General features: G+C 41.0%; 10 protein-coding genes across 14 annotated transcripts; 5 read left to right on the plus strand and 5 right to left on the minus strand.

Moving 5' to 3' along the window:
* Positions 1-15,180: 15,180 nt before the first annotated feature.
* On the minus strand, positions 15,181-31,044 carry lrrc52 (leucine rich repeat containing 52). Its single transcript, XM_004557275.3, has 2 exons — positions 29,750-31,044; positions 15,181-15,521 (listed from the first exon to the last, which is right to left on the minus strand). The coding sequence occupies exons 1-2, from the start codon at positions 30,396-30,398 to the stop codon at positions 15,181-15,183; spliced, it is 990 nt and encodes a 329-aa protein (XP_004557332.2). The 5' UTR covers positions 30,399-31,044.
* Positions 31,045-38,465: 7,421 nt separating this feature from the next.
* echdc2 (enoyl CoA hydratase domain containing 2) lies at positions 38,466-44,176 on the plus strand. The gene is made up of 11 exons (XM_004557244.4): positions 38,466-38,800; positions 40,557-40,624; positions 40,802-40,889; positions 40,973-41,059; positions 41,176-41,268; positions 42,100-42,156; positions 42,263-42,325; positions 42,424-42,548; positions 43,399-43,449; positions 43,522-43,569; positions 43,792-44,176. The coding sequence occupies exons 1-11, from the start codon at positions 38,560-38,562 to the stop codon at positions 43,867-43,869; spliced, it is 999 nt and encodes a 332-aa protein (XP_004557301.2). The 5' UTR covers positions 38,466-38,559; the 3' UTR covers positions 43,870-44,176.
* On the minus strand, positions 44,173-53,623 carry zyg11 (zyg-11 family member, cell cycle regulator). Its single transcript, XM_004557245.5, has 18 exons — positions 53,196-53,623; positions 52,945-53,110; positions 52,465-52,676; positions 52,063-52,380; positions 51,800-51,913; positions 51,578-51,694; positions 51,354-51,494; positions 50,915-51,091; positions 48,984-49,048; positions 48,651-48,750; positions 48,496-48,546; positions 48,212-48,373; positions 47,976-48,023; positions 47,674-47,871; positions 47,527-47,579; positions 46,668-46,765; positions 46,367-46,567; positions 44,173-46,295 (listed from the first exon to the last, which is right to left on the minus strand). Exons 1-17 carry the CDS (start codon positions 53,217-53,219, stop codon positions 46,377-46,379), a joined length of 2,235 nt encoding a protein of 744 aa, XP_004557302.2. The 5' UTR covers positions 53,220-53,623; the 3' UTR covers positions 44,173-46,295; positions 46,367-46,376.
* Positions 53,624-53,699: 76 nt separating this feature from the next.
* Positions 53,700-55,434, plus strand: coa7 (cytochrome c oxidase assembly factor 7). The gene is made up of 3 exons (XM_004557242.4): positions 53,700-54,075; positions 54,177-54,317; positions 54,800-55,434. The coding sequence occupies exons 1-3, from the start codon at positions 53,970-53,972 to the stop codon at positions 55,243-55,245; spliced, it is 693 nt and encodes a 230-aa protein (XP_004557299.1). The 5' UTR covers positions 53,700-53,969; the 3' UTR covers positions 55,246-55,434.
* Positions 55,435-55,989: 555 nt separating this feature from the next.
* ralgps2 (Ral GEF with PH domain and SH3 binding motif 2) lies at positions 55,990-129,024 on the plus strand. 2 transcript variants are annotated; one of them, XM_004557240.6, is made up of 21 exons: positions 55,990-56,334; positions 79,446-79,550; positions 80,847-80,977; positions 81,247-81,354; positions 82,061-82,111; positions 90,874-90,957; positions 93,829-93,918; positions 94,022-94,114; positions 94,670-94,796; positions 117,158-117,295; positions 118,231-118,321; positions 118,534-118,601; positions 118,971-119,109; positions 119,235-119,386; positions 119,469-119,523; positions 120,151-120,228; positions 121,244-121,349; positions 122,603-122,695; positions 123,505-123,610; positions 124,735-124,826; positions 124,910-129,024. In XM_004557240.6, the coding sequence occupies exons 3-21, from the start codon at positions 80,918-80,920 to the stop codon at positions 124,937-124,939; spliced, it is 1,761 nt and encodes a 586-aa protein (XP_004557297.1). In that variant the 5' UTR covers positions 55,990-56,334; positions 79,446-79,550; positions 80,847-80,917; the 3' UTR covers positions 124,940-129,024. The 2 variants fall into 2 exon arrangements, with proteins under 2 accessions (XP_004557297.1, XP_004557298.1); XM_004557241.6 differs by lacking the exon at positions 120,151-120,228.
* angptl1a (angiopoietin-like 1a) lies at positions 99,297-115,261 on the minus strand. The gene is made up of 6 exons (XM_004557239.3): positions 114,956-115,261; positions 105,766-106,013; positions 105,022-105,642; positions 102,011-102,204; positions 100,622-100,892; positions 99,297-100,532 (listed from the first exon to the last, which is right to left on the minus strand). The coding sequence occupies exons 2-6, from the start codon at positions 105,953-105,955 to the stop codon at positions 100,345-100,347; spliced, it is 1,464 nt and encodes a 487-aa protein (XP_004557296.2). The 5' UTR covers positions 105,956-106,013; positions 114,956-115,261; the 3' UTR covers positions 99,297-100,344.
* Positions 129,025-130,061: 1,037 nt separating the features above from the next.
* Positions 130,062-175,974, plus strand: fam20b (FAM20B glycosaminoglycan xylosylkinase). 4 transcript variants are annotated; one of them, XM_004557236.6, is made up of 9 exons: positions 130,062-130,275; positions 131,319-131,669; positions 135,486-135,733; positions 135,831-135,917; positions 136,033-136,142; positions 167,917-168,088; positions 171,295-171,486; positions 174,330-174,389; positions 174,475-175,974. In XM_004557236.6, exons 2-9 carry the CDS (start codon positions 131,541-131,543, stop codon positions 174,704-174,706), a joined length of 1,230 nt encoding a protein of 409 aa, XP_004557293.1. In that variant the 5' UTR covers positions 130,062-130,275; positions 131,319-131,540; the 3' UTR covers positions 174,707-175,974. The 4 variants fall into 4 exon arrangements, with proteins under 4 accessions (XP_004557293.1, XP_076736099.1, XP_004557294.1 ...); XM_004557237.6 differs by lacking the exon at positions 130,062-130,275 and adding an exon at positions 130,498-130,710; XM_076879984.1 differs by lacking the exon at positions 131,319-131,669.
* On the minus strand, positions 141,011-141,979 carry LOC143415204 (uncharacterized). Its single transcript, XM_076880767.1, is given in 4 exon segments — positions 141,011-141,305; positions 141,307-141,545; positions 141,548-141,722; positions 141,957-141,979. Coding segments are annotated over 4 exon segments (732 nt in total).
* On the minus strand, positions 142,832-145,297 carry LOC106676880 (E3 SUMO-protein ligase ZBED1-like). The gene is made up of 3 exons (XM_014414348.4): positions 144,180-145,297; positions 143,751-144,003; positions 142,832-143,580 (listed from the first exon to the last, which is right to left on the minus strand). The coding sequence occupies exons 1-3, from the start codon at positions 145,295-145,297 to the stop codon at positions 143,164-143,166; spliced, it is 1,788 nt and encodes a 595-aa protein (XP_014269834.1). The 3' UTR covers positions 142,832-143,163.
* Positions 175,975-180,209: 4,235 nt separating the features above from the next.
* LOC143415173 (uncharacterized) lies at positions 180,210-184,437 on the plus strand. Its single transcript, XM_076880664.1, has 3 exons — positions 180,210-180,401; positions 182,556-182,601; positions 182,775-184,437. The coding sequence occupies exons 1-3, from the start codon at positions 180,249-180,251 to the stop codon at positions 183,146-183,148; spliced, it is 573 nt and encodes a 190-aa protein (XP_076736779.1). The 5' UTR covers positions 180,210-180,248; the 3' UTR covers positions 183,149-184,437.
* Positions 184,438-207,500: the final 23,063 nt, after the last annotated feature.

A 207,500-nucleotide genomic window follows, 5' to 3' on the forward strand; every position in this document is an offset into this window, starting at 1 on the left:
GACAGTGAAAAGGGAACGTTGTCACAGGCTGGGTCTCCGACCCAGCACTCTGAGTTTTCTTTGTATTTTTTGATATGTTATTAGTTTGTGTTATTTCCTATTTTGCCTTTAGTTTAGGCAGTTATTGGTTATTGTTCCTGGGTTTTCTATGTTTTGGGGTTTGGTATTTATTCATCACGTGTTGGGTCTGTTGAGTTGTGTTGTCATGTTTAGTTGTTAGTATTTCCTGTTTTATTTTGACAATGTCATGTGTTCTTTGTTCATTGTATTTAGCTTTCTCTCCTGGTCCTGTCATTAGGTTTATGTCTGTCAGCTGTTCCCCCATGTGTCCCCACTTCCCCTGATCACCTCATGTCTGTATTTAAGCCTTTTGTTTTCTTCATGCCATTGTCGGTTCGTCTGTTTATCTCACCAGGGTCACAGTTTTAGTCATGGTCTTAGCCTGTTTACCTCACCTCAGTCATAGTTCTAGTTTTCATCTGTTATGTATTATTAGTCTTAGTCATGGTCTTTGTTTATTATTTTTCCACCACAGTCATAGTTTAGGTTTTGGTCTCAGTACCATTTAGTATTTTGTTTCTTAGTGTTTTGCCTGTTTGTTTTTGGTCTCTTGGTTCATTTCCCTGCCGTCATCGCATTAAAGGTTCACCTTTCTGTTAATCATTACAATTCCTCGTCATCATCTGCTTTTGGGTCCTGTTTCCACACACATCGGCGCACCCCGCCGTGACAAACGTAGATGGAAATAAGGGAACAGGAGCACAACAAAACCAGCATTTATATACGAGGGCCATAACATTCTGTGATTTCCATGCAGCTGTATTGCATTCTGATAAGTTTCCCAAAACTAGCTTGTTCTCAAAGTCTAAATATTGACTCAGTTTCTGCTTTCTTTAATATTTCTCTCATGAGTTTAAAGTTTCAATACATAATGGCTGTAATTATTTTTTTAAATATGAAATATTAAAGGTACACTCAGTCGTTTTTAAGGTTATTTTATGAGCGAAAATGCTGTACTCAAATATATATATTGAATATTGTGTAATTACACCTTCCAGAAACCTGATCCAATATCACCAACCTGAGTAATTAATCAGTTCAAAATACATATGAGTGGGTTTGTGGAAGTTTGCATGTTGCTCCTCTATCTTGAATAAGGTGAGCGAGATGGACGTGGTATTTCTGCCAAATCTTGTTATATGTGTGCAGTAGAGATCAGATACATATATATAATATTATTGCAGTTGCGTACTGTCACCAGGTTAGACATGCAACCCTTCTGTCTCGGGACAGTTGATATTAAGCCAGTTAAACAAGAACAACAGCTGGTTATAAGCTAACATTATGCCAGCTGATGTTAGGCTCAAGCATGATAAACAGTTTGTTTACATTTTCACATAATATGAGAGTTTATTTCCAAAAATGTCCACAAATGTCACATCCACTTCAAGGAACGTTTAATTAGCTGAGGCTAATAGTGGCATAAACAGCAGCACTTACTGACAGAGAAGTTAAAGATATCAACAACTCACCTGAGTATCCATGTCATCGGATATAAATGAGCTTCACTGATTTATCGTCTCGTACTGGACTCCATTCACAAAGTTTTACAGCCTCTTCTAGAATAAGTCGATGTGGACATCTGGTATATAGACAGCTCACAGTGGGCTGACAGCGTACACTCACTGAAGATGAACGGTGACCAGAGTTTTTGAGGTCATTCAGGTGTAAAAACTTAAAATGCTGCAAAATATTTTATTGGCACATATCTGGAGTTTTTTTTTTTTTTTTCATTTTTATTTCCTGATTTATTGCTAGTGAGACCATTATGCTTGCTGATTTTGACATCACCTCATGTGTCGATCTTGGCGCGTCAGCCATGGGATGCAAATCTTGATTTGGTGACTGTGAGACGAGCGAAGCGACCATTGCGGTAGTTATACTGGGACCTTAAAAGTTGATATGTTGTTGAAATATGTAAAAATAAAGTGAGCACAAAAACATGCTTGGATTGTGCATGTGAATTGGAAAGGATACGAAAATAAACCTCAGCTGACAGCAATCTGCAAAATACTGACGTCTAGCAATGCATCTTTAAATATGAGCAAATAAGCTGCATTTAGAGAACTGTGAACTTTAATTTTTCTTATTCTTCATCCATCCATGTATTCATGGGTCCAGGTCTGGGTTGCAGAGGCAGCATTCAAAGCAAAATGCGTAGACTTGCCTTACTGTAGCCTTTTCTTACAGATCCTCTGGTAGGAAACCAAAATATTCCCAAGCCCCTAGACCGACATGATCTCTACAGCATACCAAATATGCTGCTTATTATTTTTTAATTATTAAGCTATGAAAGACTTTTTAGATTTTGAAACAAAGACTGGTCTGGCAGATATTGTGAAGTGAAACAGTTGTAAGAGTTGTGGTCATCCATTTACTCAGTGCAGATGGGGAGTATTTTTCTTACTTCCCGACTGCATCAGACGGGAAAAAGGCACAGAAGGAATGTCTAAAGCAACTAAATCAGACAGTCATTCTTACAGATCATTTTCTATCTGGTTAGGATGGCATAATCTTTGTAGCTGTAGCAGAAAGTACAAAATAAACTTGAGGTAATGGACTACTAAGAATGCACCTGGATTGACAGAAAGAACAAAGCAGAACAGGTATTCTTATTGCAATCTTCTGCTCCTTAAAATGGTTAAAAGAGAAAAGTGCACTTTAGTTGATTGAAATGAGTTTTTTTGTTTTTGTTCCACAGTGTGGCAGTGTGACCTGGTGACACACTGAGCTGTCAGGATCGATTGTGGCTCCTCCGAGCCGGCGGTAGAGACCAGGCCTGGCATTTTTGCATTGGCGTGCTGTGTCTGGTCAACCATTTCTTCCCAGAAAGCCCACAGCCACAGTGACGCATCGTTCATCAAGTGGAGCTGCAGCAAACACTACTCAGACACACTTCATCTATGCAGACACAATCACGCATAAACACAAACATTTTACACAATTTGCTGGGCTGGAAGCCTGAACCTTCACACCTACAGATTGTGCAGCAGAGGGATAAACTCTCCACCTGCGTGTCACTCCCTCTACTTCCCTCAGCTGTGTATCTGTTTTTCCTCCCTCTCCCTATGTTAAGTGCCAAGTGAAGACAGCTCCACTGCAGTATCTGACCCAACCTGGCAGAGGTGACGCTGGATAATAAAACCACTGTTCCTGCCAGAAAGACAAGAGGAGATAAAGGAGGGAGGTAAAGACAAAGAGAGTGAGGCAGAGTGGGAAAGAAATAAGAGCAAGAAGGAGAAGGGAAAATCACTGGGGACACGCAGGAGATGGAAAATTTTGACTGGGAATTTGAAGAGGTTGAAATATAAACTAAACAAAAATATAGTTTAGTGTTGACATTGTTTGAATGAAGTTGCAGGTACAACGCTATGTATTTTCTCTCTCTCTCTCCCAACCCTCAGTCTCTCTGTCACTGCCATCTCCAGCGCCAGGGTGTTGGTGCAGAGGCTAAATCAATCACGATTTGCTCTCCTGCTGCACATTGTGCTGACATAGGATGTGTACTTTTTTCCACATCACCATAGGACACCCAAGAAAGGGACAAACCGAGAAGACACACTGTTAAAAAAAGGAATGAAAGCACAAACATTGGTTAAACATCAGTCTATTGATTTAATTGATAGTAAAAGATAAAATGTTACTTAATATAAGTTACTGCAGTATTAAATAGCCAGAACTGCTAGTCATACAGTACAGACAAGTTCTGTGAAGATTTGTACAATAGTCTGTGTGTGTGTGTGTGTGTGTGTGTGTGTGTGTGTGTGTGTGTGTGTGTGTGTGTGTGTGTGTGTGTGTGTTGGTGTTTTGGAGTGTGTAAAGCCAAGAGAGACTAGAAAGAGAGCGCTACTGCAAGTGAGAGAACCAAGATAGGCCAGCGATCAACAGGGTGTGTGTGTGTGTGTGTGTGTGTGTGTGTGTGTGTGTGTGTGTGTGTGTGTGTGTGTGTGTGTGTGTGTCAGAAAGGCTTGGGTAAATTGCTGCTCTGTATTTTACTTGTTTTTATTTATTAGCGTGAGAGCACATTGTGTGTATCTAGTGTATACGAAGTGTGCCATTTCTATAATTATGAAACTAAAATCTGTCTCTGGTCCACTTTTGACCTCTGACCTCTACCCCAACTATGTCACATCTTGATGTGCTAGAAAAGATGGTTGACACGCCTGAAACTCCTAAGATCGTGCCAGTCCCCAGTCTTAAACCTTTTAAATCACAGCATAAACATGAACTAAGACTAGTTCTTGCTCATCTAAAGATTTTTTTAATCTAACAAATACAGATTTATATAAAAAAAGAGTCCTCACTTTAACTTTTAATTGTACTATAATGTTTTTTCTAGAATGGACATCTAGTGTGACGGTGATTATTTTCTCCTCTTTTGCTCAAGTACCTATAGGCTGGTCTGTTTCAAAGACATCCATCTACTGACTGAAAGGTCATGTTTTTCAAAGCTTCTGAGCACCCTACCTCTTGTAAGAGGGCCGGTGTTAATGGAAAATTACAGTTCAACTTGAGTTTCGTTCCCGTTATTGTAGCTATTCGGACTCATGTCTGGGTTGATAAATGTGTTGGTTGGAAAATGAAGTCAACACAGAAGTTACAGCTCCTTGAACAGCCACTTGTGTTGCAGTGTGACGTGCCCCTACAGTCTATAGATGCTAACAGCTTGTTAGTTAGGCTTGCATGCATTGACTGATAAGCTGGTTTCATTATAGTGGAAACATTATATAGTAATAACATGAAGCACTTTATGGCAAGATTGCAAAATAGTTATTTTAGTAAAATAAAACAACTATTGTCATTGTTTTGCTGCAGTAAAATTGCAGTACAACAATGAAAATGCAAACAAGGGCTTCATGTGCGCTGGTTGTTTTGCAGCCATAGAGCAATGTTGTCATCATCAGTTAACTTAATTACTTATTAATGTTGCAAATTATAAAATTTATGAGCGAATGTTATGTTGGCATTATGTCATGTGTTTGTAGGAAAACCTGTGGGTGAAGTCACAGTGCATTCTCCCCCACTCTTAAAGTGGGGTTGCGCTGAAAGTGATGCATAAACAGTTGTTGATTTTGATGTATCACCTCCTCCTGGTCATATTCTAGTATTCCTCCTTTGATTTTTACAATTTTTCCACTGTAGCTGTGCATCAGTGGTGAGTACAGGGAATATGATGGAGAATAATAAAACTCAAAGGATCTGCAAAGACAAAATGTTCACATTTTCTTCTGGAAGGCTATTTTGTGCTGTGTGTGTGTGTGTGTGCAGTGATGGGTTGTAATATTGACTTATTGCATTAGATGGTCTCTGTGCTTCATGCTTGCACTCTAACTTCACCCTCAGAGAAATAACGGGATCAGATCAGACTGAACACACAAACTAAAGCGCACACCCACCCACACGCATGCAAACGCACACAGTAATGGTTGTGTGAACACAAAATGTTTTGGCTCTTGCATTGCTGTTGTGCTTCTGGGGTTTTGTGTTCTTAGTATTGTATAAAATTGCCATTTCTGTCCGTCTGTCTGCAAGCCTGTCGGTCTTTCTTTGTCCCGCAATCCTTCCTGTCTCTCTCATGGAAAGCTTTTAGAAGCGCCAAAGCTCTGAGATCCAGCAGGCACAGTTTTGAGGGCCGTGTGAGGGATTAGGGCTCGCTCTCTGCCAGTGGTGTGAGTGGAGCGGCTGAGCAGTTGGCAGCACAACTGAAGTGAAGGGAGGAGGGAGTGGAAAGAAAGGGAAAGTGGAAGGGTGGGGTGCTCCGAGCCAAGCAGGTGGGAGCAGGGTGTGAGGACAGATAAAGAGGAGAAAGAAAAGTTGTCAGGCAAGAGAGGGGAGAAAAAACATTCATACGTGCATTCATCAAAGTCATCTGTGAGCCTCTGCTTCCTGCTCTAAGCCCCTGATGCTATCCCATTGCCACTGTGCAGTGTGTATGTGTGTGGCGTGCAGTCTCTAAATTCTCTAGAGGCACACATGACAGACAGACGGACTGTGTCTAATATATAGGAAATGGAGCCAAATATTGCTCAGATTTATGAGAATGGACTATTTCTATTTTTCCCTCAGTGTGTGTGTGAGAGAGCGAGAGACTGAATCTAAGATTGCTCTTTCCAACCTCACTGAGCTATCTATGAAACTGAGTTCCCACAGGCAATTGCAGCAAAAGCACACACCTGCGCATCAGTACCAGAGCACGACTACACAGTTTAAAGTGAGAACCTTCGGGATTTCACTCATAGTAGATTTAATAACTTGTGTGGTTATTATTGTAGTAACAGCTTGAGTTGCTACTTTGTCATTAATCTCCATAAACAGATATCTGAGCATGAATATGCCAAATCTGCAGAGTTTTGGTAAAGAACTTCCCAATATGTATGCAAGTGAACCGTTTTTGTGTAGATTAAAAGAGGTATGGCATGCTGAAATGCAATCTAAAAAGCCATCAGCTATTGTCTGACACTGATTTTTTTTCTCATCATCCTTTTCTAATTTACCTGCATTCATAAACGATGCCCGGAACAGGAAATCTTGGAACAGATCTTTACTGGCTTCAGTATAAGCCCAGAATTGCTGGCATCGTCTCCAGATGCTAATTAATCAGACTAGCCAGTGGGTTCCCAGATTGCTCATTCATAAACCATACGCATAGCAAAGACTTAGCCTCCAAAAGTAAAGCCAATGTGGACGAGAACCTGTTTTTTTCTCTAAATGGCCGGCAGGGCCAACTTTTATGAGGAAATGAACATACTGCTAACTTGATTTGTGACCTTATTGACTGTCCTGATGAGATAATGGTCTCAGTTGCTAGTTTCACTTTGAATACAACGTGTTATTAATTTTCTAAATAATAGTTAAGAAGTAAAATAGCAAACCATGGTAGGCTAACATATGGTTGCCAGTTTGCTACCTTCTAAATATGCAGTCCCCTCCTTGAATCATCACGTTAACGTGGTGGAGGGATTTGCATGTCCAGTGATCACAGGAGATATGTTGTGTGGGTCAATCTGCCCCTGGTCGGATCTCCCAAGGCAAACTGGTTCTGGGTGAGGATTCAAGAGTGACCCGCTGCACAGAATAGAGTCACTGTGGTTCCGGTCTGGAGCCAGGCATGGGGTAGGGAATTGAGGGTGGGGGTCTGGTGGCTGGGCCTTACTCCCAAGCAACCCAAAGCAACTGCATGCATCTGCCCTGCTGTGCACCCACCACCCACAGGTGGGGCTGTAGGGATTTCGTTAGGGCTTTCTGTGAAATACAACCGAAGAGCGACTGCAGAGAATTTGAAAAAGAAGCCAGCTGATATCAGTGCCACATTATTGGAAACACTGGTATACATGCATAAACAATTTCCTCTTAATGCTTTAAAAGCAGACAGGACATTTCAGTTAATAAATGGCAGAATATGCCAGAAATATTAAAAACAATACGAGTAAACCAAATTGAGAGTGCTATAAAAATGCCAATAATAAAGAATGTGGTGGTGGTGCTATGAAAATCAGTAACAGAACTATGTTATACTGCAAACATCCAGCAAAGGTGCACTGGATCCAGGACTCAGCGCTGTTAAACAAAAGATCTCCACTATTGTGGTATTAAAAAAATCTTACAGTTTTTAACTGAGTAGTTTTTATTCATATAAGACAAGAATTCAAGTCATTTTTCCAGTATTAACAAGTAAAATCTTAGAAAACTACTTTTCATCCAGACTTCATCCTTAAGTTCTTTATTGCTTATGATCCATGATGTACAAAACTAAAGAAAAATCTAAAAGAAATGGCAAAGGAACTAAAAAACATGATACACAGTATATCAGCAGGTCTGTCAGAATCTAAATCAGACCCCCCCCCCCCCCCCCCCCCCCCCACACACACACACACACACACACGTACACTGGGGACTGTGCTGTCGCCTTCGAGGACATCTGCAATCTGCAGCTTCAACAGCAAGCCATCACAGCACCTCTGACTTCTAAACAGCACACCAACGCTGCTTTCTCAGGCATTAACTTGTGAATTTTCCAGAGAACAATGACTTCTTCTCTACTAGCGGCCTTGATGTTTTATTCCTTACAGAAACCTGGATTCGCCCTGGTGAGCTCATTCCTTTCTCTGAACTTCTTCCTTTGGACTGTGCCTTTTTTAGTTCACCGAGGCTTTCTGGTAGGGGAAGTGGTTTAGCCTCAGTTTTTAAAAACGTATATAATGTTCGGCGACTTTCCTCGCCTAACTTTGCTAGTTTTGAAATTCAGTTATTGGAGATGACTGCTTCCACGACCACTTTGTGTGTGTTGGTCTATCGACCACCCAAATATTTTTATTTTTGTTTTATCTCGGACTTTGCCGACTTCTTGGGTTTCGACCTGCTTGCTAAAGACTTTCTTGCTTTAATGGACTCTTTTAACCTCCTTCAGTGGTTAAATGAACCAACCCACGTTAAAGGCCATATTTTGGACTTGGTCTTTACGTATGGCCTGGATATCTGTATTAAGGATATAAATGACGCTGGGATTCCAGATCATTTTCCTATTTCCTTTGATATTGGCTTATCTGCCGCTGGACCGCAGCCTGGAGCTCTTTCTCGTCCGCTACGCGTACTCAGCTCTGAAGCTGTGTCAAAGTTTGCTGTGTCTTTTTTAGATTTGGCGTTTATGATTCCTGACTGCTGCTCAGTTCGCTCATCTGATGGTTGTGCTGATATTTTGTTATCATTATTTTCATCTACCCCTGATTTGGCTGTACCTGACGACTGTTCTTTCTGCTCGGTTGATGGTTGTGTTAATATCCTGTTATCTTTTTGTTCTTCTATTCTTGATTCTGTTGCTCCCATCAAAATGAAGCGCCCTAGAACCTACTCTCATTGCTGGCTAAATGACACTACACGTGCTTTACGACGTGTTTGTCGCCGTGATGAGAGGAGGTGGAAAAAAGATAAACTTCAGGTTTCTTATGACATGTTACGGACTAGCCGCGCACAGTTTCAAACTGCTGCTAGAATGGCTAAGGCATCTTTTCTTTCCAAAGTCATTTTGGCTAATGGTCACAACCCCCGTATGCTATTTAAAATTTTTAATTCTGTTGTTAATCCCTGTCCTGATATGCCTTTACTGTATTCACAAGCTCTTTGTGAGCGTTTTTAAATTCTTTCTTTAGATAAGGTTTCATCCCTTAAGCTTTCCTCTTCGTCTGCCTCTTATCCCGTCTTTTCCTCTGAGTGTAAATTCAACTTTTCATCAATTTGAGCCCGTGTTACTTTCGACTCTGAAGAAGCTGGTTGATTAACTGAAAAACACCAATGCTGTGTTTGATATTCTCCCATCACGCATTGTTAAGGGCTGCTTTGATGTAATTGGACCGAGCATTCTGTTCTTAATGAATTTTTCTCTACTCTCTGGATCTGTCCCACTGGCCTTTAAGCATGCTGTAGTCCAGCCTATTCTGAAAAAAAATAATCTTGATTGTTATGATCTTTTGAACTATAGACCAATCTCTAAGCTACCGTTTCTGTCCAAGATCCTGGAGCGACAAGTTCTTTCTCAGCTTCAGGCGTATTTAGACGCGAACAACATTGCAGAGAAATTTCAGTCTGCCTTTAAGCCACGGCATAGCACTGAAACGGCCTTGCTTAGAGTTCTCAATGACCTTCTTGTAAGCACTGACTCTGGACGCTCTGTGGTCCTGGTTTTATTGGACCTTTCCTTTGCTTTTGATATGGTCGATCATAACATTCTTCTACTAAGACTTGAGCATACTGTGGGTATAAGAGGCACTGCCCTCAACTGGTTTAAATCTTATCTTGCTGACAGGTCTTTCTCGGTTAATTTGGGCAACTTCTCATCTTCCTCGGTACCTGTACGCTGTGGTGTGCCTCAAGGATCTGTATTAGGCCCTATTCTCTTTTCACTATATCTGCTCCCTCTTGGAGCAATTTTTGAGAAGTATAATATTGCCTTTCATTGCTATGCTGATGATATACAGATTTATTTTGAGATTACTGACGATCTACCTATGTCTTTTCACTATTTTCGTGAATGCATGCGTGAGGTTAAAGATTGGTTCAAGAGTAATTCTCTCGTCCTGAACGAAAAGAAAACGGAGATCGTGGTGTTCGATAGTAAAATCCCCCGCGACCAATTGTGTGCTGCTCTGATGCCTTTTGCTAGCTCCCCTTCTGATTATGCCAGTAATTTGGGCATATTGCTGGATAGCTCGTTTAAATTTGACAAGCAAGTGTCTGCTGTTGTGAGGTCTAGTTTTAATCAGCTGCGCCTCATTTCTAAGGCAAAGCGCTATATCCCGCACAATGACCTGGAAAAACTTATTCACGCATTCGTGACTTCCAGGTTGGACTATTGCAATTCTCTCTACATTGGCCTTTCCTCCTCCCTTCTTGTTAGATTGCAGACTGTCCAGAATGCGGCGGCACGCCTTTTGACAGGTAGCAGGAAGTTTTCTTCCATCACTCCTGTTCTTGCTGGCTTGCACTGGCTGCCAGTTAAATACCGTATTCAATTTAAAATACTACTTTTCACTTACAAAATTATTAATAATTTGGCGCCGAGCTACCTCAGTGAGCTTCTTAGGTTACACGCTCCTGTCAGTGCACTCACTTAGATCTGCTACCCAACTTCTTCTGTAGCAACCTTGTTCTCGGCTGAAATCTCGCAGCGACCGTGCGTTTGCTGTAGCTGCCCTATCCGGGTGTCTGACTCTATGCCACTGTTTAAATCACGGCTGAAGACTTATTTATTTAATCTTGCTTTTCCACCTAGTTAACATTTGGTGTGCGTTGGTACATTTTTATCCGTTATGCTTGTTAACTACTTTTATATATTATGATTGTCAAGGTTTTATAATTGTGTGCATCTCCTTTTTCCTATTTTATTTTTTGTCAAGCACCTTGGTATACCCTTGGTTTTTTAGTGTGCTTTATAAATAAAGTTTATTATTATTATTATTATTATTATGTGTAAAAACATGACGAGAGGAGGGGAGAAGTTACAAAGAAGCCCCCTCCTCTCTTTCCTCGCTTGCTTTGATCAGCTACACCCAGAACAGAGTCCACTGCAGTGATTTTATCAGTAATAATATATTAAATTGTTTCCAACTCCTTTCCACAAACTCATGCTCATTCATTAGATGCATTAGTGACTTTAAGATGAGATTCATAAGCCAAAGTAGCTTCCTACCAAACATTTTAAACTTCCATTCGCCTCTCAGCTAATTACACAATCTGATGGTGCTCACATGTGTGCACAAAACAGAAGCCCTCTTAGATCAGTGATATTTTTACCCTGTCCTGTGCTCTGCCCTGTGACGACTTCACACCAGTATAGCGCCTCACCTTTTGGCACACTGACTGACTCCCCTCTCCTCTGACCTAGTGCTGATAAAGGACTCACATTTTCTGTCCGCTAAACAGCTCTATATTTGTCAGCAGCATAAAACTGACAATCAGCCCAGCAAAACAGATGTACGCACCAAACAGAAAGTGCTGTCTGCAAGTTTAGGTATAGGTTGCGAGGTCATGCCATGGTAGGTCACATGCCTTTTTATGAATGTGATGAAACATAGATACCAGCCTTCCACAGGTCCTTTTAAAATCTGCACTGACAGCCTAAAGATTTAGCAGATAAATTATAGATCCAGGTGTATCCGTGTGTCTTTGTGTGCTGGCGTCATGTGAGAGCTGATGACAGTGTCGGATTGAGAATGAAGGGGAAGGATAAGAGGATGTAGTGATGCATGGTAAGAGAGACCAAAGCAGGAGTGTTAATGTTCTCAGGCTTGCTGCTCTGACTTTAGTGATGCCCTTGAGATTTATTGTGCATGTAGGAAGATTTATGTGTGCGCATGTGTGTGTGTTTAAATGGGAGGGTGAGCAGCTTCCTGTGATTGACTGAGGGAGGAAGCGTGTCTGTGAAGATGTGACAAATTTTCATTGGAAGTTCACCTCTCATTGTAAAAAAATAAATAAACAAATGAAAAAGCTGTTGTCGCTCATCTGCACCCACATTAGGATATACTGTTATGATCATAAACCAAGCCACAAAAAAAACCATAAACATGCACTCTTTCACACACTCACACAGTGACGCACACGTGTACATTCTACCAAACCCTCTGGAGATTCATCATTTAACTGTGCCCATTCATCCCGGGCTATTGGATCCACTTAGCCCACAACATCAATAAAAGCCTGGCTATCAATCAGTCTTTCAATACAGCTGCTAAATACATCAGTCAGGATGAATTCCTGCTTCAGATGGTGACCCCGCTCTTGCTCAACCCCACCTCTATCTAAAGTTTTATTATCACTAACCGCCTATCCAGTCTCTGACAGACAGGGTGGAAGCGGAGCAGGATGAAGGAGGAATCGGTTTGGACCTGTCTGTGCTCATGAATCTCTCATCCACGCTGCTAACAGAGATGCTCTATGATCGCTCTACCCCACTTAAACACATACAGTTACGCATACATGAACACAAACAGTAATATTACTACTACTACTGCTCCAGAGGCACACTTCTATTCTGACAGTCAGGTTATAGGCTGCAGCCCATCTGCGTACGTGATATGGGGTCAACTAAGTGATATGTCTAGCCACATAAAGCAGAGTCATCCGTGGATGTACAACTGAGTCAATCACCCTGGTGCTGTCTTCATGTGCAGCCACCATGAACCTGCCCCACTTCTACAACTACAGAGCACGGGAGAAGTTTGGCTTCAGGGCTTTCAAAAGCCATTTTCACACGTGCACACACAGAATCAGGTCGGGACATTGTCCAAAGCTGCCTTTTCTTACATGTAGGAAATAATTCTTACTACAGAGGAATACTCTGTGCAGATTAGCCTTAGGTGCTATGAGGGTAGAGCGTGCACGAAGCAGCAGATCAACTTGCTCGCGGTCAATTCACCATGCAGTTGCCTACGCTTTTCTCACGTGTGCAATTGGACATCACACAGACACACAAGTTAGCGTATAGTGATTGATGTGACAGGGTTAAAACTGAGGGCTGCAGTGCATGTGTGAAAACAGCTTAAGAAGTGGCTAATGTTGTGGCAATGTGTACTTTAACCACCAAAAGCATCTTTTCTCAAATGCAACTAATTAAACTTTGACTTTAAGTTTAAAATAATAATTGAATACTTGGCTCAAACTACAGACTTCCTGGGTGAAAGCCTGACAAACACTGTCTGACTTTCACAACAGGCATCCTGCCACAAAGAGAAAGACAAACTTCTCCCACAAGCACAATAGCAAGATGGAGACTACGGCAAGCAACTACTGCAGCGCGACCCACGGTGTGGCAAACCATGTACTGTGCACACAGAAACATGAAGTCAGACATACACATAGTAAACATGAGATTTGACAGTCACTTAGTGTCACTATAGGTAGACTTCTCCTATCTGTTATTACAGAGAAACGAGCTTTGGGAGCAACTTAACATCAGGCTGAAAAGCACCTCAGTCACTGTTCTGCACGGCCCCTATCTGAGTTGGAGACGTTGGGGCAACGGCACGTAAAAGCACGTCTTTAAATGTCGAGTGAACCATCCGCTCTAGTAAGAAACAGCAGGAAATGACAACATCAGATTTTTGTGAAATACTGGGGAAACTGTAGCTACCTTTAAATAAATAGGTGAAATTAACACCATTAATTCAGCACATTTCCCAGAATGTTTGAGTAGTACTTTTTAAAAGGGTCAAAACTGTTCTGTCTTTTACAGCTTGTGTGATTTCACTTTAACATCTTTTAATCTGTCTTTTCTTTTCTTTTCTTTTCTTTAGGTCAACATCAAGGATATGTTGTGGAAACTCATTCTCAAGATGTCACAAGTGTTTCAGATTCTTGCAGACATTTTTGGTCCCAACACTCCGAAAGGTCTCTGGTCAGGAATTCAGGAAAAAAGTGTGCAACAAATTTGCATTACTGTCTGGATATAGTAACCACAAAGTCTGATTTTCAGCTGGTGTTAAGTTGCTTTGTAAAGGCACCCTGTGCAGTTTTCTTGTCAACAAAGGGAGTTGTTTTTTTACATTCAAATAAATTCATTTGCATCTATCCTCTAGGCTTATATAAATACTTATATAAATACCTGCCGACTTAAGACATCGGCATGCATTGATAACTAGAAACCTGTCAGTCAGTACAGCAAAACTGACAAAACGCCCCAAAGAAAATGTTGCTCCATAGCACCATTTACCACTTAGAGAGCTCCACAGGGTGCCTTTTAATGTTAAGAGTAACACGGCAAGCTTAGTTGGACCACCTCTTTGTTCTTTTTTTGTACATTCACATTATTTTGACAGTCTCTGACATTGTTCGATCTGTTATGACCCAAAATGTGTTTGTTCTCTGTGGACATATTCTGTCTATAGGAAACAGCGGTGACTGTAGAATATTTCAAGTGAGTTGCCTTAAGGCTTTCAGGAAAATCACATTTAAATACGAAACTAGATCCCCCTTTAACTTTGGAGATAAGGCAAAGCTCTCGTTGTGACTCCCAGTACCTTCTTATGTATTTTGTATGATTATACTGTGTGTGTGTGTGTGTGTGTGTGTGTGTGTGTGTGTGTGTGTGTGTGTGTGTGTGTGTGTGTGTGTGTGTGTGTGTGTGTGTGTGTGTTTGAATGCGTCACTCACGTGTCTTGTTTTACTGGGTGTTACTGAAGAGTACTTTACATATAGTATAAAGGTACATCCACCCACTCAGAGAAACCAGCAGCTCCGTAGACTATCTGTGCAAAGTGTGTGTGTGTGTGTGTGTGTGTGTGTGTGTGTGTGGTGGTGGTGGTGGGGGGGTTATTGCTCTCAATAATCTCAGAGGTCATTCTGTTTCTCCTGAAGTGAAGGCATAGTCATCCTTATTGCTGTCTCTGTCTGTCTCTCTTTCTCTCTCGCAGACACACACTCACACACGCGCGCGCAGACACGCACGCATACACACTCACTTTCTTATATGTTAAGGAGCATATTGCAATATCTAAATCTGTAACAAAGAGAGACAGGCAGATCTTAGTTCATAGCAGAGCCTTTGGTCTCAGACTCCTCTCATCACTTCAAGTTGCTCCTCTCTGTCTTTTCTTTCTTCCTCTTCCAATGTTGTTTCACATCAGTCTGTCACACTTGCATGCCAGGCTTGCTCAGATCACCATTCCCCTGGTTCCCACCTCCCCCTCCACCTCCCCCACCTCCACCCATCCCTCCCCTTTCGTCCTCGTCATCGCTGTCCAGTTCCTCGCTCTTTCGCTTGCTGTAGCGTTCGTACAGCACCATTAGCACGCCCATCACCCAAGCCGACACCGTACCGGCCGAGAAGATGACAAAGCCGATGGCGATGAAGAAGAGGTAGTCCCAGTAGCCCAGGCCTTGGTGGCAATCTGCCCGCAACTGCATGCCGACCTCCGCCAACCGCTGGCCAGCCAGCTCCGGAGGGTTGTGGCAAACTGTCTGGCCCTCATCTGGAGGTGAGGAGAGAAAGAAAAAGAAAAAAGAGAGTGGAGGAGTAATGAGAGAGGAGATTAATGAGGAAAGACATATCATAAAAGAGAGCAGTGGCAGAGAATAATCAGTGTGTGGTTGAGGATGAAGGGCAGAGTATCGGGAGAGAAAAGGGGAAAAAATGTAATTACTCAGGAGAAAAAGGTATGCAAACATCAAACGCCAGGATCCAAACAAACAGCTTTTAAAAATGCACTGATAACCTTTGTGATAAAGGATCCCGAGAGACACAACAGATTTCCTCTGAGTAATGGGGGTCTTTGGTGTCTAGGGCACGGGATCATTATTACGCTGCACACATACTCATGCACATGTATGCAAGGAAAGGTGACTTGACTGCAAGCCTGGGGCACATAAACGCTCCCCTACGCTCGTGTACATCATTATACACCAGCAAATCACTATGCACTGGTGAGAAGATAAGGAGTGTTTTCTCTGACAAATCATCTGCTGCTCGTAATGGGAAAATGATAATCAGCCGGAGTAACTGTCATCCACACAGTAAAGCAGAAACACTGACACTTTTAAAACAGTAAATGACTTATTTATGGGGTTTGAGATTTAACAAAAGAGAGGTCAAAGGTTAGGGTCAACTACTGAAGCCAGATAGGTCCCAATCTCTTTGTCCGTGCTTGTCCTAGCCTCCTTGAATCAGTTCATTCTGCTACAGTGAATTTGCATTAGCATATACAGTACCCTCGTGTATATCAATTAATATGAACACAGCGCTAACAAGAGAGAGGATGGAGGGTAGAGGGACTCGCTCTGCATGCATCTAGTAGTGTAATCAGAAACAAGAACAGTATGCGCTGTTTCCTATCAGTTCATCTTACTTTAGAAGCACGGCTAATTCCCATGCTTCTTCATTCCCACCCTCCCTGCATGCTTGATTGCATTTGTCTACATAAAGGGAACGAGCTTGTGTGTTTGTTTTGCTTTTTCTTTTTCTTTATTCCAAGCTGGGGGAAAACGAGAGAGATGAGAGACCGAAAAAGAGATAGACGGACAAATCGAGATGAGCACTTTTAAAAACCGAGAGAAAGATAACGGCACAAAACAGGGACGGAGGAAGAAAAATGCAAACAAATGCACAGAGAAAGAGTGTATGCACACACTAAATAGGAATCACAAGATAGACAGAACATAGAATATGAGCGAAGTCTCTGGCGCTCCATTCCTCTGATGGATTATTGCTGTTAACAGTGTTAATTAAACTGCAGTCATCTACCAATGAAGCCAAAGGTCTGGACATGGAAATGAGCAATGGGAACAGAATGACTGGATATGATCTATACATCTCAGACTACTTGCCAGGGATTTGCAGAAGCAGCAGTTTGAAGTAAGAACTAGAAGGACGCCCAAATGAACCTCAAACCTAAAGTGTTTTATTCTGCCCAAGATAACCACGAGACACATTATACTGGTGGTAAGAAAAGTGGAATCAAACAAAGCAAACTTGGTGTTTTGAAAAAGGTTTCCCAAACCTGCTCGGGAGAACTTTCACAACACATATATCTGCAGTGGTTTTATGTTTTTGATCAATACAGCGTTGCTTATCACCTCCCCGGGGGCTTTCTCCCACTCTTGAGAAGAAGAGTTGAGCTGATGTTGTGTCAAGTCTGCTGCATGTGTCAAGTGATGGATTGGTATTCTTCTGTAACCAAATAGCTTTGATGTTTTTTCTTTTTAACAGCTGTCCATGTGAGTGCTGAGAGTATGAGGTCACTGAGTTAGTATTTAACACCATAAAACAGGATTAGTTGTCAGAGGTGCACAATTTTTCAGTGGCAAATAAACAACTGAGGATAAACTGGAACATATTCTGCATGTAACACCTTTTTTCTTTATCCATCTTTGACAGTCAATCAGAAAATAGACGCACAGAGATTTTACATCGCCCCTCTCTTGTCTCTGCTCGCTTCCCTTTTAGAAGTAATCGTAGAAGTGATCGGCATGAAAAAGAGACCTGATTTAAAAAGCTGGGAGAGAATACTGAGAGGGGACAAATACAGTGGTTAATGCCGAGTGTTCAGTGGGCAACACAAAGGGCAAGATTATATACTTTATTATTAGACACAGAAATTATGCTGTTTGTATTTTACCGCACTGGTAGTTTTGTAAATGGCATTAACCTTAGAGTGTCTGTAAGTTAATAGGCCAAAATTGGACCGACGGATGAAATTTACTGCTGGAAATGTGAAAGTAAAACAGGCGCATTCCTGAATGTAATGAAGAAATTCTTTTATATTTCTCCTTTGTGGAAATTAGTTATCAGAAAGTCCTGGAGAAAGCAGGGACAGGGCTCTTTAAACCCACCCAAACAAGACTTTACTGGCTCTTCGAGGATTGTTCTCCACTAAGACACTAAAGGCGACACCTGATTGAAATGAATCATGGCCTTTGTTTGTTGCAAAGGATTTTTGATGTCATTCAGTAATTCACTATTACAATACAAAATCTATATAGGCCTTAAATAGGCTGTCTGTGAACCCAAGGGATAAGATCACCATTGCTGCCTCCTTTAACTGCTGCCCAAGCCACAATGCAGCAGGCCACAATGGCACATCTACAGGCGATGGACCCACTTGTTTGGGCTGCATCCAGCCGAGCTCCATGGATAAAGGTCTGACTACCCTTTGGGATCCCGATATCTACTAAGTAAGGTTTTTCAGGCATTTCTAACTGGGAGAAGACCCAAGACATGCTTGAGAAATTCTGCCTCTTAGTATCGTTGGAAGGGCTGCAGCAGGAGCCTGAGGACAGCTCAGGACAAAATAATCTGTGGAGGAAGTATGGAAGGTCAGTTCTGTTTTTATTTTATTATTTTAATCTGCTTGTCACTAATCTTTTATCCATGTTACCTTATTTATGTTGAAAGGTCTTCATATGTTGGAAAACTGCACTAAACTTCCTTATGTGTCTTCACTGTTCGTGGCTGTCCCTCTGTCATCGTCTTCCACTGTTTCTGGCACAGCTAGCTGGTCTGCTCTGTCTCATTACCTTGCCAATGTTGCCTCGAGGCTGGTGTGAGGATTTGTTTTCCTGCGTATATGCAGTGAGGTGTTTTCTTTTCTCTCTTGCAATGTAACATTCGTAACCGGATGCTGGAACAGTGAGGTGCAATCAGAGGCTGTGCAGACTCACAACAGCAAACAGGTCCCTCGGGGTATTGGGGTCTCGTTTGTTCTTCTTCCGTCAACATTTCATGTGTCTTGTAACAATTCAAACTCTGGTCACAGTTCTTGGCTGCATGGTACTGCTGCCTGTGCTTCTCTAAAGTGTGATGAAAGGCAGTATGCCGATTGAGCATGCCCCTATGACCTAGCCAGAATTTTGACTCCCACAAACTGGCTGTATGCCCTTGTAACACCCAGATTATAATGAATCTGTCAAATAATTAAAGAGACTCCTGATCTATTTATGACCGCACCAGTGGCTTCTTCCAGCAGAAAAACCCTCCATGTCACAAAGTTCAATCATCTCAAACTGGTTTCTGAACATGAAAATTAGCCCACAATAATCAGATATCAATCCAATAGACTAATAGGAGATGTGCATCATGGGTGTAAAGTGACCAGCGAGTGTATGTAGCCTGTTGTATTTAATCTAAAGAGTTAAGAGTTTTAGACTGTAACATGGTGTGAGCTGGGCAGGTGTCATGTGTAAGGGCTTCTGTCAAAAGCACACACAAAGCCTGATGTTAAACAAGAAAGGTGTAAATTTAATGCAAATTTTGGAAGAACATGACCACAAAAAGCACTGCAGAGTTGAGCAGGATTTACCAAAGTCGAGCAGTGAGTCAAATAAGTAAACAATGAGATAAATAAAAATGCAGAGGATCCCCAAATGGATGAGAGGCATGCAGGAGATGAACACGATAAGATCGAGTAATGGCTAAACACAGACGAGGAGAGAAAAAGGATAAGCCACAGGTGGAGGGAAGGGAGTAATAAGGAAATAACTTTTAGAATACAACGGGTAATAGGAACGGATTACAGGAGAAGGCCTCTGTCGGTGCGCCCCAGGGTGGCTGTGGCTACAATGTAGCTTGCCATCACCAATGTGTGAATGGGTGGATGACTGGTTGTGTAAAGCGCTTTGAGGTCCTTAGGGACCAGTAAAGCACTATACAAATACAGGCCATTTACCAGTTGGTTCTGTGTCGTTCAACAGGAAGACGTCTGAATTCCCGCCCACAAATACATTTATCCTGCACACTTGTGGCTACGCTTTGGAGATAATTCACTGCCGCTTCCAATCCCAGATAAGAGAAAATAATGTGAGTATTACTGCAGAATACAGGAAAAGGTGGCAGCCTGGATGATTCACTCTGTGTTCAGTCTCTCTTCACCGTCTGTTTCCTTGTCACTCACTGTTTTCTCACTCATCCCATCACTCAGCCATCACTCTGGCAGCATGCCCTTGACATTTTCAGTAGTTGTCCCTGTTTTTCACAGTCGCTATTTTTCACTGAATTTTGTCTTTAATAAGATATGCACTGGTACTTTTGGTGAATGTAGTTAAAACTGTTATTTTCTTGTTTAAAGTCCAGCATTTTAGGCATTGTAGCCATTCTCTCCGGTTAATATCTAATCTGAAGACTGTTTCATTAAATGTCCAGTTATAGTACCCATTCAGTACAGGTGCTAATTCATTTTAAGCACACCTTTTTGAAAACTTAAATGTGTATAAAAGGGTGTTACTTGCAAACTTGTGCTAACATTTGCTCTTCTTTCCATTTGCCTGTGCAGTTAACCTGCTCATTGTCTCATTAAAACTTCTCAGTAGGTGCAGCACTTATACAATTCTGCAAAATGAAACAAATACCCCGAGAGCTAAACCAGGGGTATTTTCAGGTTAAGGACTGTGTGGATGTGCATGAGAAAGGCTCGGAGAGAGCAGAGAGCGAGTGTGGAGCACAAAGATAAAGAGATGTGTGCCTGCGCTATTTGTTCCTGCAGAGTAGTTTGAGTGCAGTCTAATTCCAGCAGTTTCAGGACAGTTACTGCAGCCTCGAAAAATTGACAGTTTGCATGCTCACTGCACTGCAGTTTCCCCATTTTTCAAACACACCTTAAACAAGCTGCAGGGCAAGGCATACACACTCATTATGACGTAGTGTGGCCTGAACCAGGTGGTTTCATATTGCCCTACACTTAGATTCTGCAATATGCAGTCGGTAAAATGTTATTGCTGTCTGGTTCTTGGTTTCCTGCATGGTGTACACCTGCCTGTTTTTTTGTACCTTTTACCCAATTATGTCTGCTGTGCATGCCATAATGTCACCATGTTATGTCAGTGTGCTAATGACCGGACACAAATCCCTGCAGCTCACTGACACCTGGCCAGTGCTTATAAGGATAAAAATATCACAGGAGGAAATAAACATAAGCAGTCAATCATGTAACACCTTACTTTTTAAAATAGACAAGCGGATATAAAGGCACACAAGCCCAAGACACGAGTAAGCACCTCTCTAAAAGCTCAGATCAAGCAGAACTTTCCAGGAATTGTGAATGGGAACTAAGACTTCCTGTTTTATTTGAAAGAGTGCACAATATAGCAATCCAGTGACTATAAGCAGTGTATGTGTGTGCATATGCATCTGTAATCAGAGGTCATGAGTGTTTGTGAGTGTCAGTCACTGAGCCTGGGTGATACAGTCTCAGTGTCTAATCATCAGCTGGGTAGATTCCAGGCTCGGTGTTGACAGGAAAGCGGGCTCATTGCTTCCCCGGAGGTGTTGCTAATGTGGGGATGAGATGCTGCTGAAAAATGCTGTTGACTCGTTGACTTCACTCTAACTTGTTCACTAGTCTCTGATGCTCACTCGCATAAGACGGCAACGAGCAGCGGAATAACAACTGCTTTTTTTTTTCTTTTTCTTTTTTGTGAATGCACACAAAACAAGAGAGGCCTGTAGTTTAAAGGACCTTAAGATGCAGGTCTGCATTTTAAGCTCATGTGTGCATTTACAGTATGTTCACATTACACACATGTATGATCAGATCTCTGAGCTATTACCCTGCAGGGGCAGAGATGCTATCCTGTGAAACAGGAGCGGAGCTATTTATAAACAGATTAATTACGCCAGTGCACATGGTAATTAGTACAGTTTTGGTCCTGTACATGTGGAAGCCGTAGATACGAGCAGCCTCTAATACCTTCAATCACAGAGAATTAACTTAAGTCTGTTTTACATATTTCTGTGTGTTTACACGCTTAGTGGAGGCCACTATTCAACCAGACACCTTGACTGAAGCCTTTAATCAGCTACCCTGATGATACGTCTCTGACAACCCATTCTTCTCTGTTGCCTTTATGACCTCTGACCTCCAGGTGGAGGAAGAGTACTAAGAACAGAATTTGAAGAATTATTTATGAATCAATAAGATTACAGTGGACAATAATGTCCTTAATACATACTATCATTCATTCAGGGATTTGTGAAAATTAGACCATACTGCAAAACCTGCAGATTTACTATCAGATATCACTGTGTTATTTGTTGTGTTATTTGTATATTATGATAATAAAATTGTTCCAGAACCATCACTGCAATTCACCAGTGTTGTTTTGATGTCTCAGATTTGTACTCAGAGGCAACATCATAGAGTGTGCATAGGTTCTGTAAAGTAACGCCATCTTGGCGTAAAACCTGAATTCTTTCTAATGATTAGTAGAGTAGACATCTGTTAAATCACATTGTATAGAAGTCTAAGAGAAAACCACCCCACTGCTTCAGTGATTTTATGGCACCACTCACTAACTTTAAGTCTTTCTGAATATAAAATTATGTTAATTTTGTAAATCACGGGCCCCAGTACTGACAAGAAGCATGTTAAAGATCCATACTGCGCTGTAGATATCTGGTATCAAAAGGGTCACATCAAGGGTTCAGAAAAAGGGCTTTGCACACACTGTATGGCTATGTCCACCTTTCATTCACAGTCTATGGAAATTACTAAAGTTGGCTTGTTCTGTATTGGAAAGCACCTCCATAAAGATGGAGCTGTGGTGGATGACTTCCCTATTTCAGTAGCCGGCAGGATCGGAGGAAGGAGGCAGGCGATTGAAGCAGCTGACAGCAGCAGAGTTCGAGGTGACAGAGAGACACAATAAAGTGCACAATAAATAAAAGTTTTGAGAGCAGCCATATCTGAGTCGTTCTGGGTCCTTTCACATAGCTCTATCGGGATCACCTTGTTGGTGGAAAAATATAAATGTATGCTTGTGTTTTCTTTGGTATTTTTAAAAGGAACAAATAATGTATTTTTGCAACAGGCTGCAAATAATAAAGTCCCTACAGATACAATTCAATACAGGTTATTTGCTACTGTGTAGACACAACACTGGCTCATGAGGTAGGCCCATTTTTATTGTTGAATGATTCATAGGTTGATGTTAAGTTGCAAAAGGAAAGAAAAAACATTCTTCTGAAATTGGTCAGTCAATTTTGAAAGAAAAACCCTTCAAAAAGCCTGGAGATCTATTGCTTGAGATAGTCTGGCTCATTGAAAGGAAAATATTTAAAAACGAGGGGTGGATCAAGACTTTAGACTCTGCTGTACTTTAAATAACAGTTACACGAGATAAGACATAAGGAACGATGCATACATTATAATTTCCATTTAGAAAACGGAGACTTGATTTTTACTGCTTTACCTAAAATGCCTAGACATATTTAAATCTCCAAATTTTCCCAGTCATGCTCATTACAAGCCTACAAAATCCAGCATAAGACATTCTGGGGGCCCTCCCCTCACGGCGAAGCTCGGATATCTCACCGTTTAGCCAGCTAAATGCATCATACTGGGGAAGGCAAAGAAGACTAAGAATAGTTGACCTTTTCTCCATCACATCCACTAGGGCTGAATAACACACGCCTTCACACTCTTCTCAAATATGGCATTAGTCAGATTACCACCATCCTCCTATCTATCATTTCTCCATATGATCCCTTCTTCCTTTGGCAGAGAATGAGTAAAGAGAGAGAGAGTGAAGGTCAGATAGCAGCAGCTCCATCTCTCTTCTCTTTCCTCTATCTCTTGTCACTGCCCCCCTCTTTATCACCTTCCACTTTTCATTCCCGCTCTAGCACGTTTGCATTTGTTCTCCTCTTCAGCCCCGTTTCCCTCATCTTCTACATCCTCCTATTTCCCTGAGTTTTTTTTATTTTTTGCTCCGTCATCTTCACACTCTCCGCTCTCTTTTCCAATTTCATTCTCTTGGCTTACATGCTTGGTTTGCCACACGCACGTGCACATACGTGCAGCATGTAAACGCAGTCATGCACATGAACTCACACACCTGTGCTATCTCCCTTCTGTGCCTCAGGTGATCACATCACAAACACACCCACACAAGCATCACACCAATCCTGCGTTCGAGCTCACACAGTAAAATGCACAGAGACATAAAAATACATAGAGGCTACACTATTGAAGGAGACCAGTTGAATTTGATATGCCTCTCTGCACCAGATGGGTCTGAGGAATGGTTCCAGCTGATAAATAATGCATCATCTACCTGTATTAAATTGAATCGATGCCTCCTTGTCATAATGAATGTTTTAATGGGTTTGAGTGACAGATCTGGGGCATAGATGATTGGTAAGTCCTCAATAGTCTGTGTGTTTTTGTTTTTTTGTTTTATTTCTCCTTGCTGTACCCAAAGTTCATTTTAATCTCTTTGCCCGATTTATTATCCCTTTCTGTCCTTTCTCATTTTGTCCTCTCTTCTTTTCCTGTGTTACTTCAGCTGTTCTCTCTCTTCTCATCTCATCTAATTTCTTCAGTAATTAAAGATTCGCTTTCATTAAAGTCAAAATCAGGTGCAATTTCTGAGAAACCTAATGTCTTTCTTTCACTGTGACATCTTTAAACTGGCTGACCTCTGTTTGTCTTTTTCATTTTATAAATATTTAACTCTTGCCCCATGCGTGGCCCCCCTGCCTTGGCTCTTTGCCTCTGGGCTCCCAGCCATCCAGGGGACTGATGAGCAGCCAGAAAATACTTTCCCCAACACTGGAGTCATAACACTACAAGCTCTGCCAGCCCGAAGGCAGGACAAGCCACTCAAAGTCTGTGTATTTAGCTGAGACACTTGTCAAATATCACCCTACAGTGAGTACAGCAAGGCATTTAACAAGCTGAAATGTTATTATGACAAGGGAAAGTACATTCCCTGAGTACTGACAACTCATAATAGAGAATGGAGATCAGAGCATGACAGGTAAGTCAGAGTTGTTGGAACGCATGACCAAACAGACAATGTTATATAAAAATCTTCCTGAACGTACTTTTTTCTTGTTGATTTATTGCCATGACAAACAAGACTAGTCCGAGACGGCACACCTTCAACTGAATTAAGTCCATGGATCCAGGTTATTCTCTGATATCTTCTTCAGAGCAGCAAGGTGATCGCTCTGTTTTATGTTTTTTCAGTTTGATACGTGGTTGCAAAGATTTGGATATTCTCGCACCTTGCCCTGTCTTGCAGCTGTAAAAAAGTTTCCGTATCCACATCTAAATAATTTCTATGTTAAGCCAGACTCCACTTTTAGTGAAACTGACAGATAAACAGAAAAAAATCCCATTTCCTCTTTGCTGGATGTAATACTTCATGCAAACCGTGGTGTGTGAACATCAGCATCATTAGACAGCACATGTCCCAAAAGCAGAAAATCAACACCCGACACACTGTGAAGTGCAGCAAAGTGAATGAGTTATTATTATTGCTGAGAAGTTTGCCTGTAATGTAAGAAGTTATGTCCATGACTGACAAATGTCTCCGCACTACAGCGTTTTATGTGCACGACACAACAAAGTAACAAACTGAGGTTATTTTTCTCTCCATGAATATCATGTTTCTCCCTAAAACTGCATTTATTATTTTTTTCTCTTGGGTGCAGCTTACACATGCCAGAAGTGGCTTTGTTAGATGAATGTGGCTAACATATTAGTGAACAACTGGCTGTTTTTACATTGGAGTTGCACGCTTGTCCACCTGATTACTGATAGTCTGACATTTACTGTTTTTCCTTTCAGCTCTGATTTATTCATTTGCTCTATAAATATCAGGTTCTCTACAACTCACTGCTGCAAAATGAACTGAAACTGATCTCCAGGCATTACCCCACACAGCCATCTCTAGGGCTTCGAGAGAATGGCCTGAAAATGAGAAAATATCCAGCGAGAGGAGAACGAACAGACTGCTGTTTATAGCATGAGAACAATATCTTAAATAACCACCTGCAACAACTGAGGAATGCACTTCAGACCTCGAAGCAGCAGAAGACCACACTGGGTGGCGTGCCTATCATCTAAGAACAGAAATCTGAGGCTATGATTGACATCACGACTCACCGAAATTGGGCAATAGAAAATTAGAAAATGCCTGGTTTGATAACTCAATTTCTCCTGCAGACAGTAGGGTCAGAGTTTAGTCTAAACATGAACACGTGCCTTAGTTTTGACGTGTTTCAACAGTTCAGGCTGCTGGTGGTGTAATAGTGCTGGGGAAATCTTCTTGGCGCGCTTTCCCCCCCCCTTTAGTACCAACTCAGCATCCTTTCATTGCCACAGCCTACCTGAGTATTGCTGCTGACTAGTCATTGCTCTCCATCTCTTTATTGCCACAGTGTGCCTATGTTCTGATGGCTGATTCCTGCAGAAAAATGCACCATGTCACAAAGTTCAAATCATTTCAAAATGGATTGTTGAACATGGCAATGCACTATATTCAAATGACCTCCACAGTTTCCAGATGTCAATCCAACAGAGCACTTTTGGGATGTGGTGGAACGGGAGATTGACAGCATTAATGTGCAACTATCATGACAAATCTGCAGTAACTGTGTGACACTGTCATATCAAAATGGACCAAAATCTCCCAGGAATGCTTCCAGCACCTCGTTGAATCTATCCCATGAAGAAGTACGGCATATTTGCAAACGTAAGGTGGTCCAACGCAGTAATAGCAAGGTGCACCTAATAAAGTGATCAGTGAATGTAAAACAAAATAGCTGAAAGATGCTAAAATGCTTCACAGAGCTGAGGAAACTGCTGAGTTAAGTGATAAGTCTGTCATTGTGGCAGGGGGCAGTTACAAAACAACTGCAGGAAAGAAGACCAACAACGCCACCAGGGGATTTTTTCAGCTCAGTAAACATTAATCTAATAATCCCAAATTATATCAACAATTAGTAACCAAAGCACACAGACTTGTTACGGGCAAGGCAAAGGTGTGACAGATGAATTTCAATACTTTATTTGTACAAGTCGATAACTCAAAAATAAGTGCTCCAACAAAAGAAAACAAGTTAAAAACCACACAAAAACCCACAAAATTTGTTAAAATATTACTTTATTATAATATTTATAAAAGAAGCCAACTACAGTCACAAAGCTAAAAAACATATTAAAGTACCACTCCAGGCAAAAATAACTAATTAATACAACTAGCTGGGGGCCACTTGCGGAGACAATCTACACTGAGAAAGGCTCACTCAGGGTTGCAACCAGCGACTCACCAAATGTGTCTCACTGCGACTGATTTGTCAAATAAGCTATTGAAATTAATCTGTCACACTTCTGCCTTGCCACTAATGAGTCTGTGTGCTTTAACTACCAATTTGCAAAATAATTAAGGTTTATTAAATTAGTATTTCCTGGGGTGCAAATCTGCAGGTGGTGCTGTTGGTCTTCTTCCTTCCAGTTCTCTTGTAACTGAAACCCCCAGCGCCAAACCCCACACCTAGCGCCATTATGACAGAACTCCTTCAATATAGAGTCTAAATATTATACATGATTAACTAAAAGTATCTTTACTTCTTTTCTCTTGGTTAATTTTAGACCCTTTTTAATAACAGCAGCTGTTTCACAATTACATTAAGCTTCCCTTTCTGAAAATATCATTTTATCTAACATTTTTTTTCGAAGTCTTTCTTGACCAGGAAGAAATTTACAACATCAACCATAAAACCCGACTGCTTGCACCTCTAGCTCAGACTCGTTCTCTGTGACAGAGACTTTCCTGACGGTTTGTCTTTTTGCTTTTTTCGTGACTTTACTAAAGAAACGCATCCACTCTGTCTTTGTGTCTCTTCGTTCAATCACTCTGTCGCTCTCTCTCTTGTTGTCTCTCTTTTATTATGGCTGCCAGAGTCAAGTCATGTCAGCCTTTGTCAGTCACACATAACCAGCACAAACAAAAAGAAAAACTGGGTGACTTTCTTAAAAATGACGGGCATGTAAATACCTAACAACGACAAAAAGCACAAAATCTGTAACAGAAACACAAAAACAATCAAACCAAACTAAATTTGGTTTGAATCCAGGTATTATAACCTTAAACATCATCAGCAGCAAAACTGAAAACAATCCTGAATTAGTTATTGTGTCTGTCTGAAGATGAACTCTCACAAGCATACACACTTGCATGCACCTGATTCATATTCACACTGAGAGGTAGCGACAGCTGGAGTCTCTGTGCTTTAGACTCACAGCCCTGCAGTCTGATCAGGAGGCATTCACGACCACAGAAACACAACTACATGCTCTAACACACACACGTGCTCGCTTGACCCCGTTCACTTCGTTAAACTGGTTACGTGTTTGTTTATGAATGCCACGTTCATACTTGATTTGTCAGCCTGAGCGATGGAGGGTGTGCGATATGTGTTTCTCAATGAACAAAGTCTGAACTCCACTGATCACGTTTCTAACTTTTATAGAGCGGTGCGATGATGAATGAGTGTCACTTCATAATTATTAACTGTTACAGGTGTGAGTGTTTTTAAGGCAGAGTGGCTCAGCTGTGGGTGTTGGATTGTGTCACTTACAGTTCAGAAGCTCTCGGGTTAGAAAATGTGTTCTGATTTTCTTAGGAACTGCATGTCTAAAGGTGGATAACAACTTTGGGTACTTGTTGTCTTTATGTGGCCTTCCTCTAAAGCTCTGTGTCCCTTAATACTTAAATTTCCTATGGGTCCTGGCCTGAGGGTCCCCCTTAACCTCTAGCTTCCACACTAAGTGGGGTGAGTCACTCTCTCTCACACAGACAAACACACACGCTTCACACATGTACGTGTTGTCCTTAGTAAGAGCACAGGAGGCCAATTTTTTAGAGCATCATCATTAACCATCTGGACTGAGGGGCCCAACAATGTGAGCTCCAGTACACCCAAGTGGGCACTTTGTTTGCATGTGTGTTCATTAAAGTCTGTCTGTGTGTGTGTGTGTGTGTGTGTGTGTGTGTGTGTGTGTGTGTGTGTGTGTGTGTGTGTGTGTGTGTGTGTGTGTGTGCGCGCGCGCACGTGTGCGCAAGCAGGAGAGGTTAGTAAAAAAAGGTACAAAAGGACACAATCATCCTCTTAGCATTATCTCTGCCTTCAGGACTGAGATAAACAAAGCGGTGACATTGATGGGATGAACACCAGCTGTAAGACAGCAATCCATTGTCCCGAGCGATAACCCAATTCACCTGCTTACAGTTAAGCTCAATTAACCTTTGTGAGCAAAGATCACCTGAGCTTGTCCTCTCTGAGAAAGTCACAAGTCCACAAATTCTTCGTGGGTCATTCTTCCTCTGTGTTTAAGGGATTTTACAGCCGAGGTGCTGATGCCTTCCAGGTAAGAACAACACGAGGCTGCTTATTTGTTGGGGTAAACTCAAGGTATTACTGAGACGTGAAGGGCAGTTTGGAGGGACTGTGTTGCAGAGATCAGCAGGGGAACAAAATCTTCAGATTACTTTGACTATGAGGTCAAACTCTTAGCTCTGGAGCCTCTCTCTCTCTCTGTGAGTGTGTGCTTTTCAGAAAGAGAAAGAGCATCTGACTGTGCATCTGTGCACACCTGGGGGAGGTTGGAAATATGTGTGTATACATATCAGAATAAAAGGAGAGCAACAGTGCAATAAGTGGCCCATCATCAGGAGCTAAGCCATCCACAAATGATGAAACCTTTAGGTCTTAAAAGTAAGAGTAGTTTCTTTTCCAGGAAAGAGCAGCCAAACGCACAGTGATCACCTCACAAAAGACTGTTGCCAACTGAAAAATAAACATGCATATATGGACCAATTTATGTGTTGTGCTATGTTCCATATAAAAGTAAAAAATACATTATCATTTTTTAAGTGTTTAAAACCATCATAAATGCCCGTTTGTGTATACATACAACCTCACCTTGGAACTTGTATCCCTCTATCTGCAGCCAAAGGCAGAGGTCCTCTGTGTCACAGTCGCATCTCCATGGGTTGCCGCTGAGCCCCAGAGACCTCAGAGCAGGCAGAGCGATCAGGCTGCTAATGTTGAGGGTCGTCAGGTTGTTCCGGCTCACATCGAGCACCTGCAGAGCCATGTTCTCTGCAAAGGCATCCGGGTGGATCTCCCCCAGACTCGGGTTATCCGTCAGCCGGAGCATCACCAGAGACGCTAGGGGCCCGAAAGTCCGGTCCTCAATCTGCAGCAGGTTGTTGAATGACAAGTCCAGATAAGCGAGTTTCCTCAAGTTCCCGAAAGTGGATTCGGAGATTTCTGTCAGTGAGTTGTTGCTACAATCCAGATAGACCAGATCGGAAAGGTAGTTGAGCTGCAGCGCCGGTAGGTCACCGATGCGGTTGTTCGAGATTATGAGCTGCCGGGTGGCCAGGGGGAGGTCATTGGGAAACTGGGTAAGATCCTGGCCAGCGCACTGGACCACCAGCTGGTCGTCGCACACGCATCTGTCAGGGCAACCGGCAGTGAGAGCCGGTGAAGGGGCCACCCCCATCACGAAGATAAAGAGGAAGAGGAGTCGGAGGGACTGGGCACTGGGCTCGGGCAAGAGACGCATGACGAGGCCGCCCAGAGCGTCATGAACTCGGGCTGAGCTGGACCAGGACTCTCCGGCGCTCTCCGGGCATCCTGCATGGGTGTGAGTATCTGGCTGTCTCTGCCTGAAATCCCGGCTCCTGTTTATATCCAGGCTCTTTCTCTCTTTCTCAGAAAGGCTATCGGTCAGTCACTCACACGCACGCTGGCGCACCACGCACGTCGCCACCAGACATCATTTCAGAAGGTGACCGCTTCTCAGGCTCAGTGGGTGAGACTTGTGCAGCTTATCGGACTTTGTCCCACCTGAAGAGACCAAAGAACCATTGAATGTTGTCGATCGCCCCCTCCGAGTCTCATCTTTGCGAATTAGTCGACTCCATCGGAGAGCATTGTTTATTTAGTTTCCAAACAAATACCATGACTTACGCAAAAAAAAAATTAAATTAAATTAAAACAAATCCCTGAATCCTGAACGCAGAGTCCGCGAAATGTTCTCCGTGGAGACGCACTCGGCTCACATGTGTCCTTGACTGTGTTTGTCTGAGTGATGTGCGCCACCGTCCAGCAGGCAAGTCGTGTTTTTCCCTCAGGAGTGCAACTGAAAGTGCGTCCTTCCACTGCGCTCACTCAGCCCTGTGTGACCGTGGCTCACTGCCGCGCTGTACTGATGCTGTCTCGCTCTGTGCGCCCTCCCTTTCTGACTCTCCATCAGCGCGTATACTGCAGCTCTGCACACACAAAAGTCCAGTTTGTGGTGTGTGTGTGTATGTGTGTGTGTGTGTGTTGGCTATGGGCAATTTGTAGTGGTGACGTCAGCAGGTGTTGCCCTCTTTAGAAAACCAGACGTCCAGAGAGCAAACCGTCCGACCATCCGGTGAAACTCAAAGTCCTCGTGCCGTTGTGTTTTTGTGTGTGCGCGCATAAAATAATAATAATAATAATGAAAACAACTCAATCATAATCTTGTCTGAAAGCAGCAGCCTCTTAGCCATGCACAAATTTAACAGGCCTTATCTCATGTGGTCCACTGGCTAATTTCTCCCTTGTCTTTTCCCCCAGCGGCTTGTTGACAACATAATGCATTCAAATTGGATTGTGCGCGCGTGTAGTTATTAATTTTTTCTGGCATAGTCAGATTTTAATTTGGTCAGGCAGTCACACACTCCCTTATCCACATGCCACACGTTTTGTTGTCTTACAGTTGGAAGTAAGTTGACAGGATGTTGACTGTCACATCCCATTAGTGTCATTCAAAAGTTCACTTTCAAATGGGAGATGAGTGAAGCAAAGGTGTTATGCAAAGCTATGCGACAGGTGTCAGAGATGGAAATAGTTCAAAAGTCAGAGAAATTAGGTCAAAGGCTCCTTCGTTAAGGGGTCACATAGAGGTATGGACTTAAACTGGCTGCAGCTCAGCTACAAATCCCCTTTGCTTCTAGTAAAAAAACAACAACCCCAAATTATATTTTAGTTTGTACAAATATCTTGTCAGCTATCCAAATTCAAACGAAGCAATACTAATGCCCTGAAATTTTTCTTACGGAAGACCGTTTCACCCCAAAAACACTATTGCTATCCAACATATGTCAGGTCAAAGGTTAAGGGTTTAGGGCAGGACTTCCTCATTTGAGCTAGTAGCATATTTAAACCACAACAGGAGCTTAAACATGCATATAAGAAATAGCTGGTTGTGTTTTGTCAAAGGTGACTGCTGTCAGGAGTCTAAAATGTAGCGTAAATTTTTTGTTTCTTCTGAAAACATGAAGTGAGGAGCATAAAATGCCACTTTCAACAATCTTAAACGGAATTAACCCAATCTGGTATGAACATGAAACCAGAGATCAAGAGAGTCAGAGTTCTTTGATTTACAAACACCCTGGTGGCATTTTTATTGCAATCAATGAAGAACCTTAATCTTGGTTTAAAAAAAAAACAACACAACATTGGAAGCTTTAACATATTAGAATGTCAGGGGTAAATATTAATTTTCAGGAGCCAGTTAGATCAGCATAAACACCAACACCTTTAAAACTTTAAATTAGTAAATTTAATCCTTTTTATTTAAAAATAATGAAAAGAAAATTACAAGCACAGTAACTATTTCTTTGTTTGTGGTCTCTCATTGTTTTCCATCTGCCTTCAGAGCTACTTGTCAGGTTAGGGCTGTGTGCAGGCAGGAGTGGTGGTAAGGAGGACCCAAAGTGCAGACGCTCGGAGGCAAAAGTGTATTTCAAAACTCAGCTTTTATTGCTGGCAAACGTAACAAAAATCCAACTAAACTTACATGAGCGAGCAGGCAGAACACACAGCATAAATGAGGGTAGACCACGACACAGAGAAACACAGGGCTTAAATACACAGGGGGAGCAATCAGGGAATGGGTAACAGGAGGGAAACACAGCTGGGGCAAATCAGGCCTAACGAGACAAAGGAAGCAAAACCAGACGCATATACATGAGACACGGACTTTCAAAGTAAAACAGGAAACATAACATAGACTGAACTAAAGACACAGACTCACATGCAGGCACTGCAACAGAGGGAACAGAGACATGGGACCAGGGCAGACAGACACTGACTGGACACGGGGATAAAGCAACTAAGGATACACAGAGACGCGAACTCGACAAGGGGAGACAGAGCAACTAGAGAAGACAGAGACATAAACCATAAGACAGAACTCAAAGAAACCAAAGACTAGAAATGATAAACCCTGGGTCAACGACCCAGGCATCCTGACACTACTGTCTGATAAATCTGTTATTCATCCTAAAAAGTTTATTCTCCAAGAAACCCAATTTCAAGTTATTCTAGTAGTGTAAATCTTTTTTTTAATCAAATATAGGAAAACAAGAATAAGATTGTTACTTTTATTAAAACAGTATTTAAGACAAGTGACCTTTATTTCACTGCTGTTGGGGGGGGGGGGGGAGGCTTGAAATCTAAAAACATAGCCCAAAAAAGCATATTTACAAATGCCCAACTGGTTTCCAACCTGGAGTCAGGACTGCTACGAGTAGGTTGAAGGCGAATAAATGATCAAAGGTTGGTTGGATAATTGCACAGCCCCTTAAGATGATATTTTTCTAAGAAAGGAAAGTCAGTCGAGTAACATGTGGCCAGAGGAGACAAGCAGGCGCTGCTTCATAATAAGAGTTCACACAGATAACAAGCTGTAAAATATTACAGCTCTGACACCTACATCTTTTCATTTCAGAGCTGTTGTGGTCCAGCATGGTTATCTATCTCCAGTCTGATGTATGATTATTGAAGTAAAGCTCCACCGAGCCCTGAGCGGCCTGGAGAAAAATGAGCCTATTTGATCAGTGTCGGTTTCTCTCGGCCCGTCTGCTCCCTCTGTCGTGGGTTTCTATCTAAATGGCCCAGCTGGATCGTGTTCGCGGCTAACCGCCTTGGTAAAGCCTGGTGATCAGAATCATTAATGTGACTTTCCTCCCTGACTGCTCAAAATGGTGTCAGCTTCCAAAGGGGCTTGTGTACATCCATGTGCTTGCATGCGTGCGTGAGCTGAGGGAACATCATGTGTCCAGGCTACGCGGCATTCGATGTCTTGTCTCGTACGGTCACGTGAGAGCGGCATGCGCTCTGTGTCATGCTCGTCTGCATGGATGTGACAGTGCACCTGTGTGGAGTGTGTGAGCGTATCTTTATTTTTTAATAAGGGTGTGTTCAGTGTCAGCTGTCAAGTGCCAGACAGACCGTCTGATCCCCAACCTGAGGAGAGGACTACCTCTACCATTAAAGGTGTCACTCACCTTTCCCTTCAGATCCACTACTTCACATCTTTTTGTTTTTCCTTTGGAGAAATTGCTGGACTAAATAATGACAAGACAAATTGTTTTTCTTTTTGTAACAGCTGAAAATACTCACTTTTCACGAGCATATAGCTATAACTCCACTCTCCCTTTCTCTTTTTGTGGCTCAGTATGGTTGTAACTCTTCTCCCAATTTGCACAATCCCTCAGGCTATAAGGCCAAGGCTCTTTATTTTCAGGTTGTGTCCAAGTCCATCACTTTAATGTAACTGAGCCAAGAGTACAGTCATCTATCAGTCACACAGACTGCCTCCATACTGGATGCTATGGATAGAAAAGATTAAGTATAAAGAGACCGAACATGTGGACATTACATTTTATTTACAGCCTGTAATGGCTCAGCTTGGCCATAAAGAGGACTAATCTGAAAAAGGTCAAAATCATATTTTCATGTGCAGTGCTGTCCAGGGAGCATTTGAGTACTTAACATAATCCTGTGTTACATTAACATGTTTGAGTGTTTTGCAGTTCAAAGGGTTCCTTATTTATATTTAACGCTGCTTTGGTGCAGCTCCTGTCAAGAAAAAATATCTATTTCACTTCCTTCGCTTTAAAACAGCTTTTACTGCCTGTCTCTCACAAAAAGGTTTGAGGGTGCTCACAGCCACACATGTGTAGCAGGTCTGGTCATACTATGAGTATTGGCTCTCTTTGACATCATAAAGAGTCAAGAATAAAAAAAAACCCAAAAACCAAATGAACCTGTGTGCATGGAGCACTCAGAAGGCTGACTGGGTTACTTAAACATATGCTGACCTGATAATTTGACATGTGAAAAATGAGCATGTACCACTGTAAACAGGATATCTTTGTCCATTATTGTGAACACATAAAAACAGCTCACTGCTCATAACTATGGTCAAGGTTCTCCAACATGTAGGCTCATCTGGCTCAGGAGGCAGAGGAGGTTGGTGGGTCACGCCTCTGCTTCTCCAGTCTCCATGTCAAAATATCCTAGATCATAGTGTAGGTGTGTGTGTGTGAATGTCAGACAAGGTGTGTATAGAAAGGTTCCTGTTGTGCATGTTTGGACGAATGAGGATTGTAGTAAAATGTGCTTTGAGTTCTCAGGGTAAACACGTGCTCTAAGAAGCTGACTGGGTGATGTTAGCTGTATGTTTACTTATTTTCCAAGGTATACTTGAGTAGCACTGTGGATACTTGCTAGATGCACACCCTGATCAGGATTCAAACACCTGGTTTATTCCAAAAACAGTAATATTTTCACTACATTATCCAGATGCATCATTAGTACCAGAATCAGGGGCTGAAGGATCAGCTGGAGCAGATGTTCTAGTCTATAATGGTCCCAGTGGTAATGGAAGGGTTAGGCACCTAAACTGGAAGCATGTCTCCAGCTATATATATATATATATGTATGTGTGTATATATGTGTATATATATGTGTGTGTATATATATATATATATATACACATATATATTGTTTAAAAATTCAGTGAAAAGACTAAAACCAGCAATGTCAAGATTACTGCTTTTTAAACTTCATCTATGGAACTCAATTCCAAGTCACATGAATCCTACCAAGGATATAAATGAATATATCCCTCATAAATAAATCACATATGCAATAATTTTCCTAAACAGCTGGGCAAAAATTAACATGTGAATGTGCAGCTTTCAGTTTTCAGCTGTGGGATACTAAACAATGGTGCTCTCCTAAGTGCATAAGGCATCAGGATGAAGTATGTGGGATTGAGTAAAAATAGATTAGTGTCTATGTTCATTTTAATAAATGCACATGGAGCCAGTGCAGCAGCCTAGCTCACAGATACAGATGGAAATATCTCAGGAAGTGGGCTTACATGAAATTTTAAACAGACATTTGTGAACCCCTCATTTACCATGTTTCTCCTCTTTATCATCATTGTGTGACTTTTTTGGTTTTGGGGGTCTTTTGGTAAAAATATAGACATTTACCAGATGTTTCCCTTTTTTTTTTACACTTCTGATTTGTAGTTGATGAGTTACATTTTGATAGGATTCTGTTGGCAAGCAAACGCAGCTTTATCAATCTGTAGTATCATCAGAGCATATTTATCCACTCCACCTCAGTGTGCTCACGTAACATCCTTCTCTGCCCCCTCACAAATCACCTCACACACAAATCAGGATCACCTGAAAACACATCTGGTCCCATTTTCTTTACCCAATCACTCTTCTTTCCATTGCACCCCCCCCCCCCCCCCCCCACACACACACACACACACACACACACGCGCACACACAGACTTATGACACTGAGATACTTATAAACAAAGAGGGTATTGTTGCACAATTCTTGTTTCTTCCATAGTTATGTCAGTAAATTAAGACCTTGTTTCTTTATAGGTGTTTATAAGAGAATCAAATGTGTTAGTATTACAGCATATCAGTGTGATGAAGCGCTGGATTTAAAGCTCAAACGCACTGCACGCGCCCTGTTGAGCTCATTGTACCTTCTTACTTTTCCCAGACATATCTGGTAACTGAATGCCACTCATTCCCTCTGACTCATGCCCTACCTCATCAGCCATCACCAGCCCACTGTGCACAAACTCAGCCCTGGGCTTTAATGAAGATAATGCTGAAAGCATGTCTGAGAGGCCAAATAAAGGCCCTCGTGAACAGTTCACAAACCTCGAATCAGCCCTCTGATACGAGGCTGACCCCTGCAGGAACGGAGGGGAATCAATGTGTGGTTGACACCGAATAAAGTGTGTTGTTTCTGTGATGTTTGTTAAAAGAGGATAAAGTCTGAAAATGTAGGTCTTGGAAATAACCACCAAAGTCATGAAAATGCAGAACAAATACTTACTTCTCTGTTTTTTGGTAAAATGGTGGAATAATAATCTTCGCCTGCTTTTGTCCCAGAGTGCTGGAGTGATGCGAGTCCAACCTGTGCATCTTTTCTGGGAACAGACTGTCTACATCAGTCAGAGTCCATCAGGCTCAGTTTCTGTCACTCACACACCCTCACACTCAAACTGTGAGTGTCATCTTCTATCAGTTTTCCATCTCAAGGCACACATGAGAAGAGGAAGGCAAACCTGCCAGACATCAAATCTGGACAACCTGTTCTCCTCCAAATCTCTCAGGTAACTTTCCACCTCACTGCAACAGAACCTACAGACTAATGCAGATCTCTTTTCTCTGTCTCTTTGCCTCTCAAATGAAGCCTTATCAGCAACTGAACATTTATATTTAAATGTTTCTTACGTTACCTCTCATTCTTTTTTCCTCTATTCCCCCCTTTCTTTTATTTATTCAATTTGTCTGTGATTAGTGGTGGAATTTATATAATTAAAAAATTGTGTGTTTAAATATGCATCTGTGCAATTATGGGCATAGTTTCAATCTCACTTTCCCACTTCTTCCTGCCCACTCTCGTGACCTGACACCTTGCAGCACACACAGCCAACTACACATTGCACCGATGATTAATTTACATTTCAATTACAAATTAATATGATTCATTGCCCAGAGCCATTGGCATCCATGTTAATTAGGAAGGGTAAACAAAGAGAGGCTGCATTAAAATGGACTGAACAGTGCCGTGGCACACTGGATGTAATCTGGCTGATTTGAATGTAATCAGATGTACTTGAAAGTTAAAATAGAAACACAGACCCGACTCTCTAATTTCAGGCCGTTGTGCCATCAAAGCAACTGTCTGGCTTCGTGATTGCATAAGCTATAAAGACCTGCTCAATAATGCATGGTCAAACTAGACATGAGAAGTCTGACGGAAAACCTTACCTCAACAAGCTGTGTGATGTCTGGCCAAAGACTGGACACTCCAGAGACAGGACAACAGGCTGGAGGACAACGTGTGTTTGTTGTCATATGGTTGGGATCTAAATGTCTTTACAGTCACAGTGGAGGGACTTAAAATTAAATCATAATATATTTAATGTGAGAATTAATTTCATGTTCAGGTGATGTCAAGACTGAGTGTGTGTGTGTGTGTGTGTGTGTGTGTGTGTGTGTGTGTGTGTCAGGGAGATAAAGAAGTAAAAATAAATTTTCACAACACAATTTTCAGTCTTACTCTTCTAGAAGGAAATAATGACTGTAATCAGGAAGCATAAAAATCCCACGTTTTAAAAATATGACACTAATTTCAAACATTTCACTGTTACATCATAAAAGAGTGACTCTCGTGGGTACTACCTTGTTTCAGCCACTCTTGCACTTTGCTTCCAGCATGCTGGCGTGAAAAAGGGTCATTAGCATCCAAGTCCCTCCTCTCACAGGAAGAAAGCAGCATTAAACTTCCTGGAGCGTTAACTTTTGTTGAACGGTCTTCCTGCTTTTAGAAGCTGCTCAGCAAAGTAAAAGACAAGCATGACAACAATCCTCTGCAGACTGACAGGGCCGAGGTGCTTATTGTGGAGATACGGGGCTTTGATTAAGAGGGAAACTCACAGCCGAACTTCCCATGTGATTCCGCAGGGAGGAGCGCGACTCCTGGCCGGCGGCGGTCGGCCTCTGACGGGATACAGTCGCGCACAAAGCCGCAGGCAGCACACTGAGGCGGCGGCTGCCGTAGAGGTGGATTTAAAGCGGTTAGAGGGGAAAGACGATGGTAGGGGCACTTTTTGCACAACAGTATGATGATAACACGAAAGTTTGCAGAAACATATTTTTGTGTTTGACATCTTCTCAACGCTTTAGTCTCACGGAACCCCTCGCAAATGTCAAATTTCTGTGCTTACTTGCTGTCTGGTGACGACTGGTCGATAACTCCCACAGGTTATCGTATTTCTAGATTACTGTTGAAACGGGCGGTTGTGTTGAAGGACATTAATTTCTTCTCATGAATTCAAACTGTACTTTTTAACATGACAAGGAGACTTCACATAAATGAAATATGGAGACTCTTAAATAAATCAGTAATTAGGTTATATATCAACACCGAGCTCCAGTACTGTTTTATTACTGATTAGCAGAACAATTGCATAACGCGTTACTGTTTATCAGAACTACCAGTAAACATTTATTTAGGCGTGTAGTAAGAAAGTAACCACATTCTGCTGGGAGTTGAAAAGTAGTGCCCCCCCTTATTTCTTTAATTTTGCACGAAGTTTTAAATTTCTTCACTGACTAAATCATTAATTTGCTACTCTTAATACATTTTAATTCGAGTTATGTGTTTAATGCATAGCAATGTGTATTTTTAATAAGTTTCATGCGCACAAGCAAGCCATTTTCGCATTGTGCGAACATATTTTTATGTAGCTTTATTGTTTCCATGTTTATTTTGTATGTTCGACATTATTTTTACACATGTCATGTGTCAGGTTAAAGGAGCACATTTTAATCAGAGTGTAGCATCAAGTCAGTTAAACTTCTGGGATATTGATCTGGTCATTTACAGGTGGAGGTCACTAGCAGTTTCTTCCCTTCTCATCTTTCCTGACTTTTTTCCCCATTAGTTTTGCATAAGGCTAGGGTCAGTGTCACCACTGTTAGCATGAGCAATACCTGCACCCTACAGAGGTGGCACAGGTAGTGCAAATCCTCCAGGATGGTATAACAATATTGCTAGAAGGGTTGCCTTGTCTCCCAGCACAGTCACAGGAACATGGAACTGATTCCAGGAAACGAGCATATACTTTAGGAGAGCTGGACAGGGCCATAGAAGTCTTTAACTCATCAGCAGGACTGATATCTGCTCCTTTATGCAAGGAGGAACAGGATGAACCCAACAGATTGACCAACAGGAGGCCAATGGTGTGAATATCTCTGGCCAAGCAATCAGAAATAGACTTTATGAAGGTCAGCCTCCTCCAGTGGGCTCTGTGTTCACTGCCCAGCACCGTGGAGCCCAGTAGGCAGGTCCACCAGTGGCATCCTGTGCTTGTCACAGATGATAGCAGGCTCACCCTGAGCACAAGTGACAGACATGGGAGGGCCTGGAAAAGTCGCGGTGAACATTATGCTGCCTGTAACATTGTTTCAGGCCATCAGTAGATGGTAGCATATCAGTAGATATATCCCACAAGAATCTGATGAGTTTCTTTAATTTTCTTTTAACAGCAGAGTATTTTAACACGTATATGTGAGCGTTTTAGGTTTCAACTGGCTTTTGTTACAAATTAAATATTTTTGTTTCAGGATGTTTTACGTATTAGGCCTACTACGTGTCTTCCAGACTAAGGTGACTTTAGAAAGCCGATTCCATGGTTTGATACTCTTGATTTCCATCATGGTCATGGTGGAAATAAATAGTTAATGAACCCACATTTTTACTGAATTGTAAACGGCATGTTTATAAAAACTCAGCAAGATTAATTTCTAGCTGTTGCCCTTTATTCCTGTTGTTGCTTTCTTTTCCTCAGGGATCGTAGAAGTGTTGATGTGCCGGCACAAAGCCAGAAATGCTCTCGGCAATGTGTTTGTGTCACAGGTAAGCAGACTTCCACGTCTTTCTCTCTCTCTCTCTCTCTCACACTCACACACACACACACACACACACACACACACACACACACACACACACACACACACACACACACACACACACACACATACATTAAACACATATGCAGCAGCCACTGAGACATGATGACGTGTGTGTGTGCAGATGAGGAAGGTGGTTTCCACTCTGTACAATGACTCAGCGGTACGTGTGGTTATCTTCAGGAGTTTAGTGCCGGGAGTTTTCTGTGCAGGTGAGTGATCTCTGGTGCCAGGAAGGTGTGATCAAAGTGTGCAGTAATGATGTGTGACCATGTGCGTTATGATTTATGGTTAGGTGCCGATCTGAAGGAGAGAGCTCTGATGAACAACTCTGAGTCTGATCTGTTTGTTCACGGCCTGCGCTCCCTCATGACTCAAATAGGTAAAAAAACAAACAAAAAAACCCATTAAGGTTGAGTGATTAGTCAGTCTTTTTTTCAAGCTAAATGTGTTTATCCATTTGTAAACTTTGCTCACTTTGTTTCAATAACCTGGCAGCATTGTTGCCCACGCCGACCATCGCAGCGATGGATGGAGTTGCACTGGGAGGTGGATTGGAGTTAGCCTTGGCCTGTGACCTTCGCGCTGCTGGTGAGTGACCTCTGAACCTTCACCTGTCAACTCCGAATCGGATCTGCTTTCTTTCTTCCGGTGATGCTAATCAGGTTAGAAAGGGGATGTCATGTTCCCTTTACAGCTGTCACTAATCCACTCATATCAGATCAGTGGTGGAGAATAGCAGTTTCAACATGGGATCATTTCTCTTCATTGACAATTTCCTCATTGGACACACAGGATTCCCCGGGGGGGGGGGGGCAAAAAATAATCTTAGAGCGCAGAAAACGTTTCTGAAAAGATTTCAAAATACTGTGTATTTTAAAAGTTTCCATTATATGTAGACTGACGTAAAAATTTTTTATTTTACTATTTAGTTTAAATGAATATATGTTGGACTATTCACACAATATTTACACAATTTCAGCTATCACAGTTAATGAACAGGTAATTTACTGAAACAATATCTTCTAAAATGAAACAAAACTTTCCCAACTCTTTATAAGTAACTTAGGGGGAAATTAAACTGTCAGCTTTTAAACAGCTTTGAATAAATGTAAATGTGTTATATACACAATGGTCAAGCTAAAAACATACTCCTGAGACGATGGAGCTCTAATGATCTGTTGATGAGCTTGGGGACTAATGAGGCCACATCTGCCCAGCTGTTCATGCGTTTGAACCTTCATGTGATTGGTTATATTAGGCGCAGCAGCTCAGTGATTGGTTGAGCACAGATGAGCTGGGTGAGCAGGTGTTTGTGTCAATTGCTCTGACAGAGACATCAGTCAGATTTTACACTCTCTCCAGCTTAATGGCACTTAGACCTTCAACTGTCCTCTGTTTGTGTGTGTATGTGTGTTGCAGCAAATTCGGCACAGATGGGTCTTATTGAGACGACACGGGGGCTGCTCCCAGGGGCGGGTAAGACGAACAGAGGTCACTGAAATGACCCTGAACTGCACTGACTGTATGTAAATAGAGATAAAGCAGCTGTGATAAGTTGACCTTGAGGTGGTTTGTCCTGCAGGGGGCAGTCAGCGTCTGCCACGGATGATCGGTGTCACTCTGGCCAAAGAGCTCATTTTCACAGGTAGTAATTCAGAAATATTGATGTGATTTTAGTGGCACTGAATGCTCATCAGTGAGCAAGGATTTGGTGTGTCACTGTCTCTCCTTGTCTGTTATCAGGCAGGCGCGTGGGAGGGCAGACAGCTCTGGAAATGGGGCTCATAAACAGAGTAGTAGAACAGAACCAGACAGGAGACGCTGCCTACAGAGAGACACTCAGCCTGGCCAGGGAGATACTGCCCCAGGTTAGAGTACAAACACACTTTTCATGCCGCTAAAGCTCTGATACTGCTGCATCTCTCCTCCTTCAGGCAGGGGGATCTGCTCCCTTTCCCCTTTCTCTGGATGCAGTGGAAGGGGAAGAAACAAAAACAATGCATTTCTTTTTTCCTTTCTTCCGTCTTGTTTTTTTTTTTTCCTCTTCCCACCTTCCCTCTCACCATCTCCCTCTGCTTGTCCCTCTCTCCAGGCCTCTGTCGTTCCATATATCTTTCACTCCAGTTCAGATGCCCACAGTCAGTGGGGTTAGAGTGGCAGTCAAGTGGAGAAATGCACCACAAATAGCACCATACACTATCACATTTTCCAACACATTTATGCTCGACTTAGCACGGATTGATTGATTAACAGGATCTTGCACTGAATCAAAGTGAGGGAGCACAGAGGAAATAATAAGAGGGTGTAGATCTTTATTTTGGCACTTCTGTTTTCCTGGAATTTCTAAGACAAATGTACTGCTGCTTGCATGTGATTAAACTGTAAAGAGTTCCTCCAGTTAAATTTCTGTAGAAATGCATTGCTCACATTGATTGATCAACAGTTTAATATTTTTGATTCTCTCTCTCAAACTTTAATTTTTGAACAAAAAATTGAATAAACAACAACATAAAGGGACGTCAGTGGTAGAGTGAAATAAAGTAGCTAAGTATCAGAGACAAAAACGTAAAGGAAGGTGAGCATTTTTGTGTCTATCATTGTTTATATTCCAAAGGTCCTATATTTAAAGTAGAGCCAATCCAGGTGGTTTGGGCACCTGATTAGGATGGAAGGAGATAATACCATCGGCATCTAACCCTTTTTGTTTCTGTTGCTCAGGCTCCTATTGCAGTGCGGATGGCTAAAGAGGCAATGAACAGAGGCTTGGAGGTACATTATGAATCCCAGATCTTCTTTAAAGGTCTTTACATCAGTGAATTTAGTGACTGTTCTTTCTTCCAGGTTGATATCGGTTCAGCAATGGCGATAGAGAGGATGTGTTATGCTCGAGTAAGTCTTCCACTTCTTGTTTATGATTTCCGAAACACTTGTTTTAATTTGGCATAATTGTTGTGGTTCAGGAATTTTCTTTTGAGCTAAATTCTAAGGCAACCCAACACATAGCTGATGCTGAGGCTGTTATAAATTAAATTCTAGTCGGGCCTAGCTTTGACATGAACCTTCTGATGCTCGCTCCACTTAAATCATCATTTACTTGTCCTCTCTTTATAGGTCATCCCCACACGGGACCGACAAGAGGGTATGGCAGCCTTCATAGAGAAGAGAGCTCCGCGGTACACTGGGGAATAAACTCCTTTGAGCTACTGGATTTCTTTGTCGTACCGACATGTGAACACAGAAGCACACTGCTTTCTGTAGCCCGATGTCAGATAAACAATTAACATCTATTGATTGTCTTTGTGACTCTCAGCCGGTGCCAGTACATTAATTTAGGCCATGCAAGTGCTCAATAGTGGCCACTTGCTTTTGTGACTCAGGATCAGACTGACAAGTGCAGATTGTTTATAATTTGTTATATTTGATGCTTTATCAGGAACAAGGTCATCTTTGAAATGAAACTAAATAAATAAAAAAGACAGCACATGGGTCATCTCCAGTTTTATGGCAATGTACATTCTTTATTTCTAAATTTGAAAATGCGATTCTGAGCAGCAACATGGCACAATCACAGCAGACATACAGTACCTTGACTTTCTGCATCTTCCAATGGATTAAAACGCTTGTGGAAAAAACTAAGAACTGGCCTTTTATGCAGGGCGATATTCAACCAAACTACACGACTTTGGCGGAAAAAACCCCCAAAAGTTCTGTCATCTAAGACTATCCTTGTGGAAACACTATTAGCCTGGGACACATGCGTCATTAAGTATCATTTTGGAGCCTAATGTTCTATATTTATCTATATAACCATACATCCAGTAATCTTTTCAAGTCTCCTGACCTGTCACTGGCATTCCTGCCAAACAAATTTATCTCCAATTATTTAGAAAGTGTTATTTATCAAAGTGTTTCAGCAAAAGTTTTGCATTTTGAGAATAAACTTTGACCAGAAAAATCACCTCCATTCTGGCAGCTAGTGGTCACTTTCCTACCTTTAGTTTGTGGATTAAGGGAGTCGACTTTATTCTCAAAATGCAAAAATAATTGTACTTTATTCTGCTTCATGTCTCCTCAGTACTCTTTCCTAGTTATGTGTTGACAGCATAGTAAATGACAAGGCCTGCAATAAGAGATGAACAACAAAAATGTAGCCAGTCTCATAAGCTGTAACAGCAAGTCTAAACGGCAGAAGCATAACTGTTAAAATAGCAGCCTGTAGGATGCAGACATCACACGGCCGGTCACTTTCAGAACAGAGAAATGCCTTTAAATAATTTAAATGTTTCCACGCTATTGTTGTATAAACAGTTTTTCTTCCCTTTGTTCAATCAGATGGAACTGAAAAACATACAGTAGAATAATTTCCATGCAATCACTCCTAAACAACGACCCCCCCCCCTTCAGTATCCTTATGTACAAATACATACACTCTTTGAGATGCAGACACTTGTACAAGCGCATATATGCACACATGCTCACACTGAAGTGCTGTCTGTCTTAAAGACACTCAGATGCATAACAAAAAACATACTTATATATAAATATATACACAAGTTTCTCAAAGAGAAAACAGATGTGACTCACTGCAAATGTACACCTATCCTCACTATGCTGGCCACATCATTATTGCCATTTGTGTCCAGGAAAGTATATTTGGACGTAAACAGACACATGTGACTGTAGTACTCAGCTTATCATGTAAATTGTCCTCGTGAGCTTTCTGCACTGCTGGCTCTGCCACCAAGCGGATGGATTTAGGGCTCCCCAATGTTTAGAAAATTTAAAGAAAAAAAAAAATGCAATCGAGTTTCTCAAAAAGATGATTTCTCTATAATTTAGTTTATCGTGTTTGAATGTTTGGAACGCCCGAACCCACTGAATACACCCTCGGCAAGCGTCCTGTCACATCAAATCAAAGGCGTTAGCTGATAAAAGACTAAATGACGAGTAGAGCAGCAGTAGTATTGCAGACCCAGAGGCGGGGGTTTCAGTGAACTGAGCACTGCCATAAACAAACAAGCAGGCATTCCTAAAACGAACAGTATAAGCATTCAGACAAACCCTAACCCCCATGCTTGAGCTCAGGGCGATGGCATGCGTAAATTTAAGAGCTAATCAACCAGTTCAGACATCCATAGTACTCTGTAACATATGAGGGTATCAGGGTATCGGTCCTCAGTTGAGCTTTGGGGAATTATTCCCAAACTGAGATTTGTAAGTGTGCACTGACATATTTCGGGTTAAAAAAAACAACAAAAAACAATTCCTCTTGATACCAAAAGCTGACTGAAAAAGGCCCAAACACAAATTCATGATTTGATTTGAGCTCTAGTGACAGACAGTTTATCATAATTTACTTTTTTCTTATTTTTTGATAAGCACACAGAGAAATGGTTTTTTAAAGAGAAAAAAGCGAGAAAATAAATAAGGTTACTCTGTGCAAAGAACTGCAATGCCTCTGTCCTTAATTCAGTTTACATTTTTAGAGATTCTTGTAAGTCCATGTTTGTGTGTGAGATATATTCTCACACACACAAACACACACGTGACCACCACCTCCCATCCACGGTGGGACCCAGCTTAATTTCCTCTTCTTCACCAGAGATTCGGATTTTCTGAAAGAGAATGAAAGCATAATCAATCTTCAACCTCTGCGAGGGTGAGCTAGCTGCTGATCATGCCTTACCTCTGTGAGGTTACTGCGGCGGTGGGCGGCGACTTGTGTGTGTGTGTAGTGGCTGGCCGGTGCGAGCTCTGTGGCGCTGTAGGCTCTCTAGTATGCTCCCAGCCAGCAGTTTGACGTCTCTGTGGGTCTGTGGGTGTTTGTGAACATGCTCCAGCTGCTGCAGACCACCCTCCTCCAACAACATGCTGCAATAGCGAGAAGCTGCACACACAGAAGTATCCACAAGAGGTTTGAGTAGGTGAGGCATCACATTAAGCTAGAATAACCTTTGGTTTTATTTTTGCATGGATCTGTGTCTCACCGTTCTTGCTACAGACATGTTGCATTGCCCAGGCTGCCCACAGCTGGACACCAGGGGTGTGAAAACACTCCAGTAGGGGAAAGAAGGGGTTAAATGACCTAAAGAAGGGAAGAAAATGACAATTATTGTGTGACGGGATTAAAATGGGAAGCAGAGCCTTCAGCCATCGCGTCCCTTACATGTAGAACCAGCTACTCAAAAGTGGGAGAGACGGGCACCATCTGTAATTTAAGATCAAGCTTAAAATGCTCATTTTTGATAAACACTATGGTTAGGACTGGATCAGGTGACCCTGAACCATTCCTTTGTTATGCTAGACTCTGGAGGCTGGGATGTACTACGCACTTGTCCCTAATGTCTTACATTAAACCCACATTATACTGAAATGTCACTATGACTATTGCCATTTAATTTTGCTTACACTTGCTTACAGTTTTGTGCTTTACCTTGTTTGTAATTTATCATCTCTGTGTGCACCTTTTTTTTTTAATCTATTTTGTCTGTCTCAGGATAAAGGATGCCCGATTCTACTAGAGGTCTTTTAGAGTTTAAAGGCGGTTTCCCCCCCACTGTCATCAAATGCTTCAATTTATTGGTTTGTAGGGTCTTGGCGTTATAATATTAGGTGCCCTGAGATTACAGGATTTGTCTCCAAATACATTAAGGAAAAACAAAAAACAAAACATTGAACTGAATGTAACGTATTAACATGAGGTTTGGAAGATTTGGCTCTGAGATCTATAAATTTGAGATTTTGCTGACACAATAGTTAGCATAGTCGCCTCTCGGCAAGAAGGTTTCCTGTTTTGGCATCCTTTTTATAATACTCCATCATTATTGAATAGAAGCTGTATCTCACCTGTAGGCCACCATTTCACACTCTGGCGGGGGCCACTTCATAATGACAGCATGCTGCACAGACACACAAACGCATCACGCTAAAAACCAACATTTCCAATAACTGTATTTATGCACAAGAGTTCTCATTAAGCTTGCTTATTCCTACCAATTGCTCAAGCAGTGAGGACCGAAGACTGGGGCTGAGCGCCCAGGCCTCTTTTCCTCGTGACGTCAGATGTGCAAGGATGCCTGCAGCGAAGTAGCTGACCTCCACTTCCGGGCTGTGCAGCAGACTGCTGATGTGGTCCAGAAACCCCTGCACCATGAGCTCTCCATGCAGCTCCCCAACCTCTGCTATGTTGTTCTACAACAATCAAAAGGCGAGCAGGGAATAATGATTCCTTAATTTTGTTAACGCATTCCAGATTCAGTTTAGCTTCGGGATGAAAAAAAGAGAAGTAAACTCACCAAAAGCCCGAGAACCTTCTGCTGAATAGAAGATTCATTGGGGAACGACTGCAGATAAAGAGAGGGGGAGGTAGGGATAAAAACAACAGTGAGTCATCTTGCCCCGAAGCCATGTGTACTTATACGGAGGAACACATCATTAAGTGTGATGATGAATTCCTATAGAAATCTGCTTAAATTTGTTCTGTATGTAGCATTGCCTGTTTTCTTTACATGTTCACATAATTTCCATGTACCTCTAGAACTTTAATGAAGAGATCTAGCCCCTGGTTTTCGATAAAATGGCGGCAGGTTGTTGGCGATTCATCAGTGAGGTTCCAGAGTGCACTCAGTGTAAATTTGAGGGTGGCATCCACCACGCCCTGAGTTGCCTTCTGACGCACGATGTGGAGCAGTTGCTGCAGGGCAGAGAGAATGCATTGTACTGAAAATCAGCCTTTTTTCGATAAATGAGTAAAGGCAGATGAAAGTCATCCAAGATTAAAAAACAACAACAACAAAAGAACAACTCAAAACATACTTTCACGATAAACAGCTCTGCTCCCAGCTGGGCCGTCTGCTCTGTGGATAACTGCAAAAAAGCAAATGTTGCAGCACTCAAAGAAAATACCCTACAGATGTACTTTCAATGCATGAATAACCGCATATGTGGTACTAATACAACACCAAATGTACCTTAGCAGCGAGTATGGAAATGATTGCCACAGCCATCCTCTGCATGTTTTGATCTTCGTGGTTGCAAAGCCACTGCATGACCAGTTTGGCAGCTTCAAACCTTTAAACAGTAAAAGGAAGCAGAGCATTTTAAATTCTACCTTTACTGAAAATGTGTTACGTCACAAACCGAGAATTACGAATTAACTTTGATCACATTTTGGCATGTTTATAGTTAAAATCTTTGACAACCTTTAAAAAAAATGAAAATTAAAAAATTAAAATAAAATAATAAAAAAAAAAAACTAATAACAAAATGATCAATATTTACACAACAAATGTGGTGTTTCCCACCTGTTGAATGGAACTTCTTGCAAAATGCGATCACTGCACAGAGACAGCAAGCAGTTTTTCTGCAACTATAAAAAGAGAAAACAGCCATGATTGCAGAACCTAAAAGCTATCAGACTGCTGCTCCTGCTGCTCCTATGTTTTTAATCTTCTTATCAGTTCTGTTTAGTCACAATAGGCTGGTTAAATATTATATCTGACTTAGAGCCTGTGCAGGAAAATATAATGGAAAATGAATAAATAACAGTGCTCACAGATAAACTGCATTTTCAAGCTTACAACAATAGGAGAAACATTAATTCCGCATGCAAACATGTGAGCTAGTTTAGAAAGCATATGCTAAATCCTTTTTTTTTTCTCTTGACTTTGTGGACAGTCTCTTTAGTGGACGACATGGGGAAAATACACAGTGAAAAACAACAGAACTAACAAAGGTTCTTTTGGACACTCCCTTATTTATAAAAGGTCACCACAGTGGATGGATACAGATATTTGTTTTTTTAAAATGCTGGATTCCCATCACAACCTTTCAAGGGATATTTGTCCCTTGTCTGAAACATCCAACAGAGGAAATGTTTGACATAAAAACACAAGAAGTAACGTTCAAATCATATTTCTAAGAATTATAGTGTAGATATTATTTATTATTGTAATTTGAACCACTCTCTCACACAATCTAAGTCTTACTTTACTATTCTTTAATTACCCCATTTTTATTTATTTATTTATTTTATATAAGAGCAACATTTCTTGTACTATCACACAGCATAAGTTCTACTCACTATGCACCTGTGGCACTTTAACTGTGTTGTTTATTTACTGTGGACTCATTTTTATTTTTTATTATGCTTCTATAGATAAAGTATCCATCTATCTATAAAAACTGCCTATTCAGCATGTGGCTAAAACACAACACAACCTCAACTGTACATCATCACAACACTGAACAGTTATCGCACAAAGCACGTTTCCCCCATAATTTTAGAATAAAATGTGTATCGCTTAACAAATCCTTTTGTCCAATATCCAGCTGTGCACGTCACTTCCTATAATGGTTCATTTCTACTTGTGACCAGATCCCTGCATTTGTTTCCATTCCAGGCTGTATTGATTTGGAAATCTTGTTACTGAGGAACAAACAAACATAACGTTACGCAGTGCACTATTTACTTGTGTTTTGTAAAAAAAAAGGGAAACTACTTATTGTGGTTGTGGGAAGTTCCTCAAATCTTTCTAAATTTCATATTGTCGCAACACTCACAGGCGTTACCAAACGACCCAGCTAACACAGTGTTCTCCAAAGCTGACACGCTCCTGCCACTACCCTCAAGAATACTGGACTAAAACTGTGCTTGCCTTTAAACTTGATTTCTTACTTTTGTTTAACACATCTATCTGACAACTTAGTTGACCAAGTTTGATTTATTATTAATGTATGCAGAAGCAGGTTGTGAGAGTGAATGTAATAATGTCTACTGTATAAACAGGCAACAAAAAGAAAAAAAATTGGCTATAAAATCCATGTAGAGCAACGACAATCTTGATGCTTTTAAAATGGAAAAACTTTGTGCCCTTTAAAAAGATTTATAATCTATAATTATAATTTCCAATTTATCCTTATTAGCTGTTATTTTTTTGGTAAATGAACATTTCATCCTCTATGTTACGAGTTACAAAACCCACACATTTAAAATCAAGAAATCCACTAATGTGTGAAAGGAAAATTGTGTCAGTGAATGCCATTATAACATGCAAAGAGCTATTTTCTGAGAAACTGTGACATAATGGACAAAAAAAGAGAAGAAGAAGAAGAAGAAAGAAGAATTCTCTGTGCAGGTAAACTGTATCAGTCAATTGCAACCTGCTAAATAAAATCTATGTTATAAACTAACTGTTTATTGGGAATGAGCAAAAGCAGCCAGGCATGAAGCTACCTGCTGGTGGTTGGGGAAAGTCCTCATGGCTTCCAGTAGAAGCTGAGTGACGGTGCTCAACAGTCGAACTGGCATCCCTGCTGCCAGGTCCTGCTTCGTCAGGTTGAACACACAGGCGCTCGCGGCTAGCTGGACATTCAGAGTGGACGGATGATTCTTCATTCCCAAAACTACCAGCTATTTAAAAAAAAAAAAAACACAGAAAGAGGAAGAAAAAAAATTCAAGAAACAGGAAGTCGAGAATGATGAGTAACTAAACTGTGCAGAGATACAATGGTAGTATAGTGCTTCTTCACTTAAGGAGGATATCTGTGGCTGACAAAGGGACCAATTAAGATTAAGACATTATGTGCACTACTTAACCATGATATGATGCTATAATTTCTTTTAAAGATTAAGTAAAATAATAACTTAATAGGTTCAAGGATAATGTGTTTACCTTTAGGATGTCAGGCCTTGGCTTCTCCATGACATGAGTGAGGCTAAACAGATGAAAGAGAGCTTCTCTCACAAAACCTTCTCTCTCACTGTAGCGCCGCAGTGCCTCACAGATCTGAGTCTCATTAGCTTCTCCAGTCACCTGATGGCACACAGAAGATACTTGAGCAAACCTGATGTTTTCACTTTTTGTTTAGTGCCCATTTATGATCATTCTATACCTACCTTTAGATTTCCTTCTCCTGATAGGAAGTCTGAAAAACCAGCATCTGTGGCCAGAAGTCCCACAAAGGTCATTCCTGGCCTCTCTTCAACAAATGCCTTAACAGCTGCATCTGTCACCTGTAACATTCACAGATATAAGAAATTACTCGACTTTAAAATATGTGTGCTTTGACTGCGGTTTAACCAAGAAACAAATAAAAATATTAAAGCAGATGAACACACCTGTTTCCTCCCTGAGACATCTAAGGAAACAAGGGCGGGCAGAATCCCTGGCTGTCCGAGAAGTTGACGAGCCACGTCAGAGGTAAATTGTTTATCATCACTAATGTCCAGGTGCTGCATGTGCAAAGGTTTACACACACACACAAACAGGCATGGCTTATAAAACCTCAGAGATGGAGTTTTCTTAAAATGTTTTTGAAAAAAAAACCAAAACAAAAACAGAGAAACAGGTTTAATACTAGACACACAATCAAACCACTAACCTGCAATACATTCAACTGGCCTATGACTCCCAGCAGCTGAGCAGTGCTCATCTCCAGCCTTTTCAACTGATGCAGTGTCAGTGAGCGCAGCCGCTCCTTCAGCCCCAGCAGCGGGCTCAGGTTTGTGACTGAAGTATTAGAAAGATCGAGGCTCTCCAGCCGAGGCAGGGAACACACATCGCCTAGCCCAGAGTCGTAGAAGTCTACATTAGCTAGAGAGAGGGAACGCAAGCCCTGGAGGGCACTGAAGCGATACCAGATTGGTTCCTCCAGAGAGGACATGGTGAGGCCTGTAAGGACAAGTCGCTGAAGGGACTCCTGCAGGGAGAAAGTTTAAATTACTTTCATACAGTGGAAAGAAAGGGCAGTTATCCACAAAAAACTGACACACTCTCATATTACCTGACAATATTTATTAGTGGCCAGCCCCTGCAGGATATCAGGAATGGTAAGGTCTGCATTGACCCGGGCAGCATCCAACTCCAGCAATCTGTGAGGGCACAGGGCTTTCTGGAAGGCCTCTGCAGAGATCCGTGCAGTACGGATGCAGGCCCGTCTCAACCGCAAGTATTCACAGTTCCGAAACACACCCACTGTGCTGTCGTTCAGCAGACCTATAGCAGAGTGAATTTATCTTTCGGAATCAAGCACAACCTTAAACAACACTGGCTTTTTACCCAGGGCAAGGATTTAGTTTACTGGCCATCAGTTTGAAGTGGCTTTCACTTCAAATATTTCCCCCAAGTGCAAGTTAAGATTTTTCATCCTCATGAGTATCATGGTGACCTTTTATGATCCAATGAATAATGTATGTGTGTAGAAACTACAGCGCTAGGCTGCAGCAATACTCTGGACTATTCGTAAACGTCTTTAAAGGTTTACCTTCAGTGGCCATTTTGGCCAGGAGCTGGTCTGCCAGCTCCTGCGGGAAGAGTACAGCCTCCCTGAAACAGAAGGAGCCATCAGGGCGCTTCACGCAGAAACACTCCAGGTTTTGGCTCACATAGGTGAGGCACAGGTCTGTCAGAGCCGCTGGAGACGCCTCCTCCTGAAAACCAAGAGGTGTGTTGATGTGGATGCACCGAGTACAATTTTCTACAACTGTCAAAGCAAATAAATCACCTGAGACTTACCGTGTTTAGGAAACTGCAGGCCATGGCAAAGGCTTTAAAAGAAAATATATTTTAGCTTGTACAACCGAGACTTGTGATTATATAACCAGCCTGCTCGTCGTCTCGGACACCTCTTTCCCTTTCAATTTACAGTGTCCACCTGTGTGAGAGTCTGAGGAGCTGCTGATCACTCTAAGAGGTACCAGGAGAACGTGACGACGCACGAACACAACGGAGCTTAACAGAGAGCCAGCTAGCTAGCTCACTTGGTGTCTCGGTGGTAGAAAATCACCAGGCGAGCAAAAACGTCGAAAGCTTACGAATGAGGGGGAATTCATGTCGACCAGCTGCTGAAGCGACCGAAAGACTGAACCTAGAAACCTGTTTGGCATGTAATTTCCACTGTGAGCAGTTGGATCTATTTTTAACTAGAGCGACTAGACAGACAGTAAACAAAGGTCATAGCACCGGAAGTACATTAACGAAGGGAGGCTGGACTACGGAAGCCCGCAAGGAAGGGTTACAAAACCAGGAAGCGAACAGCCGAAGACAAACGTGACCGCGTCCATCTGCTTTTCAAAGGGACACTATTATACCATCAAGCACACTTTGCTCATATAATGACTTCACATATAGCGGCAAGCATCCAGACAGACCTTTGCGTTTTGGGAAGAACTTTTTCAGCATCGCATATCAAAGTCAGTCATCAAGGTCAAGCAGCAGCGGTGGACGCCGTGAGGAGCTGAGCACATGTGATTGTTGCAGAGGTGAAACTAGTTCAAGTAAAGCGGAGAAATGGCTGGACTTATAAATTTTGAAGACGAGAAGGAAGTGAAGCAGTTTTTGGATAATTTAGGCGTGGAGTACAGCTTTCAGTGCTACAATGAGAAAGATCCTGAAGGTAGAAGTTTCTGAGCTGTTCACAGATCGGTGGTGCTGAAACACATGGTAGTTATGCAGTTCTGTTTTCCTCACTCTTTGCCCCCTGTTTCATGCTTTTAGGGTGCCAAAGGCTCGCTGACTACTTGGAAGGGGTCAAGAAGAACTACGATTCTGCAGCACAAGTGCTCAAACATAACTGTGAGACGCATGGGCATGGAGAGAGCTGCTATAAACTCGGTGCTTACCACGTCACCGGCAAAGGTGGATATTTAACCTCCTTATTTATCTTTTCTGAAGTGTTAAATACTAAACACTATACTGAAGGCTTTGAGTTTCTGTTAGACTTTTATATCTACCCTACTACATTTCAATGTGAAATCGAAATATTGTGCCATTTTATTTTATTCAAATTAAGATTTTATAAGAAAAGCTCATGAAAGGGCAACCAGTAAGCCTAACTGGTCCGTGGTTCCTTTAGCTGTCACAGTATTTTGTGTCAGCACAACTGTAAAAGCTGAAAAGTTTCCAGGATAAGCTTCTGAAGCGATGACTTATTGAAGCAACTGTGCATAATATAGTGCACATATTATCACCAGTCATTTAAGTACTACTTGTAATTTTGATCCTTTGATACATTTTGCAGCTTGTTGCTAGCATGAATGACCTCTAAGGTTACTTCTACTTAAGTAATGCCATTACAAAATTCTAAGTCAGTCCCCTAATCTTTTTTTTTTCTCCACCAGGTGGAGTCACCCAGTGTCTAAAAGCAGCCTACTCTTGTTTTCTGCACTCCTGCAATTCTGGAGGAAAGAAGTCTGTAGACGCTTGCCATAATGTTGGTCTTTTAGCCCATGACGGACAAGCTATGGAAGGAGGACCTGACCTGAAAGCAGCTCGGCAGTACTATGAGAAGGCCTGCGCAGGTGGATTCGCTCCTTCCTGCTTTAACCTCAGCGCTTTGTTCATTGAGGGCAATTCCAAAGGGCTGGCATCAGATATGGCTCTCGCTCTAAAATACGCTAACAGGGCTTGTGAGCTGGGACACGTGTGGGGCTGTGCCAATGCAAGTCGCATGTACAGACTTGGGGATGGTACAGAAAAGGATGAAAAGAAAGCAGAGGAGCTGAAAAATCGAGCGAGGGAGCTGCATGGTATAGAAAAGGAAAGGCAGCTTAAGTTTGGGGAGTAGCACACTTTTGTTGAATTATCGTTGTTTTGGTTTAGATTATTTGTTAGATAGTTTGTTTGAATAAACCCACCTCGTTCACAGGGTTCAAAGATTGAAGATAATGTCTATTATTTTTAAAAACATGATTAAGTGCATCAATACATTCAAAACATTTGCAAAAAAAAAATAAAAAATGGTACATTCATCTCATTTCTGTGCAAGTGTTGATTTTTTTCCCCCCATGTTTCTGTGATTTGTGGTGTATAAATGACTACACATGAGCCTATACAGTTTGAAACAAATATACCCATCAGATAAAAAAGGTTTAGATCACTTTATTTTAGTTATATCATTAATATCATTTCAATTAGTTTTCCTTTTCCCCAAAAGTCTAATTTTTTTTTGTTATTTCACACCTAGTTTTAGTGCTGCTTTGGAGATTTTATATTAAGCTTATACTATACTAAGCAGAGACGTGAAACATGTGGCCTGGGCCAAAACTGCCCCACTAAAGGGTCTAATTCAACCTGCCCAGATGCCATCACAAAGTGTGAAAACTGCTGAGAAGTCATCACTAACTCCAGTTGTATCGCATAAAATGCGCCATTTCCACTGTGGGGACACAAACACTATAACTAGGGTGAAAAAATAGTCTTCTCAACAATTTTGAAAAGCACAATGGTGTCTTGTCCACAAGAGGGAGTCAGAGGAGAACCCATGAACTTTTAGCCCTTTTGAAGCCAACCAGCCCTTCAAACAGAAGTCCGGCACTACAATAGAGGGCGGGCTGTGCGAATCCCATCTGCCAAGCCTTTAACTGGCAGTGCATTGACAACCTGCGGATGATATAAACAGTAGCAAAAGGTCTCCGTACATTACGAGCTACTGCAGAGGATAAAGGGCAGATCGGCCCGCTGTGCACCCGGGAAGCTCCGCCCGTTAGCGGCGTCTCCTCTCCTCCTCAGCCCTCATTCAAAACAGAACACAGCTGTTGCGAGGCGCATCGTCGTGTCCGGGAGTGTTAGCCTAACAAAAACGGTTAGCAGCCTGCTTTCCGCTGATGTGCCCGCTGGAATACCAGAAGAAGAAAGAGCAAAACGGCGCACTTCGGTGAGTTACAGTTACAGAACACGACGGGATAAAGTTTGCCATCGTTAGCGACACAATTGCAAAGAAATCCCTTCCCATCCGTCGCGATAGCTAGCTAACGTAGCGGCAAGCTTGACGAGCGGTTTGGGTGTGTTTGTTTTAAAATGCAGGCTGCTTATCAAAGTAAATCGGCATCCATCGCGAGGAGCGGACGCGGGGATACTGGAGCAAAGCGCGAGTGAGGCTGGTCGTCTTTTTTTTGTAACGCAGACTCTGTAGCTGGGTGCAGCATTGTATTTTAGCTATTATATTCTTATCCCATCCACTCACGTGAATGTACAGGTCGCCCCACCGCACACATAAATACACACATCAAGAAGCAGTACCAAGGAGTTTGATGTGAGGCTAACAATAGATCAACGTGCAAGCTAGTTGACAGTAAATGCATCATGCTAATTCACATGGAAACCTTTGAGAAGAGTGGGGGGAGCTAGGTAGTTAGCGATTAGTGTATCTGACTTTCTGTGTCGGGGCAGGGAGTTTATGTCGACCCGTTTGTGCTGCTAAACCAGCACAGCTTACTTAGCAGCCACGGGCCACTGCAGGCTCTCTGCTCGGGATGGCTCATTGGCGGTGAACCCCCTGCAAAGCACCCCTCTGGGGAGTGCTTTGGGTGTGGTGTGGGTTCACCCACAAACAATACAGTGCACAAGCAACGTCTATCTCGTCTTTTCTAAAGCATGTCTTAGTTTAAGAATAACCACAAAAGAAGAACAGGAAGGTTATTTGGAGAAAAGGGGGCAACCAGGGATTCTCAACCTCACTGATCGGAAATTTTGGAAGTGCAGTTGGTAGGAGGTTTAAATCAAGCAGTTACATCTTATCTTCCACTCCCTCTGCTCAGTCCTGTGCAGCACAGTCTTTGTGAGCGTCCTCTGTGACCCTTTGCTGTTGCTCGCCTCTCTCGCCCTGTTTTAAAGGACTCTAAGGAATGTTCCATATGATATTTGGTGTGGCTGTGTGAGGCTGCTGTTCCCAACACTTAACATATGACCCCGAGGTTACTGGTTCACGCACATGACTAGCATGCCTTTACAGTGCTGCAGTGTCGCATTATGGAGAAATGACTGACAGTCCTGTTTGCCTTAGCCCTTTGTAACAGTTAAATATATGCAGAAGGTTTTTTATCCATTGGGTAGTATTACTGTGGCAGTCATGCCAGTTCCAAGACCATAGTCACTGAGTACTTACAGTTAATGTTGAGCCTAAAGGAAGAGAAAACTTTGGCATTTGGAAAACTATTTCCTTCCAAATGCCAGAAATCCTCAGACTTCCAAATGTCAAAGAAAGAAACTGCTTGGAATTCTTTTTGGTTTTTAACTTCATTTTAATTCAAAGTAAAGAAAGGGGAAGCATTGAGAACAGTGAAAGTTTAGTCTTCAAGACAGTAGTCTTGTGTGTTTGAAGGGTGCATCTGAATCATTTAGTCAGCTCCTCTTAAATGTTGGGCTTAGTAGGATTGTGTTTGTCTTGACTGCCATCGGCCTATAAGTAAAAGGGATTTTCATGGCTCAAACCAGCCCTTTTGGAGTGGGGGTGGGGGGCAGCTGGCTATGTGTGTGAGCATGAGTTTGTATGCAAAAAGTCTGTTACCTTACTTAACAGAAATCTAAGTATTTCCTGTTTTGTTTTGTTTTTGTTTTTTTGTTTTTTTCTTTTAACCATTTGAAAACCTTAAATGTATTTTAATGTTGAGTAAACTCAACATAAACCTTGACATATTTCTAACCAATATATTATTATTATTATTATTATTATTATTATTATTATTATTATAATAATAGACCTGGTGATTTTCCCTTTAGTTGAAGGGCAAATTCTCTGTGACGGGGAGATATTTTTTTTTCTTTTTAAAAAAATGTTATATATGTAGCAAACACCCCGATATTACATTCACTGATGGCAGTGGCTTGTGTTCTTCTTTTGTTTGTATCTGGGGTCCAGTTTAATAAATTTAAATGAATTGATCCAAGATAATGTAATCAAGGCCTGACAGTTATTTATTTAATTTTATAACAAAGATAAATTTCTTTGGCACAAGAAGTCAGAATGAATCATTACAAAAACAATGCAAACTAACAAAATCTGTATCTGCACAGCCTAACGGCTGAAATGTTTTAATCATTGGTGTCAGTCCAGAATTTCACAATCCGTGCATCCCTAGGGCTTAGGAATGTAATCCAATAAAATACAGTTGCTCTACTATTCTACCTTACATGGAGCTTTGCATTAGTCCAGAGGAACACAACTCCCATCTGCAACCCTATTTACAAATGCTGTATTTAATGATTATTGGGAGTCTTTCTTTCTTTCTTAGTGGTCAATCTGATTCTTTGTGTCTTCCTGTCTGTATACAAAAATATCATGTTGGTTTCAGTTTATATATTCCACTTAATCTTGTGCATTAGCAAGCTGTATTCCAAAAATTTAAACAAAGTGCCTTTACAGTCTGAGCGAGAAAATCAGTTATACTGAGGATTTTAACATCATCACATACACTTCCATTTACAATCACTGATATTCAGTGACTCTCTGTAATGTAATTTGAGCCCCAGCTATTTTTTTTTTAGAAACTGTCCCTTGGTAACTCTACATGCCACCTCCGCCGTCTGGGCCAGGCTAATCCCAGAAATGCTTCATCTACGTGGGCCCATCTGTTCAGCACTGCAGCGTAACTGCTCCGTCCAAGGCTTGCAAATGTGATTAGTCGGAGATTACATCTGTGTGAGTGAAATAAAACTCCCCTCTCAGAATCGGAGCCGTGTGTTTACAGGAGAAAGGGATAAGCATTGTAGAGCTTTTGCGTCATCAAGTGTAACCCCTGGTCTTTCTCAGATTGTGTGTCTCTGCTCTACGTTGCATCACGTTGGCTGCTGTTTATGTGTAACGTTCCTAGACGCAGCCTGCATGCGTCTGTGTAAGAAAATGCAAAGTGCAGCTTTCTAAATGAATAAGCAGTCGGTTTGTGGGCTCCTTCTACATATTCTAGGAGCGTTTTGGTCTGCATCTCTCCTTTTCTCTCTCTGACCTCCAACCAGTGCTGTTGCTCAGTTGCCAGGGTAACTTTATGCGTGTGTCTGGCACATCCATTCAGCGCAGATGGAACTGCGAAGTCACATGTCGTCACACTCTTCCTCTGATGCCTCCCCAGCCCTGGCACCGTCACTGCAAGTACAAATTTGGTTATGTGCGTGTTCATTTTCTGCATTGCATGCAGACGCCACAAAGTAGGGCTGCTCGATTATGGCAAAAATGATAATCACGATTATTTTCACTGAAATTGAGATCACGATTATTTGGCGATATTTATTTAACCCTTTAAGACCTACTATAGAACCAAGTCCACCAGAGCTTATATTATTTTTTTTTTACATGCTGTAGTGCCATTTGTGGGAGCATTTCAAGTTGCTATACATCAATACAACTGTTATAGCCCATATTTTAATATATGTATGCATTAAGTCCATAGTAATTACATAAATTGCAAAAAAGTGCAATAAACTACAAAAAAAATTGAAAATCGCTTTTGTTTTGTTTACATATATTTCTACTTGGAGAAATTTAAGAGGCTTATCCCTCAAAACTTTAAATACAATAAAGTTGCAAAAAATAGTTTACAACAACAGGAAATTTATTTTGAGTGTCTTCATAGTTTTATTTTGGAGATACAGCAATTTTTATATACTGCAGGAAAAACAAAAAACAATCCTATGATGCAAATTTGCAAAGAAAACAGCATGTGCATCATTTCACTGTGGGAAGTGTTACGAACAGCTGATGGATCGGCAAAGCGTGTTTCTGGAATATTATGTTTTTGTTCCTGCAAGCGCTTTTTATGCAATTTTTGCAAAGCTATATGTGGAACGAAACCGTGACCGAGGACAAGCTGATGGCATCAGATGTAAGTACAACTCCTCCGGTTTCATATGCAAAACAAATTATTGCGCTAGCTTACACGGTTCAGGTTCTACAGGGATTTAAAAATAGTTACGCAAAACGGAGCGTGCTGCTCTGACCGGCTTTAAAGGGTTAACAATGACTTTAAAAAAATAATATAAAATAGTGTGCAACACCACTGAAGTTTTTTTTTTTTTTTTAAACTCTCTTTTCAACCAACGGCAGTCACTCTCTCCTCTCCAAATAACTTCTGCTTAGCTTTCCGAGCTTCCCTCGGGTCCTCTTAATCAGCGGTCTCCAACCTTTTTTGCGCCACGGACCGGTTTATGCCCGACAATATTTTCACGGACCGGCCTTTAAGGTGTCGCGGATAAATTAGGGAGGGGCTAATAATCGGCTCAGTCATTTTTAATGATCGTTGAAAGCCCAGATCGTAATCGTGATTAAAATTCGATTAATTGAGCAGCCCTACCACAAAGCCACCAAAGATCTGTGCTACTACTGGGAGTTATATAACAGGTCGTTGTGCTTGACAAGGAGTTTTGGAACACTGATAATAATATATTGTGTTTTTGATAAACTTTTCTATGCACGAGGTGTTTCGAATGTTACTGGCAGTTAGTTGATGAAGTGGGTGTTGTGGATATGAGCTTGGCTAGAGCCTGACTAGTTGCCTGCGTACATCACAGCGCGAGAAGAAGATAAGAGACGAGGATAATGCATGCAGAATCTCAGAGGCAGGCACCGTGTTTCACTGCGTAGGATTGAGCAACGTGACTCTATATTTTCTCCCTTTGCTGTATACCGAACAAATTTTGAGGAAGTCATGTAAAAGTGTCTCTTATTGTTATGAGTGTGTTTGCCATGTGGTTCCTGCTCTGTTGTAATCACAGCTCTTGTTTAGGAGAAGTAGAGGCCACTGGGGGCCGGCGGACACAGGCAGTATTGAAACGGAAACTGGCTGGTGGTTGTATCTCTCACATACACACCCCGCTAAACACACGGTACAATAGGCCGAGCAGCTGCTAGAGACCTTGAGATTTAACCACTCATGGGAGTGGCTAACACATGAAAGACTAGGCTGGTGTCCACCCCTCTCTCAACACTACTAGTGCCTTGCTTCTTAGTTGTGTAACTTTGCTCACTTTCTCTTTCACTATGCTTTCATGTTTTGAGTGGACATGACGCTATTTTAGTTCTGCCTCGTCAGCCTGTATTTCATTCTTCCAGTTATCAAGCAGCAAGACTTACAGTACCTTGTATGTTGTATTACTTTCATTTATCTTGCCTCACCACCTCCACTTCCTGCTTGCTTATGTCTTTTCTAAATATGAAGCTCGTAAACATGTCTATCACTTATCATCCATTGTTGCTGAGTGTGACTCATTTTATTGATTTTGATTTTACCGGTCTGTCGTAGATATAACTGTATCAGAGTATATCATATGAAGATTTATCTGTTTGTTTGTTTTAAACAGAACATAGGGCATAAGTGGACACTTGGTAATGTAAAAATCCCATAGCTTGTCCACTGGGGTGCACGCTGACTGTTGCTTACAGTATGCCTCCTTACATTGCTAGAAATTGAATAAACAATAAGCTCATCCCTTTTCCTTCTATGAATAAATATTATGCTATGAAGATGAGACTTAACAGGCCACAAAAAGTTGAATTTAGCTCTGCTACTAATCGGCTGGAGTCTTACTGATGGTGCTGCTGAGTACTAACATTTTTAACCCGTTACTTGACTATAATGATTATATATTCTTAAGTAACCTGGAATAAATTATTAAAGACAACTCTCATTTTAAACTTTGGGCTTTTAGGAAATCGGGTAATTTTTTTTTTCTTTATTAGTTTTTTGCAGTAAAAGAAGTTTTCACCAGAGTGTCGAGACTTGCCCGTTGTGATTGCTGCATCACTGCAGCTGTGACACAGCATTCAGTGTTGAATATGTTAAACTGACGATCGTCCTATTTGTTTGTGCCATCTTGCACTGCATGGATATTTAAGGGTACATCCATACGTACAACGTTTTGTTTGTTTGTTTGTTTTTAAATGTTAAAAAAAGTGCACATTTCCAAAGGTCTTTATCCTGGCAGGAGTTTTCCAAAAGCTTAGTTTTCACTAAATCCTATATGCTGTTTATATGTGGATGAAGGCTAAAATGCATTGAAAAAGCAATGTTGAGTAAAATACCGGTGCATATGTGGATGTAGACTCATTCTGGCCTTTCTTGAGGCACAGACTATTGATTTAGCAATATAATGGCCCAATATTAGTTCTCATAAACCATTCTAGTATGGGACTGAGCTGAAATGCTTTCATCTCTCTTTTGCTATGCTTTGAGTATGTTGATCGTATTTTTAATAAGTCACCCTAAAGCTGAAATCATCAAAGTAAGTGCTGTAGGTGTTGAATTATCAGCTTAAAGTTTTGAAGATGTTGCCTTTTTCAGTATTTCCAGTTAGCTGTTGCCAGTTGGAATACAATATAAGAAATCTGAAGTGCAACCTGTTGAATCAATAATCAGACAGGCTTTTGCTTTTTGAGGTAAGTTTTCAGTGCCTTTTGTCTATCTCTTGATCTGTGGGAATTTACTTCCATAAATTTAAGGGATGTATTAATGCTTTAGCTCCTATAAGCTAAATAGGAGGAACAGGAACAAAAATTCAGAGTTCAAATGCCACCTGAGACACTTTGTTAGTACAATAGTTGTTGTCCATCATATACCAAACTAGCAGGACAAGCCTTAAAATCTGGGTATACACTGTGCCAGTTTTAAAAAAACAGAATATTTTATTGATGCTTGTAGTCAGCAAAATTAGCAAGTGTGTTTTGCAGAGAGCTGTTGTCACTGATGACACACTTCCTAATTTGAAGTGTGATTCTATTGAAACAGGGTGCCAGTACCAGCTCCAGTATTAGTGCATGCAGCATAAAACAAAGGTAGCTTGTAATAACCAATTGCTTAAAGCCCTGCACCTCCACTATGTAACTGCATCAGTAATTTCCAGCCACTGTTTGCTCTTCCTGTCATACAAAGCTCAGCAAGTGAGTGCAGCTAGTGGTTCTTAGTTGAGTCATTTGTTTACATTTGGGTTGCACATCATTAGCGCCTAGCATCTCCCAGTTCAGGCCCTGGTTGTACTTCATAGTGATTTTGCCTTAAGTGATAAAACACATTTTTTTTGTTTCCAACTCAAGTGGGAATAGTAATTATTTTAATTTTTTTTTTTTTGCAAATCATACTTTGTTGCAAGTTGATGAAGTCACTCCCTTTTTAGGCACTAATGCGTCATCACAGGCTGACTTGTGGCTCAGAGACACACCTTGGCTTGTTTCATTGTTGCATGCACTGGGGAACATGAACGCATGGTCTTGCACTCACAATATCAGTGATATGACATTTTTGTACTGTGTAAATATTTATAGTACTATTATCGTGGACAGTATTACACTAAAAATCATCCATTCTGAATGCCAAAAAATAATCAAACTTCAGATAAAATGGAAAAACATGGAGTTTAGTGTTAGTTGGAGTTTAACAGCTTGTTAGTCACAAAATTATGTTAAACGGCAAGTGACTTTGAGCTATTGAGAAGAGGCAAAAATGCACCGCTGTATTTTCCTTTTCACTTCTTTATTCCATGACCAGCATTATTTCAAAACTCATGGGTGTTGGTCTGGGTTGGTGTGTCAGGTTATAGGCATTTGGAGTCATAAACTCTTGAACTGAGTTCAGGGACATCCTATAATAAAAGCCTTAGTCTTAAAGGCTAACTTGAAAAAGAGTTATGAGGCTTTTCCACAGTTTTTTTTTTTTTTTTTTTTTTTTGTTTTTTTTTTTTCTCAAAACTTCTGTGTTGTAGCATATCCTGAATATTCAAACTAAAAAAAATACAATGGAGGACTAAATGCATAATGAAATGCAATGCAGCCCTGATCTGCTTAAATAATTATGTGAAGATTTCTTTGGTGATTTTATGATTTGGGAATTGGGTTACATTTGAGTAACCCTGAAGGAAATAATCTCGCTCTTCAAAAGCTTTCAATTAGCAGGGTTTTCTGTTAATATGATTCTGTATGACAAAATATTCAGAATTACTTTAATTATAGGCATGTTTCACAAATAGGATTAGCTACCATAGTGTCAAGATGGTGGCGGGGCAGAGTAACAGGTTTGCAATGCTTGCTGAGCCTGAGGAGTCCGATCTTAATAAGACAGAATGTTAGTTGAAAAATTGCTGAGTTAGTGGACGAGGATTGGCATGTGTTCCTGCTCAGAAACGAGGAAGTGAGAGATCTTTGAAGATATTCTGAAAGGTTTTGTGGCAATAATGGCAGGGATTTCAGAGGAGCTGCGTGGAGATGCGCAAAAATTTAAAACGATTATTCAAAACCAGGCAGGCCAACTGGATGCACTTGAGCAGTGTTTAAAGCGAGATAATGTTGTTATTAGAGGATTAATTTAACCACCAAAGGTAAGGGAATGGTGGGCACAATTGGAGTTGAGATTGAGGTCGCTGATTTTAGTTTAAACTACTTGTAGAAAGTATGTGGCTTGCAAAGTGTATTGCCGCTGATGGTGTGTAATAATAAAACGTATTTATTTAGTTTATACTGTCTTTTAAAATTCCCACAGCTATAAACTCCACACTAAACTGGCTCATTATGTATACTGGGGGTTTTCTTTTTGAATAAAGAGTGCAAACAGACTTGTGATGTTTGGTTCTCCAAATTAAAAAAACAGGACTGTGATGTACTACCCCTTAGGCTGTATTGAACATAAACAGACAGATGCCTCACCCTTCCACTTCCCCCTGCATATTGTCCTGATCCACCGGTCTGTATCGGCGCTGAAGACAAGTCTTTGTGGTCTCACAACAGAGCCTCATCCATCTGTCTGAACCTTGAGTGTTTTTGGCTTTGGGTGCAAAACTGAGAGCTGAGCCACAGCTATGTCATGGAAACTTGTGAACTTGGTCTTGAACCCGGCCAAAGACAATAGATCAGATACAGACAAACACGATTCTAGCTCTGTGTTTTGTTCCATCTTCCTTTCGCTTTATTCTGCTCCCAATGTTTTCACTTCTACTCTTTCCTCCTCATCTGATAGTCAGCAGGTGGGCTTTTTGACCTCAAGCACACTATGAAAATAAGGTGCTGTATCCTCCCCACCTGTTATTTTCTTTTTTCCTTTTTAACTCTCCAGCACCTCTTTGATAAATGAGTAGAGATGATTCATATCCCAGGCAGATGTGTTTCTCTATCATTTCAAAGAATCCATTTAGATTTGTGGTACTGAGAATGATCTCTTTCCTGTCGCCTTTGTCAGGTTTCCCACTAGTTGGGTCTAGGCTTGCACACAGACTTGCTTGCACATGCCTGAAGTTACGCATCTTGCATCACCAACTGTCAGTCTGGGTATTAATTCATTCTGTGCAGCCTTTTTGTATGCATGCGAAATTATTGCAGGTGTTGAGATTAATGGATTTTTTGTTTATTTATTTATTTTTTTATTTAGGTTTTTATGAAAACCTCTAACAGTTCCACTCTGAGAGCAAATGGTGGAATTTAACTAAATAAGAAATGTGCTTAATATCTAAAGTGATAAACTTGAATACTTTCTAAAAGGCAAACTGACAAAATGGTAAACCTTAATGTCACAAGGAGTTTATTTGACACAAATGGATAGAATAGACAAATATGAACATAAGAAAGTTTATTTTCTTTCTTCCTTTTTAAAAAAAAAAATCTCTTCAACTACATATGCTTCACAGCCATAGACGATATAAAAGATGGATGTTGCTACTGTGAAGCCTCCAGGAAAGGATTTTCGCCATCACCATCTCAGGGTTTTGGAGTGAGATGTGCTGAGAAACGGGGCAGGTCTAATTGTGAAACACACATCCCCATTGGCTAACGACTTGGCACTCACAAGCCAGTGAACATCCTCTAGATAATCATTTATCATAGACCAGGATTTACAAAATTGATCAAAATCAAAAGAAAGGAAAATTGAGAATTTATGGGTCCAAACATGATGATTTGCTGCGATGCTTGATCTACAGCTGGACTTGAAATTAGCCTATTTTATTTGCTTTTTACTATTTTAAACACCCCAAGGCTGCTGTATGTCATGTATTATCAAAGTAGACTTGAATTAGACTGTAATTTTCAAAATTTGCCTTACTAAAAGAATAACTTTTGTCTGAAAAAGTGCCGAATGGTACTGTTTCAAAGAAGGCCCAAACCTATATACAGCTTTCCTCCCCTTCACAATTGTTCTGTTTTGTAATTATTTACACCTGTGAGCAATGCCAGACTCATTTATATGTAATAAGATGCGTCACCATCCTTTTAAGGCATACAGATTTTTCTTTCCCTCACAACTGGCTCTTATGACAGTAACGGTTGCTGCCTCGATGGACAGGCCTGCGTTTGATTCTGTTTTCCACGTGAAACGCTAACTTGAAGGTTTATTTGGATGCCTTTTGTGCTACAGCTGGACTCACATGAAGGTGGGAGAGTTGTAAGGATTTACAAGAGAAGGGGGAGGGTGACATTGCCGCTGGAAACAATGTCATTCCTATTTATAGTCAATAGATGAATGTTTAGTACCACATGGATCCTCTCTGTACTTGTCCTCTGAGAGAACAGCGGCTCGAACCAACCGTGCCGGTGTAACTCAGGCACTTCATATTATAATTTGTGTGTGTGCAGCTAGCCCCTGGCCATGCCTCTCTCTGTGTTTGTGTGTGAGAGAGAGAGGAGGATCAGAAAAGTGGTGTGAGGGGCTCATTCAGGGAGAGCGGAGATGAGGGGACAGAGGGGGGGAGGGGACTGAAGAGATACAGCTGTTTTTCGAGTCTCAGCTGTTGCTCTTCTTCCATTTGATACAGGCTTGCTTTTCCCCTTTCAAACACACACCCTAACTAGAAGCACAGCGCTGCATTGTTCTGTCTTGTGAGTAAAAGATAAAATAATCAATCTTTCATAGCTGCTATCAGATGGGAATACCGAGTACTTTCCATATTAGTATGAGAGACAGCAATGACCAGATTTGGAAAAATCTGCCTCTGCTGCTTGACTCTCCGTCTCTGCAGATAATTCGGATGGGTTCAGTTTGATATTTATTTCTTTTTCTGGTTATTCTCATCCTCTGCCTCATTTTTCTCCCCCTTGGCCAGTGTGTGGGTGTCATATTTTAGTCTCCCCTGTGACCTCTGACCTAGTGACTTAGAGCGAACAGCTGTGTATGTGTTCACAGGCACACTTGTTAGTTTCTCCCTCGGCCTCTCTCTCTCAGCAGCAATCCCTTTTTTGTGCGCTTTTAAGTTGTAATTACTCGTTTTATCAGGCCCTGGAGATAGGGCAGTGCCATGTTAAGGGGAAATCATGCATGCAGCACTCCGTGTGACTACGTGTTAATCTGTATGGGAAGCCCGTTACCTCAGTCTTGCTCAGTTAAGCAAAGTGACTTGAATTGTAGATAAAAACTGAAACTTAAGTTCTGTGTTTAAAGCCAAAGCCCTTTCCTCTTTTGTCATACTGAATACTTGGCTTTGCAGACTTATGCACACACAGGATGTAACTCTGACAATAGCTAGCCTGCAGAGTGTTTGTTTTCGAAAAGCCTGCTGAATCTGATGTTAAGTTTTGGCTCGGAGCAGCTCTTTTGTGTCAATAGTCTGAACAGATAAGGAACAACTAAAAGAGGACTGGGTTGTAGGAGGAAGATGAGCTCATTGTTGCAGGGATGCTGAAATCTTCTGTTTGTTTGGAATGTCTTATTTAGTGGATTATACAGTACACTGAAGGAGAATATCCTTCTTACGCTCTCAGTAAAGCTCACTGATTTGATCTTTGATCTCATCCTGCCTCATAAAGGCACTTTTTTTTTTTTTGTGGTTAAAGTTTGGCTATGAGGTAGGCCTGCTTGCTTGGGGCCAAAAATACAGCGCTTGTTTGTTGTTGAATGGTTTCTTTTGAAATATGCATTTGTTGAAATTAATAGAAAAATAGTATTAGTGTTTCTTGGTAATTGCTGTAAAGACAAAAGCAAAAGACAACATGAGAGCAATGTTGAAAAAGGTAATGCAGAAAAAGAATAGTTTTATCCTTATTATCTGTCATGGATAATTCTAATTAATTTAAAATTTCAGTCCCTTATAAAGCCATACTTGTGCCAAAAAAAACTGGCACCAAAAGCTGATGGTTGGAGCGTGTGCACAAATTAGATTCAAATTATAACAGTTGTTGATGGAGAAGCATTAAGATCTTGTGCGCCCCCCCCCCCCCCCCCCCCCCCTTTTTTTTTCTTTTTTTTTTTTTCTTCTGTTCTTTAAATGCAACTATGATTCTGCATTTATGGTTTGGAGATGTGTCCCCTCCTGACCAGCTTCCTGTGCAGGGATATAGAGTTTGGCATGTCTAAAAGGAGGTTTTGTTGTACCAGCACCGTGGGAGTTTGTGCGTATTCCTGTGCTGACATAATTGTATGGTTTGTCAGGTTGCAGCATGCAATGTCTTTTAGCTGTGAGGGCCCACCCGGTATCCAGTCCTGGGAAAGGCTGTGTTTTTCTTTTTGTGGTACCATCAGTGTAGATGTGGCAGAGTCTCATTTTTGTGCATGGACCATTTCTTTGTTGCTCCACCATTGATATGTGGTCATTTCTTAACTTAAAGAAGGAAAATATGTTCACATATTTAATACTAACATCGTAGACTGGGTTAACAAGTTGTAAAGATGGGAATTTGTGTGTGATTTGATTGAAACTGATCATTAAATCCTCACAATCAGATTCAGCATCTGGGTTGCAAGTTCTTCTTACAGTTTAACAGTAGTTCACTTAATGTTTCGAACACCAGGTGACCTTTAGGAAAACGTTTGACTGAAATCGTTCAAACTCAGGCAGGAACTATTACCCTGGTTTTTATCTGTTCATCAGAATAAAAGCCAAGCAGTTTTGCTCTCAAGATCGGCCACAGTAAGCTTTGCTTTGTCATCAGTAAAGTGCCCACAAAGCTTAAAGTTTTGTTCCTTTTGCAGGTTTTTGTTCTTTTGTTAAGTAAACTTTTAGGGCCTTTTTTTTTTTTTTTTTTTTTTTAAAAACAAAAAGCAACAACAGAAAGGAGCCATTGACTGAGAGGGAGAGGAAAAAACTCTACACTAAACTCCTGTGACTAAAATTTCAGATGGCATATTTACAGCACTGATTTAAAGCTGTGCATAGGCAAAACAGATGCTAAGAGAAGGAGATGGTTTCTTTTCGTAGTTTCAAATTTAGTGCTCACATCAGGCCGGACTGAAAGCTTGTCTACCTGAAGGTAAATGATTCATTTCTGATCATGTGATTAGAATTCTTTCTCCAGTCTTTCAGCCTGTTGCTTTACATTTCATGGAACAACTGAGAAACATTAATGGCATGAAATCAGTCTATAATAGTAGAATATATGTTCCTACCTGTATTTGAAATGGTTCTTCTTTTCTCTTAATGCAGCAGGTTCTTCAGGCTCCCTCATGTCCACACACAGAGAATCAGAATCAGAAGACTTTATTTATCCCTAAGGGGCAATTAACAAACAACAGAGAGAATACAGTGATAAAGCAAAGCTACCCAATAACACTGTGAACCAAAGACTTTATGAGAACTTCAAGAGGTTAATAAAGATAAAATAAAAAAAAAAAAAGAACAGAAAAAGGGGCAAGAGAAAAACCTGTCACACCTTGCATTCTAAAGTAATTGTTTCCAAAGCATTTTTTGTCCACCTTTCAATATGATTGTAATCTACAATTACCTTCTTTGAATGTGAACTTGAGTCAGTTCGGAAGTAGGGTTAGCATTAACAATCTCCGGAAATTTTATTTTTTTGTTTCCAACATGATGCGTCATTGGCCCTAAATGATAGCAAGGGGAAGAGCAACCTTTGTGAAGGGGAAATGAAACGATTAGTGTTGCAAACCACCAATACAAATAAAATACCTGGGAATAAGGAAAAAGTCAGTGGAAACTATTGAAACTGCTACTTTCCTCATTGCTTCTGCTTTATTGGCGACGTCAGCAGCCCTCAGCCTGTTTGCATCATCTGACAGAAGTTGGCTAATACTCGTGCAGTACCACTTTGAACAGGTACTTGGAAACCAAGCATTTCTTTCACATTGAGAAAATGCTCAGGCCATTTTAAAAGAGCATGGGACCTGAAGTGGAGGTAGCAAGACTTTTTCTTTTCCTTTTAACTGTGTGAAACTGTCTGAGAAGATGATAAGGGGGTCCTTTTATGCTACTGGACTATAAACAAAAGAAAATGCAGATCCAGATTCCCACAGATGTGCCTTAATTTAAAGGATTGACAACATGTCTGATGGCATAGAAGCTGCTTTTTGCAGTGGTTAAAATCTTTTTCTTGTGGGCACAACATATGCCTAATAGAGCAGGGCGATATAACATTGTGCATGGAAGTTATATAAAAATGTAACAGTGCAAATGCAAATTCCTTGCTGACAGTTTAACCAAAAAGTGGAAACTGGCCAACATATCCTCAGCATAACCATGTAGAATATTCACAAAACTTAAAAAGAGGTTATACACACACAATACGGTAATATTATGTTGAAGCACAGTACGTATCACTCCGCGAGGCTCCTGCCTATGATAGCCGTAATCCTCCGACAATCCATCAAGCGGTGTGGGTTCTTATCATAGCAAAGTCGTACTAAAACAGTTGGCAGATTTTCGAGCGCCGTGTACCACATAAAATCGTTTCAAGGTCAGTAAACACAACCAGAATCCAAGCATAAGGCACACGGGATTATAAGGGGCACTGTCGATTTTCAGAAAAATCAAAGGATTGATTTTAAGTGTATTTTCCAAAAAACACGGTAATAACGACGGCCCGCTAGCATGCTCTACCAAAAATAGTGTTTTGTTGTGTGTCTGACGGACTAAAGCTAAACCAGTTCCACACCACTGAAGTTGCAGCATTTTTACAAAACAATTCTGGTTCATCTGTTTCATTCAACGATCCGCTTTCGCCCTTCTCGTTCTCTGTCACCACCGTGCTTTTTCCACCATATGCGTATGAAAACAAAGGCACTGCAAATGCGCGTTTTACCCATATTCTATCGCGATATTTCATTCTCTTACCGTTGCCCAACATTAAACCAGTATTACTGTGAACGGTATGATATAGGGCTGTGCGATATGACAAAAATCTCATATAAGACATTTATCGTCCTGACAACGATATAAATCACAAAAATGTAATATTTTCTGTAAATTCTGTGAATCTCGGGCAACTCGACTTGCGTTTAGTTTTTCCAGCTGGGCGTCCTTTACCTGGATTCCAGTGTTTTAAGTGATGCATGAAACTAGGGCTACTCGATTATGGCAAAAATGACAATCACGATTATTTTCACTGAAATTGAGATCTCGATTATTTGACGATATTTATTTAACAATAACAATGTATTGAATAATGACTTTAAAGATTGTCAAAAATAATATAAAATAGTGCAAATACTGATAACAGTGCAAATGTTTGCAATATAAAACATAAATGAAAAATGTAAACATCTATGTTTAGTGAACTTTGCAGTGTTGCTCTGTGGTGCAGCTACGACACAGTAGCAAAGTTTACACACTGTGTCTACTTGATCCACGTCTGACTCCGTGAACCCATAATGTTTCCACACCACTGAAGTTTTTTTTTACCTCTTTTCAACCAACGGCAGTCACTCTCCTCTCCAAATAACTTCTGCTTAGCTTTCCGAGCTTCCCTCGGGTCCTCTTAATTGTTGTGACGCGTGTTCGAAATGCAGAGCGGTGCGCTCGATTTGCCACAACGGAGAGTAAAGCACGAGGGAGGTGCTAATAATCGGCTCAGTCATTTTTAATGATCGTTGAAAGCCCAGATCGTAATCGAGATTAAAATTCGATTAATTGAGCAGCCCTACATGAAACTATACATTTTTAGACACAAGTTGTAATGGCCACCATTTTCTCTCAAAGTTTGAGTCTAAGGTTAATTTTTTAGCACTTGATGGCTTTTTTTTTTTTTTGCTTCTCATCCGTAAACTCTCTGCATACTCTTTCATGTGATTCGCTTTATTTTGAAAAGTCTCAACAGGATCTTGAGCTTTATTGTGAAAGGTTTACGTGGAAAACAAACAAGCGGACAGCGGAGCCACGCGATGGTTTTACCATCATTGTTGCTAACGAAAACCGGTAAAAAACAGGCACTTGTCTGCCCATAGTGTATAAGAGAAAGAGAGAACTTTAAGAAGTTAATATAGCCACTAAGGTGACCGTCAAAACGATGAAAAATATTGCTGTAAACAGTTTATTTTACGACATCACAAAACAAACGATAGCATAATAGGAAACGATAGACGTTTTTATATCGTCATCTGATATATCGTTATATCAAACAGCCCTAGTATGATATGGCCCAGCCCTAATGCCTAATGATCACTATCCTATGATCTATAGTGCCTCTTTATTTTATCTTAACCTTAGAGCTCCCAAGTTTGAGAATGAAGGATTTGTGCTTCCCTTCCCTTCTTTTTATTTTTTATTTTTAAATAGGAGAGGTGATTATCCAACTTCTTATCTTCAGAAAATTTGGTCAAAAATTACATGTGCAACATTACAGATGCAGTGGCTTGCTGTGCTGGAGTTTGGGCCCTGCTCATGTGTCTCTTGTTTACATATTTACACAAACCAGTTGCCACACACTGATAGATTATGACTTTATATAAGAGACTGCATTATCTTTTTTCTTCTACACACACGATGAAATATCGCCTTAGCCCCAAAGTGTCTTTTGATGATCTGACACTAAAATGCCTCTGCATTATGCAGTTCAGATGGCAAAGTTGATCAAGCCAACTTATCACCACATGTTGGCTCCAGACAGATGGTTTCTTTCTGCAAAAGCAGTTTATTAGCCACATGATTTTATTCAGCTCTGAGACTGCCACCACCCACACGTCATCTCCGCTCAGCCCACTGATGTGTCATCATGTTCTTAAGCAAGAATCTGTGGTGGAATGCCGCTCATTGTGATGCACCGGGGTCTGTCACTAAGGTGTGATTGATTGATCAATAATAAATGTCTATCCTGTGAGGCTTTCATACTGACAGAAAATTTGTTCATACAGCTATCAGTGTGCTTTTTTTTTGTTTTGCTTTTTTTGTCCATGTTGTTACTGATGAGAGTAGTAAGTGGTGATTAGCTGGACATTATGGACAATGCTGGGCATCCTCTGCACACGGCCATAAACAACCGGAGGAGTCTGTTCAGTGACAGGTTGCTTAATATATATACTGCATAATATAACGATTTCACTCAGCAATTGTGTCTTTACTTGGTGTCCAACAAGAGGTTTCACTCTTGTGCCAGCCCTCAGAGACTCATAGAGGAAGACATAGAGATCATATCAGTTTCCTCTAAGCATTACTGCTCTGACTGACTGCTCTGTTGCCCTATATTGTTACCATGTCCTTTCCTTGTTTAATAGTCCATGCAGAGAATGACCACAGACAACAGTACTGCTGCCAGCTTCTCGCTTCCTCTGCTTCCTCTCCCTCCCCGCTTCCTCTCCTACTTTTTTTTTTCCCCTTTCTTTCTTTCCCCACTCAACTGTCACCATGCTCAGGTCGCCCAGGCCTCAGCAGCAGAGTTGAACTTGGTCCGGGCAGCCTGCCTGCTCCCATTTGGGCCACAAATCAGGCTGAAGTCAGCACACACACACAGATACACTCAAACTGTAGGCCCTTTCCCTGCCCACACGTGACAGCCTGCCGCTCTGAGGCCCTGCCACATGCCGCTACTCACAAGCTTGGCACTGTATCCTCTCTTCAGTTCATTTGATGGATAGTCAGATACAGTTATAAAGACCAGTTGGGCCTTGTATTTGCTTTTGGCAGCTGAGGTTTTGTAGTATTTCATGATTTCAGAGGTTGCTTATAGCTGTAAGTAAAAGCTAGGTCACTGTAAAAATGTTAACTATAGATGTTATCTATGTCTGTGAGCATTGTACCTACAGAGCCTGCCTGTGACACTGGGGGATGTGCGATGAGAAAAGACAGAAGACAGCCTGTCTTTAAAGCGTGAGCTCTAATTATCCCCCTGAAAGCTGTAGAGATCAAGCAAGCAGGGGTGAAAGAGCAAGGGAGGAAAGTTTATCTAAAACATTATTTATTTATTATTTTTTTTTTTTAGAAAAACATCAACACTGGCTTAGAATTGGGTTTAGATGTGTGACATGTACGCCCCCTCCCTCCCAAAACAAAAAACACGATCAGCTGATCAGAATCACAATCAGCTGACGGCCATAAAAATGTTTAGACAACTGAAAGACTTGTTGAAGGCATTTAATTGTACGTACAGAAGGTAATTACTTTATATTGTGATATATTCATTATAATTCAGAAATAATTTTATATGGACAGTTGTCTTGAATACCTTTTTTTTTTTTTTTTAAATTTTTTTTTTTACCTGATATAAAATACACATTTTGTGTTGTTGCTGATGAAGCTATATTGGCCTTTTTTAAAATTCAGACACTGCACACTGATTGGAGGGGGGGATTTGACTCAAATAAGGTTAAAAGTTAAATGTTTTGAAAAAGTGCAGGTGTATTTACAAGTGTAAAATTGATCATCACTTTTTTTGTGCTTCATGTCCTACTTTTTTTAAGACCCTCTTTGTCCTCGGCTGTCTATCTTTCCACTACATCACAGTAATTTCCCGTCACAAATAGACCCAGATGCTCATAAAATGATGGCCCACTATGATAGATGGTACATTGCTGTTAATTCACTGTCTGGAAAATCTGTGGTGTCACTGGGTTCATTGCCTATTGATTTTCTGAAGAAGGAAAAAAACAAAAAAAACCCAACGTGCTTTTGTTAGATGATACGGCACCATTAAACTTATTTTCTTTTTGTTTGCATTATGTTGCTCTAATAAATCAGATGCATGCGAGCGTCTTGTCTGGAAGAGTGGCTGTATTTGGGGTATAGAATTATCTTCTCACTTCCTCTTGTGCGAACTTAATAAAAACTGTATCGACCGAGTAACGGGAATACCGCATGCTGTAATAGCAAACTGGGGAATTACTCAAAAGTATAGCCTGTGTGTGTCTCTGTGTGTGTCATAAAATGCAGAAAGTCCCTGCACCCCTGACTGGTGTTTAAAATTTGAGTGGATGGAGAACATTGCTTTTATGTTCACATCAAAGTGTAATTGTAGTGTTATGACAGTTTTTGGTTTCGGTCCTCCTGTTCCTATAAATGTTTTCCCTTATCCACTTCTGCTGGTCTAAACTGCCATGGAGTTACCACTGTCCCGTTATTGACCTTCATGAAGGGCTGAACATCACTGGCATGTTAAGTGATCATGTGAAGGGGCTGTTAGTCGTGTTCCCTCGACAACACACACAGACATTATTGTCCCTCTGCAGGCATTGTCACCAACTTCTGCTTATACAGCCAACCTGCTGAGTGAAAGCGGTGTATATCGATCCATGGCGACACGCTGCTGTAGTGCGTGTGCGAGAGTGTGTGTGTGTGTGTGAGTGAGAGAGAGAGATAGAGATCGTCCGGGCTTCTCTTAGCTCCAGATCAATACTGTCCTGCTGTCCCCTAGGAGGCTTGATGAGAGCCCAGAGAAAGCGAGAACAACCTTGACTCAGTCTTCCATGGCATCGCATTAAATGAAATGCTACCAACAAGCTCTCTGGTGATTAGCAAGCTTCACATAATGCATGAGCAAAATTAAAAGTAACACTTTCTCTGTTTCTGTAAAGCAGTAGTGAACAGGAAATACAGTCATGTAAGAAGTCTGGAGGCAAGACGGAAGACATGGTTTGCACTTGATGTGTGTGCTTGGCTGCAGATGGTCTGCAATAGGAGTTTATGAGGATATGGGTTTTTGAGGAGTGAGGCTGACAAGATATTATAATATTTTAAAACTATACTGCAGCAAGAACTCAGCCATATAGAGCCATTTCATGTAATAATTTATATAACTTCCATTGCTAAGTGCTGCTGTAATTTTGAGTAATTGTTATGTTACTCTGTTATTTGTCAAAGCACATTTGCTTTTGTATAATTTGCCCTGTTGTTAATACCATATTATACCAAATTTCCCCTTGTGGGACAATTAAAGGATTATTCTATTCTATGCTGCTTTTTATAGCTTCTTTTTAATGTTTAGATTATTTGAGTGATTTAAAAAATACAGGTAGTAGGTCCTGCGTTTTTATATCTTAAAATTTGAATGTGCAGTGAAGTGTTTCATCTACAGATTTACCCACTCGGAACGTTTTCTTTTCATATGGTAAAGAGGCCTATGATATATTTGAATGGTGGAGGGATAATTTGCTTTAGAGTTTAAACTTGGACGGTGTGAATGGTATGTATCCGTACTGTGTACTAAAGAGAAGGGGACAGCAGCACAGCTTAATGGGCTGTCACATCCCTCAGTGCACACCTCAACACACTGACCCACTTTGGCTCTCTGACTTTGGCGCATCTGCGGCATGCTTTTCAAACGCATCAAGCCCCACTTCTGCTAGGCAGAGCAGAAAGCACATGTCTGTACTGAGCATGTAGACCGTGACGAAGAAGACGTACTGCAGTTTTTATCATAAAGCACAGCGGAGGAGAAAAAGACTTGTTTTCAAATGACTGTGCGCTTCAGAGGAAATGCTTCCATTATTGTTTGCTTGCTAACAAGACCTCCCTTAGAGAGAGAGAGAGAGAGAGAGAGAGACAGACACACACACACACACACACACACACACACACACACACACACACACTTAATGTTTAATAGTGAGAACAGATTGAGAACCGATGCTCGGCCTGCAGGACTGTTGGGTGTCAAAGAAAAGGCCTTTAGTTCTTTAGACGGAGACTGGCAGGGTTGGCTCAGTGTTTCTGTTAACACTAAATGCTACACAAGTCTCGTGTGATCCTTTATTCAGTCTCACAGCTTGTGACCTTTCCTCGATCACACAGATCCGTGTTGGTCCTGCACATACCCATTGTGCTCATTTCCAACTCCCTCTTTTTATTCTTGGACTTCACTGGAGTAGCTTTACATGATTGTTCTAAAGAACCTTTTTTTGTTTTGTTTTTTTAAATTTAAATCTTACCTTGAGTGCCCCCCCCCCTCCCAGTTTATCCATCGTCTGAAACAAGCCTTTTTAGCCCTGTTCCTATGATAGTTTGCACCTTCCTTTCTTCTTCTTATTGTAAGCATACATACAACAAAAGTAAATAGGACACACATGTGAGTCAACTCTCTGCATGGAGTATTTTAATGCCAGGTGTTTACTGTTTCCATGATGCTGGGCCATCTGGGATGCACTGCTACAGATTTGTCATGTAAGATGTTTTGTGTAAGACACCCGTCTAGAGCAGTTCCATGGGTGTATGGGTACTGTAACAGAGTTACAGCCACCCCATGTATATATCATATTTTCACCAGATTAAGACGTGGAACTTTCCGTGCTTCTAACGAATGAATGACTAAAATAATCTGATTATCAATAGTTGATAAATTTTCGCCTCTCACTCCACTCCCACAAACTATCACGTGCAGCGCAAACCCTCAGATTTATTTATCTTAGTGTATGTTTGCATTTCTTACTAATCAGTGCTTCCAGCTTGAATATATAATGCTGCCATAAAATAAGGTTGAGGTGAGGATTAAAAGGACAGGAGATGAGCAGTTTAAGCAGGACCTAGGACATGTCCAATGGAGGTCATGGAAGACCTGTTTTCATGGCTGCTGGAGGTAGGAATGTAAAAGGTCAGTGCACGATGTGGAATGCGTCGTCACATGCACAGATACGCTGGCACGTGCATGACGACAACACACACAAAAACACTCGCTAATACGCATTATGCCCTTCAGTACTGAGGCAGCCTGGGCCTTTTGTGTGTGAACTGCAGTATGTGAATGTCAGAAGGTAGTCTGGAATTCAGTGAATACAAGGAGGGAGAGGCAGCCAATTCACAGAGCGAAGTCTGATTGAACGCCACTTGCTATGCAGTCTTATGAGTCACATTTAGCTTAACGACACGTCCTCTTCTGCAAGCTCCAACACGAGTAGTTCTACTTTCTGTCACTCTTCCTCTTCTTATTCCAGTCGTGCCCTCTGCAAGGTTTATACTTGTGATGTTGAGACGTCAGCCCGTCTTGTTCCCCACACACACCTGTGCCTTATTAGTGCGCACATGTTTTTCTGCCAGCTGACATTATAAACATTCCCTGGGCTTGAACCTCAGAAAGCCCAGCATTATGACACGCCTATGTGGAGTTATGTCATCAAACACAGCACATTTCAGCTCAGCTGACTGTCAGGTGTGTCAGACACAAGGACATTTAAATCAGGAGCACCAGCTAGTTGGGATTGGATAGGGTAAGGCAATGAGTCAGATGTGATTGTTAATAGCGGGAGGTGTGGATATCGGAAGAAGCTGTAAAACTAGATGTAAACTAGCTAGGATGGTTATGGTTAAGGAGTTCTAACAGGACAAAATGAGTGACAGCAGATGAGCAGAAACCTGCTGTTATCAGAGGCTGTTTACACTGCTCTGGGTTGATAACACTTTGACTATAACACGCCGAGGACAGATGTGAGAGCTTGTTAAAGCTGTGTACACAGATGCTATTTCTGTCCTCCTAGCACAGAGATGTTTGTATGTATTTATTTATTTTTTATATTTAACGAGCTGTGTGACGCAGGGGGGAAAAACGAAACCCAAGTGAGGCAAACGTTCATTGTCTTATTTATTTGATTTTATGTATTTATTTGGGGTCATGTCTTTATAGGCTTATCTTAGCCAAAGTTTGAAGTTTATTTTGGATTATGGAAATCTTAATGTAGTGTTTGGGAAAGGTAACAAACAGAAATACTGACTATCGTTATAACCTGGAGGGAATAGGAGATATACCATGCTCCAGTCTAGCTCAAGCTTTTATTGCTTATCGTAGTGAGACACCTACTGGCTGATGTGAGTTATGGAAAGAGTCTGGAGGCACAGAGGGAGACAGGATTTCCACTGTGTGGGTTTTTACTCGTGTTCAGAACAATCATGGTGCTTTTTGTTCTTTTCCCCCTTATTTCTTTTGTTCCTGTCTTTCACACACAGACAGCAGAGACCAGCCTTGGAGAACGATAAAACTCGATAGACAGACGAAAACAGAACAACAGCCCAACTTCACTTAAAGCATTATGTACATCTGACACCCATCTGGTAAGTGTGGCTTTTTTTTTTCTTCTTTAAAGAATGTCTAGCTTTTTACGTTGCCTGAGGATCAATTTAATTTTTTATTTTATTAAGTCTATGAAAAAATAGATTGATGCTTAACCTCACAAGTGATATTTTTAATAAATGTCTAATTTGAACCTAGATAAAAGGGCAACACACACATCGGTATTGGGCCAGGAAATAAGATAATTACAGATGTAGTATTTTTATATACAGCAGAGTCAGACTTGTAAACACAGGCCAGCTATTGCTTCCTGTAGGGTTATGCACTTTGTCAAACAATGTGAGGATAGTTTACATGATATGCCGGCGTTTGCTGGTATATCTGTCTTGTCTTGTCTCGGCAGAACTGTATAAGGAAGTTAATGGAACAGGCCACTTGATGAAAAGACAAACAAGTAGGCAGTCAGGCGCTCACACACCTGCAGGCCTCTGCTGGCCTTCGGTATTCTGAGCAGCTCCTTATTTTTTATTATTGCTTCTCAGTGTGCTTTTGGCTAATAATGGTCTCCAAGGTGTTTTCAGTGCTGAGCAGACAAGAATATTAAATTGTGGTAGAATATTAATAATATATCACTCAGTGATGTACGAGGATTAGATTGTCTCCAGTTTAATATTTACAATTCATATTATTATTATTATTATTATTATTAAACGCTTCAATAACCCCTTTGTGTGTGCGTGCGTACACACACACACACACACACACACACACACACGCGCGTACACACACACGCGCGTACACACACACACACGCGTACACTTACATAGTTATATGTAGGTTGAAAATAAAAGTGTAGAATGGTTTTAAGACTTTAGAACAATGTGTAGATAAAACAACAGCAAAGACAAATGTTTGGTAGCAAATCTGGCCTGGATGGAAGCCAGTGAATTGGTCGGGTAAGCTGTTTACACTCACGGACCACAAGCCCCTTTCACAGAAGATCTTTTCCTAATGCTCACCTTAAGCTCCTTCTGTCCCGTCTTTCCTCAAGCATAGTAAAGGCAGACTATAAATGTGCACATCCATATGGTGTGCACAGGCATTCTGGACCAATAGCTGAACCTCACAACCGTTTAACCAGCATTTCTTTACATCATAACTAATTTCGAGAGGGTACATTTTTCCTTGTAGTTGCGACAGTATGTCTAAATCAACCCATTTCAACCAGTAGATGGCGCTCTGTTCGCAAGATGAGCAGTTTGAATGCTGCTATTAATGATCAGGATATCGTGCGCAATTTGCTCACTGTCATATATTTTGTATATGTTTTCTGTCAGAGGGCCGGGCGGGCTTTGCTGTAGCTGAGGATGATGAATGGTCTCCTGCATTAGAGCTAGATGGTGTGGGAATGATGGACCTCCCTAATGGCCAATCCAGTATCTCCACCAGTGCTGCCACAGTCTCTGAGGTAAGGCCTCATCCACGTCAGTGTTTTAAAATGCAGCCTGTGTATAGCTTAACTATGAAAGGTTTTCGTGTATAATTATTATATATTAGTATTAGTCAGCTGACATATTAAATAATAACATTTTAATATATTATGTTTAGTTTTTCTTGGTGTTCATTTTACAAATCTCAAAACCTTACCAACATCACCACTCTTTTTCATTTGGTAATCCAATTCTCAGACGCCCAGCCATCAGTTTGTGTGTGTGTTTCTGTGTGTGTGACTTCCAGAAGAGCAGCAGCTCGGAATCTCTTAGTGATAAGGCATCTTCAGAGCTGAAGAAGAGTTTTGACGCAGTTGTGTTCGATGTGCTGAAGGTCACTCCTGAGGAATATGCAGTAAGTGAATTTTCTGCGTTTCTGTTACAGTCTCTTCTTTTCTGATTAACCTGCATAAATGAGGGGTTATAAATGTGCATATAAGCAAAAATCCGATGTGCTGACTTAAGACGGGAGGAGATGGGGTGATGGAGGGGGAAATGGGGTCAGAGTTTGCATCAGTAATAATTGATGATGTCTGGCAGTGGCAAGCAGCTGCTGACAGTTCCCACAGCTGCCTCTGCCCCATTTTCAGTGACTTCAGTGTCATCTTTGGAAAAATAATAATACTAGTAAAAAAAGAAACTCAGAACAATGTCACATTTTTGTCGAACTAGCTTTACCTTACAGGATATTCACATGAAAAGAACATAATCTTTTGAACGTCTGCAAGCTTTTTTAAATACGTGTGCTTGTCTTGTTGTGTCCCATTCCACCACAAGAGGTCACTCTTGGTCTTATTTAATCAATCCCTGATATATTAATGTCTTTCAAGGTGGTGTCAGGTAAGTAAAGGAGTCTTAGGAGTAATGGGTTGTGCATTATCACAAGCCCAATTTAAAAAAACAAAACACGGAAAATCAGCATTTCAGTTGTTGAATTGTTATTACATAAACCTTCTTTATGACAACATGGAACTTAGAGGAATTGTGACAAACGTTAGTTTGTGTAAATATTTCAATTTGACCAAAGTATATCTAACAGGTGCCTTTTTGCTCTCCTTCAGGGCCAGATTACACTCATGGATGCTCCTGTGTTCAAAGCCATCCAGCCAGAGGTGAGCAGTTAATGTGGAGAGGAAAAACGATGTTAACGGAATGACAATTATTTAAACTGAGTGGGAGGACTCAAGGGAGCTTTTTGCTTTACTGATGAGCAACTTTCAGTCCTTTGGGGCATTTGAAATCTTTAAAAACGTTTTCACATATATATTGTTGAAAATGTAAGACTGCACTCTCTGTCAGCAATTTAATTTAAGCAAATTTGTGGCATTGTGCATGTTAGCTAACTTGGGTTAAGCGTCAGGTTTACTTGGCTTTTATAACTTCAGAAGACACTTGAGTACCTTGTTCAACAAATGAACTTGTGCCCTTTGTTGATTATAATAAATAACTTCATCTTAGACTTAAGCATTGCCATATTTAGTTTCTGACATTCACTTAGTTTAGAATAGCAATTTGAAAAAAGGTGCATCAAAACTAGCAGTGGCCATTTAAGTGAAACGTGAAGACAGTAGACAGGTTTCTAAGAGGGGTGTAGCAGCTGGATCAGTTGTATTCAAAGCCAACCAAAACGAGTACACAAATACAACACGAATGTGCTAATTTTATTCACTGAAAGATAGAAATATTACTTCATCACAGATAGAGCTCAGTGAGTTAAAACCCTGTAGTAGTAACCAGTATTTCTAGTGGATGACTGGAAAAAAGTAGTCTACTAACAAATCCAAGAGATTTGTGCCATGAACTGAAGGGTGTGTGTAAAGAGATGACTGAGATAAAGAAAAAGACCTGTGATAAAAAGGCTAGTCATAATATTCTAATTTGTCGATATTTTTTGCCTAATTTGGAGTCGGACACTTGGCCAGTGTGCAGTCAGTGTATTCCAAAGAGCAGCGGTATTCCTGTCATCAGTCATGCTCCTGCCTCCGGTTTGCATTTTCATGTTGTTTGGGGTCACTGGCCCGTTGCAATATCAGTCCCTCTCTACAAAAATAGATCCAGGGAGTGCTGATTGTCATGGGCTTTCCTCCACAGATGCCTGACCACAAACTTGTTGAAATTTTATGGAGCACTTAAACTCAGACTGCCAAGTGCTTTGGGTCATGGTCAGATCATGCTGGGATAACATGGGTTATTAGGTTTTGTGCAAACTTGAATCCATCTAAGTTCAAGTGCAAACTGTCATCAAGGAGAAGGGGACAGAGCAAATCTGAACTCGGTGTGCATTTTTAGAAACATTTTAAAGCTTGTTATTTGTCATGATAAACCGATTAATAAATTAAAAATGAACGTAGGAAATTACGGTGGTGGCCAAGGTAACTTCTTTGTACATACGAAGTTTCTCCATTGGTGCCCCCAGACTTTTAAACCACATTATACATTAGGAATTCCCCCTTGCCATGTTTTTCCTTTTCCCTTTCATACATAGGGTACATGTGGTTTATGTCTAACTGTCATGTTTTGCAATAGTAAGCCACTGTGATCACAGCTCCCACGCTTTGTCATATGTCAGTTATGTGAAAAAAGGCCATCTGTATCTCGCGTATTCTTGCACACCTTTTCTGTTGTGAACGTTAGACCTCATGATTTGCCCCTGTTGGCTGTCAGGCCCTTTCCTGACAGACATGGATAACCTATGTTTAAGGTTGACCGCAGTGATCTTATAAAAACTGCATACAGACCACAAGCACATTGTAGCGTGGCTTAGTCTGACTCCTGCTGTGGCATATGTGCAACATTTGCATTTCTAACAGCTCATAACCTTTCTGGCCTGATATCAAGCCACGTTTTAATGAATTGGGCTTCATATAGTACAACATGCCCTTTTGAGTCTTGCAAATAGTTTGTGTTTGAGCAGTGGAAAAAGGGAAAAGAACAGACGGAAGTTCCTTAGTAGAAGCAGGCTTTGTCTGTCGTGTTTGGTTTGTTGTGAAGTACCTTGCAGACTGACGTGAAGTGGGAACGAAGGGAAAGTGAACTAGAGGCATTTGGAAAGGAGCCACTGCCCTGATTGAAGAGGCGTGCTGAGAGGGTGATGAATGCCGTAGTGTACCATATGTAGAGTGACCCAGCAGGATCTTGGCAGGTGGTAGAGTGGACTGGTAAGGCTTTTTATGCTCTCACTGTGCTTTTGTTTCAGGAAACTTGCTGAAAAAAAAAAAAAAAAGTACATGTCCATGCTTGAACAGAACTGAGAGTTTCCAGTGCTGTCAACCTTCTTTCCCTCCTCACAGACACATGATGGAGGAAAAAAACCAAGCGTGTGTGTTCAGGCACTCCTGCCAGTTCGCTCTGTTCACTGGCCAAATAGGAAACTGTTAAATTACTTTTTTTTTTTTTTCTTAAGTTGTGTAATCTTGCCTTTTTTTTTTTCTTTTTTTTTTCTTCCCCCAAACCTACGCTCCTCAAAAAAATTAAAGGAAAAGTTTTTAATCGATGTATAGCATGAACTCAATTAAACATCTGGGATATCGATCTGGTCAGTTAAGTAGCAGAGGGGGTTGTTAATCTGTTTCAACTGTTTTAGTGTTAATGAAATTAACAGCAGGTCCACTAGACACAACACCCAAAAAAGGAATGCCTTTACGGGTGGCGGCCACTATCATTTTTTTCCTTTCTCATCTGTTCTGAGTGTTGACTAGTTTTGCATTTGGCTAAAGTCAGTGTCGCGAGGCGCTCAGGTACTCCAGCCCCCCAGGACGGCACATCAATATTTGGTTTATCGCCAGAAGGTTTGCCGTGTCTCCTGGCATGGTCTCAAGAGCATGGAGAGAGGCAGTTACTCTAGGAGAGCTGGACAGGGCTGTAGAAGGTCAAAACCCATCAGTGGGACGGTTTCTGCCCCTTTGTTCAATGGGGAACAGGATGAGCTCTATAAAATGACCTCTAGCAGGGCACTAGCATGTTGTACGTGCCCGTCTGCACTAATTGCTGGATCTCATCTGCCCTTTAAACTTAAATTTCCTTTTTATGGAACAGGACAGAGTTGCAAAGAGCCAAATTTGGTGAGAGATGACTCGATACTCTGTGCCAGTGCATGACGGCTTAATGACCTATGCCACAATTCCAGTACTTGGGAGTAAAGGTTCTACCTGAAATGTCTCAGGATGTAGAAAACGGCTGTTTACATTCTGGTTCGTAACCACAGACCCAGCTCTCTTATCTCATCATCTGTCATCACAAGTGATTCTCAGTGGGTCAGGTTGACCCAGCCTTCCCTTTAACTCGATGTTTTCTCCTTGGGCAAGTTCAATGGAAATGTGCACTTGGTGGTGATTGTGTTCCAGGGAGAGAACTAAACCTAGCGGAAGCATCTGAAGTCGTATCGATGTGCAGAAGGAAATTACTTTAAATGGTGCATTTAAAGCAAAATGCTTTGATTTAATTTTTTTTTTAATTTAATTTCCTATAGATGTCTTTATGGCAGTTTTTACATTAGATAATCCAAGCTTGTCCAATAGCAGTTTCATGGTTGAGCTGCTCTGTTCTTCCAGTCCTGCACTTAATTAACTAATAACTTCCCTAACTACATTAAATTGGCTGAAATGACCATAAAGTAGCTGTGACTTGACCTTTTGGTGTTTGTGTTCTAGCTTTTTTGCTTTCCTCTCTCCATAAACACATCATAACTGTCTTAACATAATAATGTGAGAGCTGGTGTGAGACAGTAGGCCACAGAGAGAAACTTGCATGCATACATGACACACAAGCAGATATTCTGGCATGACCTTGCAATATTTGCCCCAGACAATATTATAGTAGAACAGAGCTTCTCAGTAATTTGTGTATCTTGGTCATGACGTAAAGAGAGAGCCTGAGAGGTCTAGCCAAGTTATCTGGATGAAGAAGAAAAGATAAGTCTGTCACAATAGCTATAAAAGATTACACGGGACCCGTGGATATATACAGCAAAAATGGTGTGGAGAGATGCTATAATGTCTGGCCAGCCACTTTGAACAGGAAACATAGTTTATTCTATTTATCTTTTGATTGGAAAAGCAGCGTGAGCGTCAGGTTTAAGAGATCAGAGTATAACATGTCTGTCCTTCACAGCAAACACAGAATGTAAACACATCTGCTTCTTATGATGCGTAAGTGACAGCTCATAAACCTCTGCCAGACCTGAGGGTTGTTGTAATTTACTTCCACTACGTAATGGACCCTCATCAATGCAGTACAAAGAGAAATTAACAGAGCTTGAGAGCATTGTCAGTGTCTTTGTGCTCAGTTTGGAGCACAGGTATAAATAATGGAAACACCAGAAGATATTTTTTTTTTTTTCAATGGTAAAATAATCTATACTGCAGACCAGACTGAGCTACAACCCCCAAATGAATTTCTGTTATGTTCCTTGGCTGTTGGTTTGCCATTAAAGTGACAAGATGGATCACAGAGAGAGCGGGAGGAATGGATGTGGGGGTCTTGTTGCAAATCTTTTTCTCTCATTTGAACTTACAAATTATTGACTACTAATGGATTTTAGCATTGGCTGGTGTTTATTGTTTGAACTGGAATGTATAGCTGCTTGCTATAGTATGGTTGATCAGCTGACAAAAGGGGGAAAAGTAAAATAAAAAAAAAGGTAAATTATAGATGAATTTAGGTGAAATAAAGTGACAGTGGCTGACTTTTTCACCCTTCGTTTTCTCAGTTTTTCAGTCCCAGCAGGGTATTTCTAATTTCATAATCAGATCTCCAGCTGGATATTATGAAATAAAAGCTGCGGGGGAAAAGTAGTTGAGTGATGCAGAGCGGATTGAGAGGCAGAGGGTTGCCTTTTTGTTTTTAACACACAGTCATGACAACAGCCAAGTACGTAATTTTGTGGCTTTGGCTGGCAGGTTTTGCTCCAATTCTCAGGGAACTATCAGATTGCATTTTACGTACCGCTGAAAAGTATGTCAGATCCTCACGTCTGAGAACCCAGAGCAGAAATCCTCAGAACAGGCTGACTTGTAGTTGGACGCAAGTTATGTTTGTCTTTCTCAGGCCTATCTTGGCTTAGTCTCTTCCAGCCCTGGATGCCAGATAAAGTAACATTTTCTAAAACGTTTCCCCCCCTTTTGCTGTCCATACAATTACAACTATAAGAGAAGCATCACGTAAAAGTTTCTGTAGGTCCCTGTAGATCTGCACAGTAATGTAATGTAGAGATTAAACTTTTATTGCTGCACAACAAACGCCGGGGGAAATCTTTTTTACACTGCAGCCTGTCAGCATGATGATCTGGACATGTTGATCACAGTGAAAGCTGGAGAAAATAATGCTTTGGTAGTAGAGACAGAAGAACCACATGGACAAATTTTCCATTGTCAGAGATGATTTAGTCCAGTTTTACTGCAATATGGTCTTAATTATATTTGATTTTTGTGTAAGCATATATCATCTTTGACAAATACAGTTTGATGTCTTCTTTATAGCAACACGGCTTCTTCTGGTTTGAGTATAATAAAGCATAAAATGCGTGTACTGAATTACATAAATAAATGTACTTTTAGAAAAGTAATTCTTTCCACGGTGTGTGCATAGCCAGGTAATGGGGGCTGCTGCTGCTGGCTTGAGTTCCTGCCAAGTCTATAGTTCATGACTGTCTGAGATGAATGTATTTTTTTATTTTTTTATTTTTTTGTCTTAAGACAACAGAAACAAAATAGCAAATCAATAGATTCTAACCTCTCGATCGGCGCACAGACAACCAGAGTCCAGTATCGGCCCTCCTGTCACTTAAACTCTTATCTCTACAGTCTCCTCTCTGCTTTTATCAAGCTTCATTTCAGTTTCACTGCCTCCCCTTTCTCATCTTACTTCTCTTTCCGTTCTGTTTCTCATCTTCATCAGCTCTTCCTTTCTTGGCCTGTGGGCTTTAACTGTTTCCTTGCATCTCGACACAGGTTTCCAGTAGATAAAAGAATTTTAAAAAAGGAAGTGCTGTGATAGCTCACGCGAGCTCATCGCGAATGGTGGCCAAGCAGCAGCTTATCGTTTTATTTAGCTTTTGCTAAACAAACCAAGTCAAACTTTGGTGATTATGAAGATGTATATGGTCCGTTTTTTAAGAAGTTTTAAGATTGTTGTGGCTGATGATGGTGTCTCATTTATTTTAATGTCTTTGGTTGATGATACCCTTTAAACCACCTCGGCTATTGTTTGTCACTTGTAGGTCGTATAATCAATCGTTCAGCCAGAGGTGACTTCAGATTTCTTTAACAGCTCTTAGTTTAAGTGTACAGACCCAAGAATGTAAATGTATCTGGCTCCTATCAGCCCCACGGGACTGCGCTTTAATGAAAATGCTGCTCAGCCAGACCAGCGTGTGGAAACGACAGGCTGTCTGTGGTTTGGCGTAGCAGACGTTTTTTTTTTTTTCTTTCTTTTACTGCACTCTTTTACTGCAGAATTTTAAACCCTCTCCTTACCAGAGCTGCTTTGTGAAAGCCCTTCTCCAAACACTCAACTGTTGTCAGAGTTTGTGGTGCCTTAGTGTGAAATGAGGCTATAAAGGACCTAGGAAAAATAAAGGGAATAAAATCCTAATGGCCTAATGGTCTCACATGAGGAAACTGGACTTAAATGATTTCAAACACGGATGGGTGGTTAAATTAGAAGACTGGCCCAGGTGGTTTAGTGATGAAGGTTTTGTACAAGTTGTTTAAATTTTGTCGCCTTCCCGAGTGACGACAAAACACCAACGTCTGTCTGTATGCCCCCTTTTCAGGTGTTCAGCCTACCTGGGTGGGCAAGTGGTGGTTTGAGCACACTAGCGCTACCACTTCCTAACTGTGTGTTTGTTTTAGGAGTCATCACCAAAGTTATGTGGAAGTGAAGGAGAGAAAAATGATTGGCATTATGTCAGGACACAAGGAAGCAATTATTTGAAAAGGACTGATGTAAAATAAACAATTAGGGCACTATTTTAGCTGTATCCTGTGACGGGGACGGCACAGTTAAACACACCGGAGTCCCCGCGTGGTCTAATAAAACCTTGTGGGAAGATGCTGTGTTAGGGTTTCTGCAGTGTTTTATTTTACAGCCTCACTGCTGTGCCTGCATCTTTGCTCCATTGCACTCCTTTTTCCTTTACTTGTATCCTCATCCTGACTCAGGCAAAATGGATCCCAAGCATCACCTCGCCCACGCACGAGTGTCTGCTTTTAACATCTGTATTTGATATGTTGTATCTTTGCTCCCACCGGCGGATTCAGCTTGGAGACTCACCGTTGAACGAGCACAGCTTCTCTTTAGAAGTAGACACGGTGATACGGTCCAGTTCAGGGAGCTGCGAGCAGTTGGGTGGAGATTGCTACTTCCAGACAGTCTGACTGCCTCACAGGGGGTATTGTGTGGGGGAGCAGCAGTCTCTTTCAGCTGCTTATATTGTAGCCTAACTCAGCCATGCTGGCAGGGATTAGCAGGAGAGCTTGCACAACATTTTTCCTACTGTTATGTCAGTGTCCCTGGATTGTGGACAGCCTGCAGGGGCCATACGAGGTCCCGGGTTCCTGTTGCAGTGCAGTGTGTGGTCTCCAGCTTTACCTAATCGCTGAGGACATCAGCAGAAAGCCACACTCACTCTGGCCTGGTATTCAGAAAGAAATTGGTCTTTTAGGAGGGGATTTTCTTTGTTTACCTTCCAAAAATCACTTTTTTTTCCTTTCGATAACATGTACCCTAATTATTTTCCAAAGCAGCTGAAGCTGCTGCTCCTCTTTGTGCTGAAGTGATTAATTGAGAATGTTTTGACAGAAAATCAGTGAGCAGGCATTTCAGTTGCCCACATTAAAATGATCCACGATGACAAAAGCCATTCCAGTGCTAATTACATCCTCTTACATGTGTGTCAGTACTTTTACATTTTAGTGTCTTTATGTTTTTAAGCTCAGCAAAATACATTGCTTGTGCTTATTTAAATCCTCAGTGTGCAACAATTGCACCTTTGCACCAAAATGTCTTAATTTAAATTGTTACCATTGTTCTGTGCTTTGGTTTTGCCACGGCACAACTGCCATCAGTTGGTTGAAGTGAGCATCAGATTTATTTTTAATGACACAAAAAGAGGAAAAATGACTAGAAAAACAATGATTAGAAGCTAACACTTAAGTTTTTTCTGTTTTGCTACTTTGTTTTTTTTGTCTGGTCTTGACTGTCTTTGCACCCCTTTACGAAGAATCCTTTTAAGTCTTTGATAATATTCATCTGGATTGAGAGGCACACATTTTGCATCAGTTTAAAGAAAAGTTGACGTTATTCATTTTACACTCATTTGTTGTCAAAGGCAATTGTTTACAGCATGCTGTCCTCGTTCTTCACTGAATCCTTGAATGCTTGTTGCTAATACCTTCCTTGAGGTGTTGTTTGTCTGTTATCGAAAGCGGTGAGTTTAGAACATGGATAAGCTTACCAGCAGGTAATTTGTATCCATCAATTTATTGTTCAGGAGACTAATTATTTTTGAAGATCTGGTTGATTTTGTTGAGGATTCAGCCAGCTGTTTTCTCTGCGGGGGAAATTCCAACAATTACTCCTTGTCTAGATGAAAACGTGTATCAGTGGAAAGCGCAGACTTTACTGATGAAGAACATGTTGTTTTGGGCAGCAGTTCATTAATCTGTCCGAACCTTTGCCTCGATCTTGTCTTCAGCGGTTTTCCCGTTCTCATCTGTGTTTTTCTCCTCTTACGTTGTGCTCCCTACCTCTGGTACTCTCCCCACAGTGTGACCCTGACTAGACTGTTAAATACATCAAATAAAATGCTGGCGTATGCAAAAAAAGATCTGTGACTCGCTACATAATCTTTATTTCCCCGATTCTGTGATTTCAGGAGCTGTCAAGTTGTGGCTGGAACAAGAAGGAGAAGCACAGCTCTGCTCCAAATGTTGTGGCCTTTACCTGCAGGTTCAACCAGGTGAGACGGGGATCACCATTTACACTTATTGCCCTTTTATTTCAAATCATTCTAAAGCCTCAACAGAGAAAGAAGGAAAAAAGGATGAGAAACAGTCCTGCTCTAAGTTTATAGATTTATGTGTCTTGGCTATCCAGGAATGGAGGGAATAAAGTTCTTCTTTCCACCGCATCCCCTGCTTTCATTCTTCCATGTACCAAATCATCAACTTTGCTTTCCCAGAGGTGGTTGTTTTAAACTGTTTGTCATGGCAGCTCTTTATAGTCCCTTATGTCACCTCCCTGCTATTGACAGAGTTATATATATCATAAATGGTCCCCAGGTGATGCTGCTTTGAGGAAAAGTAGCTTTTGTTTTTTTTTCCCCCTTCATTTTTTCTTGTCCTTGGTTTTTCCTTCTTTCTGGCATTCATGGGGTTTTGCATGTGTGCTTGTAGGAGTGCGTCTGGCTTGATCCCTCAGTGCCCCGTGACATCATCAAACAGGAAGTTGTTGGTAATGCTTCAAGGGGTAGCGGTGCCCTTTAATCCACTTCCAGTGTTTCTGCCAAATTCCTCTGGGACCCTCTTTACTGCCCTCCAGTACTAATATGAGATTATCTAACTGGAATGCGTTGCTGTGGAAACTTCTCCATGTATAGCACACCCCAAACAGGGATTCAAGATGTTAGCTGAACACACACAGCTGCCGGCAGCCAAGGAAAATGAGCTTTTTGGATAATGGAACCTGGACTGGGAGGACAGAGAGTCCCAGAAAGCCCCGTAATTGAGCTAAAGCCATATTCTCTGTCCTCCGGTCTTTGTTTTGTTGGCACACTGCTTTTGGAGCCAGTGAAGCAGAAAAGAATTGGCTAGCTCATTTGATACAATATGATGAGTGCACTTTAATTGTTCTTTAGTTTTCTGTAGAGACAAATTGGGACCTTTTTATTGAATAAACAAGGAATCAGATGGTTAATAAAGATGTAATGGTCATGAACCTAAACAAATTAGAATTGTTGTGATTTTTTTTTTTTTTTTTTTTTTTTTTTTTTTTTTTTTTTTTTTTCCCTCCCGAACTCATCTTTACTATGGAACATACGTTAGCAGCACATCTGGATCATACCATCATCAGCTGCGGTTCCCATCGTTAGCCAAATCTTGGTCTCGATCCTTTATTTTTCTCTCCTCAGGTCATTAGTTGGTCACTCCACATATCAGCTCATGTTTGGATCTGTCTGCTTCCTCTTATTTATGATTATTGAGATCTTGGGGCCTTGTAGCTCCATCTGGAGGCATTGATACGGTCATAAACACAGTCCCGAAAACATCATCGTTGTTTCAAGGCATACCCTTACAGACACGGCCCTGTCTAGGAAGCCCTCTCTCAGGCACACTTGAGCACTTTGTGAATGCAACTATCTAGAGCGCTGTTGTCATGAGTGATCTCATCATTGCACAGTTTTTGAGGCCAAAGCAGACACAGGCACATGCTCTGTAACTAACCCCAAAGGGATCGTGATTTTTGGAGCCATGCTCCGTCCAGATTGACCTCAGATATCAAGTTAGACCGCTGAGGAACCTAAATGTGAAGCTACAGCATGCTTTGCTCCCAGATTGGAATCAAATTTAGTCATTTACTGGAAAGTCTTTTCTACTGCATAGATGAGGCGAAAGTTAAATGTAACAGGATTTCAGTTTTTCATTTTGAAAGTGGGAGCTGCTTCTTTATGGGAGGTCATTTCCTCAAAGCAGTAGATGAATATTAAAGTGGACGCCAGTGGAGTCGGGGTCCACCATCTGTGCTGTGTGTCTTCTGTCCATTTTCATCATCCTTTCCCATAAAGCTTAATGTGAAACGGTGAAAATTAAAAGCACATGGCTCTGTTTCCTGTCAATGCTACCTCATAGTAATATGTGTTTATAAGACAGGACATGGTGAGGGAGAATGAATTTATCTGTTCACTCCTGAGCTCCTCACCTCACCTCTGAAACAAGTCTCAGTGCTGTTTCCAGGAAAAAGTCTGCAGAGACAGCTATAGGTTAGGATTTATGCACAGCCTGACTGTTTAAAAGCACAGTGAAGCTGCCGCACACACACACTGAATTTGTAGATGGAGACACACAAAAAGGAACGTTGACCACATAGGCAAAGCCAGTTAATGTGCAAGTGGAAAAGTCAGAAAGTAATTCAGAAACTGAAAGAGATAAAGAGTTTTGTGTTCGACGAAACAGTAGGGATGGTCAGTCTTCGTCTCTTATCAGAACACAATGTGCAGACAGCTGTTGGCTTTGAAGCCCTTAGAGCCCTGTGGCGTTGAAGCTAACTTCCCCTCCCATTACCCCTCTTCTTCTTTTACTCTTCTCCCTTTTCCTCTTTCCATTCTCTTCTTCTCCCAGGAGCTTAAACACTGATTGATTCACTGACTTGTCTGTCTGCGTGCATGTGTAATCAGAGCTCTGGTTTGCCAGCGCTCTCCCTAAAGAGACAGGTTTCCGACATCATTCTCGGTCTAGCCAACTACTCTAAAGACACGTATTCCCTGTTTCCTCCTGCTTTCTTAGCTGAAGTATCAGGAGTTGTCGTGCGTATCCCTTGTGCATCAGCTGGATTTTTCTCTGAAGGTCTTTCTTTTACTCTAGAGCTAATTTCCAATTGACTAATGTAGTGTTTCTGCAGTTTGCCATGCGCTCTGCTGCTCTGCTTTATAACCGTTTTAATTAAGAGTTGTCACACAGGTCTTCAAGTCTTGGCTCTCGATTCAAAATCAGGAGATTTTGTGAAGCAGAACTACCCTTTGTCCCTACTTGAAAGGGATTTTCTGTAATACTTGGTCATTTGTAGTCCTTGTTTGTGAGTATTTTTTTTTTGTTTCTTTTCTTTTCTTTTCTAGACAAGTTTCTGGGTGGTACGAGAGATCCTCCATGCACAGACGTTGAAGATCAGAGCCGAGGTGCTGAGTCTGTATATTCGCACTGCCAAGGTACACAAGTCCACCCAGGACATGACTTTGTTTTATCCACACGAATGTTTGCTGTACCAATTCAACTTCATGTATGTTTGATGTACTCTACTACTACTCACAGAAACTGTGTGACATGAACAACCTCCATGCGGTAATGGCAGTGGTGTCAGCGTTACAAAGTGCTCCCATCTTCAGGCTAACCAAAACTTGGGCGGTGAGTAATATTTGCTGTGCTTTGATGTCACAAGTTTATTAGTAGAGTGCTGTCAATAAGCAGGAATTTCCCCAAAGCCTGCACCAAAACACTGGACACATAAACGGAGAATAATAAAAGTAGCACAAGTGACATGGCGTAATGAATAAAAGAGTTAAAACTTTCAGAAACTTTAATTTCACAAAGAAAATGAGACGTTAACAAATACACTTCCCTTGAACTCTGATTACTTTTAGAAAGATGTCAGCGTCTCAGTGAAATGCCAAGTATCTGTACACGAACTTGACACGATCTTTATGGATGGTGAACATTTTGAATTCATTATTCAATTTTAAATCGGTGTCTGTTTTACAAACATGTCTGTCAGTGTTCTCAGCGAAGATGTAGAAGTTACATAATAACATAATGATGTTGTGATGTAATGCTGGAAATTTCTTGAACTCTGGTCTGCAAAACCACAGGAGGTTTTTTTAAAAATATTTTTATGGTAAAATCTTTCCACTTGTACATCTTAGCCCTAATTTGTTCCCTCCTTATCCCTGTCTTCGTGTGTAGTTACTTAATCGTAAGGACAAGGCAACGTTTGACCGGCTTGATTACCTGATGTCCAAAGAAGACAACTATAAACGCCTGAGAGACTACATCAGCAGCCAGAGCATGGTTTCTTGCATACCATACCTAGGTAACAGACACAAATCTACATGCATGCATAGCGGGTAACTACTGCACCCCCCCCCCTTCTTACGAAAGGTGAAGTTTTAGTCTAATATAGGTCTGTGCAAAAAAGCTTGCACCCCCCCTCATTTCTTTATATTTTACTTCCAAGAAATAAAGCTTTTTTTCTCTTGTGTTGAGGAAGAAATGGTAGTTGGCGGAAAAATTTGTTAAATTGCTATCAGACTATGTTCAGATGGATTTTTTTTTCCCCCCCGGTACAACCAATGAGCTATGAACCCTGTAAGCACAAAAAGGCATCCAACCCAAGGGATGGACATATATAAAGAGATGGGGACACATTTTGTGTTGCTGTGACACTCTGCCTGTAGAAAAGTGCTTAAAGATAACAATTTGACAGTATCTTATTCACCAAAGCTGATATCCAAAGAGCTATTAGTCAAACGTATATCTCAGATGAACAGCAGATGAACAGTATTTGAAAGTCATGAAATGAGGAAATACAAATCCAGCAAAGACCTGACACAGGACCTGTGGAGTACATCTGGCCCTTCAGTCGATCCATTTACTGTTTGCCAAAGCCTCATTAGTAATGGTCTCAGTGGATGGGTGGCTGTCAAGAAGCCATTCTTAAGAAAGAGAAACGGGGAGAAACGCCTGATGCATGCCAAATTACACATGAACTGGACTGAAAATCAGTGCCAACAGGTCTGATGGAGTGATGAATCCAAACTTGAAAGCTTTCATTCAGATCATCTGCGGTATGTACGACGGGGTCGCGCAAGAGGTACAACAGTCCTTTAGGAAGCCTGGAGAACTATCCCTGAAGACTACTTAAATTACCAGAAAGCTGAGCTAAAAGAGTTCAGACTGTGTTTAAGAATAAAACTGGTCATACCAAATACGGATTTTTGAAGACAAAACCCCTTTTGTCTTTTTATACTGTATTTCCACTTATGTTTGCTCATTTAAAAAAAAAATCACTACACCCATTTCCAATTTTCCTTTCAAAATCTAAAGAAATGATGAGGCTTAGCACTTTTGCCTGATTTTGATTTCTAGAAATCAACAATGGCAAAAGATGAAATAAAAGTTAATGTTGGTCTGGTTTAAGCTAGAGAAGCTGATGCGATGTAGGATTTTTGCTTTGAAAGCACTTTTATTTCCAACCATAAACTTTGGATTAAAAAAAAAAAGGCAGTTGGAAGTCCAGATTTCCATTTTAGCATTTTTGCTGACTCAACACAACACCACATGTTTTATCCAAATTGCTCATATGCTGTAAATTAAAAATTGATTCATGTAGATATAAAGCGAGGAATAAATGGGTGACTAGAGAGTTATTGTATTTGCTTGTACAACAGGTGCAAGGTGGTTTATTCCAACATTTGAGTGTGAGTAATGTTCTTGAGTAACATCAAACCTTATGTATCTCAATAGTTTGTTACACCATGGGAGACTAGATGTTGTGCATTTTAAAAACTTTTTATTTAGCAATAGTATTTTTTTAATCACCTCTGTTTGACACAGTGTGTACCATATAACCAAAAGGATTGAAGATGCATTTCTAAATAACTTTGAACTTGCTCAATAATTTAGCCCTTCTCTGCAGAAGTAGCCGTAATGGTTCTAGTGACTCACATATTTGGGATTTTTATCATCGTCTATAAAAATTTCAATGGAAAACACTAAAATAAACAAAAATAAATAATCCCTAGTTTACTTTTAGTATCCATTAAGATGCCTTGCACTCAGCTTCTTATCTTTATGGGCTAAAGGTTACTTTAATGACAAGCGTCTGGGTTTGAAAAGCCAAACTTCCCTCCTGCGTTTGTCTTTACGTCACTACGACAATCATTTGTCAGTCAGTAAGCAGTAAGCTGTCTGTTTCCTCAGAAGCTTTCGCATCTTTGTAACACATCATTGATTCCCCCCCCCCTCCCTTTGGCTTAATGGTGAATGTTGAGCATAAATTTTCTGCTCTCTTATGAAAAATCAAAGTTCCCTTTAGCAGGAACAAACACATGAATCACTAGGACACGTTAAAAAGGTTTTGTTTTTTTCCTTCCCTTGAATATTCATATTCCTTTTTCCCTCTGGCTCCACGGTATGACATCACACAGGAATCCCTTACGAGTTGCAAGGAAAACGTTCATGCCATGTGTGTGGTTTTATAGCTGAACTGTTTGTTCTTGTTTTGACTTCAGGTTGGCTAAATAACTTTTTTAAAACCTACCACAGTCCCCCCCCTTTCAATCAGCCTTGTATCATAGCTACCTCTGTGTGATTCAGACTTGGACACTCAAGTATGCACAAACAAACAGACACAAGGAAATACGCAGCGCGCAAGAGTCTGTTTGCCATTAAAGAAAGTTTAGGTGACCCATTTTCCCACACTGCTCCATCATGGATGTCTGTAAAACAATAAGACAAATGCACATCTAAACTGTGTCGTCATTGTGTATATGTTAATCAAAAGGAAACTTACTTTTCGGTAAGCTTTTGTCATTCGTCATTTGTTGCTCTGTCTTGGGGTGGGGATTTCTAGGGCATATATGTGGGAGTTGCATGGTCTTTCCTTACAGTATAAACTTGTCTATGATGCTTGTGGATGTGTGACCAACTAACTGGCTGCCTCAGGACTGGATCGAGCCAACCTGGCGCTCAAGAGAAAGAGAAATTGCCACTTTCTTGCTCCTGCACATTTCCCTTAATCGTAAATTCTCCCGATTCCTCCAGGGTGGAGAAAACGGGAATGAATGAGCAGGAGACTGAAAGTCGCAGTGCTTGTTCCAGAGCATCACTCCCAGCTAAGTGTTGGGTGTGCTTAAGGAATAAATTTGTGTTTGGTTTCTCTTGATGTTCGCATATTGACCTCTCTGGTGTCTAAACACAGAACCTGCTGAATTTGAGTGTTGCTGTAAATTAAAGTCCCAACTTAGAACAGAGGGCTGAAATTACCATGTTGTTGTTGTTTGTTTGTTTTTCTTACCAAAAGGTTTTGTTTCCTAAACTTTATTTGAATGGCTTCTTGACATGTTTGTGACTGTGCTCAATTTCCATTATTTTTGGGTGTGATGCCTATCACTGGCAATAAACGGTCTGGAGAAAGAGCCATGTGTTGGCTCTACAGTGACACATTTGTGCTGAACTGTGTATATGCGCAACAGTCTGATCTCTGACCTACTATTAGGTTTGGCAGACATTGCTGCCTCCTGTCTAAGCTCACATCCTTGATCTCTAGCAAATCGTGTAGGGACAAAGAGCCCATAGAAACATATGGGTTAACTCTAGGAATAAAGCCATTCATGCAGTTTAAAATAGTTCCTGTCCTTTCACCTTCACCTTGTCTAGCAAAAGCAGTACATCAGTAGCAAAACTTTGCCACCAGTGTCTTTGGTGTTGCTAAACACTGCTCGACAAGTGATCTAATATCTAATACAGGATCATAGGTACTGTACACATGGAAGAAAATAAAACCTATTTGATTTGCATCTGATTTTAAACGCTAAAAATAATAAAGTTTTCGATTTCAATTACACAATTGAACCAACAGCTGTTGGCCGCGATCTGCTTGGTTGCACAAACGGATTAAAAATATCCTTTGTGTTCGTGTAGCTTGGTGCTACACTTCTCTGAACAGGATGTCACTGATAAAGAGCTCGTTAATATTTATGATAGTCCCAGTGTAATTTTATTAATGCGATGCTGTAGCGTGCATTTTCAGTTTTTGGCCTCTTGTTAGGGGAGAGAGATTTTTACAGAACGCCAGAATTGAGCTCAGTGGTGCTCCAACTCCAGCTTGCTGTTGCTGAGTAGTGGTAGCTGTGGGACACGAGCATCAGCGTTTGGAATAACTAATGTAATGGAAAACAGCAAGTTAAGTGTCAAATATCTCACATCAAAAATCCTGCCAGCGGGGTTGGGGCCGGGAGGTTTTCATAACCAATTCCTGTAACCTACAGTCCTCTGTGTCAGGCTCTAGTACGGCTAGTTCTCATCTGCCCCGGACCTTTAGAGCGCAAAGCTTCGGTCTGCTCTGACTTACAGTTCTTCTAAAAGAAGAGTCTAGTGGAGGCATAATTTAAGATGACTGGTCAATACTAGTTTGTTGACTTGTCTCCAAATTAGAAGATGTTTAGTTATGGCAGTTTATGTTGCTTTATTAAGTTCTCTGAAAAACTCCGGCTAAACAGGGGGACATAAATGACAATTCTTGTCTCACATCTGACCTACTGTAAATTTATAAATGCAGTCCCCGTGTGTGGTCAGAGCTAATTTCTGTTCACTTCCTTTAATTTGGAAGTCTCCCTGATCTTATTCATTGCTATGACAGCTTGGATTGCAACTAAATCAGATCCAATATAGTGGCTTATTTTAGGCGATGCTGTCATCCTTTATAAATAAAATTGCTGTGCTAATATTTTACACAGTGACATTTGCAAGTGTATTCGTGTGGGAAATGATTTTATGAAAGTCTTGCTATTTATTAAAACAAGAAGCGTAGTGAAAAGTGAGACATTTTATTGTTTATGAAAGAATTTAATTCCTCTCTGATGGCTGGTAGCTCATGTCACAACTTGTCCATCCTAAAGTCAACTAGATATCCACTCCAGGTAGTTTTGTCTTGTGTGTTTGCGCGCGCGTGTGTGTGTGTGTGTGTGTGTGTGTGTGTGTGTGTGTGTATGTGTGTATGTGTGTTGAAGTGCTACTGATGTATTTCTACACTGGATAAGAAAAGTGTAAAGAATTGTATTGTTACAGGGCTAGATATAACAATGCCATGACTATATTAAATATAAATACACTGTTAAATAACAAAGAATGGCAGAGTGATGACATTGTGAACATTTGGCCTGAGTAGAATCACAACCTTTTTAAATTAACTTTCACAAATAAAGCCAAAGATATTTACATACTAAAGCCGTCTCAGCCATATGCACATTGAACAAGCACATTGTTGCACAGGTTCTTGTTCAGTCGGTGGGTTTGTGGGTTTGGTGCTGGGGGTCGGTTGTTGCCCCAGAAGTCCAGGAAATCCAGTAGAAACGGTAGACAGTAGGTGAACTATTTATTTCCTCTCACTGTTTGGCAGGTCTTCTCAGCACTACTTTAGATTGCATTAATTTTCATGCTACCACGATTAAACATCGCAGTTTATTCAATGCCCCATCCTATGGGGAACACTTTCAATAAGTCGCCATTAGCTGCTCAGAAGAAATCTCATCACTGTAGTAAACAATAATTTCCCTTTATAACATACTTAATCTCAAGAAGAGTGAGTAAAATAGGACACAGTCATACTAAAAGGCCTCAGGGAACTTCATAGACTGTCCACACTGATAGATGGAGAGTAGTTACTTGGGGAAGGCGGTGGTATCAGTCTTCATGTTAACTAGCCACAGAGTGGACTGTTGGCCATAAACATGTCGCTACCTCTTCCTCAGATGTGGCAGAGATTCCTGCTTCTGCCTTTACGGGATTTATTTATTTATGGGTAGAGAACGATAAGGATGGAGACTGAGATGCATCTGAAAGAACCACAGTTCATTGTCCTAGTCAATTGGCCGCATCATGAGGCGGACTGATTTTAGGGAGTAGAAACCGCCCCCGTAGTCTGCCCAGAAGATTCCATCCTGAAACTTGCTGCGGTAAACTCCCCCGCTGTACCACACCCCATTCAGATTGGTCTGTCCGCAGGCATTGTACCACCAGCCGCCCTTGTGGAAGTGGGCGCAGTTACCTAATGAAGAGAAGAACCCAGGCTCAGAAAATAAGATCAGAGTAATGCATGAATTATTTCAAACTAATGTAACCAATATGTCCCCCTACCAGAGAAGGAGTCCTTGTCACGATCGAGCGTAGTGAACTGTTTGCCGTTGTGACTGCTAAAGGAGTCACCAGCATTGCCCTGGTAGGTGCCTAGCCTCAGCCGGTAGCCCTCCTTCTCAGACTCCAGATGAAAGCTGCTGTACTCGGCATACACCTTCTTTCCTGTCCAGTCTTCCAGCTCTATCATCAGCTTGTAATCACCCTGTTTCGTAAGATTGTAGATGTTTTCCAGGCCGAGCCAGTGTTCGCCATCTATGTTACCGAAGCCTTTCTGCAGGGGACAGGCACCACATTATGACAGTACGACAGTTTCACTTGTGATTTCAATGTCACTACTTTTGTACGTGTAGCACTAATTTACGTAAGCTGGATACTGCGGTTTAGCTAAATGGTGAATGAATAGATCTTTTGCTTCTGTGGTCAGTGAAGGCAAATCGTTTCCAAAGAACACAAACATTAAAATGGAGTGAGGTTATTATGAATTCTTGCCAGGGAGCTGTGTTTATATGAGTTTTCTCCTTGCAATCAAGTGAATTGAAATCAAATCTGTTTCCCATTGAAATGATAATGTGTTAAGGTTGTGATCTGCGGTTTCTCACTCTACAAATTTGTTGAACAGCAAAGCCAGCGATGATTTGGCAGTGTTTTAGATGGAGAGTTGAATGCAGCAAGTGGAGAACTGCACAAGTGTTTTCTGTCTCTAATCCAATCACCATGACCGTATTAATACATGAATCCAAATTTTATGACTCAAGGAGAACTCCTGCAATTTGCCTTCATCACATACAGAGAAAACGGAGGTCAGGCATTTTGATAGAAATGACACAGGAAAAAAGGTCATCTTATCTCATAAGGCTGAGACATGGGAAGTAGAGAAACAGGGGTCATTTCCAGTGGGGTTGAGAGGGGAGCTGCGTTTCCCTCTCAGCCCTTGGGGCTCTCTTATTGCATACATTTGTCCCTGGATTCAGTTCTTGGCTGCAGTTTCAGTGTGAGGAAATCCACCACTAAGCTATTTACACTGTTTGAACAAGTGCTTGCTTAGTGACCTTAAAATGAACCTCAGAGACTGGGCTGCTAAGGAAAGGGGTGGGCTGCACAAACTTACTAATTTTGTTGGCATTGCTCTCTTGAAGGTGGGACTTGTGAAAAGAGTGATACGGAGTCTCTTTAGCTGTCACTTTATTTTTGGGCCATTGGCATAAGCAACTAGCCAATCATAGGTTCAGTATAGATTTTATGATCATCTGCAGGGTAAGCTACATATTCTTGGCTAGTGGCCCTAAACCTACTGTTATTGTACATTTGTGTCCTTGAAATGCCAAATTCTTATCACATGTCCTGTTAGACCTGCTGTTACTTCATTAATCTCCTTTTCCGTAAACTTACCTTGTAGTTCTCCCAGTTGCGGAAGAAGTTAACAGAGCCATCTTTCCTCCTTTGCATAACTGTCCATCCTCCATTGTCGAGGCCATGCTCGCACCAGGCTTGGATCAGTCGGTCACTGCCGTTTGCCTTAAGAAGGTACATACCACTGGTGGTGTAGCCTGCCTTTCGCACCTGGTAGCAGTCATTGAAGGGACCTGGTGTTGTAAATGATGTAGAAGAGGAAGATAAATGAGCGGTTCTTATTTGAACATTAATATTGATGAACACTCATTTGTGATATTTTAATCTGCATATAAATTATATTGTTAATATTGAGAAACCCAAGTGGTGATTTTAATAGGTGATAATTTTGAGGACAAGGGTACGCATGATACTAAGATGAGCCGTAACTTGCACTAAAAAGCCATGTATTACCATATCTTTGACTAACTTACAGAATCTTCATTTTTCTTTATTTAATTATTAAACAACACATATTATCTGACTTGCACACAGTTGGAAACTTCTGAATAATAAGACTTGACTATGTCCTGATTTAAATGTCACTCTTTGTAGTTAACATGCAGAAGTCATTATAAACTAGATTAAAAGGGAAGACAAAGCTGGGAATTAATATCTTTGCTCAGACCACCCAAACATCCCACAGTCTGAAGTTACATAAGCTTTCATCTGCACACCAAAGCTGTTATTTAATATTCACCTAGATATTCCACCTTCAGTCAAAGCTATGAGGTGGCGCTGCACCAGAGCTGAGCTGAAGCAGCTGAATCTAAACCGGCCACATTTCTTCTTTCTCTCTGTGAATATTTATTAAACCAGTATCAACACAAGCTGGGTCTGTCTGTCTAGTCTAGAGGCCTGTGGTAGACTCTCTGAAAGCACATAGGTACCCAGTATAATACATAGTAGTTGGTTCATCTAGACCAAACTGTGGTGAAGCGGTGCGTATTTATACTTGTATGGAACCTACATGGAAGAGGGGCTGCTAGGACCTGTGGTGGCTTTCTGTTTTACACTTTTCCCTCCTTGTTTCAGATCTATCCTGTCTGCTGCAAAAACTCATCCATAAAAACTCCATAGAAAAAAACAAAATTAAATCTTCCTATTATAACTTTTTATCTCGATCATGAAGGAGCACCACTAATCGAGTGAAAACAGCAGCTGATGGATAAGGTCAGTAAGGATATGGTCAGAATGCTGTTTGTAGTATGTATGTCAGTTCAAATACACTTTAATCGGCTGATAACTAATCAGACAGTTACAGCTTGGTAAGGCAGATGAGGAACTCCACATAGCTAGAGGTAGTTAAAAGGATACGCGGTCTTCTTGTCATTTACAAGTTCAGTCTCTGCAATTTTACCTCCCACGGGCACTTCCTCACCGTCTTCTACCTTTGTGTTTCTTTGGAGATTTTTTTTCTGCGTGGAGGCTTTTAAAATATGCTCCTCTGCTCTTTGAGCTTAAAAGAAGCATGTCATTATTTGAATGTCAGTGGAGGTGGCGACAGGTCTGTGATTTAAGAAGAACAGTGTTTCACTGATTGATGTGGGCTTTCATGAGAAACCAGACACTTGTGATTAACGCACATTTAAAATGACTGTATAGGCATTAACTCTTGTATAGACTTAAATTTTTTCTTCTTTTTTTTCCCCTTTTTTGCAATGACAGGACAGTGACTGTAAGCTGATGCCTTTTAAACAAAGCAAAAATATCATAATACTAAGGTCTAACTATGCCGCCCGAATGATCATAAACAGAAAAACTGACTTAATTATTTCCAAAATAGTGTACATCTGAATTTTATGTCATTATTTAACTCTGCCATATGTAAAGCCCAGAATAGGTGATGCTTTGCCATATCATAGATGCAGTTTTATGGCATTGGTGCATGTTTTCTCAAATATTTCCTGATATAAAAATGTGGTGTTTTTTGTTTTTGTTTTTTTGTTTGTTTGTTTTGGGTTTTTTTTCTCATTCTGATACCTTTTTTTTTAAGGTGAATTTTGGGTGCTTTCATATAGTTTGCCCAGCCGAGGATGTTCAGGCTCCATATATATATATATACACATACCTACCTTATAATTCGCCATAGACATGCATACCAAATGACTGAAAGTAAAGGGTAATTTACAAATAAGCTGTGAAATGTATTGGTTTAAACTTGATGATATGATGATGACGATAATGTAGTTAAACTGTGACCCTGTCAAAAATACATTTATTTTGGCCCTTAAATTTGTCTGGTTCTGACCCATCATTTTTTCAGACAGGCTTTGTTTTGCTTTCCCCTTTGTCTGTTTCACCGTTTAAGGGCTTGTATAACCCCTTTCAACATTCTTCCCCATACTTTAATCGCCAGTCAAAATACAAGCGCCCGGACCAAGTTTTAGGAGCCGTTTCCAAGTAGCAGTCTACCTTGCAAATTAGTTTCACATTGGCGATTATCTTTCTCAGATGTCAGGATGGTCAACTTTTTTTTGGAAGAAAAGAACAAAGGAGCATTGTCTATTTAGAGGATTAGTTATTTTAGTGCAGGGTTCTCAGACTTGTTGGGCAAATCCAGTAGATGGGTACTTTAACTATACCCTGCCCCTTTACTTATCCAATTGAAGATATATCTTTTCCCATTTTACCAAGTCTTCTTAATGCTGTTAAAAGAGGCCTAATCCCCATCCCACTAATTTAGTGCATATGCTCTGTATCATGCTGCCAATACAAGCAGCCAAGTGGGATCATAGGAATGTATGATTTCACTGCCTCTGTAGCATGCCAAGCATGAGCCAACTGTGCCTCAACAGTACCAACTGTTGCGAGAAATTAGGTTTTGAATTGCGATCCCTAGCTAATTATACTTTAGTAGTTGTGTGTACAATTAGCACAGTTTCTGACAGTTACTTAAGACATCTTACTTTTGCTCAGCGTCAGCCTACTAAAAGTCATTAGATTCCTGACTGTTTTACAGTCCTCAGTTATTCCTCAGTCTTTGCCTGCTATTTTAAATTTGTACTTGCCATCAGAGGTAAGCGTTCCTTGCGGTGGTGGAGGGTCAATCCCAAAAGGGCTTATTGTAGGTGGGTTGATGCGTGGTCCACGGGAGAACTCCCTGTTGTTATTGTCCCTCTGTATCTCATTGGTGAAACGGTTGTTGACTGGTATATTCTGCGGTACCACCTGCACCAGAGGGGGAACTGCAGGCAGCTCACTGCGTCCCAGCGTCCTCATACACTGCTCCTCCAGTACAGATATGAGAATGGACTGGTTGTTGACCACTCCGGCCATTGTGGCAAAACGGGCCTCTAGCTCCCTATACCTTGAAGCCAGTCGCATCATCTCTGAGGTCACATTGAGGACACGGTTCTCCAGCTGGGCGAGCTCCAAGGAGTTGTCTCTCTTCCTGATGATCTCATGTAGCAGCTGCATATATAGTTGGGTCACCCTGGAGTTCATGTTCCTGCTCTCTTTCCGCAGCAGCTTCATCTCATTCACCAAGTTACCATCCACATCTACCACCAGCTGCAGCGTCTCAATCTCACGGCGCTGTTTGTTGAGCACATCCCGCACATCTGCAATCTCCATACGGGTCACTCTTTCCTTGTCTGGCTCTGGGCCTGTGGTGCTGGCACAGATTGGACCTGATGACAGATATGATTTAAGAGATTAATAAGAAGCTGTTTTGATGTAATGGGAAGCAAAAGAGAGACTAGTTCAACCATATTGTACTAAGGGTACTTTTTGAAAAATAGCATATTTTCTACCTGTGATTCTCTGCTCAGGTACAAGGAAGGTATAAGAGCATTTTTTGGCATCAGGATCCAGAGGAGCTCTTTTACTCCTGTGGAGAGAAGGCTCTTTGGTCCTCCGGGCTTCCCTGGAGCTCCTGCAGTAACTTTCCTGCCAGAGGGAGAGGCAGAGCAAGGCGCACAGACGCCACATCAGCCCTTGCATTGCTGCTGGCTGACTGAATGGATAGATGGGCAGCTGCTGGTACTCCCTCCAGGCCTCCCTGAAAGAACACACGACCTTAGGAGTTAAGGAAACAGCTTTTTCTTTGTGTACAATGAATAAAACACCAGGACTGTTAATTGTTTGCTTTTCCAGAGCAGAGGGATATAGTATTGATGAAATGGTATTTGAAGCTTTTTTTTTCTTTCTTTCTTAAAAAAAGATATCAGCAGACAATCTAATTGTTTAGGAAAGTATCCAGTTGAGAATTTGTCACGTACTGCTCCCACAGACTGTTATTTGTGTGGAAATAGTCAAAGAGAGAACACATTTTCTGTCCAGCCAACTGGCTTACGTCTGCTTTCTGTCTTAGTTAGTTCCCCTGCTGACAGACACCCCATTATTCAGAGGTTCTCTTGGTTTCCCCCTATTAAGGAGCTATGATATCTAACTGTTGCTGATTTATCTTTATCTTCATCCTGCCCTTGAATTTAGTTTATCTTCTTTAGTGTAGGACAGAGACTTGGCAAACTCCCATCCTCCCGGCTTCTATAAGATCCTACTTAAAGATGTTTTTTTTTTTTTTTTGTTTTGTTTTGTTATTTTCCCCCAACTGTAGGAATCAGGAACCCTTTTTAGAAATTATGGTACTTCTCAGCAAGTTGACCACAGGAATCAACTTCCAGTTTCTGGATTGTACTGTAGATACTGGAAGCAGCAGAAAATGGATGGCAACTTCATTTATTTTTAAGTTGGGACTTGCAAAGCACAGTCTCTTCTTAGCTTCTTTTCCCCCACAACAGATACACTTTTATTGATATGACACAAAATGGCAACCTAATGTGTTACAGTTACCTGATTCTTGCTGATCGATGCTTACATGGCAGACCCACATCAAGCTAAATGTATCAACAAGCTTTTTAACAATAATGTGCCATGCTGGAGATGTCATCTGCTACAGACATGGGTCGTTTGAGAACAGAGCAGTATAATCTGCTCCATTGTTATCGTATCGTTACCGTATTTGTCTCACCTGTCCTCCAGTGTGATTTTCAAGTGACAGTAATGAGACAGATTTTATCCGTAGCTGAGCATTTTTCAGTTCTTAGCAACAGGAAACGGTGGTTAGCATGCAGCACAGGCTGCTAAAAAGCACCTCACTAAGCTTCTGGCATTTTTTAGCATAGCGTAAAAACCTTTTGCATACAATTGAGGGAGTACTCCAGCCTTAAGAGGGTGTAAAATGTTGTGGCCATGCACCTCAGTAGGAAATTCAGTGCCACTTGGCTGTATAGTTTTTTTATTTTTATTTATTTATTTATTTTTTTAGATATAAAGTCTAGTCCACGTTGTTCCACCATGACATTAAAATATAAATACCTGGCTTCTGACTTGCTACTTCCACAGCTTAGATATAATGTTACTGTCCTTTGTAACTAGGTTGGCTACTTGCACTGGCCTCACCTGAAACACACCAACCACAAATTGACCCTAATGCAGTTTCCTTGACACAGTTAAACATGCCAGCACAGGTGTTGGGTAAGAGGTACTATTTATATTTTATTTAAATTATATTTTCCAAACATGCATGCAGGACAGTCACTAATGGATGTGAGATTAAGTCAGAAATCAATCAAAAATATGTGCAAAGCTGTTTCCCCTTGTGATTTTTTTTTTTTGTTCTGTTTCTCATCAGCATACAAACACAAAAAGCGCTCTCAGTCTCATGTACTGCTCAATTTAACACCCGACCTGGTCCTATGCAAGGCCAAGACTTTCTATCCCTCCTAATCCCCTCCATCACTCTTCACAGTCAGTCTTTTCTCTATGCCACATCATTATGGCCTACCCTCCACCCTGAAACTCAGGCGCTGTGTGTCTCCCATATGACGCCATTGTGGTTCTTCAGGAATTCTGGCAATTATGTCACTTGGAACAATGTTGAAAGGGGGCAGAATTACAGTTAGTACTCTAGATCTGCAGGGTGTATGTGTGCGTGTGTACCTTTTTAATGGTATGTTTAAGTTTGTGTGTCTGTCTGTATGATTGAATACTCTGTGTGCATGACTACTCAGAGATGTTATTCATTTTCATGGTTGTATGTTTTTCCAGCAGCTTGTGTGTCTGACAGCGTAACCAGGTACTGTATCCTTGCTGACCTTGGTGAGAGCTGCTAATGTCTTTACCAGCAGCATCAGCACTATCAGTCTTCAAGTGTCTTCTCTTCTAAACTGTGGCTGACTTTTTAAACTTATCAGTTCCAGAAAGTCTTCATATTCATAAAGCGTACGAGGCATGAACAGAACTGTAACATCACAGCTCATCTATCAGTTATTGCCTGCCTTAGCACCTACCTACAGTCCCTTTCTTCTATCCCTTTGCTCTCTCAGCTCCTACCTTCTTTTTATTTCCTTCTGTGTGGTGGTTCTGAGTATGAGGGGCCTAGTCTCTTTTCATGGAAACGTAGCATATCAAAGACATTCCAGGAGATGCTGAGAGGTCAGTAGTGTGTTGTAAAGGTACAACATTGACAGTGTTTCACCAGAACAAGCAGAGTGCCCTTTTGAGTAAGAAGGAGAAAAAAAACATCTAAATTGGTTCAGGCCTGTAAGGGTTGTTAAAAGAAAAACACAAAGCTCACCTGTGTTTAAAGAACATCTGGTAACGTATCTTTTTATACTTGTGCAGTAGTACACATCTGTCCATATATGCATGAGTTCACACTCCTTGATTTCTCCTCAGGCTCTGCATTGTGTATAAAAGATGGATGCAGCCATCAGGACATTAACATTGTGTTTTTGGAGTCAGGAAGCAAGAATGTGTAGTACCAAGTTAGCTTAAGGTCACAAACTTGATGTGCAAGTTGTAGGCTGCAAGTATTATTTCACTTAGAATGTACTGTCAGGTGGTTGAGAAACAGTAGGAGGTTAAAGATGGAAGAAAGTAATGGTGGTAGAAAATGGGTCATGGCCCCTCTTTTGCCTTTCAGGTCAGTCATCGTGAACGTAACCTGAGGCAAATCCTCTCATACATAAACTACTCTCATTCCTTTTTATTCTTAACAGAATTCTCTGGCACTTTCTTTCAATGTGAAAGCCCCATCCTCTCGACTTTCCCCCCCTTTTTTCATTGCTTTTCTTCCTCTTTGCTCCCTCTGTTTAGTGCTCCTTCCACCCTTTTCAGTTACAGTTAACTAAAAGCACATGGGAGAATTAGACTGTAAGTAGTATACCAAATAAGAAACATTTAAACCAATTTTCTACTTTAATATGAATAGGATTTATTTTTTTGTTGGTGCTGCTTTACTAGCAAAAAATTGTGTAGTCCATTTGAAACCAGTGAAGGACTGACAAACGGTCACCTCTGCATGCCTTTTCTTTTTTCCTCCATCTTTTTGGCAGTAGTATGATCTCATGCACCTCTGTCATGCAGGGTATGCAGTTCCTTATCTATCTTACAGTATCTCACTCCCCTGTCGGCATGTCTCTTTTTGTATGCCCCTGTCTGTGCTGTGGGTTAATTTATTTTCAATCCACAGTCATTCCACTGTATGAACCATTACACTATTATAAATGCAAATTCTGCACTTCAGCTGTAGTGGCACTATATTTTGTTTTATGTTTTTTAGTCATTTTGTAAATGATAAAAAAAACATAAAGGGGTTCACCGCACTTGCCCATATATGAAAAAAACAAAAACTATACAAAAACAAAATTACGAATTACAAAATGAGAATTGGCGCCATGCTGAATTAACTGCATTTCAAATTGGTCTTGGCTTACTACATTTACATTGACAGCACAATGACAGCCAGTTTCCTCTGGAGAGAAACTGGCTTTCGTCTACCTTTAGATTGTTCGTGTAGAGGCTGATGTTATAATTATATTATCATTGTTGTAAGAGAGGAAATGATCAGAGAAGTCATTAAGTAAGACATCTGTTTACTTTACTCCTGGCAGGGAAAAATTAGCTTGTAATATTCGGATAGACAGCATAATGATTGTTGAGGCTGACTTCACAGAGATGGCCATATGGCAGGCACTCTTATAACCTTGGGTTTCACCGTGCATAATTGCAAAAAACATATATTCATTTGTCACCTAAAGAAAACTATTACAAATATTTATTATAAACTGCCTGCATGGAGATTGTCATACACCTGTAGGTGTCTGGTTACAGGTGTATGACAATCTCCATGCAGGCAGTTTATAATAAATATTTGTAATAGTGTGTACTTTAGAAGGAATGCCAAAAAGACAAGTGATAAATTAAAAGAAAGATCTGAACAACTGCGTGGAGAAACTTAGATGTGAAATTACAAGTGTGCTGTTTGTTAGGCTGTTTACACACAGTCTTGCTCTATATTATGTCCAGAAATTCTGAGAAGAGCCAGTTGATTGTGATTTCATGTGAAGATGGCGGACCTGATCCAGATGTCTGCTCAAGTGGTTACATAAGTAGTTTAACTGTAGTCACAGCCAGTGGAGAAGTACATGTTCCATAAACCAGGAGAAAAGTATAGGCCTAAGTGCTTGAACCTTGCAGTGAGGAGATGTTTGGGTTTACTTGTTTCCTTAGAGCACCAAAGTATGTATGTAAGTATGAGTATAAGATTGATGTAAACCATGCTGTGGCCTTAGAGGCCAACGGGTTACGCAGCGGTATTAAAAGTCTATACAAGGGGATAACTATGAAGGTAATGATGTTTATCCCTCATTTAATGTTTCATAGAGTTGGAGAATTAAATCTGTGGTGCCTTTAAAGCTGTGTTGGTGGCACATGGGAGCTTAATACCTTAATGAGAAACTTTATATTTGTTTTTGCTTCAGTTTGTAACCTCCTGTACATATGTATAATATCAGTCTGCAGCATGTTTGTTTCAGCGCCCACAGTGGGTTTCTAATGTGTCAGTCTCTCACTTGATGGATTGCAGTCCAGCCAGTGGGAGAGAATGACTTGGATAGAATTTATTTATATTTTCAAAGTCAATGTTTTTTCCCAGCCTCCAAAATCCTCTGCTTCCACTCCCTCATCTGGTCCTCAGACTTTCCCACAATAAGTCCAAAATACCTCCAAACACCTCATCACTGGTTACAAAAAGAAGGGAACGTGAAAACAAAATAGGGAAAATAGGGATGAGTGAAGGAAAGAAGTTTATTCTCATTCAAGGAACAACGTGGAAACAGCAACAACAACAGCAGCAGCTTTTTTTCTGTTCATGACATCAGACAGCTGAGTTACATGAGTAACTCAAAGTCAAACTTTTCCTGCGCTTGCTGAAACAATAGGTTACAGAAGTGTACGCAGAACGGCCAACAAAGAAACGATCTAACTTGCTTTTGATGAAGGATAGAATGAAAATGTGAGTAAATAAAAGGCTTTGGGAGGATAACTCAGCATGAGTGGGGATGTAGTAAAAGCGCTGACATTATGAAGCAGTTAATGAGAAGAAAAACAAACCAAAAAAACCCCAGCATTCACACAGGAGTGCTAAAAACACAAAACTCGTAAAAGCCTCATCAAAACTGAAGAAACTTTAAATGCCGCTTCTAAAATGGAATACAAATTACATTGCGGTACAGTAAGTAATGGGAATGTTTTATATCAGTTCATGGTGTAAAACTAAAAGGGAAATGAGGGCAGATGCAAAGAATTACAGTAGGATTTTCTTTTTATTAGAAAACCTGAGCCACAAACGGATACTGGAGGTTTTTACTGGAACTTAAGGCAATCACTAAACATAACTTGAATATTAAGTTGATGGTGGCCTGTATTTTTAATAAAACCAACCCTTACTAACAAGTTATTTCAACCTCCTGCTTTTCTAGCTACTAAACTGTCGTCCTTGATGATGCTACCTGAGGCCCTACGGGCCCCCCCATCTGTTTTCCTTCTTCTGTAGGGGAAACTCTATAAACATGTGGGCTGAGACTGTTGTTGGGGTCAGAGGTCTATTTGTAGATTAGGGTACAGTCCCACCCTTCCTCTACTTTGCCCCCACCCACTCATCCGCCCGAAATCAATTGGTCTTTGTGGAAAGCGGGTTTCCCGTCTTACTCTGCGTTCATAACATGCACTTAAATGCACAGAAACTCAGGGTCATCCTTTTGTCTGTGCTGTGCTTAATGTAATGACTGAGATTTCCAACACTGTCATTATTACATGACACTCTTCCTCTTGCTTCCCCTCCTATAGAATAGACGACACACACACACATCTTTGGCATTATTCATTTTTGTGCATGAAAAAACCAACTGATGACACCATAAACTTGCATCTTCCTTTGTATAGTGTATTTTTCTCAGTCAGACGTGGCTAATTTGTCTTCTCAATGGGTCACGTGAGAAACTGGGACTGTTCTGTGTGTGCTCCACCGATAGGTTGGTATTAATTTTGTGTCTTTTATGTTTATTGATGTAACCCTCCACAACAATCCCAGTTTCTTGGTGAAAATTAATTTAAAATTAACCTAGCTAGGTTGATAGATTAGCTGTAGCTTCACCTTGGCGTGCTCTTTGGTTGATAACTGATAAATAAATGAATATCTGGATTGCTGCTTCAGGTTTTGTGCAGCAAAAATTACTTTCAGGAAGGTCAGGCGATCCAGGAGAGCAAGGAGGGGGGAAAATATTTTTAAAAAAAAGAATTTATATGAATGTTTGTTTGGCTGGATGGTTTAAAATTTCTGATTTAGTACATTCTTTGGCCACTCGTGCATACTTTTCCTTGGTTTTTATTTCTCTTCTGAGTCACACCTAGCCTTAAACTCAAACCTCAGACTTCACATGCTTTCTATTAGCTAAATCAACAAGGAAGAACACATAAATTTGCACACTGCATTACACGCTTGTTGTCCACTGGCTCTACTTAGTTACATGCCTCCACTTCACCCGTCTATTTACCCTGACCTCCTGGCTGACCTCTTCCTCCCTACGGTGACCAGTCTGTTCAGCTGTGTCCAAGCTCTCATTAATGAGCTTCACAGTTCAAACAAACTTTCCTGTGACTATCCTTGACTTTATCCTCCACTAGTTTTTGTATGTCTTTATAAAGTCTAAAAGTTTGTGTGGCTCATAATGTCGGTTTGAGTTTTAAGAGATATGTAATGTGTCAGAGTTGTTGTTCTGTGGTTGGGTTTAACATGTGCACACAGTAGTGCAGGAGCAGTGTTTTTGGATAAGACTTTATCCAGGATGTTATCTTTGTCCGCTTCTCTAATTGGCTGCGTTTTGCAGATAAAATCAGTTGAGACTAGCATTGACACGGGTTAAAAATGCAAGATACGATTGGATGCATGCCTGCTGCCCAAAAACCGCAGCTGTTTGTTGGTGCTGGCTGGGTGAGTTATGAGTCCCGTGCTGAGTTACAGCATAGTCTATGAAGGGACTGGTGGGGAGGGCTGCAGGTAACTGACTCTGATGGGCCACGCACTGCCTGACTGGCTTGTCATGGGACTTTTGCAAACTTTAAATAGAAAAGACATCAAACAGATGTTCTGCTGTGATTTAAAACTCTTAAGGTGAAGGCTATGAGTATGGTTAGTTTATGCGTGGATTGTAAGTCATGACCCGTTTTTAAAGCCTGTCCTTCGTGCAGTCACGGTTCAGGTAGAGCCGAATGCTGGTGCTTCAGCACGGAATGTTCTGGATATTTCTCAGACAGCTGTTCCTGCCTCCCCTTTATCTTTTTTTATCTTTTTTTTTCCTCCCACTTATTTTTCCAGCCTGAATTATTAGAGGTATCGATATTATGATTTATTACTCTAAGTGGAAAAATGAGCATGCTCGTGCAGTGTTTTCTTTCCTTTTCGCCATCGCTCATTTTGCTTTTTACTTCAAACACTGGCTTTTTGAAGGTCTGCGTGTCTCTCACGGACCTTTACAGCATTCACAGATGTGGCTTTGTAGCGAGCAGAATGTTTCCACAGATACCACCAACAGACCAGGACGTAAGCAAAAACATTTGAAGATAATTGTGAGTTGCTGATATGGAAGAGCACCATATTGATGTTATTAGTGTTCAAAGCTTTTGCCATCATGACAAGGTTGGGACTGAAGTGTCTTATGTCCATGGGGTGTATTTGATAGAGGATGTGGTTAAGGTTGGCTTACACTGCATTTTTATCTTTTCCCTTAACACGACCCTGAACGGGGAGCTTATAAACTGTCATAGAATCTGCTCACTTTTAAGCCTTCCAAAAGGGGCTGTGAGGTGAGATGAGATCTCACCACGTCTGAATGTACAGATGGAACTTATTGGCCTAACCCCGATTTCCACCAGGTTAACTCGGCTACATCCCCGTACCCCTGTTAGCAGCCAGGTTCAGACTGTATTAGGAAACCAAAAGCCAAGAAAAAATAAACAGGCCTAGGAGCAGAGCTCAAATCTCTCCATCTGAGCTGATCACTCTCCCTCAAGTGTTTTGCTGGAATGTCCCAGTTTTCTTTTTTTTGTCTTCTCTCTGGCTTTTTCTTTCTCCTCAGGTAAGGTTTAATGTCATTTTCAGAGCAACTTTAAGATCTTGGATGTTTCTCCATTCTCACATCTAGATGAAACAACTCATTGACTGTATATTTTTTAAAATCATTTTACATAACTGATGTAAATCATGGCCCTGCACACCAGAAAAAGTTGTACTTTCTGAATTCAGTTGTTTTTGCCCTTCCTTAATACAACTAGGATCACAAATTCATAAATTTTCCAGATTTCTTTGTTGGCCTCATATACATTACATATGTTAAATGTATACACGATACACTTCTCAGTATGCTGTACACAGTATTTCTCAGTCAGACTCCAGGGGATAGCCAAAGAAGCGTTGCTAAATGTTTCTGTCTGCAGATGTAACCTCCAGTCACGAAACGTCCTAACCTCTCCAACCTCTCAGCCAGAGCTCTCACAGCTGCCCAGACACACACAAAACACCATCTTGCTGACAGACACACACACTCACTGATTCCAAAATCAAAATTGAAAACAGAATAAAACTCGAGCAGCGTTTACCTTTTTGTTACCAGTAGTGAGATGGATGTTTTCCTGCAGTTATGGTGTCACGTGTATATTATATTCTGTCTTCACCGGGCTGCAGTGCGCAGGACTCATGTCTCTGTCTCTCTCTTTGTCCAAGTCTTCAGAGGTTCTCTCCTCTACTCACTCCTCCTGTTCTGTAGCAATAAATCACAATGCAAGGCTTTAGTCAAGGCCCTACTTCCCGAAGCTCCCTGTGAACTTTCCTGGTGCTCAGACTGGGGTATGGTTCAAAAGCCGGCCACTTCAACAGACTGAGCTCTCACCACTGATGCCTTGAGTTTTTCACAAAGCATGGGGGAGACTAGAAGAGGGAGGGGAAGAAGGAAGAGAAGGGAGGAGAAGGGGGATGAGGGTGTGGGTGTTGAAGATTGCTTTTTTTTTTTTTTTTCTTTCCTCCCTCCTTTATTTTATTTTTTTATTTATTTTTTAGTCGCCCAGCCTACCTCTGATGTCATAAGTGATAAAGAAAAGAAAAGACTGAAAAAGAAAATGGCAGAGCTGCTGATTAAATGTCCCATCCTTAACAATGACCTGTGTGGTTTTTGTATAAGGGAGCAAAGAGACAAGGCCTGTTTGAATTCAGGTGTTTTGCTGAGTCCAGGACTGCTTTGACCTCTTCATCCTTAATTACAGCTTGAAGTTCCCCTCCTTTTGCTTTTCCCTGTAGCAACGAGAAAAGCTGATTGTAATGCTGCTGGGGTTTCGGAGCTTCTTCCTGTAGAGAACAGCTGGATGTGAGAGTCGGAGACCAAAGCAGGCAGATAGAAATGATTCGTGGCACTACTGGTGCAAAATGGTCACTCCAGGTTTACTCTAAGTTTATTTGGACTTAACTTGCTTTTTGTCACCATTGTGATTTACTTGAATGTGTTATTCATACATGTTTAAGCTGTAATGTTTAAAAGATCTTACTTGACCATTTTGGAAGAATTTTCTCCCTGATTTGTGATTGAATTTCTGCCTTCTTGCCATGACTATTTATTTCTTTCCATCTCGTACAAGTTTTGCTGCAAGTAAACATATACAAAGTGCCTGTGTATGCAAACCACAGCTTCTCTACTCATGCTTCTGTCTGCGTGTTCCAGGCAGTATGGATTTGTGCATGACTAACCGCCGTTATCCCTGACATACTCTCAGACAAGAAGCTATAGCGGTTAAGCCTTTAGGATTTCTCTCTTCCTCCTCTTCTCCCCAACTCACTGCTGAGTTGAAAAGCACTTGTAAACTTTTTCTTCTGTTCTCACCCTTTCCCTCTAATTCTAATCAGCTGTGTGTGTGTGTTATCCCAAAAACAAAGTGTGACCTCCTTTATCTGTTGGATCTCCTCCTGCCGTTGTGTGTTTAGGGTCTCTGTCAGCAGTGCTGTGTGTATTACACCATTTTCCATGGAGGGGAGGGTTGTGGGTGTCATGTAGTCTGCTGTGTGATAAGTTTTCTTACATCTGCACCCAATCTTGACCCTGGCGTGTCCAAAAAAAAAAACATTCTGCAAGAAAAATGAAAAGAAGAGGGGACTGTAAGGAAATGCGCACCATCAGTTCAACTTGTTAATAACTCTCTTCAGATTGATGGCAAGCTGCTTCTGGGTTTGTCTTTTAATGTTAATATTTATTTAATGAGAGTAAGAATCTCAGCCAGAAATAGGCACTGAGAGTTTGGTGGGAGAGAGATGGCCATGATTTGGAAAGGCTAAAGAGAAGATCTACTCGGAGCACTTGTTCAGATCCACTGAGGAAAAAAAATCTGAGGGAAAAAGTATTTTTGAAGCTTGAGCAAAGTATATGCAAATTAGGTTTTGCAGGGTTTTTATTCCTGTCTGTTTTTGCCATATCAAACAAGCAGTGTGCAATTACCAGCTGAATGTGACTCCAAGAACCCCACAGCTGCATGACACTTGCATCATGCACCCAAGGAAATCTGGCTCTGTTGCAGTGTCCAGCCTTGTTTGTGTCTACATGTTTGCTTTCTAATGCGCTGAGCTCTGCGTTCGGTCAGGAAAACTCCCTGTGTTCTCCACTGAGGGTTAAAATAACACCTCCAACAGATGGACGCTGTCCTCGTTTGGCTTGCAGGGGGCTCTTGGATCGCTGAAGGATGAGTGCATGAGGGAGTTGTGCTCTGATTCTCTTAATTTAACAGACATCTCTTTCTATCTGCTTTTTCCTCCCTTTTTAGGAATGTACCTTTCTGATCTGACATATATAGATTCAGCCTACCCCTCCACGGGCAGCATACTGGAGAACGAACAGAGATCAAACCTGATGAATAACATTCTCAGAATCATATCGGACCTGCAGAGATCCTGTACCTACGGTGAGACTTCAACAGATACATGCCTATGCTGGTGTAGTATGTATATTTATGTGTATGTTTGCAGATTGTTTTTCACTGTGGTTACATTTGGGGTGGTTGCATCAAAAACCAGCGTTGGATAAATAAAGCAAGACTTGTCCGGCATGGGTAGGGTTTGTCCCATCCGGTGACTGTTCGTCTGCCTGCAGAGGGCACCGTTGTCAGATGGAGGCAGTGTACAAAGTGTCTGGTACATGCCACTCTTGCTTGTGCTGTTGTTGGTCCATCAGCCAGCCGCAGAAAGCACAAAAGTTATAACGTACGAAGAGCTGAAGTGAAACTGATTGTTCCCTCTCTCCAGCCCTCTTTTCAACCAATTAACATTCGGCACACGCTTACGTCATCAACTTTAAGCGATACGCAGTCTGAATTCCCATCCCCGAGCGTGTCTGGGATAGGTGAAAACCCTGTCCAACCAGAAACTCGTATGTGGACCGGCACATTTGCAGCACCAAAAATCCCACCATAAGGCTTTATTCAAACTGTTATTCACTAAAAGTGGAGCAGGAAGTGAGTCATTTGAATTAGTACAAATATTTGCTTAAAATTGGCTAATACCCTTCGAGGAAGATTCTACATAGAGTGGGTTTAAAAGTCCTCCAGCACACAACCACAGCTTACTGGAAAACGGTTGTTTTTCATGTTCTTTAAAAATATGCAGATGTTTCAAATAGGTGTTGGTCATTTAAGTACTTAAAACTAAGACACAGCTATTTCCTAGCTACACTCAGGCGGCTGCTGCTCTGGAGCTGTGTTTGGTTTAAAGTACTAATGTTATCCTTTTTCCAGACCCTTATTCTAGCCAACGTAAAGTATGCTGGCAGCTTGTGTTACACAGGCTCACATGTACACATGTGTTTTTAATTTCATGTCTGCCTGTATCTTCTCTTTCTCAGATATACCAGTGTTGCCTCATATACAGAAGTATCTCAACTCAGTCAGGTATATTGAGGAGTTGCAGAAGTTTGTGGAGGATGACAATTACAAGTAAGAAGCAAACAAACAAAGCTTTTGCATTATAGTTATGATTTCTTGCCAAGGTGATAAAGAGAGATGTTTTTGCTGTTAATTGTACTGCTTGCTTGTTTCTTTTCATCATGATGCCTGTTTCTTTTCATCATGATGAATTTACAGAAGAGTATTGTAGGGTACTGAAATTGATTTTTTCAATTGATTTATGCTGCATTTTTTTTCTTTAGATTGTCACAGAAGATTGAGCCAGGCACCAGCACACCACGAGCCAACGCCTCCAAAGAGGATCTTGTCGGTGAGTTTAGTCTCACTTAATCTGAACTGAATGTCCAAGTAGTTTCAAATTTGCACATTAGTATATCAGTTATAACAAAAATTATAGTTTTTGTTTTATTTTCAAATTAAATGACACATTTGTCCAATGTTGTTAAAAAGTAACATGTTTTAATTGATTGATCCTGTTATACTGTCATTAATGTCTTTATTCGCAAAGATTGTTTTCGATGTCACTGTGCATTTCAATGTCCTACATTTTTCACTTAAAGTGGAATTTAAAAGTTCTTTAAAATAATAAGAATAATAAAGAATTAACTTGTTTTTTTTTCTGTACACACCAAAAACATGACATCTCTATTCTTCTGTTGTGGTTTTACTCTGTTTACAGGTCAGGAAGCGTCAGCATCTCCTCTCTGTGGACGTAAATGTGCGGTAGCACCAGACGGAACCAAAGTCCCAGCAACACCTCCATCCCCCAGGAACCTTCTGCCCTACGGACACAGGAAGTGCCACAGTCTGGGCTACAAGTCAGTTTATATTGTTAATCTTTTATAAGAAATAATTTTCATATGTATGTCCTATAGTTTAAAAAATATACACACACACACATACACACTGGTGCTACTCTGTCTGCTTTGTTGTGTCTCCACAGCTTTATCCATAAGACAAATACAGTAGAGTTTAAAAGTGCTACATTTCCCAATGCTGGCTCTCGCCATCTGTTGGATGACAGCGTGATGGAAAGCCACAGTCCTACCAGGGGACAAGCAGAGAGCTCGACTCTGTCCAGTGGCATTTCACTTGGTAAAACTTACACCTCTACAGTTATGAAGTAGAGTTTTTATGTTCAGTGGATGTTTTTATGATGTTTTTTATATGTATACAGGGAGCAGTGAGGGCTCGGAGCTCAGCGAAGAGATGTCTTGGCCAGCTTTTGAGAGGTAAAGCTAATGCATCCATGTCTTCACTGTTTTTTCATCATAACCACATGCAAAAATCAGATTGAAGGAAAAAAAAAAAATCCCCAGCCTGGATGTGATCATCTAAATTTTAAAGCTCTGGCTTCAAGGCACATTTATGCAAAACGATCTGCCATTGAAACCCTCTCACACGCGCCATGCTTTTAGCCTTGCAGCCATGGCAGTCATGCCTCATCCGTCCACTGCTGCGCTTTGCCTTTAGCAAAGATGTAAAGGTGCTTCTGCTTCTCCAGCAGCCTGAAATGTATTAACTGCTTTAACATTTAAGTCTAGCAGCCCCCGTGCCAACCTGTGTCTGGAGCAAAACTATGAGGAAAAAATGCTCAGCTGAAGAATCTACTTGCTTGAAAATCATCTTAACCTCTTTTAAAGCACTGTTCCTTTTTTTAAAGTTTTGAGTAACCCAAAAAACACATCCATCGATAACTCCTCTAACCAAATAACTGCTCCTCATCTTTCCCTAATCCATGCTATTTAAATAAGGCAAAAAAAAAAAAAAAACAGTGGGGGAAAAAGAGAGCCACACAGCCTTAACAGTATCCCGTGCCCCCTATTTTGTCCTATCCTATCTTATGCTATTCTGAACAGGACTCGGTTCTATCACTCTCTGGGCCCAGTGACCCGTGTGGCCCGCATCCCCTACAAAGGCGTCTTGAGGCCCAGCAGGTACACCCATCTCGACCGGAACAAACTTGATCTGAGCCAAAGCCTCTCTTGCCCTCACTTTCCACCCTTGAGTCCCTGCCAGGGGCTGCTGTGTGCTGGTGCTTAGTGTGTGTACTGCTGGGGTAATCTTGTAGTTTGAAATAAGAGTGTATGTGCTGGTGAAATCACATATCTGGTGAAGGGAAAAGGATTCTTATGGTTCTTTATCTTTTGCTGCCTTCTCGAATTTCTTGCATGCCTGTCTCATTCTCAGACTTATTGAGGTTGAAGTCAAGGTATTGGAGTCTGCACGTCAGCCAGCTAAAGCTACAAGCGTTGACTTAACAGACAAGAAGTCTGAGGATGAATCTTACTGCACCTTATTAAAACCTTTAAAAAAATCTATATTATCATATGCTTCAGATATCATCTTTCCAGATCCTGAGATTATAGTCAAAATAGACTTCTTTTTGTGATTAGTTTCCAAAGTATTTCACAGCTTGGAGGTAAAAGCAAATTTCCAAAGTCACAGTGCTGTCGCTGGAAAGAAACTGTTAAATCCTCATTCCTATAGTCAAGAGAAGCAGACTATTCAGGAGCATTAACGTCCAGTTGTCATGGACATTGCATATTAGGCATCTCTTGCGGTTAGGGATTCTCTCTCTCTCTGTCTCTCTCTCTGTCCCCCCCCCCCCCCCCCCCCCCCCAAAAAACCAGGCTTCGCTACACTCCTGCACTGAGCTTCCTACTCTGATCCTCCAGACAGACACAATCTGCACACCGCTTTTCCCGTCTTTGCTCTTCTTTTTTGTGATAGCAGTGTTGAGATTTATATCTTTGAAATTCATTTTTGTCAAAACAAAATGGGGGCTACTTAGGCAGAAAGCAGGGGTAAAGGTAGCTTTGCAGATTGCATCTGGCTGTACTATTAGTTTATCTCTAAATCTATATGGTGTGCATGGAAATATGCATGTTCTTTTTCTTGTATGCATGTTTTTATATTTAAGGGGTAATGTTTGTCTTTGTCCCATTGCAGCTCAGCTGAGTCAGAGGAACTTGCAGTTCACTTGTACCCTGGAGCAGTCACAGTGCAAGGAGTGTTAAGGCGAAAGACTGTGCTCAAGGAGGGCAAGAAACCAACTGTGAGAATACACACTCACACATTTGTCTAGATAAGCAGACGCGCACGTGCCTTCATGTGCTGCCCATGCCTTCATGTACTCCTAAGCAGGAGCACATGGGACATATATACTGTCAATCACAGATGGGACCTCAGAGGCTTCTTAACCTGCAGAATATCTTTCTCTGTCTGTTCCACATGTTTTCTCATTAACCTCACCCTCCCGACCCTGTGACACTAAGATTACCCCCTTATGTTTCTGCTGGAAATAAATGTGGAGCTTTATATGAACTTAAAATAACTAAAGACTGTCATACGTAGTGATGATGGTTTAAAGTCTGGCGCTCCACACCTGCCGTGTTAATTAATGGCTTCACTTGATCCCATTTTCTTTCATGCGTTTTCTCCTTATTTCGTTTCTATTAATTTTAAGTCTTTTTGTAGTTTGCAGAACAAGCTCCTTAGATTGCATGTTGAGTCTTTCACAAGCACAAGAAAGGATTTTTTTTTTTTTTTTAATTCAAATATGTTTTATATTTTAAGGTTCTGTTAGCTTTGATAACAGCGTTGCACAATATTGGCAACAACTTTACCAGCGTCATGAGGTCATCACCTGAAATGCTTGTTCAAGGAGTTCCCACATATGCTGAGCACTTGTCAGCTGCTTTTCCTTTTGTAGTCCATCTCATCCCAGTTTGGCATTCGTGGGTGAATGTAACCCTTACAAAGCCCAAAGGTATGTTTTGACTCACCAGAAAAGCCCCCAACCCACCTATCAACACCATCAAAGCTGCTCATCAGTTCTTCACAGTGGGAACCACACATGGAAATGCCATCCATTCCCCGTTCTCCGCATCTCAGAAAAAGCTTAACAGCTGGACCCAAAAGTCTAAAATCGTAACCTCTTGGGCCAAACAGATTTCCACGAGTCTAATGTCCATTCCCAGTATTTGGGATCTGGAGACTTGGTTGGGTCAGTGCCTTTGGCTCTGTATCGTTTTTCTTGAGCCATTCCTGTGTATTGTCCAGCTAGCAGAGGTTGTTGCCATTTTGGAGGTGTGATTAGTTTATAAGAGTTTTTTAGCTTCTTAGTTTAAGTCCGTGTGAATGGCAAGCATCAGATTACATTGTAAAAGATGATAAGTGTCATTTGCTTTCGTGCCTGTGGCTTTAATATAGAGTCTGTTACCATGTTAGTGTCACTCTATGTAGTTTTTCATTGACTTAATGCGGTTGAATCAGAGTGTGTGATCAGATTTCAATTTGTGCCTCTAGGTGGCATCTTGGACCAAATACTGGGTTGCTCTGTGTGGAACCCAACTCTACTACTACCCTGCCAAATCCTTGAAGGCCACTGAGAGAAAACATGTAAGACACACAAGCGCACACACATACACACTCTTTAACACTCTGGTGATGCATGCATGGGCAGCGTTTTTGCAACAGGTGCTATAGAGGTGGTGTTTTCTTCGAGCAGGTGAGGACAACAGATGGAACGTAATGTAATGACACTGAGACGTCCAAACGTCTTAGATGTCCACTGTACGAACGGCAGGTGTTGATAGAAGTGAGTCGGCGTAGCAAACGACCCCAAAACACTCTGTTTTATAAGGAGACGACATATGATAGCCATTACTTACTCAGTCTTAAAAACTTTAGTCTGAAAGTCTGAAAAAAACACTTAATGATTCTTTTTCATGTGCTTTGTACTTGGTATGCACAGGGAGGGGAAAAGGGAAACGAAAACAAAGAGCTGTAAATTTTTCATGTCATGTCGACACGACATTATTCAAAAACAAGTAGGCTTGGGGTGTGTGAGTGTGTGTTTGTTTTGGTGTATAGCATCAGTTGGTTGAGAGCATTCACTGAAACTTTACAGAAGTTCAAAAGGGGCAGAGAAGCAGAAGGAAATGCAGGGAGTGTGAGTTTGAGTGTGCAAGGAAGTTTTTTTGGACCGTGGTGCAGCGGGGGTACAGACGGACAGATGGTAGCACTCATTGAATAATGAGGCCAGTGACATCACTCGCAGTCCTGTGTGTCACTCAGGCTAATGAGAACCTTGTGGAGTGCAAATGCAATGCTGGGAGTTCACACACATACACACAATGCTTGTGTTAATAATTCTTCCGCGTGTAAACAGAGAAGGTTGATTATGTTTTGACTTTGCTTCTTACCAGTTCAAGTCCACGTCCAGCAAGATCGTGTGTGTGGTCGGTCTGATGGCTATGATGGCTGACGATCCTGAGCACCCTGACGTCTTCTTGCTGACCGACTCTGAGCATGGTGAGACTTGAACACGTGAGAGGGAGAAAGCAAAGAGGAAATGATTAATACAAGGATGCATTAAAATTGTAAAGTGGGTCAGGAGGTTTAAATTGAAGCTGAAGCTTGTCAGTTATTATTTTTGGCATCTCTTCATGCTCACCATACAGAAGGCGAAAAACCAGACCAAAATTTGTTAAGCTGTTTGTTTTTGTCAATTTTATTGTCGTTTTCATGAGGGGCCTAGTTCTTCTTTCTGAGTCTTTATCTGTTATTCTTTCTCACTTTCATGCAGTGAATGACTATAAATTTAACTTGAAGGAATCTAAATAATCAGATAACACTCATACAGTAATGACAGTTGCTTAACCATATTGAATACAAGATGTCCTGCCAACATATCCAAAGCTAAGATAAGAAATGTCATAATCTCATTGTGAAATTCAGGTGGTAACAATTTTTCTTTTCTTCAGTCATTTTGATCAAAATTTTGCACCAATGCACGCAAACATGTGGGTGGTGTCCACAATGTTGCTGAACAGCGAGGCTCTCTGTGAGCTAAAGGGGACAATTCATTTACACAGGCATTCACCTCGCAGTCCTCATTTTCTTTCTTCCAAGAAGAAAATAGTCCCACATGAAAAGTTGCATGCACTAAACACTTGAAAGTGCTTACAGAAAGGTTTGTACATTTCTGAGAGTGCACTTACCTGCAGAGTTTTTTAGATGTATCTTTTGTGCATGTAAGTCAAGTGCCATCCAGCTTCATTATATTCAAGAGAAGGAAGTAATTTTCCAAAGCCATTATGCAAAATCGAGCAGTTGACATCCAAATTATCCAGATTAGTACATATCTCTAAAGGGTGGAGGAAAAATGTTTATTATTTGTTTTTGCTATAACCTGTCACTTTAAGCCCTGCAGATTAGTCATACTTGACATCCTTAATGTTCATACACAGGTGTTAATTATGTGCATTTACACACACAAATCATCTGACTTTGTCATAGATTTTTTCTCATGACTTTGCTTTGAATTTATCGGGCAGACCAAAGTCAAGTGAGGCTTTTAGTCATCTTTCCAGCTTGTTGAGAGAGCAGGTGGTTACAAGACCTGGCACCTCACTCTGTTTGTTTCCATTTCCTAGGTAACACCTACAAGTACCAGGCAGGGAACAGAATGAATGCTTTGCTCTGGTACAAACATCTGAGTGCTGCCTGTCAGAGCAATAGGCAACAGGTATGAAGACACGAATATGCACACACAGACATTCATGAGGCTGATTAACAGGTGCATTTTGTAAAATCTGACTTTTTTCACAGGTGCCAGCCAATCTGATGTCATTTGAGTGACTTTTAGAAGTGCGGCTGAGCAAAGGAGAGAGGGATGAGGAGACAGACGAGGATGATGGGGAAGGAGTGCTGACTCAGTAATGGGAGCTTTCACTGCCATCAACCCTGACCACCGATTCTCCGATTCTTTGCCCTGGCCTCACTGCAGCCTCACCTGCCACCACTGCCTTAACCAGAGTACCCTGTGTGTGTGTGTGTTTGTATTTGACAGTGAATGCGAATCCGTGTGGATGAAAATGACTGTTTTGGATTTATTAACTACTGAACAAGGACCTGCACCACTGCTCATGTCTCCCGTTTGCTTTTGGTGTCTTCTGTTCAGCACCTTCACTGGAGCCATTTGACTTCTCCTTGCTGACAGACTGACAGGTTTTGTTTTGGTTTTTTTTGTTGTTGTTGTTGTCTTTTGGGGGGAGGACAGACCCTCCCCCCCCCCACCTCCTTTTCACTGGGTGAACTATCCACCCCCCATGCTTGAAAGCAAGTTTTCCATCTTTTTATTCAGGTGGATACGCGATCACACAAACAAACACACTTTGTCAGACTAACTCACCGGACTTTAGACTTATTTTTACTTACTTGTTTCACACTTTAAATTGTTGGTCACTTCAATCACTTGCATTGGCTCGAAGTCACATGGTTATTTATATTTACCATGTGCACACATACACACACAAACAAACATATTTGATTGCATCGTTGCAAACGTAAGGGCTCTTATTCGCAATCAATTCCAGCAGAAACAATTCCTACACTTCCTGAATGTGTCTAGTTTTTATTACTGTTCAGTATGCGGTGGTATAACTGCGCTGAGTGGGAGGTTCACTTTAATCAGAGGAGTCTTGTCTGTTTTCCACAGAGGTACGATAATCCCAGAATCTAAGCTAAGACGCGTTCACGGTCGGGTAGATGAGAGTTGCTCTTTTTCCTCCAGTGCTGTCTGCTCGCTGCCACCTGACATCCGCCCAGAAAGGCGATGGTTTGTCCACCAGACACAAGCATACACAAAAACACTAAAGACTCGAAACTGTGAAAGAGTCAAAGAAAGAGAGCAACAGAAACTTGTGATACATGATTTTATCTCCTCTGGTTTAGAGTAGACACTCAAAGCTACCTGGAGCCATACAGAGTCTATTTTAAATCTTTGTTTATTATGTTTTGTTCTTTTCTGTGTTTTTGTTTTTTTTGTTTTTGTTTTTTTCCTTCTTTTGGGCTGGACAGTGCAGTTCACAGTATTACCATGTAGTAGATGATTGCACAGCAACATTTTGTTTCTGTTACATTTGAATGTCTTTTTTTGCATTTATTTTGAATATTTTTTAAGTACATGTGAATTTTAGTTTTTCTATTTTTGACCCTCATCTTCGTATCCAAGCCCAGCTTCAGAATTTTGGGAAATGGCATAAGCGCCGAGGTTATAAGTAGTACAAAGCGACATTGCAACCACGTTTTTCTACTGCTTTATAAAATGAAAGACAGAGCTGCAGTGCAATTACGTGCAGCTACTGGTATGTTTCAGTTGGGAAAAACCGGGGATTTACATTTTCCGCTGTACATCCCGTATATGTCAGTATGCCACAGGCTGACTTTTGCGGTTTTTGCAAAAACATGAGTGATGGTGGTGTACACAACAGTGAGGTGCTTTTTTGCTCAGTAATAGTCAAACATCAAATTTTTCCTTTTTAATAGCTGTTTACACTGTATGTTTACACAATCCTATGCCCAGTTTCACAATCCCTTCACTGCACATACTCTATTTAATAGGAAGCCTACCGTTGTCCCATCTATTAGTGGGGCGTGTTAAACTCAGAGAAGGTTTCGGGCTGTTGATAAAGGATAATGGGGTGGACACGTTCCATACTAACGGCTTTCTAATGGGTTTTTCTTCTTCTCCAGGCTTGTGTCAGGTTCATTGAGTTTCAGTTGTTTTTGTTAAAGGAGACGTTGTAGCGGATAAACCTGTGGAAGAATGAATGAGGGAGCCAAAAACAGGCCTGTGTAATGTGACGGTGACTTAAAGTATGTGTGCGCATATGTGTGCCTGTGCATACGTCTCTATTTTTATAATAACATTGTAATTCAAGCCAGATTAGGCAATCCCTTGAGGCTGCCATCACTGCTGAGCAGTGGGGTTAACCAGCTACCTAATCGTGTGTGGCTAACTTCCAGTTCATGCAATGGCTCCATACTGAGTTGTGCTGTGCCGAAATTCTGAAGAAAAGGTGACTCACAAGGAGAGAGGAAGTGGAACTCATCTGTGTCCGCTGTTGCTGGAGCTACGCGCTGAGGAGAGACTTTGTGAAGCAACAAAATCCCAGAGTGACTTACTGTGGAGGCTAACTGATGTTTGAGTACTGCTGGTTGGCCAAAGGGACAAAAAGAGGTCTGTGAATGAAATGGATGAAATGTGAGACACAGGATGGGTGGCTGAGAGACGATTTACCTGTGTTTGTCTAAAGATGCTGGTTACTCTGTCTTAACTGACATATTCAGACAGTATGTCATTTGCAGTGCGTCAAATAAGTTTGTGCAACTATGGAAGAATTAAAGCTGTGGTCTGTGCAAAAGGAGAAAATGCATAGATGTTAAACAAAGCTAGTCTTGATGGTCAGCGACCCCATCAAATGTTTCCTTTCTTTGTATTAGCTTTATCTGATGTTAGATGAGAACGGTGGAAGAAAAAGACAAATGTTACTGTGGACATCGGAATAGAGAATGTTTTTTTTTTTTTTTGTTTTGTTTTGTTTTGTTAATTAATCTGGGTACAATAATCTCTTTGAGAGCAACCCAAATTATGTCAGGCATTTTTTTTCTTATGTGTGGTTTTCCTCACTGTAATCTGAGTTTACATGTTTTTTGGTTGTTGTTTTTTTTTTTTTTTTTCCCCTCTTTTCAGCATATGGTCAAAGTAATGGAAACAGGTGTTTAATTTAGAGTTGGATTTCAAGATCAACCACTACTACTTCTGTTTTTGGAGAGTGTAATATAGCCACTCTCCCTTTAAGATAATCTTTTTTTGGTTTTTATGAAGAAATTTGATGCCACGCTTGAACATTTTTGTGTCTGCATTACGAGCTTGTGTTGTTTCCTTAAAACTGACCATACTGTCTGCACATGCACAACTTGCCCTGCATTAACTGTTCCGGGCAAAGCTCATTCTAGATCTGTCTTTTTAATGGTCTCGTTGTCGAGATGGAGGGTTCGATGGGAGGATGTTTATTCTTTCGGTTGGCTGGAGAAGTGTATTCAATGTGAACCGGTGCCTCACGTGCACCAGCCAGGCATTCATTCAGCATTTACCGAGGATGGAAACGACGGCAGCCTGCATTTTAAGTCGTCAAAGCTGATGGGGGTGATGTATAAATTACCTTCACCCTTTACCTAGCTCTGTGTGTGTCTCGTCTCTGCCTGCATCGTGTCTGTGGCCAGTGCTATGACCTCTCTGAGTGATGTGCTGCCTAGTGACTGAGTAACAATAAACACTTTTTGGTTTGTTTTTTTTTAAACTTCACATCAATTTTATGCTCGTCGTTCTGTTGAAGGTTGTGTGTGACTGTGAAATGAAGCACAGATTTGTGCAGGTGAATGTGAGTCTTGGTCGTATTACATGTCACAGTGCTATTTGACAATTCCACCCACTCCTCCCTTCTCCTTTTTAAAAAAATAAAGTAAAAAAAATCTGGAACTGGTGATGAGCACAATGTCTAGTAGTATGGCTTCTTCGTAGTAGTGATGCCAACATATATTTTTTAAAGCAATCTAGATTTTTAAGTCTAACAAAATATCGAAAAACAAAATCAGAGCACTCCAGTTACTCTGTGTTGGTTATTTTTTATTCTTATTACACTTTCTTAATCATCGTTAGGTTACAGTCAGATCCACTACACTATAGATGTTGGCTTTGCATTACTAATAACGCACTGAGGTGTTAGTCATACATAAAGTATTAACTATTTTGTTTGTACTTTTAACAGTTAAAGGTGTTTTGTCTGTTGGGTACAGTTTAAATGTTTGGGGAGGGGGGGTTGTTTTGTTTTTTTACTTCTCAGGCCTCCTAATTATTCCAATAAAATGATTTAAAATAATCTCTTTTTTTTATGTGGTCTGTCTTCCAAGAAAAGGAAAAAAAAACAACTTTCATAATAAAAATAAAGTTTTTGCTCAAACAATAAGAATGTGGAGGTGTTGCGTCATACGTTTACTGGTACTGGGGGCTAAATGCGTCCGTTAGTCAGCTGTCTTTAAAGGTCAAAAGTCTGCAACACTTGTGGCACGAAGAGCAACTTTTATTGCTTGTGCAACACATTTGTCTGTGGTCTTCATCCAGGATGTTGCCGTTGAGTTTTGGCTCCTTGAGAGTTTCGCCTCTCCCCCTTGCACCTTGCAAGCAGGCTGAAGTTGTGCCAAAAGGCTTGACTCAGCTACTTTCATGAAGTGTTATATTTGTTTTCCATTATTGCTTGTGATTTTAGGTATCTGAATACCTGCGACCGTTCGTACGTCTTCCTGTTTATCACACATGCAAGAGATATAGAGAAATGTTGCCGTCAGTAACACGAGGGAGGTATTTTCCAAGATGGAAAATGAGAATGAGAGCGAGTCAAACAAAAGCACCTGCTCAAGGGGGGGGAGAGGTGACCAGGAGTCACTAAACCTATGAGCTTTTAATGGCTGTATAACAGATATTTTTCTTCAGATTTTCATCAAAGCAAAGGCAGGCTGTTGTCAGTACCCTGCCAAATCTATTTTCCTCATCAGTTTCTAATTGAAATACGGACCCCAAACTGTTCTCAAAATCTTAACTCGGTCCCCTGACGAATGGTGTCAATCTATAATAACATTAGTTCACATCTCCAAAAAAAAAGGTTTGGGGACTTTCTTTTAGTGGTTCCCAAACCTTTTGTGTGATCTCCCACTTCAGAAGTCAGCAAAAGGTCGTGTTCCACTCATAGGTTTGATCCCACACAAATCTTTATCCGTTATTAATAATATACAAGGAGCCAATCTGCATTTTACTTATGCATATGCAACACCCATGCACACACACGGTGTTTCAGTTTCTGGGGGCGGGCCCTACAGGGCAACACTGCCGCCTGGTGGCTACCTGGCTGTCATGCAGACGGAGGAAGTGTTTCGGAAGTGGACACGGCAGGGCACAGAAGGAATCGAAGAAAAGGGCGGAGGAAAGGGAGCTTCCGAGGGGGGTTAAAAAAAAAAAGAGAAATCACCGCGACTTCTAGCACCTAGCCAATTTACTAACACCAACTTTCGTTTTGAAAGACTGAAAGGACAGCTGTGTGATACGTAATCTACAGTGAACGGCGTATGAGCATAAGGTAAGTCTGCTCGGTCTGTGCCCAGTAAACACAACAGACGACGTACTGTGTGCTACTAGCGGGCTGCTTTAGCTAACACGCACAGCAAGGTGTACAGCGGTTTGCTAAACGACTAGCTGTGTTGTCACGGATGTGAACGAGCCCGTGGTGACCTGGCAGAAATGAATAACGGGGGCAGTCTCCGGTAGAAAAGTGCCTTTCTGGTATTTTAGGTGTTTTTTATGCGGGCAGTGCTCGCCAGCCGTTTCCTCGGTGGCTGCATGAAAGAGCAATTGTATGGGAGACGCCGATGCCTGCGTGGCCAAACCCGTGTCGATAGAGCTTATTAGCCGGTGTTTTTAATGTAGCTCGTTCGTGGCCGGTTTGTTGTCATTATGTCACAGCCTGGTAACATTAACTTCGGCTCGGCAGCCACAACGAGAGCAACAGAGGCAGGTAAGTGACGGGCAGGTGAACGTGGCAGCTGGATAATTTAACTGCTGTGATCCGTAACGCCTCGTTTGTGTGTAGCTGAAGATAAAGGTTTAGGATTAGATGAACATCACTGTGGTTCAGGAAACTCTTCTCTGCGTTAAAGGCAGAGCCACTTTAATGTGTCAACCACCAGCAGCAGCAGGAGTGGACCCCCTCTGCACCACAGCAGGACGACATGTCCATCATTTCTTAAGTGAGAAAAGGCAGGTTCAATAACAACAACACCCCGCCACCACCCTATCCCCTCATCCTCGTGCAGGAGAGGAAGGGATGTGAACCACCTTGTTGTAAACGTTGGTCCCTCACCTTTAATAAAGCCCAGCTGGCAACAGCAGCTACAGTAAGTAAGCTTTGCTGCTGGCACAAAGCTTACTTTTGAATGTACGCACACATTTCCACAGACCAGACTCTGCCATCGTGATGTAGTTGCACATTCTGGACAGGTTTCAACTGTGCTGCAGTACTGGGTCATCCTCTGCCCTGGGGGGAACCGAGCCAGAGAGGCAGCGAATCAATCAGTTTTCTCTTCACATTATTGACAGTACATCTTTCATCTCTCCCTCTCCTAGTTCTCCTGCTGTCTCCCTGCTGGTGACTGCCTGTTTGCTTAGACTGCAGCTCCAGGGAAAAGGCAGAAAAGCTCCCGTCCTTCAGACAAGTTGGTCTTACAGTGCAGGCAGGCAGGAAGGTGACTGAGCTGCAGGGGCCATGCATCAAGGGTGAGGGGTGTTCGCTGTGGGGGAGACGCACAACTACAGGCAAGGAGGAGGTCAGGGCCAGTCAGTGTGGAAATGAAGCTCAAACAGCGCATGGTGGTGCTGTGTGCCGTGCTCCTCCTGCTGGGCCTGGCCAAGATCTTCCTGCTGGATGGAGGTGAAGGAACTGCAGCTAGCCGGCGGGACCTCAGAGCGTTTCGCAAGGTCAGGATGCAAGTGGGCTGTTTCATGTTAAAGTTGCGATCAGAAGTTTCCACTCACCATAGACATGAATGCTATGGTAATTTACATTTTTTTAATATTACTACTTTCTTGGAGCGGTTGTTTTTACAGGATGCAGTGATTGTTTACCATACGTCTTTAATGACTTTAAAAAGGAACTGGATGCTCAAATCCACACACAAGTTCGAAAGCATACATACAGTGGGGCAAAAAAGTATTTAGTCAGCCACCGATTGTGCAAGTTCCCCCACCTAAAATGATGACAGAGGTCAGTAATTTGCACCAGAGGTACACTTCAACTGTGAGAGACAGAATGTGAAAAAAAAAAAATCCATGAATCCACATGGTAGGATTTGTAAAGAATTTATTCGTAAATCAGGGTGGAAAATAAGTATTTGGTCAATAACAAAAATACAACTCAATACTTTGTAACATAACCTTTGTTGGCAATAACAGAGGTCAAACGTTTACTATAGGTCTTTACCAGGTTTGCACACACAGTAGCTGGTATTTTGGCCCATTCCTCCATGCAGATCTTCTCGAGAGCAGTGATGTTTTGGGGCTGTCGCCGAGCAACACGGACTTTCAACTCCCGCCACAGATTTTCTATGGGGTTGAGGTCTGGCTAGGCCACTCCAGGACTTTCAAATGCTTCTTACGGAGCCACTCCTTTGTTGCCCGGGCGGTGTGTTTTGGATCATTGTCATGTTGGAAGACCCAGCCTCGTTTCATCTTCAAAGTTCTCACTGATGGAAGGAGGTTTTGGCTCAAAATCTCACGATACATGGCCCCATTCATTCTGTCCTTAACACGGATCAGTCGTCCTGTCCCCTTGGCAGAAAAACAGCCCCATAGCATGATGTTTCCACCCCCATGCTTCACAGTAGGTATGGTGTTCTTGGGATGCAACTCAGTATTCTTCTTCCTCCAAACACGACGAGTTGAGTTTATACCAAAAAGTTCTACTTTGGTTTCATCTGACCACATGACATTCTCCCAATCCTCTGCTGTATCATCCATGTGCTCTCTGGCAAACTTCAGACGGGCCTGGACATGCACTGGCTTCAGCAGCGGAACACGTCTGGCACTGCGGGATTTGATTCCCTGCCGTTGTAGTGTGTTACTGATGGTGACCTTTGTTACTTTGGTCCCAGCTCTCTGCAGGTCATTCACCAGGTCCCCCCGTGTGGTTCTGGGATCTTTGCTCACCGTTCTCATGATCATTTTGACCCCACGGGATGAGATCTTGCGTGGAGCCCCAGATCGAGGGAGATTATCAGTGGTCTTGTATGTCTTCCATTTTCTGATGATTGCTCCCACAGTTGATTTTTTCACACCAAGCTGCTTGCCTATTGTAGATTCACTCTTCCCAGTCTGGTGCAGGTCTACAATACTTTTCCTGGTGTCCTTCGAAAGCTCTTTGGTCTTGGCCATGGCAGAGTTTGGAGTCTGACTGTTTGAGGCTGTGGACAGGTGTCTTTTATACAGATGATGAGTTCAAACAGGTGCCATTCATACAGGTAACGAGTGGGGGACAGAAAAGCTTCTTACAGAAGATGTTACAGATCTGTGAGAGCCAGAGATTTTCCTTGTTTGAGGTGACCAAATACTTATTTTCCACCCTAATTTACGAATAAATTCTTTACAAATCCTACCATGTGAATTCATGGATTTTTTTTTTCACATTCTGTCTCTCACAGTTGAAGTGTACCTCTGGTGCAAATTACTGACCTCTGTCATCATTTTAAGTGGGGGAACTTGCACAATCGGTGGCTGACTAAATACTTTTTTGCCCCACTGTACAGGCTGAAATGTGTATATACATTCACTTAAATAATTAATTAGCTGGTTCTACGGTGTCTTTTAACTTGACAAGGCCAAGGCCTATAGACTGGTAGTTTCTCTTTGCCATCATAAAAAGGATTTTTTTGACAGCACTCATTGAATTGACTAATAGTCAGAACTAGGGATGGGTACCGGTGTCTGGTGCCATCATGGCACCGGTTCTGACATAAACGGTAGTAACCAGACCGAAAAGCAGCGCACATTTCGGTGCTTTATTTCGGTGCTTTTTTTTTTCCTGAGCTGTGATACACTTTAGATTCTAGCCAATCATTTTACGTTTCCGAGGATAGTAGGCGGGTCCAGGTACGTACGTTCTTTTAGAGCAGAGCTACAGATTAAAAATGCCCAAGGCGAAGCGGTCAAAAGTCTGGCTGTACTTCACAGCAAAATATGCAAACTCAGCAGCCTGCAACAAGTGCTTTAAGCTGATACTGTGATACTGTGCAAAGGAGGTAACACCTCAAATCTGATGAAACACCTGGCGACGCATAGCGTTTTTTTTAAAAGCCGAGAAATGCGCCGTATTTGATAGCTTGCTGCGAGACCTCACACCGTGCACATCTACTGCGGGTGGGTTGCCTGTTATCGGACCTGGAGCAACATCTCCCAAAAACCCGAAGAATAGAGTCCTGGCCCCTAGCCCTGCTAGTGTAGCAGAAATGATGACGGATGATGGCAGCAGCAGCCGTTCTTCTCTGCGTGAGTAGCTTAATGTTGTTCGTGTGTAATTTACGTTGAGTAGGCTAACCACGTTATTACATTAATGCACGTAAGGTGAACTAGCAAACATCATCATAGCTACATGCGGCTGTCCTCTTGTTTGATGGCAGATACTCCCTTCACCCTGGCCAAAAAGGCTAAAATGACCAAAGAAAAAGTTGGAAAACAGTTAAACATGAGAGGTTTTTGGACAAAGTTTGTGTTTTTTCCATTGTTTAAGCACTGCTTCCAGCCAAGAGTGATACCATATATACCCCATAGCTGCAGAAAAGGCTAACATTGTTATCTTTTTACAAAAAAACAGCTGAGCATGGGAGGGTTTTGGACCAATTTTGTGTTCTCCATTCTTTAAGCACCGGTTTGAGCACCGTTTAAGCACCGGCACCGTTTCAAAAGTACCGGTTTGGCACCGGTATCGGATAAAACCTAAACGATACCCATCCCTAGTCAGAACACTGGAAAAGTCTGAGGAACTCAGAAGAAGAATTGAGGATTTGTGAAGTTGGGAAGGTCTTCTGGAGATTCCATGATCATCAACTGCAGGTGGATGTGCAACTAGAGGTTATTCAGGTGTATTACCACTTTGCCATCATCTGAAAGAAGACCCGAACTGTCACCTTCGCACGAAAGGAAATCGGTGAGGATGTTCAACAACAACCCAGGAAGCCTGCCATGAACTGGAAACTTCCGGAACACACTTCTGGAATGGCCTTCACAAAATCCCTACCTCATCCCTGTTGAAAATTTGTGGACGGGTCCAACCTGATAAAATGAAAACTCTACCAAGAAGAGTTAGCTTAAAACTTTTTGATGGTTACTAAAAGCCTCTGGTTGACGTGCAAGTTTCTAAGGGACATTTAACGAAATATTAGCCAAGGTGTATGTATATATTTGAGTATATATATGTCTGTCTGTATACTTTTAATCCTATTTGGATTAGAGAAATTCCGAAATAAACAATTCTGGAAAAAGAACAACTCAAAGAAATCATTAAAAGACTTAAATAATTGTGTCACTCATGCCCATGATGAGTGGATGGGAACTTTTGACTTTTACATTAAAAAATGTGCTTTCATTGGGATCACTAACTGGATGCACAGTCATAGCCAACAGTGTTATAAAGCATTTAAAATATGCTGGTCTTGTTTAAGTATTAATAAACTAAGTTTCATTATTTAAAATCTTATCTTATGTTATCTCATGCAATGTGTTATTATTACTCATCCCTCAAAGATGGAAGCTGGTCTTTCACTGTCTCGGGGCGCTCGCCTTACCAACACCCTCCAGTCTTCATGGGAGATAGCAAGCCAATGGGTGGGCCCCAGAGAGGTGTACCCCGAAGAGACTCCAGAGCTGGCTGCTGTGCTTACTTCCCTGAGCTCTGCCAGGATAGAGCGGGCAGATGTGGGCTATAAGGGCACACAGCTCAAAGCCTTGCTGGTGCTAGACGGAGGACAAAAAGTGGTCTTCAAACCCAAGAGGTCAGGCTTAATTAAAAAAAAATTCTGTCACAGATTGATTTATTCTTCTTACTTTTGTTTTATTATTTATTTTATTTTTATTTCCACCCTCGCTCAGGTACAACAGAGACTATGTGGTCGAAGGAGAGCCATACGCAGGCTATGACAGACACAATGCGGAGGTAGCTGCTTTTCACCTGGACAGGTTTGTAATCATGGTTATTTGAGTTCTTTGTCATTTTTTTTTTTTAAACATTCTGTGGTCTGTCGAGAGTGTCATAATCTTCAGTCCTGTTTTGTAATCTTCGTCCTCTATGCAGGATCCTTGGTTTCAGGAGAGCACCTTTGGTGGTTGGCCGATACGTCAATCTGCGAACTGAGATCAAACCTGTGGCCACAGACCAACTTCTCAGCACTTTTCTCATGCAGGGTGAGTATCTGTGACCTACTGTGTCTTCTTTCAGAAAACCGAATCATTGACATAGCAGACAGGAAATGTGGTTGAAGGGTGGACAGCTGAAAGTTTCATATCACAGATGGTCTACTTTTCTGATAAATTATAAAAGCAGTGACATTAAATAAAGAGTGGTGCACTAACTTTTCTACTTCGGAATTTTCCCTACCAATAAAACCTGTAACATGTGTGTGCGTGCGTGCGTGCGTGCGTGCGTGTGTGTGTGTGTGTGTCTTCATCTTCTTTAAACAAGACCAGAACCAGAAAAACTGGAACACTGTTTGCTCTATTTCTCCATTGTGTTTTGATGTCATCAAGCTGCCACCTCCTCTCCGTTTGACACGTATACAGTGTACAAGAAGTGACACATTGGACATATAAGGTCTTGATGTAAACGGAGATGATCAGGCCCCATCTTAAAGTAAAGACCGCCCCACGCCAATAGAACACTTCACTCTCTGGCTGCTGGTTTACATGTCGTTCCTAGGGTATTTAAAACTAGAATGGGAGGCAGAGCCTTGAGTTTTTGGGCTATTCTTCTGTAGAAGCAGGTCCCATTTTAGATTTGGGAAACGAGACATCCTCTCTGCGTAAGATTAATCTTATCTTAAGACTTTTCCTTTTGCTAAAGCATAGAGTTAGGGCTGGATCAGGTGACCCTGAATACTCTCCTAGTTACACTGCAATAGGCTTGGCTGCAGGGGGGCTTCCCATGATGCACTGAGTATTTCTTCTTCACTCAACCTCTTTTAACTCTATGTGTTTATGCACCTTTTTTGCATTTAATTATTAGTTATTACTAACCATGAGCCTGGTTCTGCTGGAGGTTTCTTCCTGTTAAAAGGGAATTCTTTCCCACTGTCACCCAGTGCTTGCTTAAAGAGGGTCATCTGAATGTTGGGGTTTTCTCTGTTTTATTTCAAGGTCTTACAATATAAACTAGCGTGAAGTGTTCTAATTTGGCACAATATACAAAGGATTTTATTTATTTTTATCTCAAATTACTGCATTAAAAATGTTACAGAAGGCTCCAGCAGCACAGTAATAATAATATGGACGGCTCTGATTTCACTCTATTCATAAAATGCAGTAAATAAATACCCCACTCATGAATGTTGACTTTCGTAGAATGTATTTAGCCTGATGTTCGTCTTTTTTCCTAACAATGACTTTGAGGGCAGCACTGTTGCCGCCCATCATTCCATCATCAGGCTGGGGTCTTTCTGTGTGGAGTTTTTACATGTTCTCCCCGTGTTTGCGTGGGTTCTCCCTGGGTACTCCATCTTCCTCCCACAGTCCAAAGACATGCAGCTAGTGGGGATAGGTTAATTGATGAATCTAAATTGTGCATAGGTGTGAATGCGGGAGTGAACGTGAGTGCGACTGGTTGTCGGTCTGTGTGTTAGCCCTGCGACAGACAGGCGACCTGTCCAGGGTGTACCCCGCCTCTCGCCCTATGACAGCTGGGATAGGCTCCAGCGCCCCCCGCGACCCTGAAAAGGATAAGCAGAAGCAGATGGATGGATGTCTTTATCGAATGTTCATTTTCTACAACCACAAACAGAAGAACAAGACTTGCATAAACAACCGATTAAAAAAACAAACTCTTCCCTCTTCTGCCCTTACTCATACATCAGTCTTGCGTTCACAGACAGTTTTCAGTATCCTCTTCAGATAAGTCGGTATTTTTGCTAAAATCCATAAATGTCACCGATACATGCCCAGAGATTTCTAGCTTACCTTAAGAACATACATACATTTTTTTCTCGTGGCAGGTTTGATTGTATTTTGTTTTGCCCTTTGAATACTTCTTGGTCTATTTGTTTTCTTTTGTAGCATTGCTGTAATTCTTTTTGCATTTAGCAGGCCACCAGTAACTTTTCACTCTTACTATATATATATTTTTTTCTGAGTATAAACCAAACAGCTAAGATTTTAGATCAAGCAGACGTTTAGAAATGTTTCTTCCTCATTACAACCTGCACATCTTCCCAACATTTTTGGGAGGATGTGCAGATTTTGTGCACCTGGACACAATTACATTTACCGTTAGCGAGTTATTGCGGATCGCTGCATGTGCGGGGCTCGACGGCGCCAACGCGTTAACGAGCTAACCACGCTAACGTGTCGACGCCGTGCAGCCCCACACACGGAGCAATCCGCGATAACTCGCTAACGGAGATTTCCCGCTTTAGTGCGGTTATGGCATTAACGTAATTTTAACGAGATTAACACTGACAGCACTATTTTTTTTTTTTTTTTTTATAACGCAAGCTATTTTCCAATCTTACCAATTCTAAATCTTCCCTCCATGTAGCAAACTTATTTATATGAATTTTCCACTGATCATTCAAAATAGAATGATCAGCCATCTGAGTTGAAGACACTTAGTGGAATGTTAATGTTTATTATTAAGTTTATATTTGATTCTCAGCTCCTAATGCTAGGCTTTTACTTTTTTGGCAATTTGCATTTACTGTTTAAATATCATAAAAGTGGTGTCAGTGAAAATACTGTTGCTGAACAGAATGTGTCAGTACAATGCCATTTTAATTTTCTGTTAAGCTTAATTTGTGTTCCATTCCAACGACTTATGGAAACCCCCCTTTGGCTTTTTGTCAAGGTAATCATACTGATACAAACTTCCAGATCGGTCTACAAAAGAGTCATCCACTGACTCTGTTAGTACTGACAATGACTTCCACTCCTACTTTAAATATTTTCATGGTCTTACTGCTATGTACACACAGTGGTGATCATTCAAGGTCAGTGAACAGCCTGTTTATCTTTATTGGCTGTTACAAGTACAAAATCCGGGTACTTGTCATGCGCTATACAGTACTAGGCTTTCTTGTAATGTTTTTAAAGTGATCTAAACTCTTTGTTTTTGTTTTTTTTCCTTGAATTTCTGAAGACCTATTAGCTTGGTATATCTCAGCATGGTATGCAGTGTGTTCTTAAAATAAAACTAAGGAAACTGGACAAGTGGAGGGGGGGGGAGCGACAGGCCTAAAAACCTATATAAAGTAGATGAACAGGATGTAAACGTCAAGAAACTTGATTCATCTAGTGAAACCACATTAGAAATGGTCTCAGTGGAAGGGTGGCTGTCAGGAAGTCATTCTTATGAGGTGGGGAGGGGGGCAAACTACACGTCCAGTACATTACTGTAATGACTTTTTTTTTTTTTTTTTTTTTAATTCAATTTGGAGGTGGTCAGAAGAGAGGTAAAACAGTACTTCTACTTAAAAACAGTCTTTAAGTAGTCTTTTTCTTGTCTAATGGGGCGTTTGCTTCAGGCTTTGCTGTGTACTTGGTCATACCGAGTGTTGACTTTGAATCTCATTAGAAACTATACAAATTCTGTTTTTGCCTTGTGTACTCTATTTCCATTTGTCTGCACATATTTCAATATAAAATGGGGCATATTTTCAATTTTCCTAAGAAAATGTAAAGAAGTGATGTTGGATCAAGACTTTTTGGACAATATTGTATATACCAATGCTTTTCAGTGGGAACACATGCACTTAAAACAGCATATAGGTATATAAGTGGGTGATCTGAAACTAAATGAGTGAACACGGGTGAAGAGTCAGGCGTATCTTTGGAAGGAAAAAGTTATAGCTTTTTATCAAACCCCCTGTCAGCAGATTTCAGCATGTGGAAACGTGATCTTATCACGTTCTACACAAACAGAGCACACTTGTCAGATAAATGTTGTCGTGAAAAAGCAAAAATGAAAGCTCTCTGTATCGCATCTGTATTTATAAAAATTTGCCATATTCTTGTAAACTAGTGAGAGACTGAAATAGATCCAGCCCACCCTTGCTAATAGTGTTACCCACATTAGCCACAGGCAGGGAGGATAGGAAAAAATGATGACGATGTGTAACCATGATCCTTTTTTGACATAGCTGAGTGATATGTCATGAATGTTTTGGTTTGGGTTTTTTTGTTTGTTTGTGTGTGTGTGTGTGTGTGTGTGGGGGGTCGATTTTAAACCAGCAGTTTGATAAAGTGACTTTGCTGCTGTAAATGTGGTGAAGATACGAATGATCACTTCTGGGCGGAATTTGTTCAGATAAAATCACAACACAATGCAGAAATGTACTAATTTGACATTTAGCTTTAAGATGACATGTTAGGCTTCACACACATACAGCTTTTTGCACGACTTAATCATGTAGTGGGCTAAATCTGTCAGCTGCAATTGTACCGCAAAAGATTTTAATATAATCTTTTGGCCAGATTGTCCACTGCTAAATGTGGTGTTATTGAATGAATAACTTTCCTTTATTTGACTCATTTGTCCACTTTCTTTTTCATTCTGATTTCAGTTTTTACTCTGTAAATCACTTTTGCTCTCATTCTCACTCACCTTGCGTGTGTATGTATGTGTGTACATATATATATATATATATATATATATATATATATATATATATATATATATATATATGCCACATAGTCACATGAAATCAGATCAAATTTGTTACTGTCCTTTTCTAATTGGAAGATGAGAACCAGCAGCGATGATCGATAAATTAGACGCAAAGCCACACACGCCTTAAAAATGTTTAGTAAACTGGGAACTCAACACATTTAGGCCACAAAAATCAGTTTACCTACCTGTGAAAGCAGATGTACGGATGTTACTAATAAATTATCTGCTGCTATTTTCATTTTGAAGGTACATTTTGTTGTCCAGGCATGTTAATGGTATTTCAATAATGAAATTCTACAAATTAATTAAAAAAAAAATCAATTAAATAAAAAAACAAAAATCAAACTTCTACATAAAGTATTCAGAGCTTTTGCTCCTCTGGCTGTGTACTCAAGGATGTTCACAGAGTGATCTCATAGCACTCCTTTGTTATATTGACTGCTTTGGGCCTTTGTCCTGTTTTGAAGATAAAGCTTTTCCCCACTCCAAGGTCCAGAGAGCTCTGGAGCAGGTTTTTGATCAAACATGTCTCTATACATTGCTGCATTAATCTTTCCCTCGACCCTGACCGGTCTTTTAAATTTCTGCTGCCAAAAAACACCCCTGCCATCCGCTGCCACCACCACCATGCTTCACTGTAGAGATGGTATTGACCAGGTAAGGAGCAGCGCCTGGTTTCTTCCAGACATGATGCTTAACCAGTGAGCTAAGTCTTTTTCATTAGACTACAGAACTTTGTTTCACATGGTCTATGAGATCTGCAGGTGCCTAAAGGTAAACTTCAAGTTGACGGTTATGTGCCTTTTACTGAGGAATGGTTTCTGTCTGGCCAGTCCATCATATAGGCCGGATTGGTCGAATGTTTCAGAAATTATAGTCCTTTTGGAAGGTTCTCCTTTTTCCTCAAAGCCATCTTGGAGTTCTGATGAATGAATGAATGAATGAGCATCTGGTTCTTGGTCACCACTCTGATTAAAACCTTCTGCCTTGATTACTCAAAATTATTTGGTGGCCAGCTCAAGTGAGAGTTGTGGTGTTTTTTGGATTTCTTCCTTTTATGGATGATGGAGGCCATTGTGCTCACTGGGACCTTTGGTGCTGCAGAGTTTTTTCTTTACCGTCCCCCAGATCTGCGCCTCGATATTATCCTGTCACGGAGGTCTACAGACAATTCCTTGCTCTGACATGCGCTGTCACCTATAAGACCTTATCTAGACAGGTGTGTGACTTTCCAAATGATCTTCACTCAACTGAATTTACCACAGGCGGACCTATTACCACAGGTGGGCTTGGACGAATTAAGTTATGGAAAAATCTACAAGGTGATCAGTGGAAACCGGCTGCACCTATGCTCAGTTTTAACTGTCATGGCAAAGGCTGTAAATACTTACTGACAAAATGAGGAACAAGTCAACTACTGTAAATACTTTCTGGAGGCACGGTATGTTTTCGCCACGTTTGGCATAACTTTAAACTTGGATTTTGTGGATGCAGTAACAAAATGTGTTTACAGACGGACCATCAGGCCATGCACTGATTTCCTCTACTTGGTGAAGTGATTATAATGGTTTACCACTGAGGTTCAAGTTTGGCTTTTGTTTTACTCCCTCATTTAGCAATTTAAAAGTAAACTAGAAAAATTTGCATTTCCTGCGAAAATGCTGTGTGGATGCTTTAAAGCTGAAGCTGTCTTCAAAAACTAGCTGAAAAGTTGCAGAAATTGTAAAAACTTTGCATAAGCAGAGGAACTTTGCTAAAATGTAATAACTTAGCAGAACTGCAATATCTTAGAGGAAACATAATACTTGGCAGAAATACAATAGCATAGCAGAACATAGCAGAAATATTGTAACTTACCAGAAACATGATAACTTCTCAAAAATACAAGAATTGAGGAGAAATAGTATAAGATAACAGAAAGAATATATTTAGCCAAAAATACAGAAACACTATGATTTAGAAAAATAGTACAACATAGCAGAAATACTGTGATTTACCAGTGACACTGTGATGAACTATGAATATTGTAATTTTTAAATTAATACTATGTTTTAGCACAAATACTTAGTGCTGTCAAGAGATTAAAAAAAATAGAGATTAATTAATTATGATTTTTAATTAATTGATCTAATTAATCTCTTTTTTTAATCTCACCTAAAAATAGCTGAGGAAAGCCCTCAACTTATTGTGGCAGACCAAAAGACTGATATAACAAAGAAAGTGACTTTATAAAGTCATTTATTGTTTAACAAACGTTAAACAGATGCAACCATTTACATACTGTTGTATTCTTTTGTAAAATAAGTGGAAAAATAAATACAAATAAAATCAAATAAATTAAGTGCTGCAAGTTAGCACATCAGAGTTGCTCTTTTCTGAGCAATACAGCACTGAAATTCCTCTGCTTCAGATAATGAAAAATAAAACTGACATTGCAGTGCTGCAAGTTAGCACATCAAAGTATTCTTCCATCACAAAAAAAAGTGCTGAACATCAAGCAATCTATTCTAGTAGGCTACAAATGACACAGCAGCTATGCTGACCACATGCGTCTCATTTCTTCTTCCTCAGCCAGTCGCTAAGACACACCAGCCTGGTAACATTTTCTGGAAGCAAGGCTGCCCTTTTCTTTTGCACTATGTGGCCTGCAAGGCTAAAGAGTCTCTCACAGGGTACAGAGGTAGCTGGGGAGGCCAGGTACTTTTGTGCTAGGACTGACAGCTTTTCATAGACTCCTGAGTGAGCATACCACCACTGCAGGGGACAGTCATCAATACTGATGCTGGGTTCTGCTCTGTAGCGCTGCAGCTCTCCAGACTCAATTCCATCTTCTGAGTCAGAGTCAGACCCCAGAAGGAGTTCGCTCCTCCTCTTCTTCTGAGCTGGTCCATCATCCTCTGTGGAGGGCTGGAGACTATCTGCTCTTCTGGGCTCTGCTGCCTGGAGCATATTCTCCAGAATGGTCCACACCTGAATGAATGAATGAATGAATGAATGAATGAATGATTGTGATTAAAACTAAGTGCTTTTTTTTAAATTTTATTTAATCTTGTAAAGAACTTTGTGTTCCATATAATAAATAAAAGTTTGATTTGATAATGAATTGGACTCATTAGTCCAGCTTAACCTTATTGTCCTACCTGTTCCCTCTTTTCTCTTGGAAGACATTTCAAATCCTTAAACCGTGGATCCAATGCTGTGGCCACCTCGAACCATATCTCGTTGCCATTAGCTCGTCGTGCTGCCAGATCCTTCTGGAAGGCATTCTTGAACTTCACCACGTAGGCAGGATCATCATCAGTAATGTCCATGACACGGTACAGATGGCGAAAAGCAGGCAGCACTACAGAGCAAGAGACGTAGGCCTCACCACCCAGCAGCTCTGTCACATACCTGCAGAGGTGGAGAGGTTTGCTAAATAAACCTAGCTGGATTCATTTAAATCAAAGTGTAACTGATTTCCAATTTAATTGTCCTTAAAAGTTCCTTGTTATGTTCATTAATTTTGATTTTACACATGTAACAGTAGTTTATATAATTAAAATGGGAAGGTGTTTATTTGAACTTACTTGCATGGTTCAAGCAGGAGCTCCAGCCTCTGCAGTTTCGCCCACTCAGCTTCGGTTGGCAAGACCAACCTGTGGTTCTGTTGGTCCAACGTAGCCTGGACAGCCTCTCGGTTACATAGGAGGCGTGAGACCATTGCGAGAGTCGAGTTCCACCTGGTGGGTACATCCTGTATAAGTTGATCGCTCTTCTTTCCGAGTGCTACTTGTTGTTGGTTAAGTTCTGTGGTACTCGCAGGGCTTTGTTTAAAATGACCAACAATCTTGCGGCACTTTGCCAGTACACCGACAAAACCACTGCTATCGAGACATACCGTGATGGTCCTCTGGAGAATGTGAGCATTGCAGGCGATGTGCTCATATGGAAGTGCTCTCATAGCAGCCAGCATGTTTGCTGCGCTGTCTGTGCCAATGGTGGATATCTTGTTTTCAATACCCCAGTCATTTGCTACCTTGAGGAACTGTTCGGCGCATTTATCAGCAAAGTGCCTGGTTTCTGTTCTCATGACGGTCAGTGCAAATGAGTTGAGGTTCCACTCACTATCAATAAAGTGTCCAGTCACCCCAAAATAGCTGTGGTTGCCAGCTGAGGTCCAGTGATCTCCGGTTATAGCAACACAGTTGGGAGAATCCTCCGCCAAAATCTCAAGTTTGTTTTTCTTTTCGCCGTCGTACATTTTGCTGATTTTGGTCGTTACTGTAGTCCTGCACGGCGGCTTGTATGACGGGTCATTGGACGCAATTTGCAACACCTCTGTCAATCCTTCGTCCTCTACTATATTTATCGGCCTACAGTTCATCGCTATCCACTTGGCAATAACATTAGTCAGCCTGTCGGTCGCAGACTTGCTCATACGAGGGGTATTCTCTAGTTTTGTTTGGCGAAAAGCTTTGCTCTGGCTTGCTATATTGCTAACGTCTTCACTGCTAGCTGTTGCTGCACTCGCGGCTGGGTGCTTTGCGTTGAGGTGATAGGCCAAACTTGAGCTGCTTCGGTGGTAAGCAAACTCCTTCTTACACTCTAGGCAGACCACTTTACCTTTGTCAATGGTGCCGTCAGGGCGTTTATGAAATACAAATTTCCCGTTCATTGGGCCAACAACTCTCAGATGCGCCTCCATATCCACACTGTAAGCTAATCACCACTTCTCACCTTGACCTCACGACGTGACTCCACCCCCAACAAGTCAAGCACAAGGAGCCCAGCACATAAAAACGGATTTTATAACATAGCAACTCTCATACAAAATCAATGACGTCAAGAGATTAAAAATTAGATTAACGAGATTAAAAAACATAACGCGCTAAATAGCATTGTAATTAATTAATCGCAATTAACGCGATAATTTGACACCCCTACAAATACTATCACTTGGCAGAAATACTATCATTTTGCAGAAATACTATGTTCCAGCACAAATACTCTGGTTTAGTACAAATATTATAACATAGCAGAAATACAATTATATACCAGAAATGCTATATTTAGAAAGAAAAATATAATATAGTAGAAATAGTATGATTTAGCAGAAATACTGTAATCAGCACATATACTGTAACATGACAGAAATTCCTCCACTTAGTAGTAATACTATAACATAACACAAATGTTATGATTTGGCACAAAAACCATGATTTGGCAAAAATACTATGATTTAGCAGAAATACTATGATTGAGCAGAAGTACTAAGATGTAGTAAAAGTACTTTGATTTAACAGAAATACAATTATGGAGGAGTAATACTTTAAAATGGGAGAAATATTGATACCCACACACATACACAGAGCCTAAAGGGAACAGTATTTGTGCCATGGAGTGTTAACAAGAATCTGAGGTCCATATTAGAAAAGCTGGTAAAATCATAAAAGTTTGCAGAATTGTAATAAATGATCAATATGAATTACTGGTCTGTGATAGTGTATTCATTTGTAGGGAAAAAACATGTTGACCAAGGTAGAATTGAACCCACGACCTTTGTGTTGCAGACCCGTGTCATTACCAACTGCGCCACTGGTTCAAGGTTCTTTATTTGTCACATGCATAGTTATACGAGTATAACAAGTATATGACTGGGAAAGAGAGCGAGCGCCTGGAAAACAGGGTGATGAGCAGTCAGAATTAGATCGCGGTGAGAAGCGAAAAACGCAGTTTTTTGGAGTTACAAAACGTTGTCTAACTCAAAAACTAGGTGGGATAGAAGCATAATTCTTGTACTGGCTGAATCAGCGGACTTTGGTGTACTTTGACCGCGATTTTCATTGCTCTTTGTACAACCGTCGCTGAGATATGACGAGAGAGGAAACGGAAGACCTCAGATATGATTGGCTGGCTGTGAACCCGTGCAGGCCCTGATATGTATATTTGAATGTCTCAATCCTCACAGAGGATTGGCTGCCTGGGTACCTGGCAGTAATATATAGAAATAGTATGATTAAGCATAAATACTACATTTAGCAGAAATACTATATTAAGCACAAATCCTATAAAAAGCAGAAATACTACATTAAGCACAAATCCTATAAAAAGCAGAAATACTATATTAAGCACAAATCTTATAAAAAGCAGAAATAGTATATTAAGCACAAATCTTATGAAACAGCAGAAATAGTATGATTTAGCACAATAGTAATAACTTAAACAGAAAAATTGGAAAAGCAAAATGGACAGCTGAAAAAATGCTGAACATGCTGAGGGTCCCTCAAATATACTTGTTAAATGAAAAAAATCAGGAAAAAAAATCTATAACAGCCACACAATCACAAATATGTACACATAAGGAAACACACATGCACAGAGAGACACACACACAAGATCCAATTCAGTCAACCAGTCTAAATATATTGAATTTGAATCTTACAATGAGATCATCCCATTAAAAGGCTCTCTCTCTCTCTCTCTCTCTCTCTCTCTCTCTCTCTCTCTCTCTCTCTCTCTCTCTCTCTCTCTCTCTCTCTCTCTGTGTGTGTGTCACACACACACACACACACACTCACAGGAAGAGAGAAGTAAGTTTCTAGGTCAGCCTGGGAGCAGCACAGAGAGACACAGGATTTTTGCAGTCTATTTCTCATAGTGAGGACTGCCCTCAAACAAATGACTATAATTTCCTAACCGTAGGGGCTAGAGCGGTCATTCTTACACCGTTTTGTTCAGAAAAGATGGGGGAATCTTCCAGTGTTGACAATCTATCATTAAAATATGAATTATTAAAGATATTTGACTTCTAATGCACCATAACTTAGTAGAGCGAAGCAAAAACTGCCTTGACTTGCCCTCAAACAACGCTTTGTAACTCTAAATCTATTTGGAGTATCGATATCATTCTTTCACCGTAAGAGACAGCAGGCTTTGGTGAACAGTCATGGAAATTTTCAGGTCTCTGTGGAAATCCAACAAAAAGTTATGACGAGAGAAAAAAGTGGTTCATTTCCAGAGTTTGAAATCTGAAGAAATCTGAGCGACGGACGAATTTCCTACCCTCAAACAAGTCCAACTCATTTCAGAACGGTAATAGGTGAGAAAGAAATTCTTGAATTGTGAGCGTCAGGAGTGTCTGAAGATATGTCTTAACTTTGCTTCGTTAAGGAGATATGACGATTCGAATATGCCTCTCATTACAGAAATCAAGCGGTGATTTTGAACAAACTCTCCATTGACTTTATATGGAGAGTTTTCCGACTTTCTGTTGGTCTGAGGAGATTTGCCAAAATTCTATGAATCCCACAACAATGATAGTGACATTTTCTGAAAGCCAGCAAAAATACCTACGTTTTGATGTATAATTTGTGGAAGTTGAGTGAAAATTGAGCAAGTAGCAAGAAGTTGTTTGGACATTAAGAGAAGACTGCAAAACCTTCAGTGGCACACTGGAAGCAAAGTGCATAGCAACCATAACGACGCATGTATTTTGTGAAAAATCACAATTTTGCAACTCAAAACTTTAAGAGGCATAAAAGTAAAACGGTAAAAGATTTGAAAAAGCTGATTTATACCTGAATAGCCCAATAATTTGAGAACATTTTAAAGTTTGAATGGTTGCTCTATGTTAAAATATGAGGAACTAGTTAAGTTTCAAAAACAAGCAAATTTTAGCAGAATTGCAGAAGTTTCCCATTCATTTCAAATTAAAGGAAAAAAGCTTAATATTTTAAAAAGTATAATAGTGAAAAATACCAAAAGACATAGCCGTCATTAGCAGAAATAGCTGAATAGTTTAAAATTTCAACGGTGAAAATAGCACAAAAATTGTGGAAGTAGATCCACGGTGAAAAGTGTACGGAAACACCAAGAAGGAACTCAATAGTGTGGATGCTTAAAGCATCCACACAATAAAGTTTAAAGAATAAAGAGAAACAGGAACTCAATAGTGTGGATGCCTTAAAGCATCCACACAATAAATAAATGGCTGCAGTTCATTGCATTTGGGCATGTAGATATTGTCACCTGCTGAAGTTCAAATTAAGCATGTAAGCTTGCAAATGAAATGTAAATGTAAGTTCAAAATAAGCATGAATGGGGAGGAGAGAGCACCTTTAAAGTTTAAAAAACTGCTCATCTACTGGGAATTTTGCAGAGCAACCTCTAGAGAAAATATCCAGTGATTAACAATTCTCACTGGATTTGTCTTGTTGAGGTCAGAGGCGAATGAGAAGACTGCTTTGAAGGAAGGAAGGTAGCAGTTACTAACCAGAATACCATAACCAAGGTATTCTGAAGAGGGGCACATTTGGATTGTAGGGTCAGAAAGTGGCATAAACAACAGAGAAGCATGGATGCATCCTGACTTATATGAACGGTGAAGGTGTAATGGTGTAGAGATACATTCTTGGCAGCGTTTGGGTGCCTTATGCCTGAATTAGGCTGCAGTTGGAAATCTACATGAAAACTTACAACGTTGCTAGCGACCAGAGATGGGCAGTAACGCGTTACTGTAATCTGATTACTTTTTTCAAGTAACGAGTAAAGTAAGGGATTACTATTGCAAAAACGGTAATTAGATTACCGTTACTTTCCCGTAGGAACACTGCGTTACTAAAACCGTGATTTTTTGCGAGAATGTCTCACGATAGTGACGTAAGCGAGTGCGCCGTTAGTGACAACAGCTGTGTGCAGATCAACAATGGATCACATATCGATTGTGGGAGAGCGTACAGCGTTTAAAGCGTGGAAGTACTGACCTTACTTTGAGTTTGATTCCATAAAAAGTGACAAAAACATTAGCGTCCATCGTGCGTGGGAAGAAAACTTCTTTTTACAGCGAAAAAAACCCCTAAACTTCCAAGCAAGGACCGAGTGCGCAACGACGTAATGGGAAATTCACAGAGAAACTCGCGGATTCTTCAACTGACCGCGGCACACCTGCACCTGGGTAAACCTCCGCCTACCGCAGTCCTGCTTTACAGGTGAAAATAGAGCAACAGGACCGCTGAGTCTTTGACTTTATTTATTTTCTGCTGTGTTTTACTTGCATCTATTTGAAAGAGTGAGTGTAAACACAAAAAATATTTTATTTTATGTGCTGGAATGTGTAGAAAATAGGTTTAAATGTTAAACTACTTTATTCAAGTCAGAGAATGTTGCATATAATTAAATTTTTGCTTGATGCATAAAGTTAAAAGATTAAAACTGATAAAACAAGTAAAAAAAAAAGAGACTTCCATTTGATTACATTTTGTATGATGGATTATGTAGAAAAAGTAGAATTGGGCTGAAAGATCTATCGCTTTATCACCTCTTCAGGTTGTAAATCGTGTTTTTTAAAAGTAACTAAGTAACTAAGTAATTGATTACTTTTGAAAATAAGTAATCAGTAAAGTAACGGGATTACTTTTTTGGGGAGGAATCAGTAATTAGTTACTGATTACTTTTTTCAAGTAACTTGACCAACACTGCTAGCGACCCCTCTTAATGTACGCCATAACATTCCACGCCAATCAGAGATGTTGTGGGCTGCATCGACCAGATGTGTTACATTCCTCGGGATGTCTACGGCATAGAGATATACTATACTGTACAAGTTTACTACTTTAACATGACTGCACTACATCAGTTCTCTATCAAGCACAGCACCTTTAGGATTGTTGAATCTGTTCCACATAGAATTAAAGTAGTTTTGAAGGCAAAACGGCATGCAGCCCAGTGCCAACAAGGCACTAGCCGAATGTCTTTATTTGTGAAAGAATAAATCTTTCTGGGATTCTTTTTTTCTGTATATCCAGTCATAACCAGCGGTTTTATTACCAATGTCCCAACATTTCTTTGCATTTTTTAAGCCACTTATAGTGTTTAAACAGCTTGGAAGTCATGTATGTTGGCAGTATACAACTTCTTTTTTTATGGGTAATCAATTCTAAATTAATAACTAAATCCTAACCATCTGTAGTTTGTGTGATAAATGACACTTTGTTTCTGTTTGTAGTTATTTATTCATTCATTTATTTATTTATTTTCTTGCCTGAAAAATCAAAATTTGTCTTGTTTGGTTTTGTCATTAACACGTTGTAAAAGTGTTTTGTTTTTTAGTTTTGTTTTGTTTTTCCCCATATTTCATTACCAGCTTTTCAGGCCATTCATATAGTTGGCTTTGTAATGTAAAGCCAATTCTTTCTTTCAATGAACTCATGAGTCGTCTCTAAAAGGTACAGCATAAAAGCTGCATACCCGGGGCAACGGCAGCTACACAGATGTGTCATTTACTTCTTACTGGTGGTGTTTAATAAAGGAGAACTTCAAAGAGGTGTTTGACGCTAAAGAGGCCCCCACCTTCATTTAGTCAAGCATGAAGTTTTGGTTTTATTGTCCAGATTTGTACAAACATTACACATTTTCTGATATGTTTCAATGGAATTTCGTTCTGTAGGAAAAACCCGCTAGAAATTTGCAAAACGATGTCTCGATTACCAAGAGCCGCTGTGAGAAAATATTAGCCTTTGATGTGAGTGAGCGAAACATTTACAGCTGCATCAGCAAACATAGATGTTAGAAGAAGTCATTATCTGAATATCTTTTAGAGTTGAAACCACTTCCGTGTACAAGTTTGATCTCGTAATTGAGATAATTTGTCCTAAGAATTCATTGTCAAAAGCCTGTCTTAAATGAGCTGAGTACACAAACATCACCAAGTGTTAGATTTTTTTTTTTTCTTCACAAAGCCAACTTTGAGCAGAAAGAAGTGGAGACAATGTTATTTAATCACACACCATCAGTTCACAGTGAATTAAACATAAATGTGCTATAACTAAAATGTTCACACCCACTTACAGTGGGGCAAAAAAGTATTTAGTCAGCCACCAATTGTGCAAGTTCCCCCACCTAAAATGATGACAGAGGTCAGTAATTTGCACCAGAGGTACACTTCAACTGTGAGAGACAGAATGTGAAAAAAAAAAAATCCATGAATCCACATGGTAGGATTTGTAAAGAATTTATTCGTAAATCAGGGTGGAAAATAAGTATTTGGTCAATAACAAAAATACAACTCAATACTTTGTAACATAACCTTTGTTGGCAATAACAGAGGTCAAACGTTTACTATAGGTCTTTACCAGGTTTGCACACACAGTAGCTGGTATTTTGGCCCATTCCTCCATGCAGATCTTCTCGAGAGCAGTGATGTTTTGGGGCTGTCGCCGAGCAACACGGACTTTCAACTCCCGCCACAGATTTTCTATGGGGTTGAGGTCTGGAGACTGGCTAGGCCACTCCAGGACTTTCAAATGCTTCTTACGGAGCCACTCCTTTGTTGCCCGGGCGGTGTGTTTTGGATCATTGTCATGTTGGAAGACCCAGCCTCGTTTCATCTTTAAAGTTCCCACTGATGGAAGGAGGTTTTGGCTCAAAATCTCACGATACATGGCCCCATTCATTCTGTCCTTAACACGGATCAGTCGTCCTGTCCCCTTGGCAGAAAAACAGCCCCATAGCATGATGTTTCCACCCCCATGCTTCACAGTAGGTATGGTGTTCTTGGGATGCAACTCAGTATTCTTCTTCCTCCAAACACGACGAGTTGAGTTTATACCAAAAAGTTCTACTTTGGTTTCATCTGACCACATGACATTCTCCCAATCCTCTGCTGTATCATCCATGTGCTCTCTGGCAAACTTCAGATGGGCCTGGACATGCACTGGCTTCAGCAGCGGAACACGTCTGGCACTGCGGGATTTGATTCCCTGCCGTTGTAGTGTGTTACTGATGGTGACCTTTGTTACTTTGGTCCCAGCTCTCTGCAGGTCATTCACCAGGTCCCCCCGTGTGGTTCTGGGATCTTTGCTCACCGTTCTCATGATCATTTTGACCCCACGGGATGAGATCTTGCGTGGAGCCCCAGATCGAGGGAGATTATCAGTGGTCTTGTATGTCTTCCATTTTCTGATGATTGCTCCCACAGTTGATTTTTTCACACCAAGCTGCTTGCCTATTGTAGATTCACTCTTCCCAGTCTGGTGCAGGTCTACAATACTTTTCCTGGTGTCCTTCGAAAGCTCTTTGGTCTTGGCCATGGCGGAGTTTGGAGTCTGACTGTTTGAGGCTGTGGACAGGTGTCTTTTATACAGATGATGAGTTCAAACAGGTGCCATTCATACAGGTAACAAGTGGGGGACAGAAAGGCTTCTCACAGAAGACGTTACAGGTCTGTGAGAGCCAGAGATTTTCCTTGTTTGAGGTGACCAAATACTTATTTTCCACCCTGATTTACGAATAAATTCTTTACAAATCCTACCATGTGGATTCATGGATTTTTTTTTTTTTTCACATTCTGTCTCTCACAGTTGAAGTGTACCTCTGGTGCAAATTACTGACCTCTGTCATCATTTTAAGTGGGGGAACTTGCACAATCGGTGGCTGACTAAATACTTTTTTGCCCCACTTAGCAGCAGCAGTAAATGAACCACGTCATACAGCAGCTGTTAGCTCAGACCTTGACATAAATGGAGATAAAATTGGACCTTTGAACATATTAACTCAGTTTTTATGTTGTGCTTGTGGAATGAAATACCGTATGGATAGTGTGAACTTTGTATCAAGTTGATGAAACAGTCATGGCATTACTGCTACACAGGTGGGCATTTATAAATAAATTTAGATTATTTTTTTTTTAATTATATGCATTTATAAGTTTTTGCTTTTGGGGGTTTTAATTTGTTCCATTTAGTTTTACAATAGTAGAAAAAGAAAAGCTTAATGTGACCTTGCAGATAAGTGTAATTCTCTTTGATACTGATTCACACATCCAGCATGAAGAATACAGCTTTATTAATTTATCTTAATCTATTTTAAAGCAAGAAAAATAAGGGATTTTTTTTCCTTGTGAGTTTTGTAACTTGCCATGTAAAAGTGACATTAGAACATGTAAATTGTGTAAATTGCTTTCACTCAGAATCTAGAGTCACATATAAACTCACCAGCAATTAGCTAGCACTAGGTTGGACTCCCTGTTTGCCTTTAGGACTGCCTCAAATCTTTATGAGATAGATTCAACCAGGTGTTCAAAACATTCCTCAGTATCACACAGTTTCTGCTGACTTTTACCGGTGCAAATCTCTCGTTCTGCCACATCCCAAAGGTGCACTATTGGATTGAGATCTGATGCCTGTGGAAGCCAAGTACAGTGAACTCAATATCATGTTGAAGCAGCCAGTTTAAGATTATTTGAGTTTTGTGACATGCCTCATTATCTTATGGTAGCATACTTGGGTAGCATGTAAGTTTGTCTATGTTTTGTTTTGTTTTAAATTTCATCTTTTTTAACACCTCCACCATCCAAAATTGCAGCACAAATCAGATCAGGCAACATGGCAATCTTAATCTTCGGGCAATCTTCTGTCCAGTTTTGGTAAACCTGTGTAAACTGTAGATTTTCTGTGCTGTAACGCAAGATCAGCTTTGGGTCAGGAGGATAAGACACTAGCTTATAGGTTGCTTGTAAGCCCCCTTAATCTACTTTCAATGGTAGTTTAAATAATATTTTAAATATTCAGAACTTACTAATACCAGACTCTAAGACCAACAGCTTTACCGCTTTGGTAGACTGAAATGACTATTTTAAAGTGCTCTGCAGTCTTATTGGTATCTCTTTGAATTTCTGCAGAAATTTATTTTATGATTTGCCTGTTAGATACCCAGCAGAAATTAATCAGTATGTTTTTTAAAAGTGAAAATGGATTCCCTGTATTTCATTTGAGTGTAAATTAGGGTTTTGAAATGATTAAGAAAAGTATGCCACTAACCACAGAATAAAGTTCAAGTGGTTATCTATTTATGAATCTGTCTGTGCGTGCTGTGGGAATGCATGTTCTATGCAGTTCACTGTCATTTCTTTCACTTTTCCTAAGAACTACCTAACAGTGGTTTGTAGACTACTGACAGCCTGTGTCTAGCATTTTCTGCAGAGTCCCACAATTATAAACATGCCCCAACAATATTTTCACGGACCGGCCTTTAAGGAATGGCTGCCATGCCTTAAGAAATTTGGTGGTTGAACCTGCCAGTGTATATCTCATCTTTTCTAAATGTAAAAACCTCATGAGCTCCGCAAGCCACTGTTCATGTGTGGGAGGAGCTTCCTGCTTCCATCTTAAAAATATAAGGCGTTTTGCGATAAGTGAAGCAAAGGCAATAGAATTTGAATAGCATTTTGGCAAAGTGATGTCTTGAGGTATCACCCCAAAGATAGCCGTTAGAGCAGAAGGATCATATTTAACGTTATACATCTCTGACAAAGTGTTAAATATAGACACCCAATAGTTATGAAGATTGGGGCATGTCCAAAAGGTATGAAGGAGCGAACCTGTTTCTGCTTTACATCTGTTACACAGAGGGTCAGCTCCTGGATAGAACTTGGCTAACTTTTCCTTGGAGATATGTAATCGGTGTAGGACCTTGAATTGAAGGAGCCCATGCCTGGCACAGATTGCCAGAGCTCATCTGTTATAGTCATCCCAAGGTCTTTCTTCCACTGTGCTTTAAGGATGAAGAGAGAAGGAGATTGAAGATCTAATAGTATAGCATAGATTTCTTTAGTCGCCCCTCTCTCATGAACGTTTATATTAATAATTTTATCCAAAGAAGTTTCCTCAGGTAGTTCCGGAAATGAAGGAAATCGACTCTTTACAAAGTGACGAACTTGTAAATAGCGGAAAAAATGTTGCCGAGGAACATTAAACTGCTTCAGGAGCTGCGTGAATGAGGCAAAAATCCCATCTACAAAAAGGTCTTTGATATTTCTAAGGCCATTACTTTTCCATATTTTAAAGGCAGAATCCATCATGGAAGGTGGGAACATATGATTTGAGCAGATAGGTGCTTTAATTGACATTAAGTGTAACCCCAACCTTTTCCTACATTGCACCCAGATTCTGAGCGAGTCATACAACAAAGGGTTACGTTTATAGGTGTATAGTTCTAATGGGAGAGCTGAACTCAACAAAGCTGATAGGCAAATTTTGCCACAATTGGATGACTCAATTTGGAGCCAAGCTGGAGTCTCTGTAGTAACATTACTCATCCAGTACAGCATATTACGAATATTTGCTGCCCAATAATAAGACTGAAAGTTTGGCAAGGCTAATCCACCCATTGGCCTAGTCCTCTGCATGAAATCTTTACGAATTCGTGGACTTTTGCCATTCCAAATAAATGCAGAGATATGCTTATGCAGTGTTATAAAATACTTATTGGGTAAGTAGCATGGGATACATTGAAATAAATAAAGGAACTTGGGTAGTATGTTCATTTTGATAGAATTGATGCGGCCAATTAATGACAGTGGTAAATTGTTCCATCTCTGAAGATCTGTCTCAGTATTTTTAAGCAGCAGGACAAAGTTTCTTTCATAAAGATCTTTGTATGAGTGGGTAACCTTAACCCCCAGATAGGTCACATACCCTGATTTAACGTTAAATTGAAAATCTGAAAATGAAATCTTTCTGGCTATAGAGTTGACACAGAGAAGTTCACTTTTATGCAGGTTCAACTTGTAACCTGAAATATTACAAAAACATTCAAAAATGGCGAGAGCACGGGGAAGAGAGCATAAAGGCTCTGACATATATACAGCAGGAGGTCGTCAGCATATAAGGATATTTTGTGCTCCTGGTCACCTCTGAAGATGCCCTTAATGTAACTGTCAGCTCGCAGTTTAATCGCCAGTGGTTCAATTGATAATGCAAAAAGAAGAGGGGATAAGGGACAACCTTGTCTCGTACCACGGAGAAGTGGGAAATAAGAAGAGAATAACGAATTTGTTCTAACACGTGCCATAGGTGAGGAGTAAAGTAACTGAATCCATGAAATGAAATTAGGGCCAAATCCAAATTTATGTAGAGTATAAAACAGATAATCCCACTCCACCCGGTCAAATGCCTTCTCAGCATCAAGTAATAAGGCAATTTCAGGGGTTGTAGTTGACTTGGTGTGTAATATGTTTAAAAACCTGCGCAGGTTGAAAAAACCATGCCTACCCTTCACGAAACCTGTCTGATCTGGAGAAATTAACAATGGTAGATATTGCTCTAGCCTGAGAGCAAGTGTTTTTGACAGTATTTTTAAATCTACATTTAAGAGTGATATAGGACGATATGATGAACACTCTAATGGATCCTTATTTGGCTTCAATAGGAGTGAGATGGTCGCTTGTCGAAGCGTTAGGGGAAGACATTTTGAAACCAATGACTCAATGAGCATGTCTCGTAATAAAGGTGATAAACTGTCTTTAAAGGTCTTGAAAAATTCAACCGGATACCCATCCGGACCCGGGGATTTGCCATTCTGCATTGAGCTAATTGCCAATTTAATTTCTTCCACTGTAATTTGCTCCTCCAATTGGTCTCTGAATGCCGAGGTTAAAGTCGGAACTGTCATTCCATCAAAAAAAGCCTCAAACAGTCCAGGCGTGTTTAAAGATTCAGAATCATAGAGACTGGAATAGAATATTTTGAAACTCTCATTTATTTTTTGTGGTGTAGTGGTGACATGTCCAGATTCAGTCCTAATTTCAGGGATTATACGAGTTGCTTCTGATTTACGAAGCTGATGTGCTAAAATTTTAGATGCTTTTTCTCCGTGCTCATACCATCTTCCTCTAGATTTAAGAATCATAGACTCTGACTGCTGGGTTGAGATTAAATTAAATTCAGTTTGTAACGTTAGTCTTTGTTTATACAAATCTGGAGAGGGGGTTGTAGAGTGTTGCTCATCCAATTGCGAAATAAGGTGTATCAATTCAGAAAGACGTTTCTGTTTCTGTTTTCTAGTATATGAACAGTATGATATAATATGGCCCCGTAAGAATGCTTTTAAGCTTTCCCAAACCGTACTATAGGCCATGCCAGGCGTAATGTTTGTTCTTATAAAGATATCAGTTTGTTTGGAAAGATATTCCACAAACTCCTTATCTGACAAAGAAAGAGGATTGAGTCTCCAGGAGTACACAAAGGGTTCATCCGGGAAGCCGAGTTCCAAAACAAGTGGACTGTGATCAGATATTACTATGCTATTGTATTTACAAGTCTTGATATTGGGAAGCAATTTTTTGTCAACAAAAAAGTAGACTATACGAGAATACATTTGATGCACTGCAGAAAAAAAGGAATATTGTTTAGTGGAGGGGTAGAGAAATCGCCACGCATCAACAGCCCCATAGGTTTGTAAATATGACTGTAACACTAATGAGGATTTAGGGAGTTGAAGTCTTTTATCTGAGGAGCGATCTAGTACTGATCCATAACAGTATTCATGTCCCCTCCAAGGATCAATTGGTGTGTATTGATCTGTGGAAGGGAATTAAGAAAGTCATTGAAAAAAGTTGAGTCATTCCAATTCGGAGCATATACGTTTGCCAAAATAAGTGAAGTATTAAACAGGGACCCTGTCACAACTACATAGCGACCATTTGGGTCAGCTATTGTGTGAGAGACTATAAACGGAGTATTCTTATTAATCAAAATTGCTGCACCTCTGGCTTTACCATTGAATTTGGAATGAAAAATTTGTCCAACCCAATTTTGTCTTAATCTGGCATGATCTGTATTCTTAAGGTGTGTTTCTTGAAGAAACGCTACATGTACTTTAAGATAAAGAAGATGAGAGAGTACCTTATTTCGTTTCACTGGGTGGTTCAATCCCTTCACATTCCAACTAATAAAGTTAACATGGCAGCCATTACTCACAGCAGTTGAAGTGTCATCAACAGAAGTCATCACCATATAAGTACATGATGAAAAAGGCGGTTCCAAACACAAATACCAATCCTATCATGGGTGCACACTGAAACGTCGTTGTTAACAATAATTTGAGCAAATAATATACAACAAAAAAGAAAAAAAAAACAAAAGAAAAAAAAGAAAAAGTAGGTAAATCCCTCCCACCCACCTCCCCGTGTTCAGTGTTGTCCCCAAACGACACACACCAATTTCCCAAAGCTCCCCTGCTTCTATTAAGAGGTCCCATTCACCTTATTCATAACCACAGCCCCACATGAGCAGAAGCATCTGAACTATGAATCACACATGTAGTCCAAAATATATTCAAATTAGAAAGTCACAAAGTCCAACATAATAGAGTAAAATAATTAAGAGAAGGAAAGAGAAAAACTCCCACGTCACATTTACCCGTAACCAAAAAACGGACCTGTTTCACTTCTCATCAAAGCTGACCCCGGAGTCCCTTTTAAGTGACAAGTACTGGAATATAGTTAACCTCCCAGGAAACAAGGGCAAACTCACCAACATCTGAGATTTCTAAATGAACATTGAACATGAAACTAAGCTAAACCAGAGATCGTCCGTTTATTGATTGACAAAAATATAGTCACGATGGTATGAAAGTCCCGGTGGTTCTTATGAAATGTCATTCGGGAGATGACTCAAACTTGGAGTCAATGAAATCTTTCACTGCTTTAGGAGAGTCGAATACCTGTGTTTCTCCATTAAACGAGATCCGAAGCCGGGCAGGATAAAGAAGACCGTAGCGAACTCCGTCTTTTTTCCGTAGTAGTCCCTTCACCTCGCTGAAAGCAGCCCGGCGTCTGGCCAGGTCGGCGCTGTAGTCAGGAAAGATGAAGATCTGCTTCCCTTGAAACTCCAGCCGGCCTTTCTGTCTGGCTAAGCGCTGTATCCGCTCCTTCTCCTGGTAGTAATGAATGCGAACAATGAACGGCCGCGGTCGCCCTCCCTCCGTGGGCAGCGCAACCGCCGCCCGGTGAGCTCTGTCCAGGATCGGAGCCTGCTCCAAACCGCCGGGACCACCCAGTACAACGTGCAACAGATCAGCAACAAACTTAGTGGGATTTCCTTATTCGGCTCCCTCCGGCACTCCTAAGTACGCAAGTTGCATCGTCTTCCCCGATTCTCCAAGTCGTCCGTTTTCAGCAGCAACTTCTTGTATTGGTTACTCAGATCTGCGAAACATGTCTCCATAACTTCTAGCCGCTTGTCCAGATTATTCTAGCCTTCTTCGTGTTCGCCCAACTTCTCAGTACATTCGTCAAGAGTGGTTTGGATGGACGAAATGGCTCGTTTAATTTCGTCCCGTAGGTTGTCATTTTCCTCTTGAATCACTTCTTTGACAATGTCGCGGAAAGCTAGCAGTGTCGCTGGGTCAACGGTAGTTTTGCTAGCGGTCTCTGAGCAGCTAGCCTGCGCTCCTTTAGCAGACTGCTTAGGAGGCATTTCACTTCGAGATAAGGCAAAAAGACGGAAAGAACAACAGCTAAAACAATGCTGACTTTCTTAATAGAGCTTAAGAAAACTCTGAATTGGGCCACAATAGGTGAACCATAAAGTAATTTAACAGATAAACGGGACCTCGTGGTTTGCGCGTCTACTCCATAACGCGCCCCCTAGCGGACCCCCATCCCTGGTTCTTTGATAACAGAGTGAGGTGTTTCACTATGGGAATCGCCTCGGTGTGACCAACTACGGAAGCTCCAACGACACCACGTCTGTCTATGATAGACCTGTCGAGCCGTGCTCAGGGCTCTACCCCCACATTCTAACACGGCCGACCAGCTCCTCCTAACTCATTCCAAGCAGATTTCTTTCCGTGCCTAAGCAAGGAGGGAAGTGTTGGTGAAACTCCTCACTCCGTTATCAAAGAACCAGGGATTACATTAAGTAACCCAACGTTCTTTTTCGGAATCGGAATCGGAATGGGTTTATTGCCAGATGTTGAGGTTTACAACATTAGGAAATTGCTGCGGTGCTTCAGTGCAAACAATAAGAATTAAAGTGCTATGTAGAAAGAAAGATATGTGCATGAGATATACATTAGATATATACATGAGAATAAGAATTAAGAGTGCTACGTAGAAGGATATATACATGAGTGCAGGTGGTGATCAGTGCCAGACATGAAATGATGCAGTGACACAGCGTAGGGTCATGTGTGAGTGGCGGGGACAGTCATGTGGTTATTGTTCATGTGTCCAACAGCAGAGGGGAAGAAACTGTTCTTGTGGCGAGAGGTTCTGGTGCGAATGGACCGGAGCCTCCTGCCTGAGGGGAGCAGGTCAAACAGACTGTGTCCAGGGTGGGAAGGGTCAGCTGAGATCCGGGCTGCACGCCGCAGTGTCCTGGAGGTGTACAGGTCCTGCAGAGATGGGAGTCTGCAGCCAATCACCTTCTCAGCAGAGCGCACAACACGCTGCAGTCTCTGTTTGTCCCTGACAGTGGCTCCAGCGTACCACACGGTGATGGAGGAGGTGAGGATGGACTCGATGATTGCGGTGTAGAATTGCATCATCGTCCGTGTTGGCAGGTTGAATTTCTTCAGCTGCCTCAGGAAGTACATCCTCTGCTGGGCTTTCTTGATGACGGAGGTGATGGTGGGCTCCCACTTCAGGTCCTGGGTGATGGTGGTACCCAGGAAGCGGAATGAGTCCACAGAGGTGATGGGGGTGTCAGTCAGGATGATGGGGGGGAGTGGGGCTGTGTGCTTCCTGAAGTCCACAATAATCTCCACTGTCTTCTGGGCATTCAGCACCAGGTTGTTGTGGCTGCACCAGGACACCAGACGTTCAACCTCTCTCCTGTAGGCAGACTCGTCCCCGTCCGAGATGAGTCCAATAACGGTGGTGTCATCTGCAAACTTGATTAGCTTGACAGACTGGTGGGTGGAGGTGCAGCAGTTGGTGTACAGGGAGAAGAGCAGAGGAGAAAGAACACAGCCCTGAGGGGAGCCGGTGCTGATGGTCCGGGAGTCCGAGACATTCTTCCCCAGCCTCACGTGCTGCTTCCTGTCCGTCAGGAAGTCAGTGATCCACCGGCAGATGGGATCAGGCACATTCATCTGGGAAAGCTTGTCTCGGAGATGGTCTGGAAGGATGGTGTTGAAGGCAGAGCTGAAGTCCACAAACAGGATCCTGGCGTAGGTTCCTGGGGAGTCCAGATGCTGCAGGATGAAGTGTAGGGCCATGTTGATGGCGTCGTCTACAGACCTGTTGGCTCTATATGCAAACTGCAGGGGGTCCAGGAGGGGGGCCGTGAGGGTCTTGAGATGGGAGAGAACTAGGCGCTCAAATGACTTCATGACCACAGATGTCAGATTTCTAACACAGATTTCTAACTCCGCTCGGTGTTTCACTATGGGAGATATGGCCAGCTCCCGAAGCTACTCTCCAGTACTACTCCAGGATCTCAGGTTGAACCTGAGGCCCCAGAATCCAGCACTACCGGAGCCATGGATGATTGTGAAACATCCAGCCGATAAAACCGGACAAACGTGTGCGGCATAGCCCAGCTTGCTGCCGCACAAATATCCTGGACTGATACACCTCTGAACAAAGCCCAGGATGTGGCCACACCCCTAGTGGAGTGAGCTCGGAGTCCCGGGGGGGCCTGCGAGCCCTTACAGCTATAAGCCAGAGCTATGGCCTCTACGATCCAATGAGCTGGCATGATACGGGCCTGCCCTTGTGAGGGGAGGCCCAGGAAACAAACAGCTGATCCGACTTCCTGAATCCAGCTGTTCTGTCAACATAAGTTGACATAAGTCCCCAAGGCACAAAGTGTTCAGCCTCTGCTCCCTCTCTGAAGAGAATGGAGGGGGGTGAAAAGCTAGGAGCTCTACTGTAGAGCACCTGTATGACGTTTCCAGCACTTTAGGGACAAAGGCTGGGTTAGGCCTCAGGCGTGCTTTAGTGAGTCCCGGGGCCAGCTGTAGACAAGAGGGGTGAATAGACAGAGCCTGTAATTCACTAACTCGCTTGGCTGTGGTTAGAGCCAACAGCAGAGTGGTTTTAAGAGAGAGAAACTTCAACCCCACTGCCCCAATAGGCTCAAAGGGGTGGTGGGAGAGGGCATCTAAAACGACTGACAGATCCCATAAAGGCACCAGTAGTCTAGAAACTGGAAGCGTTTGACGCGCCCCTCTCATGAAGCGACATACAAGGGGGTGCTGACCGGCAGGTTTATCACCAAACCCCACGTGGCAGGCTGAAATGGCTGCTAAATAGACCTTTATGGTGGAAAAAGCTCTCCTTTTGTCCAGCAAGTCTTGAAGAAATCACAACAGCTCCACCACTGAACACTGAAAAGGGATAATCTGCTTTTCATGGTACCACTCTTCAAAAACACGCCATTTACTGCTGTAAATGGAACGAGTGGAGGAGGCTCTGGCATTCTGAATGGTTTCAATAACCTTCAGAGGCATGCCTGCTGCCTTCAAATTCCACCTTTCACAGGCCAGGCCCAGAGAGCAACCTGGTCTGGATGTGGATGGTATATCTCCAGCCCCTGATCCCTCACTCTGATCAGTGTTGGGGAGATCGGGCTGAGGGGAGGGAAAGCATACAGCAGAGTTTTTGGCCATGGATGGGCCAGTGCATCCACGCCCAGTGGCGCATCTGCGTCTGACAGGGAGAAAAACAGAGGGCACTGTGTGTTTTCTCGCGAGGCAAAGAGATCTACGGCAGCCCGGCCGTATCTCTGCCAAATCTGCTCCACCACCTGTGCGTGAAGCCTCCATTCTCCGAACAGTGGATTTCCTCTGGACAGGAGGTCCGCCCCCCTGTTCAGAATTCCTGGCAGCCAAGTGCTGCTCCACACAATTATTTCCCTGGCTAACCTGTGTAGCTGCTGGGAATGGGTGCCTCCCTGGCGGTTGATATAAGCAACTACAGTGGAGTTGTCTGTTTTCACTAAAATATGTTGTCCCCGGAGATACGGCAGAAAATGCCGTAAGGCTAGGAGCACCGCACGGAGCTCCAGCACATTTATGTGATTCAGAGCGAGTCTCTGTGACCAAACGCCATTCACTGCTCTGCCCGTCATAGTTGCACCCCAACCTGACAGGGGTGCATCTGTGGATACACACCAAGCCTCTGTAGCCTGTTAAAGATCACACAACTTATCACTACACAATTGATTATACACCTCTAAGCATATATGGTTAAATGTTTCCTAATACAAATGACAATAATAAAATCTAAACCCAACATGTACTTTCTCAAATGCTTGTTTAACACACGCAGATCCAGAATAGGACGGAGCGACGTTCCGTCCTTTTTCGGGATGAGGAAATAGTGTAAGTAAAAGCCCTGCTGAGCTTCTTCACTCGGAACCGCTCTGATCGCCTGTTTCCTCCTCCAGCACATTTGCTGAATCGCCACTGGCCACAGAAGCTAACACTCCGCTGAATCTCGGTGGTTTTACCGCAAACTGTAGTCTGTTACATGGGAAATGGTTGACAAGACCCAGGGATGAACCACGCATGACGTCACCCCTGTTTCCCGGAAGGAGTTGGGGCTCTCCCCCTCGGGAAGAGCGTGAGCTCCCCCCGCTGGGAACAAAGACGAATGGCAGTGATTTCCTTTTGTTTTTATTTTGAAACTGGGGGAACATTCTGCCCTTGGCAAACTGCCTGGCTGCAGAAATGCGCGTTTTATTTCTTTTGTTACCCCCAAACCACAGTGAAGTGTCTGGTGACTCTGGGCAGTGCTTGGTAACACAGACAGAGTGCTTAGGAGTGCTTGGTGACGCTGCGCCATTTGTCCACAAGTCTGTCCTTCCTGAACTGGAGGAGGAGACTGAGAGGGTGCTCCTGGTGAACTGGAAACTTCCGGAGACCCTGAACCTTGGAGTGATTTGGTTACCCCTTCTAACACCTTCCTTCTCTTTGGGGGAGAAGAGAGGGGTGACACAGAATGTTGCAGATGTGCTAGGCTGACCGCTTCTTTTTCCCCTCTCCGGGGTGTGACGGCTTGTTCTTTGCAGCAGCTGCTGCAAAGGAATGCTTGCCCCAAAGTCTTTGGTTCTCTACCTTGGCCTGGTGGGCACCCTGCTGGTCTCCTGCTCCTCTCTGCATTCTGACCCCACTCTGTCTCCCTCTCACAGCTGTTGCTGCAAAGCCAGCTCTTGGCACCTGCTGGGGCTGAGAGTTAGGTTTTCTGGGTAAGCAGAGGTTGAATGCTTCTCCCTCCTGCTTTCTGCGAGTGCTTGTTTCTCTCATTCTCTCCAGGGCTGGGCCAAAGAGACCCTTGGTTGGGTCATAAGCTGCATCCATGACCTCAGCCTTCTGAGCATCACCTAGGCCTGACAGGTTTAGCCACAAGGCTCTCTCACCCGAGACTGCAAGGCCCATAACACGGCCACACCCTTGGACTGCGAATGAGATCATTAACCACGCAGATTTCATCCCAGAGGGCTGGGTTCGGGGAACCCGAGTCAAGCTGACGGCCCATGTCTTCCAGAATTTCTGCCTGATATGCTGATAGCAGTGTGACTGCATTAAGCGAGCATACTGACTGGCAGCATATTTGTACATCCTTTGATAAATAGATGCCCTGAGGCGATCTATCTTATTGGGCAATGAAATGCTAGAAGAAGCTGAGATTGCCCTGCGGTTAGGGTGAAGGTGATACGCCACTGAAGGCTCCACTGCTGGGGGTTCGGTCAGCCCCAGTTCACCCATCCCCTGGATCTCAAGCTTAGAGCAGCCCTTGGTCGGAAGCTTGTTTTTAAAAGGGCTTGACCAATAGCGACTCATTTCTTTCATGCAGGCCGGGACTGCTGGCAGAAGCTGCTTCGGTGGTGGCAAGGCTGGTGGGAGCCTTTTGCCGTCATACATGTCGCGTTCTGCCCCTTCGGAATCCTGGGCGGCTGGCCATGGGATGCCTAGCTTGGCAGCAGCCCATTTGCAGACCTCGTACAAATTGCTGTCCACCGGGGGTGCAACTTCAAATGCAACTTTTTTCCGTTAGTAACTTAATGCTAACCGAACCCTAGGTCGACCAACAAGCTAATGCTAGTGAGACGCTAATGTGGTTCGTGGCCTGCTAACAAGTTAATGCTAGCCGGACACTGAACGAACAGCTCGCCGTAACGCGTTAGCCCGAGTCACACAACGTCGGCTACCTCGCTACCTGAAACCAGGAACCGTTGGGACAGCTCGCCTGACGCGGTTGCTGTTCCACAGTGCAACTCTAAGTACACTTCTTTCGAAGGACTTACTCAGCACGATCCAAACTGGAACCGGAAAAACTGCGTTCGGCAACGTACTCCTACACGGGACGCCTGAGAACTGTTAAGCAGCTAATCAAGTTAGCCTGGATGCGATGAGGGAGCTCAAAGTAGTTTCTCATGGGAAGAAAGCGAGAATGAGTTAGGAGGAGGGGATGAGGGGGCGGAGCCCTGAGCACGGCTCGACAGGTCTGTCATAGACAGACGTGGTGTCATTGGAGCTTCCGTAGTTGGTCACGCCGAGGCGATTCCCATAGTGAAATACCGAGCGAAGTTAGAAAAAGAACAACACATTTTGTTTGTTTTTTTTGGTACTGAAAAAAGCACAGCTATATTATGAAATCATATACATTTATTGAATTGTCTGTTTATAAAATGGGTAAGAACAGGTTAAGAGATTTTACAGAACATGCCTGTAATTTTCTTTCTACATTCATTCAGTATACTGTCATCACAAAGAAAGACATCAGTACACCTCCTTGGTGGTAACATGATGTTTCTTCTGTTAGTTTTTTTCATTATGCAGAGCCATCCAGTGGGTTGAGGTAGTAAGCCTTTTCTGGCTTGCAGGCTTCCTATGTTTACATTCATGATATATTCAATTTTCATTTTTATTTATATAGTGCCAAGTCACAACAACTGTTGCCTGTATTTTGTAAGGTAAAGACCCACCAATAATACAAAGAAAACAGAGGTTCGACAGTAGGGGAAAAAACCCTCCTTTTTAACAGGAAGAAACCTCCGGCAGGACCAGGATCAGAAAGAGATAACAAGATGTGATTTTTTTTTTTTTTTTTTTTTTTACTTTAATTCAAGCAGTTAACAAAGTACTGCATTAACTGCTCAGGTCCCCATTTTCAGAGGCTTAAAAGTAATTGGACCGTTGACTGAAAAAACGTTTCATGGCCATGTGAGATTTACTACAAATGTGACTGATAAAAGGTCTGGAGTTGATTCTAGTAGTTGTTGTTGAATTGGCATTTGGTATCTTTCTTTCTGGGATTGTCTGCAGCCCAACGAAATTTCTGCTATCATGAAGATATCAAAAAATGTTAACTGATTGTTGATTTGGCCATTCCTATGTTCTTAAAAAGAATGAATGTACTAGCCAGCTAGCAACTACCGAAAGGCTCGAAAACCACAGAAGACAATTGAAGCGGATAAGGACATGATTTCCTTGGTTAAGAAAAATCTCCTTTGATACTCAATAAAAAGAAGGACAGATCAGATTAAACTTGGCCAGAAAACATCTGAAAAGATCTATCTGCTTGTTTGTGGATCTCTCTGCCTTCAGGTAAATCTTCAAATAATTGAAAGTATCGTCAAACATAGCAATGTTACAGAAAGAGCACGCATGTTTGCATGTATGGATCCAGACAACAAATCTTTCTTCATGAGGATGGTGATAGAAGCAGTAAGATGACATTTGAAGTATACAGGTTTATACTCTCTGCTCAGATCCAGATAAATGCTACAAAACTAAACAGAGCAACCCAACAGTTTATGAAAAAGAAACGGGATCATGTGCAATGGTCAGATTAGTCACTTGATACCACCCCAATAGTGCATGCTTTTCAGTTGATGAAGACAAATCCAGAGAGACCAACAACCAGCAGCATCTGAAGGAAGCTGCAGTAAAAACTTCACTGAGCATCTCAAGGCATGAGAAACAGCATTTGTTGATGTCCATGGGTTTTAGACTTAAGATAGACACTGACTGCAATGGATTTTTTTCTCCAAATAATAAAAACAATCTTTATATAAAAATAATGTTTGTCTATCCAGTTAATTTTAAAAATTCTAAAGCAATACTTTTGTTATAACTGCTGAATTCAAGGTGAGACTGCACTTCAGCGCATCTTTTTCCAGTAAAAACAGAAAGTGTTTGGTCTCATCGTTGTATTTGGAACTTTAGGGTCATGATCTGTATGAGATCTTAGCAGCGAAACCCTGTTTCACTTGTTCATGGTTTATTTTAGTGCCTGAAGGTGCTAGCGCTGCAGTTTCAGGGATGTTTTGATGGTTTGGCCCTAAGCAAAACTGCTTTGTCAAATGTCACTGAGGTCTTTGTATCTGAAAGCACAGGATAAGGTTGTTTGATTAATCTGTGTGTGTGCGTGCTCACACTTCATAAGAACTAACCCAATTAACCTAAGCATTTTGTCCCCCACCCACCCTCCTTCCACCATTGTGCTAGTTTTTACCTCTTTGTTTGCATCTCTTGTGTCACTGATGCCAAGCTGATTTGTTTTTATCGGTTTAATTTTTTTCCCTGTGTCCCCAGGCAATAATACATGTTTCTATGGGAAGTGTTACTACTGTCGGGAGAGTGAGCCAGCATGTGCAGAGGGGGAAATCATGGAGGGGTCATTAACCCTTTGGCTGCCAGATGTCTGGCCACTGCAGAAACACAGACACCCTTGGGGACGCACATACAGAGAGGGGAAACTGGCAAGGTGGGTGTCAAGCGTGAGTCCCAAAAAGCAGCGGTTTTTACAGTTAGGGGAAATCCTCTGACTTGAATTCATTCTTGTGTTTTGATGTTGTTGTTGCTGCCAACATATTAAATAGTAAAATGTTCAGTTGCTGCTTGTTTGTGAGTCTATCTGCCTTAAATTATGTCTTCAGTTACTAAAAAGCATGATGTGTTGCATGAAATCAGGTGACAGATTTGGCCATTGAGGAATATCAAATTTCTTTGATTCTGCTTTTCCAGTATGTTTGCGTCATTATTTGTTTGTCCTGGGACGTGTTATTTAACTAGTTTTGGAACAATTAGCTGACTCTGGGCAGAGAGTATAGCTTTGCACACTTCCAAATGCATCCTGCTATTGCTCTCAGCAGTCACATCATCAATTAACACTAGGGGTCACGCATGCCCATACCATCACATGCCTCCACCATGTTCGACAGATGATGTGATAGTTTTGTATCATGAGCTGTTCTTTTCCTTCTCCATACTTTTATCTTCCAATTTTTCTGTTACAAGTTAAACTTGGTTTCATCTATCCAAAGATTGTTTTTAAAATGTTTTATATATATATATATATATATATATATATAATTTTTTTTTTTTTTTTCAGAGCTGTGCTGGCAAAATGTAGAGTTGTTTACACTTTCTCGTAAACCCTCGGTGTTTCCATTCATGAAAGCATCTCTTGAGTGAAGATTTTAACAATGATACGCCTGCCTCCTCGAGAGTGTTCTTGACTGGGGGGTTTTCTTAACAAAAGGAAAAAATTCTGCAGTTGTACATTTTAGTTGTTTTCTGTGTTTTCTAAGGCTTTTTGGTGTTGGTGAGCAGTGCTTTCATTAATCACTTGTTTATGATCATTGTTTGTAAACTTGCACATTTTTGCTCTAGAATAGACAGAAATTTATTTTACCTTTTCAACCTAATGATGGCCTCCTTCACATTTTGCTTATCTCTTTTTGGCCCTTCACCCAGCAAAATGATACCAAAAACAAGCTCAACTCCAGAGCTTTGGTGTACTTAATCTGGTGTGAAAAAATGAGTGAACAAGCTTCAACTGGCAATGAAAGTACTTGGTATTTTTGAACCTCTGTATGGAGAACTGTAGGGGAAAATTAGACTAGTTGATAAGTAAGTATTCTTATTGCTCATAAATGTTTATTAACTCTAAATACAGCACACAGGATTTCTACAGTCAGAGAAGATTACATCAGCAAGCTAATTATGATGCTAAACACAACTGATCAGTGTCATCCTGCCGTTAGATCACCATACAGCTGGATCAGAAGAGTAGCTATGTGATCTGTTCTTCACACTTAGCAGCCTTATACTCATGTGCAAAAGTCTTGAGCTTTTGTGCGTGCGCACAAACACACACACACACAATTTGTACAGTTCTAATGACCTTGAAAGTCAGTTTCTTTAAGCAGTCTTCATGAATAGTTCTCCAGGCTTCTTGAAGGACATTGAAAGCTATTCTTTGGACGTTTGATGCTATTTGCTCTGTTCTCTTTCAAGATGATTATTTTTGCATAGCTTTTGCCAGACAGACACATTCCAGAGAGTATTGTGTGGTGGATTAAAATATGATTGTATATGTCTGCTCGGAAAGACATGACAGGCTGCTAGCAACAAAGTGCCTAAAAATAGCAAAGAACCAGTTTGATATTCTAAGTTGTCTTCTGTGCAGCGTGGACACAACAGTCGTTCAGCTTGTAGTTTGTAGCCTTTTCAAATTCAAGTAAAAAGAAATGAGGGTTCACTCAAGAATTTTACACTGCACTGTGTCTGTGTTTTATTACTAAATTCAAGTTAGACCCATTATTCCTCCTGTTTCAGTTTATCTCAGTTTATTCTATTACTGTAATATTGACAATGCGATGTCAAATGGGAAGAATGGTCCTCAAACTTCTTCTGGCATGCCATCCATTGGATCCCAACCACATTTTATCATTATCCCCCAAAAATAAAAAATGCTAGTTGAGTTCTAGTGATGTAAAGTTGCAGAATGATTACATTTGAAAACTGTTTAGTTGCACTTTCAAAAGAAAAATCATATTCATTTGACTTAGTTTGTCAGTTTGTTGTCAGTTGTCAGTTTTTCCACCCAGTGGTCACTCATGTCCCACCTGCAGCAGCTTTATTCCACACCAGTGGGGTTTTCCAGATTGAAGTGGGGAACCGTTTTCAGTTTTTCAGTTTAACTTGCAGTTGTATGAAATTTGCAACAAATTCTGATGGAAACATTAACCTGAAAATTAAATCAGTGCTACAGACTTGCTAGAAATCTCTCCACTTCAACTACTGTATCTTACCATGAAACAAAATAGATTGCACTGTCCTTTTTTGTCAATTATTAACAATAAAAGAGGATCCAACTTGGATGTGGAACTTTTGGCATGTGGAACTTTTAGTGAAATAAAGTTCCACATGCCAGTAACAACACATGACTCGTATATTGAAGGAAATTATAAAGTTTGGTTTCACTCTCCTTTTTTCCCACCATGGTCATCTGTGCCCCCATGAGTCGTTTTTGCTCCACTCATGGGGGCATCCCCACATTTTGAGAGTCATTGACCAAAGGGAACCAAAACAAGGGAGTTGGCTTTCATTATGATAGGTCACTTGTAACCATTGTCCTTAATGTAAATATGTAAGAAAAGTTGTGTATGTTTCTGTTCCGTGTCCTGTGTACTTTGTTTGTATATGTGTCTTTTTGGCTGCTGTTACAACCAAATTTCCCCTTGTGGGACAATTAAAGGATTATTCTATTCTATTCTATTCTCACTGGTCTCAAAATATTGTGTGAAGGCCACTGAAAATAAGGGATTGTGTTGCCATCAATACCAGAAGTTTGATTGCATTTCAGCAAATTAACTCTACACTTTGACACATGCATTTTCTTAAGTGTAAGTGTTGTTAAATGTTTCACTTTACCAGAGAACGTCTGGCGCTGCGATGCTGTATTAGTGAGCAAATTAACAGCAGTAAGAGAAGCAACCTGGTCTTATTTTTAGGATCTTTTTACTTTTTAATAATTCTGGCTTTCTAAAACCCTGAAATGACCTGAAGTGGTTTTTCTTTTCTTTTCCTGTGTGAGGGGCGTGGTTATGCACGCTCCCTGTTTGACAATATGGTGATGTGCGAAAATCTTACTTCAGACGATTTGAACGTGTGTTTATTTTTCAGGTGGGAGTATGACGAGAGCTACTGTGAGGCAGTGAAGAAGATGCCCCCATATGATGCAGGGCCAAGGCTGCTAGATGTTATTGACACGGCGATTTTTGATTACCTTATTGGAAATGCTGATCGTCATCACTACGAAAGTTTCCAGGACGATGGAGGTGCCAGCATGCTTATCCTTCTTGACAACGCCAAGAGGTGAGCTGTGGGTTTCGTGGTTTTTTTTGTTTTTGATAGTTAGGTGGGGGGAGGGGGGGTGCTCTTCATGAAAACGGGAATCCAAAATGGGACTTTCCCTCCTCAGATGAATGTTTACTTTTTCTTACTGGCTTTAATTACTTAACCATTTCCAAACTTAAGTGGGAATACTGTCCATCCAGTAAAGAAAAACTGCAAGTTTAACCAGAAATCTTGTGTAAAATTGCAGCTAATTCTGTCAGAAACAATAACTTTTGAAATAAATCAGTGTCACGGACTTACTGGAAAATTCTGCACTCTGTTCATAACAATAGTCTGAATATTTGTTGGTTTAAAATGGAGCACTGTAACAAAAAATAATTTCCCCCAGGGATCAATAAAGTATTCTGATTCTGATTCTGATTCTGATTTTTCAGACTAATAATTATATTTTCATTTTCAGGTTGTTGTTTTTTTTTGTTGTTTTTTTTTTTTACATTTTCCGGTGCTCGTCTTTTATTTTATTTCTTTTTTTATTACAAGAATTCACTTATCACTATTGAAGCTACTTTATAACTGACTCATGAAGAACACCCACTTCCATGAAGTGAGGACTTTGAGATGTTAACCCGTCTTTGAAGTTATTTTTGTTTTTGCTGATCAAAACCCAGCAGTGGAAAATTTCTAAGCAGCATTTTTCAGTATTGGCAGGATGAGGTTAAGTGTGGTAAGAAACAAAACTTTTACTGGGAATAATGTATACCAATAGAAGTGCTGAGTAATTTCTTGTCTTTCCTTTTTTTAATGAAGAGTATAATCTATATTTTCTATGCAGTGAAAATACCCTGCAGCTGGTACTCTTTGCAGGCCAATAATGGCCCAATTCTTGGATTTTTATTAGAACTCTTTCAGATTAAGCTGGAAGCAATGGATTCTTGCTCTCTGTCATATAGCTGACTAGCATTGGTAAGGCTAAGTGTGGAATTCATTTTAGTTCTTACCAACATGATCAAAACAAACTACACCTTCTTTCAACAACACATGGCATATTACCGCGTGCCATTTATTTTTTCATTTATTCATTCATTCATTTATTTATTTATCTATTTATTTATTTAATTATTTCACAAAAGCTAAGCTAAAGTCCAGAAACCATGTTTAAAAAACTCTGTGCATGCCATCATTCATTAGCTGGTAGAACCACTTCTAGCGGCAAGTAGTTTTCTGTATGACTTTATCAGCCTCTCACCTCATCATGCAGGAATTTGAGCCCACTCGCTTACCACATTGACTGAGTTTATTGAGGTTTAAATGCATTCATTTAAGCCCAACTGGCCTTTCAGTTAGAGGTCTGGATTTTTTGGTTACTGCAACACTCTGATTCTTTGAATTTTCGGCCATTGTGTTGTAGAGTTGCTGCTGTTCTGCTCGTTGTGTTGCATGACCCAGTTTAGGCCAAGCGTTAGCTGTTGGACGGATGGCTTCACCTTTGACTCTACAATACTTTGAGTCAAGCATGAACTCCTTTGTATACCAGTTACTGCTAGTTCCCCATTTCCTGTCATTACCCCTCCAACACTGTGCTGTCAGTTGCTATGAGGTGTTTGTTCTCATATGCTATGCTTGATTTTCAACAAACGTGGTTTTGTGCATTATGGGTAAATATCTCATTAAGTTACATTTACATGTAACACACTAATTGAGGCCTGTAGATTATGAGATGTAACACTTGTGTTGTTTGCAGTTTGCTGCGACGCCCACCCCTGTTTCTGAAACACATATTTTGTTTAGTATTTTGTCCTAGTTCCCTGTGATCTTTTTTTTCTTTCCAATGATCGGCCGCAACCAGTTGCAGCAGATGGTGGCTTCTCCCTGAGCCTGGTTCTGCTGGAGGTTTCTTCCTGTTAAAGTGGAGTTTTTCCTTTTTGAGGTTTTTCTCTTATACTGTAGCATCTTTACCTCACAGTGTAAAATCCCTCACGACAAATGCTGTGGCAAACTGGAGATATATAAATAAACTTGAAATGAAAAATTACATTTCCCACTTATGAATCGTTCTCAATGCAGAATGATGGGTTTCAAATTGTTTGCAGATGGCCTTAAACCTTTGCCAGATTGTCAGGAAGCAACAATTTCTCCTAAAATCATTCTTGATGTCTTTCCTCCTTGGCATCACACACCTAAATGCTCCATACCTGCTTGCCCTCATAATTTCTCTTAATTCAATAAGACACACACTTCTTCTGCATTCTGCCCTAGTTTTTGTTGCATAAATGATGACACAGTGTAATATGTCAAGTGTTGTTGTTCATCTGAGTTTATTTAATTTTAGAACTTTTTAAAGACCAGATGATTTTGTTTATTATGTCCTGGTACATAAAACCTTGGAACTGAAAAAACTGTGTATATTTATTTTCACATTACTGCGTTACTGTATGTATTACAATCAAATTTAATTAGAAAAGGGCTTAAGAGCCTGACACTCTCAGTCTTAAAAGTCGTGTGAATAGGAATGAATGCATTTAGCTACATTGCCAGGAGAGTTTTCACAATGGGATACAGTTAGATCTTGTAATACATGATTTAACTGTATGTAAAGATATAAAATATACAGCTCCTGTTTGTTGAAGGTCATGCTAGTTTTGGACATGGCTGGACTCAGATCCAGACTCTAGTTTGGAAAGCTTTACGGGTTTTAGATTGTCCGAGAATCTAATAACTCCTCAGGAGCTCTTCAGAAACAGGGAAACTGCTATTCTAGCAAATTCAGTCGAGGTGTGTGCGTGTGTGTGTGTGTGTTTCAAGTGCTTTATGCTGGGTTTTTTTTTAATCTTTCGTAATTTTTCTTTTATGTCCTCGTGCAGCTTCGGGAACCCAGCTCTGGACGAGCGAAGCATTCTTGCACCACTCTACCAGTGCTGCATGTAAGTCGGAGAATTCCCAAATACAATTTCCTGTTTACCAGGTTATGTTTTTTTTCTACTGTAGTGTCTCTCCCTTTCTCGGTAGGGTTCGTGTGTCCACGTGGAATAGATTAAACCTGCTGCGAAGTGGAGCTCTGAGCTCAGCCATGCGACAGGCTCTGGCATTTGATCCCATTCACCCAGTCCTAGCTGAACCACACCTTGCAGCCCTGGATAGGCGTCTATCTGGAGTTATAGAAACCATAAAGCAGTGCATGGAGGCACAGGGCCCTGATAACACCCTAATAGAGGACCGAATGAACCTACCACATCCTTAAAAGGAAGGAAAGGAGAAAGGGAGGGGAAAAAAGCCAAGACTTTCCAGCCTGGACCTGGAGGGAGACGAGTGACCAAACAGATCAGCTCTGGTGTTTAAAGAAGGGACAGCAAAATGACAGGGTGGAATAAATGTTTCTCCCCCCGTTTCCCTTCTTTGTAATGCTGAACACTTGCACTCGAGTGATTCTCTAAAAGGTGCAAAATCATGGGATTCAAAGAGTTGAAACTGCGTCACCGTTAACCATTTAAACTTTCTCTCAGGACTGTTGTGCACTACAGGATGTGATCTGCTGTAAGGACCGCTTCTTCTATTACTACTGGTTTAGATGACACTCATGCCTTGTGCCAAATCCTCTCTCCTGGTCACGCTTCTCCTTGACAGTCGGCTAAGAAGAAAGGATGGAGATGAACATATTCGAGAAAGGAGGAGGGAATGTTAAATTGAGCCTGTTGTGAGTTGTTGTTGGTTCAAGCAGCTTGGAGTTTACAGTCCAGGAAACTGAAAATGTTTTTCTGTAGAAATGACAGGAAATTTAAAAAAAATATTTTTTTGAGCTGATTTGTTTTTCTCCCTTTCCTCGAATTGAAAAATAACTCGAAGAAATAGAGAACTGACTCAATTCTGTGTACATAACTAAAGTAACTAGTGATGTAGAATTATGAGACAAAAGAATATAAATTTGTGGATTATAAATTAAATGATGTTAAAGCTGTGTGTTTGTGTCCGGGGGTACGCGTGTGTGTAGATGAATAACTGCCACATTGTGTCACAAATAAGAAAGCTACTGACTTGCCCGACTCGAAGGATCATGATGCAGAGGTCAGGTGTGTGTGTGTGTGTGTTCGTTCATCTTTAACAATAAACTATTGTCTATTTAATTCCGATTTCTCTCAGGCAAACTTTCTTCTCTGTGTTCAGTACTTGAAAGTTCAAATCCTGTGGTCAGATGTGTGGAAGGGACTTTCACTTTAGTCTTACTAGTTTGGATATTTTTTTTTAGTCAGATTTGACCTGAAATATGTCACAGGTCATATCTGGAACACACCAACATTCAGTTTATTATAACTAGTTTTGTTTTTCGTGTTGCCTCGTCTCACTTTCTGTAAACGATTGTTTTGAATTGTTCAAATTTGAATCACCTCTCATGTCCTAAATGTAGTTCAAATTTAATGCAGCAGTTCCATATTAGTCAAAAAAAAAAAACAGTTTGTGTCACGCTGTCTGATTTTTGTGCCATAGCTTTGATTAAAGGCTGGTTTCACTTATGGTGACCTTAGATTTTAATAGATATTGGGTTTTATAGAGCAAGTGCAGTTTGCACACATCGAGGGGAGAGAGGGGGGTATTTTAATGATTAAAGTGTGTGTGGGGGGGTATTTTCAGTTGTGGTTAGCACATCTGTGAGAAGTGAGTACCATCCATCCCCCTTTATTCTGTGATCCTCCGATGCCGTCAAGACTTCAAGAGCAGGTGATATGTCTGACTTGTGTTTTTGCTTTCAACTTTTCACCTTATATACACGCAAGAAAGCATTTAATCTCTGTTTGCTTTTTCTTTCAGAAGAAATGTTCCAGGGTGGGGGATGTAAAAGGATGTGTGTAGGCTTCTGATGATCGCACTGCTCTTCATGAGCTTTTCTCATTCTTCTGAGAGCTGAACTCGAAATACCCAGCTTGTCCAAAAAAGAAAAAAAGCCCTCATCCCTCTGAATCTGATGTGTGCCGCCGCAGTTCTTTTGGTTATGGATTTCCCCATGTGCACATATGCTTCTGTTACAGATCATCTTTCACCACTGTTACTTATAGTTATCACTTGACATTTACCTCATCTTTGTTAGTCCTGGCAGTGGTGGTACAATGTCTACAAGTGCGTCGTCTTAAACCCTTGATTGGTCTGGTTTTGTTGTGCTTTCTGTACCCACAAGGGCGGACGCTTCATTGTGAAACCATGTGGCAGGTCCCCCCCTTTCCCACAGGCAGGTGTTCACCGTCAGCTGCCTTCTCATCTTGCTGTCACATCCAGCATCTTCCGTGTTTGTGTGTGCAACAAGTCAGATGATATAGGACACCTGTTTCGTTTATGCTAAGCAGGTGTTTTACTTGGGACATATACCAAAACATTGAAACTTCATGAAAACCACAATGTTTATCATGTTGGGGCATGCCAGGTCATGTCATGTCAGAGATGCAGAGCGTGCTCTAACACAGGAGCAGCTCAAGTTTCCCGAGGCAGCCTAAATTTTCACTTCTCTCATCTGCTTAGTTATTCTCCTGCTTGTTGCGTCACCTGTGCCTACAGTGAAGGTAATGTGAACAAATGTACAATAAATAGTCCTATTACTCATGACAGCTGACACTAGATGTCCCCCTAGGATAATCTAGTAATTTTATAGATTCTCAGTGCAAACTTGGCACTGAATGTCACAAACATTTCAGAAGTCCCAACACCTATTACAGGAATATCAAAACCCAAATGTGTAGGAGATGAAGATAAAGCTGCAAAGTGTGAGAGCTGAGTCACTGTAAGTACCACAAGCACACTGTACATTACTCTTTGAATGAGGCAGCGAGGTTAGCGACATAGGATATTTTGCAAGGAAACCACAACAGTTTGAAGTCAAACTAAACGAATGACTTTGTGGGGAAACAACAGTAGCAGCAACATGATGAGGTGGTGGGCTATCAAGTAGGCTCCAAACCTTTGGGGTCTCCAGGCACACTGCGCACTGGCTAGTTTGCGGTAAATCGACATACATTGAAGTAAATGCGCTGCATTTTGACTCATCTTCAAGCTTCACATAAAAGTCGATGTGTACTTTTAGTGCAAAGAAGAATTCATTGATTTTTCTTTTTACATTTTAAGTAGTTTGTATTCTCGTCAGAATATTTTGCCATTTGAAGTTTAGAGTTTGTTGAGCTGATCAATGCCGCTCTTGTAAATGTGTGACAATCACTGGCTGTCAGATTAACTTAGTGCTAAGGCTGAAAACACAGAAACAGGTTGAGTGGTTGTCCCAAGATGATAAATCCACTGGCTGTGCTTAGTGACTTTCTGGATTAAAATGACCCCAGAGCAGCCTGAGAATGGGAATAATAGCATTTCTGTCATTGATTTAGATCAATTCAACATAACAAAAAAAAAAATCCTTCTCAGTGAAAGGGTATATGCTATTTTAAGACTTCAACACCACAATAATAGTTTCAGTTTGTAGGGGTGCATTCTTTTAAAATAACTGCTGCACACTGCTTTAACCCAGCAACCGGAGCGGTCACAAGCCAGTTACCCCTAATGCCAGTCCCAATCCCAGATAAATGGGAAGGGTTGCATCAAGAAAAAGGCCATCTGGTGTAAAATCCTGGCAATAATCAAACATGTGGATCACAATGAATGAGATTTCCAAAAGAAGATTTATGGATGTAGTGAAGCAGGACACGTAGAGTGTTGGAGTGACAGAAGAGGATGCTGCGGACAGGTTGAGGTGGAGGCAGATGATCTCTTCTGACGGGGTCAGCTGAACGAGGAAGAGGATGTGGCTGCTTTCACTGTAGGAGTGGAATTAAACAACGTGCTTTCAAACTTCCTGCCATTTTAAATAGAAAAAGTGCAGAGCCTAGTGTTTATAGACTTAAAAAGTTAAAGAAGAGTGACAAAGGGCAAACCAATATAGACTGTTGTCCCGCTTTGACACATTTATTGTGTTTCAGAAACTGTTCATGCATCTGTGCGAAACTGATTCAACATCATTCATCCAAATATATGGCGAGAAAGTTACCGCTCTAACAACTGCTAGTGATCAGTTTAGTAAATGCCATGGCATATGATTCACATCCTTTTCATGAAAGCTGTGCTCTACAAATAAGGCCATTGTTATTGTCACTGAAACCAACACCAATCAAGAAGGAAACGCTAATGACAGTATTAAGGTAAAGATTTTGTATTAATTAAGAATAACTTTACTTCTTGGTAGACTATTGAACTCTAAACCATCTCAGCAAAATGTCCCCCACAGCACTAAAGAGCTACAAGATACCCTCACTGTAGAGGCCAAGGCACGCACACACGCCAACCGCCGCCGCCACCAAGCTGTTTCCCATTTCTCTCAATCTTTATGCCAAGTTCAGCAGCTTCTTCATCAGTCTTCTCATTCGGGGAGGGTGATGGGAGATAGTTTGTTATTTTCTTATTAGCAGGTTGGCGGTTCGATCCCTGACTGCTCCAATCTGCATCCCAAAGTATCCATGGGCCATATACTGAACCCCAAGTTGCTCTGTGATGCATTCATATTTTTGAATGTTAGATAAAAAGCGCTTAGATGTTGCAAAAGGTGCGTGTGTGAATTTTATTAAATGCTGTAATAAAGCACTTTGAATGCTCGAGGAGAATAGAAAAGCGCTATATAATAACCAGTCCGTTTATTATTCAATTCTTTAATGTGGATCTCAAAAGTCAGTAATAAGGATGCTGAGGATCTCCGTCCACACCACTTTTCTGAATACCCCAAACTGTTGCCACTTCTAATTTAACCTAATTGAGACAGTTCGTCTGCTTTCGGTGTTTCAAATAGTGCTCGATCATATAGGCCTCAGAGAGATGGACAATACTAAATACACCAAAAATAGCATTGTTCATTGTTTTATTTTTTTAATAAGGCCATCATCAAATCTTTACTTTTTCAGGACGATATTGGAAATTACACGCACGTCAGACACAGCAAAGGCAGACCAGTGCAGACCAGGGTTAGTTAGAAAAATAATAATAATCGTAATATTTGTGGAATAATTTGTAAAAATGTAGGACTTGCAAAGATAAATTTGCAAATTTGGTAGGGTAGGCACACACGTGTCTCCGTCAATTTCAAAGTAAAACCCACACTTTTGCCCAAAATAACAAAAAACAAAAAAACTGTTAAAAACTTTGTTAGCTTCATCATCCATTGTCTGCTCACATGTAGAGCAATAAACTAGATTTAAAGTGAACTGAGAGGTGGCAGCAGCCGTTTCTATCATTTCTCTGCTCATTAGTTAAGTCTGGGAGACCCGAAACAGACGCTGAATAAAATATCTTTTTACTTTATTTAGTTTAATCAGGTGTGTTATCACTGACACCAGATTACTGCATCACTCGTTTCCCAGAAACAATGTTTTTTCTTTCTTCCTCAGCATGCTCAAATCTCTCAGAACCCCCTGATGAATATTATGGGAACATTGATTGAAGCGCACACAATGTGGGAGGATTCACTCGGCTCGTTTTGTGTTAGAAGATCGCAAGCGTCTTGGCGCAAATCGGCACACTGACAGCCAATCAGCTCACGGTGCGCTGGTTTCGCTCCTGCTTCTCTCTCACTTTGTGAGCGTGTGCGCGTGTGCGTCTATCCCCAGCGTGTACATGGCACGAGCGCGCTGCAACCCCCCCACCCACACGATCTCAGACACAATAAAGTTAAGACCGTGAGCGATTTCCTTCCAGTCACTCTCCTCCTTTGCACTTGCCCACTCGCGTTTAAAGCCTCGCTGAGCTCCTGCAGGGAGCTCAGAGCACTGATGGAACAGGGGATGATGGATGCTGAGAGAGGTCGTGTGATCCACCGGAGAAAGCGCACAGGGACACTCGCGGTGGTGGTCGCCGTGCAGAACGTGGTCGTGGCCGCCTGCCTGATAGCCACTCTTTTCCTTTACTTGGACTTCCCGAAGGATGTGAGTACGCTGTGAGTGGAGAGGTTAAGTGGAGAGCTCGTGGGCAAGGATGCGCACACTTGGTTTGTCTTTAAGAACATTTTGGATGATTTTTTTAAACACCTGCAGTTCAATACCGAGTAAAACTCCTTAATGCACATTTATCTATCAACTTAAAGTTAATATTATAAGCAGCTCTGTTCATCCAGACGTTTTCTAGCTCTGGAACTCTTTTTGAAAGCTTGATACTATTATTACACTATTGTTATTTCAATATGATTAATATCTCTTAAAATAGTGTGGGGACTGCATGTTCTCAGAAGGGAAAGGAGACTGCAGAAACAAACTGTCAAATTACGATTAAAATATAAGAGTTACAACTAAAATGTCCTATCAGGCTTGGAAAGTTACTATAAAAGCTCCTGCTGCTATCTTAAGTTTCCCTTTGTGTCTGAGTGAACTATACGGAGCGAGATTATTTAAGATAACTTGCGCGGATAAAGGAAACTTTGCGAACGTAACTGGTTGCATTAGGTAATCACAGCTGGAAATGCAGGTGGTACAGCACAGATTAGAAAAGTGCTCAGACTATTTTTTTTAGGCTATTTGTACCCGATAATATTAATTTGTCTTTGATCTGCCCGCAAAACTGAAGCGCTTTCCGCTTATCTTTATTTAAAGTACACTACAGCGTGACATCTGAGAACACAGATGCCCTGTGATGTTCAAATGCATCGGGTCTAACACTTCTCACCCTTATGTGCAGCTGTCACATTAAACTAAGCGGTGGCGGGCGATAACAGCAGATATATGAGCTCATCAGTTCACCAGAGCGATTTTCTGCATGATCGATCCCTTATTTTCGGCACATTTTGCCGCTAAAGCAAACAAACAAACAAAAACAAAAAAGCCTAATAATATTTCTTTCTTTTTGATCACATCATTTGACCAAATCTCCTACTTAAGTAGGCGGAACTCGTTCCGTCAATTTTGAACGGAAGAAGAGCGAAATGACGCATCAGACGCCCCCTTTATGCACAGCAGAGGCTGAATCAGAAAGCCTGACTTATAACAGAGAAAGTTGATAACCGCCGTCGTGGCACCTCTTATCTCTGACTGGGGTTTTTTTTTTCATAAAGTTGATCGAACTAGCTAAAACAGAGAAAAGTTGTGTTCAAATGTGCTGATAAAACGTGTAAAGTAAGTAACCTAATGTTTCACGTGGCTCTGCATCAAGTCATGCTGTTTCAACTCGATAAGGTGGATGCTATATTTTAAGCGTCTGCGGCTCTCCTCTTTGAGAGAGATGCGTGTTACTATTCCATCCATCCATTTTTTCCCGCTTGTCCAATTCAGCGTCTCGGGTGTCTGGAGTCTATCGCAGCTGTCATAGGGCGAGAGGCGGGGCACGCCCTGGACAGGTCGCCAGTGTACCGCAGGGCTATCAAAATTCCAGATTATTGAATTAGAGGTGGATTGATTTGGTGCAGTAGTAGTAGTACTAGTAGTAGGTGCTGTTGCTTGTTATCACAGCGATGCCTTGAGGCGTGAATAGTCATCCAGGAAATCCCAAAAAGTTGATTCTGTTCATCTGGATGTAGCGTAGTGTCTTAAAGATCCGCGTTTAACTTTTGATTTTCAGTTTTAATTTTAAATTCTACAGTAACATAAGGCTTTCAGAGATTTGCTTGAGAAAACAGCTTTATTAGTGACACAAAAAAAGGAAAAAAGACGAAGCTAAACCGAGAGACAACCTGAATAGGCGCACTTTTTGAGGCTCTCCATATTCTTTGACCCGGATGACTGACAATCTGCATAGAAATAGCTGCACGGTTACTGTATAATGATGATTGTATTAGTGACTAACATTTGTTCTACTTTTAGGACATCTTGTTTATTCTTGAGATGCTACTCTCACTACTGTTTTTAATCAAGCTGCTGTGAGACTTTCCCTAGTTTCTGTCAGCCTGTCTATTTTCACACCGCATCACTTAACCGCTGTATCAAGCAAGTTTGTGCTTCCCAGAGTGAAACATCAAGAAATTGCAAAACAGAGCTGTGTGACCTTTACAAAGAAAAAAACAAAACAAAACACACAGAGGGCAATAAGAGCAACGAAGAAAATCTAGAAACCCAATAAGCCTCTAATCTTTGCGTTTTTTCTTTCCTCAGCAGACGTCAACTGACACGATTGTGCACATAGAGTTTGAACCTTTAACAGGTGAGAAAAATAAAACCTTTAGTTTCTGCTCTGATCTTCCCACCCACAGAGATACTGAAAAAGACTACAGAAAGTCATATCAAGTAAAAAGCGTGCTTTCACCTTAAAAAACAAAAAACAAAACCAAAAAACATGCTGCTCTCTTTGTCTCACATTGTATTTTCATTTTTCAGTCCCCCTAGGAAACATGACACTGAAGTTTAAGGAAATTGCAAGCAAGTACAAAATGGATGTAAATACGGATAAAAATAAGATCGACATCACATGCAAGGGGCCCTACATTTGGTATATGGATGTGTGCTACAAGTCGTTGACAAATGGGATGGTGACCACAGGGATACTGCAGCTGAAGATGGATGATACTGTTGTCAGTAACGTCACACTGACTGTTTCAGATGTGTTAGATGTCTGCAGGGGGCACCAGAGCGTAGTTTATCTCAGGGCAAACACGAAGTCTAGTCTGGACTTGAACCAAATAGATGGTTTCAAGGTCTTGAATGTGACCGTGGGCCTAAGCTATCTGCTGGGAAAAAGGTGTGAATTCTGATGAGGGCCAAGACGTGCCTTCAGGAGACCAAACCCAGAACTGGCTGGCATGAAAAGAAAACTCGACACTGAGCTGTGCTCATCTGCCAAGTGACAGCAGACACACTAAGCCTGATTCACGCTGATGACACGAGTTGTGTTGACAGAGTCTCTTTTTGTTTTCTTTAATCACCTCAGCCAGGGTTGCAGTGAAATCTCTACAGTGTGCGCGCAGCCCTGGGCACGAGCAACTTGGTGGATTTTGGTGGTGACACAATCTGTTTTCTTTAACACAAAATAGCTAAAAAAAAAGAAAAGAAAAGAAAAGAACAAAAAAAAAGAAAGACAGTGTATTTGACTTCTTGAATAAGCATATTTTTTTATGCACAAAGACCACACTGATTCCCATTCTTAAACCATTCGGATTGAGGCTGTAACTGACTGTTATTTTTCTTATTGATTTATCCTCCATTTATTTATTAATTTTTATTTTTTACCATTGATGGTTTGATTCAGAAAACGAACCGAATACTGATTGTTTTTCCTTTTTCCTTTTAAACTCCTCGTGCTTATCTCCATTTCCTGGTGCCAAAAAGTGACTTTTTCAGCATCCAAAACCAAAGTTATTCAGCTTACTCATATATAGAAGATTGTTGTTGTTGTTATTATTATTATTTTTTACATAAATGTTTGTTGTACCAAATGAATGTATTTGTTATGGTGCATTTGTCTCCTGTGTAGCTCCGATCTGAGTCTGTGAACTTTCTGTGTGCCAAAAAAAACATTCCTCACACATTTCTATGTTGGATTTTCTGTCATAATACCAGCACGACTACAGCAGAAATATGCAGGAGAGCCTTTTTTGCGGCTCTTTTTTGCCTACATGCTGTTAGACATTGTCTAATCTACTCTGTGCTTGTGGTGATGGATTATTACTTATCAGGCTAAATGATGCTGCAGTTACACTGGCACACAGACCTCTCAGAGTAAAGACCAGAGAGGAGATGAATGTAATGGGACTTTTTGATTGTATATGCACTTGCAGTGTGCAGAGTCCTTGGATTTGTGTGTGTGCGTGTGTGCGCGTGTGTGTGTGTTTAAATTATGCATAAAGCACAGACCAAGTGTTGACTGAAGTTCATCATATTGTGGTGTATTAGTTAAGCTATTATATTTAAAATAAGAAGCCACATTTCATGATTGTTTGGCACACTGTAAAACATCTCGTACAATGTTTTAAGCAATGTCACATTCCGTGTCATTTTTGCTTACACTGGATGGTTTGATTTTTTTAAATAAAACATTTTATGCAGGCTGAAAAAAAAACTGTGTTTACATTTTTGTTTTCAAATGATCTGGTACTGGTGATACTTTGAATGATTGCAAACTGAGCTAAAGGAGGCTTCTTGTTTTAGCTGGATTTTCTGCTGCATGATTTAACAATGCATACTTAATCCAGGGTTTCTACCTCCTGTAAGGTTTGGCCTAGTTCAAATGTTGGGATGAAACTTTAATAAAAAAAAGAGTTTCCATTCATTTTGCAATAAGCTTCACTTCTTTGTTTTGATCGTTCCGACTCTCGCTCTGCCCCTCCCTTTCTGTGTGTACATGTGGCTCCTGTGAGAGTAAGCAGTTTCATCATCATTACCTGATAATTCAGCCTTGCTTAACCAAAAGTGAAAGTGAATTGCTCAACTAGCCTTTCCATGTCACCCAGTGACTTAATGTGACACAACTTATGTACACTTCTGAACTTTCTACACTTTGAGTGTCAAACTCACTTTAACCCATTAAGCTTAGAGGTCTACGGTACTGTGCAAAAGTCTTGACCCACCTCGTCTTTATATTTTGCTTCCAAGCAGCTGGACTTTCTGTGACTTTTAAAAGTGGGTTTAGAGACAATAGTGTTGCTGGACATTGTTTGCTTTTTCACTAATTTACAGTCCAGTCCTTGTACCTGACTATTTTTAGAGGAATGTTTTTTTGTTTGTTTGTCGAATCACTTAGAACTGACCTATGAATCATTCAAGCATAAAAAGCACCTAACTCATGGAATGAACAAATGTTGTCTACACATAACAGACAGCTTAGCTAAGACTCGGCTTTAAATTGTATCTTTCGGGACTTTGTTCCTATCAGCCTGTCACAAAAGCAAAAAATAATTTGATCCATAAACATCATTTATTTTGTTAGCTGAGTCTACAAATAATGACAATGATAACACAATTTGGCAGAAAAAGAATGGCATTTTTTTTACTAACAAGGCGATCCTTAAAAAGCTATTAGCTGAAAAGTTTGCATATTTCAGCATATTGTGTGTCATTAAAAAAATACTGAGGAAACTTGACAAGTGGAGGAAAGAAGAAAAAGTGGTGGGCCTAAAAAACAAAAATGGCCTACAGCAAATGAACAGTATCTGAAAGTCATGTCCTTAAGAAATAGGACAAATTCCAGCAAAGACCTGATGTAGGACCTGAGAAATGCATCTGAACCTTCAGCTGATCCATCTACTATTTACTGAAGCCTCATCAGAAAAGGAGTCAGTGAAGGGTGGTCTTTGAGAAGCCATTTGTCAGGAAGAGAAACGGCGAGAAAAGGCTGATGTATGAACACAGGTCTGATTAGAAGTCCAATCATCATCAGTATGTACGGAGGAGGTACAACAGTGAGCATCTACAGCTATCTGTAAGACACCACGAAGGCCTGTCGCTGTTTTGGGCTGCATTTCAGCATAACAGTGATCTCGATGACACTGCCAGTGCAGTAAAAGCAGAAATAAATCACACACTGGAATGCTATCGTTGAAGAAGTGTCATCTTGACAGAGAACAGAAGCATATATGTTGCATGAATGTAACTAAAGTCCAAGGCCTAACTGAGCAACATCTATAAATAAGATAATCTTGGGAGAATTTCAAAATTTGTCATGGTCCTGGGTCGGTGACCCAGCGTTATGAGTTTATTGTTATTATTTTTTAGTTTATTCTGATTTTATATTAGTTCTTTGGGTTTGGTTCTCTTGTTTTAATTATCCCTACCTGTGTCTTCCCCCTGTGCTCTGTTCGTGCCCCTGAGTTTCCTGTTTTACTTTGAAGGTTTGTTTCTAACTAGGTTCAGCTGTGTTCCCCTCTTCTGTGTCTCGTTTCCTTTGGTTGTATTTATAGTGTGTGCCTGCCTGTGTTCTTCATCGGTTTGTCTGCCCTGCCCTGCCCTCCCCTCTCTGTGCCATTTCCGTGTATCTTCCGGTGTCTTTATGTTTTCAGGTTTGTTTTTTTAGTTTCTCCCAGTTTAGGTTTATTTTTAGTTCAGCCCTTGCTTTTGTTATGTTTTGTGCACTGTAAATAAACTCACTCACATCACCGCCGCTGTCTGCTACTTGGATCCTCCTTCTCATCTCCACACGACTGCTGCCCCAGCCGTGACAAAATTCAAATATTAATTTCATAATCAGAGTGAAAGTGAGATTTGAGTGAGCCTCCTATTTTACATTGACAATCTCTGGGAACCACCAGCCTGCACTCCGAGACCTTTGTGCTCTGTCAGCATAAAATGTTGCAAAGAGGAATCCCGTTTCGGACTTTAAAGTGGTTTTTAAATTCCATCCATCCATCCATACGCTTCCGCTTATCCTTTTCAGGGTCGCTGGGGGTGCTGGAGCCTATCCCACCTGTCATAGGGCGAGAGGCGGGGTACACCCTGGACAGGTCGCCAGTCGGTCGCAGGGTTTTTAAATTCAGTTCTTATTTAACAGGAAGCACCGAAGAGAAGCTTATATGAGAGAGATATCTCTCTGTGATCCTCTTTTGGTACTCTTGATCTTGTTGTGGAAAAACTGGAGACTTTTCTAGGAGCATTTATAACAACCTGCTAAAAAGAAATAGTCCACCCTGTCATGTGGGCTCATGGATGAATACAACTGGATATCATCTGCAAACAAATTGGAATTTATGCCATGTATTCTAATAGTCCCTTATGTATCCTAATAGGGAAGCATGTATAATGTTAAAAGTGCACAGCACCTTGGGGAACTCCATGACTTCTCCTCGACAAGAAAAAACTAAACTCTATCAGATAAATATGATTTAAAACAATGCATTACGTTTTCTTTAATACTAATGGTGCATTCTGTAGTAAAAGGTCTAACAGGGCAAAGACGGAGATGTGTCAGAGGCCATAAAAAGATGATTAATAACCTTCATAAGCCTTGTTTCCGGTTGGATTGCCCCCGACGCTCTGTCAATAAATCACTCCTCTGCAGATGAAATTCTGCAATAAAGGAAGATTGGAAATTGGTTCGTTATTAGTTAGAACATCTGGATGAGGTAATAATAGAAGTTAGGTTAGAGAGATCAAAAGAGCTGTCTAAATAAAGATTAGCATCACTCAGTTGCTGTGCTTGAGGATACAAATAGCAATAGCTGTGGTGAGGCTGTGGTTATTTTTTTTTTTTTTTTTTTTTTTTTGGCCTGTCCCGTTTGGCTCTTTTGCCATCAGAATTGTTGTCTAAAGGCAAAGAAAGATGCCCAACGGATTTACTTTACCAAACTGACCATCCCAGCCTTGCCGTAATGGTCCATTTGATTCACCTTTTATTGTTTATTTTATTTTCACTTACTGAATACGGGACAGACTTGACTGGGGGAAAGAAGGGGAGAAAGAAAGAGGGAAAGAGAAACAGCTGAGAAGAGGGACGGGGGAGAAAAAAAAATGCATATATCAATCACCTGGATCACCTGCTGAGAAAGAAAAAAGAAAGCAAGCAGAAGAGAACAAGAGTAATAGAATAAACAACATCACAATGATATATGGGAATATGACAGTAAATACTAAATGTTAAACATTATTGTGTAGCACATAAGATCAACAGAACACAGTGTGCTTTGAGGTAGGAGCCAAAAAGGGTGTAGTTTGTGGGTGTGAGCACCCGTGTGTACACCTGTGAGCATGGACGCGCTTGTTTTTTGTTTTTTAAAAGGTTCCTTCATGTAATAATCTGCTAGAGGGTGTGGGGGGGCCACAGCCCCGTCCTCCAGGGCATGAAGCAGGTGTGGAGGAGATCAAAACTCCAGACATCCAGAGGCCCCCAGAACACAAGAGACCAAGGAAGACCAACAGAGGGGCAGCCACGCCACTGTCCCGGAAAGAGCTGAGGAGAGTCCCAGATGAGGGCTCACTCAGCAGCCGCGGAGCAGAAGCCAGGGGGAGTTGCAGTGACGCGCCCGTGAGCTCCGCCGGCAGCCAGCTGCGCCTGAGTGACCGGGCCCCAGGCCGAGAGGCCGGGGGCACCCCACCTCCGAAGTGGCCCGAGCGAGCCCCAGGCTCCAGGCCCCGATAAGCGGCCGCCAAGGAGTGAGCCGGTGTGTACCTGGACACCCATCCCCGGACACAAAGAACCACCAACGCACCGATGTCTGAGGGGGTCCGCCACTGGCAGGGGAAGTGGTGGTAGGGGGAGATAGGCCTCCAAACCTTGGAGGGCCTGAGATGTCCCCAGAGAGGTGGCGCCTGACACCCAACCTGACATATAGACACAGACATACAGGCACACACAGATACAAACATCCATTCCCACCCTCATGCTCTCATATGCACTTACTCCACACTCAACCAACGTGGAGACAGACATAAAGAGACGTTGTACTAGGGCTGGGCGATATGACCCAAAATTCATATCTCGATATTTTTTAGCTGGATGGCGATATAAGATATATATCTCGATTTTTTTTTTAAGCCATAAAGTAAGAACAAAAAGAGAGTTCTTAGTCAAAGCTGTGTCCCAGATGTCACACAGGCACTTTTATTAACATACAGCACAGATGTACATGAAAAATTACTCAAAATTAAATTATGAGAATTCATTAAATAATAATGCTCCATAAATAAAAGAAAACAAGGTTGTTTTTGTGCTAAACAAAGAGCTCACAATTGTGCAGTCATGTAAACTAAAAGACGCTGAGCGTAATAACAAAGACAGATTTCACAGCTGCTCTGTTCCCAAGTTTTACTGTGTGACTGATAGCCTGGAGTTTGAAATCCGCTTCATAACCACCTCTCTTACAGGTGCCATTTATGGTCCTTATACACACACAATACGGTAATATTACGTTGATGCACAGTACGTATCACTCCGCGAAGCTCCTCGGTAGCCGTAATGCGCCGACAATCTATCAAGCGGTGCAGCTCCGTAGCTTACCAAAGTCGTACTCAAACATTTTTGACAGATTGCTGAGCGCCGTGTACTACATAAAATCGGTTCGCGGCCATCAAGCACAACCAGAATTCATACATAAGGCGCGCTATCAACTTTTGAGAGAATGAAAGGATTTTAGGGTTAGCGCTGTTAGCTCGTTAGCATGTTTAGCTCGTTAGCACGTTGACGCCGTCCAGCCCCACGCATGGGGCGATGCGCAGTAACTCGTTAACGGAGATTTGCCGTGTCCGTCTTGTCGCTGCCTGCACGTGAAGCGATGGGGGAGGAGGGGGAGTTGTCTTCAGTGAAGGCGAGGCGGAGTAACGTTGCGTAGAGACAAAAGTGGACGAAAGAGAGGCAAACTTGCGGCTCCACAACTATAATTATAACGTAACATAGACTATATCGATATAAAGGATATTGTCACATCTTATATCTCGTATAAAAATATATCGATATGTTTTAAAAACTCGATATATCGCCCAGCTCTACGTTGTACACACGATCACACTCCCCAAGCGTACTCTACAAACCGGGTCTAGGTGCCCCCGCCCCTGGAGGGGGGAACTGCACCCAGACCCAGGTGGTGTTTCCCTTTTCCCTGCGGTGGGGGGAGGCAGACCGCCCCGACTCCGCAGCAGCAGGAAGGCTCCACACTCCAGACCGCAGTCGGACGGCCAACTCCTCCTCCTAGTCCTAGCCCCCCTGCTCCAGCAGGTCGCAGAGAATGGGGGTGAGAGAAGACTCCAAACCTCCCTCCACCCGCTCATTGTAATGTTGATGCATGTGTGTTCTAAGGTGCATTTAAAACCCAGGAGGGCTTGGAGCTACCTGCCAGAGAGCAGCAGGTAAGCGCATGGTCCCTCCTGCTAGCCCTCAATGTCTACGTGTATTTAAAATTGAGAGGTGGGCAACGATGCCAGGGGTGGGGTGTACACCCTGATGGTACTTTGGACTCCGTGTATCGTGCCCACCCCCAAGATCCTATATGTATGTATAATGAGAGTGTGAGTAATGTGAATGTCTAAGTTGTGGGATAAAATTGAGGCAGAGGCAGCCAGAAGGGGACGGGGGGGGGGGGGGGGGGGTGGCCTCCTCTGCACCCTGGTGACATACCCCTACTCCAAGGCCCTGCATGTGTGGGTGGTTGTGGTGGAGCGGGAAGAGGGAGGCAGCTGGAGATGGGGAGGGAAGGAAGGGAGGGGCAAGTGACCCCTCCCTGGGGCCAGCTCCCCCGCTGACCCCAGTAGGCACCCCCATACTCCGCGACCCGCCAGGGAAAGGGGGCCCAGGCCCATCCAGACCGGGCCCAGTGGTTATTTTTGTCTCTTATGATTACAATTTTATTTGTAAAGATGTTCAGTATGGCGTCACTACTTAGAGCGAAACACATACAAGCTCAAACTGTAGCTCAGACAGACTGGCTACATCATTTGTTTCTATCAGTGATGATCTTTTTTTTATTATATAAGAGCACACTTTTTTTTTGACAAAAGTTTAATGCAACTTCCTTATTAAAGCGCACATTTGTAATGTGTACCAGGGAGTCACATAGCATTGAAATAAAATTGAAATATTAGTGGAATCGCTTCCTTAAACTGGATTACAGCCCTTTCTCATAAACTACCATAATGGAAGTCTTACCTGGTCAGGCAAGAAGAGTCTATTCAGCAACTTTCTAACACATGCTCCCTAGTCCCTGTGCATGCACATTACAGTTTAACGGTTGAATTGGATTTTAATTATTATTAGTATTTTTTTCCATCTCAGCTTAATGTCCGGAAATTCTCAGCTTGGCTTTCCTATTACTAGCTCCTGTCTCTTCTATTAATAGAACAATAGGCTTTCCATCACATACGGCAGTTGAAAGACTTGAAACATTCCGAGATGTTTTTGTGGAAAATTTCATCACTCAATCCTTTCATCACGCTGTTAGGAAATCATAAGAAGCCGCAGCAAGTTTAAACATGAACAGTCGGACCATCGATTGCGTCTCTGAGGTTATTTTTAGCCTGAAACTAAGTGTGAGAAATTGAAATTCTTCATGTAACACCATTTGCAGTCAGTTTGTCATGTCTGATTAAATCAGCAGATGGAAATATAGCATTATATGTATTTTTTTTTAATCTTTAAAAACATTAAACCGCTCATAGGTGGAGTAAAAGTATACAGAATCTGTGCCCAGTCTGGATCACCTAGATTCTGGTGATTCTGAGCAAAGCAAAGACAATTTGAAGGGTTGAACTGCAGGTTAGCAACTTGTGTGTCTGTTTAAGTTAAGGCAATGCCATTATATAACAGGGAAAAGTACCAAAATTCATTGTGATGTGCAGAAGTGAAACACACAAATTGATTAGTAACAAAACTATAGAGACTAAAATCAACTGACACTGTTTGTATGGTTCTTAGGAAACCTGATAGACAGGTATTGTCAACCACCAATAGCATTCAGTTGGGGAATTTCCTCACAATGAAATGAAAAGTGCTTGCAACAAAGAAACCTTTCCACCCTTTCTCATTCTTTTTGCATGAATAGAAATGTATTATGTCATTATCAGTGTTTAATGGACTTCTCCTGCTTATTATTATTTTTTGTTAAAGTTTGTACATAGAAGTTGGATATGTAGTGTGATAACTTCTTAATTTAAAACCCATTTTTTTTTATGTCTAAACGAAAACAGTCACTGTACATCATATCCTTATAAATGGTGAGTGACTTGTTTACAACATTCACCATAGTTTTAGAGAATTACCTGTCATAATATTTGTTTTGCAGAGCTTTGATGTTTTGTCGCTACTGTAGAAAGACAAACTGAGCTACGTCACATTTAAGAGGATGGCTGTCTCAAATGATACAGCCGCACTCAGCAACTTGCAGAAGGCCAAAAACGTCCAGAGCTAGAGGCTGGGGATTCCACTTTAGTTTTATGGTTTAGAGAAAAAAATGTTAGAAGCTAATAAACGTTTGTCCATAAAGGGATGCATGTGACAAGCAACAGGTTGCAACACATACGTCACAAGCACCAAGAAGTGGAATTCCCCACTGTGTTATGCTATAACCAGCCTGCTGTGTTAATACTAGCTAGTTTGACTCTATGGATGTGTGCTGATTCATGAAGCTTCAGAAAAAGGAAATTCCTTTTAGTTAATTGTAGGACCTCAGCAGTCATTTAGGAATGACTCCAGCTAGTTATTTTACACACCTACTATTTATTATGTTCAGCTTCTTGTTAATGCAAGAAGGCATGGAGCATAACATGGTTGTTGGTGCCAGACTGGCTGGACTGAGTATTTCAGAAACTGCGGCTACTGGGATTTTCCCACACAACCATCTCCAGGATTACAGAGAGCAGAAAAAAAAATCCAGTTCAGTCAGTATTTATCTCGGCAAAAATGCCTTGTTGTTGTTTACAGAAGTCAGACAAGAGAGGCCATACTCCTTCAAACTGGACCGTAAGGCAACAGTAACTCAACCAAGATATGCAGAAGAGCACACTGGGTACCACTCCTGCAAGCTAAGAATGGGAACTGAGGCTCCAGTTTGCTTGGACTCACAAAAATTGGACAGAAGATTTGAAAAAAATACTACCCGGTCTGATGAGTCTGCTGTGTTGGCCATAATATGACATAAACAACATGAATGCATGGATCAAATCCAACTATATTTGCATATAATTATAGAATATAGTATATAACATATAGTTTGACATAATTACAGCTTTAATAACAAAGGGCATTTCCAAAAGCACTGGTCAAATGCCAAATAATGGTATGCAATGAAAAGTCATACAAAAAGCAAGAATCTTAAATTAGGTTTACACTAAAGTGAATGCTTCACCACACAGCTAAACTGCTAAACAGTTGTGCCCCTCTCCAGCACTGTGTGCATTTGTCAGTGTAACAACATCGATGGTACAACAGCCTCAAAAAGGACTAACACATCTCTTTTGTGCTGTCAGAAATCTCTCATACGGGTTTCTTTGTGTGTAACATCTCCTCCTTAAATAATGCCCATGGGACAAGTCAATGGCTCAGGATCTGTAATTCTATGCTTTAGCTCTCTGGCATTGGTGAGTCTTTGCCATTTATGCCTTCGGATGCTCTTTGCTGACAAAAATTGAAAGTGAAATGGTCGCCTGCAAATCCATCCACCTCAAGGTTTGACAACTCTGAGATTTTCTTTCTTCTCAGTGCAGTAGTAAACAGTCATAATCTCACCTACAACAGCCTTTCTTTTAGCTCCAAGCAGTTTGACCTTCTCCCTGACCATTTCATTATGACAAAGGTTTTTTCCGCATAAATGCCACTCACCAAAGACTTTTTTTTTGTTATTCGCACCTTTCTGACAAATCTCTAAAGACAGTTGCTATTAGCACTTTATTGGAGTCTAAGATGTTTCCATTATTTTCACCTCTCTTTTAAAGTAGCGAACTATTGCATCATGTTCTGGATGCTTAATTTCTAGTTTTCAGGTTGACATGAACCTTTGAACACAACTGCAATAAATTGACATCATAAAACAACATTCAGGTAAATCATTTCACAGTGAGATTAAAGTTTAGTAGGTTTGTGATGACTGCGAAAGACATCCAGCCACATAAACCCGGTGATCCAGTATCCAGTACAATGAATTAAAAATGGCCGACGACATAGAGTACAGTAAGATAATCCATTGTTTTTATAGAGTGCTCTAAATGTAAGTAATTAAGTAATCAAAAAAACAAACAAAACTGGAGTATATCTGAGTTAAAAGTGAACTAAAATTGCCTCTTTTTCTGTGTGAGCGAGAACTACCTGCTCTTTGACACATGCTTCAAAGTGTCAACCAATCTGTTATTGGTTTACACACACCGCTTTGCATTGGAAAGTGGTCGAAAGGCAGCGCAGATGAAATGTCATCATCCTCACAAAGATGGTAAAAAACAATTCGTATAGCGCTGTTGAGCTTTACCATATATGTATAAAGAAAAAGTAAGCCCTGTTTGTCTGCTGAAGACGAGATCACAGATAAAACACAGTCTATAACCTTTCCAAAATACTGCATGTCATATTAGTGTGTGGGACAAAAATACAGCTTTGACGCTTTGGGTGAGAAAGAACGTTTTTGTTGTTGTTAGTTTTTTTTCTTTGTTTTTCACTTTGACTACTCAGAGAATTGTTTTTCATATTTTTATCCCCGGTAAATTCTGCACATATGCTCTTAATCTCATACTGAGCTGCAGGTTTGCTTTCATGAGGCTTGCAGGTAGCATTGTGGTCTGCCACCACAGATTTGCAGGTACTGAACTCTGACCACAGAAAGTTTTAGGGACATCAAGTAAAAGCTAAAGGCGTCAATGGAAGCACTGTAATTAATACAAATATGAATTTAAGTTACATTTCTAAATTAAGTCACACTTGTCGGTTAGACAGCTTACCTTCCAATCTAATTATACTCCTGATACCAGAGGTGTCATATTCATTTTACATTGTAAGTCACATACAGCCAACACAGCACCTTCTTTCTCCTTCATTATAAAGAAGCGCTTCGCTTGCCGTTGTAAATCCATGAAACCCATCAGTGCAACTCTTTGATTTAGGAACTTTATTGTTTATTAAATGTAATTCTAACAAAACAAACAACAAACAACAAAAGAACACCTAATTTTCAATTACTGAGTGGTTTATCTTTACATACTTACTTGTAGCATGCCAGACTTTGTCAGTTAGAAGCCTGTGAAAACTGATGAGTTCAAAGACCAAGGGCAAGCCTTCTTTTGCGTGTGACATCTGTGATCTATAACCTCAATAAAACAGATTACATGCAGGTACATCAGAGCAGGGCCACGGGAGAGGCTCATTTGAATTCATATGACTCGTGCAGAGAAAAAAACAAAGATTTTGGTGATTCTTTTAGGCTGAATTTCATTATGATTCAACTTGGATCCTTTGTACTTGCTTACTAACCCTGCCTGTGTTGGTTGAGGAGTCTTGGTGCATGTGTCAGTGATCTAAAATGTCAAAAAAAGTAAGCGTTACACTTGGCATGTTACTAGAATTGTTGTTCACATGCCAGCTTTTAGTAATATAGCATGCAACCTGAAGTACTTTAGTGTGGTTGCACAGATCTGCTTGCATTGTTTTGCAGCAACTGTGTGCAGCAAACAAATCTTTACAGGCAGTGTGAACCACAAGTCGCAGCCTTATGAGTTTGGCAGGTATATCACCTTGGTCAAATGTTAGAGAGGGACATGAGAATGTCAAAGGTTTCCAGTAGAACTACTCATTTTACCCTGTCCACTTCAGGTCAGAGATTCATTACAAAACAGCGCTCTTAAAAAAAAAAGCCTTGTTGACTGTATGGCTAAAATTGGGTCTTCAGAGAGGGTACAGGGTAAATCCCTGTGTGGTCAGCAATTACTCCATGGTGGTTTCAAGTTAACAACAGGTTTTCCCTACAGGTAGCATGCTAATAGAAAAATTGTCAAAAGTTGCCACTTTGGTTAAGTGACCTTTGAATAGTTGCTGTTAGTTTTGGTTGTGAACCATTTACTCAGATTTTTTTTTTTAACAGTTACGTCAAGAAGCCACAAACATCCCTGTGTGCCTGTGTGCTTCATGACTTAATATGAACATTGACATTAGGAAATTCAGTGTAGTTAACAGGTTTTGATATACTACTGAATGTAATTTAAAAACATGTTTTTAAAGGTTCTGTGCTTCTGAGTCATTGATGTACTTTGAGATCTTTGCTTTAACCTACCTACACCTACCTAGATTTTGTTGCTGTTTCCCCCTCTCACCTAAGTTTGCTAACTCTTCCAGAAAGCCCAGTTTTCAACTAAATCTTTATCAGACCAATAATTTTGTTTGTAAAATCATACAAAAAATACTTTTGTATGATTTCTTTAATTTTTTTTTATATGTATGTTTATTTTTACTGTGAATCAAAGCTCAATACATTTCTATCTGTGTCATTCATTGGGTTATTCCATGGTGACTGGATTACTGTGGTGCACTTAGATCTTGCCTGACACAAGAAAGCCTCAGCTGGAATAAGGTCGATTATATTTAAAAGGTTATTATGTTTAATTTAACTTTTTATTAACAGTTTACTAGTTTAATTGTTTTTGATCATATGTTTTAAAACATAACATATTTTAAATATCAGACCAAAACATTTGAAAATGGACTGTTAACCACATTCATCAGATCATCAGCATTTAAAAAATTATGCGACTCTATTAAAATAAAACTTTATCATCTCATGTTTTACGACTTTTCCTAAAATGAGTTTATTGGTTACACAGAAAATTTTGGTGTGTGTGAGATAAACTAGAACTGGAGGGGAGATGGGCGGAGGTGTGATTTGTCACAAAAGGACAGCAAGAGTGAAAGGGAAGGTTTGCAAGATGGTAGTGACACCTGCTATGATGTATGATTTGGAGATATTGCACTTGCTAACCCTGCTTTGACCTCAACCTCTGCAACCTCCACCTCAGACAAGGCTGAGGTGGAAAAAGATGGTGTTTATGGAGCTGAAAGGTGGAATGAAAATAGGAAGACCACAGAGAAGATTCATAGAAGCAGTGAAGGACATGCAGACAATTGATGTGACAGACTAAGACGGTAGGGATTGGGTGAGATGGAGTATAAGAATGAGTCTAAGTAAGTTGTTAAACTAATGAAACCCCTAACATTTAATCTTAAATATGTATTTTTGTCAAATTTTATTCATAATAAAAAAATAGATGAAAATTAACAACTTCTTTAAGAAATCACTGCTGCTGTTGTTGTGGGACGCGGTCAAAATGACCCCCGCTGGCAGTTCTAGTGTTAATACATTCAGTTTTTACTAGTACAGTAAAAAGCCATATTCAGCTTCTCCATGAATGCCTCTGTTGACACAAGCCACATTTCAAGAATGATTCCTCAAGTGCAGTTTCTAAACAAACATTATGATGAATGCCAGGAGGGCCAGCTCTGCTGCAGAGCTCACTGCGGTTTCAGGGATCAGAAACAGAATTAACAGTATTGCAGAGTTAATGCAACAGGAAGGCTTTGTAGTTTCATCACAATTAGCTGATGAAGCGTGCAGATCATGACAAATGATACAGTATTCTTGGAACATTTATTGTGAAAAAGAGTTTCATAATTTTCTGCCACACAATAGCCTCATTAATGCCTTGCGTACTGTACAGTGGTGAAACCTGCCTAGTTGAAAACATCAAAAATGACTTCTTGTCTTTAAACTGGGTTTTAAATTTCTAGAACACACATGCAATAAGCAGCTAACAATCGATGTTGTATTTTCTTATGAATTGTAAGAATGTGAAATACAGATTTGGTCTTTTTTGGAGGGGAGAAATAAAGTAAGCAAGCTACCTTTAACAGAAATTTAGTGAAAATGAACTGTAACTGTATAAATAAATGATCTGCCCTACTCTCTATGACTCGGCCATGGTGGGAGTCATGAAATAGTCATAAGAACTTATGAACTCAGCATAACATACAATGTAATTTATCTTTGAATGCCAACCAATTCATTTTAGTGAAAGCCAATTAATCTCAACCACTTTGTTTGGCAGAAACTGTGGGTAAATAGTTGTAGCCTGTCACTTTCTGTGCTTGTTATCAATAGTGCAAACAATGAGACTATGCAGACACTCTTTTCCAACCCCGCAAGCCCGGCCCATTTCAAATATTTCAACAGTCCATTCATTTTTGCTTTGACAGCAAAGAATTTCTTGTCCTTGCAGCACGACTGACCCAGATGGAAATGCATACAACTTTCTGTAGTTTTGTATGCTTGCAACATAAGGTAAAGGATTCTCCACAAGCCTGTGTGTAAATGTCACCCCAACTTAACTCCTAGATGAACATTTGCTATTTGTGATCGTTGAATTATGCATATGTATTGCAAATGCCCCCAAACTTGTTCACATCGCTTCTTTTAAGATGTGATCTAAATATTTGTGGTTTGAAACTGAAAATAAGTAAAGAGGCCTGTGCTCCATTTATGGTGATTCATTTCTGTTCTGGTCTCGGCCATTTAACTGAAAAAACCTTGAAATAACCACAACTTGAATCATGCTCATGATCAGTCTCATGCTTCCAGAGAAATCCAGTCTTGTTTTAATCGTCTGTCATTCTATTTTAGGGTATAATTTCCTCTCGTTTTCTTCCTGGTCCCTGGATATGACACCTCAGTTTCGTAATCTCATTTACCGCCTACAACGCCCACAGTATATGATCTCCGGATTGTGCAACCACACCTTGTCAGATTATTCCGTGAGCTCACACAATGAGAAATGCTCACAGGTCAGCTTCAGGTTTGCCTCGCTTACAGCTACTACTTTCCTGTTTACTAGCCTTACCTGAATGTTTGGTTCCAGCATCATGCTGCTGCCACAACCCTGTTGCAGGCTCCAAACTAACTTTTCATTTTCACAAAAACAAAGACACTTATTATCTATTGATTACCCCAAATTTTAAATCTTTACTCTGCCTGCAATTATTGAAAACATGCAGCATAATCAGTGATTTCTGTAAAGTGATAACTAACCCAGGCCTGTTATCACAGCAGTAGACTTCATAAAGCCCACAGTATGCATGTTTAACATGTTGTCAGCCATTCGCCTTTACTCTTTTGTATATTTCCTATGGATGGTGACAAAGCACCTTTGTTATTTAACTGTGACTCCTCCTGTCCTCTGTTCTCGTGTCTATGACCCACTTTCAATACATCATGTTGAAAGATGTTTCATTTCCTAAAATGCATCGTGAAATCAGAGGAGAGAGGTAGTTATTATATAACTGACACTGCTTAAGCTGATGGCTCCCAGACAAGGATATTTAATTTCAACAATTGCTCCTTGTGTCTCTTCTTCACCTCCTCTTCTCACATCTTCGGTGGGAGGGACTACGACATGAGTAGAGGAAGTGAGAATGTGCAGTTTGGGAAATGAGTTAATGGAGATTGCTTTGTCTCATCAAATGGTATGCTGCTTCACACACAAACCATGTGCTCTCACAACTCCTACACACAGGAGGCTACTCTGTGACAGCTCTAAACACAACTAGGTGACACTTTCCTCTGTGACCTTACAGCTCGCTTCGGGCATGGTTATGGCACATGTTACCAGAAATGCATGATGTCAGTTTGGTTAGCTGTCTAACCACACTGTCTGATAGACTGGAGCAAGTTTCATTTTCTCTGGTTACTGAAATTCTGCACGTTGTAACACGAATGAGATTTCATGGAAAAGTGGCACACGTAAAATAAAGGGGAATGAAGCGCCTTGAGGTGACTTTTGTTGCGATTTGGCGCTATATAAATAAAATTGAATTGAATTGAATATTTGTAATATATAATATGTAACCAGCCTGCTGTATTTTTATACTGTGTGTTTTGAAACTTGAATACAGCCTAATTTCCCCTGAGGATTTACTTAGGAAATCTGTAAAAGGCTGTGTGAAACCTGACGTAACCTCTCATCTGATCGTCAATGAAACTGAGGAGACACAAATGTGATAAGGAAGTGCAGAAGTCTGGGATGCATTAACAGCCAGACAAACAAGGAGTTCTTGTCTGTGTGCGTACGTGCATGCATGTGTGTGTGTCTGTAGCTTCAGTCAAGTCTTAAAGCTTGTGACCCAACCTTACTAGTTGGAATAAGGCCAAAAGGTATAAAACAATGCTGATGCAAGAGCTACCCCTTTGTACACGTGGGTGGAACAATAACACGATGTGATGTAAATGCAGTCAGTTTCTCTGTTGGAGGAATTTCCTGGTAAATAGGTGAAACAGAAAACCTAAAACAGACTGAGACTGAGAGAGAGATGGAAATACCATTTTCGTGTTCTTGTTTATCTTTGTTTCAGTCGAGCTTTTTTTTTTTTTTTTTAAATGTGGACTTGAGTGAAACAGGTGAAGCCAAAAGACAAGACAGTGCATGTATAAGAAATAAATGCTTCCTGCCAAGTGTCATTGTGCAATCTCACTGAATCGTTAATTCTGTGACATAATTCACACTACATGCAGTGCATATATTAGACTAGTGTCATAGGAGACACCAGAGGAGACAGGAGCTTCAAAGTGCAAGAAAAATACCAAACTGGCATCGAGCATGTACAGTAAACAGGCCTTTACAATTATTCCCACATACAACCTGGATATAAGTCAAGTTTTCCAGAATTAAATGCTAAATATCTGACTAATATCCCTTTTATCATTTCACAATAATCTCCTTTATTTTCTCCACCAGAGATCATTTCACAATCGTCTCCTTTCCCAGTCTTCAGGTGACAATAACTAATTGCATCCGTCTTTGCAGGTCTTCACAGGTCTTTACAAAGCTGCAGTAGGGATGTGAGTCAGTTTTTCCACAATTAAATTCAAAATATCCAGTAATGATCATTTCACCATTTAATCATTTCACAACCGGACATAACGGCATCCCAGAAGCTCAATAGCAATACATCTGTTCATAACAAGTATGTAAACTCTTCATTAGCAGATCATAAGAGGCGATCTAAGCTTAATCTTGGTTATAAATATAGACAAACTGATATGCATAGGCTATAATAAAAGCATAGAACATTCCCAGTCTTGCATATCACATGCGCACAACAGCACAACACAGTAAAACTAGAGCGTGTGCCACAAGGCTAAATTTATTTCCATTTGTAGACAGTCAGACCTACATGCCTTTCCAGCTTCAAGCAGGTGTGGAATTGGGGGTAACATCAGCAGATGCTTACTGTGAACATGAATTAGCCAAAGTAGCTACACCTTTAATCTTTTCTTGCTTAAATGTCTGTACTCCCACATGCTATTTGAGCGCACATTAACACTGACACTACTAGTGGAGATGCAGTACATTCGTATTGTTGGATGTGAGGCACTCCAATATCACTTTATATGGTCCTGTAATGCAGAACTGTATTAAATTCAGAAATAACACACAATTGTATAATTACTTTTTTTTTTACTTTGACTTCCAACAGTGCACAAAAAAAAGATTTTTAAAAATCCCATTAATCTTTTATGTCATCCTCTGGTTTTACAGAATGGAAAATTCCAAATTAAACAAGTACAAAACATTGGCTTTTTCGTTTTCCCATTCCACTAGGGAGACGTCAACCTCATGTTTTTTGGATCCTGAAAGAGTTTGGCAGATAGCCAAAATAAACTGCCGTAAACAAAAACAGAAAAAGAAAAAGGGTAATCATTAAACCAGCTTTTATGCGTGGGTGTAAAGGGATTCCCTTGTCCCTTTCTATTTGCTTTTTATTGCATGGGGAGGGAATTGAGCTCGGGATTCCCACTTTCACTGTCTGTACGTGGGAAGAAATGGGCTATATTAAGAGCAGCACACAGCAAGTAAACACTTCACTCAATATGGACAGACAACAGGCAGAACAGCAGGATAAACTAGTGGAGGTGAAAATCCAGACAGACTGTATGGAAGACAGTCTTCAGCCCAGAGGTTCACATGGCTTGATTAAGTGTGCACTGACTTTCATGGCAGGGATAGTTGTGGCTCTGGCTGCGGGCTTCATCCTTCATTATTTTCTGTTCAAACCCTCATGGAACCAGGTAAGAAACACTTCATATCAGTAATAGAAAGTCTTCCATATATGAATTGTCATTGATATGTTCGTTCACTTATATTTATAACTAATCTATCTACAGGATGCTCCAGCACTGAGTGACACATCAAAAGTCATCATGACTTGCAAACTAAAAAGTAAGTGTCGTTTAGATTTCAGCTGCTTCCAAAATCTCATCAGATGTAAATGTTGCCTTGTATTAATGGGAGATATTTCCATTTCTTCTGTAGTGACCGATCAGCTGGAAAGATATGACATCTTCACAGCTAATAAAACTGGAACCTATCTTGTCTACGGATGGGTGAAGGTCCCAAAACCGGTCACCGAAGAAGAAATTGTGCTGGAGCAGGGGAGAGAGGGGAACACCATAGAAATGGAAACAAAGCAAATTATATCCGAAGAAGTGTTTCTGTTCTGTAGAGTCATGCTTGCTGAGAACACTACAGTGAGTGTTAGATTCAAGTCTAATTACACAGACAACTCTTTCCATGTCTATGAGCTCTAATTAAGCTGATACCAGTTTGAATTTGAAAAACTCTCAGCTTTTTTGTGGCACTCAACTGTACTCAACTGAGTCTGCAGATGTTCAGTTTATCTACATCAAGATTTGTACTCATGCAGTAGTTTCATGGCAAGAGAAGCAGTTTCGTGTTTGATATGTCTGCTCTGGGTAGAGTGGGTGTGGCTTTATGAACTCTCCAAAGAGCGGATGCGACTTTTCTCGGGAACTGGGTGAGCAGGCGAAAGACTAGAGAGTCATTCACAGCTTTGCTCTAGGAGGAATATAATATTTTGACAGCAACTCACACTCATAGTGTGATCGTCCTCTGTACCAGCCATCATTCAAACACTTCACCACAAAAATTATTTAAATCTCACTTTCACAAGAAAAAGTTTCCTTTCTTGTCATCTTCTTCTCTGATTGACTACCTTTACCTGTGAAGATAATCCACCTAGCACAAAAAGCTATATTTAAAAGATTGTAAAACAGAATATTTGAAGGTGTTAAAATCATGTAAAAAGTCAAATGACACTTTGTTCTGTTAATGTTGCTTTGAAAATCGAAACTGTGTGTATATAGTTTTGGTATTGTTAATTGTAACTATGTTGGTATTGGTCAAGCTTTGTATTTTGTTCATATCATGGTTGTAACTGTACAGTATGCTGTGCATTATATGGATTGAAAACCTGTAATTAAATGTCACTACTATATTGGGAATGTGATTCTCAGCTTTTACTTGTGTTGTTTCCATGAAAGCTTCAAGTTTGAAACATTTTCAGCACACGCACACACACGCTGTCTCAGGATATGCTTGTCTAAAAACGACTTTTTGGACAAAAAAATGTTAAAAATATATTTTATTTACATAAATTATTTACATAATTACATAATTTAGGAATTTATTCCCTTGATTCCATATCAGCAGGTATGATTTGTTTGGGGTTTTTGGTATTATTCACTACACGTACTTGTATAAATGTGTTCTCACTCTTGATGGAACTGGTGTCACAAGTCAATATTTGGATAGAATACTGACTTACTGATAGTGTAATTCAAACAAAATAAATACAAGTGTTATTTGAAACGTGCAGTCTATGTATAACATGCCTTCTCATTATTAGATTATTCTGTTATTATATGTTACCTTATATATGTAATCACACACACACACACACACACACACACACACACACACACACACACACACACACACGTACGTCTCCAAACACACATGAACACGTGCACTCGTTGAGTGAGTGAGAAATGACACACACACACATTGGAATGCTGATTCACTGAGAAGTGATCCACATACACACACACACACACACGCTGATGCAATGAAGAATGCTTTGCTTATGCTGATATGCAAAATGCTGCACACAAACATCCCAATGCATAATTTTTATGAGGAGCCATTGATTACTTAGAATGTGTTATATGTCACCTAGAAGGCATTTATGTAGATTTTAGGAATAAGCTCTAAAACGGTTTGGTTATGAAAACAATGTCTGTGCGTGATGTCTGTTTATGGCTCAAGGCCTTGACTGAATTCTTTGCTGTGCTTCACACAGCCCTGATGAGGAACAGTGGCACAGAGTGAAAATGATGAATTAATAGTGTAAGTTTAGGTTGGAGTACGGCATTTTCTGTGATTGAGTTTTAATTCAAGGAGGAACAAAAGGTGTTACGGCACCTGAGGTTCTCATTCCCACACAATATTGTCCCGGCAGGAAGCAAAATTTTCCTGTGAATTTCTGGTTGATTGTTTGGTTTTGTTTAGCGCTAGCTTGATTTTATCAGAGAGCTTTGGCTTGTGTTCTTTCTCGTAAGCGAGAGAGGATAGTTTTATGCTTGGACAAGTCTGCAACGGGCCCTAGTTTGTGTTATTGTTGTTAGTGTTTTGTTGGTTATGTCTGTTTTCGTTTTGTTACAGTGCACTGAGATAAGAAAATCTGAGAGGTGTGATCCACCGGTGGTGATATGTTGATATTTTGTGAGTTTATGATTTAACAATCAGCTCTTTAAACCAGGCCTGAAAGATTGAAATTTAAAGCGCTATGAAATATTCTTACAAAAACAGTTGCAAAGTGTGCTTCTCCATGATTGTAATTGGCTTGGGAGAAATTCACTTATAGGGAACACTGAGAAGTTCTGAGTCTAAAAGGATTGCACCGAGTCAATCCGGCCCAAAAAACAACAAGGAATTGTTTTCCTTTAAAATGATGACGTCATCTTGCTGGTGATGGAGGCTCGAATAGGTTGCGCGTGAGACTCCATTATCAGCAACATCTGGTATGAATGTGTATGGAGGTATGCATGTGAATGGACTGTGATGGACTGACGACTAAAAGCTTTGACTGACTTGATACTGAGACAATGACTGCACCCACTTTAGGATTAGTAAATGCCAATAAACAATTCACCCAGCCGACAAGAGAAGGGTGGATGCTTCGCTTTGTTTTGTTTTGTTTTTTCAGGAGCAGGAGGATAAGAGAGACTGGAGGAGGAGACTCTAGCTTCACATAAGTATGAACTGCAGACTTATCACTGTGGTTGCTGATTTTGAGTTACTGATGTTTGCATTAAGAAAACTGTACTATATTAGCTGTGTTTTGATTAAGGTATCATGTTATATTATTGGGAATGCCAAATGCTACAGTGGAGATAACTATTGATATCACTCATGACTGGAATATGTTACTATTAACCACAGCAGGCCACTGTAAAAAAGTCAATTAAATTTTATAGAGGAAAATCGCCAAAATTTAACAATACCTATGAATGACTGGCCACATTCAGAATAGAGATATGCAATAATAAACATTGGTCCACGTGATTTAGGTTCTCACTTGAAATAGTAAGTTATTAAATGTAGAATATAATCGACAGGGACATTTGATAGGATGTGGTACTGAAAAAGAACAAGAGCAAAGTAAATAAAGAAAATATTGTGTTTAGTTTGGATAAATTCAAATTAAAATGTACCATTACACTCAGAGGATCAATATGAAATAAAACATATGCAAAATTTGTAGGAAGTACATGACTGATAACTGTTCTGTCCTGAGCGTTTGTTTCCAGAGCACCCACTTGACCACACCAACAGTTTCTCGCCACCGAGGAGGGGTACTTGCAAAAAGAATAAAATAAAAATCTGAGTTTAACAAAACATTTTAAATGTAAATATCAAGCTTACCTTTCTTTTTCCATGAAATGTGCTTGTGGGCACGCCAGCCATTTTGAAAAGGTGGGCAAAACAATTGGCAAGGCCACACCCCCACACGTGTGATATAATTTTAAAGGTACTGTTGCCCTCTCACATCAGGACTTAGAGGAGTGGCAAGTAGAGTATGCGAGCTACAAGCAAAAACTAAAATGTGTACTACAGTGTGCAAAAATGAAATACTGGGTCATCAGGGGGACATGAGGGACATTTATAAAACTAAAAGTCCCACTAACCTTAAAGTGCACTTGAAAAGCTCACACAAGAAGGCTAACCTAGCTTACCTAGAAGACCTCATCAGGGGGAGCACACTCCCCCTCCTTGAAGAGCTCACCCACTCAACCCGCATCCCCAGAAAACAGCTAACCCCAGATAAGGCAGCGTGATGTATCCCGAGACAACAGGACTGGGACATCTAAATAAAGGTGTGAAACAATCGCCTTCAAAAGGTTATCAATTCACTTCAACCAAAATTAGGACCACACGGTGCGGCAAGAGTTAATAGTTATTAGTCTCAACACCCAAGGATAACCAGAAGAGCATGACTGATATGATGGAACTGGGATTTTGTTACACTTAATTTTTGCAAAACACAAATAAAACTAAATTGAAACTAAGGATTTTCAGAAAATAAAAACTAAACTAAACTAGCAAACAATTGGTAAAAACTGATTAAAACTGATGAAAATTGCAAAACTATTACAACCCTGGTCCAGACTAAGATGGTGTTGGACATCTTCAGGGCGGAAGAGGGTTGGTGTGACCAAGGTGTGGTTTGGCTTGTTGTATGTACATTTCAAAATGTTACAGCTCTGGATGGACCAGTTACCAGGGCATGGAAGGATGACAGACTTTATTACATGAGGAGAAGGGACATTTTCGGGATCGAAGATCCTCAGGGATGACAAGGCTGGAGCAACGGTACTCGAGAGAAGAATTTCTGATACTTTCTGAGATATGATGTCACCAACCTTCTCTTTTAATTGTCTAGCTCCAATGAATTGACACATGGGAGTGTGTCAAAAAGGGGGAAGTTGAGTCCGAACATCAAACAATGGTTTTATGAACATCTTATGACGTTATTTCTGTGTTTAATAATTTAGCTATGGTAAAACTTAAGCTTATAATGTGTTAGACTTAGAAAGGGTTCACTAATTTTTGATTTCTTTTACACACACATAGATTATGATTAGAATAGGTCCTGAACATAACATTTTAAACCAAATTTGAATCATTAGAACAACAATGGATAACAATATTAGATTATCAAGGCTAGGGAGAGAGGTGTTTTGGTTTTCTGTCTCTTGCAGAGAAAGGAAGAGACACCAGACGGGGACACGGAGATGTGAGGACCCTTCACAGCAGAGACAGATGTAGGGACAGCCGAGACAGCAACTGGGGTCAAGTGTCATGACGTTTGGGCTCCTGGAGAAGATGGATCCCACAAACACAGCAATAACCATGAAGGGGTTGGCGAAAACCAGGAACACCAGACCAACGAGGTTCGAGAGGCTCTTGGCAAAAAGGGGGACACGCCGGTGAACCCAAAACACACAGATCCTTGTTTGAAATCGGGGCAGAATAATCCCCAGAACTGTGCAATGACTAAAGGGTGGTCTAACCCCGGAGGTCGAAGAAAGAAGCTGAGAATCACCCAACTGGAAGACACTGGTAGCTGCAGCAATAAAAATAAAGGTTAAAAGCTCCTTAGACAGAGGTTCTAGTCTAAGTACATTTGAAAGGTATAAGGTGGCATTAAAATGGGAGTGGAAAACTGGAGCACCAAAATAAAGCTGTGGGAGAATTGGGGAGTGATGGGAGAGTCATCTGTAACTGCTGTTATGGTTGTAAATCTAACTTTGC

This window comes from Maylandia zebra, linkage group LG23 (genome assembly GCF_041146795.1).
Source record: "Maylandia zebra isolate NMK-2024a linkage group LG23, Mzebra_GT3a, whole genome shotgun sequence".
Lineage (NCBI taxonomy): Eukaryota > Metazoa > Chordata > Actinopteri > Cichliformes > Cichlidae > Maylandia > Maylandia zebra.

Coding starts and splice junctions, on each gene's coding strand:
- lrrc52 (XM_004557275.3), bottom strand. CDS start 30,398: ATGCGTCTCTTGCCCGAGCCCAGTGCCCAGTCCCTCCGACTCCTCTTC. Junction 15,522..29,749: donor AGAGGGATACAAGTTCCAAG/GTGAGGTTGTAT, acceptor CCTCACCTCCAG/ATGAGGGCCAGACAGTTTGC.
- echdc2 (XM_004557244.4), top strand. CDS start 38,560: ATGACAACAATCCTCTGCAGACTGACAGGGCCGAGGTGCTTATTGTGG. Junction 42,549..43,398: donor CCAGGGAGATACTGCCCCAG/GTTAGAGTACAA, acceptor TCTGTTGCTCAG/GCTCCTATTGCAGTGCGGAT. Junction 43,570..43,791: donor AGAGGATGTGTTATGCTCGA/GTAAGTCTTCCA, acceptor CTCTCTTTATAG/GTCATCCCCACACGGGACCG.
- zyg11 (XM_004557245.5), bottom strand. CDS start 53,219: ATGGCCTGCAGTTTCCTAAACACG. Junction 48,024..48,211: donor TCTTCATTAAAGTTCTAGAG/GTACATGGAAAT, acceptor CTTTATCTGCAG/TCGTTCCCCAATGAATCTTC. Junction 46,766..47,526: donor TGTGAAATGGTGGCCTACAG/GTGAGATACAGC, acceptor TCCCTTCTTTAG/GTCATTTAACCCCTTCTTTC.
- coa7 (XM_004557242.4), top strand. CDS start 53,970: ATGGCTGGACTTATAAATTTTGAAGACGAGAAGGAAGTGAAGCAGTTT. Junction 54,076..54,176: donor CAATGAGAAAGATCCTGAAG/GTAGAAGTTTCT, acceptor TCATGCTTTTAG/GGTGCCAAAGGCTCGCTGAC. Junction 54,318..54,799: donor TTACCACGTCACCGGCAAAG/GTGGATATTTAA, acceptor TTTCTCCACCAG/GTGGAGTCACCCAGTGTCTA.
- ralgps2 (XM_004557240.6), top strand. CDS start 80,918: ATGATGGACCTCCCTAATGGCCAATCCAGTATCTCCACCAGTGCTGCC. Junction 80,978..81,246: donor GTGCTGCCACAGTCTCTGAG/GTAAGGCCTCAT, acceptor TGTGACTTCCAG/AAGAGCAGCAGCTCGGAATC. Junction 94,115..94,669: donor GGCTAACCAAAACTTGGGCG/GTGAGTAATATT, acceptor CTTCGTGTGTAG/TTACTTAATCGTAAGGACAA.
- angptl1a (XM_004557239.3), bottom strand. CDS start 105,955: ATGCAAGGGCTGATGTGGCGTCTGTGCGCCTTGCTCTGCCTCTCCCTC. Junction 102,205..105,021: donor AGGAACGCTTACCTCTGATG/GCAAGTACAAAT, acceptor TTACAACACCAG/GTCCCTTCAATGACTGCTAC. Junction 100,893..102,010: donor GCAACTGGGAGAACTACAAG/GTAAGTTTACGG, acceptor TGTCCCCTGCAG/AAAGGCTTCGGTAACATAGA.
- fam20b (XM_004557236.6), top strand. CDS start 131,541: ATGAAGCTCAAACAGCGCATGGTGGTGCTGTGTGCCGTGCTCCTCCTG. Junction 135,734..135,830: donor GTGGTCTTCAAACCCAAGAG/GTCAGGCTTAAT, acceptor ACCCTCGCTCAG/GTACAACAGAGACTATGTGG. Junction 136,143..167,916: donor CAGCACTTTTCTCATGCAGG/GTGAGTATCTGT, acceptor CTGTGTCCCCAG/GCAATAATACATGTTTCTAT.
- LOC106676880 (XM_014414348.4), bottom strand. CDS start 145,297: ATGGAGGCGCATCTGAGAGTTGTTGGCCCAATGAACGGGAAATTTGTA. Junction 144,004..144,179: donor CTCCTGCTTGAACCATGCAA/GTAAGTTCAAAT, acceptor CCACCTCTGCAG/GTATGTGACAGAGCTGCTGG. Junction 143,581..143,750: donor CAAGAGAAAAGAGGGAACAG/GTAGGACAATAA, acceptor TCATTCATTCAG/GTGTGGACCATTCTGGAGAA.
- LOC143415173 (XM_076880664.1), top strand. CDS start 180,249: ATGGAACAGGGGATGATGGATGCTGAGAGAGGTCGTGTGATCCACCGG. Junction 180,402..182,555: donor ACTTGGACTTCCCGAAGGAT/GTGAGTACGCTG, acceptor TTTCCTCAGCAG/ACGTCAACTGACACGATTGT. Junction 182,602..182,774: donor AGAGTTTGAACCTTTAACAG/GTGAGAAAAATA, acceptor TTCATTTTTCAG/TCCCCCTAGGAAACATGACA.